The following is a 288,358-nucleotide window of genomic DNA, read 5'->3' as shown; positions in this document are numbered from 1 at the left end:
CTACAGAGTAGGCAAAAAGAATCCATCAGGTCAAAACCAGCGGAAAATTCGCCTTAAGCTGACTTCCCAGTTCATGAAATCCCATCTTGTCCGGACAGCTGCATCCCAATGGAAGGGATTATACATCAACGAGTGCTTGATTAGGAACAGACAGCAACTCCTCTACCGCCTGCGTCAAATCCGTCAACAAAACCCAGATGCGATTCATCAGTGCTTCGTTAGAGATGGACTGATAAAGGTGAGAAAAACCGCAGAGGGCAAAATGTTTACAATTGCTAATGAAGAGAACCTCACCACTTTCCTCTCCCAATGTGGTTTGTCTCACCATATTATCACTCTCAATGAATTAACTTAATTAACCCCCTGTCAACTAGTGGGGCTAGGTATCCTAAGTCTCCTTGTTTCATTTTTTACCTTAATTTTTAACTTACTCTTAACTAGTCATTTATTGAACTTATTAAATTGAGTGCATTAATAGTTCTTCAGGTCTTATTAATTATACAGTCATAACTGAACTATTTATAGTTAATAATCATTAGCATAAATTTTGCCTATGTTTATTATTCAACTTTTTCTTTGATTTCATTTATTACCTAGGTTGCCTAGCCTCGCCATGCTCCCTTACTCCATTGTACCCCTGGCTTTGCCTGTATCTCAAATTGCAAATTGTTACTTACAGAGTACCTGAGAGTACTTGTAAGCAATCTACCTCATTTTTTCTTTTTTTTTTTTGCTCAATTTGTTTTTGTATTGTTTAGTCTTGTTTATATCTTTGTTTTGTATTTCTATATCTTTTGTTTTGTATAGTCCATGTTTATATGTATTTTCTTTAATCTCATTTATTACCTAGGTGGCCTAGCCTCGCAATACTCCCTTACTCCATTGTACCCCTGTAAGCCCCTTGTAAGCTACCTCATTTTTTTCTTTTGTTGTTCATTTTGTGTTTGTTTTGTACAGTATTGTTTACATATTTTTCCCCCCTTTATAGCTCAATTCTACCTTGTAATTTGCCTTTCTTGCATTGTTTTCCTGCAATCAGCTTTTTTATGCAGACAAGTATAGACCCAGAACTAAACCTCTTATCCACTATCTATGACAATCATCACTTTAATGATCTATATTGCAGATATTTTGCAGCACATGATGTAAACAATGTATTAACTCATAATCACAATATCTCTGTAATCAACTTGAACGTTAGATCCCTAGGTAAACACTTCGATGATGTTAGTGCCTTGATTAAAACTATTGACAACAAATTCTCTTTTATTATACTTACTGAAACATGGTTGAAAGAGGATACTACTCAACTCTTTAACATGCCTAACTACTCGGCAATTCACAACTGTCGTCAACTTCAGAGAGGTGGTGGCACTGCTCTTTACTACCACCAAGAACTAACATGCTTAAAAGAAATTAGAACTAGAGACTGCTATGGGGAGTATATCTTCGCCAGCTTCAGAGTCAAGGGTGCCGAGTCTGTCCTGTCTGTGGGTGCAGTCTATAGAATTCCTAACACTGATGTGTCCGAATTCAACTCAAACCTTAGAAATCTAATACTTGATAACAGACTGAACAAAAACCATCCAATTATCGCAGGGGGACTTTAATATTGACCTCTGCGAGCCTGAACACCCTACTGCTGTTAGCTTCCTCAACTGTATGAATTCTTGCTTCCTCATACCCTTAATCACTAGACCTACTAGAATCACTGATAGCACTGCCACGATTCTAGATCACATCTGGACAAACATAACCTCTCCGCTTACTTCAGGTATAATCACCGATAGCACTACAGACCATTACCCCACATTTCTCTTAACTAACATTAGCAAACCACCTCTAGAGTCAAGAGAGTTAAGTTTTAGACTGCACAATGAAACTGCTATAGACAATTTTATAACTGCTGCTGATAATGTCAACTGGGAGTCCGAGTTAGGTAACATATAGGACATCAACCTAGCAGTGCAATCCTTTCTTCAAAAAACTCTTAGCCTTTATAACACCTGTGGTGTTTGTGTGTTACTGAGGAAGTCTTGGTTGTAGGGTTGATGTAAAGTCATGACTTGGTTACTGACTTTAATACTTAATATGATTACATGACTAGTAGCTACCAAGCTTGGCGGGCGTCCTGTACGCTCTCCTGTTTACCTCCTCTCTCTGGCGTCTGCTCCGCCACACATAGAAAACGGATGGTACCATTTTCTGTGAACATGACATCCCTCCTTTTCTTTAAAAAGAATGAATACAGGATGTCTACCATGCTTGTAGCACAAAGCAAGTTATTGACACAAAGTAAGTTATTACCATATCAAGAGATACTGCATACATTTAACATTAATTAAGCACACAAAGAATTTAAACAACTTAATCTTTTCCACAAAGGATTTCAATGTTAAAAATACATATGCAATGTTAAACAAACATGAAAGAAACTGTACTACAAAGTTACAAAATATTGAATGAGATATCTGCATTATTCAAACAATATTAAATTTAGTTTAGCACAATAAGTAAATACTTTTCATTACATAGGAACACAATTAATCATCAAATCGTGTAGGGCGTTTAACATGACGTTTAGGACGCGAGTCCCCAAATACAATAACATCCCTTGATGAATTGTTTATTGAGTTATAACTCATTTTTTCTTTTTCTTTTGCACGACTTTGCACTTCATCATTTTCTACACTAGTTGGAATCACTTTGAAATAGGCCATATTACGTGTTATACTATGATCTCTATTACTAGCTGTTACCATAGTTCCTTTTACACTAATCACTTTATATGGTTTTGTATCATACGGCATATCTAACTTTCCCTCTTTTTTCTTTTTAACGAGAACAGTGTCACCAACCTTTATGAACTGTTCCTTTGCACGTTGATCATGAGCAATTTTCATTTTGCCCTTGGCTAGTGCATCCTTCTGAGCGAGACGTTTATCCGTTACCTCGGCTGGCATGACGGGTAGTGCGATTCTCATAGGACGTCCAAATAAAAGTTCACCAGGTGACTTGCCCAGTGTTCCATGCGGTGTTGCACGGTAGTTCCTGAGAAAAGCATACATAGCTTGTTTCCAGGATCGTCCTTCGGCATGAGCACAGCGTACCGCTTTCATGAGAGGTTGCATGAATCTCTCAACTTCTCCATTTGCTTGAGGATGCAGTGGCATCACACGGCGGTGTTTGAATCCAATATGCTCAGCAAAGTTGACAAAGTCTTGTCCATTGAATGGCGGTCCATTGTCCGTCTTGACAACTTCAGGAATGCCAAAGTTTGAAAAGATCTTGTCAAGTTTCGGGATGACGGCCTTTCCAGATGTGGAATTCATGATTTCTACTTCTGGATAACGTGAGTGATCATCAATGACTACCATCAAGTACTCTCCAGTTGGTAGTGGTCCGCAGAAGTCCATCGATACTTCCGTCCATGGTGCAGCAGGTAGTGGTGAAGGTTGTAGAGGTGTTGGTCTTGAAGTATCCACTGCAGCTTGGCAAGGGACACAGGCATCATGCATATCCTTTGCTTGACGATCAATGCCAGGAAACCACACCTTTTCTCGTAGCAGCTGTTTGGTCCTAACAAGACCTTGGTGTCCTTGATGTGCAAGCTTCAGAGCACGTTGCTGGAGAACAGCTGGAATCACGATACGAGTACCTCGCAGCACAGTGTCGCGTTGTTGCGTAACACTTAATTCTGTCTGGATGCGTTCAAGTGCTTTGAATGCATCTTGGTCAACTCCTGAGGGTGGGATGCGTGGAAACTTTTTCTTAGTCAATGCATCCACTGTTGCTTGCAGAGTTGGGTCCTCTAGGGTTGCAGTACGGATTTCATCAAGAGTAAGAGCCTTAGGGACTGCATCACAGGTTACAGAGTGTACATATTCCTCGGCAACTTGCTGATGCTTGGTGATGGTGAAATTGTTGGCAGGATGTCAACTGATGTAATCAGCGGGATTGCCTGCACCCGGCTTGTATTTCACCGTAAAGTTGTATGGTTGCAGACGAAGAGCCCATCTCTCAATGCGAGCTGGTGGTTTGGACTTTGGATTATTGAAGATGGTCTCCAACGGTTTGTGGTCAGTGACCATCGTGGTGAAGGGCGCACCAAGCAGATACACATTGAAGTGTTCACAGCCCCATACAAGAGCAAGAGCTTCCTTCTCTGTCTGACTGTATCGTTGCTCAACATCTGTGAGAGAACGGCTGGCGTAGGCAATTACTACTCTGGAATCTGGTTGACCAGGTTTGTGTTGGGCTAAAACAGCACCTAATCCAACAGGACTAGCATCCACCGTTAACTCAGTGTCCATTGATGGATCAAAGTATGCAGCAGTCGCATTCTCTACTAGTGCATCTTTCACAGCATCAAATGCATTTTGCTCGATATCGCTCCAGTACCATGATGCATTTTTCTTCAGGAGCTCACGTAGAGGCTTTGTAATGGTAGCAAAATCTGGAATGAAGCGAGAACAGTAGTTTGCCATTCCCAGAAAACTATGTACTTCAGTGGACGTTGAAGGAGGTGCAGCATTCTTGATATCTGCAACTTTCTTAGGATCTGGAGACAGACCTTTGTCACTAAGTACATGTCCAAAGAATTCAATTTTATGTTGATTGAACTCACACTTTGCTCGGCTTAGCGTCAAATTCTTTTCTCGTAAGCGTTGCAATGTTGCACGAAGAGCTTTGTCGTGTTCAGCTTGGGTACGGCCATAAACAATGATGTCATCAGACATGTTGTCAGCATTAGGTATATCTTGCAATACCTGGCTGATGATGTGCTGGAATACCTCGGCAGCACTGTTAATACCAAAACTCAGGCGCTTGTACCTATACAGACCTCGATGTGTCGTAAACGTTGTGATGAAGCGACTCTCATCATCAAGTTCAAGCTGATGATAGCCCTTGTTTAAATCTAACTTGCTGAATATAGTTGCACCATTCAAGCGGTAGATCATATCATCTACAGTGGGTGTAGGATGGCGTTCACGCATTATTGCCTTGTTGGGAACACGCATGTCCACACAAATGCGTATCTCATCTGGATTCTTCGGCTTTGGTGGAGTGACAATTGGGCTTACCCATGGTGTTGGGCCTGTTACTGGTTCAATGATATCTAGTTCTATCAGCCTATCCAGTTCAGCATCGACTTTCTTGCGAGTATGGAATGGTTGTCGGCGATGTGGTTGGGCAACTGGAATTACATCTGGGTTGATATGCAGATGTACTTTGCTATCAGTATAACAACCTATGGATTTAAATCGATCAGAAAATTCAGCAACAATACCATCAACATTGTTTGCAGATTCCACTGCTACAGCATTAGAAAGCTGAAGTAGCCCCAATTTGGTTGAAGTCTTGTAACTGAGTAAAGACTCCTTTGCATTCCTAACAACATGGAATGTAGTAATGAGCATTGCATTCTTTGACTTAATCTCTGCAGTGAAAGTTCCAATCACTGGCAAGGCTAACTTCGAAGCATAGGCAGTGGCTTTGCCATTATAGCTTTCAAGCTTTGGGAACTGTTTTTTAAATTTTTCATAGTGGCACTCAGCAATGGTATCAATGTTTGATCCAGTGTCAATGAGAACTTTGAGACAAATACCAGCAATGTATACACATGTCTCTGGGTTGTTTGGAAGATCATTCCATTCTGTGATTGCTTGTACTCCATAAGTATAATCACATTCACTGTCATCTGAGACTGGTTGTAATGAAATGTTGTCTTGTACATTATTAACATTCTGGATATGAGGTGCAATATTGTGTTTACCACCTCGACCCCTATGACCTGATCCTCGTACAGTGCTTTTATTCACTGACTGTGGTTTCTTTAGTGCAGAACGACACATAGCACCAAAATGACCTAGTTTTCCACACTCATAGCACTTCTTACCTTGAGCAGGACAAACATTATCTTGGTGTGGGTAGTCTCCTCCACAATTGTAACATTTATTGTTGACACCCTCTGATGTGGGTCGTTGTGACTGCTTGAGCCTTGTTCCTTGACCCCAGTTGTGACGTGGTTCTCGGCTAAATTTACTGTTAGGTTTGCCATGATATCTTCTTTGATCACGGTGTCCTCCCTGAACCTTACGTACCTCATCACTGTTAGTAACAGTGGCAGAACCGTTATTAGCACTGCACTCCATGACACGAGCATCACGTGCAGCATCTTCCATTCGACGAGCCATATCCAGTATCTTGGTAAGAGAACTTTCATCATCAACAAGTTCTAGAGCTCTTCGACGGAGACGTGTAGATGTGCATGTTTCAATTATTTGCTGTTTGATTTCTTTGTCAACATCAGCAAACTCACAATGGGCTGCTAAACCCTGCAGACGTGTGTGGTATTGATCCACAGTTTCATTAGAGAGTTGTTTTGCTCTCCTGAAATGCATAATTTCCATTGCAGTATTTTGCCTTGGTTTGAAATGCTCTGTTAGTTTGGCTTTGGCAGTGTCATAATCTTTGGCACCACCAGTGTCTTTCAGTGTGTCAAAGATGTCACAAACTCTATCACCTGCATAATGAAGTAGAAAGGCACGCTTTCTTTCAGCACTTTTGATGTCAGAAACTATCAACAAATTTTCAAACTTTTTAAGCCATTTGACCCACCTCTGTGACAGGTTTGTCTGATCACAGTCAGGATCAAATGCAGGAAACTGAGGTATATTTGCCATTTTTACTGAATAAATGTAACTTATCACTTAAATGTTCCTCAGAATATTAAACACTTACTGCACTGTATATGTTAGTCAAGAATTCACTGTAATTACTTTAATTTTGCAAAGCACACAAGCATTTTAATGCAAAAGTTCACAACAGTGCACAATATAGCAGCAACTGACTTCTTACCTAGCCCTTGTGTACATGTGTTGTTCCTACTCACAGCAGCAGCACAGCAGTTGGCACAGCAGTTGGTACAAAACAGCAGTTGGTACAGCAGCAGTTGGTACAGCAGCAGTTGGTACAGCAGCAGTTGGTGCAGCAGTTGGTACAGTGTGATGAATTTTGTAGCACGAAGCGTCGTTTCGTAACCAAAACATCAGGTTTTGTACACATCAAAGCGTCGTTTCGTACACAACGTCGGCAGATTCCTCAGTACAGTTTCTTCAGCACAGCTTGGGTAGCACACAGCTTGGGTAGCACACAGCATTGGTTAGCACACAGCATCGTTTAGCACACAACATTGGTTAGCACACAGCATCGGTTAGCATACAGCATCGGGTATGGCGCTCACAGCTTCTCTTCCTCCTCCAGGCAGCATGCTTCTCCCTTGTGTTTGAAACTGAACAAATACCTGCGTTCACAGTTCATCCTCGTCGCCAATGTGGTGTTTGTGTGTTACTGAGGAAGTCTTGGTTGTAGGGTTGATGTAAAGTCATGACTTGGTTACTGACTTTAATACTTAATATGATTACATGACTAGTAGCTACCAAGCTTGGCGGGCGTCCTGTACGCTCTCCTGTTTACCTCCTCTCTCTGGCGTCTGCTCCGCCACACATAGAAAACGGATGGTACCATTTTCTGTGAACATGACAACACCCACTGTCCTATGCTTACAAAACAAGTCACAACCAAAAGGCTTAACAATCCCTGGCTTACAAAGGGAATACTTAAATCCATTAATAAAAAACATGACCTTGAGAAGAAGTATAGGTTAGGAATTGTCTCCAAAGAATTCTCAAAGAATTACTCATTATTGCTATCTAAGAAAATTAGACGAGCCAAAACTAAATACTACGAAGATAAATTTACCCAAATAAAGAGCAACATTAAACAAACTTGGAGCACAATTTCACAAATATTGGGATCAAAGAAGTCTTTAAATAACAAAACAACACTCCTGTCCAATAACGATGGTCAGCTTTCAGCCTCTGATTCTGCTATTGAGTTCAATAGGTTCTTCTCTTCCATTGGGTCATCCCTTGCAAATGATATTCCATCTTCCAGTACTGACATTAAGGACTATCTTACAGGTAACTATCCATAGTCTCTGTACCTAAAGCCTATTAATTCCACTGACGTCAATGAGATAATCCTTTCCCTTAAAACCAAGTCTAGTGCCCTTGAGGAGATACCAACTTTAATTTACAAAAAAGCCTCCAGATCTTTAGCCCCTGCTATTGCTTTGCTCTTCAACAAGTCACTTGAACTCCAAACCTTTCCAGATATTCTAAAAAAAGCGAGAGTAACGCCTGTCCACAAATGTGGTGATCTCACAGATGTTAACAACTACAGACCTATATCAATCCTGCTAAACTTGTCAAAAATTGTTGAAAAACTAATCTATAAGCAGCTCTACTCGTATCTAGCCAAACACAATATACTTAGCACTTGCCAATATGGCTTCAGACCCAAAAAAAGCACTAACGATGCACTTATTAGTATGCTTAACTCGATTCATACAGCTCTTGATAAAAATGAGTTCCCTGTTGGGTTATTTGTGGACCTGCGTAAAGCTTTTGACACTGTCAACCACCAAAACCTTCTTCTTAAATTACACCATTATGGAGTCAGAGGACACTCCCTGCAATACCTCAAATCCTACCTTATAGACAGACTCCTGTATGTTTCTGTGAATAATACAATTTCTCCCACCCTACCCATCAACATTGGTGTTCCTCAGGGCAGCATACTTGGCCCTCTCCTCTTTCTCATCTACATTAATGACCTCCCTAATGCCTCCCAACACCTCAAACCAATTCTATTTGCTGACGACACAACCTTCATTTACTCCAGTCCTGACCCCCTTGCTCTAAATGCCACAGTAAATACTGAGCTAAATAAAGTCCATCTTTGGCTAACTGCCAACAAACTCACCCTTAACATTGACAAAACTTTCTATATTCTGTTTGGCAATAAATCCTCTAATCAAATAAATCTCAAAATAAACAATACCCAAATTTGTAACAAATTAGTTGGCAAATTCCTTGGCATTCTCATTGATCACAAGCTGAATTTCCAGGGACACATTCTAAATATATCAAAAAAAGTTTCAAAAACTGTGGGCATTCTTTCTAAGATCAGATATTATGTACCACGCCCTGCCCTGGTGACTCTCTATTACTCCCTTATCTATCCATATCTCAACTATGGTATTTGTGCTTGGGGATCTACTACCCAAAATCATTTACGTCCTCTAATTACTCAACACAAAGCTGCTATTAGGACAATATCCAACTCTGGCCCCAGACATCACTCGGTACCCCTACTCAAATCTCTGAATATGTTAGACATTAAGTCACTGCACATTCTCTCATGTGTATTATACATATATAAAACGCTAAACTGTAATGCCAATCCTGACCTCAAAAGCTTCATAGAAGGTTGTAATAGAACCCATGCGCACCACACCAGAAATAAATACAGTTTTGATATTCCTAGAGTACGACTTAATCAAACTAGAAATGCTCTACAAATCAAGGGGCCCAGAATGTGGAATGACCTTCCCAACCATGTTAAAGACTGTACCTCTCTCAACCAGTTTAAGATAAAAACGAAGCTATACCTAATAAATTCCCTGTAACCTACCTTACCCTAACCTATTGTCAACCAATGTCTGTTTTTTTTTAAAGAGCGCTGTTAGTCGACAGAATTGTATTTGTGCTGCTTTTTCAGCTATGTTTTCATTTCTTGTTTTCATTTTACTCTTTATCCTCAATTAGTATTAAGCTTTAGTCATTTAAATTTTTCATGCCCGAAACGCTTTGCGTAATAGTGGCTTTAGGCATTGTATGTACTAGCTCTATCTATAAGTCCACCAACCTTAGTAAAGAATTTCATGTATGTATGTACCTTACCTAAATAAACATTTATTTATTTATTTATTATTTAACATGAATTTTAAACGGTCGGTCGATCCTTGGACTAGCAAGCAATGGGGCGGAAGCTAAGATCAATTTCAAATTTTTAAATGCCTCTGCACAGTCTGATGACCACTTAAATTTAACGGCCTTCCGCAACGAGTCTGTGAGAGGAGTGGCAACACTGGAAAAGTTCTGACAAAAGCGTCGATAGTACGCACACATACCGATAAAACGTTGAATGTCCTTTTTAGACTTAAGCACAGGATACTCCGGAATGGCACTGATTTTATCTTGCCGAGGTAACACTTTGCCTTGGCCCACTTCATAACCGAGATACGTCACTGTACCTTGGCTAAAATGACACTTTTTTGCATTTGAGGTCAGATTTGCCTTTTTCAAAGCTGTAAACAACTGGCGTAACCTAACTATGTGGTCAGCCCAATTACTATCAAAGAGCACAATATCATCCAAATACGCCCGACAATTTGGCACATTAACGAGCAAGGAGTTCATTAGCCTCTGGAACGTGGCAGGGGCATTACACAAGCCGAACGGTAACATTTGATATTCAAAAACACCCCCAGGTGTCACGAACGCAGTTAGTTGTTTAGCACATTCAGTGAGCGGGATTTGGTAATACCCCCTCGAGAGATCGAATTTCGAGATGTACTTGGCGTTTCCCAGCTCGTCGATGCAGTCCTCGAGGAGGGGCAGCAGGTAGGCATCCACAATGGTCACTTTGTTGAGATAGTCGGTGCACAATCGCCAGGAGCCGTCTGGTTTGGGGACCAAAAGGCAGGGCAAGCACCAAAAGCCCTGGCTCGGCCGGATGAGGCCGTGCTGGAGTAGGAATTCGACCTCATTCCGTACAATGGCCTTCTTTTCCGGGCTCATCCGGTAGGGTTGAAGGCAAATGGGGGTGTAGTCCATCAACTTGACATCATGGTAAATGACCTCAGTCTGGGTCGGGACCTCCCCGAACAGACTGGAGAATTCATCAAGCAACGACTGCACCTCTTCACGTTGGGCCATCTGCAAATGGGACAGTCCCTCCTCCACAGCATTCACATAACTAGAATTATTGAGAATGAGATTAGTTGGGTCCCCAGAACAATCATCCCCTCCCTCACTAGAAAAGGAAACATTGGTTAGTGCAATGGGCTTGGAGCTCTGGAACTTCTTCAGCCGATTCAAGTGTACGAGCATTACCTGGTTACGCTTGTCAGAGTGCCTCACTATGTACGTGAGGTCCCCAATCTTTTCTGTCACAATGTAGGGGCATTCGTACTTGTGGGACTAGTGTTCCCTAGTCGAGGCTTTAACACCAGGACAGGGTCGCCAGGTTGAAATACCCGCAACTTAGCCTTAGCATCATTTCATTCTTTCATCTTTTCTTGGGCCTTGCCAAGATACTTTAGTGCAGCCGCCTTGCAGTCCTTGAGTCTCTGGTGGTGTTGCGCAAAGAAAGCTGAACCTTCGGTTAACGTTACGTTCCCTAACAGATTCTCCTGTAACATTTGAAAGGGTCCATGAACTTTATGGCCAAAGACTAACTCAAAAGGAGTGAACTTTGTAACCCCTCTCTAGCCGCAAACAAAATATACGGCAAATTCTCATCCCAGAAGAGGTGGGAACTCTCGCACGATGTCTTCAACATCTGCTTCAGAGTTAGATAGAAACGTTCAATTACCCCCTGACTCTGTGGATGGTATGGGATGGAAACCTTATTAATTATTCCATGGTCCTTACAAAATTGTTCAAAAATATCAGACTTAAAGTTAGTACCATTGTCAGTTTGCACGACCCGAGACAGTCCAAAAGTGGAAAAAAATTGCAACATACGAGCAACAACAGTCTTTGCTCAGATGTTCCTTACAGCAAAATCCTCTGGGTAACGAGTCGTGATACACATCATCGTGATTAGGTAAATATTACCAGACTTAGTTCTAGGTAATGGACCAACACAGTCCATTACCACATGAGAAAATGGTTCCTCCGGCAAAACAATAGGCCTTAGAGGAGCTTTAGGTGGAGTCTGGTTTGGTTTCCCAACAAGTTGACAAGCAATACATGCATTACAAAACTTTGCCACATCACTTTTCAGCTTGGGCCAGAAAAAATACTTTAAGATTTTGTGATACGTAATATTAATACCTTGATACCATAGGATCATCATGAGCAGCTGCTAAAACTCTTTCTCTATAGCAGGTCGGCAACATAACCTGGTGGACTACCTCCCACTCATTTGACAAGGGAGCACTCTGTGGTCTCCATTTTCTCATCAAAATCCGATCATTGTAGTAGTACCCAGTTGCTGCTTCTACAAATTCCTCCCTAGAGATGGCTAACTCATGACATTCTGCAAGACTGGGGACAGCTTTCTGTAACTCACTCAAGGAGGTTTCCAGGCCTTGGTCAGATGCCATTGGACGAGGCTCAACAGCATTCTCCTCCACCTCCCCACTACTCTCGGTAGGCGGCAGTGGCAGGCTCTCCACAATGTCCTCGGCCACGTCATTGAGTCGGGCCAATGAATGTGTCCGCAAGGTCCACTTGGCTTTCACCACTCGGAAAGTTCCTTGTGTCCTCAGGATTTACCACCTTGGCAAGCACAAAGCTGCCCTTACATTTAAGTCCCATAGACCTGGTCACCGTTCACGCACGGTACACAACATTATCCTCTGCGGCAGGTGGATCCAGGCAAACCTTAGGGGTAGGCAACATAATAGGCAGTCTGGAGTCCCCTACCTTATCCCCTGCTAAATCATTACCAATTATTACATCAACATTAGGGAAAGGTAGGTACGAAGTGACTCAGACTGTACAAACACCCTTGTGGAAATCGGATTCCAGGGTAACCTTATGGAGGGGTACTGCTCGAGTATCACTAGTGACACCCTCGACCAGTACCACCTCTCCAGTGTCGAGTGTTGGCACCTTGCAAAGCACTCTCTAAATTAAAGTCTGGATGGCACCGGTGTCTCGGAAGATCACCACGTCCTTCCAGGAAGAACCCTCAGACAAAAGTAGTCTCCCTTTCGATAAGAATGGGGTAAGCAAGTCCAGCCACTGCTGGTTGGAGGTCTTACTCCCTAACCCTTCCAAAGGCCTCAAGCCCTGTGTCACAACTAGAGCATTGGGTCTTTTTTCCAGGTACAGTTGCCAACAACGGCTAGTAATGTGGTTTGGACGTTTACAGTGACCACAGATACGTCGGGGAGAAGAGACATTACTAACAGAATTACCCTTCGGTTCACTGTTAGGTGTCGTGGGGCTAGACAGTTTAACAGGGTTAGTTATGTCTGAAACAGAAGGTGCAGTAGTTAAAGGGTTAGAATGAGCTGGTCTGGACTGGCTGTGGGTATAAGTTTTGCTACTCTGTGAGGTATAATTATTTTTATTGGGCCTTTTGCCCGCCAACTGGTAGTTTTCTGCCATCTTGGCCAAATCCCCTATTCTAGAATCTACCTCTATCCTTCCTCTAATAAATTGTGCAACATTCTCTGACATATTATCTATAAAGTGTTCCATTAAAACTACATTCTTTAGTGCCTCGTATGTTTCGGCTTTCGCCGAGCGAATCCATTTATCAAACAATCTAATTTGATCATTAGCAAATTCATTGAGCGGTTGGTTGTGAGCAGGCCTAAGGTTGCGATAAGCTTGGCGGTGAGCTTCAGGAGTAATTTCATATGCCCTTAAAATTAGCTCCCTGACTTTATCATATTCAAAACACTCGTCGTCAGGCATGTTTATAAAAATATCTTGTGCTTTACCCCTAAGCCGCCCCTGAAAGATTTTCACCCACTCATCCCTTGGCCAGTTTATGGACATGGCTAGTCTCTGAAAATGGTTGAAAAATCTTTCAGGGTCTGACTTTGAAAATTCAGGTAAGTTATGTTTTTTATCAGAAAGCCTGAGGTTTGAGTCCCCAGTAGGTGGTGGTACTATTCTTGCCGCCTCATTTTTGAGCCTTTGCTCTTCCACTTTAGCATTTTGTTCTGCTACTCTGGCCTCTTGCTCTGCCAGTCTTAACTTGGCTAGTGTTAATTCTAACTCTATATTTCTACTAGCTACACTTTCCCCTGAACTGGGCTCGCATAAAATTGTATCACTTGGCACTAGTTCTTGGTCTATACAATGCCGTAAAATTTCATTCACCATGGTCCACTTTTTATCAGTGTCGTTTAACTCGAGACCAAATTCCTTGCCAAACAATACTAAATTTGCTTTGGTGAGATTCTTAATCTCTACCACTGAAGGATCCTTTGCCAGTTCCTGCATTTTAGATGCCATCATTAATAACTTGACTAGCAGTCTCCGTGGTGTAGTAGTAAGACACTCGCCTGGCGTTCCGCGAGCGCTATTTCATGGGTTCGTATCCTGGCCGGGGAGGATTTACTGGGCGCAATTCCTTAACTGTAGCTTCTGTTTAACGCAACAGTAAAATGTGTACTTGGATGAAAAAACGGTTCTTCGTGGCAGGGGATCGTATTCCAGGGACCTTAGGATTAAGGACTTGCCCGAAACGCTACGCGTACTAGTGGCTGTACAAGAATGTAACAACTCTTGCATATATCTAAAAAAAAAAAAAAAAAAAAAAAAAAAAAAAAAAAAAAAAAACTTTAGCTCCTAGCAAAGGAAAAAATTAAAAAATAAAAATTGGAAAAAACTAAAATTTTCACGGCCCCTAACACAAGGCCACACTTACCTCAATCGTGAAGGGATCCAGCTGGGTGTCCAGTCAGTGCAAGAATATCCTTTGCTAGATGAGCTGGGCCTTAGGCTAACACACAACTGTTCTGCGGAAAACAAGAATTTTCAGTTTTGGCACTCAAAAATCTAATTTTTTACAATTATAAAGTTCCTCCAGGTCAGGCCAACCACTTGTTATAAATAGTGGGTTGTACTATAATAAATAAATAAAATAAATATGTTTATTCAGGTAAGGTACATACATACAAGTGATGTTACATTAATGGATTGATATATAGATAGAGCTAGTACATACAATGCCTAAAGCCACTATTACGCAATGCGTTTCGGGCAAGAAAAACATTAATATCTAGAACTTAATACTAATTAAGCATAAAGAATAAAAAGTGTTGAGAACAAATACAAATAAAGATAAAAAAAAAGGGGGAACATGACTGAAAAAGCAGCACAAATACAATAGGTTGACAGTGTTGATTAAAAAAAATAACTGACATGGGTTGACAACAGAGGAGTGAGGTAGGTACCAGGGAATTTATTAGGTAGTGTTTAGTTTTTATCTTAAACTGGTTGAGAGAGGTACAGTCTTTAACATGGTTGGGAAGGTCATTCCACATTCTGGGTCCCTTGATTTGTAGAGCATTTCTAGTTTGATTAAGTCGTACTCTAGGAATATCAAAACTGTATTTATTTCTGGTGTGGTGCTCATGGGTTCTGTTACAACCTTCAATGAAGCTTTTGAGGTCAGGATTGGCATTACAGTTCAGCGTTTTATATATGTATAATACACAAGAGAGAATGTGCAGTGACTTAATATCTATCTTATATTGATCAATATCAATCTTATATTGTTTCTGCTGTATTGTGCCTACCAATTTGTTGTCAACTACCATTCAAGCTGTCATTGCAATCAATCTTAGCAACCTATGTGCTTTAATATACTGTACCTACAATTTTCTCTCATCTTTTTTTTCATTTCATGTAATCTGTTATAATTTTTTGTCTATAAATTTTGCAAGTATTTACCTCCTTAAAATTTTCTTAGATTAAGGACCTGCCCGAAACGCTGCGCATGCTAGTGGCTTTACAAGACTGTAATTACCATATTTGTATCCTCACATTCCTTATGTACATTCTTGTATATGCATAAATAAATAAATAAATAAATAAATAAATAAATCTAACATATTCAGAGATTTGAGTAAGGGTACCGAGTGATGTCTGGGGCCAGAGTTGGATATTGCCCTAATAGCAGCTTTGTGTTGGGTAATTAGAGGACGTAAATGATTTTGGGTAGTAGAACCCCAAGCACAAATACCATAGTTGAGGTATGGATAGATGAGGGAGTAATAGAGAGTAACCAGGGCAGGGCGGGGTACATAATATCTGATCTTAGAAAGAATGCCAACAGTTTTTGAAACTTTTTTTTATATATTTAGAATGTGTCCCTGGAAATTCAGCTTGTGGTCGATGAGAACGCCAAGGAATTTGCCATCTAATTTGTTACAAATTTGGGTATTGTTTATTTTGAGATTTATCTGATTAGAGGATTTATTGCCAAACAGAATATAAAACGTTTTGTCAATGTTAAGGGTGAGTTTGTTGGCAGTTAGCCAAAGATGGACTTTCTCTAGCTCAGTATTTACTGTGGCATTTAGAGCAAGGGGGTCAGGACTGGAGTAAATGAAGGTTGTGTCGTCAGCAAATAGAATTGGTTTGAGGTGTTGGGAGGCATTTGGAAGGTCATTAATGTAGATGAGAAAGAGGAGAGGGCCAAGTATGCTGCCCTGAGGAACACCAATGTTGATGGGTAGGGTGGGAGAAATTGTATTATTCACAGAAACATACTGGAGCCTGTCAGTAAGATAAGATTTGAGGTATTGCAGGGAGTGTCCTCTGACTCCATAATGATGTAATTTAAGAAGAAGGTTTTGGTGGTTGACAGTGTCAAAAGCCTTACACAGGTCCACAAATAACCCAACAGGAAACTCCTTTTTATCAAGAGCTGCGTGAATTAAGTTAATCGTACTAATAAGTGCATCGTTAGTGCTTTTTTTGGGTCTGAAGCCATATTGACAAGAGCTAAGTATATTGTGTTTGGCTAGAAAAGAGTAAAGCTGCTTGTAGATTAGTTTTTCGAATATTTTTGACAAGTTAGGCAGGATTGATATAGGTCTGTAGTTGTTAACATCTGTGAGATCACCACATTTGTGGACAGGGGTTACTCTTGCTTTTTTTTTAGAATGTCTGGAAAGATTTGGAGTTCAAGTGACTTGTTGAAGAGCAATGCAATAGCAGGGGCTAAAGATCTGGAGGCTTTTTTTGTAAATTAAAGTTGGTATCTCCTCGAGGGCACTAGACTTGGTTTTAAGGGAAAGGATTATCTCATTGACATCAGTGGAACTAGTAGGCTTTAGGTACAGAGACTGTGGATAGTTACCTGTAAGATAGTCCTTAACATCAGTACAGGAAGATGGAATATCATTTGCAAGGGGATGACCCAAAGGAAGAGAAGAACCTATTGAACTCAATAGCAGAATCAGAGGCTGAAAGCTGACCAACGTTATTGGAAAGGAGTGTTGGCTTGTTATTTAAAATCTTCTTTGATCCCCATGGGGGATCTAGTAATAATTTGGTGAAGGGGCAGCAGTTAGAATAAAGATGTATCTCTAGTAGTGGAGATCAGTAAGGCCCGGGCCCCCAAGAAACATACAAGAGTAAACTTATAGTGGCTTATTACTGAAATTGTCAGCCTATAGGTAGATCATAGATCTCCTACACAGGAAGAATGGATACTCCTTTAACTAACTAACTTATTTATTAACCCCTTAACAACCCCCCCATATACATTCACACCAATAACAATAATTACTTTACCACACTATCTTACGTTAAAAGCCTTGGTCCACATAGGCAGGATACACGGTTTACAATAGCACAAGCTAGGGTAAAGTTTACTAGTGAAGAACTTGAAGCTTGAGGCAGCTTAGGGGTAGTGAGCCCACGTGGTACCCTAACACAACACAACTCTTAGGGATACCCAAAACACTGGAAAATACTACCCCAGGTCTACACCAATCTTACAATCTCAGAGTACGCACAATTAAATACACAATACTTATCTTAGTAAACTAGACACAGAAATAGGTAAGGGTGAGTAGTAGGAGGAAGGGGAGAGAAGTGCAGAGCCACACAGTATAGATGTTTACACCTTGAACGCCAGCCAGAGAAAGGGAGACCGTCTCCAGTCTCCTTCCTTGGCTGATTCGCTGCCGGCAGACTACTCAACTAATCGTACAGCAGCCCTATATCCAAGTTTACTCTGATCTACTTTACCAATACTTTCTAATCATTTGTAAACATAGTTGATGCCTATTTTATTACTTAATAATCAACCCCAATCTCAGTCTTTAAATGCTCTTTGAGAAACAAGAATCGTCTTACGTCTGGCAGGGAAGATACAAACATAGACACCTCGCCATGCATCTCACTAATATAAAGTAGTTTATTTTGCTCAATTTGACCTCTGGTTTCCAATTGAGGAACCCAGGGTCGTAACAGGGCTGCTGTACAATTAGCTGAGTATCCGGCCGGCAGCGATTCAGAGTGAGGAAGCTCGAAGGCTGATGCTTTCTTCTCTGTTCGGGCTGTGTGGTGTCAACAACTTCCTGTGGGGGCTCTGCCTCGATTCTTCTCCTCCTTTTCCCTTTCCCTTACCTTAAGCTACTAAGATAATTGCAAAACCTGTGTACTGTGCTCTAGATATGCTTGTGTGATTTGTATAGTTATTGTGTAATATAAGCCAGTGTTTTGGGCATCCCTAAGTGTTTGTGTTCTGATAGGGTACCATGTGGGCTTACTACCCACAAGCTGCCTCAAGCTTTCAAGTTCTTCACTAGAAGACTTTACCCTAGCTTGTCCTAATTGTAAAACCTTGTATCCTGCCTATGTGCACCAAGGCTTTTAAAGTAAGATAGTGTGGTAGTTATTGTTGTTAATGTATATGGCGGGTTGTTAAGAGGGTTTAATAAATGTTAGTTTTAAAGGAGTATCCATTCTTCCTTTGTAGGAGATCAATGATCAAACCTCTAGGCTGACATATGTTCTTGAAGCCACTAAATTAATATTGTTTGTATTCTTACTGGGGGCCGGGCCTATCTGATCTCTACTAAATTTGATACTTCCTGATTCTAACTGCTGGCCTTTCTTTTTAATACTCTATACCCCCCATAACAGCACTAAATTTATGACAAGTGGTTGCATGGCCTGTCCGAGAGGAACATCTTAATTGTAAAAAAATAGATTTTTGAGTGCTAAAAGTAAAAGTTCTTGTTTTCCGCATAATGGTTGTGTGTTACCCTAGGACCCAGCTCAACTAGCAAAGGGTACATCTTGCACTGACTGGACACCCAGCTGGATCTCTTCACGATTAAGGTGAGTGTCGCTTTGTGATGGGGGCCGTGCAAATTTTAGTTTTTTCCCATTTTTATTTTTTAATATTTTCTTTGGCTAGGAGCTAAATTTATTAGTGATGGCGTCTAAAATGCAGGAACTGGCAAATGACCCTTTAGTGGTAGAGATTAAGAAGCTCATAAAATCAAATTTAGTATTGTTAGGCAAGGAATTTGGCCTCGAGTTAAACGACACTGATAAAAAGTGGACCTTGGTGAATGAAATTTTACAGCATTTTATAGACCAAGAACTATTGCCAAGTGATACAATTTTATACCAGCCCAGTCCAGCTGAAAGTGTAGTTAGTAAAAATATGGAGTTAGAATTACAACTAGCCCAGTTAAGACTGGCAGAGCAAAAGGCAAAAGTAGCAGAGCAAGAGGCTAAATTGTTAGAACAAAATGCTAAAGTAGAAGAGCAAAGGCTTAATAATGAGGCAGCAAGAATTAGAGCAGATACTGCTTTACCACCATCTGCCGGGGACTCAAACCCCAGGCATTATGATAAAAAGCTTAACTCGCCTGACGTCAGACCCTGAAAGATTTTTCAAACATTTTCAGAGACTGGCCATGTCCCTGAACTGCCCAAGGGAAGAGTCGGTAAAAATCTTACAGGGGCGGCTCAGGGGTAAAGCACAAGATATTTATATAAACATGCCTGACGACGAGTGTTTTGAGTATAGTAAAGTCAGAGAACGAATTTTGAGGGCAAATGAAATTATGCCTGAAGCTCACCGCCAAGCTTATCGCAACCTTAGGGCTACTCACAACCAACCTCTCGCTGAATATGCTAATGACCAAATTACATTGAAAAATGGATTCGCTCGGCTAAAGCCCAAACATATGAAGCACTCAAGAATTTAGTTTTAGTGGAGAATTTTATAGATAATATGCCAGAGCTGGTAGCATGTTACATTACAGGAAAGACAGAGGTAGATTCAAATATTGTGGATTTGGCCAAGATGGCAGAAAACTACCAGTTGGCGGGCAAAAGGCCCAATAAAAATAATTATATCCCACAGAGTAACAAAACTTATACCTACAGCCAGTCCAGACCAGCCCATTCTAACCCTATAACTAATGCACCTTCTGTTTGAGACATAATTAACCCTGTTAAATTGTCTAGCCCCACGGCACCTAAGGGTGAACTGAAGGGCAATTCTGTAAGTAATGTCTCTTCTCCCCGACAAGTCTGTGGTTACTGCAAACATGCAAACCACATTACTAGCTGTTGTTGACAACTGTACCCAGAAAAAAGACCCAACGCTCTTGTTGTGACACAGGGTTTGGGGCTTTCTGAAGGGTTAGGGAGTAAGACCTCCAACCTACAGTGGTTGGACCTGCTTACCCCATTCTTATCGAAAGGGAGACTACTTTTGTCTGAGGGTTCTTCCTGGAAGGACATGGTGATCTTCCGAGACACCATTGACATCCAGACTTTAATTTTAGGGAGTGCATTGCAAGGTGCCAACACTCTCGACACTGGAGAGGTAGTACTGGTCGAGGGTGTCACTAGGGATACTCGAGCAGTACCCCTCCGTAAGGGGGTATAACTAGGTTAAATTAAAAATTGTTCAATTTACTTATAAATTTATTTTTGAAATGGTTATAGAAAGGGCTGCAACTGGTCCAAGTTTCACCATCACACCCTAAACAGAAAAGGAGAAAAAAAATACACAACGTATTATGCAACGAATTTTCAACATTTTCAAATAATTTCAGGGAACACATGTGTCAACTAAAATCATTTCTATAACACTCAGATATTAAAATTAGCATATAAAGGATTGTTATGATCAGTTTTATCAAAAAAGTGTTTAGTGCAATAATAAAATTTTTCAAAGTTACCCTTCCAAAAATATGCAATATATGATGTTTATAAATTTTTATAAAATCAACAAATGGACTTTGGACTAAAATGTCTACAGCATTCTGTAGAAGCACAAACTCTACATATAAGGTGTAATTTGCATGTAAATTGATTAATAAATGAAAGCTGAGAAACACCTTGAAGTTGTAAATTACTTACCTGAGTAAAATAAGATCAAAGTTCGGCCACCTGTAGCCGAGTTTGACATCGACCTATTTCGTTCATAATTGGCACCCTTGCAGATAGGCATCCATTGAGCAAGGTGTGCAAGTTCCATGCACATCCCCTGATAACAAACGAAAAAAAAAATTGAAAAAAAAAATAAAAAAATAAAAAATTATACATATATATATCCTGCACATACATATTACAATTATTACAAAATACCAAATTATAACACTAAAACATACTAACCTATTGACATTGGTCCGAATTGTGGGTCCTCAAGGTGGCACTGCATTGGGCATTAGTAGGCACCTGCATGATTGCTGGATCACCTTCCTCAGGAGCCTGTCTCGGCTTGTTGGAGGGAGGGAGGTCTAGGAAGGTGTGTGAGGAGGGTTGAGGAAGGTTGAGGTGGTGTGAGAGGAAGGTTGAGGAGGTGTGGTGCACCAAAATCTCTCACTGGATATTACTCTTCACGCTAAAGCGGCTTTCTTTTAGTGATAAAGACGGCGACCTAGTGCCAGATTTGCTGCTCTTATCTCCTGGCACTATCTCTTTATAAGAGTTTGTGCAGTAGACGCAAAAATGCGCTATTAGGAACGATAATGGAGAGCGCATCAGAAGATATCCGCACTCTATCAGACACACGAGGTGACTGGGGGCTGGGACCTCCCCAATAGCACAGCAAGGGATGAGAAGGTTGCCAATGAGTGTATATTTGCTCCTAATGCATACATCGATATTTACGACGTTATTACGAAAAATTTGACGTTTAGAACGTACGACGCAATACTCTTGGTGCGCCACAGCCGCGGGGCACCGGATTCTGCACAATTACGCATGGAAATGTACCATAAATACTTTAATTTATATCATAACATTATCGGGTTTGCGCCAAAGTGTTGCCAGAACATTGTAGTATTTTTATAAATTTTTCAAAAAGGTTCGATTTTTCTGAATTTTTGCGTTTGATAACCCCCCGGTTACCCTGGAATCTGACTTCCACCAGGGTGTTTGTGCAGTCGGAGTCACTTCGTACCTACCTTTCCCTAATGTTGATGTAATATTGGGTAATGATTTAGCAGGGAATAGGGTAGGGGACTCCAGACTGCTTATGTTGCCTACTCCTAAGGTTTCCCTGGATCAACCCGCCGCAGAGGATAATGTTGTGTACCCTTCATGCGCAGTGACCGGGTTTATGGGACTTAAATGTAAGGGCAGCCCTGTGATTGCCAAGGTGGTAAATCCCGAGGACATGAGGAACTTTCCATTTGGTGAAAGTCAAGTGGACCTTGCGGACACGTTCATGGCCCGACTCGATGTCGAGGCGGAGGACATTGTGGAGAGCCTACCATCGCCCCCTACCCAGAGTAGTGAGGAGGTGGAGGAGAACACTGTTGAGCCTCGGCCACTGGCCTCTGACCAAGGCCTGGATGCCCCCCTTGAGTGATTTGCAGAAAGCTGACCCCAGTCTTGCAGAATGTCACGAGGTAGCTCTCTCTAAGGAGGAGATTGTAGATGCAGCAACTGGGTACTACTACAATGATCAGATTTTGATGACAAAATGGAGACCACAGAGTGCTCCCTTGTCAAATGAATGAGAGGTAGTCCACCAGGTTATGTTGCCTACCTGCTATAGGGAGAGAGTTATGGCAACTTCTCATGATGATCCTATGGGGGGGACACCAAGGTCCCTGTTCTGGACTGTTCTGGACTGTTCTGGACACCAAGGTCAAGGATATTACATATCACAAAATTTTCAAATATTTCTTTTGGCCCAAGCTGAAAAATGATGTGGCAAAATTTTGTAACTCATGTTTTCCTTGTCAGCTTGTTGAGAAACCTAACCAGACACTACCTAAAGCTCCTCTAAGGCCTATTGTCGTGCCGGAGGAACGATTCTCTCATGTGGTAATGGACTGTGTTGGTCCATTACCTAGAACTAAGTCTGGTAATATTTATCTAATTACGATGATGTGTATCACGACCCGTTACCCTGAGGCTTTTGCTGAAAGGAACATCCGAGCAAAGACTGTTGTTGCTCATATGTTGCATTTTTTTCTACTTTTTGAGTGCCTCGGGTCGTGCAAACTGACAATGGTACTAGTTTTAAGTCTGATATTTCTTAACAATTTTGTAAGGACCATGGAATAACTCATAAGGTTTCCATCCCATACCATCCACAGAGTCAGGGGGTAATTGAACGTTTCTATCTAACTCTGAAGCAGATGTTGAAGACATCGTGCGAGAGTTCCCACCCCTTCTGGGATGAGAACCTGCCTTATGGTTTGTTTGCTGCTCGAGAGGGGTTACAAAGTTCACTGGGTTGTTCGCCTTTTGAGTTAAGTCTTTGGCCATAAAGTTCGTGGACCCTTGAAAATGTTACAGGAGAATCTGTTAGGGAACGTAACGTTGACCGAAGGTTCGGCTTTCTTTGCGCAATACCACCAGGGACTCCGGGACTGCAAGGAGGCTGCACTAAAGTATCTTGGAAAGGCCCAAGAAAATATGAAAGAACGACACGATGCTAAGGCTATGTTGCGGGTATTTCAGCCTGGTGACCCTGTTCTGGTCTTAAAGCCTCGACTAGGGAACACTGTGTCACAATAATAGGAAGGCCCCTATATTGTGACAGAAAAGGTTGGGGACCTCACATACAAAGTGAGGCATCCTGACAAGCGTAACCAGGTAATGCTCGTACACTTGAACCGGCTGAAGAAGTTCCTGGGCCCCAGGCCCATCGCACTAACCAATGTTTCCTTTTCTAGTGAGGGAGGGGATGATTGTTCTGGGGACCCAACTAATCTCATTCTCAATAATTCTAGTTCTGTGAATGCTGTGGAGGAGGGACTGTTCCATTTGCAGATTTCCCAACGTGAAGAGGTGCAGTCGTTGCTTGACGAATTCTCCAATCTGTTCGGGGAGGTCCCGACCCAGACTGATGCCATCTATCATGATGTCAAGTTGACGGACTACAACCCCATTCGCCTTGAACCCTACCGGATGAGTCCAGAAAAGAAGGCCATCGTACAGAATGAGGTCGACTTCCTGCTCCAGCACGACCTCATCCAGCCGAGCCAGGGCTCTTGGTGCTCGCCATACTTTTTGGTCCCCAAACCAGACAGCTCCTGGCGATTATGCACCGACTATCGGTGCATAATCTACAAGGTGACCATCGTGGATGCCTATCCGCTGCCCCTTCTCGAAGACTGCATTGACGAGATTGGAAACCCCACTTACGTCTCGAAATTCGACCTCTCAAGGGGTTATTATAAGATCCCGCTCACTGAACGTGCCAAGGAACTAACTGCGCTCATAAGACCCGATGGTGTTTTTGAGTATCAAGAGTTACCATTCGGCTTGCGTAATGCCCCTGCCACGTTCCAGAGGCTAATGAACTCTCTGCTCGCTAATGTGCCAAATTGTCAGGGTATTTAGATGACATTCTGCTTTTTGATAGTAATTGGACTGACCACATAGCCAGTTGTTCACAGTTTTGAAAAATGCGAATCTAACCTTAAATGCAAAAAAGTGTAATTTTGGCCAAGGAACAGTGACATACCTCAGTTATGAAGTGGGCCAAGGAAAAGTGTTACCTCGGCAAGATAAAATCAGTGCCATTCTGGAATATCCAGTGCTCCGGTCTAAAAAGGACGTTCAAAAGTGTATTGGTACGTGTGCATACTACCGACATTTTTGTCAGAACTTTTCCAGTGTCGCCTCTCCTCTCACAGACTTGTTGCAGAAGGTTGTTAAATTTAAGTGGTCAACAGACTGTGAAGAGGCGTTTAAAAATTTGAAATTGATATTAGCTTCCGCCCCAGGGCCCGCTAGTCCAAGGTTCGACATACCGTTTAAAATTCATGTTGACGCGTCTGACTCAGGTGCTGGTGCAGTGTTGTTGCAAACTGGGGATAATCAAGTGGACCACCCAGTATACTATTACTCTGTGAAATTTGACAAGGCGCAATGCAATTATTCAGTGATAGAAAAAGAGGTGTTGGCGCTAGTGATAACATGTAAAAAGTTTGAAGTATACCTAACAGGAAATATAATGGAAGTGTACATGGACCATAACCCACTAGTGTTCTTAAACTAGATGAAGGCGAAAAATAAACGTATCCTCAGGTGGGCATTGTACCTAGTACAGGACTTCAATCTTTCCATTACCCACCTACCGGGCCGGCTCAACGTGATAGCCGATGCTGTCCCGACTACCTGAGTAACATTCATCTGAGCCACAGGAAGCCATATACCAACTGTCATGTTTTAGTTATTTTTGGGGGGGTTCTTCTGTGACATTAAATAAATTAATAAATAAATAAAAGCTTCCTAGGAATGAAACTTCCTTCCTTGATAACCTAGAGTCCTTGCTAGTGTCCTTTGCCTAGTAGACTTTACCCTAGCTTGTCCTAATTGTAAAACCTTGTATCGTGTCTACGTGAACCAAGGCTTTTAAATTAAGATAGTATGGTAAAGTAGTTATTGTTAGTGTTGTTAATGTATACAGGGGGTTGTTAAGAGGGGTTAATAAATAAGTTAGATTTAAAGGAGTATCCATTCTTCCTGTGTAGGGGATCAATGATCAAACCTCAAAGCTGACGTATGGACCTTAAGTCACTAAAGTAATATTGTTTTATGTTCTCATTGAGGGCCAGGCCTATCTGATCTCCACTAATTTTGATATACCCTGATTTTAGCTGTTGGCCCTTCTCCTTTAATACTCTATACCCCCCATATCAGCAACTAAATTTATAAATTATTATTGTGTATTATTCTAATCTGATTTTGTGTCAAAATTTCTTCAGTTTACCTGTAAATATTTTTTGTAAATTTTACTTTAATTTTTCTACTTATATTATCTGTACCTGTAAAGGAAAGCTGTAAAGCATTGTACCTGTAAACATTTTTTATCAATTTACGGTTAATTTATCTAAAAAATTTCTGTTAGTTTAAGGACTTGCTCAAAACGCTATGCGTGCTAGTGGCTTTACAGGAATGTTAATTTAACTTAATTTCTATATTCTCTGTTAACCCCCAATGTAACTTCTTGTATATAAGAAAATAAATATATAAATATTGTCGGCTCATTTACATCCTTGGTAAGTACAATTAAACTTTTTGTTTATTTTTCCCGTGGTCAGGGAACACAAATTAACAGGTTAGGAAGAATTTTTGTTTTTTTGTTATGCGCTTTTGGGTGACAAAGGCTAATTAGCCCTAAGCAACACAAGGGTTAAACAAATACATTTTTACTTATGAATTATGGACAGTTGAACTACTGACCTTTATCTCTTAAACTGCGCAAAACCTCATATGATGTGTGACATTGAACTCAGTTTTTAAAATTTTCTGAAATTCTTTAAAATGTTTTGTGAATAATCTACTAGGCAAATGCTCCAACTTTGTTTAAATGATACCAGTGTAACTTGAAAAACAAGAAAATAAAAAATAATTATAAAATTGAATATTGAAAACTTCAGATTTTGAAATCAGCTGCAAAAATTTAAAAATATTACCAACTGTTCATTTGGTGTTATTATGCTCTCAGAATAGCATATAGTCTTCATTTTCATATATTTAGAAAATAGGTTTTCAGTATAGTTTACTGAAAAAGAGAAAAGAAAAATTGTAAGGTTTTCAGTATAGTTTACTGTAAAAGAGTAAAGAAAAATTGTCAATATGGCATTTGAAATATACGCAAATTTAGACAACAAAAAAACAACGGTTTATGTAATGAAACGCCATTTTCTGGGTGATTCCCGGAGGCTTCCCGGAGCTTTCCCAGGCTGATATGCTAATGTTAGACTTAGCCATCAGTCATTTGTATGGAGTTCTTAGGCCTAACGGGGACCACGACCAGAACCGGGCCTCCTCAGAGAGGCAAGGGGAGCAATGGCCTATAGAAACCCCCATGTGATTGGAAGCATTCTATGTCTGCCATCGACCGGAACAGGCACCCAGAAAGGTAAGCGCCTCAAAACAAACCCCTATTCTGGTTAAAATTGCTACCAAAAGCCGAACTAGTGGATAGAACTCCCTAACAGAAAACAAGCAAACTAGTGTGACGTCACACGTCGCCGCGCCACTGTCTGCACAGCTCCCCCCTTCCCCGGAAGGGGGAAAGGGGAGTCCCAGAACCTTCACACTGGCTACCCACACCTCAGTTCTTAAGGCTGGATTTAAAAAACGCTAAAAAAACGCCGACCGGAGGGAGGGAGGGATACCGGGGAGCCTCCAGGACTCACCCAGAAAATGGTGTTTCATTACATTCAACGCTGATTTTCTGGGGGGAGCCCCATCAGCTCTCCGGAGCTAACTACCCACAGACAGAAAAAGAGGGACGTACCCAGAAGGCGGTCGTCGCTCACTCCTCAACTCGAAGTCGAGAAAACTGGCTGCAACCACCGACCCAAAGCAACACAGACCCGACAGGGCCCAGGGACATTCACAAGGTAACAAGCAGCCAGGACCCTGTTCAACCGCCAAAAACACTGCGCCTGAAAATCAGACCAAGACATATTCCCAAAGACGGCAGCAAGAGCCGCGAACTTACGGACGTCATGGGCACGGGGATAGACCGCAGGCTGGCTGGACTTGATAACCTTGTGGACGACCTGCGAGACCCAAACCCGCAAACAGGGAAGAAGGGAAACCGGATAACCCAAAGCGCATCCCCGGACTCAGAAGCCGTAGCGTGCAAATAACGGCGAAGCGCCGCAACCGGCTACAAAACATGATGCACCCCTTGGCAGGACCAACCAAGCACCAACCCACCCACGGACCCCTCTAGAATGCAGCAGTCTCATTCTTCGCCAGAAAAGGAGACGGCTGCAAGCGAACAAAACAATGTCCATGACCAAAAGAGCAGAAACCCCAGCACCGGAAGCGAGCATGAAGCTCCCCTACCCAACCCCCAGAGGCTAATGCCAACAAGAAAAGAGCCTTTGAGAAAGAATCCTGGACCGGAGGGCCCCACAACGAAATGAGGAGACGAAAGGTAAGTGCTTTCTCTGTCCAAAGACCAGGATGGCTCTGGCGGCGCATGAGCAGGCCGGAGGTGAAACAAGGCACGAGACAGCTTGCGAAACGGCGCAGACGTAACATTGATACGGAAGGCAAGCTGATGCGGCTCCGTCAATGCTGCATAATAAGAGGCGACAGTGTAAGGCATAAGATGACAGTTCTGAACCAACCAAGAGAGAAAGGACATACACTGTCACGAACTCCCGCACCGTGCTGTGAGCTCGACGGAAGGACGGATCCCAATGCCCCTGGCCGGCCTGGTGAGCACCATGGTCACAAAGCCCCAGCCGAGAGACGACGCATCTGTGTACACATCGAGTGAGGGTTAGGGTAGGCGCCAAAGCACTGAACCCCGAAAAACCCGATGAGGAAGCCGGCGACGCAGCAGCCGACGCAAGGCCCCTGTGGGTCGAACCCAGTGATCGCAAGAGAGACAGAAGGGGTGACCCCGAAGGAACCAGAACAGCAGACGAAGCCAGTGGGTAGATCACCATCGCGAAGTTCAGGCTCCTGCACAGCCCCTTGAGCAACCACTCGAGCAACCAGCGGGTGACTCGAGGGCCCACCAGAAACAGACGAAGGCGTGACCACAGCCACAGGAGAGACTCCGGAGGGAGAGACAAGGAGGTGGTCCGAGAGTCCCAAATGAGACCCAGCCAAGTCCGAACCTGAGAGGGGACCAGATGGGACTTCCTCCAGTTCACCAAAAACCCAAACCCGGCGAGTTGGGAAAGAACCAAATCCCTGGCTAGCAAGCAAGCCGACTAGCTGGGAGCCCAAACCAGCCAGTCGTCAAGGTAGGCCAACACCCGAACACCTAAGAGACGCAAACAGGCTAACACAACTCGCGTAAGGCGCGTAAACACGTGAGGTGCCAGATTCAACCCGAACGGGAGACAACGAAAACGGTTACTCAGATGGCCCACAACAAAACCTAGCCAGTCCCTGAACCGCAGATGAATCGGGCCATGCCAATAAGCGTCTCGGAGGTCCAGGGACATCATCCAAGCGCCAGGCTCCAAGAGGAGCCGAACCTGAGACAGCGTAGTCATCCGAAAGGAGGGGCAATGAACCCAGGGGTTCAGACGGGACAAGTCCAGAATGAACCGCAGGTCCGCGAAGTTCCGTTTCGGGACCAGAAACAGAGGGGAATCCCACCTGAGGGACGACGCCCAAGCGAACCCACTCCAAGATGACCTGACAGAGCGCAGGGAAAGAAACCTGCCCTGCCAGCCCCGACCCCGCCAAAGGGGGGGGGGGGCACCCAACGCCACCGCAGGCCGACCGACATGACCCGAAACGCTCACGAATCGTAGGACCAGGCGTGGGTGAACAGCGCAAGCCGCCCCCCCCCCCTATCGCCCCGTCAATGGGGCAAACTCCAGTGGAATAATAGGGCAGAACCCCCCACCAGGCAAAAACAAAAAGAAAAACAAAACCCCGCAAGAGGACAGCAAACCCCAAGGAACAGAGCCGGCTGCTATGTCGGGAATACAAAGCTGTGCAGCACCCTGCACCCCTACAAGTGCAAACTGCCTCTTACCTGCAGGTAACAAGGGAGAACAGAACACCCAAGAGCCCAACAGGCGGCCAAAAAAACGAAAAGTTAAAACGCACCAGCAGAGGCAGATCCCGAGGAGCCTGTGGAAGGTGGCCCCAAGCTCCAAGTGCAGTACTTACAGAGCACCTAGGGAAGGCAGCCCTAGGTGCATGCAGCCCGAGTACTGAAGATAACGTTGACCAGACCACACACTAGAAGTTGAAGAGACGACGACGTTTCGGTCCGTCCTGGACCATTCTCAAGTCGATTGTGATAAGGAGGTAGGGACAGGCAATAAATAGGCAAGAGAGAGCTGAGGAGGAAAGTAAGGTGTAGGGGATAGTAGTAATAATGAGAACTGCAGAGGGCCTATTGGCCCATACGAGGCAGCTCCTATTATAACCACCGAAGGAGATAGTAATAGGAATAAGAAGAGGATAGCAAGGGAGCGTAGGAGAAGACCATGAACAGAAAAAGGGAGAAGAGAGAAAGAAGAGGAAAGAGAAAGAAAGATAAATGGAAGGGGTAAGCTTATGTTAAGTCACATTTGTTAGAAAGATTAGAGCATTTGAGTATATACTGTGAAAGGGAAGAGTCCACAGCTCTCTCTTGCCTATTTAAATAAATAAATAAATAATAAATATGTTTATTCAGGTAAGGTACATACATACAAGTGATGTTACATTAATGGATTGATATATAGATAGAGCTAGTACATACAATGCCTAAAGCCACTATTACGCAATGCGTTTCGGGCAAGAAAAACATTAATATCTAGAACTTAATACTAATTGAGCATAAAGAATAAGAGGTGTTGAAAACAAATACAAATAAAGATAAAAAAAAGGGGGAACATGACTGAAAAAGCAGCACAAATACAATAGGTTGACAAACAGTGTTGATTAAAAAAAAAATAATAATAATAAAATAAAATAACAGACATGGGTTGACAATAAAGGAGTGAGGTGGGTTACAGGGAATTTATTAGGTAGTGTTTAGTTTTTATCTTAAACTGGTTGAGAGAGGTACAGTCTTTAACATGGTTGGGAAGGTCATTCCACATTCTGGGTCCCTTATTTATTGCCTGTCCCTACCTCCTCATCACAATCGACTTGAGAATGGTCCAGGACGGACCGAAACGTCGTCGTCTCTTCAACTTCTAGTGTGTGGTCTGGTCAACATACTTCAGCCACGTTATTGTGACTCATCGCCTGCACTGAAGATAACTCCTGGCTCTAACACCCACAAAAACAAACACCACATGCGAAGCACAGTGCTGTAGAGACACTGGAGCCAGAGCACACGACCTTCGCCTATATCATCAGCCTCAAGAACTGAGGTGTGGGTAGCCAGCGTGAAGGGTCTGGGGCTCCCCCTTCCCCCTCCCGGGGAGGGAGGAGCTGCGCAGACAGCGGCGGGGCGATGTTGACGTCACACTATAGTTTGCTTGTTTTCTGTTGGGGAGTTATTCTATCCACTAGTTCGCCTTTTGGTAGCAATTTTACCCAGAATAGGGGTTTGTTTTGAGGCGCTTACCTTTCTGGGTGCCTGTTCCGGTCGATGGCAGACATAGAATGCTTCCAACCACATGGGGGTTTCTGTAGGCCATTGCTTCCCTTGCCTCTCTGCGGGGGCCCGGTTCTGGCCGTGGTCCCCGGTAGGCCTAAGAACTCCATACACATGACTGATGCCAAAGTCTGACATTAGCATATCAGCCTGGGAAAGCTCCGGGGAGCCGACGGGGCTCCCCCCAGAAATTTATAACTCCAAATTTTTAGAGTTTATGAAAAATCAATTCTATAGGGATTGTAGAACAGACAGCTCTGCACACTTTATGTAAAAATGGTGAGAATCGGTAAGAAACTAGACTTTTGGATACTGAAGTATGTTGAAATTCTAGTTATAGATATAATTGAAGTTATCGACAATGAGTAAAGCCGTTCTAATTCATCAATTTACTTGTATTTTGTAATAAATATTGTTTGACATTCGTACTCAAGTATGTGAAAGTTGTAGATCAATGTGTGTAGAAATGAAGTCCAGAAAAAATAACCCCCCAAAAACTAAATACAGTAGAATCTGGAGTGTTGATCGCCTCAAATGGCGAGCATTTTAGAATAAAAAAAATAAAAAAATGATAAAAACAGTTGAAACAATTTGGAAAACAGAAATTTAGGTAACATTTTGGGTAATGATCACCCAGATCGCCGACAATTCATCTCGTATGGCGACCGCTCGTTTGAATAACGACAACACCAGATGGTGGGCTTGCACTGCTTCTCGCACATTGTCGGACACCTCCGACAATGCAAATAAATTATGTTTTTTTTTTTTAAAGATGCTAATGATGCTGGGATATAAAGGGGTAACTGCTGAGATGTTGCAAAGCAATGACTTTTTTGTAGAAAAGAGAAATGAAAGTTTTTGAAATACAACAAATGTCATAAAAGTTCGTTCGGTGTTTGGCAGGTAGGCTGCTCCATGTTTCTTAAATAAAAAAAAATAAAAAGGCAGTTGAAGCAATTTTTAAAATGGAGAAATGCCATTAAGGTTTATTCAGTGTTTGTCGGGTAGGCTGCTCTTTATCATTTAGGTAAATCATCTTTTATTTATTTATTTATTTATTTATTTATTTATTTATTTATTTATTTATTTATTTATGCATATACAAGAATGTACATAAGGAATGTGAGGATACAAATATGGTAATTACAGTCTTGTAAAGCCACTAGCACGCGCAGCGTTTCGGGCAGGTCCTTAATCTAAGAAAATTTTAAGGAGGTAAATACTTGCAAAATTTATAGACAAAAAAATGATAACAGATTACATGAAATGAAAAAAAAAGAAGATGAGAGAAAATTGTAGGTACAGTATATTACAGCACATAGGTAGCTAAGATTGATTGCAATGACAGCTTGAATGGTAGTTGACAGCAAATTGGTAGGTACAATACAGCAGAAACAATATAAGATTGATTGCAATGACAGCTTGAATGGTAGTTGACAAAAATTGGTAGTCACAATACAGCATATGGCTAGCAAGTCAATGAGATAATCCTTTCCCTTAAAACCAAGTCTGGTGCCCTTGAGGAGATACCAACTTTAATCTACAAAAAAGCCTCCAGATCTTTAGCCCCTGCTATTGCTTTGCTCTTCAACAAGTCACTTGAACTCCAAACCTTCCCAGATATTCTAAAAAAAGCGAGAGTAACGCCTGTCCACAAATGTGGTGATCTCACAGATGTTAACAACTACAGACCTATATCAATCCTGCCAAACTTGTCAAAAATTTTTGAAAAACTAATCTATAAGCAGCTTTACTCATATCTAGCCAAACTCAATATACTTAGCCCTTGCCAATATGGCTTCAGGCCCAAAAAAAGCACTAACGATGCACTTATTAGTATGCTTAACTCGATTCATACAGCTCTTGATAAAAATGAGTTCCCTGTTGGGTTATTTGTGGACCTGCGTAAAGCTTTCGATACTGTCAACCACCAAAACCTTCTTCTTAAATTACATCATTATGGTGTCAGAGGACACTCCCTACAATACCTCAAATCCTACCTTACTGACAGGCTCCAATGTGTTTCTGTGAATAATACAATTTCGCCCACCCTACCCATCAACATTGGTGTTCCCCAGGGCAGCATACTTGGCCCTCTCCTCTTTCTCATCTACATTAATGACCTTCCAAATGCCTCCCAACACCTCAAACCAATCCTATTTGCTGACGACACAACCTTCATTTACTCCAGTCCTGATCCCCTTGCTCTAAATGCCACAGTAAATACTGAGCTAAATAAAGTCCATCTGTGGCTAACTGCCAACAAACTCACCCTTAACATTGACAAAACTTTCTATATTCTGTTTGGCAATAAATCCTCTAATCAAATAAATCTCAAAATAAATAATACCCAAATTTGTAACAAATTAGATGGCAAATTCCTTGGCATTCTCATTGACCACAAGCTGAATTTCCAGGGACACATTCTAAACATATCAAAAAAAGTTTCAAAAACTGTGGGCATTCTTTCTAAGATCAGATATTATGTACCACGCCCTGCCCTGGTGACTCTCTATTACTCCCTTATCTATCCATATCTCAACTATGGTATTTGTGCTTGGGGCTCTACTACCCAAAATCACTTACGTCCTCTAATTACTCAACACAAAGCTGCTATTAGGACAATATCCAACTCTGGCCCCAGACATCACTCGGTACCCCTACTCAAATCTCTGAATATGTTAGACATTAAGTCACTGCACATTCACTCATGTGTATTATACATATACAAAACGCTAAATTGTAATGCCAATCCTGATCTCAAAAGCTTCATAGAAGGTTGTAACAGAACCCATGAGCACCACACCAGAAATAAATACAGTTTTGATATTCCTAGAGTACGACTTAATCAAACCAGAAATGCTCTACAAATCAAGGGGCCCAGGATGTGGAATGACCTTCCCAACCATGTTAAAGACAGTACCTCTCTCAACCAGTTTAAGTTAAAAACGAAGCTATACCTAATAAATTCCATGTAACCTACCTTACCCTTCTATTGTCAACCCATGTATGTTTTTTGTTTTTTTTTTTTGTTTTACAAATCAACGCTGTTTTAATGTAATTTTCTGTAATAATTTATACTTGTATTTGTGCTGTTTTTTCAACAATGTTCCCCCCCTCTTTTACCTCTATTTTTATTTGTACTCAACGCATTTTTTTCTTTTTACCCATTAGTTTTAAGCTTTAGTCAGTAGTGTTTTTTCCTGCCCGAAACGCTTTGCGTAATAGTGGCTTTAGGCATTGTATGTACTAGCTCTATCTATAAAGCCAACAAACTTTGTAAAATCTCTTTATGTATGTACCTTTGCCTAAATAAAAATTATTATTATTATTATTATTATTATAGCACATAAAAGAAGATAACAATGAACACAATGATAAGGTTGTTTGATATTACATAAAAATTAGAAGATTGGGTAACACTAGGTACAGAGCAAATTTAAAGCTCAGTGTAGGAAACTAAGAAGATGAAGTTAGGTACTTTTTGGTTTTGCTTTTAAATAAGGCAAAAGTTTTACAGTTTTTCAATTCACTAGGGAGTGAGTTCCGTAGACTAGGTCCCTTAATTTGCATAGAGTGTTTACACAGATTAAGTTTGACCCTGGGGATATCAAAGAGATATTTATTTCTGGTGTGGTGATAATGGGTCCTATTACATGTGTCCAGGGAGAGTTTCAGAGCATGGTTTGCATTTAAGAACAGGGTTTTGTAAATGTAGTTGACACAAGAGAATGTGTGGAGGGAGTTAATATTTAGCAAGTTTAGGGATTTAAACAAGGGAGCTGAGTGTTGTCTGAAAGCAGAGTTAGTTATTATTCTGATCGCAGATTTTTGCTGTGTGATGATGGGCTTAAGGTGGTTTGCAGTGGTAGACCCCCATGCACAGATACCATAATTAAGATAGGGGTAGATTAGTGCATAATATAGTGAGAGGAGAGCAGAGTTAGGAACATAATATCTGATTTTGGAGAGTATACCAACTGTCTTAGAGACTTTCTTAGTTATGTGTTGAATGTGGGTGCTGAAGTTGAGTCTCTTGTCTAGGAATAGGCCAAGAAACTTGCCATCATTTTTATTACTGATGTTAATGTTGTCTATCTGTAGCTGAATTGCATTTGATGATTTGCTTCCAAATAAGATGTAGTAAGTCTTTTCGATGTTTAATGTTAGTTTGTTCGTTGACATCCATAAGTGGACTTTTTTAATTCATTATTCACAACATTATTTAGTGTATGTGGGTTGAGGTTTGAGTAGATAAGGGTAGTATCGTCAGCAAACAATATAGGTTTGAGAATATTAGAGACATTAGGCAGATCGTTTTTATATATAAGAAATAGAAGAGGTCCTAAGATGCTGCCCTGTGGCACTCCAACGGTAATTGGTAGAGTGGAAGAAGTTGTATCATTGATGGTTACATATTGGTGTCTGTCACTAAGATAGGATCGGATGTAGTCAAGGGCAAGGCCTCGGATTCCATAATGCTGGAGTTTAAGTAAGAGGTAGTTCTGATTAACAGTATCAAAGGCTTTTCTTAGGTCAATGAAGAGTCCAATCGGAAACTCGTTTTTGTCAAGGGCTGAGTAGATAACGTCAAGGAGACTAATGATTGCATCGTTGGTGCTCTTTTGGGACCGGAAGCCAAACTGGCAGGGGCTGAGTATGTCGAATTTTACGAGGTAGGAATAGAGCTGTTTGTAAATAATTTTTTCAAATATTTTTGATAGAATGGGTAGATTTGATATTGGTCTATAATTGTTTATGTCCGCCGGATTGCCTCCTTTATGGACTGGCGTTACTCTTGCTTTTTTGAGGATATCAGGGAAGGTGTGACACTCTATAGATTTGTTGAACAGTAGTGCTATATGGGTGGGGCAAGGGCATGGGAGGCTCTCTTGTACACAATGGACGGAATTTCACTGGTGTTCCCTGCCTTGGTTTTTAGAGAGTGTATGATGGACACAACATCTGCCGGGCTGATTGGTGAAGGAGAAGAGAGTTTGGATAGCTGCCTGAGAGATATGTGTTAATATGTGTCTGAGTCTGTGGGATTTTACTGGCAAGATTAGCACCAACCGATGAAAAGAAACTATTAAATTCATTTGCCATTTCTAAATCAGTTGACGGTATATCCCCATCCTTGTAGAGTTTTATTTGGTTATGTGAGTGTTGTTTAGTTCCTAGGATACTAGAGATAGTTTTCCAAGTGCGTTTCATGTTGCCTTTTGCTTCATTGAATCTATTCACATAATATGCAAGTTTTGCCTTTCTTATGATACTGGTAAGCATTGATGAGTACCTTTTAGCTACTTCCTTTGAAACTAGGCCAATCCTAACTTTCTTTTCGTATTCATGTTTCTTGTTGATTGAGTTGAGAATGCCACTTGTGAGCCATGGATTGTTTAATCTTTTGTCAGTTACTTGCTTGGTAAGAAGGGGACAATGAAGGTTGTAGAGGCTTAGAGTTTTGGAGAGGAAGAGGTTAGCTAATGAATTTATATCATGGGTATTATTGAATTCAGAATCCCAGTTAATATTGTAAAGTGCCTCTGTAAGATTGTCTAAAGCTGATTCACTGTGTAGCCTAAATGAAAGTTTCTTGCTTTTTGGTGGTGTTAAGTCCATGTTCGCTATGAGAAAGGTAGGATAGTGGTCAGTTGTTCTGTCGTAGATTATACCAGATACAAGGGGAGCTGTTATGTTTGTCCATATGTGGTCCAAGGTAGTGGCTGATGTTTGAGTGACTCGGGTAGGTTTGGTGATTGTGGGGATTAGCATACAGGAGTTCATGCTGTTAAGGAAATAGTCAACTTGAGAGCAATTTTGTTGACCCAGGTCAATATTAAAGTCTCCTACCAGAATGATGTGGTTTTTGTTGAGATTGTTGTTTATAATAAGATTCCTTAGGTTGTCTGAGAAAGAAGCTATGTTAGTATTGGGAAATCTATAGATGGCTCCAATAGTCAAAAGAGGATTTAAGGGATTTAATTGTAAACTGAGCAAAAGTATATTCACTGCAGTAGTCATCTCTGCACTAATAACACTGTTGCAGATAAATGTATCTCGGTAATATATAGCTGTGCCACCACCTTTTTTATTAGGCCTACAGTTATGAATGGCTTTATAACCAGCTAAGTTGTAGAGTTGGGTATAGTCTTTATTTAGCCAAGTTTCTGTTAAAATAATGAACGATAGGTTAGTACCTATTGCTGTGAGTAATGCATTTAAATCGTCAAAATGTTTACCAAGTGATCTAACATTTTGGTTATAAACTGATAGACAGGTGCTATTTTGAAGTTTGTTTTTAGCCTGGTGTGCTGTAAAATACTTGCAATAATGATGATCAATGTGCTGGTTGGTGTAGATATGAGACAGAAGATTTTGATCAGGATCAATATCAGTGTGCATAGAGATGCAGAGGGATCACGATACAAGATACACGATAAAGCAAAACACAAGAATAAAAGCAAATACAATAAAATAGTAACAATTTAGAAGTAAAATAAAGATCCAATAGATAGCCAGGGAGGACACAGAAGTTACATAAAATAAAAAACAAAAAATCAGTAGAGACTGACAATATAAATGTAAAATAAAAAATAATAAGAAAAATAATAATCATAAAAAAATGATCTTGAAGATAATTAGCTTAGTAATGGTTAATTAACAGGGTAATAAAAAGCCCTAGGTTTAGTGACAAGGGGATTAACTAAGAACAAATAATTAAGAGTATAAAACAGGCAAAGATGACAAACAAAAAAAAAAATAAAATAAAAATAAAAATAAACACCTTTGGAAAGGAAAGGCAGAGCTTAAGTACACTTTGGTTGTATGTAAGACTACAAATTATGTTCTGGTTATTCAGCTGATATCCCACAGTCATCCAGGAAAGAAGTGAGGTGTGCTTCAGTGGTTATGACATAAGTTTTTCCAGAGTCAGTCTTCCTAGCTATTATTTTACCATCGCGCACAAAACAATGTTTAATAGCAGTGGATCTATTGCAAATTCCACGTAGTTTAAATAAGAGATTTTGTCTGAATCTGGTAAGACATTCGTTCACATAAACATTGGATTTCCTAGCGACTGCAGTAGTGATAAGGTCTGACTTGCGGGAGCAGCTATCTAACTTCACCCGTATCTTTCTGTTGTTTGTACTAGATGATTTGGTACCCACTCTATAAGCTGACTTAATGTCTCTTGCTTCGATTGAATAATTCAACTTAGTACGCAATTCCTGGATCACGATGGCAGTACAGTCTTCTCTGTCAGTTTCATGGGGAAAATCATGTGATGAGATGATGACAGAATCAAGGAGCTTAAGTTGGTCTGATTCGTCTTGGGTTGCAGTGTGTTGCTGTTGTAGGGAGTTAAAATAGTTCTCTAACTTTTGTAGCATCTCTTCTTGCTTCTTAGAGGTTTCTGCTGGTTTAAAGTTAGTAACCGAGATCTGAAGAGAGCTTAATTCCTGTTCGAGGTGGCCGACTCTGGCAGACAGATCTTGGTTAATCTTGTGCATGGCCAAAGCATCACTCTGAAGCTTCATTATCAGGTCCGACTGCTCTCGGATTATAGACTTTTGGTCATCATGTATTTGAGTCAATAATCTGAGCCATGGATTATCAGCGAGACGCTTAAAGTCAGAACATGGGGAGGCAGCTCGTTTAAGTTGCTCCGTATGGTTACATAACTGTTGTAAGGCTCGAGTCAGTGACGACGCTTCAATCAGCTGAGAAGGTTTGTTATTGTTGACGCAGGGAGGGTCGGTACTCCCCCCGGTAGCCACTAAGGGGGAGACAGCCGCGTTATTCCTGTTGCTAGCTTGGCTGGTTGGGTTCATCCTGATCTGATCATCCACCATCATCTTTCATTTATCATCTTTATCATCTGATCACGATCATCATCATCTGATCATCATCATCATCTGATCATCTTTATCATTTATCAATTCTGATTGAAATTACCTACTTAAAATTATCTGCTAGATTAAGGACCTGCCCGAAACGCTGTGCGTATACTAGTGGCTTTACAAGAATGTAAATACTGTACTATCCAATGTATTCTCACAAACCCAATGTACCGTCTTGTATATATATATATATATAAATAAATAAATAAATAAATAAATAAATAAATAAATAAATAAATAAATAAATAAATAAATAAATGAAAAATACTAAACAAATGGAACACATTTGAAACAAAGATTGTCATAATGGAACAGCCTACCCGACAAACACTGAACGGACCTTTATGGCATCTCTCCGTTTTTTCAAATTGTTTGTGGAGGTGACCCCATGTGGTACAACAGCAGTATAGTAATAGTTCACCTTGAGCTGTCGTCGTCGTGGAAGGTAGGTCTGGGAGGGCAGGTGAAGCAAGTCTAGGCTTCTCAGGAAGGATACCGGATAGATGGAGTCAAAGCCTCTTCAGGAATCCTAGTGGCACTTATCCTAAGTGCCGGTGGTGCCGGGTCGGCGTCGTCCGCGCTGGGTCACGCGCAGTTCAAATCTGGCCCTCTCTCTCGACCTGCGCGGGGAGGCTGTGCGCAATCGTCATCCACCAATCAGGGCACAGTCCTGCCTACACTATGAAATGTCTCCTTTGGCGGGCACTTTGAATGTGGTTCCCTCCACACTTCTCCCGTCCCTATAGAACAATGGGTATACTAGAGGGGAAATGTTTCACTATATATAACATGTCTTTTTGTAAAAAGTCTTCACCAGCTCCACACTAGGGGGTGGAGTTGCAAGCAAAGCCACAAAGGAGAACATTTCCGGTTTCACAAATGGGTCCTATTACAATTACTGTATTACCCGTATTATCTTTGCACTATACACAAATTGTTTCAACACTGCATACACTACACTGCCTTCTTTTTTTTTTTTTTCAGCTTCACTCCTAGGAATCTACTCTGTCCTAACAATATTCCTCGCACCGAAGCGCTGCTCCTTGAATGTGAGTCCTTCTTTGACAGAGCAACCCTCTTTCCACATATCACCCCCAGGATCCCAAGGGAAAGCAATTGGATCTATGCCTTCCAAGAACTGACCAAATGCTAGTTCGTTCTTTATTTTCTTCTGAGCCCTCCTTTCCACATTGTGTCTTAACGGGCCCCACTTCCTGTGAGGACTTTGCTTCGCTTCCTGATCCAGACCTATCTGTTCAGTAGTGGCACGGTCCCGAATTGCCACTTTTGTCCTGCATTGGATTCCTGAAGGAGCCTCACTTGATGAGTTCCCACTTAGCATAACCAAACTCTGCTGGTTGTCCTTGTCTGGTGTGCTAATGTCCATGTCCCCCCCTGTCCGTGTGAGCCAAGATGTCTTCCACGCCCTTAGACAATATCTGGTCAGCATCTCGCTCTGATGCCCCTCCTTGGCCTGTTATGCACTGGGTCGGATTTAGGCCGAATGAGCCGACCCGGCAGCGTTTAAAAACGAATTTCTGATCAGGGGAAGGAAGACACCAACACATGGGGGCGTAAATTTATTAGTACAGGATAAATAATTCTGCAGAAGTAAAACAGGCTTCTAAGAAGGTCTTAACAAATCTATAACATAGCCGTGGCTAACTCAAAGTACACGAAACATCTTAAATTGTACACCCGTAGTAAAATAACTGTAATCTTATAGCCTAGTAACAAACTCTGCAGAAACCTAATGGCCTATTGTCTAGAATTAGCAGTGAGGCGAATGTAACAAATCTAATTCTAAGTATAACAGTCAGGACACCATAAGTGAACAACATAACATAAGGGAAACCCTAGCTGGAGAATAATCAGGCAGCAGAAAAATACATAGAGACTGGGGAAGCCTGATATGTATTTGGAGAAGAAAATAACCCCAGGCCAGAGGCCGAGCCGCCAAGGAATAAGGAGAAAGAATTTCCTGACTTACTAGTAGAATGGCTGTAAAGTCAAAGTAGTAGCTACGGACAGCGGAACACTTGGGGACGGGCGCTACACCCCCCACCCATCCCCAGGGAAACGGGAGGAAAGACGTGAGGAACAACAACTGACGTAGTCAGAACCATGAAAACTGACAGCCAGCAGAAAGGGGGAGGAGGGTGGGCGCTTCGTGAATCGCGGACCGGGTCGGGAATTGGAGTGAGGGCGAGACCTGACTTCCCGCGCTTTTGACTCCCTACACTCCCTACAATACCTCAAATCCTACCTTACTGACAGGCTCCAATATGTTTCTGTGAATAACACAATTTCTCCCACCCTACCCATCAACATTGGTGTTCCCCAGGGCAGCATACTTGGCCCTCTCCTCTTTCTCATCTACATTAATGACCTTCCAAATGCCTCCCAACACCTCAAACCAATTCTATTTGCTGACGACACAACCTTCATTTACTCCAGTCCTGATCCCCTTGCTCTAAATGCCAGAGTAAATACTTAGCTAAATAAAGTCCATCTGTGGCTAACTGCCAACAAACTCACCCTTAACATTGACAAAACCTTTTATATTCTGTTTGGCAATAAATCCTCTAATCAAATAAATCTCAAAATAAACAATACCCAAATTTGTAACAAATTAGATGGCAAATTCCTTGGCATTCTCATTGACCACAAGCTTAATTTCCAGGGACACATTCTAAACATATCAAAAAAAGTTTCAAAAACTGTGGGCATTCTTTCTAAGATCAGATATTATGTACCACGCCCTGCCCTGGTGACTCTCTATTACTCCCTTATCTATCCATATCTCAACTATGGTATTTGTGCTTGGGGCTCTACTACCCAAAATCACTTACGTCTTCTAATTACTCAACACAAAGCTGCTATTAGGACAATATCCAATTCTGGCCCCAGGCATCACTCGGTACCCCTACTTAAATCTCTGAATATGTTAGACATTAAGTCACTGCACATTCTCTCATGTGTATTATACATATATAAAACGCTAAACTATAATGCCAATCCTGATCTCAAAAGCTTCATAGAAGGTTGTATCAGAACCCATGAGCATCACACCAGAAATAAATACAGTTTTGATATTCCTAGAGTACGACTTAATCAAACTAGAAATGCTCTACAAATCAAGGGGCCCAGAATGTGGAATGACCTTCCCAACCATGTTAAAGACTGTACCTCTCTCAACCAGTTTAAGTTAAAAGCGAAGCTATACCTAATAAATTCCCTGTAACCTACCTTACCCTTCTATTGTCAACCAATGTCTGTTTTTTTCTTTAAAGAGCGCTGTTTGTCGACATAATTGTATTTGTGCTGCTTTTTCATCTATGTTTTCATTTCTTGTTTTCATTCTACTCATTATGCTCAATTAGTATTAAGCTTGTCATTTAAGTTTATCATGCCCGAAACGCTTTGCGTAATAGTGGCTTTAGGCATTGTATGTACTAGCTATACCTATAAGTTAAACAATCCTTGTAAATATTTATTGTATGTATGTACCTTACCTAAATAAAATTGTATTGTATTGTATTGTATTGTATTGTATTTTATGCCACCCAGGCTGGCCGCACCGCGCCTTGCGGAACGCGCAATTGTCTCTTCCTTCCCCATCAGAAACTCCACCGCCTTTCGTCCAAAGGCAGTGGCCATTTTCTGATCAGGGGAAGGAAGACACCAACACATGGGGGTGTAAATTTATTGGTACAGGATAAATAATTCTGCAGAAGTAAAACAGGCTTCTAAGAAGGTCTTAACAAATGTATAACATAGCCGTGGCTAACTCAAAGTACACGAAACATCTTAAATTGTACACCCGTAGTAAAATAACTGTAATCTTATAGCCTAGTAACAAACTCTGCAGAAACCTAATGGCCTATTGTCTAGAATTAGCAGTGAGGCGAATGTAACAAATCTAATTCTAAGTATAATAGTCAGAACACCATAAGTGAACAACATAACATAAGGGAAACCCTAGCTGGAAAATAATCATGCGGCAGAAAAATACATAGAGACTGGGGAAGCCTGATATGTATTTGGAGAAGAAAATAACCCCATGCCAGAGGCCGAGCCGCCAAGCTGGCTGGCCGTGAGGGAAACCTCAGGGTGGCAAAGCAACTACAGCTACCGAACTGGGGAGGAAACGTCAGTCTCCCTGTAGTCCAACCATGAACAGCCCGACCTCTCCCTGTCCCATCTGAAGGCATAATCGTACCACATCCAGTAACCTTTGAGGGTCGTCTTCATGGTTTTCACATAACGCGCGTAGGTAAACAGCGCCTGAGCCTCCGCTGGGTGCTTCTCGACGTAGATAGTGGCGTAAATGTCAAGGCCATGTGCCCACTGGTCCGGCGTCAAGGGGCGGCTGCTTCTTACCAGCCGCCTGTGCGTCAGGGATTGTTGCAGAGTGGGACTTGAAAGAACCTGATTCCCGCTCACAGGCAAGCAAGTGCACGAGGTCCACATACTTGTTTGACCAGACCTTCTCCCGAAGGGCTTGCGGGACGTGCACGCCCAAGAGTGGGATGCTGGAGCCCGTGGTCGCCCGGAGTTGCCCCGGCCAAAAGCTAGAAAAAAAGGGAGGCGCTCTCTCCTCGGGGGACTCATCGAAGGAGGACAGACTGGAGGAGCTCGCACATCGCCTCGACGTATGCCCCCTAGCCCGTGGGCGACGGTCGGTGAAAGGGAGCAGGGCGGCTGTGGCAGCCGCGGCAGGGTCGGCCTCGGCAGTCCCCATGCCCGGAAGGCTTGTGGCATGAGAGGGCCCCCGGGCCTGCGTGATGAGCACCTGCAGCGTCGTCCAATCGTCGGCCGAAATGGGTGGAAGCTGCAACGCAGTGCCACCCGCCGCTTTGCCGGCAGTGGGCCTCTGGGAAGTGTGGTCGCCGTCCGTATCCGAGCCGCCCAAGGAGGCCCCCGAGGAGGGGGAGGCGAAACGGGCGGGCTTCGTCCTGGCCCTGGCCGGCTGCGTCCTTGCACCACTGCGCTGTTGTCCTCGCGTCGATGCCGCCCGAGCCCTCTTCTGTGTTGCAGTTGCTGCATGTTCCGGCTTCTCGCCACTGTGGAAAGGTGAAAACGTAAGCATTGGGCACTGCTTTAACACTGCAACAGTATTATTAAGTAAATACCGGACATAACTGAAGCTGGACTAGTAGCAAAATAATTTTTAGTAAACTTAAATAAATAATAACATAGCGAGGCCAAAACAGCAAGCAATGCTTGGGGCGTAAGCAAAGCTAGGAAACAGAATAAATAGCAGTGTAAATACCAGACAACTGAAACTGAACAAGAAATAGAATAAGACCGTATTATAATGTACTTGTATTTAAGCTGAACAAATAAAGAACAAACAGTGAATCATGGGAAGATTTGGTAGCTTAAAGCGGGATTAATCAAGGGATAGGATGGTAGGTTAAACAGTAATATATACATGGTATGGTTGGAGTAAAACTGTAATGTTCAAGGGATGGAATGGATATTAAAACAGTACTAATCAAGGGAGAATGGCTAGCCTAAAGCAATAATATTCTCAAAAGTGAAACAAAAGTAGGTGAGTATCCCACAGCAATGGACACTGCATTAACGCTGCAAGAGGAATAGTAAGTAAATACAAGGCATAACTGAAAGCTGAATAATGCAATAAATTAATTTAGAAAACTTAAAAAAGATAATAACATAGCATAGCCCACCCAAGCGGACAGACCACTCGATGGCATGCGCCTGCCCTGGAGTAGGACAGGACAGGGAAACAGGAGGGAACGTGTACGTGCGGGAACAACAGGCGGCTACACCGTGTGGACGAGACGTCATGGATCAAACAGGCGGGCTACGCCGGTCAGGCCAAACGGCTGGGCGATCATAACGTGGGACACCGGGCAAGCAAACATCTGGGGACGAACAAACCGAGATACACCGGCCAGCCCAAACGACTGGGTGTGAACAAGCCGGGATACACCGGCCAGCCCAGACGACTGGGTACGAACAGACCGGGCTACACCGGTCAGCCTAAACGTCTGTGGACGAACAAGCCAGGCTCCACCGGCCAGACAAAACGTCTGTGACGAACAAGCAGGGCTACGCCAGCCAGACAAACAGCTATGACGAACAAGCTGAGCTACACCAGCCAGACAAATGACTGGGATGAACAAGCTAGGCTACATCAGCCAGACAAACGTCTGGGACGAACGAGCTGGGCTACACCAGCCAGACAAACGTCTGGGACGAACGAGCTGGGCTACACCAGCCAGACAAACGTCTGGGATGAATGAGCTGGGCTACACCAGCCAGATAAACGTCTGGGGCGAACAAGCTGGCCTACACCAGCCAGACAAACAACTGGGACGAACAGGCTGGGCTACACCAAACAGCCAAACGTCTAGGTACGAACAGGCTGGGCAACACCAGCCAGACAAACGTCTAGGTACGAACAGGCTGGGCTACACCAGCCAGACAAACGTCTGGGACGAACGAGCTGGGCTACACTAGCCAGACAAACGTCTGGGACGAACGAGCTGGGCTACACCAGCCAGACAAACGTCTGGGATGAATGAGCTGGGCTACACCAGCCAGATAAACGTCTGGGGCGAACAAGCTGGACTACACCAGCCAGACAAACAACTGGGACGAACAGGCTGGGCTACACCAATCAGCCAAACGTCTAGGTACGAACAGGCTGGGCTACACCAGCCAGACAAACGTCTAGGTACGAACATGCTGGGCTACACCAGCCAGACAAACGTCTAGGTACGAACAGGCTGGGCTACACCAGCCAGACGAACGTCTAGGTACGAACAGGCTAGGCTACACCAGCCAGACAAACGTCTAGGTACGAACAGGCTGGGCTACACCAGCCAGACGAACGTCTAGGTACGAACAGGCTGGGCTACACCAGCCAGACAAACGTCTAGGTACGAACAGGCTGGGCTACACCAGCCAGACGAACGTCTAGGTACAAACAGGCTGGGCTACACCAGCCAGACGAACGTCTAGGTACAAACAGGCTGTGCTACACCAGCCAGACAAACGTCTAGGTACGAACAGGCTGGGCTACACCAGCCAGACAAACGTCTAGGAACGATCAGGCTGGGCTACACCAGCCAGACAATGTCTAAGTACGAACAGGCTTGGCTACACCAGCCAGACAAACGTCTAGGTATGACCAGGCTGGGCTACACCAGCCAGACAAACGTCTAGGAACGAACAGGCTGGGCTACACCAGCCAGACAAACGTCTAGGTACGAACAGGCTGGGCTACACCAGCCAGACAAACGCCTAGTTACGGACAAAACGAGCAACACCGGATGGACAAACAACTGGGACGAACAAGGTGGGTTTCACCGTCCAGACAACCGTCTATGGAAGAACATGCTGGGCGACACTGGCTGACGCAAAGGCAGCCTTTAGCAGGCAAGCTTTGGGCCTACCCACCGGGGCACCGCCGCCACAAGGGCGTCTCCTGCCCGTGGGCGAGAGGGAGAGGGACAGGAAGGAAATGGAACACAACCCAAAGCAAGCGCTCCACGGAGCGCCATGCCACGTGGGTGATGCCGACCTTGGCATGGGCCCCTAGGGTCGGGCCCTAGGGACAAAGACAACTAAATAACCCGGCCAGGAGGCGTCGCCACCAAGGGTGACCCCGGGACGCTCGCAGGGAGCCTGGCTGGTCACGCATGACCGACCGTGTCACGAATCCTGGCCCCTAGGGCGAAGCCTAGAAGATGCAACATACTGGGATCCAGGGAAGACGCCTGGGAGGGGGGTACGATCAGGCTGGGCTCCACCAGCGAAGGAAACGAAGGGCATCCCTGGGGCGAGTGCTCCACTGAGCTCCAAGCCACGTGGGCACCTCCTACCGGGCTTGATCCCCAGGGCTCAGGTCCACGAAAACCAGCCACGTGGGGTCGCCACAGAGGGCGATGCCAGACCACAGTAGGGAGCCTGGCCGTGCACGCACATCCAGGCGCGGGCGAAACATGGCCTCTAGGGCAAGCCTAGGGGCACAACAAACCGGGCTGCAGATAAACGCCTGGGAGGGCACACCTGGGACGAATGCTCCACCGAGCATGCATTAGGGCCGGGCCCCAGGGGCACAGGACCACCGAAACCAAGCCACGTGGAGTCGCCGCAGATAACCAGCACACCAGTCCCGACCTGGAGGCGCGCCTGCAACCCTAGGCAGGCAAACAGGCGGAAAAGCCCTAGGGAACTAGCTAAAGCGGCACGAACGGACCGCGAGGAACGGCGCAACCACACGCCAGCACTGGGGATAGTCCTGACTAACTTGAACAGGAAACTCTCTTACCTTAAGGTTTGCTGGGTAGGGCAGGGGGCCCCTGCGGTACCGGCCTGGGATGTCAAAGGCCCCAAAGGATCAGAGAACGTCAGATCTGGGACCATAGTAGCGGGGATGGGGTCCATTTGCTTGAGAAATCTCGTGTACACAGTAAAGCAGTATGGAGAAGCAGTATAGGGTACTGGCCCACGTGTCGATGAGGCGCGGCGCTGAGCGTGGAGCTGCTTCGTGAATCGCGGACCGGGTCGGGAATTGGAGTGAGGGCGAGACCTGACTTCCTGCGCTTTTTATGCCACCCACGTTGGCCGCACCGCGCCTTGCGGAACGCGATGCGCAATTGTCTCTTCCTTCCCCATCAGAAACTCCACCGCCTTTTGTCCAAAGGCAGTGGCCATTTCTGGTCCTTAAATGAAACACGTGGCCTTTTGCCCGAGGTGTCCCCGTGCTGGCGAACTCCTTCCCCGTCCCTTTCAGATTCCTCACAGTCCCGAGCAAAATGACCCTCTTTCCCACACACCTGTAGCACTGAACAGGTCACCTAGGGGATGGGCTACGGCGATACTGTGGTGACATAAGGGCAACTGTAAGGTGCCTCAAACTCTCAAACACCTGGTCCAATCTCCCGTTGGTCTCTGAGATACCTGCTACCAAGGTGTCCAACTTCGCCTCCACGCCCATGGAAGATAGAGGATGTGAGCCCGCACTCGACGGTCAGCGAGTGTCGATTCCACGACCTGAAGGGCTGGTAGCCGGTGACGTGCCCGGGGAGCTGGGAAGGGCGAGTGTCGAGCGCCGAGAAGCGTCATTACTCCTGGGTGGCTGCTCATACTGGGAGTACCTACCCACTGCATTCACTCGCACTGCTAGACCTTGAGGCATGCGGTGATGGGAGTCATATCTTTTGGAACCTGAGGAGCCGTGGATTGCTACGGCATTGTGCTGGAAAGTTTGGGCCTGATCAATAGCCTCCTCCATGGAGGAGTTCCTTGCATTGGAAATGTATCCTGCCAGACTCTTATCCTGTAATCCCTGGCCAAATCGCATTACTGCCATTTGTTCCACTTCCCACTGTGGTACATGTTTGTAGGCTCGATGAGCCAGGTGATGGACCCTGTCTGCCCAATCAGCGATGTCCTCCTCTGGCTCTTGCTGAGCCTGGGTGAACTTCATCATGGCCACATCCAGAACTTTCCTATCTCCAAATCGCTTGACCATCTATGCATCATGCGATTATAATTGATGGATGGCTCTCTGTCCAGTAAGCGATTGTAAAAATCACTCACCTAACCCTTGAGGCACCACCCTAACTGCGTCAATGACATAGGCCCGCTCCAGTCCTTTTCCGAGACATAGGATGTGAAACGGCGGTAGAAGGTGGCCCAATCTGACATCCCGTCATAATCCAACGCCTGAGGTGGCGTGCGGACGGTCTCTTTCCGTTGGCGATAGCCTGCCCGCATGCTGCAGGATAGGGAAGCATCCGAATCGGAAGTCCAAGAGCTGTGTGATGAGTGTCGAGCTGGCCGTCTCCTTGATCGAGCCGATCGATGGTGGGGGGTCTCCCCTGCCGAGCACCTTGCAGACCGCCAGCCCTGGAGTAGGCCGGTGACTGCGGCCGGCGTCCATGCCGTCTGCTGCTGGCGGCACCCCTAGAGGAATGGCGGGTACCCGTTTCGCTGGACGAGGATGATGAACGACTTCCTGCCCCCTGACCTGAGGGCCTATGGGGCCTGTTGGGACGGGTCCACCTCAAACGATATAGCAGCCAACAAATCGGGTGTGGTCCGAAGGCGGTTGATATCATAAATGCTGTCCTCCGTGATCTCGGAGCGACGCCGAAACTTGATAATGCGAGCGGCCAATGTATCTCCTACACCCGGCAGCAGCTGCAGCTCAGCAGCCGAAACAGAGTTTATCTTGATTGGAGCCATAGTGCTGGTGTCGAAAACGAAAGCTCAAATATATCGTGTCGACTGTGTGCCCACAGGTAGGTCGCAGCCCAGAGGGGCCTGTACACTATAGGTTAGACAATGGGGCAGGCCTGGTAATAAGCCTTAGATCTGGGGCTCGGTACCTCACATGTATATCACACCAAACAAAAAAAGAAAAAAGAAAACAGACACCAATGGCCACACTTAAGGTTCCAAAATCCAATGTTCAGAAATAGGAATAAATGTTCCACAAGGAGGAAAAATAAGCACTGCACAGTCAATAATGTAAATGATGGGGGGCAGGAGGATCTCAAGCAGCATAAAACACTGCACACTTAATTGGTACTTAAATCACTTGAGGCTTAGACAAAAAACTGGGCACTTACTGCGCTTGCAGAACTGGAAAATCTGATATGGCAGACACTTCGAGGAACTTTAACTAGCAACGTGCCTAATTTTCATGAGCACTGGGCTGAGGGTTCTCAAAAACACTTCTTTCAGGTGAACGTGGGGAACTGTGCAGGGCGGATCACCATCCACCTTAAATCTGGTAGGAAAACAAACTCACTGGCTTACTTAATGTATATGTTCCCTTGGCGCCATTACCTCTGTAGAAAGACTAGAACAGGCTACGTCTAGCTAACAATAGAAATGAGAAAGTAACAGACCTTTAGCAAGCACTCTGCAGAGCTGGGACCAGCATCGCTGTGCTGTAGTAAACACACTGGAGACGGATGCGCTCGGGAATGATAGTCTGAAATCCTCCGCGAGTGGATTCGTAAACAATAACAGGTGCCGGAGATGCTCAGGAACGGTGGCCCGTATTCCGTGTGAATGGTGGTACTTGCCTCCCATTGGTTAAAAAACTTAGGGACCGCAGGAATCAGTGCTTGGGGGACAAGACAATAAAATGCAAAAAGTCCAGGGAAATAATCCGCATAAAACTCTGATAACTGGAACTTATGGAGAATCTTGGGGAATTACACGAAATGTGGAATAAAGCATATGCACAAAAAAAACAGGGATTGAAATATCTTGGGCACCGCTATTGAACAACAAGTCGAAGAACATCTATGGCGCAACCAAAGCACAGTAAATCGAGACTGGAAACGTTGAACACTATCTAAGACATCTTGACTGAAGTCGGCAGAACGATGATGCAGATATCTTGGCGAGGTCCTCTTGATCACCGCGTGGGAACGGTTACTCACTGCGCCAATGTGGAGGGGACCCCATGTGGTACAACAGCAGTATATAGTAATAGTTCACTTTGAGCTGTCGTCGTCGTGGAAGGTAGGTCTGGGAGGGCAGGTGAAGCAAGTCTAGGCTTCTCAGGAAGGATAGGATAGAGGGAGTCAAAGCCTCTTCAGGAATCCTAGTGGCACTTATCCTAAGTGCCGGTGGTGCCGGGTGGGCGTCGTCCACGCTGGGTCACGTGCAGTTCAAATCTGGCCCTTTCTCTCGACCTGCGCGGGGAGGTTGTGCGCGGTCGCCGTCCACCAATCAGGGCATTGTCCTGCCTACACTATGAAATGTCTCCTTTGGCGGGCACTTTGAATGTGGTTCCCTCCACATGTTTCAACTGTTTTTTTTTCATTTTTCTTATTTTTTTTTATTTAATAATAATCACTTTACTCCCCGGCGGACACAAGATCGTACCCGCTGGGGGTCTTTTGAAAATACTCAGGAGACATATTTTTATGTCCGACAACAAATATTTTTATAAAATTCAATTCTTATCCGATCGACTTGGGGATAGTATGAACATGTTTGCCATAAAATTTACGTTTAATCTATCTGTACCTGGTGCACCGAGAGCAAAGTCGCACTGTGTACGATGGACTACTTCGTTGATTATTACTCACCCCCAATGTGCTGAGAGTGTGTAATACAGTCTGTTACTGTGTAAATGGTGTGTGAAACTGTATATATTATAATTTTAGTGAATTTTTACCAAGTAATATTGTGACAATAAACATTTATTGTGGATACATTACTGACACATGTATCACAGTTCCATGGAACATTATGAACGTTCTACTCTATACAAATTGTAAAGGTCACAAATATTCATCATATACGATAAAAAAACAAATAAAACCACATTGGAAATACATAGAACAAATAATTGGAAATATATTTGTGGCAACACGCTGTGCTTGAAAGGCCTGTGCGACCGTGTCTGGGAGCTTGGGAGCTTCACGCACGGGCGACCATGCAGCCCCTGATGATGTCACAGCACACCTTGTCCACGTCCCCACAGCCAAAGTAAGTGGAATTTGTTAATTATTTTCACATAGATAATTTTTACATAATTATTTTTTTATAGTGTGTATGGGATGTGGGGGAGGTGTGTGGGGTGGTGAAGGGAGGGACGGGCTCACTCAGATAACCCTACACTCGTCCCCATTTTGGATGTATGTTACGACCCTGGGTTCTCCAGTGGAAACCAGAGGTCAAAATTGAGCTATTAAACTTTCTGGTGTTACAGTTGAGTGCATCACGAGCGACAATTGTTTGTATCTTCCCTGCCAGACGTAAGACTATTCTTGTTTCTCAAAGAGCATTTAAAGACTGAGCTGGGGGGTTGATTATTAAATAATAACATAGGCACCAACTTTGCTTACTAATACTTTCTAGGCTCCATCCGGCACCACGACATGAGGGAGGCCTAGCTGGTCGCTAGGAGCCTTCTTCTCTGGCTGGCGTTCGTGGGGACGAGACCTACTATGTGGCTGCACCCCTACTCTCCTCCCTTCTCCTCTTACTTATTTCCCTTACCTGAAGTTCCTGTACCATCAAGTTAAGTACAGGGCATTTTTTAAGTGTACCTACTCTGGTAGTAACGATTGGTGAGACCTGGGGGTAGTATTTGCCAGTGTTTTGGGTACCCCTTTGTGTTGTGTTTTGTATTAGGGTACCTCGTGGCGTCTCTACCCTAAGCTGCATCCAGCTTCAGTGCTTATCCAGTAGTACTTTACCCTAGCTTGTTCTTAGTGTAAACCTTGTATCCTGCCTAAGTGGACCAAGGCTTTTTAACGTAAGGTAGTGTGGTAAAGTTATTATTATTATTGTTATTGGTGTGAGTGTATATGGGGGTTGTTAAGGGGTTAATAAATAAGTACATGAATTACAGAGTATCCCTTCTTCCTGTGTGGGAGTGCATTGATCAACCCTTAGACTGACATATATGGTCTAGTAGCAAGTTATTACTGTGGATAGTTTATTTTTGGGGGCCGGGCCTTTTAGCTCTCCCATATTTGATACTCTGTCTTCTAACTACCCTTACCCCTTAATAGTACCAGTCCCCATAGAAGCCCACAACACATTTATATTTATAACAATGTACATGATCATATATATTTTTGGTTACAGATTTTGTTTAGCAATATTAAGATAATAAAAACTTATAAAAATACTTGTTTCATGAATACTTTTGTTTGTATTGGATGGAAATTCTCCAGGCTGGCAATCTACTGCCACCTACAGAAGGATCTCTTGGGGAGGGAGGGAGGGAGGAAGGCTGTGAATGAGGGCAGAACATAGGAAGTGAGCAGCAGTGAGAGGGGACTCCCTCCTTTCCTGGTGGTGGTGTACAACGAGTGTTAGGCCACTGATCCGGCCAAACACCCGCTAGTCAGGCTCCCATACACATTTTGGCCGGATAGGGAGATAACTTTATCCGGCCACCATTTTGGCCGGATTAGGGCGTTTTCCCAGATAGTCGGATTCCAGATTAGCGAGTGTCTACAGTATAATGAACATGTACACAATATTATGGCAGTAAAACATCCGTACTGTCTCAAGACATCCGTGTGTTATATGCGTCACAAATGTGTCCACATATATTGCTCATATATCCAATGTTTCATGTTCATTTATGTATATTTACAACATATTTACATACTATACACTATCACACACTATATGCATTCACCATCAACACACTCAGAACTCTGTGAGTGTGAGCTGCCACACCCAGCCAGCCCTCCCTCACTCCTCCAACACCTTACTTACCAACATTCCTCCTCCCACCATACTGTTGTTTTTATTACACTATTTACACACATGATGTATAAGAATCTACATTTTTTATTCACTATAACTTTGCAACTAAGCTGGGTATTGTGTCCAAACAGCACAGTGGCCACCATACATTGCATGAGAAATCACATAGCAGACGACGACGCTACGAGTATGATGCCAGCTCACTCACCAAAATGGCTCCTCCCAACATATTCCTGTTGCTGTTATTACACAAAATACACACATTGTATATATTCATCTCATATGTGTTCACCATATCGACTCACTAAGCTAGTATAGTGAGCAAAACTTATGTCATAACCACTGAAGCACACCTCACTTCTTTCCTGGATGACTGTGGGATATCAGCTGAATAACCAGAACATAATTTGTAGTCTCACATACAACCAAAGTGTACCTAAGCTCTGCCTTTCCTTTCCAAAGGTGTTTATTTTTATTTTTATTTTAATTTTTACTTTATTTTTTGTTTGTCATCTTTGCCTGTTTTATACTCTTAATTATTTGTTCTTAGTTAATCCCCTTGTCACTAAACCTAGGGCTTTTTATTACCCTGTTAATTAACCATTACTAAGCTAATTATCTTCAAGATCATTTTTTTATGATTATTATTTTTCTTATTATTTTTTATTTTACATTTATATTGTCAGTCTCTACTGATTTTTTGTGTTTTATTTTATGTAACTTCTGTGTCCTCCCTGGCTATCTATTGGATCTTTATTTTACTTCTAAATTGTTACTATTTTATTGTATCTGCTCTTATTCTTGTGTTTTGCTTTATCGTGTATCTTGTATCGTGATCCCTCTGCATCTCTATGCACACTGATATTGATCCTGATCAAAATCTTCTGTCTCATATCTATACCAACCAGCACATTGATCATCATTATTGTAAGTATTTCACAGCACACCAGGCTAAAAACAAACTCCAAAATAGCACCTATCTATCAGTTTATAACCAAAATGTTAGATCACTTGGTAAACATTTTGACGATTTAAATGCACTACTCACAGCACTAGGTACTAACCTATCGTTCATTATTTTAACAGAAACTTGGCTAAATAAAGACTATACCCAACTCTACAACTTAGCTGGTTATAAAGCCATTCATAACTGTAGGCCTAATAAAAAAGGTGGTGGCACAGCTATATATTACCGAGATACATTTATCTGCAACAGTGTTATTAGTGACAGAGATGACTACTGTGAATATACTTTTGCTCAGTTTACAATTAAATCCCTTAAATCCTCTTTGACTATTGGAGCCATCTATAGATTTCCTAATACTAACATAGCTTCTTTCTCAGACAACCTAAGGAATCTTATTATAAACAACAATCTCAACAAAAACCACATCATTCTGGGAGGAGACTTTAATATTGACCTGGGTCAACAAAACTGCTCTCAAGTTGACTATTTCCTTAACAGCATGAACTCCTGTATGCTAATCCCCACTATCACCAAACCTACCCGAGTCACTCAAACATCAGCCACTACCTTGGACCACATATGGACAAACATAACAGCTCCCCTTGTATCTGGTATAATCTACGACAGAACAACTGACCACTATCCTACCTTTCTCATAGCGAACATGGACATAACACCACCAAAAAGCAAGAAATTTTCATTTAGGCTACACAGTGAATCAGCTTTAGACAATCTTACAGAGGCACTTCACAATATTAACTGGGATTCTGAATTCAATAATACCCATGATATAAATTCATTAGCTAACCTCTTCCTCTCCAAAACTCTAAGCCTCTACAACCTTCATTGTCCCCTTCTTACAAAGCAAGTAACTGACAAAAGATTAAACAATCCATGGCTCACAAATGGCATTCTCAACTCAATCAACAAGAAACATGAATATGAAAAGAAAGTTAGGATTGGCCTAGTTTCAAAGGAAGTAGCTAAAAGGTACTCATCAATGCTTACCAGTATCATAAGAAAGGCAAAACTTGCATATTATGTGAATAGATTCAATGAAGCAAAAGGCAACATGAAAAACACTTGGAAAACTATCTCTAGTATCCTAGGAACTAAACAACACTCACATAACCAAATAAAACTCTACAAGGATGGGGATATACCGTCAACTGATTTAGAAATGGTAAATGAATTTAATAGTTTCTTTTCATCGGTTGGTGCTAATCTTGCCAGTAAAATCCCACAGACTCAGACACATACTAACACATATCTCTCAGGCAGCTATCCAAACTCTCTTCTCCTTTCACCAATCAGCCCGGCAGATGTTGTGTCCATCATACACTCTCTAAAAACCAAGGCAGGGAACACCAGTGAAATTCCGTCCATTGTGTACAAGAGAGCCTCCCATGCCCTTGCCCCACCCATAGCACTACTGTTCAACAAATCTATAGAGTGTCACACCTTCCCTGATATCCTCAAAAAAGCAAGAGTAACGCCAGTCCATAAAGGAGGCAATCCGGCGGACATAAACAATTATAGACCAATATCAAATCTACCCATTCTATCAAAAATATTTGAAAAAATTATTTACAAACAGCTCTATTCCTACCTCGTAAAATTCGACATACTCAGCCCCTGCCAGTTTGGCTTCCGGTCCCAAAAGAGTACCAATGATGCAATCATTAGTCTCCTTGACATTATCTACTCAGCCCTTGACAAAAATGAGTTTCCGATTGGACTCTTCATTGACCTAAGAAAAGCCTTTGATACTGTTAATCACAACTACCTCTTATTTAAACTCCAGCATTATGGAATCCGAGGCCTTGCCCTTGACTACATCCGATCCTATCTTAGTGACAGACACCAATATGTAACCATCAATGATACAACTTCTTCCACTCTACCAATTACCGTTGGAGTGCCACAGGGCAGCATCTTAGGACCTCTTCTGTTTCTTATATATATAAACGATCTGCCTAATGTCTCTAATATTCTCAAACCTATATTGTTTGCTGACGATACTACCCTTATCTACTCAAACCTCAACCCACATACACTAAATAATGTTGTGAATAATGAATTAAAAAAAGTCCACTTATGGATGTCAACGAACAAACTAACATTAAACATCGAAAAGACTTACTACATCTTATTTGGAAGCAAATCATCAAATGCAATTCAGCTACAGATAGACAACATTAACATCAGTAATAAAAATGATGGCAAGTTTCTTGGCCTATTCCTAGACAAGAGACTCAACTTCAGCACCCACATTCAACACATAACTAAGAAAGTCTCTAAGACAGTTGGTATACTCTCCAAAATCAGATATTATGTTCCTAACTCTGCTCTCCTCTCACTATATTATGCACTAATCTACCCCTATCTTAATTATGGTATCTGTGCATGGGGGTCTACCACTGCAAACCACCTTAAGCCCATCATCACACAGCAAAAATCTGCTATCAGAATAATAACTAACTCTGCTTTCAGACAACACTCAGCTCCCTTGTTTAAATCTCTAAACTTGCTAAATATTAACTCCCTCCACACATTCTCTTGTGTCAACTACATTTACAAAACCCTGTTCTTAAATGCAAACCATGCTCTGAAACTCTCCCTGGACAGATGTAATAGGACCCATTATCACCACACCAGAAATAAATATCTCTTTGATATCCCCAGGGTCAAACTTAATCTGTGTAAACACTCTATGCAAATTAAGGGACCTAGTCTATGGAACTCACTCCCTAGTGAATTGAAAAACTGTAAAACTTTTGCCTTATTTAAAAGCAAAACCAAAAAGTACCTAACTTCATCTATTTAGTTTCCTACACTGAGCTATAAATTTGCTCTGTACCTAGTGGTACCCAATCTCCTAATTTTTATGTAATATCAAACAACCTTATCATTGTGTTCATTGCTGTCTTCTTTTATGTGCTAGCCATATGCTGTATCGTGACTACCAATTTTTGTCAACTACCATTCAAGCTGTCATTGCAATCAATCTTATATTGTTTCTGCTGTATTGTGCCTACCAATTTGTTGTCAACTACCATTTTAAGCTGTCATTGCAATCAATCATAGCTACCTATGTGCTTTAATATACTGTACCTATAATTTTCTCTCATCTATTTTTTTTTTCATTCCATGTAATCTGTTATCATTTTTTTGTCTATAAATTTTGCAAGTATTTACCTCCTTAAAATTTTCTTAGATGAAGGACCTGCCCGAAACGCTGCGCGTGCTAGTGGCTTTACAAGACTGTAATTACCATAATTGTATCCTCACATTCCTTATGTACATTCTTGTATATGCATAAATAAATAAATAAATAAATAAAACAAGAGTGACTGCCACACACAGTGACGCTACCACGATTCCCTCCCTCACCAAAATTCCTCCTCCCACAATACTATGCACAGCACTAATTATCTCCACAATCCTGCTATTATCACATTTCTGGTCACTAAATCCTATAAATAAATAATTGACCACAAGTTTATTTTGCATTCTTTTCTTTCGGCATTCTTTCTAATCATTCTATTTCTTTTATTCTTTTCTTTCTATTCTCTTTCGGCATTCTTTCTAAGATCAGATATTATGTACCCCGCCCTGCCCTGGTGACTCTATTACTCCCTCATCTATCCATATCTCAACTATGGTATTTGTGCTTGGGGTTCTACTACCCAAAATCATTTACGTTCTCTAATTACAACACAAAGCTGCTATAAAAAAGCTGCTACAAAAAAGCCTCCAGATCTTTAGCCCCTGCTATTGCTTTGCTCTTCAACAAGTCACTTGAACTCCAAACCTTCCCAGATATTCTAAAAAAAAGCGAGAGTAACGCCTGTCCACAAATGTGGTAATCTCACAGATGTTAACAACTACAGACCTATATCTATCCTGCCAAACTTGTCAAAATTTTTTGAAAAACTAATCTATAAGCAGCTTTACTCATATCTAGCCAAACTCAATATACTTAGCCCTTGCCAATATGGCTTCAGACCCAAAAAAGGCACTAACGATGCACTTATTAGTATGCTTAAATCGATTCATACAGCTCTTGATAAAAATGAGTTCCCTGTTGGGTTATTTGTGGACCTGCGTAAAGCTTTTGACACTGTCAACCACCAAAACCTTCTTCTTAAATTACATCATTATGGAGTCAGAGGACACTCCCTACAATACCTCAAATCCTACCTTACTGACAGGCTCCAATATGTTTCTGTGAATAATACAATTTCTCCCACCCTACCCATCAACATTGGTGTTCCCCAGGGCAGCATACTTGGCCCTCTCCTCTTTCTCATCTACATTAATGACCTTCCAAATGCCTCCCAACACCTCAAACCAATTCTATTTGCTGACGACACAACCTTCATTTACTCCAGTCCTGATCCCCTTGCTCTAAATGCCACAGTAAATACTGAGCTAAATAAAGTCCATCTGTGGCTAACTGCCAACAAACTCACCCTTAACATTGACAAAACCTTCTATATTCTGTTTGGCAATAAATCCTCTAATCAAATAAATCTCAAAATAAACAATACCCAAATTTGTAACAATTTAGATGGCAAATTCCTTGGCATTCTCATTGACCACAAGCTTAATTTCCAGGGACACATTCTAAACATATCAAAAAAAGTTTCAAAAACTGTGGGCATTCTTTCTAAGATCAGATATTATGTACCACGCCCTGCCCTGGTGACTCTCTATTACTCCCTTATCTATCCATATCTCAACTATGGTATTTGTGCTTGGGGCTCTACTACCCAAAATCACTTACGTCCTCTAATTACTCAACACAAAGCTGCTATTAGGACAATATCCAATTCTGGCCCCAGACATCACTCGGTACCCCTACTTAAATCTCTGAATATGTTAGACATTAAGTCACTGCACATTCTCTCATGTGTATTATACATTATGTTGCCCGAAACGCTACGCGTACTAGTGGCTGTACAAGAATGTAACAACTCTTGTATATATCTCAAAAAAAAAAATATATAAAACGCTAAACTATAATGCCAATCCTGATCTCAAAAGCTTCATAGAAGGTTGTATCAGAACCCATGAGCATCACACCAGAAATAAATACAGTTTTGATATTCCTAGAGTACGACTTAATCAAACTAGAAATGCTCTACAAATCAAGGGGCCCAGAATGTGGAATGACCTTCCCAACCATGTTAAAGACTGTACCTCTCTCAACCAGTTTAAGTTAAAAGCAAAGCTATACCTAATAAATTCCCTGTAACCTACCTTACCCTTCTATTGTCAACCAATGTCTGTTTTTTTCTTTAAAGAGCGCTGTTTGTCGACATAATTGTATTTGTGCTGCTTTTTCATCTATGTTTTCATTTCTTGTTTTCATTCTACTCATTATGCTCAATTAGTATTAAGCTTGTCATTTAAGTTTATCATGCCCGAAACGCTTTGCGTAATAGTGGCTTTAGGCATTGTATGTACTAGCTCTACCTATAAGTCAAACAATCCTTGTAAATATTTATTGTATGTATGTACCTTACCTAAATAAAATTGTATTGTATTGTATTGTATAAGGACAATATCCAACTCTGGCACCAGACATCACTCGGTACCACTACTCAAATCTCTGAATATGTTAGATATTAAGTCACTGCACATTCTCTCGTGTGTATTATACATATATAAAACGCTGAACTGTAATGCCAATCCTGACCTCAAAAGCTTCATAGAAGGTTGTAACAGAACCCATGAGCACCACACCAGAAATACAGTTTTGATATTCCTAAAGTACGACTTAATCAAACTAGAAATGCTCTACAAATCAAGGGACCCAGAATGTGGAATGACCTTCCCAACCATGCTAAAGACTGTACCTCTCTCAACCAGTTTAACCCTCAAACCGCTAGGGGCCCAAATGTAATTCACACCCACAGGCGCAACAAAATAAAAAAATCCAAAAAATTCTTTCGTCTTATAGAAGTGTTCATTTTTGTTCCCTGATCACGGAAAAAATAACAAAAAAATCGTAGGTGGCATATTTTAGCCGAAATAGGGTAGGGAAGTGTGGCAAAAAAAGGGCGTTGGCAGAGCCTTCGCCAGACGAGGTCTGCTCCGCCCGAGCTGTCAGACGGCAGTTGCCACAAATATATTATTACCTAATTATTTCAATGTCTCTGATTGATTTTTTCTTAATTTTTTTGCAGTAATATTATTCCATACAGTGAATTGTGGTATATTTATATTATAAAATGTGTGAACCATCGCTGTACTCAAAATTATGGTGTGCATATTAGTGATTCAATTATTATGTTCATAAAACAATAAACAAATAGTTTTGCTGTTGTTACACTATATACACAGGTTATATATAAGTATTTGCATGTTTTGTACACCATAACGAACTACTAAGTTGGTCTTGTGAGTCAAAAAGCAACGAGGAGTGATCGCCAAACACCAGCGAGCCACTCACTGCCACTCCCTCCCTCAACACCACCTCACTCACCCTCATTCACCTCCCACAATACTCTTTCTGTATTTATTCACTATACACAGACGTTATATATACGTATTTACATGTTTTGTTCACCATAACTGTACATCTAAGCTTGTATGGTGAGTAAATGCCATAAGACGTAGCTACTCACACAGTCAGCTGATCGGCGGCCGCCCTCAAGGCCAGACGCACTAATATTTGTCCTGCAACAATATTGTTTGTGGTGTGATTACGCTATATACACACACATTATATATAAGTATCTACCTGTTTTATTCACCATACCTGAACAAATAAGCTGGTATGGTGCCCAAAGACTATAGTGGCCATCAGTAAACACCATGCCAAGTCGTGCAGACGACGCTCCTCCTTCACCAAAATGGCGGCTCCCAACCTAATCCTCTCGCTGTTATCACAATCTATACACACGTTATATATAAGTATCCACATTTGTGTTCACCATAGCGAACCACTAAGCTGGTATGGTGAGTGCAGTCAATAAATGATGGCCACACACAGTCAGAAGATGACGCCACAACCCTCTCTCCACAGCCTTACTTCTCCCTCCATGGAGCACAGCGCTAAATATCACCACAATCTTGCTATTATCAGTATCCTGGTCAGTTTTATCACAGTCAGGGGGCTTCAGTAATACTATCACTGATACTGCTAAATAATAGCAGTATCATTTATATTAAAAAACTGCTGCTAAATGATACTGCTAAATAATAGCAGTATCATTTATATTATGGTATTTGAAGGCGATGCTGTGGTCACAAGCTGAACAGCGGTGCTGTGAGCTCGTGCTGCGTGCGCCAGCCTTGGTGGCTTGCTCAATACTGACGCTGTAACACCCAAGAATGTTGGCCTGGATTTTTTTTCTAGGTGGCATCTGGCAACTATTGGTCGTGGCTGTACTATAGCTGCCCCTATCCCAGGCGGGGCGTTTAAATTATAGCGCTAGACACGAAATCATATATAAATGATGTGCGCGGTTTCGGTTTTGTCACTGATATCATTTATATATGATATGCGCGGTTTGATGGTTAAGATAAAAACGAAGCTATACCTAATAAATTCCCTGTAACCTACCTTACCCCTCTATTGTCAACCAATGTCTGTTTTTTTTTTAAATGACGCTGTTTGTCGACCGAATTGTATTTGTGCTGCTTTTTCAGCCATGTTCCCCCCTTTTTATCTCTTTTTTTTTTTTATTTGTTCCCAACTCATTTTATTCTTTATGCTCAATTAGTATTAAGGTTTAGTCATTTAAGTTTTTCATGCCCGAAACGCTTTGCGTAATAGTGGCTTTAGGCATTGTATGTACTAGCCCTATCTATAAATCCATATCACTCTTTGTAAAATCTCTTGTATGTATGTACCTTACCTAAATAAACATTTGATTTGATTTGATTTGATTTGATTTGTAAAGGAACACAAGAAATAATTTGAAGATTCCTAGATCGATGGACGAAATAATGCTGTGGCTAGCGGTGTGATTTTTATTTATTTTTTATTTATTTATGTATATACAAGAAGGTACATTGGGATTGTGAGGATACATAGCATAGTAATTACAATCTTGTAAAGCCACTAGTACGTGCAGCGTTTCGGGCAGGTCCTTAACCCCCTAACTGCGTTGCCTCCAAATGTGACACCCCCGCAGTGCGCAGGAAATAAATTGTCTGGAAAAAATTCTTTTTTCTTTTTAAAGTGTCAAAAACCCTTCCCTGAGTATGGGTATGTAAAAAAAAATTCGAAATTGTACTTACTTTGGGTGCTATGGGGTCCGGAAGTTTGGGCGTGACGTCATCATTCCCCGTGCGCCCGTGGTGTAAGCTCTCAGAGGCGGTGGGGCGCTCGGGGCGGGGCGCGAGTTGCCGCGAATATATTTTTGTTCATTTATTGCGCACATTTCCCAATACATTTTCATTGTTTTTATGTGCCAATTCAATGTATAATGAACACGTACACTATAATATCGCAGTACAACATCCGTACTGTCCGTAGACACTGTGTTACGTGCATCACAAACAAGTTCACTTATCCTGCACAATTTCCAATGTATCATGCCAAATAAATTTATATTTACACTTTATATACACACTGTACAGTATCACACATTATATACACACACCATAAACACACTCAGTACTCCGCGAGTGTGTGATATGCTGCGAAACAGCCAACGGGGCAGAGTGGCACCTTGCACTCCACGCACCAGGTGCTGATACATCTTCGTTTCTGTTCTCTGCGGGTAGTGTTCCTGCATACTATACAGGCACGTTTACCCTTCTCCCGTGATGCTGTGCCTGGCATATACTCGAGCATATGTACTCCGAAGTTCTCATTACCCCTCAATCTGTCTGGAGCTGCATGTGGCATTGTTGGTTGCACTCCGCGCGGTACAACAGAACCCTCCTTGCCATACTTTACTAGCAGCTGTGACACAACACCAGCACTGAATGTAAGTATAGACGGTCTCCTGCCAGATTTTACTAAGTACATATTGAAGCAGTTGAGCACTGCAACATCCATCAGGTGGAAGAAGAACTTTTTAGTCCACTTCACAGACTTGCGCACGCACTCCACTCTACCAAGCATCATGTCACACTTATCGACGAGGTGCATGTTCACGTTATAGTCTATGACACAGTCTGGCTTATACACGGTGTTGCGTGTCTGAAAGTGGACTTTCCCACTGTCCAACATGGCACCGGTGTGAATCGTACTCAGCATATTCACCTCGTGTCTGTCCTTCCACCGCACTGACAGCGTATTGTCACACTTGCGCAGCTGGCACTCACCCACGGCTATAGCTATACCGAACACTGGCATTTCCTTCCTATGGCTCTTCACAGTGCCACATACGCCGGTGTTGTGGGCAAGGAGGTATCTGGTCAATAAGGGGCTGGTGTAATAGTTGTCGGTGTACAGTACATGCCCCTTGTTCAGCAACGGTTCCATCAGGGTTTTTACAACACTGCCAGAGAACCCGTGTTCATCTTGAGCCGGTATGTCGACGTCTGTACCAGAATATAATATCATGTCCAAGACAATACCAGTCTCACAGTCGCATAGCACAAAAAACTTCAGTCCAAATCGGTGCCGCTTTGATGGAATGTACTGCTTGAATGCCAGTCGCCCCTTGAACAGTACAAGCGACTCGTCAATAACCACATTCTGTCCAGGTACAAAATAATCCCTGAACTTCCCTCTCATGTCACTGAACATCTTCCGTACTTTCCACAGTCTGTCGTGTCTGTCCTCATTTGCATTATTCTCGAAATGCAGGCACCTGAGAATCAAGAGATACCTATCACGCGACATGTACCAGTTGAACACAGGCGTTGGAACAAGGCTGTCTTTGCTCCAACATTCCTGGATGACAGCTTTCTCAGAGTGCTTCATCATCATGGTGAGTGCCAGAAACACGTACATTTCGTCGATTGTCGTGTCCTTCCATCGTGTGAGCCGTGAGGCAGGTAAAATGCCTTCGTCTATGAGGCTGTGAGCGAACCTGTTTGTCTCAGTCACAAGATGCGTCATGAATACATTGTCAAAATATGCCTGAAAATATTCCATGTCTGCCATATCATCACCAGTATATGGGAATAATGGTGTAACACCAAAATCGCTATCATCAAATGTTGGTATTTGAGGGGCAAATGTGGTGCAATCCTCCCACACAAGTACACCAGGGGGTTTGGTGTTGGCGCCAACACCACCACGAGCACCAAAACTACGGCTACGTCGTCCACTGCTTCTGCTGGAGCTGCGTGAGGGTATGCTAGGCGCTGAGGCAGATTTACGTACTGTAGACCTACCACGAATAAATGATGTTGAGGGGCCACTGTCATTGTCCACATGCTGTGAGGCACGCTGCCGCCTGCCGCGGCGTGTTGCTGAGGTAGCAAAACCCCGCCTGGTAACACCACCACTGCTCGTACTCGGGTCGTCCACACTACTCGTATCGGAGCCAATGTCACTGAAGCCCGAGAAAGATTCGTCACATGTACTATCACTGAATAAACTACTAGCGTCTGGGGACATACATGATGGTGGTGATGATAACGGTGTTGACCCAGGGCAGCGAGGCAGGCCGGGCGAGGCACGAGTACCCCACACACACTCGCCACATCTTCCAATTCTGTCTCTTCCTCACTCGTATCAGATCTCTGAGTTAGGTCTTTATCTGGATCATAGTCCAGGTCATCATCCAGAGCACCGTCATCATACAAAATATCGCGTATTTCCTCCTCAGAGAGTCGTTTTCCATGACCGCGGGTCACCGTGGAGCGGGAGCTCGTAGAGGATGCGTCAGACATGGTTGCTGCCGTGAAACTGAGGCTCCCCACGGTCGCAGGGCATGCTGGGATTTTTTTTTAAGATGGCGGACGATCACTGGGGCCCCCACCCACCCATACCATACCCGCGTCACCGCGCGCCAGTTTTGAATGGAACGTGAAAAATCAAAATACCTGGAGGCGCGTTGCGCAAACCAGACGCGAGCCTGCAGGCGCGTTGCGCAGTTTAAGGGTTAATCTAAGGAAATTTTAAGAAGGAAAATACTTGCAAAATTTATGAAAAATTATAACAGTTACAAAGCAAGAAAAAAAAATAAAAGATGAGAGAAAATTGTAGGTATATTAAAGCACAAAGGTAGCTCACATTGATTGCAATGACAGCTTGAATGGTAGTTTAACAAAAATTAGTAGGCACAATACAGCATATGGCTAGCACATAAAAGAAGACAGCAATGAACACAATGCTAAAGTTGTTTGGGTCAAATACATAAAGAATGGGAGATTGGGTAACACTAGATACAGAGCAAATTTAAAGCTCAGTGTAGGAAACTACGAAGATGAAATTAGGTACTTTTTGTTTTTGTTTTTAAATGAGGCAAAAATTTGAAAGCTTTTCAATTCACTAGGGAGTGAGTTCCATAGACTAGGTCCCTTAATTTGCATAGAGTGTTTACACAGATTAAGTTTGACCCTGGGGATATCAAAGAGATATTTATTTCTGGTGTGGTGATAATGGGTCCTATTACATCTGTCCAGGGAGAGTTTCAGAGCATGGTTTGCATTTAAGAACAGGGTTTTGTAAATGTAGTTGACACAAGAGAATGTGTGGAGGGAGTTAATATTTAGCAAGTTTAGAGATTTAAACAAGGGATCTGAGTGTTGTCTGAAAGCAGAGTTTGTTATTATTCTGATTGCAGACTTTTGCTGGGTGATGATGGACTTAAGGTGGTTTGAAGTTGTAGACCCCCATGCACAGATACCATAATTAAGATAGGGGTAGATTAGTGCATAATATTGTGAGAGGAGAGCAGAGTTAGGAACATAATATCTTATTTTAGAGAGTATACCAACTGTTTTAGAGACTTTCTTAGTTATGTGTTGAATGTGGGTGCTGAAGTTGAGTCTCTTGTCTAGGAATAGGCCAAGAAACTTGCCATCATTTTTATTACTGATGGTAATGTTGTCTATCTGTAGCTGAATTGCATTTGATGATTTGCTTCCAAATAAGTTTAGGGAAGGTTGATGATTCACTGATATTTGAACATTGTACACAGTCATTATCACACTCAGGTTCTTCTGTAATACAATCATGGCTAAATAATACCAGTTACATATATATTTTGACATTATTAGGTAATGCTGTGGTCACAAGCTGAACAGCAGTGTTGTGAGCTCATGCTGTGTGCACCAGCCTTGGATGCTCACTCAGTACTGTCGAGGCACTCACACCCAGGAATGTTGCCCACATTTTTTTTTAAATGGCATCTGTTTACAAGAGCCCTGAGGAAGCTGATGTGAACCCTGTGTAGTCGCAGGCCGTTTAAATCTTGCGCGTTACTTCAAAATGTCATATGAAGTGGTGCGCACTATCACGTCAGTTACTCAACACGTCATATGAAGTGTTGCGCAGTTTAACGGTTAATAACAATAGTGCCGGCATGAGTGATATTGGCAACATCTCTCATATGGCTAACGCTGGATAACGTGGCCATGTTGGATTAACACTAGATGTACTACGCATCGACTCCTTGCCAGCTGAGGCTGATCTTGTTTCTTAATAATTACTAACCTATATCATTTATAAATAATATTCCGGTCAGTGGTTTTCGATAATACTTTAACACAAATTTTATATAGGAAACCTCTAGTTTAGGTTCATCTGACAAGTGTTGCCAAGGTTCACCTAAGTTTTGTCTCATATATTTTATCTGTGCAAGGCACATGATCAACCAAGTGGTTGATCATTTAAGCTGTGGTAAGAGTACAGTACAAGACTTAGAACTTTACAGTAATCATAAATATAGAATAACCACTGAATGGTTTAAATTTATTTTAATTAAAATTAAATAACTAAGCAAAGTTTGTATGGGAGCACAAATAATTTACTCTAAATGAAAACAACAAATTCCCACAACTGACACCACCTGCCTCCCCTGACACCAATCCCAACCAATGACACCACCTGCCCCTCCTCCCTAGATACAATGGATAAGTTTAAAACACTACACTTGTTTACAATTTGATTAGGTGGATCAAGAATGATAAAAACACAGCTGCTTCCTGACGCTTGGCCTCTGCAACATCTTAGATGAATAATCCTCATTTAACTGGACATTTGTATGTTCCTTTGAACAATATGAACTGAATATAATTTGTTCGAAGCATTCAGGAATTTGATAAGAGTGAGGTTCATTGGGGTAATAGATAATTGCACTGTATTCTCAACATTTTTATTAATAAATGTGAAATTTTGCAGAAATGCCAATTTATGAAAAACTGATCCTTTCTAAGAGTAATCAATAAATGGAGACTTAGACATCACAAAGTATGGAAGACAAAAAAATATTCTTGTCCTGTGACTACAATGTGACTATAATAGTTATTTAATATGATATAATTACATATTTGAGTACATAATCAATGATAAGCAATTTTAAAATTGCTTTACATGACAATTTAGCACCTTCTTACATGATGCATACTGTATCAAACTAAGTGATACATATTGATACATAACTGTATTACACTGAATGCATTCCCTACTGCACTGTTATGAAGAGTGCCCTTGAATTACACTATCAACAATGAAGTTAACTGGAACATTTGATGCCAGTCTGACTTCAGGCATGTGAATTTTGCGGCAAAACGGACATTTCAGAACACCTCTCATAAGTGTTTCAGTGATACAGCTTGTGCAGAGAGAATGACCACAGCTCAGGGACCGTGGGCGTCGTTCCTCAGTGTCATAGTCTTCCAGGCAAACCTCGCATTCAAACTTAATCTGTAGATAAAACCATATCATGAATTCTGATTCTTTTGATTACTAATATTGAATAATCATAAGTATTAATATAGGCATTCTGTACCCCAAGTGGTTATTGAACACAAACACACTACTCGATAATTGTGAGGCCAAAATTGGAATATGCAGGAGAAAAATGGTGTCCATATCTCAAAAAGTACCTGAATGAACAAAATGATTTCTAGAACTGGAAAAAGAAGAGGAAAAAGGAAGTAAATATGTCAAAGTTGGAAGATAGAATGGAAAGTGGCACTATGATCACCAAGTACAAAATAGTGACATGAATTGACACAATTGACACCAAGGAATATTTTAAACCTGAAACATAAAAAACAAGAGGCCATAGATTCAAGCTAACCATTCCACTGCACATATCATATATGGTTTTGGCCTAACTGCACGGCACATTACTGACTGCACTGCATACATAATAATAATATATATATTAATAAGCCTTTATATAGCCTAAATCTTATAACTAGATTTAGCACATATTTTGCCTGAAATAAATAATGGTAATCACTCATTTGCTATTGATAAAAGTTCAGTGGCTCCTAGTATGGCCTCCCTGCATGTTCCGACACTGGATGGTGATGTTGCCATACATGAAGCTCATTTATTTAGAAGGCAGTTAGCAGGAAATGCCAAAAAGTTACAGCCCCACTCCTGTGCCAGGTAAGTCCACTACGGGCTCACCATAGCCCGTGCTACTTGGAACGTTTTGTTTCCAGTAGCTGAATCTTAAGCAACAACAACAACAACATTTAGAAGGAAAGTGAGGGATTGAGGATTTTTTTTTGTTTCAAATTGGGGGATTATTACTGGAGGTCTGAGGAAGCAACTGGGAATCCCTTGTGTTTGTAAGACTTATATCCTAGGAAGTTCCTTGCTACTTCATGTGATGTGATGCAAAGTCTGGTCATATTTAGGTAACTCATCAAATGATGTGATGCGCAGCTGAGGGGTTTTAACACTGTGCGCGCAGCTATTAACCCTTAAACCGCGCAATACATATATAGATGATTTCAGTAACAAAACCAAAACCGCGCAATACATTAAAAGCTGTTTTAGTGGGTCTGTCTAATTACCGCAAGCTACCACAAGCTACACAAGTTTCACAAAGCTTCCTGGCAATATGTTAGTAATGAATAAATATTATATATTTACTCATTATAATGTTGGTGCTGAATGTACAACACGAAAAAGCATAATTTTAATCTGAAAAAGTATCTTTTTATAAAGAAATTAAACGAAAATAAAGAGCTGGTGACGCCAAATCAAGTTGACGATCCAAGCATCGGTTAGGTTAGGTTTGGTTAGGTTATATTAGGTTAGGTTAGGTTAGGTTAGGTCAACCTAACCTAACCTAATCTAACCTAACCAAACCTAACCTAACCGACGCTTGGATCGTCGACTTGATTTGGCGTCACCAGCTCTTTATTTTTGTCTAATTTCTTTATAAAAAGATACTTTTTCAGATTAAAATTATGTCTTTTCGTGTTGTACATTCAGCACCAACATTATAATGAGTAAATATATCATATTTATTCATTACTAATGTATTGCCAGGAAGCTTATTGAAGCTTGTGTAGCTTGTGGTAGCTTGCGGTAATTAGACGGACCGGTTTTAGTGTCTAACGCCTTATTTTAAATGCCCCGTGTGGGATAGGGGCAGCTATAGTGCAGCCACGACCGATAGTTGACAGACACCACCTAGAAAAAAATCATGACCAACATTCCTGGGTGTGAGAGCTTCAGTATTGAGCGAGCCACCAAGGCGGACGCATGCACCATGAGCGCACAGCACTGCTGTTCAGCTTGTGACCACAACATTGCCTAAAAATGTCAAAATATATATGTTCATGCTATTATTTAGCGATAATAGTATTACAGAAGATCCCTGACTGTGATAAAACTGACCAGGATCTGATAATAGCAGAATTGTGGCGATATTTAGCGCTGTGTTCCATGGAGGGAGGAGTAATGCTTGTGGCAAGGAGCTACGGACCTGACGTAGGTGGCGTCATCTTCTGACTGTGTGGGGCCAACTTTTATTGACTGCACTCACCATACCAGCTTAGTGGTTCACTAGGGTGAACGCAAATGTAGATACTTATATATAACGTGTGTATAGAGTGTAATAACAGCAATAGGAGTAGGTTGGGAGCCGCCATTTTGGTGAGGGAGGCGGTCTGTCTAATTACCACAAGCTACACACGCTTCACAAAGCTTCCTGGCAATACGTTAGTAACGAATAAATATGATATATTTACTCATTATAATGTTGGTGCTGAATGTACAACACGAAAAAACATCATTTTAATCTGAAAAAGTATCTTTTTATAAAGAAATTAGATGAAAATAAAGAGCTGGTGACACCAAATCAAGTCGACGATCCAAGCGTCAGTTAGGTTAGGTTAGGTTAGGTTAGGTTTGGTTTGGTTAGGTCAGCCTAACCTATCATATTTATTCATTACTAACGTAGTGCCAGGAAGCTTTGTGAAGCTTGTGTAGCTTGTGGTAGTTTGCGGTAATTAGACGGACCTGAGGGAGGTGAGTCGTCTGCACGACTTGTCATGTTGTTTACTGGTGACCACTATGGTCTTTGGGCACCATACCAGTTTACTTGTACAAGTATGGTGAATAAAAGAGGTAGATACTTATATATAATGTGTGTATATAGCATATAAAACACCACAAACAGTATTGTTGGAGGAGAAATATTATTGCGTCTGGCCTTGAGGGCAGCCGCTACCAGCTGACTGTGTGAGTAGCTACATCTTTGTGCCTTTACTCACCATACAAGCTTAGATGTACAGTTATGGTGAACAAAACATGTAAATACTTATATATAACGTCTGTATATAAAAGCAAAAACAGTATGGTGGGAGGAGAATGGTGGCAAGTCAGGTGAGGTGAGGGAGGTAGTGGCAGCCAGTGGCGGGCTGCCACTGCCACTCAGCATGCCAACTTAGTGGTTCGTTATGGTGAACACGAATGTAGGTACTTATATATAACGTCTGTATATAGTGAATAAAAGCAAAAACAGTGTTGTGGGAGGAGAATGTGGGTGAGTCAGGTGACTTAAGGGAGGAAGTAGCAGCCAGTGGTGGGCTGCCACTGCCACTCAGCATGCCAACTTAGTGGTTCGATATGGTGAACACAAATGTAGATACTTATATATAACGTCTGTATATAGTGAATAAAAGCAAAAACAGTATGGTGGGAGGAGAATGTGGGCGAGTGAGGTGTTGAGGGAGTGAGTGGCTGGCTGGTGTGTGGTGGTCACTCGTTACTTTTTGACTCATAATAGCAACTTAGTGGTTCGTTATGGTGAACAAAACATGCAGATACTTATATATAACCTGTGTATACAGTGTAATAACCGACAAAGTATTTTTTCACTGTTTGATGAACATAATTGAATCAACAAGATGCACACCATATTTTTGAGTACAGCGATGATTCACTCATTTCATTATATAAATATATCACATTACACACTATCGAATAATATTACAGGAAAAAACTACGAAAAATCAGAGACATTGAAATAATTAGGTAATTATCTCTTTGTGGCAACTCCGGCCTGACAGCTGGCGAGCAACAGACTGTCTGTGACACACGCTGAGTCGGCGCCTGTTTTTTGCCAGACTTCTCCGCCCTATAGCAAGTAATATATGCCACTTACGATTTTTTTATTATTTTTCCTATGATCAGTGAACACAAATTAACAGATTTAGAAGATAATATAATTTTTTTTTTTTTGGTATGCGCCTGTGGGTGACACATGCTAAATAGCCAGGCACCATTTAAGGGTTAATCGTCTCTCTCTTTTACAACTTGCATATACGTCTCTTTTATTTCTTCTTTATAGTAATCAGTTCTTTATTAACCTCTATGCGAGTTGTCAATGAACTTTACAGTTGCAGATCCTTACCTAACTCTATGTTAGCCCTCAGGGCCCCTTGGAATTGTTCACCATATCAGTCTATTTTCTTATTTATTTTTTCAAAGTCACCATTCTTCACCTTCCATACCTCATTTTCTTTCACTAGTTCCTTGATTTGTTCCTCCTGATTTGTTACCTTGTCCGTTAGTGCAGTAATAATCTTACCTTGCTGAAGAATACTTCCTTTAGAGTGCAAAGCTCACTCCTGAGAGCTCCATTGTCCTCTTCCAATTTAAGCACTTTTTCTTCATACTTCTTTTATATATCCTCAATTACTGTATATCTGACCTGTCAAGAAAAGTTCCTTTTCTTATATCTTGTGGTGAGAATCTTTTGAAACAATCTTCTGTTGGTGTGTTTACATTCCCCATGATGTGTAATACTGTAATTACCTAAGAAGATACAGGATGAGAGCTATGCTCAAGGTGTCCTGTCTTTCCAGCACTCTTTGTCATATAAAGCTTTGAAATTACCGACGGTTTTGGCCTCCACCACCTTCTCACCTAACTTGTTCCAACCATCTACCACTTTGTTTACAAAAGTGAATTTTCTTATATTTTTCTGGCAGCTTTGTTTCGTTAGTTTAAATCTATGACCTCTTGTTCTTGAAGTTCTAGGTCTCAGGAATTTTTGCCTATCACTTTTATCGATTTCTGTTACTATTTTGTACATAGTGATCATATTGCCTCTTTTTCTTCTATCTTCTAGGTTTTTCATATTTAATGCCTCTAACCTCTCCTCGTAGCTCTTGTCCTACAGTTCTAGGAGCCACTTAGTGGCATGTCTTTGCACCTTTTCCAGTTTGTTGATGTGATTCTTAAGATATGGGCACCATACAACCGCTGTTGCTTCTGGCTTTGATCTAACAAAAGTTGTGAACAATTTCTTTAGTATTTCTCCATCCATGTATTTAAAAACAATTCTGAAGTTAGAAAGTGTTGCATAGGCTCCTCGCACAATCTTCTTAATATGGGCCTCGGGTAACAGTTTTTTTTATCTAGAACCACCCCAAGATCTCTTTCGTTATCAGAATTCTTTAAAGATTCCTCGCATAATTTATAGGTTGTATGGGATCTATGTTCTCTTATTCCACATTCCATAACATGGCATTTATTCACATTAAATTCCATTTGCCAAGTGGTGCTCCATATACTTATTTTGTCCAGGTCTTCTTGAAGAGCATGGAAATCATCTAAGTTTCATATCTTCCCTATTATCTCAGCATCATCAGCAAACATGTATATATTATTCTGTATTCCATCTGGTAGATCGTTTATGTGGACAATGAAAATTACCGGCGCAAGAAGTGAACCCTGTGGTACTCCTCTTGCGACATTTCTCCAGTCAAATACAATGCCTCTGATTACTACCCTCATTTTTCTATCCGTTAAAATTTTTTTCATCCATGTTAGAAGCTTACCTGTCATCCCTCCTACATGTTCCAGTTTCCAGAACAACCTCTTATGTGGAACTCTCCTGAAAGCCTTTTTTAGGTCCAGACAGATGCAGTCAGCCCAACCATCTCTTTCCTGTAAAATCTCTGTGGCTCGATCATAGAAACTGAGTACAGTAAATCTATTACACAGGATCTTCCAGATTGTAAACCATACTGTCCTTCTGATATTATATCGTTTTTTGCCAAGTGTTCTACCCATTTACTTTTAATAAATTTTTCAAAATTTTGTCTATTACACTTGTCAATGATATAGGTCTATAATAGAGGGGGTATTCTCTGTTGTCACTTTTGTAGAATGGAACTATGTTAGCCTTTTTCCACATATCTGCTACGACTCCTGTACACAGGGCTGCCTGAAAAATCAGTTGAAGTGGAATGCTGAACTCAGGTGCACATTCTCTCAGAACCCATGGTGAAACTCCATCTGGACCAACTGCTTTTTTCTTACTTAGTTCCTTGAGCAGTTTTTTCACTTCGTCTCTAGACACTTCTATGTGCTCTATATTGTTCTCTGGATCCCTGGATTATCCTTTACCTGCAATTTGTTGTTTATGAATTTATAGAATAGCCTGGTTCTGTTTTACATTTGTCCACGATACCTTTTTCAAAATTTCTTTCTGCCTCTCTCTTCACTGCCGTGTAGTTGTTTCTCACATCTTTGTATCGTTGGTATGTTTGGGGGTTTGGCCTCTTCCTGTATTGATTCCATTTTTGTGTCTTTTGGTCAGTGGCCCTCTCGCAATTTCTGTTGAACTAATCCTGTTTCCTGGTTCTGCATCTCTGCTTTGAAATAAAAAATTTTGTGTCTTTATCATATATTTCACAAAACTTGACATACATCTCATTAACTTTTTTGCCTAGCAACAAGTCTGTCCAATTATACTCATTAAAAAATTTTCTAAGGTCCCCATAATGTTCTCTCTTGAAGTCAGGTTTTTCAACTCCTTCAACCTCCTTATTTTCTTCCAGATTATAACGCATTGCATACTTTATTCCCCAAAAGACATGGTCACTTTTACCCAATGGAGGATGGTACTGAATGTCAAATATCTCATCCTCTTTCCTGGTAAATATCAAATCTTGCATGGAGGGAACATCCCCTTCTCTCATCCTCATAGCTTGTTTAACATGTTGATACAAGAATGTTTCTAGAAAGAGGTCTACGAATCTACAGGTCCAAAAGTCTTCTGTTCTAGCTTTATATGTTTCCCAATCTATGAATTTCAAGTCGTAGTCGCCGACTACCAACAGTCGTGATCTATCTTTCTCCGCTCTCGCTATAAACTCTCTCATTGTTGTTATAAGACCCCCTCTCGTTTATTATTCAGTTCCTACTTTGTCCATGTGTTGCTTGGCGGCGGACTATATGCATTTATGATCATTAGTTTATCTTCCTGAATGCAGATCTCTAGAGCTATTACATCAACTTTTCATGGATTGGCAATCAGTATTTCCTTTACCTTTAGATGTTTTTTTCACCAGCACAGCAACACCACCACCTTTCCTAATTTTTCTGTCCCATCTCCAAAGTGAGAAGCCCCTGGGAATATGACCTCGTTTAAAATATCATCTTCAAGTTTCATCTCTGTGAGTGCAACAATGTCTGGCATCTGCAGCTGTATTACATCACTTAACTCCAGTATCTTTGATCTCACTCCATCTATGTTGGTGTATAAAATTTTCAGGAACATGTTCCATCTCTCCTTATTCTTCACTCGCTTTCGGTTTTCGTAATGTCTCTGGGAACAGTTGCACCGATGTAGCCAATGGTGCCGCTGTTTGTTTTTGTTTACCCATGGCCAACAAACCATGGGTAATTCTTCTATACACCATCTTTCTCTAGCGATTTTGTTGGTTTGCCTTTTTATACCATTTTACTCGCTTGCCTACCCCTATCACTTTGTAGAAAAAAAAGAATTGATTCCTTCTTCGTTCCTGGTCTCATTTAGACGTTTAGACTGTTTGTTAAAGTGTACATATTGTAAATATATTGAATATTGACAAGTAATATTGTGCCAATGAACATTTGTTGTAGACACATTAGTGACACATGTATAACAGTTCCTTGGAATGTTATAAACGTTCTACAGTATACATATTGTAAAGGACACAAATGCGCATCGTATACAATAAAAAACCATTATTGAATGTAATGAAACGCCATTTTCTGGGTGAGTCCCGGAGGCTCCCCGGAGCTATCCAGGCTGAATGGATATGTATAACTTTCTGGCATCAGTCAATGCATGGAGTTCTTGCCTACCGGGGACCACGAGCCGGAACCTGGCCCCCTCTAGAGAGGCACAAGGAGCAATATCCTATAGAGACCCCCCCCTATGATTGGGAGCATTCTACGTCTGCCATCAACCGGGATAGGCACCCAGAAAGGTAGGAGCCCCAAAACAAACCCCTATTCTGGTAAACTATTGCGACCGAAAACCGAACAGGTGGACAGAACTCCCCAAACGAAAATTAGCTAACCAGCATGACGTCATTATGTCGCCGTGCCGTCGTCTACGCACCCCCCTCCTCCCGGGAGGGGGAAGGGGGGAACCCCAGACCCCACCGTCGGCTACCCAACCATTAGTTCTTAGGCTGGATGTCAAAAATGCGAAAAACACCGCCGACCAGAGGGAGGGAGAGATGCCGGGAGCCTTCGCGACTCACCCAGAAAATGGCGTTTCATTACATTCAACGCTGGTTTTCTGGGGGGAGCCCCGTCGGTTCCCAGGAGCTAACTACCCAAAGATAAGGAAAAACCAGGGACTTACCCGGGTGGCGGTCCGTCCTCACTCCTCAACGCGAAGTCGAGACAACTGGCTGCAACTGCCGACCCAAAGCAACGCAGGCCCGACGAGGCCCAGGAACATTCACCAGGTAGCGAGTGGCCAGGACCCTGTTCGATCTCCAAAAACCACAGGCCCGAATGTCCACCCAAGACATGTTGCCAAAGACAGCCGCCAAAGCAGCAAATTTACGAACGTCGTGGGCCCGGGGAAAAACCGCAGGCTGGCTACACTTAATAACCCTGCGGACAACCTGAGAGACCCGAGCCCGGGAACAGGGAGGAAGGGAAACCGGACAAACCCAGAGCGCATCCTCGGGAACTGAAGCCGTGGTGCACAAATAATGGCGGAGAGCCACAACCGGACACTACACATGATACACCCCAGGCCTGATCAACCAAGCATCAACAACCCACGGCCCCCTCCGGAACGCAGCTGTCTCATTCTTCGCCAGAGAAGAGGGAGACAGCTGCAAGCGAACATAACGGCCACCAGAACCGAAAGAGCAGAAACCTAGGCGCCGGAGGAGAGCATGAAGCTCTCCAACCCGACCCCCCGAGGCCAATGCCAACAGGAATAGAGCCTTAGAAAAACAATCCCGAACGGAAGGGGCCACAACAAACCGAGGAAAAGAGAGAAATGAGAGCACGCGGTCCAAAGACCAAGATGGCTCAGGCGGCGCATGGGCAGGCCGGAGGTGAAACAACGCACGACGCAACTTGCGAAACGGGGCGGAAGTAACATCAACACTGAAAGCAGGCTGAAGCGGCTCCGCCAACGCCGCACGATACGAAGCAACAGTATTCGGCATAAGACGACGGTCCTGAAATAACCAAGAGAGAAAGGACAGAACAACCCTATCAGAGACCGAGGAACACCGACGCAGAGATAGGAAAAACTGGAAGGACCACCAGGAAACCTCATACTGCCGCTGAGACGAAGCACGCAGGTGGGAGACCAACAACAAAGCCACCTGCGCACCATACAAGGAATGATAAACCCGAGTCAAAAACACCACATGTGAAGACTCGAGGAAAAGATCGAACCAGCGTCGTACAGGGCTGGACCGATCTGCTGAAAGAGGCGGAGCTGCGGGAGGACCCTCGGGCTCGGACACCGAGCAAGCAGCGCCTGAAACCAAGGTTGGGCCGGCCACCAAGGAGCCAGAAGAACAACTCGACCTCGGTAAGTCTCCAAGCGAGTCAGGACCTGGAGCAACAGCGGAACCGGGGAAAAGAGGTACAGGTAACCCCACCTCGCCCAGTCCTGCCTGAAGGAGTTGACCCCGACGGCTTCGCAGTCGGGAAAGGGCGCCGCGTACACCGGGAGATGCCTTGACCACGCCGACACAAAGAGATCCACATCCGGAGTCCCTAACGTCCGGCACAGCCAACTGAAGGAGTTGGCATCGACCGTCCGTTCCATGGAAAGGGGACAGAACCGGGACAGGACGTCCGCCAGGACGTTGGACACTCCCCTCCCCCCGGACATGAACCGCCAGGAGAGCCAAACCCCGAGAACTCAGCAGATGAGTCACCCGAAGCGACCAGCCCCAAAGAGCCAAGGACCGCATCGAACCCCTGCGGTTCAAACAATGAACCACTGGGGAGCAGTCCGAATGGAGTCCGGTCATCGACCCGCGAGCGACTCGAATCCTCCGGAGCAGCATCCACACCGCCGCGAACTCCCGAACTGTGCTGTGAGCCCGACGGAAGGATGGACCCCACCGCCCCTGGGCGGCCTGGTGAGCACTAGTCACAAAACCCCAGCCAAGAGACGACGCATCCGTGCACAGATCGAGCAAGGGTTCGGGAAGGCGCCAAGGCACCGAACCCCGAAAAACCCGAAGAGGAAGCCGTCGACGTAGCAACCGACGCAAAGCCCCAGGAGGTCGAACCCAATGATCGCGAGAGAGGCGGAAGGGCCGGCCCCAAAGGAACCAGAACAGCCGACGAAGCCACACCCGACCCGGCGGGTAGACCATCATGGCAAAGTTTAGGCTCCCGCACAAACTCTCGAGCAACCGCCTCGTGACCCGGGAACCCCTCAGAAACAGGCGAAGGCGGGACCGCAGGCGCAAGAGAGCCGCCGGAGGAAGAGACAAAGAAGCAGCGCGAGCGTCCCAAACCAGACCCAGCCAAGACCGAACCTGAGAGGGAACCAGATGGGACTTCCTCCAGTTCACCAAGAACCCGAACCCGGCGTGCTGGAAAAGAACCAAATCCCTGGCGAGCAGACACGCGGACTGGCTGGGAGCCCAAACCAGCCACTCATCGAGATAGGCCAGCACCTGAACAGTGTTGTGACGGGAAAGTGTTGGAGTGTTGATGTTCGGCAGTCCTCCAATGGCAGGTGTCAAAGCCTGGTCACACTTTAAACAAAATATAGACTGCTTGCCTGTTGTCTGTGGTAAGTTAGAGGGAGGAACACGTAAAACACAAAATATGAACAATGAAACTTTAATATATTTACTTTAAACATAAATGAAAATAAAGACAAATCTCGGGAAGTTAAATTACAGTTAAATAATAAAGAAAATTCAAAGACAATGTGAAATACAAAATACAATGTTAAAATGGTCCTGAGAAATATCGGCTATGGCTGAAACCTCCCTTTGTATACGAGCTAATGAGCGAGTATGCCAGAGAGAGGTGTCAACCTTAAGAGCACAAGGAATATTCTGAAGTGGATTGCTGGTCAGGCTCAGATGTCGATTCGTGTAGAGAGCGCTGAAGTGCTGTGTGCAGGTGCGCGGCTGACGAGTCGCCAATCAGAGGCAGGCAAGCTGGTTTGATGACGAGCCGGCGCGTGGAGGGTGTGTGGAGTATGGGGATCTTGGATACGTTTTGCCTCCTGGTCAAAACGTTTTGTGCTACTGGTGACGTATCTTGAATGTAGCATCTTATACTTGTGTCTTTGGCGTAACTTAAAGTAGGGAAGAGCAGGCTCAATCTCTCTTGAAAAAGATTATCGTCACACCTAGCATACGCCAGTGGGTCACCACAACCCGAGTAAAGCATGTGAAAACGTGAAGCGCCAGATTCAACCCGAAGGGAAGACAACGAAAGCAGTAACCTTGACGCCCCACAACAAAACCGAGCCAGTCCCTGAACCCCGGATGAACCGGGACGTGCCAATACGCGTCCTTGAGGTCCAGGGACACTATTCAAGTGCACCCTTCCAAAAGAAGACAGACCTGGGACAGCGTAGTCATCCGAAAGGTGGGGCACAAAACCCACGGGTTCAGATGGGACAAGTCCAAAATGAACTGGAGGTCCGTGCAGTCCTGTTTTGGGACCGGAAACAGGCGGGAAACCCACTTGAGGGACAACGTCATTTCGACCACGCCCAAGCGAACCCACTCCGAGATGACCCGACAGAAGGCAGGAGAAGAGGCATGCCCCGCCAGCCCGGAACCCCCCCGAGGGAGAAAGAGCCACCCAACGCCACCACAGGCCGCACAAAACGACCTGAAAAGCCCACGAATCGTGGGACCAGGCGTGATCAAACTGGGCGAGCCGCCCTCCCATCGCTCCATCAATGGGATGAACCGTGAAAGGGCCGACGCGCCTTGCGAGAACCGAAGCGGCGAATAGGACGGACCCCACTCCGTCCAGCAACAGCCGAAACTGAAGGCGCCGCCAGTCCTGAATCTGGCACCAAAGGCCTACCCCGACGAAAAAAACCCCGAGCCCTGGCACAACCCTTCCGGGAAGGCCCCCTGCAAGCCCCCCGGAGCAGCAACAACTCAGACATAGGCCGACAACGTACCGAGGCCGCCTGCAGATACTGCACCACAGCAGACTTCGCAAACAGCAATGGACAAAAGGGCGAAGACAAACGAAGAGCCAGGGACCAGGCGAACTCCAAGGAGGAAGCCAGCACCACCTGACGACACGTGAGGCGAGAAGCATAGAACCGCGAAACCGCATCATGCAGGATGGGCGCGAAGGGCTTCAACAAAGCAGACGACGCCCGAACCGCAGAGGGCAGCGCACCGGACCTGGCAGCAGGCCCAAGCGCTCCCACATCCAACTCGAGTCAATCTGAGGACAGCTCAAGGAGGGAAAAGAAACGCAGAGTCGAAGCAAGCAGGCCATGAGTCCGCAAATCCTCTGAAATCAAGGCAGTCGAGAGGGAAGGAACCTGCACGTGAAGCTGCACGACACCAACATCCCGCGGAAGGGCAGGGGCGAACAAACAAGCATTTAGATGCTCGAAGGCGCCCCCCAGGAAAACCTGCAACGCCGTAGAAACCTCTCGCCACTCAAGCGCGCGGGACCGACAGAACGTGTGCCAAGCCTCTAACGAAAAGAGAGGACAGTCTGCTAACCAGGACGACTCCTGAACTTCATAACGAAACCAGCACGAACCAGGGGATCCATACACGAAGGAACGCAGATCCATCATGAAGTCATAATCCAGGTCATGCAGGAGGTAAGCCGCCAAGGCCTCCCATACCTCCGAAGACGGAACACGGGAAGCCGGAAACCTCTGGAAAAACGGAACCAAAGAACCCACGGGATCACGGAACCGAACCCGGGGAGGGGTGGACACCAAATCCAATTCGTACACGGAGGGAGCGAAAGAGAACCCCTCTCCTTGTAACACCAAGCCCCGCTCAGAGGGTAGAAAAACCCAGGCGGGGTCCAACGGGGCACAAGGCCCCCAAGACAACCCCTCCCCAACCCCAGGAACTTCGCCCAGAGGGCCTGGGGCCGAGCAGTCCTCCTGAGCCCCCACCCCCAAAGAAAAGGTGGGAGCAGTCGAAAAAGCAGAAACAAAGGGGGTCCACTGGCCAGACCCAGAAGCTCCGGCAGAAGGACCAGGCTCGAATGCCTCTGCCACCGCCCCAGAAGGGGACACCCCGGAGACCGCCCGAGTCTCACAACCAATTAAACCCAGCCGTGGCTCCGAAACCCTCAGACGTTTAGGAGCCGGCAGCAAGGAGGGGGGGGGGGGGGGCGAACAGGCAACAGAAGGGGAACGACTCGGAGGGGTGGATGGAACTAGAGCCAGAGCGACTCCCACCCCAAAGTCCGGGTCCCTATAACTAAAATGGGGCAGTCTCAGGGCATCCGGGGCAGCAACTAACCTAGCGCGTTGCAGCAACCTAAAGCGAGCATGCAACGCCTCAGCTGCCCTCACCCGCATATCAGGCACAGTAGCCTGGGTGAACTGGAGAATGTACAGACAACACACATCGCACGACTCCGGGTCAAAACAATCACCAACCCAACAGGCATCATGGCGGAGGCAAAACCGGTGAGTGTCCCCCTGAGACAAGGGGGACAGAGCAACCCAACCCAGAGCAACTCGCAGGACGCAAGGGGGGGACTCAGGGGTCACATCCATCAGACCACAGAGCCCCCCGTGGGGTTTTCCAGGGCCCGTAGCCTTGGTAACACGCTAAGGGAGGCCCAGGCAGGGTACTGCGAACCGGCACCCAAAACTACCAAACAAACTGCTATAGCTGAATCCCCGGGATGTGTACACTCACGGGGGCCAAGCGGGGGGGGGGGGGTGCCACCAACACAAATTGGAGGAATAAAGAATTAGACAAACCCCAAGAACAGCGATGGGGGAACCAACAGGCAGACCCTCCCCCCCACCAGGCAGACCCTCCCCCCCCACCAGGCAGACCCTCCCCCCCACCAGGCAGAAAACAAAAACAAAAGAAAAACCCCGCAAGAGGACAATGCACCCGAGTGGAACAGAGCCGGCCACTGTTAATGGTGAAAACTAGCTGTGCAGTACCCCGCACCCCTGCCAGTGACGAAAACTACCCCCTACCCAGAGACAGACAACGGCAAGAAAAAAACCCAGCTGACCCCAAGGGCGGGCCAAGTACCGAGCAGTACACGGCACAGCGGAGGTAGACCCCAAGGTGACCCAGGGAAGGTGGCCCTAAGCCCCAAGGGCAGTACTTACAGGGCACCTAGTGAAGGTGACCCTAGGCGCATACAGCCCGAGCACCGTGGAATATCACTCCTGGCCCACACACCACCGGAAGGCACAGAACTGCAACGGAAAACAGGAGCCAGAGGCACGACCGCACCAGATCCCATCAGCCTAAGAACTAATGGTTGGGTAGCCGATGGTGGGGGTCTGGGGCTCCCCCCTTCCCCCTCCCGAGGAGGGCGGGGGGGGGGAATTGCGCAGACGGCAGCACGGTGACATGATGACGTCATGCTGGTTAGCTAATTTTTGTTTGGGGAGTTCTGTCCACCTGTTCGGTCTTCGGTCGCAATAGTTTACCAGAATAGGGGTTTGTTTTGGGGCGCCTACCTTTCTGGGTGCCTATTCCGGTCGATGGCAGACATAGAATGCTCCCAATCTCAAGACGGGTCTCTATAGGCCATTGCTCCTCGTGCCTCTCTAGAGGGGGGCCAGGTTCTGGCTCGTGGTACCCGGTAGGCAAGAACTCCATGCATTGACTGGTGCCAGAAAGTTATACATATCCATTCAGCCTGGATAGCTCCGGGGAGCCGACGGGGCTCCCCCCAGAAAAACTAATTATAAAGCATTGAAAATGCATTTAAAAGAATAGATATATATTTGTGGCAACTCATGAGTTTTGAATGGTCTACGCAAATGCCTATGGGGGAGCTTCACGCATGGGTGCATAGACACTGATGACATCACATCGCACTTTCTCGATGTCCCCACAGCCAAAGTAAGTTGTTATTTTTTGTATATGTACATGTTCAGGTAAAGAATTTTTTTTTTTAACAATTTACAAAGAAAAAATGATTCTTGGGGAACACTTTATTTTTTATGCACCACCAGAATGTCACAATATATGTGGCACTGCACGGAGGTTAACACTTTGAGCTTGCACCGATGGATATTGCGTCCTTAACCTTTAGACTGCGCAATACATATATAGATGATTTGAGTAACAAAACCAGAACCACGCAATACATTAATAGCTGTTTTAGTGTCTAGCGCTTTAATTTAAACACCCCGCGTGAGATAGGGGCAGCTATAGTGCAGCCACGACCGATAGTTGGCAGACGCCACCTAGGAAATAAGTTGTGGCCAAGATTTCTGGGTGTGAGAGCGTCAGTATTGAGTGAGCCACCAAGGCTGATGCACGCAACATGAGCTCACAGCACAGCTGATCAGCCTTGTGACCACAGCATCACCTAAAAATGTCAAAATATATGTAACTTCTATTATTTAGCAATGATAAATAATAGGATTACAGAAGGATATTACAGAAAACCCTTGACTGTGATAAAACTGACCAGGATTCTGATAATAGCAGGTTTGTGGTGATATTTAGCGCTGTGCTTCATGGTGGGATGAGTAATGCTGAAGAAGGGAGTGTGGTAGCGTCGTCTTTTGACTGTGTGTAGCCACCTTTTATGGACTGGACTTACCATACCAGCTTAGTGGTTCGCTATGGTGAACACAAATGTAGATACTTATATATAACGTGTGTATAGAGTGAAATAAAAGCAATAGGAGTATGTTGGGAGCCGCCATTTTCGTGAGGGAGGTGCGTCGTCTGCATGACTTGTCATGTTGTTTATTGGTGGTCACTATGGTCTTTGGGTACCATACCAGTTTATTTGTACAGGTATGGTGAGTAAAACATGTAGATACTTATATATAATGTGTATATAGTGTAATAACACCACAAACAGTATTGTTGGAGGAGAAATATTAGTGTATCTGGCCTTGAACCATTAATGGCAGCAGCCACCAGCTGACTGTAATTACCTAAGTGTAATTACCTAAGTGTAGTTACAGGATGAGAGCTACGCTCGTGGTGTCCCGTCTTCCCAGCACTCTTTGTCATATAACGCTTTGAAACTACTGACGGTCTTGGCCTCCACCACCTTCTCACTTAACTTGTTCCAACCGTCTACCACTCTATTTGCGAAGGTGAATTTTCTTATATTTCTTCGGCATCTGTGTTTAGCTAGTTTAAATCTATGACCTCTTGTTCTTGAAGTTCCAGGTCTCAGGAAGTCTTCCCTGTTGATTTTGTCAATTCCTGTTACTATTTTGTATGTAGTGATCATATCACCTCTTTTTCTTCTGTCTTCTAGTTTTGGCATATTTAATGCTTCTAACCTCTCCTCGTAGCTCTTGCCCTTCAGTTCTGGGAGCCACTTAGTAGCATGTCTTTGCACCTTTTCCAGTTTGTTGATGTGCTTCTTAAGATATGGGCACCACACAACAGCTGCATATTCTAGCTTTGGCCTAACAAAAGTCATGAACAATTTCTTTAGTATATCGCCATCCATGTATTTAAATGCAATTCTGAAGTTAGAAAGCATAGCATAGGCTCCTTGCACAATATTCTTTATGTGGTCCTCAGGTGATAGTTTTCTATCTAGAACCACTCCTAGATCTCTTTCTTTATCAGAATTCTTTAAAGATTTCTCACATAATATATAGGTTGTGTGGGGTCTATGTTCTCCTATTCCACATTCCATAACATGACATTTATTAACATTAAATTCCATTTGCCAAGTGGTGCTCCATATACTTATTTTGTCCAGGTCTTTTTGAAGGGCATGACAGTCATCTAAATTTCTTATCCTTCCTATTATCTTAGCATCATCAGCAAACATGTTCATATAATTCTGTATACCAACTGGTAGATCATTTATGTACACAATAAACATCACTGGGGCAAGAACTGAACCCTGTGGTACTCCACTTGTGACATTTCTCCATTCTGATACATTGCCTCTGATTACTGCCCTCATTTTTCTATCAGTCAGAAAATTTTTCATCCATGATAGAAGCTTACCTGTCACCCCTCCAATATTTTCCAGTTTCCAGAACAACCTCTTATGTGGAACTCTGTCGAAAGCCTTTTTTAGGTCCAGATAGATGCAGTCAACCCAACCATCTCTTTCCTGTAATATCTCTGTGGCTCGATCATAGAAACTGAGTAAATTCGATACACAGGATCTTCCAGATCGAAAACCATACTGTCTGTCTGATATTATATCATTTCTCTCTAGGTGTTCTACCCATTTAGTTTTGATTAGTTTTTCCAATACTTTCACTATTACACTTGTCAATGATACAGGTCTATAATTGAGGGGGTCTTCCCTGCTGCCACTTTTGTAGATTGGAACTATGTTAGCCTGTTTCCACCCGTCTGCTACGATTCCTGTACACAGGGATGCCTGAAAGATCAGGTGAAGTGGAATGCTGAGCTCAGATGCACATTCTCTCAGAACCCATGGTGAAACGCCATCTGGGCCAGCTGCTTTGTTCTTACCGAGCTCCTTGAGCATTTTTTCCACTTCGTCTCTAGACACCTCTATGTGTTCTATGTTGTTCTCTGGAATTCTTATTGTATCTGGTTCCCTAAAGATTTCATTTTGTACAAACACACTTTGGAACTTTTCGTTTAGTGTTTCACACATTTCCTTTTCATCTTCCGTGAATCTATTTCCCATTTTCAACCTCTGAATATTATCCTTTACCTGCAATTTGTTGTTTATGAATTTATAGAATAGACCTGGTTCTGTTTTACATTTGTCCGCAATCCCTTCTTCAAAATTTCTTTCTGCCTCTCTCCTCACTGCCGTGTAGTTGTTTCTCGCATCTTTGTATCGCTGGTATGTTTGGGGGTTCGGCCTCTTCCTGTATTGATTCCATTTTTGTGTCTTTCGGTCTCTAGCCCTCTCGCAATTTCTATTGAACCAATCCTGTTTCCTAGTTCTGCATCTCTGTTTTGGTATAAATTTTTTTGTGCCTTTATCATATATTTCACAAAACTTGCCATACATCTCATTCACTTCCTTGCCTAGCATCAAGTCTGTCCAATTATACTCACTAAAAAAATTTCTAAGGTCACCATAATGTCCTCTCCTGAAGTCTGGTTTTTCAACTGCTTCAACCTCCTTATTTTCTTCCAGCTTATAACGCATTGCATACTTTATTCCCAAAAAGACATGGTCACTTTTACCCAAGGGAGGAAGGTACTGAATGTCAAATATCTCTTCCTCCTTCCTGGTAAATATCAAATCTAGCATGGAGGGAACGTCCCCTTCCCTCATCCTCGTAGCTTGTTTAACATGTTGATACAAGAATGTTTCCAGGATGAGGTCTACAAATTTACAGGTCCAAAAATCTTCTGTTTTAGCTTCATATGCTTCCCAGTCTATGGATTTCAAGTTGAAGTCACCGACTATCAACAGTCGTGATCTATCGTTATCCGCTCTCGCTATAATCTCTCTCATTATTGTTATAAGACCTTCACGTTTACTATCTAGCTCCTCCTTTGACCATGTGCTGCTTGGCGGTGGACTATATGCATTTATCATCATTAGTTTATCATCCTCATAGCAGGTCTCTAGTGCTATTATGTCAACTTCTTGTGGATTGGCAGTCATTATTTCCTTCACCTTTAGGTGTTCTTTTACCAGCACAGCAACGCCACCGCCTTTCCTAATTTTTCTGTCCCGTCTCCAAATTGAGTAGCCCCTTGGGAATATGACCTCATTTAAAATTACATCTTCAAGTTTTGTCTCCGTGAGTGCATACTGTGTGTGTGTAGCTACGTCACTTATTGCTTGAACTCACCATACGAGCTTAGATGTACAGTTACGTGAACAAAACATATAGATGCTTATATTTAACGTCTGTGTATAGTGAATAAAAGCAAAAACAGTATGGTTGGAGGAGTATGTTGGCAAGTGAGGAAGTGGTGGCGAGTGGCTGGCTGGCTGGTGAGTGAAGGCCACTCTTCGTTGCTTTTTGACTCACAATACCAACTTTGTGGTTCGTTACGGTGAACGAAACATGCAGATACGTATATATAACATGTGTGTATATAGTGTAATAACAGCAAAACTATTTATTTATTGTTTTATGAACATAATAATTGAATTAATAATATGAACACAATAATTTTAAGTTCACACATTTTATTATGTAAATATATCACAATACACACTAATGAATAATATTATTGCAAAATACAGAAGAAATCAGAGATATTGAAATAATTAGGTAATAATATCTTTGTGACAACCCTCACCTGACAGCTCGGGCGGAACAGACCTCGTCTGGCGACTGCTCTGTCAATGCCTCTTTTTTTGCCAGACTTCCCCGCCCAATTGTGCCCTAAATATGCTACCTACGATTTTTTTTCCCATGATCAGGGAACACGAATGAACACTTTTATAAGACGAAAGAATTTTTTGGATTTTTTTTTTTTTGTTGCACCTGTGGGTGTTGAGGGCAAAATGGGCCTTAGTGGCCCAAGGGTTAATTAACTCTACGGAGGTTTGATGGAGACGCAATTAGTGTCCAAAATTACAATACAGTGGAACCTCGGGTTATGAGCGTCCCTGTTTACCAGTTTTTCGGGTAATGAGCCCGATTTGTTCGGAAAATTTGCATCAGGATACGAGCATTGCATCGAATTACGAGTTAGTTAATATGCGTACAGGCCGATCTAGCTCGTGGTGGCATGGTGATCGCGCCTCAGTTTACCAGTGCCTCGCGCCAGGTAGCTCAACAGTACTACTCCTATATAGTACACAAGACACACACACTCTCTCGCTCCGCTCGGTTTTGCGTTTTAATCCTGCTTTGCAAGTTAAATCTCACTATTTTTTGTTGGATTTTTGGCCATTTGAGCATAAATGTTGTTATTATATATCTCGCCATGGATCCCAAGAAAGCCAGTGGTAGGGTTCAACCTAAGAAAATAGTTGTGAGTAGATGCAGTAGAGGATGTCCCTTCCTCATTAAGAAAATGTGTTAAGCACGGGAAGAACTGCAAAGTTTTGTTGAAAAAACTCACCCAGATAAAGCTGTAGCAGGCCGTTGCATTGACCTTTTAAATGACAATGTGATGTCTTACTACAGATAAGTGTTAAAACGTAGGGAAAAACAAGTGTCATTAGACAGATTCTTAGTAAGACAAGCAAGCAGTGAGCCACAAGCAGGTCCTAGTGGTATGCAGGCAAAACATGCCAGAGAGTGCTATCCAGAAAAATCTTCACTGCCTGATGTTATCATGGAAGGGAACTCCCCTTCCAAACAGTAACACTTCTCCTCCTCCCCCCTCCTCACCATTTTCTATATGCCAACAGGAGTCATCAGCCAAGGTAAGTAATAAGTTGAACATACTTTTAAAGTTAACCCTCAAGCTGCTAAGGGATCGTTGAGGAGATTTACACCCCTGTGCACAAGAAAAAAAAATTCTAAAAAATTATTTCGTCTTCTAAAAATGTTAATTTGTGTTCCCTGAGCACAGGAAAAAAAAAACGAAGGTGACATATTTCGGGTGCAATAGGCTGAGGAAGTCTGGCAAAATGTGGGCGTTGACAGAGTGGTCGTCAGAGGCGGTCAGCGTCAGCCGAGCTGACAGGTGGGAGTTGCCACAAAGATATTATTACCTAATTATTTCAATGTCTCTGATAGATTTTTTCTTAGTTTTTTGCAGTAATATTATTCAATAGTGTGTATTGTGATATATTTATATAATAAAAATTGGTGAATTATCGCTATACTCAAAAGTATGGTGTGCATATTAGTGATTCAATTATTATGTTCAAAAAACAATAAACAAATAGTTTTGCTGTTATTACACTCTATACACAGGTTATATATAAAGATCTGCATGTTTTGTTCACCATAATGAACCACTAAGTTGGTATTGCGAGTTGAAAAGCAATGAGGAGTGACAGCCACACACCAGCTAGCCACTCGTTGCCACTCCTTCAACAACGCCTCACTCGCCCACTTTCTCCTCCCACCATCCTGTTTTATATTTTATTCACTATATACAGACGTTATATATAAGTATCTACATGTTTTGTTCAACACAACTGTACAACTAAGCTGATATAGTTAGTTTAGGCACTAAGAGTTGTCACTACACACAGCTGGCGGCTCCCTCACTCATTCAAGGTCACACGCACTAAATTTCTCCCCCAACAATACCGTTTGTGGTGTTATTACACTATATACAGACGTTATATATAAGTATCTATATGTTTTGTTCACCACAACTGTACAAGCTGATATAGTTAGTTCAGGCACTAAGAGTTGTCGCTACACACAGTCAGCTGGCGGCTCCCTCACTCATTCAAGGTCACACGTACTAAATTTCTCCTCCAACAATACTGTTTGCAGTGTTATTACACTATATACACACACTCATTATATATGAGTACCTACATGTTGTATGCACCGTAACTGTACACCTAAGCTTGTAGGGTGCCCAAAGAGCATAGCGGCCACCCTCTACACAGCCAGACAAGTCATGCAGACGACGCTACCTCTGTCACCCAAATGGCTCCTCCCAACATAATTCTTTTGCTGTTATTACACTAATACACACATTTTATGTAAGTATCTACATTTGTGTTCACCATAGAGAACCACTGAGCTGGTATGGTGAATGCAGACAATAACAAGTGGCCAGTACACAGTAAACAATGCTATCTCCCTCCGTCACTCAGCATTACTCCTCCCACAGCGCTAATTATCACAACAATCCTGACAATCCTGGACATTTTCATCACAGTCATGGGTCATCTGTAATACTGTCATTGCTAAATAATAGCAGTTATATATTTATTTTGACATTTTTCGGCGATGCTGTGGTCACTAGTTGAACAGCAATGCTGTTCACTCATGCTTCGTGCACCAGCCTTGGTTGCTCCAACAGTACTGTGGCTTTCACACTGGAGAATATTGCCCACGATTATTTTTAAACATGGCGTCTGTTTACAAGAGTCCTGAGGAAGCTAATGTGAATCCCGTGTAGCCGCGGGCCATTTGAATCGTGCCTAGCATCCTGTGGCGTATATATACACCATGCGCACCGTGGGACATATTACTCATGGCATATATATATGCCATGCGCAGTTTAAGGGTTAAGATATGGGTGAATTAAGTATAAAATTTTGTTTGAAGTGAAGTTTTTTGGGAGTCAGGAACATTAATTCATTTCCCATTATTTCTCATGGGGGAAATTAGCTTTGGTTTATGAATTTTCGGGTTATGAGCTGTCTCAAGGAACGGATTAAATTCTTAAACCGAGGTACCCCTGTACTGTATTTTTTAAAATTCCATTTATTGTTCGATTATGATGGGACTAAGTTTTAAAATGCGCACCATTACTATTAGATTGCGAACAATTTGATACCAAAATGAACGATGTAGTACCCAAATAGAGGACAGAACACTGGAAAGAATATACACGTTTTAGTGTGGGTGCACACTCCCAGGAAACGCCAGGCCCACCTTGGCATTGGCTGGGGCACGCATGCTGGGCAACTCAAAGTAATAATGTCATACAGGACCTTTATATTCAAGAATACAGTAATACACTTACACCAAAGCAGTCTTTAGCTTTTGCAGGTGATTTCTCCACAACAAAGTCTTCAGGTCCAGGCAACTGAAAATAAAAATTAAGCATTGAATGTAATGAAACTCACTTTTCTGGTAGGACCCTATGCAATGTAGAGAAGGGAAGGGAATGATTTTGGAGAAATACTGGTTTTGTTGAAAGGGATTATGGTTTTAAGCTCCTGCCAGATCAGCAGTGGCATAATTTGCCTCTGGGAGAAAGATCCTCTCTAAAAAGATATAACAGGGTGCTTAAATGTGATGAAAAGAGACTACTCCACGTACATTTCGTGACTGGAAAACATGTTATAATGTAGTTTAACCCTTAAACTGCGCAACGCGCCTGCAGGCTCACGTCTGGTTTGCGCAACGCGCCTCCGGGTATTTGTAGTTTTCACGTTCCATTCAAAACTCCCACGGCTACATGGGGTTCACATCAGCTTCCTCAGGGCTCTTGTAAACAGACGCCATCTTAAAAAAGAATCGTGATCCACATTCCCAGGTGTGGGAGCCTCAGTAGTGTGTGAGCAACCAAGGCTGGCGCTCGCAGCATGAGCGCACAGCACTGCTGTTCAGCGTGTGACCATAGCGTCGCCTAATAATGTCAAAATATATATTTAACTTGTATTATTTAGCTATGATAGTGTTGTAGAAGAGCCTGAGTGTGATAATGACTGGGTACAATGTTCAAATACCAGTGATTCAATGCTGTTCACGATGTTCACAGCGCTAGCCACAGCACCACAGCATTATTTCGTACATCTAGGAATCTTCAAATGATTTCTTAGGTTCCTTTTCAAAATAAACGTGTGGTCAATTATTCATTTACAGGAATTAGTGACCAGGATTGTGATAATAGCAGGATTGTGGTTATAATTAGCGTTGTGCGTAGTATTGTGGAAGGAGGAATTTTGGTGAGGGAGGGAGGGCGAGAATTGAGGTAGCCTCATTGTGTGTGGCTGCCACTCTTGTTTTGCTCACCATACTAGCTTAGTGGTTCGCAATGAGCAAAGCATATGTACATGGGTATATATAGTGTGTTTATATAGTGTAAGAACAGCAACAGGAGAATGCCGAGAGGAGCTATTTTGGTGAGGGAGGTGACGTAATCGTAGCGTCGTCTGCTGTGTGATTTTTCATGCAGTGTATGGTGGCCACTGTACTGTTTCGACACAATACCGGCTTACTTGCATAGTTCTGGTAAATAAAACATGTAGATAGGTATATAGAACATGTGTAATAAGAACTATAACAGTATGGTGGGAGGAGCAATGTTGGCGAGTAAGATGTTGGAGTGAGGGAGACAGGCTGGGTGTGGCTGCTCTCACTCGAGGTGTTCTGAATGTGTTCATCGCCAAATGCTCCTATTGGCCTATACGAGGCAGCTCATATTGGCCCATACGAGGCAGCTGCTATTGGCCCATACGAGGCAGCTGCTATTGGCCCATACGAGGCAGCTGCTATTGGCCCATACGAAGCAGCTGCTACGCGATGTTCTGAATGTGTTGATGGTAAATGTATATAGTGTGTGACAGTGTATAGTGTGTAAATAGATTGTATATATACATAAATTAGCATGATACATAGTAAATATGTGCTGCATATGTGTACACAAGTGTCATGCACGTAACACAGTTTCTTCGGACAGTACGGATGTTTTACTGCCATAATATAGTGTACATGTTCACTATACATAGGATTAGCACGTAAAAACAAATAAAATGTATTTGGAACTGTGCAAAAAAAAATGAACGAAAATATATTCGCGGCAACTTGCACGCCCCGCCCCGAGCGCCCTACTGGCTCCGAGAGCGTACGTCACGGGCGAACAGGGAATGATGACGGCACGCCCCAACTTACGGACCCCATAGCAACCAAAGTAAGTACAATTTCGATTTTTTTTCTACATACCCATACTGAGGGAAGGGTTTCTGACACTTTAAAAAGAAAAAAGAATTTTTTCCAGAGAATTTATTTCCTGCGCACTGCGGGGGTGTCATATTTGGAGGCAACGCAGTTAAGGGGTTAACCACTATGCTGCACAGCCTTAAAATATGACATTCCCTCTGTGAGCCGAAAATAAATTCTTTGCAAAAAAATTATTTTTTCTTCTTATATTGTTAAAATGCAGTCTCTGATTACAGAAAACTAAACAAAAATATTATATGTGACATACTTCAGCCGTGATGGAGCTGAGAAGTTAACTCTTAACTCTTAGGCTGCGCAATACATATATAGATGATTTGAGTAACATTACCGATACCTCGCAATACATTAACCCTTAACATGCTAGGGGTATAATATCCTTTCTTCCCCACAGGCGCATGTAATTTTGAAAAAAAAAAAATAAAATTTCTTCCAATTTGTGTTCACTGATTGTGTTCACTGATCACGGGAAAAATAATAAAAAAATCGTAAGTGGCATATATTGGCCGCTATAGGGCAGGAAAGTGTGGCAAAAAATAGGCGCTGACTGAGCGTTCGTCCCAGGCGGTCTGTTGCTCGCCAGCTGTCAGGCCGGAGTTGCCACAAAGAGATAATTACCTAATTATTTCAATGTCTCTGATTGATTTTTCATAGTTTTTTTGCTGTAATATTATTCAATAGTGTGTAGTTTGATATATTTATATAATAAAATGAGTGAATCATCGCTGTACTCAAAAATATAGTGTGCATATTGTTGATTCAATTATGTTCATCAATCAGTGAACAAATACTTTGTCGGTTATTACACTATATACACAGGTTATATATAAGTATCTGCATGTTTTGTTCACCATAATGAACCACTATGTTGCTATTATGAGTCAAAAAGTAACGAGGAGTGACCGCCGTGTACCAGCCAGCCACTCACACCCTCCCTCAAGTCATCTGACTCACCCACATTCTCCACCCACCATACTGTTTTTGCTTTTATATACAGACGTTATATATAAGTATTTACATGTTTTGTTCACCATAACTGTACATCTAAGCTTGGATAGTGAGTAAAGGCACAAAGACGTAGGACCTCACAGTCAGCTGATGGCTGCCGCCCTCAAGGCCGCCACTGGCTGCCACTCCCTCCCTCTCTCACCTCACCTGACTTGCCACCATTCTCCACCCACCATACTGTTTTTACTTTTATAAACAGATGTTATATATAAGTATTCGCATGTTTTGTTCACCATAACTGTACATCTAAGCTTGTATGGTGAGTAAAGGCACAAAGACGTAGGACCTCACAGTCAGCTGATGGCTGCAGCCCTCAAGGCCAGACGCACTAATATTTCTACTCCAACAATACTGTTTGTGGTGTTATTACGCTATATACACACATTATATATAAATATCTACCTGTTTTATTCACCATACTTGTACAAGTAAACAGGTATGGTGCCCAAAGACCATCGTGGTAACCAGTAAACAACACTGTCGTCTGCACGGTGGCGTCGTGCAGACGACGCCACCGCCCTCAGCAAAATGGCGGCTCCCAACCTTCTCCTCTTGCTGTTTATACCCTCCATACACATGTTATATATAAGTATCTACACTTGTGTTCACCATAGCGAACCACTAAGCTGGTATGGTGAGTGCAGTCAATAAAGGTGGCCACACAGTCAGAAGACAACGCCACTACCCTCCCCTCCCACAGCATTACTCCTCCCTCCATGAAGCACAGCGCTAAATATCACCACAATCCTGCTATTATCAAAACCCTGGTCAGTTTTATCACAGTCAGGGGTCTTCTGTAATAAAATCATCGCTACATAATGGCATGAACAAGTATATTATGGCATTTTTAAGCGATGCTGTGGTCACAAGCTGAACAGCAGTGCTGTTAGCTCATGCTGCATGCATCAGGCTTGGTTGCTCACTCAATACTGAAGCCCCTAACACCCGGGAGTTTGGCCCACGATTTTTTTTTAAAGTGGCGTCTGTTTACAAGAGCCCTGATGAAGGTGTGGTGAACCCCGTGTATCCGCGGGCCGTTTAAATCTTGTGTAGTACTCCAACACGTCACATGACGTGATGTGCAGTTGACTGGAACAACGTCTACCACGTCATATGACGTGATGCGCACTTTAAGGGTTAATAGCTGTTTTAGGGTCTAGCGCTTTAATTTAAAAACCCGCGTGGGATAGGGGCAGCTATAGTGCAGCCATGACCGATAGTTGGCAGACGCCACCTAGAAAAAAAATCGTGGCCAACATTCCTGAGTGTGAGAGTGTCAGTACTGAGCGAGCCACCAAGGCTGGCGTGCGTGCAGCATAAGCTCACAGCACCGCTGGTCAGTGCTGTGCTCTATGGTGGGATGAGTAATGCTGAGGGAGGGACCGTGGTAGTGTCGTCTTCTGACTATATGTGTGGCCACCTTTTATTGACTGGACTTATCATACCAGCTTAGTGTTTCGCTATGGTGAACACAAATGTAGATGCTTATATATAACGAGTGTATAGAGTGTAATAACTGCAATAGGAGTATGTTGGGAGCCGCCATTTTGGTGAGAAAGGTGCGTCGTCTGAATGACATGTCATGTAATTTATTGGTGGCCACTATGGTCTTTGGGCACCATACCAGCTTATTTGTACAGGTATGGTAAATAAAACATGCAAATACTTATATATATAATGTGTGTGTATATAGTGTAATAACACCACAAACAGTATTGTTGGAGGAGAAATATTAGTGCGTCTGGCCCTGAACCAGTGATGGCAGCAAGCACCAGCTGTGTATGTAGCTACATCTCTTATTGCTTGAACTCACCATACAAACTTAGATGTACAGTTATAGTGAACAAAACATGTAGATACTTATATTTAACATCTGTGTATAATGAATAAAAACAAAAAACCAGTGTTGAATGTAATGAAACGTCATTTTCTGGGTGAGACCCGGAGGCTCCTCGGAGCTTACTAGCTTACTAGGCTGATATGCTAATGTCAGACTTTGGCATCAGTCATGTGTATGGAGTTCTTATGGGCATACTGGGGACCACGAGCCAGAACCTGTCCCCCTCTAGAGAGGCAAGGGGAGCAATGGCTTATAGTAACCCCCGCGTGTGGTTGGAAACCTTCTATATCTGCCATCAACTGGGTCAGGCACCCAGAAAGGTAAGCGTCCCAAAACAAACCCATATTCTGGTGAAAATTGCAACCAAAAGCCGAACGAGTGGATAGAACTCCACAAACCAAAACTAGCAAACTATTATGATGTTACCCGTTGCCGCGCCGCTGTCTGCACAGCTCCCCTCTCCCCAGGAGGGGGAAGGGGGAGCCTCAAACCTCTCGCGCCAGCGATCCACACCCCAGTTCTGAGGCTGGATGTCAAAACACACAAAAAAAACGCCGACCGGAGGGAGGGAGGGATGCCGGGGAGCCTCCGATTCTCACCCAGAAAATGGCGTTTCATTACATTCAATGCTGGTTTTCTGGGGGGGGGGGGGGGAGCCCCTATGGCTCCCGGGAGCTAACTACTCACAGAGGAAAGAATAGGGACTTACCCGGGAGGCAGTTGCCTCAACCCGAAGTCGAGACAACTGGTTGCATCCGCTGACCCAAAGCGACACAGGCTCGACTAGGCCCCAGGACGTTAACACTTTCGTGAAACGGTGTATGAAAAAAACTTTCCCCAAGTAAAATTAGTGTTTTGGGCGATCAAGCGGCAACATTTAAAAGTGTATACTCTTGTCACTCCCCTGACGTTAATTTTCGATGTACGTATTTCATTTTTGTACCAATGTGTTCGCAATTGAATGTTCTAGAAGAACATAAGTATAAAACGTCACCAAAACATAAGTAAGATCAGCACCAAATAAAAAACTACGTCGATCACTAGCCGTGAGTGCCAGACAGCAACGAAATGTTTCTACTATCTTCAGGGTTGTCAACTCCACACTCGTCCTACAGGGTTAATTTTGGTATCACTGAAATCACAATAAAATTCTCTACACGGGACATATGCATATAAATATAGAATCAATTTTGCAACCTACCCAGAAGAGTGTGGGAAGTGGCCGAAGTGTTACCTGCGGCGGCATATCGGCAAAACCCGCATTGAAAAGTGTATATTCAATTCACTGTCCTGACATTATTTTTCGATGTACGTATTTCATTTTTGTACCAATGTGTTCGCAATAGAACGTTCTAGAAGAACATAAGTATAAAACATCACATAAGGATGCGTTCGACAGGCAACAAATATAAAAACTACGTCGATTATACTCGTCGTGTCAATAATACAATTGTTTTACCACGATGATTCACTGCCATGCCATTCTACCAAATAAACTCTTCGGCTATTAGAGAAAACGTAAATTTCATGGCGAACATTTGTAAACTATCCCCAAGTAGATCGGATCGAAATTAGAATTTATACAAATATTTATTCTCATGACGCCCGACAGTGTCACCCATGCGGAAACAGGACAAAACTTAGTGACGCGCTCATGAGCCACCGCGGGGTGAAAGTGTTAATTAACAAGGTAACGAGCAGCCAGGACCTTGTTCGACCTTGCCGCGCCTGAATGTCAGCCCAAGATATATTCCCAAAGACGGCAGCAAGAGCCGCGAACTTGCGAATGTCATGGGCATGGGGATAGACCGCAGGCTGGTTAGCCTTAACACTTTCGCGCTTTAGATTAGAGATAACTCGTCACCGTTTTTTCTTACGATTCCGCATAACAGCCTACTTTTCTCATCCATCGAAAAAATATTTCTATAAATTCCATTTTTTAACCGAAATGGATGGGGATACTCTCAGATTATATACGTTTTGTAGAGAATTTATTTGCGATTTTTTTGGTACCAGAATGAATATTATATCACATAAACTACTATGAGTAAAAAAAAAAACACAAAGTATGTTTGGGGGTGTGGCGGGTGTGGCTCTGGGTGTTGCGGGCGTGTGGCAGTGGGTTCCCTTTAGCCGTTGATATATCCAACATGTGGGAAATATTTGTATGTGTTATGTATATGTCTGTGTAGGGAATTTTACTGCGATCACTGTCATACAAATTATAAAATGTTTCAACAAGTATAAACTTGACAAACATCAAACGAACGAAAACAATGCGTTCGTTTCTGCCGCGAACGCATACTGAGCGACGTGGTTCTATATTTGGCGCTTCTCTTACACATGCTTTGTACAAATGTTATACATTTCATCTTATAGAAAATTTTATTGCGAACACATTGGTATAAAAAACCAGCGTTGAATGTAATGAAACGCCATTTTCTGGGTGAGCCCTGGAGGCTCCCTGGAGCTTATCGGGCTAATGTATGTTATGTTAGACCGGGACATTAGCTAAGGAGTTCAGACCTACCAGGGACCAGCGCCAGAACCTGGCCCCTTCAGAGAGGTTTCAGGGAGCAATGGCCCTGGAAAACCCCATATGGTTGGGGGTTTTCCTTATCTGCCATCGACCGGGGTTAGGCACCCAGAAAGGTAGGCGTAACAAAACAAACCCCACATGGTAAGAAACTACAACAAAAACCGAACAGAGAGGTAGAAAACTCCCTACAATCCCAAGGAAACAAGCAAACATCACACTTTACTGCCGCGCCGATCGTCCGCGCAGCCCTCCCCACCCCGGGAGGGGAAGGGGGGAGCCCCGGACCTACCGCGCCGGCTGCCAAGCTCCAGTTCGGAAGCTAAGCTTCAACCAACGCGAAAAAACCGCCGACCGGTGGGAGGGAGGGTTTCCAGGGAGCCTCCGGGGCTCACCCAGAAAATGGCGTTTCATTACATTCAACGCTGGTTTTCTGTGGGGAGCCCCTACGGCTCCCTGGAGCTTCATACCCAAAGAGAAGGAAAAGAAAGGGCTAACCCGGGAGGCGGCCGCCACAAACTCTGCAACGCAAAGCCAAGACAACCGGTCGCAAACCTGCGACCCAAGGCAACAAGAACGCCCAAGAACAGACGCACATATGGATGGGCGGCCAAAAACCTGTGCGACCCACAATTCCCTGCGCCCGAAATGAGCCCGAGACGTCACCAACACAGCAGCAATTGCTGCAAACGTCTGAACAGCACGGGCGCAAAGACAGACCGCAGGAAGAAGGAAAACACTGCGGACGACCCGGGAGACCCGAGCCCTGAAAACAGGGAACGAAGGAACCGGATCAACCACAGCGCATCCCCAGGCACGGTACGCCGGCAACAGCAAAAAGCACAACTGGACAACACAGGACGCACCCCCCGGCCAAACCAAACAAGTACCAATACCCCAAGAACCCCTCCGGAAAGCAGCCGTCTCGACCGTCGCCAGGACAGAGAAAGGCTGCACACCAATAAAGCTACCACCAGTACCAAAGAGGAGGAAACTGAAACCGAAGGGGCTACCACAAACTGAGGGGAAGAGAAGAAGGCACCCTGAACAAGGACCAGGATGGCTCAGGCGACTCATGAGCAGGCCGGAGGGGAAACAAAACGCGAGAAAACGTAATAAACGTCATACAGTCTCCAAGACGAAGCTCGCAGGTGGGACACCGTCAACAAAGCCACCTGAACACCATAGAGATGGCGATACCTGCGTCAAAATACCAGACGCGAAGAGCCAAAGAGAAGGCCGAACCAGTCACGGACAGGACCGATTTGGCCTGCTGAAAGAGGCGAAGCCTCAGGAAAAACGCCCCGGGTACGGACACCTATCAAGCAGCGTCTGAAAAGAAGGCCGGGCCGGCCACCGTGGAACCATAAGGACTGTTCTCGTGGGAATGGGCTGCAACCGAGCCAGAACCCGAAGCAACAGCTGGACCGGGAGAAGAGGTACAGGTACCCCCCACCTCGACCAGGCCTGCCGAAAGCCTCCACCGTGAAGTCCTCGCAGGTGGGAAGGGCGCCACAAAACGGGCGACGCCTAGACCACGCCGACCCGAAGACGTCCATGGCCAGGAGTCCATAAGCCCAACAGAGCCAACAAAACGAATCGGCGACGACTGGCCAACCCACGAAGAGGAATGAACCGAGACAGCTGTCCACCAGGACGCAGGACACACCCCGGACACGAACCACACTGTTAACCAAACCCCCTGTGGTTCCGGCAAGAACCACCAGAGAACAGTCCAAACAGAGCTGAATGGTAGAGTACCTAGTGACCCAAACCCTCCGAAGCGCAAACCAGACAGCCATGAACACCTGAACCGGGCTGTGAGCCTGACGGACAGACAGACTCCATCAACCTCGGCCGACCTGGTGAGCACTGGTCACAAAGCCCCAGCCGAGAGACGACCCGTCCGTGAACACATCGAGCGAAGGCTCGGGGAGCTGCCAAGGCACGGAACCCCGAAAACCCCAAAGAGGAAGCTGGTGACGCAGCACCAACACCAGATCCCCAGAGGAACCCAAGGAATGCAAGAGGCGGAAGTGGAGTCTCCGTAGGAACCAACCGACGCCGGAGCCAAACCCAACTCCGCGGGCAGACAAGCACGCCGAAGTGCAAACTCCCGCACAACCGCCCAAGCAACCGCTGAGCAACCCGGGACACCCTCCTGAACAGCCAAAGGCGGGACCACAGCCACAGTAACACTTCTGGAGGGAAGACAATGAGGGGCCCAAGAGCCTGAAACAAGGCCCAGGTCCGAACCCGGGACGGAAACAGAAGGTAAAACCTCCAGATCACCAGGAAACCAAACCCAGCGATCTGGAAAGAACCATCCCCTGGCGAGCAGACAAGTGGACTGACTGGGAGCCCACTCCAGCCAGTTGTCGAGGTAGGCCAGACACCGAATCTCAGACGCAGACAGGGCACTAAGATCCGGTAAACATGCAAAGAGTATACAAAGTGCCCTTCACAAAATAGGGAATGCAATAAAAACAGCAAACCTGAAGCCCCACCACCAAAGCATTGTATGACAATCATATTAAGACATATTATGACATATGACAATCATTATATGACAATATGACAATTATAATCAAAGCATTATATGACAAAGAGTGCTGGGAAGACGGGACACCACGAGAGAAGCTCTCATCCTGTAACTACACTTAGGTAAGTACACATAGGTAATTACCAACCGTGCTAGCCCCAGAAAAACTGGAGAGGAACGTGCCAAGAAGTGACCTGGAGGCCCAGGTCCACCATCCATGCACCCGGCCCTAACAGAATCCGAACAGGAGACAACAGTCCTCCGAGCAGGGCAGAGGATCCAGGGCGCAGACGGAAGTAGTCCAGAAGAACTGCAGACTGGAAAAGCTCATGACTGCAAAGAGCAGATGGAAAAAGCTCATGACTGCAAAGAGCAGACGGGAAGCCCAGAAGGATGGGGCGGATCGACCACGCCCCACGCACCCACGAAGAGGAAATGACGAAGCGCAGGGAAGAAGCCCACCCCGCCAGCTCTGAACCCCCCCCAAGGGGGAGAAGCCGTCCTCCGACGCCAGCAGAGGCCGGAAGACAACCCAAAGCGCCCACCAACAGCGGGACCAAGCGAGAGGCAACAGAGCAAGCTGCTCCCCCAGCGCCCAGTCAACAGAGAAGGGAACAGAACCCCTTCAGAAAGAAAAAGTACACTACCGAAGTCATGAGGAGAGACTACGGGAATGAAACCACACTTCGCTGGAAGAGGAAGTGAGGGGAGACCTGATCACCACATACAAGATACCCAAGGGAATCGACAGGGTTGAGAAGGACAGGCTATGTAACACAAGGGGCACACGCACTAGGGGACACAGGTGGAAACTGAGTACCCAAAAGAGCCACAGATAGAATTAAAGTTTTTTTTTTTTTTTTTTTTTTGAGTGTCAGAATGGGAACGGGAAAGCACTAAGAAGTAATGTGGCGACTCCTCACACAAGTAACGAGGCTGACCCCCATACAATGTCACATGTAGACATGACAGAGCCCAAGAGGCACAGGAACCGATACACCTGTTGACGGACGGTTGAGAGGCAGGACCAAGGAGCCAGAGCTCAACCCCCACAAGCACAACTAGGTGAGGACATATATTGTAAAAGCACAAGCCGCCGACTAGTGGCAAAGAGCACTACGCCGGCCAGGCAAAGAAGGCACAAAACTGCATCAAAAGGCCCACCTCGACAGCAAAACCACAAAGTCCCAGCACAACCACAACATGTGCCAAGACCCAAAAAGCTCAGTCTGCAAGCCAGGAAGACCCCGGAACCCCAAAAGGCAGAACCGGGTCACACGAGGAAACAAAGTCCCCTGAACCCACAAAAGGGGGCCCAAGAGGAAGAAACCTCCAGAACGAAACCAAGGAACCCAAAGGAACCCAGAATCGAACCAGGGGGAGCCCAAACCACCACATTTGCCGGCGGAGAACACCACTAAAAGGCAAAGCACAGACCCCAGCAGAACGCCCTGGGAAAACGGTCCCAACAGACCGAAAACCAAGGGGCAAGGTGTGGGAGCAAGCATACCAGCCAGGGGCACTGAGCCTAAACCCAGAGGCTCAGACCCAAAATCAACACCCCAAACGTTCCCAGAGGAACAGGCAACGGCAAGAAAACACCAGAAAAACAAAGAAACGACAACAGGAGAACAAAAACCCTGCAAATTTTTTGAAAACTCACCAGAGACGCTCGCTCGCACACCCAGACGCATGTAAACAAACCGCAACGCCGCCCTGGTGGCCACGCCGGGAAACCGGCAGACGAAAATGGCCGCCAGCAGGGGCTGTGACTGACGCTTAATACACAAAAACACGCCAGCAAATGTGGGAAGCTAGCAGACTGGAAGGGCGAAAAACGACGCCCAACAGCAGAAAAACCCCTGAAGGGGCAAAACCGCCCCAGAACTGCTAGCAGGCAACCCCCACAGCCCCGGGAACCAACAACAGAGGCCCCGGGGCAGAGCCGTCCTCCAAGCCCTCCGCCCTTAAAGAAAAGCAAGAGCCCATGGGAAAGGCAACAAGAAAGGGCCGCTGGTAAGACCCAGAAGCCTTGGCAGGAGGCACAGGCTCAAACCTCCGTCCCCAACCCGAACGGGGCATCCCCCGAAAACCGCCCGAGTCTCTGCCGCAACTGAACCCCGCCCCGACCCCGAAACCCGCAGACGGTCCGGAGCCGGGAACATGGAGAGAAAGGGGCGAGCAGCACCTAACCAAACGGGGCGGCCACGGGGCATTCGAGTGGGAAACCAACCTAGCATGTTGCAGCAACCTAACCTAGCTTGCAACACGGATGCCGCCTGTACTCTGAACAGTAATAACATCAGGAGAGTACTGGAGAAGAAGCAGAGAATCACTCGCAAGACTCCGGGTCAAGGTGTCAGTGACCCAACAGGCAGCATGACGGAGGTAAAAATGGCGACTGTCACCCGGAGACAAGGGAACAGCAACCAACGATCCCGTTCAAGACGGGTTGGAACCCGGAAGACACATTCAATGGTCCCCCGAGCCCAGACAGGGGTTTCCAGGGCCCGTAGGGTAACAACTACGGGAAGCCCGGGCAAGGTGTTGCTAACCGGTTAAGAAACCCAAACATAACAAGAGGGTAGATTATAGCACTGAAAACCCCTGAGACGTGTACAAGCACGGGGGCCTAGCAGAGGGCCGCCAAACATTACCAGTGGAACTATAACCACCTTAGGCAGACCCCCACCAGGCAAGAAAATGAAAAACAAAAGAAAAACCCCGCAAAAGTACACCGTCTCCAGAGGCAACAGAAACCGGCCGCCGCTTAGGTGGCAGGCTGCGCAACACCTTGACGCCCTAACCAGCACAATACCAATCCCTACCCAGGGCCAAACAAGGGCCCCAAGCCCCAGCTGGCCCCAAGGGCGAGGCAAATGCCGAGCAGCAAGAACCTCTACGGGAATGGTTCCCGAACGCCCCAGGGAAGATAACCCTGTTACGCAAGGGCAGTACTCACAGGGCGCTTAGGGAAGTCAGCCACTAAGCACATGCAGCCCCGGCACTGATGAAGTACTCTTGGCCACCGCACACCACAACACACGGCAGTGAACGCCACACAAGGCAAACACCGCCTAGGAAACTGAGGCCAGAGAAGCGTCAATCCCGGTTGACATTAGCGAACGAACTGGAGCTTGGCAGCCGGCGCGGTAGGTCCGGGGCTCCCCCCTCCCCCTCCCGGGGTGGGGAGGGCTGCGCGGACGATCGGCGCGGCAGTAAAGTGTGATGTTTGCTTGTTTCCTTGGGATTGTAGGGAGTTTTCTACCTCTCTGTTCGGTTTTTGTTGTAGTTTCTTACCATGTGGGGTTTGTTTTGTTACGCCTACCTTTCTGGGTGCTTAACCCCGGTCGATGGCAGATAAGGAAAACCCCCAACCATATGGGGTTTTCCAGGGCCATTGCTCCCTGAAACCTCTCTGAAGGGGCCAGGTTCTGGCGCTGGTCCCAGGTAGGTCTGAACTCCTTAGCTAATGTCCCGGTCTAACATAACATACATTAGCCCGATAAGCTCCAGGGAGCCGTAGGGGCTCCCCACAGAAAAGAAATACGTACATAGAAAAGTAGGGTCAGGAGACGTATAAATGTATAAACTTTCCAAGCATGATTTCCCCCGTGTTTTCGCCAGTGCGCTCGCGGCTAACTACTCTCCACTTCACACACTCTTGCGGGTGGGCAATTACCTATATTAAACATTCATATGCATATGTCCGTGTAGAGAATTTTATTGCGATTCCAATGATACCAAAATTAGCGATGTAGGACAACTGTAGGCTTCGCAACCATTAAGAGAGTGGAAACATTTTGTTGCTGTTTGGCGCTCTCGGCGAGTGATCTGCATAGTTTTTTATTTGGTGTTGATACTCCTTATGCTTGGGCGGCATTTTATAGGTATGCTCTTATAGACAATTTCATTGCGAACACAGTGATACCAAATTTAAATACGTGCGCCTTCAATTATTGTCAGGACAGTCAAAAGAGTGTACACTTTTTCGGTCTTACCGCGTAGGCGCGCGAAGTCCCGAAAGCATCTGGGGTATTGATTTTTTTTGAGCGCCGAGAGCGTGAAAGTGCTAATAATCCTGCGTACAACCTGGGAGACCCGCACCCGCGAACAGGCAAGGAGGGAAAGCGGATCAACCCAAAGCGTGTCCACGGACACAGAAGCTGTGACGCGAAAATAACGGCGGAGAGCCTCAACTGGACACAAAATATGATGCACCCCTGGCCTAAACAAGCAAGCATCAACATCCCAGGGGCCCCTCCAGAAAGCAGCAGTCTCATTCTTCGCCAGAACAGAGGGAGAAGGCTGCAGACAAACAAACCGATTGCCCCCAACCAAAGGAGCAGAAACCCCTGTGCTGGAGGAGAGCATGAAGCTCACCACCCAGACCCCCAGAGGCTAATGCCAATAGGAAAAGAGCATTCGAAAAACAATTTGGAACCGAAGGGGCAACAACAAAGTGAAGAGAAGAAAGAAAAGAGAGCACTCTGGCCAAAGTACAGGACGGCTCAGGTGGAGCATGAGCAGGCCGGACGTGAAACAACACCCGAGACAACTTGCGAAACGGCGCAAACGTAACATCCATACCGAAAGCAAGCAGAAGCGGCTCCTCCAGCGCCGCATGATATGAGGCGACAGTGTTAGGCATAAGGTGACGGTCCTGAAACAACTAAGAGAGAAAGGACAAAACCACCCGAACAGAAAGCGAAGCACAATGATGAAGACGTAAGAAGATCCGAAAGGACCGCCAGGAAACCTCATACTGCCGCCGAGAAGAAGCCTGCAGGTGGGACACAAACAAGGAAGCCACCTGATCACCATAGAGAAGATGATAAACTCGAGTCAAAAAAACCATATGTGAAGACTCGAGGAGAAGATCGAACCATCCACGTGAAGTACCGGTCCGATCTGCTGGAAGAGGTGGAGCCACAGAAAAACCTTGGGGTTCAGACACCGAGCAAGCAGCGCCTGAAACCACGGCTGGGCCGGCCACCACAGGGCCAAGAGGACAACTCTCTCCTGGTAAGTCTCCAAGCGAGTCAGGACGCGGAGCAGCAGCAAAACCGGGAAAAAGAGGTACAGGAACCCCCCAACCTCGAGGCCATCGGGGTTAATACCTTTCGGCATTAACCCCGATGGCCAAACAGTCTGGGAAGGGCGCTACATACTGAGGAGGGCGCAGCAACCAAGCCGACGCGAAGAGGTCTACCTTGTGGCGCCTGAACGTCTGGCAAAGTCAACGGAAGGAGTCGGCGTCGACCGTCCATTCCGTGGAGAGGGGAATGAAACGAGACAGGCCGTCAGCCAAGACATTGGACACTCCCCGCACGTGAACTACCAGGAGAGCCAAACCCCGAGAACTCAGCAGACGAGTCACCCAAAGCGACCAGCGCCAAAGAGCCAAGGACTGCATTGAACCCCCCCCCCCCCCCAAGTTCAGACAATGAACCACCAGGGAGTAGTCTGAATGAAGCTGGATCATTGACCCGCGGGCGACTCGAAGCCTCCGAAGAGCAAACCACACTGCCACGAACTCCCGCACAGTGCTGTGGGCTCGACGGAAGGACAGACCCCACTGTCCCTAGCCGGCCTGATGAGTACTGGTCACAAAACCTCAGCCAAGAGACGATGCATCTGTGAACACATCGAACGAGGGCTCAGGAAGGCGCAAGGCACCGAATCCCGAAAACCCGAAGAGGAAACCAGTGACGTAGCAACAGACGCAAAGCCCCCGGGGTCCGAACCCAGCGATCGCGAAAGAGGCGGAAGGGACGTCTCCGAAGGAACCAAAACAGCCGGCGAAGCCAAACCCGACCCGGTGGTTAGACCATCATTTCGAAGTTCAGGCTCCCGCACAAACCCTCGAGCAGCCACCACGTGACCCGGGAGCCCCCCAGAAACAGGCGCATGCAGGACCGCAATCGCAGGAGAGACTCCGGAGCAAGAGACAAGGAAGCGGTCCGACAGTCCCACACAAGGCCCAGCCAGGTCCGAACCTGGGAGGGAACCAGATGGGACTTCCTCCAGTTCACCATGAACCCTAACCCAGCGAGCTGAGAAAGAACCAAATTCCTGGCCAGCTGACAAGAGGACCGGCTGGGAGCCCCAACCAGCCAGTCGTTGAGGTAGGCCAACACCCGAACACCTAACAGACGCAGACAGGCCACCAAGACCCGCGTAAGGCGTGTGAACACGCAAGTTGCCAGGTTCAACCCGAACAGGAGACAACAAAAGCGGTAAGCACAAAACCCCAGAACAAAACCGAGCCAGTCCTTGAACCCTGGATGAATCAGGACATGCCGATAAGCGTCCTGGAGGTCGAGGGACAGCATCCAAACGCCCGACTCCAACAGGAGCCGAACCTGGGACATCATAGTCATCCGAAAGGAAGGGCAATGAACCTAGAGGTTCAGAGAGGACAAGTCCAGAATGAACAGCAGGTCCGCGCAGTCCTGTTTCGGGACAAGAAACAGACGGGAAACTCATCTGAGGGATGTTGTTGTTTCGACCACGCCCAATCGAACCTATTCTAAGATGACCCGACAGAGTACAGGGGAAGAAGCCAGCCCTGCCAGCCCCGAATCCCCCAAAAGGGGGGGGGGGGCACCCAATGCCACTGGAGGCCGCACGAAACGACCCGAATAGTGGGACCAGGCATGAGCAAACAGCGCAAGCCTCCCTCCCCCATCGCCCCATTAATGGGGCGAACCGCTAAAGGCCCAGTGCCCCTTATGAGACCCAGAACCTTGCACAGAGCAAACACCGCGCCGACCAGACGAAGGAGGAGCCGAACCCGAACCCGACACCAGTGGCCTACTACAATGAGAGGAACCCCGAGCCTTGGCACGACCCTTCCGGGAAGGTCCACCACTAGACCCCCGGAGAACCAGCAAGTCCAACATAGGATGGCAAGAAACCGAAGCAGCCTGAATATACTGCTCAACGGCTGAAGCCTCAAACAGGAGAGGATAAAAGGGCGAAGACATCCTAAGAGCCAAGGCCCAAGAAGATTCCACAGAGGAGGCAAGCACCGTCTGCCGACACGCAAGCCGGGAAGCATAAAACAGAGCAATCGCATCCCGTAAGATCAGCGCGAAAAGCTTCAGCAAGGTAGCCAACGAGTGAGCCGCCAAGGCGCCAGAACAAGGAACAGCCCCAAGCACCCCCACATCCTGTGTGAGCCAGTCCGAAGACAGCTCTAAGAAGGAAAAGAAATGCAAGTCCTCAGCCACCTGCGCCGCCGAAAGGTAGGGGAACCTGCACATGGAGCAGAACGACACCAACATTCTGGGGAAGGGCAGGAGCAAACAAGCACTCGTTGAGGTACTCAAAGTCGCCCCCCAGGAAAACATGCAGCACCGTCAAAGCCTCCCGCCACTCAAGGGCGCGGGAATGGCAGAAGGAGTGCCAGGCCTCCAAGGTAAAGACAGGACAGTCCATCAGCCAGGACGACTCCAGAACCTCGTAACGGAGCCAGAAAGGGAACGAAGTCCCAAACCTGAAAGCCGAGGGATCCATTGCCGAGCCATAATTCGGGTCGCGCAGGAGGTTTGCGGCAAGGGCCGCCCGCACCGCAGCCGGTTGGATGCGATAAGCTGAAAACCTCCGGAAAGATGGAACCGAAGCACCCGGGAAAACACGGAACTGAACCAGGGGAGGGGCAGACACCAAGTACAACTCGTACGCAGAGGGGGGGAAAAGAGAACCCCATCCTTTGTAACAGTAAGTCCCGCTCAGAGGGCAGAAAAACCCAGGTGGAATCCAGCGGAGCCCAAGGCCCCCAAGTCAGCCCCTCCCCAGCCCCAAGGTTCTCCTCCACAGGACCCGGGGCCGAGTCCTCCCCCCAAGTATCGACCCCACCAGACAAGGCCGGCGCAGCCGTAGAAGCCGGACAGAAGGGGGCCCCCACGCTTCAGGACATAGTGGCTTTGACCGGGGGAGTAGACTCGAATGCCTCCGTTGCCACACCGGAAGGGGCATCCCCCGAGGCTGCCCGAGTCTCAACACCAACTAACCCCAGCCCCGGCTCAGAAACCCTCAGACGTTTCGGGGCCGGAAGCAGGGGAGGGAGACCAGAACGAACAACTGGAGGGAAAGGACGAGAAGGTGCAGACTGAACCAGGGTCGAGGCGACCCCTACCCACAAGGCCAGGTCCGTATTAGCAAAACGGGGCAGCCGCGGGGCATCCGGGTGAGCAACCAACCAAGCACGTTGCAACAAGCGAAACCTAGAATGCAACGCCTGCGCAGCCTGAACCCGAAGATGATCATCCGCAGATTGGGTAAATTGAGTCATTAGCAAGCAGCAAAACTCACAGGACTCCAGGTCGAAAGTGTCACCAACCCAACAGGCAGCGTGACGGAGGCAAAAACAGTGAGGGTCGTCCTAAGACAAGGGGACCGAACAACCCTCAAACTCGCATGAAGCGAGGGGGGGACTCTAGGGTCGCATCCATCGGACCCACGCGTCCCTTAGAGGATTCCTAGGGCCCTGAGCGTTTACTATAAGAGCACTCGCGCCCAGGTAAGCCCAGGCAGGGTACATGAGTGGCAAGTAAGGCAGAACCCCTAACAAGGCAAAAACAAAAGAAAAACAAAACCCTGTAAGAGGACAACGTACCCCAAGGAACAGAGCCGGCAACTGTGAAAGGTGACAAGCTGCACAGCACCTTGCACCCCTCACCAGTGCAAAAACTGCCTCTTACCCCAAGGTAAATGAGGGAAACAAAACACCCAAGCACCCAAAGGGCGGCCAAAAAACCGAGCAGTTAAAAGGACCCACAGAGGCAGATCCCAAGGAACCTGTGGAAGGTAACCCCAAGCTCCAAGGACAGTACTTACAGGGCACCAAGAGAAGGGAATCCTGGGTGCATGCAGCCCAAGTACTGAAGAATAAATCCTGGCTCTCGCACTCCTGGAGAACAGCCCCCACACACAAGGCACAGCGCCACAAAAGTCTGGAGTCAGAGCACACAACCGCTGCCTATAGCATCAGCCTCAAGAACTGGGGTGTGGAACGCCGGTGCAGGAGGTCTGGGGCTCCCCCTTCCCCCTTCCGGGGAGGGGTCAAAAACAAGGTCGTCACCTGTCGCTGTGCAGACAGGTGACAGTCATACTAGTTTTGGTTTGGGGAGTTCTATCCACTTGTTTGGCTTTTGGTTGCAATTTTCACCAGAATAGGGGTTTGTTTTGGGACGCTTACCTTTCTGGGTGCCTTACCCGGTCGATGGCAGACATAGAACGCTTCCAACCACCCGGGGATTTCTATAGGCCATTGCTCCTTTTGCCTCTCTAGAGGAGGGCCAGGATCTGGCTCGTGGTCTCCGGTAGGCCCATAAGAACTCTATACACATGACTGATGCCAAAGTCTGACATTAGCATATCAGCCTAGTAAGCTAGTAAGCTCCGGGGAGCTGTAGGAGCTCCTCCCAGAAAAGTATTGTTGGAGTATGTTGGCAAGTGGCTGACTGGCTGGTGAGTAAAGGCCACTCTTCCTTGTTTTTTGACTCACAATACCAACTTAGTGGTGCGTAATGGTCAACAAAACATGCAGATACGTATATATAACATGTGTATATAGTGTAATAACAGCAAAACTTTGTTATTGTTTTATGAACATAATTGAATTACTAATATGAACACAATAATTTTGAGTACAGCGATGGTTCACACATTTTATTATATAAATATATCACAATACACACTACTGAATAATATTACTGCAAAAAAACAAAGAAAAAATCAGAGACATTGAAATAATTAGGTAATAATATCTTTGTGGCAACCCTCGCCTGACAGCTTGGGCGGAGCAGACCTCATCTGGCGACTGCTCAGTCAACGCCTCTTTTTTACTTCCCCGCCCTATTGCGCCCAAAATATGCCACCTACGTTTTTTTTTTTTTTTCCCGTGATCAGGGAACACAAATGAACACTTTTATATGACGAAAGAATTTTTTGGATTTTTTTTTGTTGCGCTTGTGGGTGTTGAAGGCAAAATGGCCCTTAGCGGCCCAAGGGTTAAGCTGCACATAACACACATAGGCGATGGGAGTAACGTGCCCCGCCATGTGCTCATCATACATGGGCGATGTAGGGTGACACGCACAATTCAAATGTCCAGCTGTATTAAGGGGTCACCCATAGGCTGGCCAGGGGAGATTATAAACAGATGCCATCTGTAAAAAAATTACGTGTAGGTCCGCTTTGTGTTGAGGGGCCTCAGTTACCGACGAAAGACAACGGCGAGTGCACATTGTTCCAGCGTCCGACCGACAGCAATGCAATACTGAACTGTTTGACGTGGTTGATGAACCTGATAATGACAACTCATACATAGACAAACACTACACACAGCCTGACGATGTTGATACCACGGACAGTGAGAATGAACATGTGGGTGCCACAAGGATGAGGAGGCTTACAGGCTCACCACTGCCTATTCGTCCATACTCAACACCACTTCGAGCCCAACCACATAGTTTTTGTGCTACTTTGCAAGATTATGTTGTTTTGGTAGACGAGTCTGAGGTAGGTGAATCATTCTCTGGTTTTAGTGATTTAGAATCAGAGAGTAGTTTTGCCAACCCTGCTGCCAGTGGTGTTACCAAGCGAAGTTTTGTCGCGTCAGCACCTGGCCCAGCCTAGCACCGCCGCATGGCACCGCATGGCATCACCAATGAGAAGCAAAGCCCCACATCTACAAGTATATATCCCTTATCGTCCCTTTCTGCCCCTACTGTTGCTAGACCTGCTTCAGCTTCTCATCCACGGATTCCTCGCCGTGGTGCCCCTGTTGTCTCTCGGAAGACAGCAGGTGTGTTTGTGTGGAGTGATGGGGGACGATTTTGTTCCAGAAATTCCCTCCTTTGGCGATAAAGATGTTGGTATTACAGGTCTTTTCCCTGATCTTGGTGACGAAATGAGTGAAATGTACTTCTTCACTGCATATTTTGATGAGCTGCTCATGGAACATATTGTTCAGCAAATGAACAAATACACGGCTGATCTCATTGAAGGTGAGGAGTTATCTGATTTTTCATGATTACAGTGTTGGAAAGATACGACTGTAGGTGAATTGTATGTATTTTTGGCAGTGTGTATGTTGATGAAACATTGTTTCAAACATGTAATAAACCATTATTGGAGCAAAGACCAGACTGTTCCAACACCATTGTTCAGGAAATACTGTATATGTCTCGAGACCGATTTTTGCTACCCCTCAGGTGTCTTCATTTTGCAAGTGATGAAGACGAAATGCAGGATGAAAGGCTTTGCAAGGTGAGGTGCGTTCTGAATGAACTTGTTGAAAAGTTCAGAAATTTCTATTTACCAGCTCAGAAGCTGGTGATTGATGAATTCCTTGTGCTTTTCAAAGGACGTGCTGCTTCAAGCAGTATATTCCCTCCAAATCCCACCGATTTAGACTGAACTTCTTTGTAGTCTGACTGTAAATCAGGATTGGTGTTACGCTTGATAATGTACAGTATTCGGGTACAAATGAAGACGTTCCTGGTAATGATAATCATGGCTTCTTAAGTACTGTGGTGAAGTCCCTGCTTGTACCATACCTGAACAAGGGCCACATATTATACACAGACAACTATTATACCAGTCCCTTGCTAACTAGGTTCTTGCTTAATAATAGACTGTGCCACTGGAGTGTGTGTGGCACAGTAAAGGCAAAATGAAGGGAAAATGCCTGTGTTTGACACTGTTAAGCAGGTTGGTGATTGTGAGCTAAGAAAAACTGGTGGAATGCTTTTAGCCCAGGAGAAAGACAGGCGTGAATTGAACATGTTGTTCACAATTCACACTGGTACAATGCTGGACAGAGGCAAGGTGAACAGCACAACAAAACAAATAATTTATAAGCCAGATAGTGTGATGGACTACAACATCAACCTGCATTTGGTCGATAAATGTGCTATGATGGTGGGGAGGCAGTAGTGTGTGTTCGTAAAACAGTAAAGTGGACTAAGAAAATGTTTTTTCCACCTTATTGACGTAACAGCGTGTAGTGTGTAACAGGTAACATGCGGCCAGGACCCTGTTCAACCTCCAAAAACCCCGTACCCGAATTGTCAGCCTAAGACATGTTACCAAAGACGGCAGCAAACGCAGCAAACTTACGAATGCCATGGGTACGAAGATAGACTGCAGGCTGGCTGGACTGAATAACACTGTAGATGACCTGGGAGACCCAAACCCTGGAACAGGGAAGAAGGGAAACCGGGTCAACCCAAAGCACATCCCCGGCCACCGAGGCCGTGGTGAGCAGGTAACGGTGAAGAGCTGCCATCGGATACAACACATGATGCACCCCTGGCTGAACCAACCAAGCATCAATAACCCAATGACCACTCCGGAAAGCAGCAGTCTCATTCTTTGCCAGAAAAGAAGAAGATGGCAGCAAACGAACAAATCTACCACCAGGACCAAAAGAGCAGAAGCCTCTGTGTCGGAGAAGAGCATGAAGCTCCCCAATCCGACCCCCAGAGGCCAATGCCAACAAGAACCTTTGCAAAACAATCCTGAACCAAAGAGGCCACAACAACCAAGGAGAAGAGAGAAAAAGAGAGCACCCGGTCCAACCACCAGGATGGCTCAGGCAGTGCATGAGCAGGCCAGAGATGAAACAACACACGAGACAGCTTGCAGAATAGAGCAGAAGCAACATCTACCTGGAATGCAAGCTGAAACAGCTCCGCCAATGCCACATGATATGAGGTGAAAGTACTCGGCATAAGATGACGGTCCTGAAACAACCAGGAAAGAAATGACAAGACAATCCAAACCAAAATAGAAGAGAATTTATGGAGAGACAAGAAATAATGGAAGGACCGCCAGGAAACGTCATACTGCCGCCGAGACGAAGCACGCAGGTGGGATACCATCAACAAAGCCACCTGCTCACTACACAAATGATGATAAACCTGCGTTAGAAAGACCAGACGCAAAGACTTGTGAAGATCGAACCATCTATGTAACGAACTGGCCCAGCCTGCTGAAAGAGGCAGAGCCGCAGGAAGACCCCTGGTTAGGACACCGAGCAAGCAGCACCTGAAACCAAGGCTAGGCTGGCCACCAAGGGGGGCCAACAGGACTACTCTCCCTTTGTAAGTCTGCAAGCAAACTAGGACCTGGAGCAATAGCAGAACCAGGGGGGGGGAAAGAGGTACGGGTAACCCCACCTCGACCAGTAGTGGCTGAACACACCCCGACCCTGACGGCCTCGCAGTCGAGGAAGGGCGCAACATATATCGGAAGATGCCGCGACCACACTGACGTGAAGAGGTCCACTCCTGAGAGCCCGTACGTCCGGCAGAGCCAACTGAATGAGTCGGCATTGACCGTCCATTCCGTGGAGAGGGGAATGAACTGAGACAGGCCATCCGCCAGGATATTGGACACACCCCAAACATGCAATGCCAGGAGAGCCAAACCCCGAGAACTCAGAAGTCACCCAAAGAGACCAGCCCCAAAAAGCCAAAGATTGCATTGAACCCCCCCAAGGTTCAGGCAATGAACCACTGGGGAGCAGTCTGAATGGAGCCAGATCGTCGATCTGCGAGCGACCTGAACCCTCTGAAGTGACATCCAAACATCCGCGAACTCCCACACCGTGCTGTGTGCCCAACGGAAAGTCAGACCCCACCGCCCCTGGCTAGCCTGGTGAGCACTGGTCACAAAGCCCCAGCCATGAGACGACGCGTCCGTGAACACATCAAGTGAGGGGTTGGGTAGGCACCTAGGCACTGAACCTCGAGAAACCCGAAGAGAAAGCCGGCAACGCAGCAGCCGACGAATAGGCACCCGGAGGCCGAACCCAGTGATAGCAAGAGAGGCGAAAGGGATGGCCCTGAGGGAACCATAACTGCCGATGAAGCCACACCTGACCCAGCAGGTAGACCACCACCACGGCAAAGTTTAGACTCCCGCACAAACCCTCGAGCAACTGCCTCGTGACCCGGGAGATCCCCAGAAATAAGTGAAGGCAGGACTGCAGCCGCAGCAGATCCTCTAGAGGGAGAGACAAGGAAGCAGTCTGAGAATCCCAAAAAGACCAAACCTGAGAGGGACACAGATGGGACTTCATCCAGTTCATCAGCAACCCGAATATGGTGAGCTGGGAAAGAACAAATTCCCTGGTGAGCAGAAATGCAGACTGGTTGGGAGCTCATACTAGCCGGTCATCGAGGTAGGCAAGAACCCGAACCCCTGAGAGAGGCAGATGGGCCACCACGACCCGGGGTAAGCTGTGTGAACACACAAGATGCCAGATTCAGGCATCTTCCCTGCATTCCGAAGGGAAGGCAACGAAAGCGGTAAGCCTGACGCCCCACCACAAACCCGAGCCAGTCCCAGAACCCCGAATGAATCAGGATGTGCCAATACGCATGCTTGAGGTCCATGGACACCATCCAAGTGCCCGGCTCCAAGAGAAGATGGAACTGGGGGAGAGTAGTTATCCGAAAGGAGGGGCAAAAGACCCGTGGATTCAGACAGGATTCGTGCAGTCCTGTTTTGGAACCAGAAACCGGCAGAAAACCCACCTGAGGGACGAGGATGTTTCGACCACTCCCAAGCGAACCCATTCCAAGATGAATTGACAGAGACCAATACAGGAGGCCAGTCCCGAACGCCCTGAAGGAGAAGGAGCCACCCAATGCCACCACAGGCTGCAAAAAACGACCCAAAACACCCACAAATTGTGGAACAAGACGTGGGCAAACAGTGCGAACCTCCTCCCCATCGCCCTGTAAATGGGACGAACCGCAAAAGGGCCGACGCCCCTTACACGAAGTTGACTGATGAGCAGAGCGATCACCGCACCGACCAGTCGTTGGTTCAGAACCTGGCACCACTGGCCTACCACAATGAGGGGAATCGCGAGCCCTGGCACAACCCTTCCGGGAAGACCCCTTCCAACCCCCCCCCCCCTCCTCTGAGAACCAACAAGTCAGACATGGGACGACAACTCGAAGAAGCCATTTGCGGATACTGCATCACCGAAGACTTTGCAAACAGAAGAGGACAAAAAGGCATAAAAACCTAAGTGCCAGGGCCCAAGCAGATCCCACAGATTGAGCGAGCACCGCCTGCTGGCATGTGAAACGAGAAGCAAAGAACGGAGACACCACCTCCCACAAGATCGGCGTAAACAGATTTAATAGGGCAACCGATGCCCGTACCGGCGAGACCAGCGTATCAGACCCAGGATCGGCCCCGAGTGCCTCTACATCCTTCTTAAGCCAGTCCGAAGACAGCTCAAGAAGGGAAAAGAAATGCAAGACTGAAGACAAATGGCCACGGGCGCACAAGTCCTCAGCAATCAGGGCAGCCGAAAGAGAGAACCTGCACATGAAGCTGTTCCTGGCCAACATCCTGCAGAAGAGCAGGGGCGAACAAACATGCATCCTGGTGTGTGCCTGGAGGCCGAACCCAGTGATAGCAAGAGAGGAGGAAAGGACGTTCCCGAAGGAACCAGAATTATATCGAGAATTATATCAGTACCAGAATTATATAAGAACCAGAATTATATCGAGGCGTTCAAACTCATCCCCAGGTAAACCTGTACCACAGCTTTACCTCACGCCACTCAAGCATGTGGGACTGACATGCCAAGCCCCCAACGAAAAGATAGAGCAGTCTCCCAAACATGATGACTACGGCTGTACGGAGTGCGTTACTTACTGGGTGTGTTACAACTCCCGTAATGCACCCAGTAAGGAAAGGAAGAACCAAACGCGAAAGAAGCATGATCCATTATTGAGGCGTACTCTGGGTCTCGTAGAAAGTAAGCTGCAATGGCCACCCGCACCATGAGGCGGGATGTTGGAGGCCGAAAACCTTGGGAAAGAAGGGACCGAAGGACCCAAGGGAACCCAGAACCGAACCCGGGGAGGGGTTGACGCAATTTCAAATTCATACATAGAAGTTGGGGGGGGGGGGGTAGAAGAAAAACCCACTCCCTGCAACGACAAGCCCCGCTCAGAGGGTATCAAAACACAAGCAAGGTCAAAACCCAAACCCCCCCCCAAGTCAGCCCCCCCCCTTCCAAGTCAGCCCCTCCCCTACCCCAGGAATCACGATCCTGGGTTGAACCGTCCTACAAACCTTCTGCCAACCCCCCCCCCCCAAAAAAAAAATAGAAACCGCTGGAAAAGCTGGAATAAGCTGGAGGAATTGGCTCGAATGCCTCTGTTCCCACATCGGATGGGCATCCCCCAAAATTGCCCAAGTTTTACCACCAGGCAAACCCTGCCCCAACTGTGAAACCCTCTGATGCTTCGGAGCCGGAAGAAGGGGAGAACAGGTCGAACACCAGCAGGAGAAGGATAGGAAGGCGCAGACAGAACCAAAGTCGAGGCGACTAACACCCTCAAGTCTGGGTCCCAATAACCAAAACAATGCATCCTCGGAGCATCCAGGTGGGCAACCAACCTAGCACACTGCAGCATCCTATAACACGCATACAAAGCCGAAGCTGCCTGCACTCGAATATCATTATCAGTGGACTGGGTGAAGTGGAGAACATGCAAGGAACTCCATACGCAAGACTCAGGGTCAGAGGTGTCACCCTGAGACAAGGAAACAGAGCAACCTTCAAACGCGCATGAAGTGAAATGGAACACAGAGGACGCATCCATCCAACCACTGAAATTGAAATTGAAATTAGTTTATTGAGGTAAATTACACACAAAGGGATGAGGTAGCTCAAGCTATTCTCACCCTGTTCAGTACATTGTGTTAATACATACATACATACATACACATCACACACAATAAACATATTACCAAACATTCTGAGAGATAAACATATACATTTCCTCCTTTACACAAGTAGTATGGCATCAGATGTACACACACAAATACTTTTATGACCTAGATATACTGTATAGACAATTTGCAAGAGATATGCAGATATTTCAACAAAAGATTACAGTCTTGGTGCAAAATTCTTACATCTCTCATGAATATCATCAACCTTTCCGTTGTGACACATCCAGGCTATTTGTTCGGGAGCCTCAGTGGGGTTTTCCGGGGCCCTTAGTTGTTCTGCTAAGAGAAGCCCAGGCAAGGTATTGCTAACCGGCGCTCAAAAACTAACAAGCAAACTGCTAAAGCTGAACCCCAGCGACGTATACACACACAGGGACCTAGCAGAGGACCACCAAGAACACATTAATAGAGGGGTGAACATACCAAGGGCAGACCCCCTACCGGGCGAAAAAGAAAAGAAAAACTCTGCACGAGTACAATGTCACAGGTAGAACAGAACCGGTTGCTGTTATAAGGTGAAAACTAGCTGCACAGTACCTTGCGCCTCTACCAGTGATGAAACTACCTCCTACCCAAGGGCACATGAAACACACCAGCTGACTCCAAGGGCGGGCAATCACCAAGCAGCAAAAGACCACGGCGAAGATAGAACCTAAGTAACTTGTGGAAGAGAACCTCAAGCCACAAGGGCAGTACTAACAGGGCATCTAGGGAAGGTAACCCTAGTCACGTGTAGCTCGAGTACTGAAGAAATTACTCCTGGCTCACACACCCGAAAGGGACAGGACCACACCCCAAGGCACAGCACCGAGACAATTCTGAAGCCAGAGTCGCACGACCGCCAAGGTCTCACATCAACCAAGAATTGAAGGGTGGATAGCCGGCACGGGGGTCTGGGGCTCCCCCTTTTCCCCTTCTGGGAAGAGTGGGGAGCTGCACAGAAGGCGGCACGGTGATGGTTGTGACATCATGCTAGTTTGCTCGTTTTTTGTTGGGGGAGTTCTGTCCAATAGTTCAGCTTTCGGTAGCAATTTTTTAACCAGATAGGGTTTGTTTTGGGGCACCTACCTTTCTGGGTGCCTGACCCGGTTGATGGCAGACATAGAATGCTTCCAACCACACGGGAGTTTCAATAGGCCATTGTTCCTCATACCTCTCTGAGGGGGCCAGGTTCTGGCTCGTGGTCCCTGGTAGGCCTAAAACTCCATTTGCTTGACTGATGCCAGGAGTTTAATACATACATATGAGCCTAGATAGCTCCGGGAAATCGAAGGGGCTCACCCCAGAAAAACTAGGAAACTGTAGCCAGAGTAAACCAATGATTGCCAGGCACAAACATGAGGGGGAAGGTGGAGCTAATGACCTAGGAGTTAGTTGGACAATATTTTGGTTGTTTGTTTTCTTTGTAGGGATGTTTTTTTGATAATTTGAGGGTAGAAGTCACATTCTTCGATCAGGTCGTAGTCAGTTTTGATTTGCCTACCTTTCTGGATGCTTTTTCTGGTCGATGGCAAGGTGATAAACTTTAAATGTAAAGTGTTCATGGGCCCATTGCTCCCTGCGCCTCTGTGAGGAGGGGGGGACCAGATTCTGGCTTGTGGTTCCCGGCAGGTATACAAGAACTCTGCGACTGATGACTCCAAACAGTGTGGCACTTAATCAAAATACTAGCTTCTGAGAGCCAATGGGACTCCCCACAGAAATATAAGAGTGGTTACTGTAGGATATACATAGAAGCTGAATGGTTTAGCTAATAATAATAAAAAATCTACTGTGATTTCCTGCATTCTTATGATCTTATGATGATGAAAACATCACGCATGTAATACCCCTTCTATCCTAAAGTACATAAGGCATCAACACAATAGAACACACCTGTGGTAGTTGTACATTTTGTAGGATCTCCGACACCTCAACATATTTATTTGAAATTGCTAAAGTTGATGCATTTTCATTATAGTTGTTGAGAGCATTTAAATCCAAGCGACACTGGAAAAAAAAGAGAGAGCTTATTATTAAATTACTATTAAACACATTTATAACTAAGAGCATCAAGTTACAACACTGGGTAGCCAACAACAGAATCATTGAATTGATTCAGATTCAGAATCAGAATTTTGTATACTATGTTAAGTGCCTTTGCAAGTTCAAGCCTTTGCAAGTCCAATGACATTAATCATGACATTCGAGCCTACACTGTTAAGCAGACAGTAAGTCACAATAATGTGTTTGAAAATTAGGTACCCAACCCACACCTCTGAAAACAATGGAAGTGATGATATTTCAGTCTGTCCTTTACCAATATCAAGTCATGTAAAGAAAGTGGTAGCAGAAGTCAATATGTAATAGAATGTGCATACGTTATAGTGTAAACTTAGGCGATGTAGGTGGTGGGACTAGCGCTCCTAATTTAGTGTGAGATATGCAAGGTGAGGGGACAGTGGTACTACAGCAAAGTGGCAGATTTATAATATGAAGTGTTCAAGCTGTGCTAGAGCAACAATCTAACAACAGTAGTGCTTTGAGTGGCTGTAGGAGGCCTACTGTTTTAAAGGAAGTCAACCATTGGTGAAGCACTGCCATCAATACTGATAGTGCCAGTCAATAGTTAAGAAAACAAATATATGATTAATGACTGCTCATAAGTCTCATAAGTGAAAGCAATGCTCAAGAATCATTAGTACGAAGAGAATTTTGTCAACCAACAGTGCCTCCCAGACAGCTAGTGAGGAGGCCACCCCCCACCATATCAAAACAAAACTGAATATGCAGTATCTTACAGCTAAATGAAATAGATTATTGTACTTTTTAAATTTATAATGTGGTTACCTTGGTTACCTTGAGGTTACCTTGAGATGATTTCGGGCTTAACATCCCAGTGGCCCGGTCATTGACCAGGCCTCCTAGTTGCTGGACTGGTCAACCAGGCTGTTGGACACGGCTGCTCACAGCCTGGTTGGTCAGGTATCCTTTGGAGGTGCCTGTCAAGTTCTCTCTTGAACACTGTGAGGGGTCGGCCAGGTATGCAGCTTACGCGTAGTGGAAGCGTTTTGAACAGTCTCCGAGGAATGATGTTGATAGAGTTCTCTCTCAGAGTACTTATTACACCTCTGCTTTTCAACAGGGGTATTTTGCACATCCTGCTATACCTTCTGGTCTCATGTGGTGTTATTTCTGTGTGCAGGTTTGGGACCAGCCCCGCTACTGTTTTCCATGTGTAAATTATTATGTATCTCTCCCACCTGCGCTCAAGAGAATACAGATTTAGGCACTTTAGTCAGTCCCAATAGTTTGGATGTTTTACTGAGTGGATTCTAGAAGTAAAGGATCTCTGCATGCTCTCCAAATCAGCAAGTAAGTAATTATCAAAAGAAGGCACGAAGCCAGAGAGGCTACGTAGCACCTTCAAAAGTGCGGGATATTCAAAAGGTGCTGAATATCACTAAGGATGTCAATACGAGAACAAAAGTGCATAAGGCAAACATCATCAAAGGTATCTGATTCCCCAAAGATACTATCGAGGGACAGGTGATCGCGAGGGACAGTCGGGAAGCACGACGCATGCACATCCTAGAAGTCAGGACTCTCAACAAGGATATGCATGACTGTAAGAGGGACAATGCAATTCAGACAATAAGGAGTAGGGGCAGTGCTCCATTAAGTGTCCGTGAGTTAAGCGGGTATGGCCAATACGTAACCTCGCCAGATACATTACCAGCAGTGGGAAACTGCTGGTAACAGTGGTCGGAGGAAGGCCATGGGAACACACTACCCTTAAGAGCACTCAGGAAGGAGGAGAGGGGCCAGGCTTACGCTTCTGACGTAGAGAGACAGGCGTACCATCAGTAATATACTGGGCGACCACCTCGACAGTTTCAACAGAAGGAGAACGGGAATGGGCAACATGACGAGTACTGGGAGGAGGATGGACAATGGCCTGAACAGACAGGTGGCGAGGAGGACCAAGCAACAGAGGGAAAGGATTGAGAAGGAGAGAGGCGAGAAGGAGGGCACAGGAAAAGAAGAAGATCGGGAAGGAAGTAAGGAAACACCAGATGGAGAACCAGGAGGAGGACCCTCTGAGTCTCCATTCTCCACAACACAAAGGAGCAGACGGAGCTGATGAGGTGGTGGTGGAGGTGTCAGGGTCCAAGGCCTCGAAACAGTTGTGAAACGGAGAAAGTGCGTGAGGGCGAGAAGAAGGGGGCATGCAACACACACGATAATAAGACATGCCTGAGAAAGTGGAAGAGGGCGAGAAGGGGCATGCAACACACACGATAATAAGACATGCCAGAGAAAGTGGAAGACGGCAAACCTGGCGCCTAGCCTCAGGAAAAGACAAATCATCACGATGCTTCAAATTGAGGATTAATACCTCAAATTTGAAATGCACACATGCACGGGAGAAGGCAGGATGGGTATCACCGCAACTGATGCAGAGAGTTTGGGAAGAAGGGCATTCCATCTTAGAATGACCCGAGGTTCCACACAAGGGGCAGACACACACCTCACTTGTGCACCTAAAGGGAACCATGCCCAAATCTCCAGCACCTGCTGTAGAGGCAAGGAGAGGGGATGTACTCCTGAACAGGGCATCTAGCACCAGCAAGAATGACTGAAGAGGGAAGGGACCTACCATCAAACGTGACCTTCACAATGTAAAAAGGCTGACGGCGACGACCACAAGGGGACCAAGTGAAGGTATCCACCTGGAGGATAGAATGGCCTTGGGCCTCAAGGGTATACTTAATATCCTCATGGTAGTCCTTAACCCCTAAGGTGCTCTGGGATATTTGGCTTTCAACACCCACAGGTAAAAAAAAAGTCTTATAAAAGTGTTAATTTGTGTTCCCTGATCACAACAATCTTGCTATTATCACAATACTCCTGCTATTATCAGAATCTTGGTCATTTTTATCACAGTCAGGGGTCTTCTGTAATAATATCATGGCTAAATAATACCAGTTACATATATTTTTTACATTATTAGGCGATGCTGTGGTCACAAGCTGAACAGCAGTGCTGTGAGCTCATGCTGCGTGCACCAGCCTTGGTGGCTCACTCAGTAGTGAGGCCCTCACCCCAGGAAATGTGGTCCACGATTTATTTTAAAAATGGTGTCTCTTTACAAGAGTCCCGAGGAAGGTGATGTGAACCCCATGTATCTGCAGCTCGTTTAAATCTTGTGTAGTACTCCAAAACGTCATATGTTGGCCACAATTCACGCTGGAACAATGCTGGACAGTGGCAAGGTGAACAGAACCACCAGAGAATTAATCTATAAGCCAGATTGTGTCTTTGACTATAACATCAACATGCGTTTGGTGGATAAATATGATATGATGGTGGGGGCAGTAGAGTGTGTACGGAAAACAGTGAAGTGGACCAAGAAAATGTTTTTCCACCTTGTTGACGTAACAATGCTGAACAGTTACAATGTGTCTTGTCAAAACAGGTGGTAAACGTAATTTCCGTGCATTCAATTTTACTGTAGTAACACAATTACTACATTAGTTTGGCAAAGTAATTCCTGGTGTACTGAGGCCCATTCTGAACTCGGGATTGCACCATGCTCCAACACCCAGGCTCGCTTACAGTGATGCCTTTTTGACACACAATCTCAGGTTTTTATCACCAACTGGAAAGCATGCAGTAGGCCAGCATGCGTGTGTAGTATGCTGGTCAACAACCAAGAGGGAACAGAAAAGAAAATTGGTGATGACTTGGTGCATAGCGTGTCAGGTCCCTCTGTGCCATGTCCAATGTTTCAACGAGTATCACAGTCTTGATGACTTCTAAAGTCCAAGACTGGTGCCAAAACATGTAAATACAGAATAAGTGAGTGTATATAGTGGAAATAAATCATAAGAAATTGTATATTTTATTGAGAAATAAGACATTTTTGTGCAAATACTTGTGACACTAATATGTGGATACAATATACATTGACAACAGTTTTATGTTTATAAATCATCTCGTGAGAACATATTGAACCACACCAGTGAAAAAAATGGGTGTAAAACACGCCATAGATACTGTAAATAATAACGCGAAAATAAATTCGCGGCAACTCGCAATCCTCCTCCGTTGCGCCTAACTCACCCTGGGCGCACAGCGGTCCAGCGAAGATCAGGCGGGATGTCATCGATGATCTTCTCGGCACATTTACGTCAACGGTAAGTGCAATTAAATTTTTTTATTATTTTTCCCGTGCTCAGGGAACACAAATAAAAAGATAAAAAAGAAAAAAAAAATTGATTTTTTTTTTTGTTACGCCTGTGGGTGCTAATTACATTTGGACCCCTAGCGGTTTGAGGGTTAATTTCTGAGGAAGGGACATTCTGTACTGCCTCTATGGTCATCCTCACATGTGTTTTCATATGTTAAACCTTACCACTGACTTTTTTGGTACCCATGGTGTGATATATAATAATTACTTTTATATTTAAAAATTACAAAAATCACCAAAATAATGGAATTTCTTACAAGCGTGATCGTCACTAACCCTTAACCCCTTAACTGCGTTGCCTCCAAATGTGACACCCCCGCAGTGCGCAGGAAATAAATTATCTGGAAAAAATTCTTTTTTCTTTTTAAAGTGTCAAAAACCCTTCCCTCAGTATGGGTATGTAAAAAAAAAAATCGAAATTGTACTTACTTTGGCTGCTATGGGGTCCGGAAGTTGGGGCGTGACGTCATCATTCCCCGTGCGCCCGTGCCATAAGCTCTCGGGGGAGGTGGGGCGCTCGGGGCGGGGCGCGTGAGTTGCCGCGAATATATTTTCGTTCATTTTTTGCGCACCTTTCCAAATACATTTTCATTGTTTTTATGTGCCAATCCAATGTATAATGAACACGTACACTATAATATCGCAGTACAACATCCGTACTGTCCGTAGACACTGTGTTACGTGCATGAAACTTGTGTACACATATGCAGCACATATTTACTATGTATCATGCTAATTTGTGTATATATACAATCTATTTACATACTATACACTGTCACACACTATATACATTCACCATCAACACATTCAGAACACCGCGTAGCAGCTGCTTCGTATGGGCCAATAGCAGCTGCCTCATATGGGCCAATATCAGCTGCCTCGTATGAGCCAATAGCAGCTGCCTCGTATGGGCCAATATCAGCTGCCTCGTATGGGCCAATAGCAGCTGCCTCGTATGGGCCAATAGCAGCTGCCTCGTATGGGCCAATAGCAGCTGCCTCGTATGGGCCAATAGCAGCTGCCTCGTATGGGCCAATAGCAGCTGCCTCGTATGGGCCAATAGCAGCTGCCCCGTATGGGCCAATAGCAGCTGCCTCGTATGGGCCAATAGCAGCTGCCTCGTATGGGCCAATAGCAGCTGCCTCGTATGGGCCAATAGCAGCTGCCTCGTGTGGGCCAATAGCAGCTGCCCCGTATGGGCCAATAGCAGCTGCCCCGTATGGGCCAATAGCAGCTGCCCCGTATGGGCCAATAGCAGATGCCCCGTATGGGCCAATAGCAGCTGCCCCGTATGGGCCAATAGCAGATGCCCCGTATGGGCCAATAGCGGATGCCTCGTATGGGCCAATAGCGGGTGCCTCGTATGGGCCAACAGCAGCTGCCTCGTATGGGCCAACAGCAGCTGCCTCGTATGGGCCAACAGCAGCTGCCTCGTATGGGCCAACAGCAGCTGCCTCGTATGGGCCAACAGCAGCTGCCTCGTATGGGCCAACAGCAGCTGCCTCGTATGGGCCAACAGCAGCTGCCTCGTATGGGCCAACAGCAGCTGCCTCGTATGGGCCAACAGCAGCTGCCTCGTATGGGCCAACAGCAGCTGCCTCGTATGGGCCAACAGCAGCTGCCTCGTATGGGCCAACAGCAGCTGCCTCGTATGGGCCAATAGCAGCTGCCTCGTATGGGCCAATAGCAGCTGCCTCATATGGGCCAATAGCAGCTGCCTCGTATGGGCCAATAGGAGCATTTGGCCATGAACACATTCAGAACACCTCGAGTGAGAGCAGCCACACCCAGCCTGTCTCCCTCACTCCAACATCTTACTCGCCAACATTGCTCCTCCCACCATATTGTTATAGTTCTTATTACACATGTTCTATATACCTATCTACATGTTTTATTTACCAGAACTATGCAAGTAAGCCGGTATTGTGTCCAAACAGTACAGTGGCCACCATACACTGCATGAAAAATCACACAGCAGACGACGCTACGATTACGTCACCTCCCTCACCAAAATAGCTCCTCTCAACATTCTCCTGTTGCTGTTCTTACACTATATACACACACTATATATACCCATGTACATATGTGTTGCACATAGCAAACCACTAAGCTAGTATGGTGAGCAAAACAAGAGTGGCAGCCACACACAATGAGGCTACCTCAATTCTCGCCCTCCCTCCCGCATCAAAATTCCTCCTTCCACAATACTATGCACAATGCTAATTATAACCACATTCCTGCTATTATCACAATCCTGGTCACTAATTCCTGTAAATGAATAATTGACCACACGTTTATTTTGAAAAGGAACCTAAGAAATCATTTGAAGATTCCTAGATGAACGAAATAATGCTGTGGTGCTGTGGCTAGCGCTGTGAACATCGTGAACAGCATTGAATCACTGATATTTGAACATTGTACCCAGTCATTATCACACTCAGGCTCTAATATAACACTATCATAGCTAAATAATACAAGTTATATATATATTTTGACATTATTAGGCGATGCTGTGGTCACATGCTGAACAGCAGTGCTGTGCGCTCATGCTGCGAGCGCCAGCCTTGGTTGCTCACACACTACTGAGGCTTCCACACCCGGGAATGTGGACCAGGATTTTTTTTAAAGATGGCGTCTGTTTACAAGAGCCCTGAGGAAGCTGATGTGAACCCCATGTAGCCGCGGGAGTTTTGAATGGAACGTGAAAAATACAAATACCTGGAGGTGCATTGCGCAAACCAGACGTGAGCCTGCAGGCGCGTTGCGCAGTTTAAGGGTTAAGCTGCTAAGAGGTCTTGAGGAGATCTAAACCTAAAAAATTTTTCGTCTTCTAAAAATGTTAATTTGTGCTCCCTGAGCATGGAAAAAAAATTGTAGGCGACATTTTGGCCGCAATAGGCCGAGGAAGTCTGGCAAAATGTGGGCGTTGACAGAGCAGTCGTCAGTGGCAGTTAGCGTCACCCGAGCTGACAGGTGGGAGTTGCCACAAAGATATTATTACCTAATTATTTCAATGTCTATGATTAATGTTTTCTTAGTTTTTTTGCAGTAATATTATTCAATAGTGTGTAGTGTGATAGATAGATCCAATGGTTTCGTGGAAGACATCATAAGAAGGAAAGTGAAACGCCATGCAACCTCTGAAGAGACAACTAACACAACACCTATACCCCCTATTAGACTATTTTACAGGAACTTCTTTTCCACAGCCCATAAAACGGAGGAAAGGGTCCTGAAAGATATTGTCAATAGAAACGTTATCCCTACAGAGAAAAATAAGAAGATACAACTGACGATTTACTATAAAACCGGAAAAAACGGCCAGCCTACTCATGAGAAACTCTCCAGACACAAAGCAGAACGCTTTAAAAGAGACCAACGTCGTCTATGCCTTCAAATGCCCTCTTGGGGACTGTAAGCCTCAAAAAACCCAGTATATAGGCAAGACAACAACATCTCTTTCCAGGCGTTTAACGATGCATAAGCAACAGGGCTCCATTAAGGAACATATAATCTCTTCCCACAAACAAACCATCACCAGAGAAATCTTAGCAAACAACACAGAAATCATCGATAGATACAGCGATAGCAGGCGGCTTGACGTCTGCGAGGCACTACACATCAAGAAGTCAACACCAGCAATCAACAGCCAATTAATGCACAACTATATTCTACCCACTTCAAGACTCCGCTCCAATATAGAAGCATCAAGAAATATGGACCAATAGGCTTTCTACAATTACTTCCATTCAATACCCATTGTTTCGTGTTCTGTCTTGTGTTTGAATTTAATACCCATTCAATACCCATTGTTGAAAGTTTGTTTTCACCTCATCCACCTCACCCAAATGTAGATATAAACTCGAAGATGTGTAAGCTCTATTCAGTTTCAGTTGTGTGTTTGTAAACTAAAGTCTTTGAAAATGTAATAAGTTTTACGAAACGCGCTCAAGTGTCGCGTCAGACTAGAAATAAAAATGAATTTTGGAGAATTGATCTTTGAATTGCAATCAACAGTGAAAAGAAACGTAAGAAAGATAGAGAAAATTCGTGTTAGAATTATTAATCTTACTTTTTCGGTCATATTTAATAATATATGTCTACAGGAAAGACTGCTACCAAACTATACTAATATATATATATATTAGATGGTCAAGTGGATTAAGGCGTCTTGTACATACCAGTTGCGTTGCTCCTGGGAGTATGGGTTCGAGTCACTTCTGGGGTGTGAGTTTTCAGTTGCATATTGTCCTGGGGACCATTCAGGCTTGTTCGCATTTGTGTTCCTCACGTGTGCCCCAAAGAATGAGGTGATTTGGTAAAATGCTATGCCCAAGATTACTATCCGAGTGCCGGCGGTGGGGTGGTTCAAATAACTTAGGCTATCACCTCATTATGTCCGGTTGTGATGGTCAAGTGGGTTAAGGCGTCTTGTACATACCAGTTGCCTTGCTCCTGGGAGTATGGGTTCGAGTCACTTCTGGGGTGTGAGTTTTCAGTTGCATATTGTCCTGGGGACCATTCAGGCTTGTTCGCATATATATATATATATATATATATATATATATATATATATATATATATATATATATATATATATATATATATATATATATATATATATATAACTTTAGAACACTTTCCCACCAGGAGACTCGAACCCTAGCCAGCACAGAAGCCTTCCAGCAACTGGCATAACAGGTACGCCTTAACCCGCTCCACCACCTGCTCAGACCCTTAAAAGAGATGGTAATTTCGGAGTATTTAAACACACCAAACATCACCACCTCCCAAGAGCACTAGAGCAAGTGAGGGGTCATTTATACGTTTATTTCATCAAGTCCCTGTTAATATGGGAAGACACAGTGTCTATGCTTAAGGCACAACTCTCCTAAACACGAGAGTGAAGTATACAACTTTAGAACACTTTCCCACCAGGAGACTCGAACCCTAGCCAGCACAGAAGCCTTCCAGCAACTGGCATAACAGGTACGCCTTAACCCGCTCCACCACCTGCTCAGACCCTTAAAAGAGATGGTAATTTCGGAGTATTTAAACACACCAAACATCACCACCTCCCAAGAGCACTAGAGCAAGTGAGGGGTCATTTATACGTTTATTTCATCAAGTCCCTGTTAATATGGGAAGACACAGTGTCTATGCTTAAGGCACAACTCTCCTAAACACGAGAGTGAAGTATACAACTTTAGAACACTTTCCCACCAGGAGACTCGAACCCTAGCCAGCACAGAAGCCTTCCAGCAACTGGCATAACAGGTACGCCTTAACCCGCTCCACCACCTGCTCAGACCCTTAAAAGACACAGTGAAAAGAATACTCCGAAATTACCATCTCTTTAGGATGGTAATTTCGGAGTATTTAAATACACCAAAGATCACCACCAATAAATGACCACGTATAAATGACCCCTCACTTGCTGTAGTGCTCTTGGGAGGTGGTGATCTTTGGTGTATTTAAATACTCCGAAATTACCATCTCTTTCAAGGGTCTGAGCAGGTGGTGGAGCGGGTTAAGGCGTACCTGTTATGCCAGTTGCTGGAAGGCTTCTGTGCTGGCTAGGGTTCGAGTCTCCTGGTGGGAAAGTGTTCTAAAGTTGTATACTTCACTCTCGTGTTTAGGAGAGTTGTGCCTTAAGCATAGACACTGTGTCTTCCCATATTAACAGGGACTTGATGAAATAAACGTATAAATGACCCCTCACTTGCTCTAGTGCTCTTGGGAGGTGGTGATCTTTGGTGTATTTAAATACTCCGAAATTACCATCTCTTTTAAGGGTCTGAGCAGGTGGTGGAGCGGGTTAAGGCGTACCTGTTATGCCAGTTGCTGGAAGGCTTCTGTGCTGGCTAGGGTTCGAGTCTCCTGGTGGGAAAGTGTTCTAAAGTTGTATACTTCACTCTCGTGTTTAGGAGAGTTGTGCCTTAAGCATAGACACTGTGTCTTCCCATATTAACAGGGACTTGATGAAATAAACGTATAAATGACCCCTCACTTGCTCTAGTGCTCTTGGGAGGTGGTGATCTTTGGTGTATTTAAATACTCCGAAATTACCATCTCTTTTAAGGGTCTGAGCAGGTGGTGGAGCGGGTTAAGGCGTACCTGTTATGCCAGTTGCTGGAAGGCTTCTGTGCTGGCTAGGGTTCGAGTCTCCTGGTGGGAAAGTGTTCTAAAGTTGTATACTTCACTCTCGTGTTTAGGAGAGTTGTGCAATTAAGCATAGACACTGTGTCTTCCCATATTAACAGGGACTTGATGAAATAAACGTATAAATGACCCCTCACTTGCTCTAGTGCTCTTGGAAGGTGGTGATCTTTGGTGTATTTAAATACTCCGAAATTACCATCTCTTTTAAGGGTCTGAGCAGGTGGTGGAGCGGGTTAAGGCGTACCTGTTATGCCAGTTGCTGGAAGGCTTCTGTGCTGGCTAGGGTTCGAGTCTCCTGGTGGGAAAGTGTTCTAAAGTTGTATACTTCACTCTCGTGTTTAGGAGAGTTGTGCCTTATATATATATATGCGAACAAGCCTGAATGGTCCCCAGGAATATATGCGACTGAAAACTCACACCCCAGAAGTGACTCGAACCCATACTCCCAGAAGCAACGCAACTGGTAACTACAGAACGCCTTAATCCGCTTGACCATCATGACTAGACATAAGGAAGTGATAGCCGAAGCTATTTGAACCACTTCCTCGCCGGCACTCGGATGGTAATCTTGGGCATATAGTCCTGGGAACCATTCAGGCTTGTTTGCATTTGTGTTCCTCACGTGTGCCCCAAAGAATGAGGTGATTTGATAAAATGCTATGCCCTACGCTATGTAGGGCATAGCATTTATGCTAAAATGCTACGAGGGGGCCTCGTAGCCTGGTGGATAGCGCGCAGGACTCTTAATTCTGTGGCGCGGGTTCGATTCCCGCACGAGGCAGAAACAAATGGGCAAAGTTTCTTTCACCCCTGAATGCCCCTGTTACCTAGCAGTAAATAGGTACCTGGGAGTTAGTCAGCTTTCACGGGCTGCTTCCTGGGGGTGGAGGCCTGGTCGAGGACCGGGCCGCGGGGACACCAAAGCCCCGAAATCATCTCAAGATGACCTCAAGATAACCTAACCCTGAGACAAGGGGACAGAGCAGCCCTCAAACTCACATAAAGTGAGGAGATGGGGGGGACTCAGGGGTCCGATGGGTCCTGTGACGGAACTCACTCTCAGGGAAACCCAGGCAGGGGTATTGCTAACCGGCGCCGAAGTCTACCAACAACTTTCAAAAGTAACTGAAACCCCAGGATGTGTACACTCACAGGGACCTAGCATGGGGGTACCACCAGAACAGAGAAGCATATGCTACATACACTGGGGGCAACAACCAAGGTAGACCCCCCTATCAGGCAAGAAAACATAAAGAAAAAGAAAACCCCACAAGAGGACAGCGTACCCAGGTAGAACAGAGCCGGCCGCTACGTGAGATGAAAACTAGCTGCACAGTATTCTGCACCCCTACCAGTGCAAACCTGCCTTCTACCCTAAGGTAACAAGGATGCCAGAACACCGCAGCACTCAAAGAGCGGCCAAAAGCCGAGCAGCAAATGCCCAAGCAGAGGCAGAACCCAAGAAACTTGTGGAAGGAGGCTCCAAGCCCCAAGGGCAATACTTACCGGGCACCTAAGCTCATGCAGCCCGAGTACTGAAGAATTACTTCTGGCTCGCCCATTCCCAATATGACAGACACCACACCACACAGACACAGAGTTGAGAACCAATGTCAGAAGCCAGAGCGCATAACTTCCGCCTAGCGCATCAGTCTTAGAACTGGGATCATGGGTAGCTGGCACGAGAGGTCTGGGGAAGGGGGAAGGGGGAGCTGCGCAGACGGAGGCGCAGCGACGTCATGCTCGTTTGTTCGTGTTTGTTTGCAGAATTCTGTTCACTTGTTCGGCTCTCAGTAGCAATTTTCTACACCAGAATAGGGGTTTGTTTTGGGGTGCTTACCTTTCTGGGTGCCTGACCCGGTTGATGGCAGACATAGAATGCTTCCATCCACATGGGGGTTTCTATAGGCCATTGCTCCTCGTGCCTCTCTGCGGGGGCCAGGTTCTGGCTCGTGGTCCCCGGTAGGCCTAAGAACTCCATTCATACTGACTGATGCCAAAGTCTAATATTAGCAATATCAGCCTGAATAGCTCCGGGGAGCCAACGGGGCTCTCCTCGGAAAAGGGCACGTAATATTTTAAGGCAGCACGGTGGTTAATCAACCAAGCTGTGGCTCATTCAGACTACGCGCAGCTGCATCACACAGCTTGGTGGATCAGACCAACAACCAGGAGGCCTGGTCAGAGACTGGGCCATGGAGACAATAACCCTTGGAATTTTACATTGGTAGGTATGTATTGGTGACAACCTAAACATCACTTCCGTTATTTCAGATGTGTGGGTTGTGTGTTTATACTGTTAATATACATTTGTACAGTGCCATAATTTATACTAACTGGGTGAGGTCTTGTTATTAGTTCTTTCACTACATCAACGTGACCCATCATAGCAGCGTGCATTAATGGTGTATCACCAGCCCAATCTCGAGTATTACGGTGAAGGTATGGCTGTTTATGCAGGAAACGCACCACTGCTATCTGTCCTCCCACACATGCACTTGATAGCAATGTGTAACCATCTGCATCTGCTGCATTGATGTCATTACCATCTTGTAAATACTGTCTCACTTTTAAAATTTCCCCATTCTTGGCAGCCAGGTAGAGTCCCTATGAAGAAACAAATATTGAAAAATTAATTGACAGTCAAGGTGTTAATATATTTGTATTTTATTTGTGAGATCAGTGAGATCATCCTAGATCAAAATGCTACTAATAACAATTCACACACTAAAGTAAAGAATTTAAGTTTTATTAGTAAACATAATATAAATTTTATAACTCATTCTCCTGTTTAGATAGTAGTTTTTGTAACAATGCGCACCATGGTTTAAAGATTGACATTCTAAGCAATTAGATAGTAGAATTTTGTACTATTCAGTTTAGAGTCAGAAAAATTAAGCTAAAAAACAAACTTAAATATTCCTAGGCCTAGTATAGCATGCATATGTACTATATTAGGCCTCAGATGGCATGTATTAGGCCTTGGAAGGTTAGGTTAGGTTAGTTTAGTTTTTTACCTGAATTTACCTGAAGATCACCAATACTAGTGGCCTCGACGAGGACAGGAAGCTGGCGGCTTGTCAAAGGTCGCCCCATTTGCTCAGATTATCTTTTCTATCTGTATTTTAAAACCCAGTACCTGGTTGATACCTGGTTGATGGGGTTCTGGGAGTTCTTCTACTCCCCAACCCCGGCCCGAGGCCAGGCTTGACTTGTGAGAGTTTGGTCCACTAGGCTGTTGTTTGGAGCGGCCCGCAGGCTCACATACCCACCACAGCCCGGTTGGTCCGGCACTCCTTGGAGGAATAAATCTAGTTTCCTCTTGAAGATGTCCACAGTTGTTCCGGCAATATTTCTTATGCTTGCTGGGAGGACGTTGAACAACCGTGGACCTCTGATGTTTATACAGTGTTCTCTGATTGTGCCTATGGCACCTCTGCTCTTCACTGGTTCTATTCTGCATTTTCTTCCATATCGTTCACTCCAGTACGTTGTTATTTTACTGTGTAGATTTGGTACTTAGCCCTCCAGTATCTTCCAGGTGTATATTATTTGATATCTCTCTCGTCTTCTTTCTAGTGAGTACATTTGGAGGGCTTTGAGACGATCCCAATAATTTAGGTGCTTTATTGCGTCTATGCGTGCCGTATATGTTCTCTGTATTCCCTCTATTTCAGCAATCTCTCCTGCTCTGAAGGGGGAAGTGAGTAATGAGCAGTACTCAAGACGGGACAACACAAGTGACTTGAAGAGTACAACCATTGTGATGGGATCCCTGGATTTGAAAGTTCTCGTAATCCATCCCATCATTTTTCTGGCTGTCGCAATATTTGCTTGGTTATGCTCCTTAAACCTTAGGTCGTCAGACATTATTATTCCCAAATCCTTTACATGCTGTTTTCCTACTATCGTTACATTTGATTGTGTTTTGTACTCTGTATTAAGTAGAGTTTTAGCATTTACAGCTTCGGTAGGAAGGTGGTTCCATGGGTTTACAACCCTATGGGTGAAAAGGCATCTGTTTTCTGTCCTACATTGTGGCTTGTTGAGCTTGAACCTGTTGCTCCTCATTCATGTTACATCTGCTCTTTTGAAGAAAGTGTCCAGATCGACATCGCCCAAATTGTTTAGTGTTTTGAAGGTTTCTATTAGATCCGCCCTGTCATGCCTTATCTGCAGTGTTGTTAGCTCAGTGGCCCTCAACCGTTCCTGATACGAGAGATAACTAAGGTCTGGTATGATTTTTGTTGCCCCGTGTTGCACCTTCTCCAGAGCAGCTATGTCTTTTCTGGAGATCATGTCTCCATGCCTGGATACAATAATCCAGGTAGGGGTGCACCAGAGACTTATACAGTTGAACGACTACTTTCTTTTCCTTAATGGTAAAGGTAAGCTTGATAATTTCCAAAGTTCTTTCACTTTTTTTACTGCCACTCCCACTTGCTGTGCAACTTTTAGTGAATGAGGGATTCTGATACTAAAGTCCTTTTCTTCATCTATCTATTGCAAGACAGTGCTATCAATTTGGTAGTAGTGACATGGATTGTTATGTCCCACATGCAAGGTTTTGCATTTTATCAACATTAACCAGTACTCTGCATTAAAATATGGCACCCCTGTGATGTGCCAAAAATAAATTATTCCCAATTTTTTTTCTCTTTTTATATTGTTAAAATGTAGTCTCTGATCACGGGAAACTAAAAACAAATATTGTATGTGACAAACTGTAGCTGTGATGGAGCTGGGAAGTTGAGCAAATTATGGGCACTGAGCGATGGAACGCTCGGGGTCACTCGACCCTGCCACCACGTGGGGCGGCAGTTGCTCTGAATACAATGTTTATAATTATTTTGATGTTTATCATTCGATTCATCTCGTTTTTTTTTTGCTGTAACATTATTCAAAATTGTGTAATTTGTGGAATTTATATATTTCAATGTGTGAAACATCACTATGCTCAAAATTATGGGGCTCATATATGTGACATATATATATTATATTCTACAATCAATCAAACAGTGTTTTTGCTGTTATAACACTATATACACACACATTATTTATACCTATCTACATATGTGTTCACCATAACGAATCACTAAGTTGGTTACAAGAGTGGCCGCGACACAGTACCCAGCAGACCCCACCTCCCTCCCTTCTTCAACACCCACTCACCAACATTCCTCCTCCCACCAGCTGTTATTGTATATATCCCACCTCCTCCTACTGCTATTGTTTTTATTACATTATTTACACATGTTATATATATAAGTATCTCCATGTTTTATTCACTATTGCTATACAACTAAGCTGGTATGGTGTCCAAACAGCATAATGGCCACCATACACTGCAAGACAAGTCAGCAGCCAGCAGACGATGCCACCTCCCTTGACCACGAGCCTGAGTTGAACCAGAACCTGCCCCCCTCCCCCTTCAGAGAGGCATGAGGAGCAAGGGTCTATAGAAACCTCCCGTGTGGTTGGAAGCATTGTATGTCTGTCATCGACCTGGTCAGGCACCCAAAAACGTAAGCACCCCAAAACAAACTCTTATTCTGGTTAAAATATTGCTACTGAAAGCTGAACTAGCGGACAACTCCCCAAATGAAAAACAAGCAAACAAGAATGACATCACCACGTCACGGTGCTGCTGTCTCCATAACCCCCCCCCCTCCCTGGGAGGGGGAAGGGGGAGCCCCAGACCCCTGTGCCGGCTATCCAAACCTCTAGTTCTGAGACTGGATGTCAAAACATATAAAAAAACTGCCAACCAGAGGGAGGGATGCTGGGAGCCTCCTGGTCTCACCCAGAAAATGGCATTTCATTACATTCAACGCTGGTTTTCTGGGGAAACCCCGTCGGCTCCCCGGAGCTACTTACCCAAAGACAAAACAAGAGAGACTTATCCGGGAGGTGGTCGGCCCTCGCTCCTTAATGCTAAGTTGAGACAACTGGCTGCAACCACCAACTCAATGCAACACAGGCCCAACTAGGCCTAGGAATGTTGACAAGGTAGCAAGCGACCAGGACCCTGTTCGACCTCCAAAAACCCCCATGCCCGAATGTCAGCCCAAGACATGTTACCGAAGATGGCAGCCAGAGCAGCAAACTTACGAACATCGTGGGAATGAGGATAGACCACAGGCTGGCTGGACCAAATAACCCTGCGGACGACCAGGGAGACCCGCACCAGGGAAGAAGGAAAAACGGGTCAATCCAAAGCATGTGTCCCCGGTGCACAGGTAACATCTCCAAGGTTCGCGAGGCCTTGGTACACAGGTAACAGTGGAGAGCTTCAACCAGACACAAAGCATGATGCACCTCTGACCTGACCAATAAAGCATCAACAACCCAAGGACCCATCCGGAAAGCAGCAGTCTCATTCTTTGCCAGAAAAGAACTAGACGGCTGCAAATGAACAAACATACCACTTGGACCAAAAGAGTAGAAATTCCTGCACCAGAGAAGAGCATGAAGCTCCCGACCTGACCCCCAGAGGCAAATGCCAACAAGAAAAGCGCCTTCGCCAAACAATCCTTACCCAAAGGGACCATCACAAACCAAGGAGGAGAGAGAAAGGTGAGTACCCAGTCCAACAACCAGGACGGCTCAGGCAATGCATGAGCAGGCCGGAGGTGAAACAATGCACAAGTAGCCTGTGGAACAGGCAAGAAGAAGTAACATCAATGCCGAACGCAAGATGCAGTGACTCCGCCAACGCCGCACGATATGAGGCTACAGTATTCAGCATCAGATGATGGTCCTGGAACAACCACAAAAGAAAGGACAAGACAACCCTATCAGAGACAGAAGACAACCTACGAACATAAGAACATATGAATAAAGGTAATTGCAAAGGGCCTATTGGCCCATACAAGGCAGCTCCTATATATAACCACCCAATCCCACACATATACATGTCCAACCCACGTTTGAAACAATCAAGGGACCCCTACCTCCACCCCATTATGAGGTAATTGGTTCCACAAATCAACAACCCTATTACCGAACCAGTATTTACTAGGTCTTTCCTAAATCTAAACTTATCCAATTTATACCCATTGTTTCGTGTTCTGTCTTGTGCTGATACTTTTAATACCCTATTAATATCCTCTTTGTTATGCCCATTCATCCACTTGTAAACCTCTATCATGTCACCCCTAGTTCTTCGCCTTTCTTGAGAATGTAATTTAAGCTTGGTCAATCTTTCTTCACATGACAGGTTTCTAATTTGAGGGATTAACTTTGTCATCTTACGCTGAACATGTTCTAGTGAATTTATATCCATTCTATAGTATGGCGACCAAAACTGAACTGCATAATCTAAATGGGGCCTAACAAGAGCAAGATATAGCTAAAGAACAACACCAGGTGTTTTATTAGTAATGCTTCGATTAATAAATCCCAGTCCTATTTGCCTTATTACAAACATTTATGCATTGATTTTTTGTTTTTGGTTTTAAATTCTTACTAATCATAACTCACAGATCCCTTTCACAATCCAACTTCGCAATCTCAACACCATCTAGCTCGTATCTAATAACTCTACCATCATTACCTAGCCACAAAACCTTACATTTGTCAGCATAAAACTGCATCTGCCAATCTTTTGACCATTTCAAAACAGTATTTAGATCGTCTTGAAGTGATAAGTCTTTTTCCGTGTTTTTTTTCCTCCTGGGGGATAAGAAGGGATAAGAAATAACAGAAGGAGCACCCAGGAAACTTCATACTGCCTCTGAGACAGAGCATGCAGGTGGAACACCATCAACGAAGCCACCTGTTCACCATACAAATGGTGATAGACCCGCGTCAAGAAGACCAGATGCAAAGACTGGAGAAGATCGAACCAGCCACGTAATGCACTGGTCCGATCTGTTGAAGGATGCGAAGCCGCTGGAACACCCCCGGGTTCAGATACCGAGCAAGCAGTGCTTGACACCAAAGCTGGGCCGGCCACCAAGGAGCCAGAAGGACTACTCTCCCTTGGAAAAATCTCCAAGCAAGCTAGGACCTGGAGCAACAGAGGAACCGGGGGTAAGAGGTATAGGTAACTCCACCTTGACCAGTCCTGGCTGAAGGCATCGACCCCGATGGCCTCGCAGTTCGGGAAGGTGCCACATATAATGGGAGACGCCGACGTGAAGAAGTCCACCTCCGGGAGCCTGTACATCCGGCAGAGTCAACTGAAGGAGTCAGTGTCGACTGTCCATTCCATGGACAGGGGAATGAACCGTGACAGGCCGTCCGCCAGGATGTTGGACACTCCCAGAACGTAAACCAATAGGAGGTCCAAACCCCGAGAACTCAGCAGACAAGTCACCCGAAGCGACCACCCCCAAAGAGCCAAGGACCACATCGAATCCACGCAGTTCAGGCAATGAACCACCAGGTAGCAGTCCGAATGGAGTCTGATCAACGATCCCATGAGCAACCCGAACTTTCCGAATCGACATCCACACCACTGCGAATTCCCGCACCATGCTGTGAGCCCATCGTAAGGACGGACACCACCGTCCTTGGCCGGCTTGGTGAGCACTGGTCATAGAGCCCCAGCCAAGAGACGACGCATCCGTGAATACATCAAATGAGGGCTCAGGTAGGTGCGAAGGCACTGAACCAAGAAAAACCCGAAGAGGAAGCCGGCAACGCAGCAACTGACGCAAGGCCCCCCAGAGGCCGATGCCAGTGATCGCAAGAGAGGCGGAAGGGATGTCCCCGAAGGAACCAGAACAGCCAAGGAAGCCAAACCCAACCCAGTGGGTAGACCATCATGGCAAAGTTCAGGCTCCCACACAAACCTTCGAGCAACTGCCTCATGAACCTGGAGCCCCCCCAGAAACAGGCGAAGGCAGGACCACAGCCAAAGCAGAGCCCCTGGAGGGGAGAGACAAGGAAGCGGTCCGAGAGTCCCACACAAGACCCAGCCAAGACCGAACATAAGAGGGAACCAGATGGGACTTCCTCCAGTTCACCAGGAACCCGAACTGACTGAGAGCGTGTCTGGCTCCCAGCCAGACACGCGGACTGGCTGGGAGCCCGTACCAGCCAGTCGTCGAGGTAGGTCAGAATCCAAACCCCTAAGAGATGCAGACAGGCCACCACAACCCAAGTAAGGTGTGTGAACACGCAAGGTGCCAGATTCAAGCCAAATGGAAGGCAATGAAAGTGGTAAGCCCGACACCCCACAACAAAACTGAGCCAGTCCCTGAACCCCGGATGAATTGGGAGTGCCAATATGTGTCACGGAGGTCCAGGGACACCATCCAAGCACACGGCTCCAAGAGAAAATGGACCTGGGACAGAGTAGTCATCTGAAAGGAGGGGCAATAAACCCAGAGGATCAGATGGGACAAGTCCAGAATGAACCGCATGTCTGGTTTGGAACTGGAAAAAGCGGGAAACCCACTTGAGAGACGAGGACGTTTCGACCACGCCCAAGCGAAGTCACTCCATGATGACCCAACAGAGCGCAGGAGAGGAGGCCTGCCTCGCCAGCCCCGAACCCCCTGAATGGGAAGGGGCCACCCAATGCTACTGTAGGCCTCAAGAAACGACCCGAAATGCCCACAAATTGCGGGACCAGATGTGGGCGAACAGCATGAGCCTGGCGTGCAAATCCTCAGCTACCAGGGCAGCCGAAAGGGAGGGAACCTGCACATGAAGTTGTACCTGACCAACATTCCATGGAAGGGAAGGGGTGAACAAACATGCATTGAGGCATTCAAACTTGCCCCCCCCCCCCACAAGGTAAACCTGTACCACGGTAAAGGCCTCTCGCCACTCAAGCATGCGGGACCGACAGAACGTATGCCATGCCCCCAATGAAAAGATAGTCTGCCAACCAGGATGACTCTGGAACCTCATAATGCACCCAGTAGGGAAAGTAAGAATCAAACTTGAAAGAGGCAGGATCCATTATCGAGGCATACTCTGGGTGGCGCAGTAGGAAAGCCGCAATGGCCTCCCGCACCAAGGCAGGAGGCAAAAAACCTCCGGTAAGGAATCGAAGTACTCAAGGGAACCTGGAACCAAACCCCAGGAGGGGTTGATGCCATATAAAATTCATACATGGAGGGGGGGGGGGTAAGAAAACCAAACTCCCTGCCACAAGTCCAACTCAGAAGGTACCAAAACCCAAATGGGGTCAAACGGGGCCCAAATCAGCCCCTTCCATGCCCCAGGAAACTCCACATCAGGACCTGGGGTCAAGCCGTCCTCCAAACACTCTGCCTCAAAAGAAAAGGCAGAAGCCACCAGAAAAGCTGGAATGAAGGGGGGGCCCACTGGTCAAACCTTGAAGCACCAGCTGGAAGAACTGGCTCGAATGCCTCCATTACCACACTGGATGGGGCATCCCCCGAAACTGCCCAAATCTCACCACCAACTGAACCTTGCCCCGACTCCAAAACCTCAGACGTTTCGGAGCCAGAAGTGGGGGGATGGGGGGGGGGAACAGGACGAACAACAGCAGGGAAATGACGAGGGGGTGCGGACGAGACTAAAGTTGAGGTGACTAACACCTCCGAAGTCCGGGTCTCTATAACCAAAACAGGGAAGCATCGGGGCATCCGGGTGAGCAACCAATGAAGCGTGCCGCAGCAACCTAAAATGCACATGCATCGCCGAAGCTGCCTGCACCCGGATATCAATATCAGTAGATTGGGTGAACTGAAGTATAGTGCATCCTCACTCTAACGAACCCCACTCTATCAAATTCCCGGATGATCTGAACAAATTGAATTCCGTACTAAATGTTCAGTGGATTATACAAATGTTTGATTAACCCTCAAACCGCTAGGGGCCCAAATGGAAATCACACTCACAAGCGCAAAAAAAAAAAAAAAAAAAAAAAAAAAAAAAAAAAAAAAAAAAAAATCGTTCGTCTTATTTCGTTGTCTTTCGTGTTCATTTTTGTTCCCTGATCACGGAAAAAAAAAAAAATCGTAGGTGGCATATTTTAGCCGCAATAGGGTAGGGAAGTGTGGGAAAAAAAGGGGTGTTGGCAGAGCCTTCGCCAGACGAGGTCTACTCCGCCCGAGCTGTCAGACGGCAGTTGCCACAAATATATTATTACCTTATTATTTCAATGTCTCTGATTTTTTCTTAGTTTTTTTGCAATAATATTATTCCATACAGTGAATTGTGGTATATTTATATAATAAAATGTGTGAACCATCGCTGTACTCAAAATTATGGTGTGCATATTAGTGATTCAATTATTATATTCGTAAAACAATAAACAAATAGTTTTGCTGCTGTTACACTAAATACAAAGGTTATATATAAGTATCTGCATGTTTTGTTCACCATAACGAACTACTAAGTTGGTCTTGTGAGTCAAAAAGCAATAAGGAGTGACCGCCAAACACCACCGAGCCACTCGCTGCCACTCCCTCCCTCAACTCCACCTCACTTGCCCTCATTCTCCTTCCACAATACTGTTTTTGCATTTATTCACTATACACATACATTATATATACGTATTTACATGTTTTGTTCACCATAACTGTACATCTAAGCTTGTATGGTGAGTAAAGGCACAAAGACGTAGCTAATCACACAGTCAACTGATCGGCGGCTGCCCTCAAGGCCAGACGCACTACAGTATCCATTGGATTTAACGGCCTATATGGGGCTGTACCCTGGTCGTTATTTCTGGAGCTCCGGTATTTCCGAAGTAAAGTGTTGTTGTTTTTTTCAAGTAACATTCAGATAAGATATATTTTGTACAGACTGCCACTTGGTCCACCACTCTAGTATCTTCTACCTTGTGATATCACAAATTCACGGCACATTGTTTTGATTTGTCAAGAGGCTAGAGTGTTCATTCCGTGACTTTGTTGGACATATCTGCACAATCAAGAAACATCCGTGCACCATGTTGGCTCCAAATGCACTCATTGTGTCAGTGATGGCTGACTGGTGGGTGGAGGGGCAGGCAGGCGGGAATGGAGAGGCTGAAATGTAGGCAGGCAGGAAGAGGCTGGGAGGTAGGCAGGCAGAGCTTGGGAGGGAGAGAATGGAGATAGATGGAGGGATGGATGGATGGATTGATGGAGGGATGGAAGGATGGAGGGAGGGAGGGAGGGATATAAGGAAGGAGGGAGGGAGGGATGGAAGGAGGAAGGGAGGAATGGAAGGAGGGAGGGAGAGATGGAGGGAGGGATGGAGAGATGGTGGGAGGGAGAGATGGAAGGAGGGAGGGAGAGATGGAAGGAGGAAGGGAGGGAGGGAGGGAGGGAGAGATGGGTGTTGAGTTGAGCAGAGAGAGCGAGAGAGAGTGAGGGTATGGGTGTAGGGAGGGCGGGTGGGGGAGGTGTGTTGGTGGTGGGGAAGAGACCGGCTCACTGCTAAGCCAAACACTTGACCCAGTTAACCAGATGTTTCTTAAACAAATTCTGGATATACATCATCATTTATATTTTTGGCTACAGATTTTGTTTAGTAATATTATTAGGATAATTAAAAGTTATATAATACTTGTTTCATGAATGCTTTATTGTATTAGATGGAGATTCTCCAAGCTGTTTGTGGCTGGCTGGCAGTCTACTGAGCCATTTCCCAGAACGGTCTTGGGAGGAGGGGGGGGGGGGGGATGAGGCAGGAAATGAGGCTGTGGGGGAGAGCAGGAATGAGGGAGTGGGGGAGAGGTTCAGTGAGGGAGAGGTTCAGTGAGGGAGGGGATGATAGAGGTAGGCAGGCTGCTTGCCATGTGAAGACTCCCTGATGCCAAAACAAACCCAATACCGACCTTCAGTAATATCGACCCCCAGACCGTTATATGAGGCTCTAAATACCAATCTCCCAAACCAGTCGTTATTACCGGCAGATCGGTATAAAAGAGGCCGTTAAATTGAGTGGATACTGTAATATTTCTCCTCCAACAATACTGTTTGTGGTGTTATTACACTATATACACACATTATATATAAGTATCTACCTGTTTTATTCACCATACCTGAACAAATAAGCTGGTATGGTGCCCAAAGACCATAGTGGCCATCAGTAAACAACATGCCAAGTCGTGCAGACGACGCTCCTCCCTCACCAAAATGGCGGCTCCCAACCTACTCCTCTCGCTGTTATCTCACACTATACACACGTAATGTATAAGTATCTACATTTGTGTTCACTATAGCGAACCACTAAGCTGGTATGGTGAGTGCAGTCAATAAATGGTGGCCACACACAGTCAGAAGACGACGCCACAACCCTCCCTCCACAGCCTTACTCCTCCCTCTATGGAGCACAGCATTAAATATCACCACAATCCTGCTATTATCAGAATCCTGGTCAGTTTTATCACAGTCAGGGGGCTTCAGTAATACTATCACTGCTAAATAATAGCAGTATCATATATATTATGGCATTTGTAGGCGATGCTGTGGTCACAAGCTGAACAGCAGTGCTGTGAGCTCGTGCTGCATGCGCCACCCTTGGTGGCTTGCTCAATACTGATGCTCTAACACCCAAGAATGTTGGCCTGGATTTTTTTCTAGGTGGCATCTGGCAACTATCGGTCGTGGCTGTACTATAGCTGCCCCTGTCCCAGGCGGGGTGTTTAAATTATAGCGCTAGACACTAAATCATATATATATGATGTGCACGGTTTCGTCACTGATATCATATATATATGATTTGTGCGGTTTAACCCTTAACCCTCAAACCGCTAGGGGCCCAAATGGAATTCACACCCACAGGCGCAACAAACAAAAAAAAAAAAAAATCCAAAAAATTCTTTCGTCTTATGGAAGTGTTCATTTTTGTTCCCTGATCACGGAAAAAATAACAAAAAAATCGTAGGTGGCATATTTTAGCCGCAATAGGGTAGGGAAGTGTGGCAAAAAAGGGGCGTTGGCAGAGCCTTCGCCAGACAAGGTCTACTCCGCCCGAGCTATCAGACGGCAGTTGCCACAAATATATTATTACCTAATTATTTCAATGTCTCTGATTGATTTTTTCTTAGTTTTTTTGCAGTAATATTATTCCATACAATGAATTGTGGTATATTTATGTTATAAAATGTGTTAACCATCGCTGTACTCAAAATTATGGTGTGCATATTAGTGATTCAATTATTATGTTCATAAAACAATAAACAAATAGTTTTGCTGTTGTTACACTATATACACAGGTTATATATAAGTATTTGCATGTTTTGTACACCATAACGAACTACTAAGTTGGTCTTGTGAGTCAAGAAGCAACGAGGAGTGACCGCCAAACACCAGCGAGCCACTCACTGCCACTCCCTCCCTCAACACCACATCACACACCCTCATTCACCTCCCACAATACTCTTTCTGTATTTATTCACTAAACACAGACGTTATATATACGTATTTACATGTTTTGATCACCATAACTGTACATCTAAGCTTGTATGGTGAGTAAAGGCCATAAGACGTAGCTACTCACACAGTCAGCTGATCGGCGGCCGCCCTCAAGGGCAGACGCACTAATATTTGTCCTTCAACAATATTGTTTGTGGTGTTATTATGCTATATACACATTATATATAAGTATCTACCTGTTTTCTTCACCATACCTGAACAAATAAGTTGGTATGGTGCCCAAAGACCATAGTGGCCATCAGTAAACAACATGCCAAGTCGTGCAGACGACGCTCCTCCCTCACCAAAATGGCGGCTCCCAACCTACTCCTCTCGCTGTTATCTCACACTATACACACGTAATGTATAAGTATCTACATTTGTGTTCACTATAGCGAACCACTAAGCTGGTATGGTGAGTGCAGTCAATAAATGGTGGCCACACACAGTCAGAAAACGATGCCACAACCCTCCCTCCCACAGCCTTACTCCTCCCTCTATGGAGCACAGCGCTAAATATCACCACAATCCTGCTATTATCAGAATCCTGGTCAGTTTTATCACAGTCAGAGGGCTTCAGTAATACTATCACTTGTAAATAATAGCAGTATCATTTATATTATGGTATTTGTAGGCGATGCTGTGGTCACAAGCTGAACAGCGGTGCTGTGAGCTCGTTCTGCGTGCGCCAGCCTTGGTGGCTTGCTCAATACTGATGTTGTAACACCCAAGAATGTTGGCCTGGATTTTTTTTCTAGGTGGCATCTGGCAACTATCAGTTGTGGCTGTACTATAGCTGCCCCTATCCCAGGCAGGGTGTTTAAATTATAGCGCTAGACACGAAATCATATATAAATGATGTGCGCAGTTTCAGTTTTGTCACTGATATCATTTATATATGATATGCGCGGTTTGAGGGTTAAACTGCGCAACACGTCATATGAAGTGTTGAGTAACTTGCTTGTTACGGCCCTACTGGGACGCAACCAGGTTCTTCTCTAATGGTAGTAGAGTTTGGGTATCCGGCCCCAAGTTAGTAGAGGCTTTCAAGGGGTGTGTTCCGTAACGCAAGTTAAATTAAAGGGGGAGGGATACAAATGTTCCAGTTTATATATATATATTCTCCATCACCACGAATAAATAAATATCAGTCACACGGGGGTTATAAATACACTATAATGTACAGAGTTGTCTTCCTCCGAAGACACTGGATGCTCCACGGTGCGCACTTTGGGCAGCCCTGGTTCCTTCTTCCGTGGCCCACGATGAATCCTCTATGATTCTCTTGGCAAATCTACCCTGGCCACAGGCCAGCCAAATCACAGTCCCACTGGGTGCTCCGTCGTGGAGGCCTTCAACCACAATCCAGCCTGTAGCTGGCAGGTACCGATCAGCTCCGCTGTGTAGGCCACTCCACAACCGATACTAGGGTTGCGAACCCTAGGCAGGAGCCTCGTGTGATCCCGCTGATCACTCTCCTCACTAAGCACCACAGTGGCTAGTCTCTTCCACCAGCCAGCCCCGGATAAGGCGATTCCTGATACTGCCACGTCACAGGCAGGCTAATACTCTCAACAGAGTTCGTCCGGGGGTGACTCACAGCTTCTTCAGCAGACTCGTGAAGAGACCTTGGCTGCCTTGGGTAGACTGCTCCATTGTCCAATACAGCAGTCCCAGGTCGACTCTGCAATCAGACACGTCATTAATACTGGGACGCTCTAGGGAACCTCACTCACAGGCTTAGACACAAACGTCCACCTATTAGCTCCATAGATGGCATTCACTGTCCAAGCGCCACCTCACCAGAGGCCAGTAGCGGCTATGTTACGAGCTGATTAAGACGGGAATCCAGCACCTGTGGCCGGTATATCCCGTCCTCATTAGATGGCGTTGTCCATTTGAAGTGGGTATCGGGAGCGGACTCACAGATGGCGTTGTCGTCACTGCTCCGTGCTCCAACGATGGACTCGAGTCCGTAACATGAAGTGTTGAGTAACTTGCTATACATTGCGCATCATGTCATATGACGTGTTGGAGTACTACGCAAGATTTAAACGGCCCGCGGCTACACGGGGTTCACCGCACTTTCATCAGGGCTCTTGTAAACAGACGCCATTTAAAAAAAAAATCATGGGCCAAACTCCCGGGTGTTAGGGGCCTCAGTATTGAGTGAGCTACCAAGCCTGACACACGCAGCATGAGCTCACCGCACTGCTGTTCAGCTTGTGACCACAACATCGCCTAAAGATGCCATAATATACTTGTTCATGCTATTATGTAGCAATGATATTATTACAGAAGCCCCCTGACTGTGATAAAACTGACCAGGGTTCTGATAATAGCAGGATTGTGGTGATATATTGCGCTGTGCGCCATGGAGGGAGGAGTAATGCTGTGGGAGGGAGGGTGGTGGCGATGTCTTCTGACTGTGTGTGGCCACCTTTTATTGACTGCACTCACCATACCAGCTTAGTGGTTCACTATGGTGAACACAAATGTAGATACTTATATATAACGTGTGTATAGAGGGTATAAACAGCAAGAGGAGTAGGTTGGGAGCCGCCATTTTGGTGAGGGTGGTGGCGTCGTCTGCACAATTTATCATATTGTTTACTGGTTACCACGATGGTCGTTGGGCACCATACCAGTTTACTTGTACAAGTATAGTGAATAAAACAGGTAGATATTTATATATAATGTGTGCATATAGCATAATAACACCACAAACAGTATTGTTGGAGGAGAAATATTAGTGCGTCTGGCCTTGAGGGCAGCCGCCGATCAGTTGACTGTGTGATTAGCTACGTCTTTGTGCCTTTACTCACCATACAAGCTGAGATGTACAGTTATGGTGAACAAAACATGTAAATACTTATATATAACGTCTGTATATAAAAGCAAAAACAGTATGGTGGGTGGAGAATGGTGGCAAGTCAGGTGAGGTGAGGTGAGGGAGTGACAGCCAGTGGTGGGCTGCCACTGCCTGCCACTGCCACTGCCACTCAGCATACCAACTTAGTGGTTCGTTATGGTGAACATGAATGTAGATACTTATATATAGCGTCTGTATATAGGGAATAAAAGCAAAAACAGTATTGTGGGAGGAGAATGTGGGTGAGTCAGGTGACTTGAGGGAGGGCGTGAGTGGCTGGCTGGTACATGGCGGTCACTCCTCGTTACTTTTTGACTCATAATAGCAACTTAGTGGTTCGTTACGGTGAACAAAACATGCAGATACTTATATATAACCTGTGTATATAGTGTAATATCCAACAAAGTATTTGTTCACTGTTTGATGAACATAATTGCATCAACAATATGCACACCATATTTTTTAGTACAGCGATGATTCACTCATTTTATTATATAAATATATCACACTACACACTATTGAATAATATTACAGCAAAAAAACTACGAAAAATCAGAGACATTGAAATAATTAGGTAATTATCTCTTTGTGGCAACTCCGGCCTGACAGCTGGCGATCAACAGACCGCCTGGGACGCATGCTGAGTCAGCGCCTGTTTTTTGCCAGACTTCCTTGCCCTATAGTGGGCAATATATGCCACTTATGATTTTTTTTTACATTTTTTCCATGATCAGTGAACACAAATAAACAGGTTAGGAAGAATTTATTTATTTTTTTTCAAAATTACATGCTCCTGTGGGGAACAAAGGATATTATACCCCTAGCATGTTAAGGGTTAAGTGAGGATTGTATGTTCAAGTGATTACCAAGAGCGAGCATCAGAGGCGGCTGTCATCAACTATGATTCACCAAAGTGAACAGATGTACAGTATTTTATTTTGCTTACCCATTGTTTCCAGGGAGAAATGGTTGAAGGATGATAAAATGGTGTCAGGGGAAGAAGGTGCTGTCATTGGTGAGGATTGGTGTCAGGGGGCAAGTGGTGTCAGTACTTGGGGTTTAGTGTCAGGAGGCAGGTGATGGAAGTTATTCTCACTGGAGGCAGGTGGAGTTAGTGTCATCAGAAAAGACTGGTGTCAGTGGTGGAAGTTGTTGTCAAGGGAGGCAAGTGGTGGAAGTTGTTGTTAGGGGAGGCAAGTGGTGGAAGTTGTTGTCAGGAGAGGAAAGTGGTGGAAGCTGTTGTCAAGAGAGGCAAGTGGTGTCAGTAGTGGAAGTTGTTGTCAGAGGGAGGCAAGTTGTGTCAGTGGTGGAAGCGGTTGTCAGGGGAGGCAAGTGGTATCAGTGGTGGAAACTGTTGGCAGGGGAGGCAAGTGGTGTCAGTGGTGGAAGCTGTTGTCAGGGGAGGCAAGTGGTGGAAACTGTTGTCAAGGGAGGCAAGTTGTGTCAGTGGTGGAAGCGGTTGTCAGGGGAGGCAAGTGGTGTCAGTGGTGGAAGCTGTTGGCAGGGGAGGCAAGTGGTGTCAGTGGTGGAAGCTGTTGTCAGGGGAGGCAAGTGGTGTCAGTGGTGGAAACTGTTGTCTGGGGAGGCAAGTGGTGGAAGCTGTTGTCAGGGGGAGGCAAGTGGTGTCAGTAGTGGAAGCCGTTGTCAAGGGAGGCAAGTTGTGTCAGTGGTGGAAGCGGTTGTCAGGGGAGGCAAGTGGTGTCAGTGGTGGAAGCTGTTGTCAGGGGAGGCAAGTGGTGTCAGTGGTGGAAACTGTTGTCTGGGGAGGCAAGTGGTGGAAGCTGTTGTCAGGGGGGAGGCAAGTGGTGTCAGTAGTGGAAGCTGTTGTCAAGGGAGGCAAGTGATGGAAGTTGTTGTCAGGGAAGGCAAGTGGTGGAAGTTGTCAGGGGAGGCAAGTGGTGTCAGTAGTGGAAGCTGTTGTCAAGGGAGGCAAATGGTGTCAGTGGTGGAAACTCTTGTCAAGGGAGGCAGGTGGTTTCGGTGGCGGTGAGATTTCAGCTACAGTAATTGGCAACACATGGCTGGCGCCGTCTGGCGCCACCTCGATGTTTCACTCACTGTCTGCTTTTTTTAACAAATTAGCTGAGAAAATATTACCATTTCAGTTGTTTGTAACACTGTTCTATCGTATCCCATAGTCAAAATGAAGAATACGTAATTATGGGGGTGTCAGTGGTGAGGGGGGATGTATTAGTGGGGGTTAGGAAGACAGCTAGCCTCTAAGGGAGTGTCGGGTGTGGTGAGTGAGACGCCTCCAAGTCTGGCCTGAGTGATCAGCTGACTGCTGGTGGCAGTCAGACTCCACATGGCTCCCCGCTGCTGCCTCAATACAGCCCGTACTAAACTCAAGAAAATTTTACAATTTCAATTGCTTATAATACAACGCTTTATATTCCGTAATCAAAATGAATTATTCAAAATAAATGGTGGTGTCAGTGGTACGGGGTGGTGTCAGAGACGTCTGGTGGAAGGGGATGGTGTCAGAGAAGTCTGGTGGTGTCAGTGGTGGGGGATGGTGTCAGAGGTACGGTAAAAATGAGGACCTTAACCCTTAACATGCTCGGGGTCTAATATCCTGCCATCCGCACAGGCGCATGTCATTTTGAAAAAAAAAAAAATTTTTTTTTTTTGCTAATCTGTTAAGTTCTGTTCACTGATCACGGGAAAAATAAAAAAAAATTCTATTGTACTTACTTTTGTTGCAATAGAGCCGAGAAGCTCGGTGATGACGTCACAATCTGCATGTTCGCTCATGCAGTACACGCCCGGGAGGTGTTGCGCACGGTCCTCAAACAGCCAGAGTTGCCACAAATATATTTTCGCGCTATTTATTTACAATGTCTAAGCGCATTTTATCTAATTTTTTTTCACTAATTGTGTTTCAAATACTGTTTGAACATATTTTGTATCAATAATTGTTGCATATTTGAGTATACACAGGCGCACACAAATGTTTTCAATTACGGCAATATAATATGTCATTACAGTCTATTATATTCTATGTTCTGCTTATATTTGTATATATTTACACACACGCACACGCTATCTGCTTATATGTTTACATATTTACACACTCGCACACGCTATACACACTTTGAAGCACACTTAGAAGATTTCTAGACTGTGGTAGTCATTGAAGCAGTCGACAGCACATAATGGGATACCACACGTTTCACACCATGTTTGCACAAGCTTCCGTTTCTTGTCTCTACGTGTCGTTGTTTTACACACCAAGCAATCACGTTGGGCTATTGCACGCTTCACACCAGGTGGCAAATACTTAAGTTTGTGTGCTAGGAAGCCTTCAGTGTGAGCGAGGCGTGGAGTACCACCATGCTGCAACAGTGGGTTTATGATGGGCCGCTGAATACCTGGGACATCTTTTGCAAACTTTCCTAATAACTGTATTGCAGCATCAAATACAAAGTCACGGAAAGTGGGCTTACGTCCAGTTCTCACAAGGTACATGTTGAAACAGTTCAGCATGCTCATGTCCACAAGATGGAAGAACACTTTTTTCGTCCACCTACATGTCTTCCGCACACACTCTGCAGTGCCAATCATCATGTCTGATTTATCAATCAACCGCATGTTGATATTATAGTCTAAAACACAGTCTGGCTTATATAGTGGTGCGTTTGTTTTATGGCTCACTTTCCCACTGTTCACCATTGTTTCATCATGAATTGTTGTCAACAAGTTCACCTCTCTTTTGTCTTTCCACCGAACTGACAGAATGTTATCACTTTTCCTTCTCTGACACTCACCAACTGCAATGTCGTTGTCAAACACAGGCATTTCCCTTCGTTGTGGCTTTACTGTACCAACCAATCTGGTTCTATTTTCTAGCAAGAACCGAGCTAGCAAGGGACTTGTATAGTAATTATCTGTGTATAAAATGTGTCCCTTGTTCATCCACGGAGCCATGATGGTCTTCACTACACTCCCCGAGAATCCATGTTCGTCGTTACCGGGAATGTCTACATCACTAGCCGAGTACAGAATCATGTGTAACACGTATCCTGTCTCACAATCACAAAGAACAAAAAATTTCAGGCCAAATCGGTTTCGTTTTGAGGGAATGTACTGTTTGAATGGAACACGTCCCTTGAAAAGTATGAGAGATTCATCAACCACCAGCTTCTGTGCTGGTAGGTAAAAATCTCTGAATTTTCCAATAACATCGTTCATGTAGTGCCTCACTCGCCACAGTCTATCATCAGGTGTTCGGTCCTGAACACTTCCAAAATGTAGACACCTGAGGAGTATCTGAAACCTGTCTCGTGACATATATTTCCCGAATAAAGGTGTTGGTATTGTCTTGTCCTTGCTCCAATAGTCATTTATTGCATGTTTGTGACAGTGCTTCATCAACAAACAGAGTGCCAAAAACACATACATTTCCGCCACTGTGGTATTTTTCCAACGCTGCAGTCGTGAAAATTCTGTGATTTCCCTCTCAATCAGGTAAGCAGCATGCAGGTTCGTTTGGTGTACAATGTATTCCATGAGTGGTTCATCATAGAATGCTGTAAAATATTCCATCTCAGCCATGTCCTCACCTTGATTAGGGAAAAGGTTTGTAATCCCTACATCTTTATCGTCAAAGTGAGGAATATTAGGAATAAAATCGTCACCATCACTCCACTCAAGTACACCAGGCGTCCTGCGAGATGCAGAGGAAAGACGGCGAGGAAGCGATGCATACCGGCGACCAGGAGCTGAATACCGTCTGCGAGAAGCACGGCGGCTACGTGCACGTGAGGTGGGTGCACGTGAGGTGGGTGCACGTGAACACGAGGGTCTTGGTCCCTCATGTGGTGCCATGCGGTGGCGCTTGGCCGGGCGAGATGCTGCTGACGCGACAATTTCTCGCCCAGTTACACCACTGGTACCAGCCACAGGCTCAATAAAACTTTGATCTGAGTCACTAAACCCAGAAAAGGAGTCACCTCCCTCTGACTCGTCACCCTCAAACAGAAAATATCCACAGGAACTGTGAGGTCGTGGTAGAATTGGGGTAGAAAATGGGCGAGGAGGCATGGGAGAGCGTATAGGCCTCGCCATGGCATGGCGGTCATTCTCACTTTCACTGCTGCTGCTACTATCACCCGACAACTGTGTATAATCCTCATCGTTGTCTGAATCGTCAAACACACTTTCTTCACCTTCAGAGAATAATTCGTGGGCTATTTGCTCTGGGGTGAGGGACTGAGTGGTGCGTGCCCGTGAGGCGTTTGACCGTGCGCTCGCCATGGTGACTCTCGCTAAACTGAGGCCTCCCATGCCTTCGGATCGTGAGCGGGAATTTTTTTCAAAATGGCCGCTGTTTACTAGAGCCCCTGGGCAGCGTATGAGACCCCCAGCTACACCGCTGGGCCATTCAAATCGTGCGCGGTACCCATACACTTCATATGAAGTGAAGCGCAGTTGACTGGTAAAACGATGTACACTTCATATGAAGTGATGCGCACTTTAAGGGTTAAACATAATACAGAGTACAAAACACAATCAAATGTACCCATACTAGGAAAACAGCATGTAAAGGATTTGGGAATAATAATGTCTGACGACCTAACGTTTAAGGAGCATAACCAAGCAAATATTGCGACAGCCAGAAAAATGATAGGATGGATTACGAGAACTTTCAAATCCAGGGATCCCATCACAATGGTTGTACTCTTCAAGTCACTAGTGTTGTCCCGTCTTGAGTACGGCTCAGTACTCACTTCCCCCTTCAGAGCAGGAGAGATTGCTGAAATAGAGGGAATACAGAGAACATATACGGCACGCATAGACGCAATAAAGCACCTAAATTATTGGGATCGTCTCAAAGCCCTCCAAATGTACTCACTAGAAAGAAGACGAGAGAGATATCAAATAATATACACCTGGAAGATACTGGAGGGCCAAGTACCAAATCTACACAGTAAAATAACAACGTACTGGAGTAAACGATATGGAAGAAAATGTAGAATAGAACCAGTGAAGAGCAGAGGTGCCATAGGCACAATCAGAGAACACTGTATAAACATCAGAGGTCCGCGGTTGTTCAACGTCCTCCCAGCAAGCATAAGAAATATTGCCGGAACAACCGTGGACATTTTCAAGAGGAAACTAGATTTATTCCTCCAAGGAGTGCCGGACCAACCGGGCTGTGGTGGGTATGTGGGCCTGCGGGCCGCTCCAAGCAACAGCCTGGTGGACCAAACTCTCACAAGTCAAGCCTGGCCTCGGGCCGGGCTTGGGGAGTAGAAGAACTCCCAGAACCCCATCAACCAGGTATCAACCAGGTATCAACCAGAGACAACTGGTGGTGGGGGATGGTGTCAGATAAGTCTGGTGGTGGGGGATGGTGTCAGAGAAGTCTGGTGGTAGGGGATGGTGTCTGAGAAGTCTGGTGGTTGGGGATGGTGTCAGAAGTCTGGTGGTGTCAATGGAGGAGGGGTTACCGGAGGTCAGGTCAAGATGTCTGGGCACTTACACATACACACACACACTAACAGTGAGCAAGTGCTAGGAGTCAATTTAGTGATGACAATTATCGCATTATCTACACTGAAATTAGCCTTTTTTATTAGCAAAATGTCATACTGAGGCAATAATAATGGTGAAGATCGTGATATACTGTACAGTATTTTAACCCTTGTGTTGCTCAGGGCTATTTGGCCATTGTCACCCACAGGCACATAAAAAAAAAAAAAAAAATTCTTCTAAACCTGTTAATTTCTGTTCTCTGATCATGGGAAAAATAATAACAAAATCGTAAGTGGCATATTTTGCCCGCTATAGAGCGGGAAGTCTGGCAAAAAAAAAAGGTGCTGACTCATCATACATCCCCTTGCGGTCTGCTCTGTCCCAGCTGTTAGGCAGGAGTGGCCACAAAGAGATAATTACCTAATTATTTCAATGTCTCTGATTGGATTTTCTTCGTTTTTTTTTTTTTTGCTCTAATATTATTTAATAGTGTGTAGTGTAATAAATTTATATAATAAAATGAGTGAATTATCGCTGTACTCAAAATTAATGTGTGCATATTGTTGATTCAATTATTATGTTCATCAAGCAATGAACAAATACTTTGTCAGTTATTACACTATATACATAGGTTATATATAAGTATCTGCATGTTTTGTTCACCATAACGAACCACTAAGTTGGTATTATGAGTCAAAAGGCAATGAGGAGTGACTGTCACACACCAGCCAGCCACTCGCTGCCACTCACTCCCTTAACACCTCACTCACCCACATTCTCCTCCCACCATACTTTTTTTGCTTTTACAGTGGCACCTCGACATACGATTGCCCCCAACTTACGATAATTTTGAGTTACGATGTAAATTTGATCGAAAAATGCAACTCGACATTCGATGGTGTCGTCGACTTCCGATATTTGTTGGTACACGTTCAGGTCGACTGAGTGCATGGTTCCCGGTCATGCAGTCCGACCTGCCTCAATTTACTACAGCTGCTCGCTTAGTGACGATCGCGCCTATAAGATATTCCGCGTTTGTGGTGATTTTTTGCATTTTGAACATTAAAGTAATTATTATATATCACGCCATGAGTCCCAGGAAAGTCAGTGGTAAGGCTCAACATATGAAAACCCATGTAAGGATGACCATAGAGCAGAAACAAAAAGAGACAGAATGTCTCTTCCTCAACAATTAAGAAAATGTGTGCAGCATGGGAAGAATTGCAAACCTTTGCTGAAACGACTGACCCAAATTAAGCTGCAGTAGGCCGTTGCCTTAACCTATTCAGTGACACTGTGATGCATCATTACAGACACATGTTAAAACGAAGGGAAAAACAAATGTCTCTTGACAAATTTGTAGTGAGACAAACAAGCACTGAACCACAACCAGGTCCTAGTGGTATGCAGGCAAAACGTGCCAGAGTGCACACCAGAAAGGTCCTCACTGCCTGATGTGATAATGGAAGGGGACTCCCCTTCCAAACAGTAACAACTCTCCTCCTCCCCCCTCATCACCATCTTCCATATGCCATCCAGAGCCCTCCATAAAGGTAAGATCAACTTAGGTACTGTATTGTAGTTAGAAAAAAAACATTGTATTCAGTATAAAATGTATTTGTATGTTAATATTTTGGAGGGTGGGGAATGGATTAATTCAATTCCCTTTATTTCTTATGGAAAAAATCGCTTCGACTTACGATCCGTCTCTGGGAACAGATTAGCATCGTAAGTCGAGGCCCATTGTATTCACTATATACAGACATTATATATAAGTATCTACAAGTTTTTTTCACCACAACTGTACAACCAAGCTGATATAGTTAGTTCAGGCACTAAGAGACGTTGCTACACACAGTCAGCTGGCGGCTGCCTCCCTCACACATTCAAGGTCAGACACACTAAAATTTCTCCCCTAACAATACTGTTTGTGGTGTTATTACCCTATATACACACATTATATATAAGTATTTACATGTTTTGTTCACCATAACTATTCAACTTAGCTGGTAAAGTGCCCAAAGAGCATAGTGGCTACCCCTACCAACATGACAAACCATGCAGATGTTGCCATCTTCCTCACCAAAATGGCTTCTTCCCCCACACTCCTTTTGCTGTTATTACACTATATATACACGTTATATATAAGTATCTACATTTGTGTTCACCATAACGAACCACTAAGTTGGTATGCTGAGTGGCAGTGGCAGCCTGCCACTGGCTGTCACTTCCTCCCTCCCTCATCTCACCTGACTAGCCACCATTCTCCTCCCACCATACTATTTTTGCTTTTATATACAGACGTTATATATAAGTATCTGCATGTTTTGTTCACCATAGTGAACAACTAAGCTGGTATAGTGGGTCCAGACAGTAAAAGGTGGTTGTACACAGTCAGCAGACAATGCTACCTCCCTCCCCACCAAGATTACTCCTCCCACTACTGTGCTAATTATCACAACAATCCTGCTATTATCAGAATCCTGGTCATTTTTATCACAGTCGGGGGTCTTCTGTAATACTATCATCGCTATATAATAGCATGAACATATATATTATGGTATTTTTAGGCGATGCTGTGGATACAAGTTGGACAGCAGTGCTGTGAACTCATGCTACGTGCGTCAGCTTTGGTGGCTCAATCAGTACTAAGGTCCTAACACCCAGGAATGTGGCCCACGATTTTTTTATCCCTTAAATTGCACAACGCGCCTGCAGGCCCATGTCTGGTTTGCGCAACGCGCCTCCGGGTATTTTTATTTTTCACATTCCATTCAAAACTCAGGCGGCTACATGGGGTTCACATCAGCTTCCTCAGGGCTATTGTAAACAGACGCCATCTTTAAAAAAATTTGTGGTCCACATTCCCGGGTATGGGAGCCTCAGTAGTGAGTGAGCAACCAAGGCTGGCACTCACAGTATGAGCACACAGCACTGCTGTTTAGCGTGTGACCACAGCATCACATAATAATGTCAAAATATATATATATAATCTGTATTATTTAGCCATGATAGTATTATAGAGGAGCCTGAGTGTGATAATGACTGGGAACAATGTTCAAATATCAGTGATTCAATGCTGTTCACAATGTTCACAGCACTAGCCGCAGCACCACAGCATTATTTCGCCCATCTAGGAATCTTCAAATGACTTCTTAGGTTCCTTTTCAAAATAAAAGTGTGGTCAATTATTCATTTACAGGAATTAGTGACCAGGATTGTGGTTATAATTAGCATTGTGTGTAGTATTGTGGAAGGAGGAATTTTGGTGAGGGAGGGAGGGGGAGCATTGAGGTAGCCTCACTGTGTGTGTGTGGCAGCCACTCTTGTTTTGCTCACCATACTAGCTTAGTGGGTTGCTATGGGGAACACATATGTACATAGGTATATACAGTGTGTGTATATAGTGTAATAACAGCAACAGAAGTATGTTGGGAGGAGCTATTTTGGTGAGGGAGGTGACGTTGTAATCATAGCATCGTCTGCAGTGTGATTTCTAATGCAGTGTATGGTAGCAACTGTACTATTTGGACACAATACCGGCTTACTTGCATAGTTCTGGTGAATAAAACATGTAGATAGGTATGCATAACATACGTAAATCTATATAAATAAAAATGGAAATGTTCGTTTGTTCAAAATCGCTAATCTCCGAAAGTTCTTCACCGATTGCTTTGAAATTTTCACACAATGTTCCATTCGCCTCCGGCCAGGTTTTTATATACATACTATATAGATGTCACATCTGTGACGGTAAAAAAAAACAAGCCTTTTCTGATAAACTGTGTTTTTCATGTGATTTTCATGTGAGGAAAAACTTTGAAACCTCTTTACCGATTGCTTTGAAATTTTGACACAACGTTGCATTCAAATAGGCGCGTCTTTTTATATACCTACTATATAGACGCCACCCCTGTGACAGGTAAAAACATGCGTTTTTGAAAAACAGTGCCATCTGTTGCACATAATACCAACATTCACGCTATACTAAATATGTCCCGAATTCCATTTCAGTGTTTCCGATTGCATGGATAAATTTTATTTTCGTAGATTTCAATTAATTTTATTTTTTATTCAATTATTTTGTGTGACATTGTGTTGGAATTGAGCTGTGTTGTTTACCATACCATTCATTTACTAAGTATAGATGCCACACCTGTGACAGGTAAAACTATGCTTTTCTTGACAAACAGCGCCATTTGTTGCATGTAAGAGCAAAACACACATGGTATCTATATAAATAAAAATGGAACTGTTTGTTTGTTCAAAATCGCTAATCTCCGAAAGTTCTTCACTGATTGCTATGAAATTTTCACACCGTTCCATTCGCATCCGAGTGAGTTTATATATGTATACTATATATAAATAGTATCCATTCGCATCCAAGTGAGTTTATATATGTATACTATATTTTTCACATTCCATTCAAAACTCAGGCGGCTACATGGGGTTCACATCAGCTTCCTCAGGACTCTTGTAAACAGACGCCATCTTTAAAAAAAATCGTGGTCCACATTCCCGGGTATGGGAGCCTCAGCAGTGAGTGAGCAACCAAGGCTGGCGCTCGCAGTATGAGCACATAGCACTGCTGTTTAGCGTGTGACCACAGCATCACCTAATAATGTCAAAATATATATATAATCTGTATTATTTAGCCATGATAGTATTATAGAAGAGCCTATTATTATATATCTATATATATATATATAGATATATAATAACATAGGAATGTGCCTAAATGCCAACAGCGACTGCCCAGAGAGGTACAAGAGGAGTGTTGTTAACGCATATGTCGACCGTGCTCTCAGCCACAGCTCAGAATGGAAGCAAGTCGACGAAGAACTCTGTAGGGTAAGGCAGGTCCTAGTCAACAACAGCTTCTCCAATGGTTTCGTGGAAGACATCATAAGAAGGAAAGTGAAACGCCATGCAACCTCTGAAGAGACAACTAACACAACACCTATACCCCCTATTAGACTATTTTACAGGAACTTCTTTTCCACAGCTCATAAAACGGAGGAAAGGGTCCTGAAAGATATTGTTAATAGAAACGTTATCCCTACAGACAAAAATCAGAAGATACAACTGACAATTTACTATAAAACCAGAAAAACGGCCAGCCTACTCATGAGAAACTCTCCAGACACAAAACAGAACGCTTTAAAAGAGACTAACGTCGTCTATGCCTTCAAATGCCCTCTTGGGGACTGTAAGCTCCAAAAAACCCAGTATATAGGCAAGACAACAACATCTCTTTCTAGGCGTTTAACGATGCATAAGCAACAGGGCTCCATTAAGGAACATATAATCTCTTCCCACAACCAAACCATCGCCAGAGAAATCCTAGTAAACAACACAGAAATCATCGATAGATACAGCGATAGCAGGCGGCTTGACGTTTGCGAGGCACTACACATCAAGAAGTCAACACCAGCAATCAACAGCCAATTAATGCACAACTATATTCTACCCACCTCAAGACTCCGCTCCAATATAGAAGCATCAAGAAATATGGACCAATAGGCTTTCTACAATCACTTCTATTCAATACCCATTCTTTCGTGTTCTGTCTTGTGTTGATGAAATTAATACCCTATTAATGTCACCTCACCCCATCCACCTCTCTCAAATGTCTATATATATATATATATATATATATATATATATATATAGCCTATTAACACTTTCGCGCTCTCGGCGAAGGTCACTCAGCCAACCATATGTGCGCGCGGCGTTTTTATCGCTTAAGCGTAAAAACAAAAATGTGTATACTCTTTTTACTTTTCTGACCTTAGTTTTCATGCTACGTATTTCATTTTGGTACCAACGTGTTCGCAATAAAATTCTCTAGAAGAACATCAGTAAAAAAAGTCACGAAAGCTATAGAGATACCAGCATGAAATAAATAACTACGAAGATGAGTCGCCGTGAGCGCTCAACAGCAACAAAATGTTTTTACTCTTGGGATTATTATCACCTCTACAATTGTCCTACAGCCTTAATTTTGGTATCAATGGACTCCCAATAAAATTCCCAACACGGTGATATGAATATAATCGTAGAATAATGGTCCCGGCCCACCCGCAAGAGTGTGGGAAGTGGGCGCACTGTTACCCGGTAACGGTGACCGGACGACACACGCGCGAAACGTTGCTTTGAAAGTTTATACTTATTTCACTGTTCTGATATTATTATTGTATGTATATCATTCATTTTTGTGGCAATGTTTTCGCAATAGAATGTTCTATGAGCTAAATTATACTACACAAACTTGGACCAAATAGGTGTACTTACCAAGGGAAGGCTGGTTGTGGAACAGTAAGTTGAGCATTTGTTCTTCACTCCACCTTCTTCAGGTTCTTCATTCCTGAAGTTGCTCAACAGATGGTTTGTAGGTGGATTGAAGCTGTTGCGGGTGGTTACTTCTTCACCACCCAATACACCTGTTTCCGGTGGTAATTGGTGTAGCAGGGAACAACACAGAGTGCAACACCACAGGTCTTGCATCCATAGTTCGTGTCCTTCCTTTTACCGGACCGTGCGCATGCATAACACTTGAGACGTTTGGGCAGTCTGTAAATTTCATGTTTCAGTTTGTAGTTCATGCGATTTTCTGAATCAACAATAGGGCGGCCAGGTCCTCTCGATGGAGGTGTAACAGGAGTTGCAGGAGAGTCAGATTCATCTGACAAAACAGTTTCGTCAACTGGCAGTGTGGCAGACATGTCGGGTTCAGATTCGTTGTCTGCTTCATCTTGAGGTGGTGTAGTGAACAAAGGCCGCCTCACACCAGATGGTCCGGGAGTTGGCATGGCGTCAGCATTGGCAGGAGCTGTGTCATCATTTATGTCTGGAGCGTGCCGCAAGTGTTGAGATGATGATGTTGTTTTAGGCCACTCCTCTGTGTCCCAGTGCAATAGGGCCCAGATTGCCACTTCGTGGAACTTTAGCAATGTTAGCTTTTTTCGATCAGTTGTGTTGTATTTGTACAAAACATAGGCATTATGCAATGCCATTTGCAGGAAATAAAAGGTAATCTTTTTGGTCCACTTGTGAGTTTTCCTGGTAAAATGGTAATATTTAACCATTTGATCGAAGTGGTCCACACCTTTCATGAACTTATTGTACTCGCAAATTGCGGTCGGTTTGTTCACTGTTACCTGTTGTATTCCACTTGTTCCGTCTCGGTTGCGAATTCGCTTCCTTCGCTGAACTCGCTGAGTGTCTGCATTGTGGATGTTGGTAATGATTGAAACCACTCGCTTGTCTTTCCACAGGAGAATGAAGGTATTATCTTTGCGGCGGTATACTGTGGTATCCAGTGGAAGTTTACCCTTGGCTAGAGCTTGCAATACCTTTGGGGCGCCACGTAGCATTCTAATTGTGCCACATGTGTACACCCCAAGTTCTCTCAATGTTTCTGTCAGGGTAACCGAGTTGTAGTAATTATCCATGTACAAATGGTAACCCTGGTTCACTAAAGGCTGCATCAACCCCGTTACTGTATCCACTATCGTTTTACCAATACCTGAGTATACGTCAAAGTCATATATGTACCCAGAGACAGATTCAGCAAGCATATAAAGTTTCACACCATACTTGTCTGGTTTGTTTGGATTGTACACTTTGAAGGATAGTCGGACTCGCCATGCCATTGTACCCTCATCAAAACACAACTCTTTCTTGGGGATGTAAACTTGAGCAAACCTCTCTTTCAAGTAATCCATCACTGGTCTCACTTTTATCAACTTATCACGATTGTTCACGGGCACTGCATTGGTATTGAATGTGTGGAAAAACTGGTTTATATGCTGGAATCGTCTGGACGGCATGAACAAGCTGAAGAAACGAGCATGCCATGGCTTTGCTGTTTGCCAATACATCCTCATAGTTGGGAGCCTAATTATGCCCATCAATATGAACAGTCCTAGGAATCGCACCATTTCACTCACCTTCACTGGGGTCCAAATATCTGATACATTTTCATTGGCCATCCGGAATAACTGCGAGGCGTACAAATTTGTTTCAACGGTAAAGAACTCAAGGAGGGCACGCGTGATGAACAATTGAATATAAGCCAGTGCACTAGTAGGCTTGGGAATTTTCAGTCCAGGATTTCCAGTAAAATCATCAACAACTGGAGAAGTATTGCTACGACTCCAGCCCTCACCAGCCCCAGCCTGCCGAGTACGTACTGTACGTGTACGCCTTTCAGCAGGCTCGAATGAATCCTCATCACTTTCCTCATCACTTATACTTTCAGAATCACTTGGCGCAATTTGTCGTGTGTTCCTACGACGAGTAACATGTCTGGTAGCTACTTTTCTAGGTAGCCTAGATGCACCACGTGTGCGCCGAGATGGAGGAGGAGGAGGGGGTCGCGGTGCCTCCTCTTCCTCGGTGAGGGCCTGTCTCCTCATCACTCGTTGCCGTATCATTCCCTCTAGCTCTAGGTACACTATAATCGTTGTGGGTTCCAAAATCTTCCTCCAATACCTCTACATCACCTTCAGCTTCTGATAAATCCTCCACAAGGCCTGGAATTTTCGTTGGTGTGAGCTTCACTCCGCTCCACTTCTTAAAAATTTGGGTTATTTTGTCCACTCTCGATGACCTCGAGGCTTCCTTGGGAGTAGAAGTGCTTGGGCCTTGACATTGATCCATTTTTGATGAAGTAATTGGGTATAATCCACACGGAAACGGGTAAAAATGCTCGAGTTTGGCGCGCGAGGGGAGCGTGATCGACTCACGACATGTGACATGAAAACAATGGGCCCGTCACGTGACCGGGTAGGCCGACGCGCCAGGCAGCCTAGTGGTGAGAAAGAGAACTTCATGGCGCGTCGTTTGAAACAAACCCCAATGAAATCGGATTAAAATTGAATTTTATACAAATATTTTAAAAGAAGACATAACTTTATGTCCACTATGTGTTTACGTTAGACGAAACCAGACGCGCCGGCGCGTCCAGATAGCGCGAAAGTGTTAACCCTCAAACCGCGCATATCATATATAAATGATATCAGTGACAAAACCGAAACCGCGCACATCATTTATATATGATTTCGTGTCTAGCGCTATAATTTAAACTCCCCGCCTGGGATAGGGGCAGCTATAGTACAGCCACGACCGATAGTTGCCAGATGCCACCTAGAAAAAAAATCCAGGCCAACATTCTTGGGTGTGAGAGCGTCAGTATTGAGCAAGCCACCAACGCTGGCGCACGCAGCACGAGCTCACAGCACCGCTGTTCAGCTTGTGACCACAGCATCGCCTACAAATACCATAATATATATGATACTGCTATTATTTAGCAGTGAGAGTATTACTGAAGCCCCCTGACTGTGATAAAACTGACCAGGATTCTGATAAAAGCAGGATTGTGCTGATATTTAGCGCTGTGCTCCATGGAGGGAGGCGTAAGGCTATGCGAGGGAGGGTTGTGGCGTCGTCTTCTGACTGTGTGTGGCCACCATTTATTGACTGCACTCACCATACCAGCTTAGTGGTTCGATATAGTGAACACAAATGTAGATACTTATACATTACGTGTGTATATAGGGTATAAACAGCAAGAGGAGTAGGTTAGGAGCCGCCATTTTGGTGAGGGCGGTGGCGTCGTCTGCACGACTTATCATGTTGTTTACTGGTGACCACAATAGTCTTTGGGCACCATACCAGCTTATTTGTTCAGGTATGGTGAATAAAACAGGTAGATACTTATATATAATATGTGTATATAGCGTAATAACACCACAAACAGTATTGTTGAAGGACAAATATTAGTGCGTCTGGCCTTGAGGGCGGCCGCCGATCAGCTGACTGTGTGAGTAGCTACTTCTTTGTGGCCTTTATTCACCATACAAGCTTAGATGTACAGTTATGGTGAACAAAACATGTAAATACGTATATATAACATCTGTGTATAGTGAATAAATACAGAAAGAGTATTGTAGGAGGTGAATGAGGGTGAGTGAGGTGGTGTTGAGGGAGTGAGTGGCTCGCTGGTGTTTGGCGGTCACTCCTCGTTGCTTTTTGACTCACAAGACCAACTTAGTAGTTCGTTATGGTGTACAAAACATGCAAATACTTATATATAACCTGTGTATATAGTGTAACAACAGCAAAACTATTTGTTTATTGTTTTATGAACATAATAATTGAATCACTAATATGCACACCATAATTTTGAGTACAGCGATGGTTCACACATTTTATAATATAAATATACCACAATTCACTGTATGGAATAATATTACTGCAAAAAAACTAAGAAAAAATCAATCAGAGACATTGAAATAATTAGGTAATAATATATTTGTGGCAACTGCTGTCTGACAGCTCGGGCGGAGTAGACCTCATCTGGCGAAGGCTCTGCCAATGCCCCTTTTTTGCCACACTTTCCTATCCTATTGCGGCTAAAATATGCCACCTACGATTTTTTTGTTATTTTTTCCGTGATCAGGGAACAAAAATGAACACTTCTATAAGACGAAAGAATTTTTTGGAATTTTTTTTTTTGTTGCGCCTGTGGGTGTGAATTCCATTTGGGCCCCTAGCGGTTTGAGGGTTAAGAAGAAGAGCCTATTATTATATATTATATATATAGTATTATAGATCGTTGACCAGGAGGCCTGGTCGACGACCGGGCCGCGGGGTCGCTAAGCCCCGGAAGCACCTCAAGGTAACCTCAAGGTATATAGATGTCACGTCTGTGACGGGAAAATCATGCTTTTTTTGAAAAGCTGTGTTTTTCAAGTGAGGGGAAATCTTCAAAACCTCTTTACCGATTGCTTTGAAATCTTGACACAACATTGCATTCGAATAGGCGAGTGTTTTCATATACCTACTATATACATACCTCACCTGTGACAGGAAAAAACATGATTTAAAAAAAAAAAAAAAGCGCCATCTGTTGGACATATGAGCAACACGTGTTGTAATCTCCGAAAGTTCTTCACCGATTGCCTTGAAATTTTGTTCCTTTCGAATACGTGTATGTTTTGGTATACCTACTGTATAATAAAATTGTAATCTACTACTTGTACCTACTATAAAATAATTGTAATCTGTGATGGTATGGTAAAGTTTTCCACCACTGTGAACTCTGTCCCAACATCGTAAGCTTGTGGACCACTTGTGCGGTCCACTTTTGTGGTCCATTTGTGTGATCGAACTTGTCATATGAAGAAAAGAATAATTGTAATCTGTGATAGAATGGGAAAGTTTTCCACTAGTTTGTGAACTCTGTCTCGACGTTGTAAGCAAATCTGAACATCCCCTGCTTCGGCGAACCATTGTTCGTCAAACCGGGTGAGTAAATCCGGCCTGATAAGTGTGCTTACTAGCCAGAGATTTGTTGAATCGGGGTACATTGAATCAAGGTTGTACTGTACAAGATATGTTATGATTCAATTTCAATGTTTCCGATTGCATTCATATATGGAATTTTCATAAATTTTGATTTAATTTCATTTTAATTTAATTATTTTGTGTGACATTGTGTTGGAACTGAGCTCCGTTGTTTACCATACCGTTCATTTTGTGGGAATAGCTTATTTCTTTCTTTTTTCATTGTTTTTAATTCCCTTTTTTTAACTGTTCTCCTTATTTTTCAGTGCAATTGGTGGTTAAATTGAGCTGTGTCAATTAATGGGAGTTTGAATTGAAATATTTTGTTAGTATTATCTGCTTTTGTTTTGAAACAAGAAAATGGACAACACGTTAATTTCACAGCTGCAAATGTGCAACAAACAGCTATGAATCCACCAGCTACAACAACGTTAACTGCTTTCTTCACGTTATGTCAAAATTTTGTGTTTGCGAAAACATTGCTGTATTCAGAAGTGCCTACGTATTACACATCGATTGCCAATAGAAAATCATTTGAACGACATAAACGAGGAGAGCGAGTCGACGGACAACCTGGCATATTCAAACAAACTATGATAGGCAGACTGTATACCATGCATTCCAATCAGGATGAATGCTTCTTTCTTCGCAAGCTGTTGGTAAATGTCCCAAGTCCAACGTCTTTCCAGCAATTGAGATTTGTCAGCGGCGTAACACATGCCACTTTCCGTAGTGCATGTCAAGCTCTGAATTTATTGGAGAACGACCGACACTGGGATGTATACATTAATGACACGTCCAACACGTCACATCCAAATCAAATTCGTGCATTGTTTGCAATCATATTGACCACTGACTCTCCTTCATCTCCAACAGAGTATGGGAGAAACACAAATCGCACATGGCTAAAGATATTGTCAGTCGAATACGCAAGGAAAATTCTAATATGAACATGAATTTCACAGCAGAAATCTACAACGAAGCGTTGATAATGATTGAAGATTTGTGCTTAGAAATCGCAAACAAAGTTCTCAATCAATTGTGAATGCCATCACTGAATCGATCTGCTGCTGCTTCGTTTGATGTAGATTTTTTTTTTTTTTTTTTTTTTTTTTTTTTTTTTTTTTTTTTTTTTTTTTTTTTTTTTTACCACAGACGTGGCCACACATTTACAATGCTAACCAGCATATATACATTTTCTTCTGTCCTCCATGGACAGGGTTAGAGAAGTGTTAAACATACAGTTCAAGGGTTTATTGAACACTCAACCACAGAAGGTGATTCGGTGCTTTTAAAATGCTAAGCTAACCTACATACGTAAATACAAAGATACACAGATTTACGTACGCCCTACATAAAGTATTAGATGTGTCTTTTACATAGTGTCATTAATGTACATTCACAAAGGTGAAATGTAATTCTGATCAGCTTCCATATTTGCTTTATACCCATACATATACATACACACACACACATACACATACATATATACACACATACATGCATTCACATACATTTGTCTCATTTACCCTGACAGGGTGAGGTAGCTGATAAAGAAACTAGTGTGCAATTAAGCACTTAATCACTGAAGGTGATGAAGGTGCTTTTACAAGCTCAGGTTATATAGTTACATCACATACATACATTGTATGATTGATACATTACATGGTCAATTTTGGATACAAGTCCAATATATCATCAAGTGTTCCAGTACTCATATAGTAACTACAGAGTTCAGCATACCTTAGCCCAGGAGGGCGAAAGTCAGTCAGTATGGGACATTCTACAATATAATGTTCAAGAGAGTGCATGTTTTCTCTTTCACAAAGTTGACACATTGTGTACTCGACATTTGGGTTTTGAGAAAGCTGCCAGATACGTCTATATCCCAGGCGTATTCTGGCCACTATAACATCACATTGCCGGGTTCTTGTTCTATTAGTCCCATATGTGAATGTCTCCTCACGATATCTATCATAATATTTAATGCTACAACTTTCAGGTCTTTGAGAATTTGTTAGGTCGGTGAGATTTTCATTAGATATTTGTTTAAGTATTCTCTTTGTCACTGCTAATGAAACACCCATATCAATTTCTACCACTGGTTTTCTGCAAGCTGACTTAGCAAGCATATCAACAGTGTCATGCCTTGAGATGCCAACATGTGATGGTATCCATAGGAATTTAATCTCAAATCTGTTTTCTTTGGCAGCTAAAACATTCATTCGAATATCACTGACTATTTTCTGGGTGTCACTACTATGTGCGTTCAATGCCAGGAGTGCACTCTGCGAGTCACAGTATATAAGTCCACTGCCTTTGTCTTTTAAAAATTCAGTGGCAAGGTATATGCCTGCAAGTTCGGTTTGAGTTGTACTTGCCCAGTCATTGACGCGCTTCATTGCTGTATGTACGAGAGAAGATTGTTCAAATATGTTACATGCACATCCGGTACATCGTCCACCTTCTTCTACAGAGCCGTCGGTATAGCACTGATAAACATCGTTACCCATACTCTGAGTACTTTCAGTGATGCTTTTCAGTGTTAACTGTTTTAACAATGTAGTGTGCACACTATCTTTCTTGGGCGCATTTACAAAATCAACTGATAGATCCCAGTTATCCCATGGAGTAATTGGCTGATTAATCATTAGTCGAGTTGGGTACATATTTAATATTTTGATGGAGATGGCTACCTTGTAGAACCAATATACATAATCAGATTTCGTTCTTCTTCTATAGACCTCAGGTGAGTGTAGCATATTAGAAAGTTTAGCTTGAAACTTCATGTGTTGTCTAGATCTACTCAATGCCTTCACGCCGAAAACTGTGCTAATAGACAAGATTCTCTCACTTATGGTAGGTAATTTTAACTCTGCTCTCATGTTAACTATTCTCGTGATGTAGAATTGCGTCGTGAACAAAATTAAAACTCGGGTGATCTGTTGTCGTATGTGCAATCAAATATTCTTAAGCTAATGCTTGAGCGAAAAGGCATTTACATCAAATAATTCAAACTGTCAATAACGGGTTTGGAGAAATCTTCTACGATGCGTCAGGAGGAACTGTAAAACCTCTCTAAATAGAATGATTTTGGCAGCATTTCGATCCCAAAATGGCATAACCTTAGCTCTTGCATTGTCCAGAATAGCTGCAACATTGCTACCAGGTGGAAGAACTGCTACTTCAGCTTTGAAATTGCCATTGAACATGCAATTCGTTGAAACTCCCACGTGCAACATTTCCAAAGCATCCGGCATAGGAAAAGTATTGCAGAAATGTAAAACTATTGTTTGGGATGAATGCACAATGGCCCACAAAAAATCCCTCGAGGCTCTTGATCGATTATTGCAAGATTTGCGTGGAAACATCAGACCATTTGGGAACGCATTAATATTGCTTGCAGGAGATTTCATGCAAACATTACCTGTAATTCCTCGATCGACACCAGTGGACGAAATAAATGCTTGCCTGAAATACTCTACTTTGTGGCGCCACGTAAAGATGTTAAAATTAACTACAAATATGCGTGTCCAACTGCAAAACGACACATCAGCTGAGATATTCTCACATCAATTTCTGGAAATTGGGAACGGAAACGTGGCAGTCACATACAAGTCTGTCGATACTATGGTGGAAGCAGATGAAGGGGTTAATTATCCAACAGAATTGTTTAAGTCACTCGATCTGCCAGAGATACCACCACCGCACGAACTGCAATTAAAAATCGGCGTGCTAATTATCATGACATACCTGATCAACCAGGCTGTGACTCATACGTCAGGCTGCGAGCAGCCACGTCCAACAGCCTGGTAGATCAGTCCGGCAAACAGGAGGCCTGGTCGACGACCGGGCCGCGGGAACGCTAAGCCCCGGAAACACCTCAAGGTAACCTCAAGGTTACGAAATAACCAGCCAAAGCTTAGCAACAGCACGCAGCTTGAAGTAAAAAATTATTCAGCAACGTCGTAGAAGCAACAATCTTGACAGGACCTTTCAAAGGTGAAGATATCCTCATTCCTCACATTCCTATGATTCCAACGGATTTGCCATTTCAATTTAAGAGATATTAATTCCCAATTCGATTGGTGTTTGCAATCACCATCAACAAAGCTTAGGGCCAATCTTTAGAATTGTGCGGTTTAGATCTAGACACGGATTGCTTCTCACATGTGGAATAGAACATAGACCCCACAAAACCTATATATTATGTGAGAAATCTTTAAAGAATTCTGATAAAGAAAGAGATCTAGGGGTGGTTCTAGATAGAAAACTATCACCTGAGGACCACATAAAGAATATTGTGCGAGGAGCCTATGCCACACTTTCTAACTTCAGAATTGCTTTTAAATACATGGATGGTGATATACTAAAGAAATTGTTCACGAGTTTTGTTAGGCCAAAGCTAGAATATGCAGCGGTTGTGTGGTACCCATATGTTAAGAAGCACATTAACAAACTGGAAAAGGTGCAAAGACATGCTACTAAGTGGCTCCCAGAACTGAAGGGCAAGGAGCTACGAAGAGAGGTTAGAGGCATTAAATATGCCAAAACTGTTAGACAGAAGAAAAAGAGGTGATATGATCACTACATACAAAATAGTAACAGGAATTGATAAAATCGATAGGGAAGATTTCCTGAGACCTGGAACTTTAAGAACAAGAGGTCATAGATATAAACTAGCTAAACACAGATGCCGAAGAAATATAAGAAAATTCACTTTTGCAAACAGAGTGGTAGACGGTTGGAACAAATTAGGTGAGAAGGTGGAGGAGGCCAAGACTGTCAGTAGTTTCAAAGCGTTATATGACAAAGAGTGCTGGGAAGACGGGACACCATGAGCGTAGCTCTCATCCTGTAACTACACTTAGGTAATTACATGGACAATTATATGTTGCGTGTTCTAGAGTCGGCAATCAAACAATCTCTATATCTTCACAGACAGTGGAACAAGAAAAATATTGTATACCCACAAGCATTGTGAAATTAAACATGTTAGAAACATGTATTTTATCTTTTCTTTCTTTTAAATTTAACCAGACTGAGCAACAGCAATGCGTGGCGGGTACAGCTAGTAGTGTAATAAAAACAGTAAGAGTATGGCGGGAGGAGGGGTGACGGCAAGTACGATGTTGGAGGAGGGAGGGAGGACTGGCTGGCTAGGTGTGGCAGCTCACACTCGCAGAGTTCTGAGTGTGTTTATGGTGTGTGACAGTGTAGTGTAAATGTTGTGGGAACCGACCTGTGAGATTTATATTTATTTAATTTATATGAATATATATTTACGTTAATTTATATACTTCGATAGCAATTTGTATAATGATAAGTGGACTGTATTTCTGCAATAATCTCATAATCTCACAAATCGATCCTCTACACATTAGGGGGGGTTTATTAAATTAATATATATGCAGCCAATCAAACTACAGTAACTACATACGTTGAAGAGGTTCCTTATCTTATAGTACAGCAGGTTAGTCCACCAGGTATAACTAGGGTGTAGACACCAAATTATCCTCTTTGAGGTAGCTTTCATCACCCAGGTAACTGGTGCACAAAATCTTCCATCCTCGTCTTGACCTGTCAAAAGGGCGCTAGCTGTGAAGCCAGAATCCTATATATGCCAAGTATTTCAGAGAAAACTGTACATGGAACATGAAGACCTGGCTTAATTACCTTTAGTTTGAGGCTTCCACGTGATCTAACCGGGTCACCCTATATCCTGACATTAATGGCCATAAATGAATGATAAACGGGTTTCGGATAGACACTTAACTTGAATTTGTAGACAGCGTGTTGATAATGGTACACTTCTGGTTTCCATAACACTACGTCCAAGTAAAATTAACAGGAGCCGAATTTGCTCCCGTGTGAGCCTCTGGTCTCAATATAAACAATGGCTGTTTAACACTCCATACTATTGACGTTACTGGCCGACATTGTCCAGAATGATAGGAGCCGAATTTGCTCCACACGTCTCGGAGGTGACACAACAATGGCTCCCTCCTTCCTCCCTGACGCCTGGCCTACTTTCTCCAGATTTCAGAAAGTGATAGAAGGGTCACATTTACTCTACTTTAATATTGATAATTAAGTTAATTTATATGAGATGTTTTTATGATGGTAAAGTCCAAAGACTAATGTATTTAAGAATAATTCCCAACAAAATAGCTGGTGAATTATAATAGTATGTGGTGATGATATCCCGTTTTCTATAGACGGTAATTCCACTACAAGTTACGTTTTCTATGGGTAACTTGTTGGTAATACAGCAGCTATTATTATCTGTCTGTATGATATTAAATGGTGTCGGATTTTCCGACAAATGTGTGGTAAATATACATAAATGAACCTGAAACATTGGTGTGAATAACAGTATGGTGGGAGGAGGGGTGATGGCGAGTACGATGTTGGAGGAGAGAGGGAGGACTGGCTGGCTGGGTGTGGCAGCTCACACTCGTAGAGTTCTGAGTGTGTTTATGGTGTGTGACAGTGTAAAGTGTGTATATGTGTTGTAAATATACATAAATGAACCTTAAGCACTGGTGTGAATAACAGTATGGTGGGAGGAGGGGTGATGGCGAGTATGATGTTGGAGGAGAGAGGGAGGACTGGCTGGCTGGGTGTGGTAGCTCACACTCCCAGAGTTCTGAGTGTGTTTATGGTGTGTGACAGTGTAAAGTGTGTAAATGTGTTGTAAATATACATATATGAACCTGAAACATTGGTGTGAATAACAGTATGGTGGGAGGTGGGGTAATGGCGAGTACGATGTTGGAGGAGAGAGGGAGGACTGGCTGGCTGGGTGTGGCTGCTCACTCTCGAGGAGTTCTGTATGTGTTGATGGTGAATGTATATAGTGTGTGACAGTGTATAGTGTGTAAATAGATTGTATATATACATAAATTAGCATGATACATGGTAAATATGTGCAACATATGTGTACACAAGTGTCATGCACGTAACACAATGTCTTCAGACAGTACAGATGTTTTACTGCCATATTATAGTGTACGTATTCATTATACATAGGATTAGCATGTAAACACAAATAAAATGTATTTGGAATTGTGTACAAGAAAAGAACAAAAATATATTCGCAGCAACTCGCGCGCCCCACCCCGGGCACCCTACTGGCCCCGGGAGCGTATGTCACGGGCAAACGAGGAATGATGACATCATGCCCCAACTTACGGACCCCATATCAGCCAAAGTAAGTAAAATTTCGATTTTTTTTACATACCCATACTCAGGGAAGGGTTTTTGACTCTTTAAAAAAAAAAGAATTTTTTCCAAAGAATTTATTTCCTGCGCACTGGGGGTGTTATATTTGGAGGCAACGCAGTTACGGGGTTAAAATGGCACCTGTTTACAAGAGCCCTGATGAAGGTGTGGTGAACCCCGTGTATCTGCGGGCCGTTTAAATCTTGCGTAGTACTCCATCGAGTCATGACGCGATGTGCAATTTATTGCAAGTTACTCAATCCTTCATATGACGTGTTGCGCAGTTTAAGGGTTAACCAGTTGAAATACATTTGCTTTTCACAGAATTGTTAAGACAGCTTAACAACCCACAACTGACTTGTATTATGATGATGTAGTTGGTCGGTTATTCGTCCTTCCTTATGGACAACCAACCCAAAAATTTGGTAGAGTAGGAGATCACCCCGTACTCTTCAGGCACTTGGAGAGGGGCTCAGTATCACACATTTAGGGGATGCGGCTCCAACATTAGCCTCGTTGTCATGTGCACACACCCACTCGAGCCACCGTGACTCCCCGCTCTTTCCTTATTTGGTATGACCTCCTCAATCCCCTTTCTCTTATTACAGTACAACCTTGATTCAACGTACCCCGATTCAACGAATCTCCGGCTAGTTCGCACACTTTTCAGGCCGAATTTACTCACCTGGTTTGACGAACAATGGTTCGCCGAGGCGGGGGATGTTCGGATTTGCTTACGATGTCCAGACAGAGTTCACAGACTGGTGGAAAACTTTCCCATTCTATCACAGATTACAATTAATAATTCTCTCATATGACAAATTGGATCACACAAGTGGACCACACAAGTGGACCACACAAGTGGACCACAAGTGGTCCACAAGCTTACGATTTTGGGACAGAGTTCACAGAGTGGTGGAAAACTTTCTCATTCTATCACAGATTACAATTAATAATTCCTTCATACGAAGTTGGATCACACAAGTGAACCATATGACCCAAACACCAGCCAAAATGGTCCACACAAACACCAGCCAGTGATCCACACAAGTGAACAACTGAGTTTCCATGATTTTCGTTCACTGATTTGGGGCACACGTATCTTTGTACATTAATTTAAAGGATGAAGCATGATTACCTAGCTACATGTGGTAAAATCTCCTTATAGACATTTTCTGTGATGAAACAAGATGAGTGAGGGTGGACAGATAAGAGAAACCTCACCTCACGTACTGTAAACCTCACTTTACAGAGAGGTTTCACTCACTTTCGTCTGTGTGTCGTCATAGTTCAGTGACCCATGACTTTTGAAAGTTTCATATTAATAAATAATTTCTAAAACCAGTGTTTTAATAGCTTTTTATTATCCTAATTAAACTAAACTAAATAAACCCGAAAATATACTGTAATATGATAGACATCTGCTCTTTAAGAAATTACTGTATGTTATTGGAACAACTCCAGCGTGAGTGAGTGGACGGGTCTAATCCCTGTACACACAGCACCATGCGTGTTTCATCCCTCCCTCCCTCCCTCCCTCCCTCCCTCTCTCCATCCCTCCCTCCCTCCCTCTCTCTCCATCCCTCCCTCCCTCTCTCTCTCTCCCTTTCTCCATACCTCCCTCCCTCTCTCCATCCCTCCCTCCCTCTCTCTCTCCCTTTCTCCATCCCTCCCTCTCTCTCTCCATCCCTCCCTCTCTCCATCCCTCCCTCTCTCCATCCATCCTTCCCTCCCTCCCTCTCTCCATTCATTCCTCCTTCCCTCTCTCCCTCCATCCTTCCCTCCCTCCCTCTCTCCATCCATCCTTCCCTCCCTCCCTCTCTCCATCCATCCTTCTCTCCCTCCCTCTCTCCATCCATCCCGCCCTCCCTCTCTCCATCCATCCCGCCCTCCCTCTCTCCATCCATCCCCTTTCTCCCTCCATCCATCCAAAATTGAAGAAACAAATAAAGTTAAAAAAAAAGTTAACTGGGTCAGAGTAAGGGTTATCACCGAGTCGGTCCCTTCACCACCACTGACACACCTCCCCCCCCCACCCCTACAGCCCATACACACACACACCCCCTCAAATCATCCATCCTTCCATCCCTCCCTCCATCCTTCCATCAATCCATCTCCATCCTCTCCTTCCCTGCCTCCCTCCCAAGCTCTGCCTGCCTCCCTCCGTGCCTGTCTCCCTCCATGCCAGCGTCCCTCTCTGCCTCTCCCTCACAAGCTCTGCCTGCCCACCTCCCTCCCAATCTCTGCCTCCCTCCCAAGCTCTGCCTGTCTGCCTCCCTCCCTGCCTGCCTCCCTCCCTGCCTGCCTGCCTGCCTCCCTCCCTCCCTGCCTGCCTGCCTGCCTCCCTCCCTCTCTGCCTGCCTGCCTCCCTCCCTGCCTGCCTGCCTCCCTCCCTCCCTCCCTGCCTGCCTCCCTCCCTCCCTCCCTGCCTGCCTCCCTGCCTGCCTCCCTCCCTCTCTGCCTGCCTGCCTGCCTGCAACAAAGTCGCGGAATGAACACTCCAGCCTCTTGACAAATCAAAATATAGTGTTAAAATTAAAGTTGCAGTAATTTTAGTGTACAATAGTTTTCATAAACTTTATTGTAGTACTTAACATACAACAGAACTACTCAACACAGTGTTAACGGCATAATACACTAAAGTATGTATTTACTGTGCAGCATTCACAACTCCATGAGACTTCAAGATGGACTTAACTCCAACAATAAGGTAAATAACAAATGTAACAGTATTTGTTAGTAGAGTAATAATATATAGGTACAGTATATAATATGATAATGCATTTTTATTGTCTACATCAAAATAAAGACACTGATGCAAACGCCTCCTGAAGGTCACCTCTTGCAACGAATCCAACGCTCCAATGAACTGGGGTCGGTCTCATATAGTACGTTGAATCGAGGTTGTACTGTATATCAATTTTAAATTAAGTTTCGACGCTTGCTCGGGCGAGAGAGATGGGGGCGACTCTCGCCCCATCTATTGGAGATTCTGTCCACTAAAGACCCAAAGCTACTCAAACCCTCCTAGCATTATTTAAGTAATGAAGTAATATGGTATATTTACTCACTATAATGTGGGTGCTGAATGCAGAACATGAGAAAACATATACTTACTCCAAACTAATATAATTTCATTATGAAATAAGTAAATAAGTAGCATCAAAGGAAGTCGACGGTCCAAGCGTCAATGTTGTGGAGTGACTTATCCAAGATATATCGTTGTTTGGAAAGTGTTTGTTGGCATATCCAGTTGTCGCACTTCTCTGCACAAATTATCACAAATTTAAATTATAATGTTAACAAGTAGAATACGTATTTTTAATAAAATCTAACGTAACTAGCCAGAAAACATTTAACATTTATTAAAAAATATATGTTTGGAAGTTAAATCGACTTCATAGGACAATAGTTTTGTTATATATACACTCGTTATTCGTTGACATGCGTTCGCTACTTAAACTGCCATGTACTGTACTCATGTAAAATCTCCCATGTCTCTTCGCCAGCCCGTCCTCCAAAAATGGGGTGGTAAATGTAAGGAGACAAATAAGTGCAATTATGTACTATTCATAGCAGTTAGTAATTGTACTTATTTTCACTTAGTATTAAATCGTACTGTCCAATATATTATGAATATTTGAGTTTACCTGAAAAACTGAATAGAAAACCACAACCTCCCCTAACCGTCTTAGTTTTTGAAGATAATAATTTTATTACTTCTTAATTACAATTAGTACTTAACCTATAGCTATACTGATATTACAGTTTTATAAAACTAATAAAACAAAACTAAAATATATCAATAAGTTGTAAAGTAACTCAGAATATTTTAAAATTTTGTATAAAATCTATATTGTTTAATAAACCTGAGAAAGAAATTCCTGATATTTAAAACTTGTGTATTGCAACTTGAAATTGAAAACGTCATCCTAAAATTATGAGTGGCTTAACAGAAAATGAGGAGAATTAAATCAGGGGAGGGAGTTGGGTAAATGTAACAGCCCCATAAGTGCAATTATGCACTGGTTATGACAGTAAGAAAGTGTACTTATTACACTTAGTATAAAATCGTACTGTCAATTCGGAGGATGGGTTGCTCTTCGCTCATCTCACCGAACCCTACAGGCTCTGTGATATATTGTTTAATTAATTGAGATTCATAAATAAAGCTTATAATTGTATATGTTATCAAGAAGGCAGAGCTGAGTTTAGTTCATTTATTACGCACCCCATACCCATCCTATAAGTGATAGTGGAGTGTTACAGAGGCATATAATGGGCTTAGGGACTGAGCCCCACAATTCATATAGCCAAGCAAGTTATAATCTTGATAAGCTAGTTACATAAGTCAATGCACATTGTCACATCAACAATGGGCTCGAGACTGACCACAAGTACAGTTTATAATTTAAGCAACTGACATATATGGAGGGCTAGTGTCACAATTGATATGTTTATCCTACACATAACCCCCTCTCCCCCATCCAATGGGCAGCGGTGGATAGGTTACAATCAAGTCGTTTTTTGCGTTTTATTTAGAGATTAGATCTTATTGGGTGAGGAAAGATATTCATATTTTAAAGAAGGTTTCTTGGCTGATGCTCTCCATTGATAGAAAATATACAACCTTTTGAAAATCAATGTTAGTTTGATCTAGATATTGTAATTAACGAAAGTATTTATGTCATCAGAAAGGTAGAAATATAGGCTACATTTAAAATCCTGTCATAAATATAACTGAAGTGAAAACGAAGATATATGCGTTTTGATAGTTGATGGCTAGCTCTGAGAGTGTGAAGCCCTGCACACCAGCCAATAAATTGTATAATTAGTTTCCATATATTTTAATTAATTTTAAAAATCTATATGTCAGAAGAAAGGAAGATGTAGTCGTTAATGTGACAATATTTAAAAATATATATCTCTTAAGTTAAATAAATAATACCACCTTATCGCTGGTGTCCGGACACATGAAAACTACCTAGGTATCAGTATCCAGCCAGGCGGGGATCACAGGCTGCACAATACTGATAAATTATGTAATGCACTACTTGTGGTCCATCTCGAGTCCATTTATGATGTGACGACTTATAATGAATTTTGTAACTAGCTCATCAAGATTGTAACTTGCTTAGCTAAATGAATTGTGGGGTTCGGTCCATTCATTTTCTTTCTTTATTATGCACCCCATAATACACATCCTGTGGACGGTGGTGTAAAGGATTACAGAGGCACATAACCGGTTCAGGAACTGAACCCTCTAGTTCGTTTAGCTAAGCAAATAACAATCTTTTGACGCTAGTTACAAAAATCTCACCTATTTTTCAAGAGCAATTTTTGTGTATTTGTGTGGGTGATTAAATATGTATATATGTATACGTATGAATATGTACATGTATGCATAAGTGTGTGTACATTAATAATTTTGTAACTAGCGTCAAAAGATTGTTATTTGCTTAGCTAAACGAACTAGAGGGTTCAGTTCCTGAACCGATTATGTGCCTCTGTAATCCTTTACACCACCGCCCACGGGATGTGTATTATGGGGTGCATAATAAAGAAAGAAAATGAATGGACCGAACCCCACAATTCATTTAGCTAAGCAAGTTACAATCTTGATGAGCTAGTTACAAAATTCACTATAAGTCGTCACATCATAAATGGGTTCGAGATGGACCACAAGTAGTGCATTACATAATTTATCAGTATTGTGCAGCCTGTGATCCCCGCCTGGCTGGATACTGATACCTAGGTAGTTTTCATGTGTCCGGACACCAGCGATAAGGTGGTATTATTTATTTAACTTAAGAGATATATATTTTTAAATATTGTCACATTAACGGCTACATCTTCCTTTCTTCTTACATATAGATTTTTAAGATTAATTAAAATATATGGAAACTAATTATACAATTTATTGGCTGGTGTGCAGGGCTTCACACTCTCAGAGCTAGCCATCAACTATCAAAACGCATATATCTTCGTTTTCACTTCAGTTATATTTATGACAAAGGATTTTAAATGTAGCCTATATTTCTACCTTTCTGATGACATAAGTACTTTCGTTAATTACAATATCTAGATCAAACTAACATTGATTTTCAAAAGGTTGTATATTTTCCATCAATGGAGAGCATCAGCCAAGAAGCCTTCTTTAAAATATGAATATCTTTCCTCACCCAATAAGATCTAATCTCTGAATAAAATGCAGAAAAACTACTTGATTGTAACCTATCCACCGCAGCCCATTGGATGGGAGAGAGGGGGTTATGTGTAGGATAAACATATCAATTGTGACACTAGCCCTCCATATATGTCAGTTGCTTAAATTATAAACTGTACTTGTGGTCGGACTCGAGCCCATTGTTGATGTGACAATGTGCATTGACTTTTGTAACTAGCTTATCAAGATTATAACTTGCTTGGCTATATGAATTGTGGGGCTCAGTCCCTGAGCCCATTATGTGCCTCTGTAACACTCCACTATCGCTCATAGGATGGGTATTGGGTGCATAATAAATGAACTAAACTAAGCTCTACCTTCTTGGTAACATATACAATTATAAGCTTTATTTGTGAATCTCAATTAATTAAACAATATATCACAGAGCCTGTAGGGTTCAGTGAGATGAGCGAAGAGACATGGGAGATTTTACATAAGTACAGTACATGGTAGATTAAGTAGCGAATGCATGTCAACGAATAACGAGTATATATAACAAAACTATTGTCCTATGAAGTCGATTTAACTTCCAAACATATATTTTTTAATAAATGTTTTATGGCTAGTTATGTTAGATTTTATTAAAAATACGTATTCTACTTGTTAACATTATAATTTAAATTTGTGATAATTTGTGCAGAGAAGTGCGACAACTGGATATGCCAACAAACACTTTCCAAACAACGATATATCTTGGATAAGTTGCTCCACAACACTGACGCTTGGACCGTCGACTTCCTTTGATGCTACTTATTTACTTATTTCATAATGAAATTATATTAGTTTGGAGAAAATATGTTTTCTCATGTTCTGCATTCAGCACCCACATTATAGTGAGTAAATATACCATATTACAGTGTGTCCTCACTTGAACGAACTATATGGGGTGAAGCCGATTCGTTCCAGTGCGGAATTCGTTCCATCCGTCCGGCCCTAACAACCTTCTTAATTTTTTTTTTAAACATATGCCAGGACACATTAGTTTGTCTCTTTGTTGTGTGGTGCTTCATTATAATATCTTTCATGCTCTTTTGGTGTCAATAATAATCTGAGATGCGAGAATCACCATCCCCCACCCCACTCACACCATCCCCCACACCATTCCCCACACCATCCCCCACACCACTCACACCATCCCCCACCCCACTCACACCATCCCCCACACCACCCACACCACCCACACCATCCCCCACCTCACTCACACCATCCCCCACCCCACTCACACCATCCCCCACACCACCCACACCATCCCCCACACCACCCACACCATCCCCTCACACCATCACCCACACCATCCCCCACACCACCCACACCATCCCCAACACCACTAACACCATTCGCCCCCACCACCCACACTCCCCACACCACCACCCACACACCCCCACCCACACCATCCCCCACACCACCACCCACACACCCCACGTCATCCCCCACACACCCCACACCACCACCCACACACCCCACATCATCCCCCACACACCCCACACCATGCACCCACCACACCAACCCACCCACAACCACCCACACCACCCAAACCACACCACACCACCCACACCATCCACGGGGTGTATTGAAGCAGCAGGCTTGGAAGCGTCTCAACTCGCCCAACAAAAAAAATGATGGGTTGACAGGTCTCCTCTCACACCTCCAGGACCCCCCCCCCACTCCCCAGGTACCCGGCCATACACACCACAATGCCAAGTCAGCTATTGTTTTCTACAGGAAACAATAAAACATGTTAATGATTAATAATGTATATTAATACAACATATTTTGGCATAAATATTTTACAGCTAAGATTGAGATTTATAATAGAGAATGAATGAGAGGTTTGGCAGCCATGCGTGGTCAGCACCCTTCTCTCTCCACTTCCACCTCTCCTGACAACACCTTCCACCACTGACCCCACCTGCCTCTTTCCACCACCTGCCTCCCCTGACACCGCCTGCCTCCCCTGACACCACGTGCCTCGCCTGACCCCACCTGCCTCCCCTGACCCCACCTGCCTCCCCTGACCCCACCTGCCTCCCCTGACCCCACCTGCCTCCCCTGACACCACCTGCCTCCCCTGACACCGCCTGCCTCCCCTGACACCGCCTGCCTCCCCTGACACCGCCTGCCTCCCCTGACCCCGCCTGCCTCCCCTGACACCACCTGCCTCCCCTGACACCACGTGCCTCCCCTGACACCACGTGCCTCCCCTGACACCGCCTGCCTCCCCTGACACCACCTGCCTCCCCTGACACCACCTGCCTCCCCTGACACCACCTGCCTCCCCTGACACCACGTGCCTCGCCTGACCCCACCTGTCTCCCCTGACACCACCTGCCTCCCCTGACACCACCTGCCTCCCCTGACACCACCTGCCTCCCCTGACACCACCTGCCTCCCCTGACACCACCTGCCTTTCCTGACACCACCTGCCTCCCCTGACCCCGCCTGCCTCCCCTGACCCCACCTGCCTCCCATGACCCCACCTGCCTCCCATGACACCACCTGCCTCCCCTGACACCACCTGCCTCCCCTGACACCACCTTCCTCCCCTGACCCCACCTGCTTCCCCTGACACCGCCTGCCTCCCCTGACACCACCTGCCTCCCATGACACCACCTGCCTCCCCTGACACCACCTGCCTCCCCCTGCCACCACCTGCCTCCCCCTGCCACCACCTGCCTCCCCTGACACCACCTGCCTCCCCCTGCCACCACCTGCCTCCCCTGCCACCACCTGCCTCCCCCTGCCACCACCTGCCTCCCCTGACACCACCACAAATGATGCCAGCCACCTCACCAAGGCCTAACGTTCACACGACCTGTGCTTGTTTTATTGGTCTACTCAAAATTTATTCTAAATAGATATTAGTACAGTACGTAGGCTGTTAGAGGAGGGAGGGAGGGATCCAGGAATCAACCCCCCCCCTCCCACCCCCCACCCCCCAATGGCTCAGGGAGCGACTGGCCGGCCACACAATGCTAGCTGTTATCTACACCCCAATTGTATTAAAAATTCAGTGAAAATGAAATGTGTTCAAACTGTTTAAAACATGTACTGTATATATAACAATTTTCACCATTATTATTGCTCCAATATGACATTTTTCTAATAAAATGGCTATTTTCAGTGTAGATAATGCGATAATTATCATTAAATTGACTCTTGGCATCTGACGACGAGAGGAGAGTGAGGTAGTAGGTGGTCTCTGTGGTCAGGTGGAGGGGGGGGGGGGAGCATGGAGGCGCCAGTCACGTGTTGCCTCCCCTGACACCACTTGCCTCCTGGCAACAACTCTCTCACCAATGCCCCCCTGACACCATTTTATCACCATTTTTATCACCATTTCTCCCTAGAAACAATGGGTAAGGATAATAAAACACTACATAACTGTTTACACTCTGGCGAATCATAGTTGATGACAGCCAGCTCTGACGCTCGGTCTCGGTGACCGCTTGGAAGAACATTCCTCGCTTAATCGAACATTTGTATGTTCCACTGAACATTTGGTACTGAATTCAATTTGTTCGGCTCTTCCGGGAATTCGATAGAGCGGGGTTCGTTAGACTGAGGAAGCACTGTACTTCATTACTTAAATAATGCTAGGAGGGTTTGAGTAGCTTTGGGTCTTTAGTGGACAGAATCTCCAATAGATGGGGCGAGAGTCGCCCCCATCTCTCTCTCGCCCGAGCAAGAGTCAAAACTTAATTTAAAATTGAATATATCTTTGTTCTCGAACATGATATATTTCATTTGGTGCAATCATAATAATGTTCATATCTCGGTCTTTCTGGAGGCATATAAGATTTTAGGCTTTATTAGCGTATCTTTGTTAATTATACAATATATCGGCATGTGCGTAGGTGTCTGCACTCCTTGCCCGACAAGCTACTGAGCGCTGCTATAAAAACATATGTATCTTCACTTGAGCTATAAATATGTATATTGTAATGTATTTAAAATGAAGCTCTTATTTCTATCTTGCTTAAGACATATAAAACATTTGTGTTTATTAACGAATTTACGTGAAATAAACATTGATCTGAGAGAGAGTTGCTCTGTCGTTCAGTCTGTACGGGGTGGGAGCTCCATAATTTTTAAAATACATGTATCTTCATTAGAACTTTAAATATATCTATGGCAAAGTGTTTAAAGTGAAGCTTATATGTCTGCCTTTCTTGAGACATATAAAACATACATGTTTATTAACGAATTCATGTGAAATAAACATTGTTCTGAGAGAGAGTTGCTCGGTCGATCAATCTGTCCGGGGTCAAAGCTCGGCTATTATAAAAGTACACGTATCTTCGCTTTAAATATAAATATACCCATGGTAATGTATTTAGAATGAAGCGTATATTTATATCTTTCTTGTGACATATAAAACTCTTACGTTTAATAAGGAATCTGCGTGAAATAGGCATGGTTCTGAGATGAATGCTGCGGTTTTCGAGCTCGACGAGCGATGAAAACTGCCCCTTTTATAAAACTACAAATATCTTCAGTTTTACTTAAAATATTTGTCTGGTAGAGGTTTAACATATAGTTCGCATTTTTGTCTTTCTTCTAACTAATAAATAATTTTGGTTTAATAAGTCATCAAGATGTTTTCAACAATATTTCACATGTATTTCATGTGAACAATGTATTTCAACAATACAATACAACAAATACACACATTGGTACATTATTGCAAAGGCACTATACTATATACATATATTATATATATATATATATATATATATATATATATATATATATATATATATATATATATATATATATATATATATAAATTGTTGCAAGTCGAGCAACATGCTGAAGTTGTTATAGATTCAGCTACTCGGAACAAGTTCTTAGTAGCACGGGCTATGGTGAGCCCGTAACTTACCTGGCACAGGAGCGGGGCAAGAAGCACGGGCTATGGTTAGCCTCGTGGACGGGAGATGTCTCCTGTCTCGAGCAACAAATATTTTACATTGAACAACAAATGAGATTGGAAAAGCAGTATTGCCACCTCTGCTATACAGAAAAAAATAGACCCCAGACACACCCTGTGGGTAGTAATGGACCCCCATACCGACACTATGAGGGGTAGTGGACCCCATAATAACACTATGGGCGGTAGTTGACATTATACAAACACTATGGGCGGTAGTTGACTTCATAGGGACCCTGTGGGTGGTAGTGGACCCCCTGCCGACCCTGTGGGTGGCAGTGGACCCCCCTACCGACCATGTGGGCGGCGGTGGCCCCCTCTATCAACCCTGTGGGCGGTAGTGGACCCCTACCGACCCTGTGGACGCCCTACCGACCCTGTGGGTGGCAGTGGACTCCATACCGACCCTGTGAGTGGCAGTGGACTCCATCAATCAGTGAACAAATACTTTGTCGGTTATTACATTATAAGCACAGGTTATATATAAGTATCTGCATGTTTTGTTCACTATAACGAACCACTAAGTAGCTATTATGAGTCAAAAAGTAACGAGTGACCGCCGTGTACCAGCCAGCCACTCCCGCCCTCCCTCCAGTCATCTGACTCACCCACATTCTCCTCCCACAATAATGTTTTTGCTATAATTTACTATATACAGACGTTATATATAAGTATCTACATGTTTTGTTCACCATAACTGTACATCTAAGCTTGTATGGTGAGTAAAGGCACAAAGATGTGGCTACTCACACAGTCAGCTGATCAGCGGCCGCTCTCAAGGCCAGACGCACTAATATTTCTCCTCCAACAATACTGTGTGGTGTTATTACGCTATATACACACATTATATATAAATATCTACCTGTTTTATTCACCATACTTGTACAAATAAACTGGTATGGTGCCCAAAGACCATCGTGGTAACCAGTAAACAACACCGTCGTCTGCACGGTGGCGTCGTGCAGACGACGCCACCGCCCTCACCAAAATGGCGGCTCCAAACCTTCTCTTGCTGTTTATACCCTCTATACACACGTTATATATAAGTATCTACATTTGTGTTCACCATAGCGAACCACTAAGCTGGTATGCTGAGTGCAGTCAATAAAAGGTGGCCACACACAGTCAAAAGACATCGCCACCACCCTCCCTTCTACAGCATTATTCCTCCTTCCATGGCGCACAGCACTAAATATCACCACAATCCTGCTATTATCAGAACCCTGGTCAGTTTTATCACAGTCAGGGGTCTTTTGTAATAATGTCATCGCTACATAATAGCATGAACAAGTATAATTTGGCATTTTTAGGCGATGCTGTGGTCACAAGCTGAACAGCAGTGCTGTTAGCTCATGCTGCGTGCGTCAGGCTTGGTTGCTCACTCAATACTGAGGCCAATAACACCCGGGAGTTTGGCCCACGTTTTTTTTTTTAAATGGCGTTTGTTTGACAAGAGCCCTGATGAAGGTGTGGTGAACCCTGTGTATCCGCGGGCTGTTTAAATCTTGCGTAGTACTCCAACACATCATATGACGTGATGCGCAGTTGACTGGAACAACGTCCAGCACGTCATATGACGTGATGCGCACTTTAAGGGTTAACAAATACATTTTATACTGAATACAATGTTTTTTTCTAACTACAATACAGTATTAAAGTTTCTCTTACCTTTATGGAGGGTTTTTGATGGCGTATGGAAGATGGTGATGACGGGGGAGGAAAAGAGTAGTTACTGTATGGAAGGGGAGTCCCCTTCCACTATCACATCAGGCAGTGATGTTTTCTCTGGGGTACTCTCTCTCCTACGTTTTGCCTGAATACCACTAGGACCTGGTTGTGGTTCAGTGCTTGTTTGTCTCACTACAAATTTGTCAAAATACATGTGTTTTTCCCTACGTTTTAACATTTGTCTGTAATGATGCATCACAGTAACATTAAATAGCTTAAGGCAATGACATACTGCAGCTTGATTTGGGTGAATCCTTTCAGCAAAGGTTTGCAATTCTTCCCATGCTGCACACATTTTCTTAATTGCTGAGGAAGAGACATTCTGTACTGTCACATCCTCCCCTGAAGAAATTTCCTCAGCTGCCTCTTCTTCCCCACTTGCATTACCACACAACACAGGAGTAAACCGATCTTTCATAGGCTTGTGTCCAGGCAATGACTTCTCCTCCTTGGTTATGTATGTTTTCTTTGGCAATCTTTTCCAGAATAGCCCTGTCTCGTCACAATTAAACACTTGTTGTGGTAGGTATGCCTCACTCTGCACAAAATCTTTATATTCGCCAATGAATCTTTCAGCCGCTGGTTTGTCTGAGATGGGAGCCTCCCCATGCCTCACAACACTATGAATTCCACTTCTTTTTCTAATTTTCTCAAAAACCATCCCCTGCTCGCCTTAAATACTTTCACTTCTGCATCACTCGTTCCAGGGGGTTTTCTTTAAAAGGTCTTCATGCAATTTTCTTGCCTTTTCACAAATGATGGCCTCCGAAATGCTATCACCCGCTAACTCCTTGTTGTGTATCCAAATAAATAATAACTGTTCAACATCCTCAAGTGTTTGTGTTCTATGTTTCGTGATTATTGATATGCCTTTTGCCACTTTAGCACTCATAATGTCCTTTTTCTTAGCAGTATGGTGGATATCATTGACTGAGATTTGTTGTACTGCCTGGCCAGTTCACCTACCTACACACCATCTTCATATTTACAAATGATCTCTTGTTTCTGCTCTATGGTCATTCTTACATGGGATCTCAAATGTTGAGCCATACCACTGACTTTCCTGACTTAATGGAGCCCTGTTGCTTATGCATCGTTAACGATTCATAAGCAACAGGCTCCATTAAGGAACATATAATCTCTTCCCACAACCAGACCATCACCAGAGAAGTCTTAACAAACAACACAGAAATCATCAATAGATACAGCGATAGCAGGCGGCTTGATATCTGCGAGGCACTACACATTAAGAAGTCAACACCAGCAATCAACAGCCAATTAATTAATGCACAACAATATTCTACCCACTTCAAGACTCCGCACCAATATAGAAGCATCAAGAAATATGGGCCAATAGGCCCTTTGCAGTTACTTCCATTCTTCCCTTTAACTTACTCAATATTATACCCATTGTTTCGTGTTTTGTCTTGTGTTGAAAGTTTGTTTTCACCTCATCCAAAACTGTTGTAACATATCACCTCACCCAAATGCAGGTATAAAATGAAAGCTGTTTAGTTAAAACTCTGTTTAGTGTTTGCAGGTTATAGTTGTGTGTGTGTAAACTAAAGTCTTTGAAAATGTAATAAGTTATTACGAAACGTGTTCAAGTGTCGTGTCAGACTAGAAATAAAAATGAATTTTGGAGAATTGATTTTTCAATTACCATCGACAGTGAAAAGAAACATAAGAAATATTGAGAAAATTCGTGTTAGAATTATTAATCTTACTTTTTCGGTCATATTTAATAATATATATATATATATATATATATATATATATATATATATATATATATATATATATATATATATATATATATATTATTAAATATGACCGAAAAAGTAAGATTAATAATTCTAACACGAATTTTCTCAATCTTCCGTACATTTCTTTTCACTGTTGGAGGTAATTCAAAAATCAATTCTCCAAAATTCATTTTTATTTCTAGTCTGACGCGACACTTGAGCGCGTTTCGTAAAACTTATTACATTTTCAAAGACTTTAGTTAACACATACGCAACTGAATAGAACTTACACATCTCCGATTTTGTTTATATCTACATTTGAGTGAGGTGGATGGGGTGAGGTGGTATTTAATAAGGTATTAATTTCATCAACACAAGCCAGAACATGAAACAATGGGTATTGAATTGAAGTGATTGTAGAAAGTCTATTGGTCCATATTTCTTGATGCTTCTATATTGGAGCGGAGTCTTGAGGTGGGTAGAATATAGTTGTGCATTAATTGGCTGTTGATTGCTGGTGTTGACTTCTTGATGTGTAATGCCTCGCAAACGTCAAGCCGCCTGCTATCGCTGTATCTATCGATGATTTCTGTGTTGTTTACTAGGATTTCTCTGGCAATGGTTTGGTTGTGGGAAGAGATTATATGTTCCTTAATGGAGCCCTGTTGCTTAAGCATCGTTAAACGCCTAGAAAGAGATGTTGTTGTCTTGCCTATATACTGGGTTTTTTGGAGCTTACAGTCCCCAATGCCCTCTTGGGGCATGAATTTTGGAGAATTGATTTTTCAATTACCATCGACAGTAAAAAAAAACATAAGAAATATTGAGAAAATTCGTGTTAGAATTATTAATCTTACTTTTTTGGTCATATTTAACAATATATATATATATATATATATATATATATATATATATATATATATATATATATATATATATATATATATATATATATATATATAGGGAAGGGAGTACCACCTCTGGCTGGAAGAAGGGGGACCCATAGCCTCGGAGGAAACCACACATAACGCATTGGAGGGAATGTGGGTCCCCTCCAATACAGTTTCTGTGTGCTTTTCTCCTACCACCCCCTTCCCTTTTTTTTTTTCCTTTTTTGTGTATTTAAAGGTTACAAAACATACAAGACAAATGCCTAAAGGTTATGGATCTCTTGAAGCTCCTCCGCTTCTGGACAGGAACCGAGGACGCAGCAAGCATTTCCCCTCTGGATCGCCACACTGAGACGCTGAAATAAAAAACTGGAAGCCCTTGGGTCTCTGGTGACGTCAATGAGCTTGGACCCCAATTCCTTGAGAAATCCCAAGGCACTCTTGCCCCAGGGGCCATGCGTCTCAGACGCTATGGGAACAAAGAGGTATTGACCTTCCAGTCGCCTGTACTTGAGTGATTTTGCTGTTTCCCTGTGGTTGGCCGCCCCACCTGCTTGATCAGCTCCGAAGTGTACATAGGTGTCAGCCAGGGTGGATACACATGTGTAGTCCCACACCAACTGTCTACCCTCCTTCCATGAGTATATGGTGATGCCATCAGGGCGAAGTGCTGGGAAATCCGGGTTTTGGACCCCTAGGATGCGAGGTTCTCTCTCCGCTGGGCACCCAGCTGAGACGAGGCTTCTCTTGATGATGTCATTGACCTCATTGTGTCTTGCATGCCAGCCCTTTGTGCTTCCGCAATGCAACCCATGCAGTCCGTATTGGTCTGCTTCCACCCTGTTGCAAATACACTTGTATTCAGTGTGAATTGGGGCACCAAGGCGGAGGGCCACTGCTACACGAAGGGATTCTGGATCTAGGCGCGTGCCCATTGCAGACATGGGTACTGCCAGGAGGAAGTCTCCTGCATGGGGGGCACGCACTGCTCTGAGGCGGGCTTTCTCCTTGTCTGATGTTGCGATGCTTAGCATGGCATCAGCTACTTTTTCCACTAGAGGGTGGTCCCAGCCGGACTGTTTGTGTTGTTTTGTTGGCTCTATAATGGTTGCTGGGGCTGCAAGAACATTCCACTGATTTGAACATTCAGTGAAAGCAGGATCGTGTATTCCTGCTGAATCTCTCAGGGTTGCAGGTAAAATATCTCTGACGAGGTCGTGCGATGCATGAGAGGAGGAAAGGAAGGCTGGTAGAGCAATTTGGGAGGCTGTGCGGACACCAAGGCCGCCGAGTCTTACAGGAAGGGTTGCTTGCTCCCACTGAGAGTCGTCCAATGGCAGGTTCAGGACTTTCACCAGCATGGACCTCAGAAGGGTGTCATACACATTTAACTTAGGGCTGCTGTAGGATGGAGAACATCTCAGAAAGTAGGTCAACTTAGGGAGAGACAGGCATCTTGTAAGGAGAAAGAGAGCATCATGGGCATCAATCTTATATATATATATATATATTTATATATATATATATATATATATATATATATATATATATAAGTATCCACTCAATTTAACAGCCTATATGGGGCTGAGCCCAAGTCGTTATTTACGGAGCTCCGTTATTTCCGACGTTAAGTCGGGTCGGGTAATTTTTCAAGTAACATTCAGGTAGGATATATTTTATACTGTATAACTAAAATTAAATAAAGTTCATTGTGTAATTGCATTCCAATTTAGTGCACGGCCGACGATTAAGCCAGTTGCTGGCTGCTGCATGGATGATGTGTAAACACGCTCTGATCAAGTCCAGATGGGTGGGAAAAAATTGATTCATTCCTTTGTATTGAAAAATATTTCATGTATCAATCAGCGAGTTAATATTGTCTTAATAAAATTTTAGAGATGTGTTTTGATTTACCCTGAACAGTGCAGGTAATGTATTTTTAATGTTACGACACAGGCTGTGGCGGCCATGCCATAACAATGGCGATCGAGCCTTGTCACTGAGAGCTAGCCAAGACGAAATATTTTGAGCTCACCTTTTCTCTGCTGACGATAGAATATACATTTGCAGAGACTAATATGTAGCTTTTGTTGAAAAAAAACAACTAATATCTTGTAATACTATAATAAAATTGGTAAATTGACCGACTTTTAATGTTACAACACACGCTGTGGCGGCCATGCCATAACAATGGCGATCGAGCCTTGTCACTGAGAGCTAGCCAAGACGAAATATTTTGAGCTCACCTATTCTCTGCTGACGATAGAATATACATTTGCAGAGACTAATATGTAGCTTTTGTTGAAAAAAAACAATTAATATCTTGTAATACTATAATAAAATTGGTAAATTGACTTACTTTTAATGAAGCTGAAGATTACGAAGCTGTGAAGATTACGTCATCCTCTGCAGCGCTTGTTTTATATTGTTTATATTGTATACAGGGTACATACTGTATGTACACTTATTTTCAGGCATATTTTAATAGAGTATCCTTCTGTTTCTTGATGTCACTTACTGTACTTTTCCCGATGTTAAACTCTGCTGCTGGTCGTGCATGAGAATATCCTTTATCAAGTTTCTTAATTAACTCCAGCTTCTGTGCAACCGTCAGGCGCTTCCTTTGGGTAACTTTTGGCATTTTGTAAATTAAAAAGATCACAATTACAGTACAGTAATATCCTTCACAATTGAAGCTAGCCGCGCGAGTTCACGGTAAACAATGGGAACACATGGCCCGGCGGAGTACATACTAGGTCCGTGGGAAAAAAAATACCTAGTGCCTATACATACTATAAAAGGTATTTAATAAGAAAACAAAGACTTTTGCTTAATAAAAACTGTTTCAAAATATTTTATTAATAATAATTTACAATTTTCTTCATTAAAGTGAATCATTTTAAAAGAAAATTAAGATGTAATATATGACTCTGGACGATCCAGGTCGGTGGCGGCCTGGTCGCCATGTGAGGGGATGCTGATGCCACAACAAACCCAATACCGACTGTCGGTAATATCGACCGCAGACCGGTATAGCAGGCTCTAGCTACTGGGCTCCCAAACCGGTCGTTAATACCAGCAGATCGGTATAAAAGAGGCCGTTAAATTGAGTGCATATACATATATATATATATATATATATACATATATATATATATATATATATATGTATATATATATATATATATATATATATATATATATATATATATATATATGTATATATATATATATATATATATATATATATATATATATATATATATGTATATATATATATATATATATATATATATATATATATATATATATATTGTTAAATATTACCGAAAAAGTAAGATTAATAATTCTAACACAAATTTTCTCAATATTTCTTATGTTTTTTTTTACTGTCGATGGTAATTGAAAAATCAATTCTCCAAAATTCATTTTTATTTCTAGTCTGATGCGACACTTGAACGCGTTTCGTAATAACTTATTACATTTTCAAAGACTTCAGTTTACACACACACAACTCTAACCTGCAAACACTAAACAGAGTTTTACTATGCTAACTTTTAAACAGCTTTTGTCTTATATACTCGCATTTGGGTGAGGTGATATGTTACAACAGTTTTGGATGAGGTGAACAAAACTTTCAACACAAGACAGAACACGGTGCAATGGGTATATAAATTGAATAAATGAAAGGGAAGAATGGAAGTAACTGCAAAGGGCCTATTGGCCCATATTTCCTCTTGATGCTTATATATTGGTACGGATTCTTGAGGTGGGTAGAATATAGTTGTGCATTAATTAACTGTTGATTGCTGGTGTTAACTTCTTGACTGTTAACGCTTATGTCGACTGTGCTCTCAGCCACAGCTCAAGATGGAAGCAAGTCGATGAGGACCTCCGTAGGGTATGGCAGGTCCTAGTCAACAACGGCTTCTCCAATGGTTTCGTTGAAAACATCATAAAAAGGAAGGTGAAATGCCATGCAACCACTGAAAAGACAACTAACACAACACCTGTACCCCCTGTTAGAATATTTTACAGGAACTTCTTTCCACAGCTCATAAAATGAAGGAAAGGGTCCTGAAAGATATTGTTAATAAAAACGTTATCCATACAGACAAAAATCAGAAGATACAATTGACGATTTACTATAAAACCAAAAAAACGGCCAATCTACTCATGAAAAACTCTCCAGACGCAAAGCAGAACGCTTTAAAAGAGACCAACTTCGTCTATGCCTTCAAATGCCCACTTGGGAACTGTAAGCCCCAAAGAACTCAGTATATAGGCAAGACAACAACATCTCTTTCCAGGCGATTAACACTTTCGCACTTTCGATTAGAGATAACTCGTCACTGGTTTTTCTTACGATTCCGCATAACTGCCTACTTTTCTCGTCAATCGAAAAAATATTTCTATAAATTCCATTTTTTAACCGAAATGGATGGGGATACTCTCAGATTGTTCTCCATGAAATTCCCGTTCTCCCTCACCGAACACATGGCATCTCGGCCTACCCGGTCACGTGGTCGGCCCATTGTTTTGTTGACACCCCAAGTGCCCACACTGCGCTCCCCTCTCGCGGCAAACGTGACCCGTTTTACGCATTTATTTCCGTTCCGTTTCCGTTCTCGTGTACCTAAAACCCATTCAATACCTACAACATGGATGCTGCACCAGGAACAAGCAGTGGAACGCAAAACAAAGGTAGGAAATCTAGGAAAGCAGAAGAGATCGCCAGGATTTTCGATCTGTATCGTGGGGTCAATCTCACTCCATCCAAGATTCCCGACGTTGTTGAAGCCTTTTCAGGGTCTTCTGATGATGATTTGGAGGCTGACGAACCGGAAAATGATGTTCTTTATCAGGTTTCCTCAAGTGATGAAGATATTTCGAGTGAGAGTGAGGATGAGAGTGATGAAGAAGCCCCAGCCCCAGCCCCATGGACTATTTTCAGAAAAATTTGAATCTGTATATATCCCCAAAAAAGAATTGAGTCTCGATGAGGGTACAATGGCTTGGCGAGGCCGCCTCTCTTTCAAGGTCTACAATCCCAACAAGCCTGATAAATATGGTGTAAAATTTTATATGTTGGCCGAAGGGAAATCAGGCTACATATATAAATTTGATGTGTATTGTGGAATTGGAAAAACGACAGTGGAAACCGTGATGGGGTTGATGGCGCCCCTAGTCAACAAGGGTTATCATTTGTATATGGATAACTACTATAACTCGGTAAGCCTAACAGAACAATTACGTGAAGTTGGTGTTTACACATGTGGCACACTTAGACTCCAACGTGGCGCCCCCAAGGATCTGCAACAAGTTCTAAAGGGTAAAATGGCAACCGACACGACCGTATACATGCGTAAGGATAACACCTTTGTTATAGTTTGGAAGGACAAGCGCCCCGTCTCTGTCATCACCAATATCCACAATGCCAACACTACTCAAGCACAGCGCAGGAAACGCGTTCGTAAAGGTGACGGGAGAACTGGAGTAGAAATTGTGAAAATGAACAAACCCAAGGCCATAGTGGATTACAATAAGTTCATGAAAGGTGTTGATCATTTTGATCAAATGGTCAAATATTATGAGTTTGCAAGAAAAACCCACAAATGGACCAAGAAGATCACTTTCTATTTTCTGCAAATGGCCATGCACAATGCATACGCATTGTATAACCACTACTCAACAGATACAAAAAAACTAACACTATTAGAGTTTCACGCAGTAGGAATAAAAGCCTTATTGGCGTGGAACAGCAAGGAATGGCCAACAACAACAAGTATACCGCATGTTCCCGACATAGATGCCAGCGCAGCTCCTCCTGCTGACGCGGCAGTTTCAACACCCGGGCCATCTGGTGCGAGGCGTCCTCTGTTCACCTCAACACCTAAAGCCCACTCATCAACCACAAATTCTGAAATGGACATTGAGGACATAGAACCACTTGATGTTTCTGATTTCATAGAAGATTCTACTACAAGTTTGGTGGTTCCTGTAGAAGACAATATTCTTCCAGTGAATCCAAAAAATACAAGAATTATAGATTCAGAACAACGTCTCAACTACAAGTTGACGCATGAACTCGTGCACTTGGCTAAAAAAAAAAGATGCCGTGTTTGTTACAAGTCTGGCAAAAGGAGGGACGTGATATATGGATGTAAAACTTGTGATGTGGCACTGTGTGCTGCGCCTTGCTACACAAGGTACCACCGAAAAAAGATATTTTGGGTGGAGAAAAAATAACCACCGGCAACACCTTCACTCCACCTAAGAAACATCAGATGAGCAACTTCAGGATCAGAAGCCTGAAGATGGTGGAGTGAAGAAAAAATGCTCAACTGTTGATCTTCAATCAACATAGACAGGGTAAGTACACCTATTTTGAATTTTTTATCATCTATAAGAAGTTATATTATATACGTTTTGTAGAGAATTTATTTGCGAATTTTTTGGTACCAGAATGAATATTATATCACATAAACTTCTATGAGTAAAAAAAAAAAAACACAAAGTATGTTTGGGGGTGTGGCGGGTGTGGCTCTGGGTGTGGCGGTCGTGTGGCAGTGGGTTCCCTTTAGCCGTTGATATATCCAACACGTGGGAAATAATTGTATGTGTTATGTATATGTCTGTGTAGGGAATTTTACTGCGATCACTGTCATACAAATTATAAAATGTTTCAACAAGTATAAACATGACAAACATCAAACGAACGAAAACAATGCGTTCGTTTCTGCCGCGAACGCATACTGAGCGACGTGGTTCTATATTTGGCGCTTCTCTTACACATGCTTTGTACAAATGTTATACATTTCATCTTATAGAAAATTTTATTGCGAACACATTGGTATAAAAAAGAAATACATACATAGAAAAGTAGGGTCAGGAAACGTATAAATGTATAAACTTTCCAAGCATGATTTCCCCCGTGTTTTCGCCAGTGCGCTCGCGGCTAACTACTCTCCACTTCACACACTCTTGCGGGTGGGCAATTACCTATATTAAACATTCATATGCATATGTCCGTGTAGAGAATTTTATTGCGATTCCAATGATACCAAAATTACCGATGTAGGACAACTGTAGGCTTCGCAACCATTAAGAGAGTGGAAACATTTTGTTGCTGTTTGGCGCTCTCGGCGAGTGATCTGCATAGTTTTTTATTTGGTGTTGATACTCCTTATGCTTGGGCGGCATTTTATAGGTATGCTCTTATAGACAATTTCATTGCGAACACAGTGATACCAAATTTAAATACGTGCGCCTTCAATTATTGTCAGGGCAGTCAAAAGAGTGTACACTTTTTCGGTCTTACACGTAGGCGCGCGAAGTGCCGAAAGCATCTAGGGTATTGATTTTTTTTGAGCGCCGAGAGCGCGAAAGTGTTAACAATGCATAAGCAACAGGGCTCCATTAAGGAACATATAATCTCTTCCCACAACCAGACCATCACCAGAGAAGTCTTAACAAACAACACAAAAATAATCGATAGATACAGCGATAGCAAGCGGCTTGATATCTGCGAGGCACTACACATCAAGAAGTCAACACCAGCAATCAACAGCCAATTAATGCACAACTATATTCTATCCACTTCAAGAATCCGTACCAATATAATAGCATCAAGAGGAAATATGGGCCAATAGGCCCTTTGCAGTTACAGTACTTCCATTCTTCCCTTTCATTTATTCAATTTATACCCATTGCACCGTGTTCTGTCTTGTGTTGAGCACCGTGTTCTGTCTTGTGTTGAAAGTTTTGTTCACCTCATACAAAACTGTTGTTAACATATCACCTCACCCAAATGCAAGTATATAAGACAAAAGCTGTTTAAATGTTAGCATAGTAAAAATCTGTTTAGTGTTTGCAGGTTATAGTTGTGTGTGTGTAAACTGAAGTCTTTGAAAATGTAATAAGTTATTATGAAACGCGTTCAAGTGTCGCATCAGACTAGAAATAAAAATGAATTTTCGAGAATTGATTTTTCAATTACCATCAACAGTAAAAAGAAACATAGGAAATATTGAGAAAATTCGTGTTAGAATTATTAACCACCGTGCTGCGCGGAGTTTATTGAGAAATTCCCCCGGTGCGCATGAAATGAAGTGTTCCCACAAAATTCTTTTTTCTTCGTAAAATGATAAATTCCCTTCCCTGAACATGTTTATGTAAAAATAAGTACCAAATTCCACTTACTTTGGCTGTAGGGACGTGGACAAGATGTGCTGTGACGTCATCAGGGCCTGGTCGCCCATGCGTGACTCAGACACGGTCGCGCGGGCCATTCAAGCACCGGGATTTGCCACAAATGTTTTTTCAATTATTTGTTTTATGTATTTCCAATGCGGTTTTATTTGTTTTTTTTATCGTATATGATGCATATTTGTGTCCTTTATAATATGTATACAGTAGAACGTTCATAATGTTCCATGAAACTGTGATACATGTGTCAGTAATGTGTCCATAATAAATGTTTATTGTCGCAATATTACCTGTTAAAAAATCACTAAAATTACAGTATGTACAGTTTCACACACATTTACACAGTAACACACTGTATTACACACTCAGTACTTCAGAAGTGAGTAATAATCAACGAAGTAGCCCATGGTACACAGCGCAACTTCGCTCTCAGTGCACCAGGTACAGATAAATTTTTGTTTCCTGTTTCTTCATTCTGTATGCTTGCAAATAACGCACTCACGTACACCCTTGGCTTTAGAACTTGTAGGTTGTATGTAACCAAGCTTATAAAGCATAAGGTAGTATTGAAAAGATTATAGGAAAAGATCAATTTGTAAGGTAGTCTTGAAAAGATCCCTTTGTATGGTCCCACACAGGAAGAGATTCAGATTACCTCAAGAATGTCCGTCAGTCAGGAAGAGATTCAGCTAGCCTCAAGAGTGTCCGTCAGTTGGGAAGAGATTCAGCTCGCCTCAAGAGTGTCCGTTAGTTGGGAAGAGATTCAGGAATTCTGGAAAATATCTATGGAAAACACCACCATGGAAGCTGATAACACTGTTCATCTATGCTATTTGTATCAGATGCATCATCACTGAACGCAGAAAACGATTCGTCTAAGTATCATCTAAATAAATAGTATAGGATTCCAAGGGTGACGCTCAGAGCTACAACTGGATACGCTCGCTATATCGTCCTCATAGGTGCTGTATCACTTGCATCCGACCTTTGTATTAGGTCCTTATTGCGCCTGGCTTTCCCAATATTATGACCCTTATGTTCTTCAAACAATAAGGTTTGAATTTCACCGACAAAGCATTATCTTTCAACACCGCGTCGGACAGGTGTTTGGGAGCCAGAGGCGCGTGCGCCACCCATGGTTGCTCATTCAGTACTAACCCAGCCAGCAGCCCTAGGGCATTCTGGGATTTTTTTCCAAGATGGCTGCCTCTCACTGGAGGTCCTAAGAGTCCATTTCATAAACAACCAACATTGTACACATTTAGAATTGGTTACGAAAAATCAAAACGAGTTTTCTCGGTTGGCTCAGTTTTCCGCCGACCGAGAAAACTCGGTTGGCGCAGTTAAGTGGTTAATCTTACCTTTTCAGTCATATTTAACAACATATGTTTACAAGAAAGACTGCTACCAAAATATACTAATATATATATATATATATATATATATATATATATATATATATATATATATATATATATATATATATATATATATATATATATATATATATCACCACCTCCCAAGAGCACTAGAGCAAGTGAGGGGTCATTTATACGTTCTTTTCATCAAGTCCCTGTTAATATGGGAGAACACTGTGTCTATGCTTAAGGCACAACTCTCCTAAACACGAGAGTGAAGTATACAACTTTAGAACACTTTCCCACCAGGAGACTCGAACCCTAGCCAGCACAGAAGCCTACCAGCAACTGGCATAACAGGTACGCCTTAACCCGCTCCACCACCTGCTCAGACCCTTAAAAGACCCTTAAAAGGCTTCTGTGCTGGCTAGGGTTCGAGTCTCCTGGTGGGAAAGTGTTCCAAAGTTGTATACTTCACTCTCGTGTTTAGGAGAGTTGTGCCTTAAGCATAGACACAGTGTTCTCCCATATTAACAGGGACTTGATGAAAATATATATATATATATATATATATATATATATATATATATATATATATATATATTATATATATATATATGTCGTACCTAGTAGCCAGAACGCACTTCTCGGCCTACTATGCAAGGCCCGATTTGCCTAATAAGCCAAGTTTTCCTGAAATAATATATTTTCTCTAATTTTTTTCTTATGAAATGATAAAGCTACCCATTTCATTATGTATGAGGTCAATTTTTGTTTATTGGAGTTAAAATTAACGTAGATATATGACCGAACCTAACCAACCCTACCTAACCTAACCTATCTTTATAAGTTAGGTTAGGTTAGGTAGCCGAAAAAGTTAGGTTAGGTTAGGTTAGGTAGGTTAGGTAGTCGAAAAACAATTCATGAAAACTTGGCTTATTAGGCAAGTCGCGCCTTGCATAGTAGGTTGAGAAGTGCGTTCTGGCTACTAGGTACGACATGTATATACTTACGATAATTTTGAGTTACGATGTAAATTTCATCGAAAAATGCGGCTCGACATCCGATATTTGTTGGTACACGTTCAGGTCGACCGAGTGCGTGGTTTCCGGTCACGCGGCCGATCTGCCTCAGTTTACTACAGCTGCCCGCTTAGTGACGATCGCGCCTATAAGAAATTCCGCTTTTGTGGTGATTTTTTGCATTTTTAACATTAAAGTAATTATTTTATATCACGCCATAAGTCCCAGGAAAGTCAGTGGTAAGACTCAACATATGAAAACCCATATAAGGATGACCATAGAGCATAAACAAGAGTACAGAATGTCTCTTCCTCAACAATTAAGAAAATGTATGCAGCATGGGAAGAACTGCAAACCTTTGCTGAAACGACTCACCCAAATCAAGCTGCAGTAGGTCGTTGCCTTAACCTATTCAATGACACTGTGATGCATCTTTACAGACAAATGTTAAAACGAAGGGAAAAACAAATGTCTCTTGACAAATTTGTAGTGAGACAAACAAGCACTGAACCACAACCAGTTCCTAGTGGTGTTCAGATAAAACATAGGAGAGAGAAGAGAAAACATCACTGCCTGATGTGATAATGGAAGGGGACTCCCCTTCCAAACAGTAACAACTCTCCTCCTCCCCTCTCATCACCATCTTCCATACGCCATCAAGAGCCCTACATAAAGGTAAGAGAAACTTAGGTACTGTATTGTAGTTAGAAAAAAACATTGTATTCAGTATAAAATGTATTTGTATGTTAATATTTTGGAGGGTGGAGAATGGATTAATTCAATTCCCTTTATTTCTTATGGGAAAAATCGCTTCGACTTACGATATTTCGACATACGATCCGTCTCTGGAAACGGATTAGCATCGTAAGTCGAGGCCCCATTGTACATACATACATACAAGGAAAACCAGCCTAGAACTGCAATAACATAAATATCAGTATAAATATTCCTTGATGCACAATAATGATCAATCACCCTATCAGTCCTAGAACATATGTACCTCTGCAGGTAATCCAGCCTACAGGATTAACTCTATACTTCAGTATAAATACTCCTTGGCACAAAAATGGTAATCAGTCACCAACCTTTCACTGCGTCTTGCACGCTAATGACAACCAAACACACTACCAACTCCCTACAAGTCGTCAATAAGAACTTCCTTTCCACCTCTGGAAGTTCACTACTCTGATATCTTCAGGTTTTCCTAGAACTGTCTACCAGGGGTCCTCCACAGCTCTCCCGGCTGCTGCACCATGAAGTCTTCATTGAGCAACAATGGTGCTTCACAACTGGTATCACAGAAGCATGTGAAACTCCATTCCACTGCTCCTCTTCTCACAGCTTGAGGTCCTGCTCCTCACTGTATGGCTGCTCTTTCATAGAGCTCAGTACCTTCCATAACCTTGGAGTCTCATCAACTACTCCCTCTCTGTTGGCTTTGAAGTTCTCAGCCACTCCTTCCCCAGACAAACTACAAAATTGTCTAGTCGAGGGCGCTTCCTGGCCGATGCTCGACAGGACGTTCATAAGCTGTCCAACAAAAATATTTCAGGACGGCTTCACAACTCTTCCTACTGTCCAGGACTTGAGACCACAACGTTCCCAACTTGATTCCACAGCTGAAACGCCTGCACACTTCCTCTTGAATGTACATCAACTAGCGGGGTTCTTCTCTAACAGGAGCTCACACGGAGCGTGGCTTCCCCTCACGATATCTGGTGCTCAAGTGGGGGTCAAAGCCCTCGAGAAGCGAGGCTCACACTTCCAGCAAACTCTCCACATCTCGTGTCAAGTCATTCATTTCTATTCTTGATCACTGCCCATACTCAAACTATTTATCAAATCTAACCAATTATTTTACGTATGTATCTCCAAGTCTATATTTCTTTGACCTCTTATTAGAGTCAGGTCATGCCCAATAACTCTTAAGGGTAGACTCGTTTTTTATCTACCTGGGACCATAACACTTGGCATTGTGTGGCGGGGGAGCAGTGTCGTTCCTGGAGTCGGGGGGGTTTCCCAGCTCCCTCCCTCCCTCTCTAACAGCTTATGTAATATAAACCAAGTGCATTAATACAGTACTGTATAAAATGTATAAAATTTCAAAATAAACAATATTTTACTAATTACATATGGTTATCTATGCTCTCAAATGTCTTTATAAAAGAACTATGAATTCAGACATTATGGAAGTTCTGCTCTCTGATGAAGACAAGATGCTTAACCACTGCACTGTGCCAAATGACAAATGCCGTTCGCCCATTACTGTACCAACCGACAGGAGTAGATTGGGTACAAAATGGACTCTTGGGACCTCCAGTGAGAGGCAGCCATCTTGGAAAAAATCCCAGAATGTCCGAGGGCTGCTGGCTGGGTTAGTACTGAGTAACCATGGGCAGCGCACGCGCCTCTGGCTCCCAAACACCTATCCAACATGGTGTTGAAAGATCGCTCTCTGTTGGTGAAATTCAAACCTTATTGCTCGAAAAATATAATTGTCATGACATTGATGAAGCTAGGCGCAATAAGGACCTAACACAAAAGTCGGCTGCAAGTGATACAGCACCTATGAGGACAATACAGCAAGCGTATCCAGTTGTAGCTCAGAGCGCCACCCTTGCCTACCTATGCCATCTCCAATATATATAGATGATACATAGATGAATTGTTTTCTGCGTTCAGTGATGATGCATCCGATACAAGTAACATAGATGAACAGTGTTAGCGGCTTCCATGGTGGTGTTTTCCATGGATATTTTCAAGAATAGCTGAATCTCTTCCAGACTGACTGACACTCTCCGAGAATGACTGAATTTCTTCCAGATTGACTGACATACTTCGAGAATGACTGAATCTCTTCCAGTCAGGGACCTTACAAAGCAATCTTTTCAAGACTACCTTACAAACTGATCTTTTCCTATAATCTTTTCAAGAATGCCTTATGCTTTACAAGCTTAGCTACATACCACCTACAAGTACTAAAGCCAAAGTTGTACATGAGTGCATTATTTGTAAGCACACAGAACAAAAAAACAGGAAGCGAAAATCTACCTGTACCTGGTGCAATGAGAGAGAAGTCGCGCTGTATACTATAGACTACTTCTTTGATTATCACTCACTTTCAAAGTACCGAGTGTGTAATACAGTGTGTTACTGTTTAACCCTTAAATGGCGCATAGCTATATACCATTTGACACCCACAGGCGCATACCAAAAAAAATATATATTTTTTCTTCCTAACCTGTTAATTTGTGTTCACTGATCACGGGAAAAATAATAAAAAAATCGTAAGTGGCATATATTGCCCACTATAGGGTGAGGAATTCTGGCAAAAATCAGGCGCTGACTCAGCATGTGTCCCAGGCAGTCTGTTGATCGCCAGCTGTCAGGCTGGAGTTTCCACAAAGAGATAATTACCTAATTATTTCAATGTCTCCGATTGATTTTTCGTACTTTTTTTGCTGTAATATTATTGAATAGTGTGTAGTGTGATATATTTATATAATAAAATGAGTGAATCATCGCTGTACTCAAAAATATGGTGTGCATATTGTTGATTCAATTATGTTCATCAAACAGTGAACAAATACTTTGTCGGTTATTACACTATATACACAGGTTATATATAAGTATCTGCATGTTTTGTTCACCATAATGAACCACTAAGTTGGTATGCTGAGTGGCAGTGGCAGTGGCAGGCAGTGACTGGCTGCCACTGGCTGCCACTCCCTCCCTCACCTCGCCTCACCTGACTTGCCACCATTCTCCACCCACCATACTGTTTTTGCTTTTATATACAGACGTTATATATAAGTATTTACATGTTTTGTTCACCATAACTGTACATCTAAGCTTGTATAGTGAGTAAAGGCACAAAGACGTAGCTACTCTCACAGTCAGCTGGTGGCGGCCGCCCTCAAGGCCAGACGCACTAATATTTCTCCTACAACAATACTGTTTGTGGTGTTATTACGCTATATACACACATTATATATAAATATCTACCTGTTTTATTCACCATACTTGTACAAGTAAACTGGTATGGTGCCCAAAGACCATCGTGGTCATCAGTAAACAACATGGTAAGTCCTGCAGACGACACTCCTCCCTCACCAAAATGGCGGCTCCCAACCTCCTACTCTCGCTGTTATCTCACACTATACACACGTTATATATAAGTATCTACACTTGTGTTCACCATAGCGAACCACTAAGCTGGTATGGTGAGTGCAGTCAATAAAAGGTGGCCACACACACTCAAAAGACAACGCCACCATCCTCCCTCCCACAGCATTACTCCTCTCTCCATGGCGCACAGCGCCAAATATCACCACAATCCTGCTATTATCAGAACCCTGGTCAGTTTTATCACAGTCAGGGGACTTCTGTAATAATATCATCGCTACATAATAGCATGAACAAGTATATTATGGCATTTTTAGGCGATGCTGTGGTCATAAGCTGAACAGCAGTGCTGTGAGTTCATGCTGCGTGTGTCAGGCTTGGTAGCCGACTCAATACTGAGGCTCCTAACACCCGGGAGTTTGGCCCACGATTTTTTTTTAAAATGGCGTCTGTTTACAAGAGCCCTGATGAAGGTGTGGTGAACCCCGTGTATCCGCGGGCCGTTTAAATCTTGCGTAGTACTCCAAAGCATCACATGATGCGATGCGCAATTTACTGCAAGTCGGTCAAAGCATCATATGATGCGATGCGCAATTGAAGGGTTAACCACTGAACTGCGCAATGCACCTGCATGTCCTCGACGGGGATGGGGGGGGTGCATAAAGATCCTTTGGGCATTTTTATTTTTCACGTTCCATTCAAAACTGCCGCGCGGTGACGCGGGTATGAAATGGATGTCCCAGTGATCATCCGTCATCTTGAAAAAAAATCCCATCATGCCCCGGGGCCATGGGGAGTCTCAGTTTTAAAGCAGCAACCATGTCTGGCGCATTGTCTACGAGCTCCCGCTCCATGGTCTTGGAAACCAACTCTCTGAGGAGGAAATACGCGACATTTTGTATGATGACGGTGCTATGGACGATGACTTATATTATGCTCCAGAGAAAGACCTTACACAGAGGTCTGATACGAGTGAGGGAGAGACTGAGGTAATTACCCAAGTGTAATTACCTAAGTGTAGTTACAGGATGAGAGCTACGCTCGTGGTGTCCCGTCTTCCCAGCACTCTGTCATATAATGCTTTGAAATTACTGACGGTTTTGGCCTCCACCACCTTCTCACCTAACTTGTTCCAACCATCTATCACTCTGTTTACAATAGAAAATTTTCTTATATTTCTCTGACAGCTTTGTTTTGTTAGTTTAAATCTATGACCTCTTGTTCTTGAAGTTCCGGGTCTCAGGAATTCTTCCCTATCAATTTTATCAATTCCTGTTACTACTGTCTCCACTCGATCATCCGGACTATATGGGAAGGACCCCCAGCCGGATTATCACATTTTTCGGATAATGGTACTTTTTCACCTACGAGTTCAAAAGTGGCAATTTCCAACTACTTTTATACTACAAACAACATAATTTGAATTGCCTTGCCACATATAAATATTAAATATTCAACTAGAAACCTCAACTTACCTTGTTGGTGTTCGTCTTCTTGATTGATGCCACACATCTTGAAGTTAAGAATTCTTAACAATTTACGTAACTTATACTAACACAACACTAAAATTAACACTTAAAATTACTGTACAGTTCATTAAGCAAAGTTAGTTTTGACTGCCAGCTGCTGAAGCCTCACTGGTTAAAGGCATTTGGGTTGCCTGTGAGGCCTCGCTTGTTGAAGGCGCTTGCATGTGCCTCACTTGTTGAAGCGCTTGCGTGCCCTCATTTGTTGAAGGCGCTTGGCTTGCCTGTGACGCCTCACTTGTTGAAGGCGCTTGGCTTGCGCCTCACTTGTTGCAGGCGCTTGGCTTGCCTGTGAAGCCTCACTTGTTGAAGGCATTTGGCTTGCTTGTGATGCCTCACTTGTTGAAGGCGCTTGCTTGCTTGCGCATCACTTGTTGAAGGCGCTTGCTTGCTTGCGCATCACTTGTTAAAGGCGCTTGGCTTGCCTGTGGCGCCTCACTTGTTGAAGGCATTTGGCTGCCTGTGACGCCTCACTGGTTGAACAACACATACCTTGTCTTTAATTGCTAGGACAACCTTCTTCCTCTTAACACCTCCAGAATGATTGATGCTGCTACCAGACATAGTCTTGGCCAAAAATGTTCAAAGTTACTATGAAAATAAAAAAGTTATTTAAAAAAATATTTCACTAATGGAGCAGCACTGTGACGCCGCACTGGTTGAGGTGTATAACAGTAACTTGTCTTTAATTGTTAGGACAACTTTCTTCCTCTTAACACCTGCAGAACGATTGATGCTGCTACCAGACATAATCTTGGCCAAAAATGTTCAAAGTTACTATGAAAATAAAAAAGTTATTTAAAAAAATATTTCACTAATGGCGCAGCACTGTGTGTAACACGAGGGACGGATGCACATGGGTTGACCAGTGTCGGACAGGTCCACTTGGGCTGGGGCAGCTATAGCGCGTTACTAGACCGCCAGGAGGAAAAAAACTCACAATATTTTTGAAGGAAACTTCAGCCTGTGCACATTAATTTTAGGAAACTTATTTATTTGTTATTACATAATTACTAGTACTTATTTCATTTGTTTTTGGCTATGATTAAGTGTTCTAAAATTAATGGTAATTCCTGTACCTAGGTGGTCCCTTCCGACGCACCCCTCCCACCCTCCTGACACCACCCACCCACCCCACTCCTTCCTCCACCATGCGTCTAGAGCCACAGACGGGATTAATACGGTATGGCCGAATATTCATCCGGCCAAACCAGCTTTTATCCGATTCCTGTGGCCATTTTGGCCGGATATTGTGATAACTTTATCCGATTACGATTTTGGCCGTATAAGGGCGTTTTCCGGATGTTTGAATCCCAGATAATCGCGGGGTTACAGTATTTTGTACGTAGTGATCATATCGCCTCTTTTTCTTCTATCTTCTAGTTTTTGCATATGTAATGCCTCTAACCTTTCCTCGTAGCTCTTGTCCTTCAGTTCTGAGAGCCACTTGGTGGCATGTCTTTGCACCTTTTCCAGTTTGTTTATGTGCTTCATAAGATATGGGCACCATACAACCGCTGCATATTCTAGCTTTGGTCTAACAAAAGTCGTGAAAATTTTTTTTAGTATTTTGCATCGTATTTGCATTGTATTTTTATAGTATTTTTTTTAGTATTTTGTATCAACCGATATATGTCACGTGATAGGTTCCTGTTGATTCTTAGGTGCCTGCATTTCAAGAATAATGCAAATGAGGACAGACACGACAGACTGTGGAAGGTACGGAAGGTGTTAAGTGACATGAGAGGCAAGTTCTGAGATTATTTTGTACCTGGAGAGTGTGTGGTAATCGACGAATTGCTTGTACTGTTCAAGGGGCAACTGACATTCAAGCAGTTCATCTCATCAAAGCGCCACTGTTTTGGACTCAAGTTTTTCGTGCTGTGAGACTGGTATCATCATGGACATGATTCTGTATTCTGGTACAGATGTCGACATACCAGCTCAAGATCCACAGGGGTTCTCCAGCAATGTCGTAAAAACCCCTGATGGAACCGTTGCTGAACAAGGGGCATACACTGTTTACCGACAATTATTACACCAGCCCCTTGTTGACCAGATACCTCCTTGCCCACAACACCGGTGTATGTGGCACTGTGAAGGCCCACAGGAAGGAAATGCCAGTGTTTGGCATTGGTATTGCAGTGGGTGACTGCCAGCTGCGCAAGTGTGACAATATGCTCTCAGTGCCGTGGAGGGACAGTCGCGAGGTGAATATGCTGACTACGATTCACACCGGTGCCATGTTGGACAATGGTAAAGTGTACTTTCAAACACACTTCCCCATTTATAAACCAGACTGTGCCCTAGACTACAACGTGAACATGCACCTCGTCGATAAATGTGACATGATGCTCGGTGCAGTGGAGTGCGTGTGCAAGTCTGTGAAGTGGACGAAAAAGTTCTTTTTCCACCTAATAGATGTTGCAGTGCTCAACTGCTTTAATATATACCTGGTAAAATCAGGCAGGAGACCGCCAATACAGACATTCAGTGTTGGTGCCGTGCCACAACTGTTAGTAAAGTATGGAGGGCTCTGTTGCACCGCGCGGGGTGCAAGCAACAATGCTACACGCAGCTCCAGATAGTCTGGGGGGCTAACGAGAATTTTGGTATCCACATGCTTGAGTATATGCCAAGCACAGCATCATGTGAGAAGGGTAAATGTGCCTGTATAGTATGCAGGAACACTACCTGAAGAGAACAAAAGCGAAGCTGCATCAGCACCTAGTGCGTGGAGTGCAAGGTTCTACTATGCCCTGTTGGCTGTTTCGCAGCATATCACACACTCGTAATTACCTTAGTTACAGGATGAGAGCTACGCTCGTGGTGTCCCGTCTTCCCAGCACTCTTTGTCATATAACGCTTTGAAACTACTGACGGTCTTGGCCTCCACCACTTTCTCACTTAACTTGTTCCAACCGTCTACCACTCTATTTGCGAAGGTGAATTTTCTTATATTTCTTCGGCATCTGTGTTTAGCTAGTTTAAATCTATGACCTCTTGTTCTTGAAGTGCCAGGTCTCAGGAAATCTTCCCTGTCAATTTTATCAATTCCTGTTACTATTTTGTATGTAGTGATCATATCACCTCTTTTTCTTCTGTCTTCTAGTTTTGGCATGTTTAATGCTTCTAACCTCTCCTCATAGCTCTTACCCTTCGTGGAGTTCTGAGTGTGTTTATGGTGTGTGTATATAGTGTGTGATACTGTATAGTGTGTAAATAGATTGTAAATATAAATAAATTAGTATGATACATTGGAAATGTATGCAGGATATGTGTACACATGTGTCATGCCCGTAACACAGTGCTTTCGAACATTTCGGATGTTCTACTGCCATAATATAGTGTATATGTTCATTATACATAGGATTGGCACGAAAAACAAATAAAATGTATTTGGAACTGTGCTCAAAAAATAAACAAAAATATATTCATGGCAACTCGTGCATCTTGGGCCGAGTGCCCTACTGGCCTCGGGAGCGTACGCCACGGGCAACCCGGAATTAATGACGTCATGCGCGAACTTACGTACCCCATAGCAGCCAAAGTAAGTACAATTTCGACTTTTTGTTACATATCCATACTCTGGGATGGATTTTTGACACAAAAAAATAAAAATATTTTTTCCAGATAATTTATTACCTGTGCATGGGGGGGGGGGTGGTTGCCGTATTTGGAAGCTGAGCAGCCTAGTGGTTAAATAGTATGTGAAACTGTACATATTGTAATTTTAGTGAACTTTTAACACGTAATATTGCGACAATAAACATTTATTGTAGACATATTACTGACACATGTATCACAGTTCCATAAAACATTATGAACGTTCTTTTGTATACATATTGTAAAAGACACAAATATGCATCATATACAATAAAAAACCAGCGTTGAATGTAATGAAACGCCATTTTCTGGGTGAGTCCCGGAGGCTCCCCGGAGCTATCCCAGGCTGATATGCTAATGTCAGACTTTGGCATCAGTCATGTGTATGGAGTTCTTAGGCCTACCGGGGACCACGGCCAGAACCGGGCCCCCTCAGAGAGGCAAGGGGAGCAATGGCCTATAGAAGCCCCCGTGTAGTTGGAAGCATTCTATGTCTGCCATCGACCGGAACAGGCACCCAGAAAGGTAAGCGCCCCAAAACAAACCCCTATTCTGGTTAAAATTGCTACCTAATACCGAACTAGTGGATAGAACTCCCCAACCGAAAACAAGCAAATTAGTGTGACGTCACACACTGCCGCGCCGCTGTCTGCGCAGCTCCCCCCTCCCCGGGAGGGGGAAGGGGGAGCCCCAGACCCCCCGCGCCGGCTACCCACACCTCAGTTCTTGAGGCTGGATGTCAAAAACGCGAAAAACCGCCGACCGGAGGGAGGGAGGGATGCCGGGGAGCCTCCGGGACTCACCCAGAAAATGGCGTTTCATTACATTCAACGCTGGTTTTCTGGGGGGAGCCCCGTCGGCTCCCCGGAGCTAACTACCCACAGACAGAAAAAGAGGGACTTACCCGGGAGGCGGTCGTCGCTCACCCCTCAACTCGAAGCCGAGACAACTGGCTGCAACCGCCGACCCAAAGCAACACAGGCCCGACGAGGGCCAGGGACATTCACAAGGTAACGAGCAGCCAGGACCCTGTTCGACCGCCAAAATCCCCGCGCCCGAATATCAGACCAATACATATTCCCAAAGACGGCAGCAAGAGCCGCGAACTTACGAACGTCATGGGCACGGGGATAGACCGCAGGCTGGCTAGACCTAATAACCCTGCGGACGACCTGAGAGACCCGAACCCGCGAACAGGGAAGAAGGGAAACCGGATCAACCCACAGCGCGTCCCCGGACACAGAAGCTGTGGCGCGCAAATAACGGTGAAGCGCCGCAACCGGACACAAAACATGATGCACCCCCGGCCTGACCAACCAAGCATCAACCACCCATGGACCCCTCCGGAACGCAGCAGTCTCATTCTTCGCCAGAAAAGAAGGAGACGGCTGCAAACGAACAAAACTATCACTACGACCAAAAGAGCAGAAACCCCTGCGCCGGAGGAGAGCATGAAGCTCCCCTACCCGACCCCCAGAGGCCAAAGCCAACAAGAAAAGTGCCTTGGAAAAACAATCCTGGACCGAAGGGGCCACAACGAAACGAGGAGATGAAAGGAAAGCGAGCACTCTGTCCAAAGACCAGGACGGCTCAGGCGACGCATGAGCAGGCCGGAGGTGAAACAATGCACGAGACAGCTTGCGAAACGGCGCAGACGTAACATCGATACCGAAAGCAAGCTGAAGCGGCTCCGCCAGCGCCGCACGATACGAAGCGACAGTGTTAGGCATAAGATGACGGTCCTGAAACAACCACGAGAGGAAGGACAAGACCACCCGAACAGACAAGGAGCTAACACGACGAAGACGCAAAAAGAAACGGAAGGACCGCCAGGAAACTTCATACTGCCGCCGAGAAGAAGCCCTCAGGTGGGACACCAACAAGGAGGCCACCTGATCACCATAGAGATGATGATAGACTCGAGTCAAAAAAACCATACGCGAAGACTCGAGGAGAAGATCGAACCAGCCACGTGACGTACCGGCCCGATCTGCTGAAAGAGGCGGAGCCGCGGGAAAACCCTCGGGTTCGGACACCGAGCAACCAGCGCCTGAAACCAAGGCTGGGCCGGCCACCAAGGGGCCAGAAGGACAACTCTCCCCCGGTAAGTCTCTAAGCGAGTCAGGACCTGGAGCAACAGCCGAACTGGGGGAAAGAGGTACAGGAACCCCCACCTCGACCAGTCGAGCCGAAAGGCATCGACCCCGACGGCCTCGCAATCGGGGAAGGGCGCCGCATAAACGGGAAGACGCCGCGACCACGCCGACGCGAAGAGGTCCACTTCGGGGCGCCCGAACGTCTGGCAAAGCCAACGGAAGGACTCGTCGCCGACCGTCCACTCCGTGGAGAGGGGAACGAAGCGAGACAGGGCGTCGGCCAAGATGTTGGACACGCCCCGTACGTGAACCGCCAGGAGAGCCAAACCCCGAGAACTCAGCAGACGAGTCACCCGAAGCGACCAACCCCAAAGAGACAAGGACCGCATCGAACCCCCGCGGTTCAGGCAATGAACCACCGGAGAGCAGTCCGAATGGAGCCGAATCGTCGATCCGCGGGCCACCCGAACAAGAACCCGAACCCGGCGAGCTGGGAAAGAACCAAATCCCTGGCTAGCAAGCAAGCTGACTGGCTGGGAGCCCAAACCAGCCAGTCGTCGAGGTAGGCCAACACCCGAACACCTAGGAGACGCAAACGAGCCACCACAACCCGTGTAAGGCGTGTGAACACGCGAGGTGCCAGGTTCAACCCGAACGGGAGACAACGAAAGCGGTAACTCAGACGCCCCACTACAAAACCGAGCCAGTCCCTGAACCGCGGATGAATCGGGACATGCCAATAAGCGTCCCGGAGGTCCAGGGACACCATCCAAGCACCCGGCTCCAAGAGGAGCCGAACCTGAGACAGCGTAGTCATCCGAAAGGAGGGGCAATGAACCCAGGGGTTCAGACGGGACAAGTCCAGAATGAACCGCAGGTCCGCGCAGTCCCGTTTCGGAACCGGAAACAGACGGGAAACCCATCTGAGGGACGACGTCGTTTCGACGACGCCCAAGCGTACCCACTCCAAGACGACTCGACAGAGCGCAGGGGAAGAAGCCTGCCCCGCCAGCCCCGACCCCCCAAAGGGGGGAGGGGCCACCCAACGCCACCGCAGGCCGCGAGACACGACCCGAAAGGCCCACGAATCGTGGGACCAGGCGCGGGCGAACAGCGCAAGCCGCCCCCCCATCGCCCCGTCAAAGGGGCAAACCGCGAAAGGGCCGGCGACCCTTACGAGACCCAGAACCCCGCACAGCGCGAACACCGCGCCGACCAGACGAGGGAGGGTCCGCAGGAGGAGCCAACCCCAAACCTGACACCCGAGGCCTACCACGACGAGAGGAACCCCGAGCCCTGGCACGACCTTTCCGGGAAGACCCACCCCGGGACCCCCGGAAAACCAACAAGTCCGACATCGGACGACAAGCCGCCGACGCAGCCTGAATAAACTGCGCCACGGCCGACTCCCCAAACAGGAGAGGACAAAAAGGGGAAGAACGCCTAAGAGCCAGAGCCCAAGCAGATTCCACGGAGGAACCCAGCACCGCCTGCCGACACGCGAGGCGGGAAGCATAGAACAGGGAAACCGCATCCCGCAAAATCGGCGTGAACAGCTTCAACAAGGCAGCCGACGAACGCGCAGCCGAGGACAAGGTGCCGGACCCCGGGACGGACCCAAGCGTCCCCACATCCTCCACGAGCCAATCCGAAGACAGCTCCAGGAGGGAAAAGAACCGTAAGGCCGAACACAAAAGGCCCCGAGCGCGCAAGTCCTCCGCCACGAGCGCCGCCGAAAGGGAGGGAACCTGCACATGGAGCTGAATAACGCCCACATCGCGGGGAAGGGCAGGGGCAAACAAGCACTCATTCAGGTACTCAAGTTCACCCCCCAGGAAAACCTGAAGCACCGTGGAAGCTTCCCGCCACTCCAGCGTGCGGGAACGACAGAAGGAATGCCAGGAATCCAGACCAAACAAGGGACAGTCTGCTAGCCAGGATGACTCCGGAACCTCGTAACGGAGCCAGAAAGGGAACGAAGTCCCAAACCTGAACGTGGACGGATCCATTTCCGAGGCATAATCCGGGTCACGCAGGAGGTAAGCTGCAAAGGCCGCTCGCACCACACCAGGTTGGATGCGATAAGCCGAAAACCTCCGGAAGGACGGAACCGACGTACCTGGGGGAACACGGAACCGTACCCGGGGAGGGGCCGACACCAAATCCAACTCGTACGCAGAGGGGGGGAAAGAAAACCCCACTCCTTGTAACAATAAGCCCCCGCTCAGTGGGAAGAAAAACCCAGGCGGGGTCCAGCGGGGCCCAAGGCCCCCAAGTCAGCCCCTCCCCAGCCTCGAGGTCCGTCACCACAGGACCCGAGGCCGAGTCCTCTCCCCAAGCCCCGACCCCACAAGACAAGGACGGAGCAGCCGGAAAAGCTGGAGGAAGGGGGGCCCACTGGTCAGACCCTGAAGCTTCGGCCGGGAGACAAGACTCGAATGCCTCTGCCGCCCCCCCGGAAGGGGCAACCCCCGAAGCTGCCCGAGTCTCGAGATCAAGTAACCCCTGCTCCGACCCCGAAACCCTCAGACGCTTCGGGGCCGGAAGCAGGGGCGGGGGACCAGAACGAACAGAAGGGGAAGGACGAGGAGGTGCGGACTGAACCAGGATCGAAACGACCCCCACCCCCAAGTCCGGGTCTCGAAAAGCAAAGCGGGGCAGCCCCGGGGCATCCGGGGAAGCAACCAACCGAGCGCGTTGCAACAGACGAAACCTAGACTGCAACGCACGTGCCGCCTGTACCCGAATAGAATCATCAGAGGATTGGGTAAATTGAGTCACAAGCAAGCAGCAACACTCACAGGACTCAGGGTCGAAAGTATCACCGACCCAACAGGCAGCGTGGCAGAGGCAAAAACAATGAGGGTCACCCTGAGACAAGGGGACCGAGCAACCCTCAAACTCGCACACAGCGAGTGGGGACTCCGGGGTCACATCCATCGGACCCACGCGCCCCCTAGGGGATTCCCAGGGTCCTGAGCGTTTACTTTAAGAGGACTCGCGCTCAGGTAGTCCCAGGCAGGGTGCTGCAAACCGGCGCCCAAAACTACCAAGCAAACTTCTAAAGCTGAACCCCAGGGACGTGTACACTCACGGGGACCTAGCAGGGGGCGCCACCGAGGAGAACAGTGGAAGGGCAAAAACAAACTGAATAAAATGACAGAACCCCCCACCAGGCAAAAAGAAAAGCAAAACCCCGCAAGAGGACAGCGAACCCCAAGGAACAGAGCCGGCCGCGATGTCGGGAATTACAAGCTGAGCAGCACCCTGCGCCCCTACCAGTGCAAACTGCCTCTTACCTGCCGGTAACAAGGGAGAACAGAACACCCAAGAGCCCAACAGGCGGCCGAAAAACCGAAAGGTAAAACGGACCAGCAGAGGCAGACCCCGAGGAGCCTGTGGAAGGTGGCCCCAAGCCCCAAGGGCAGTACTTACAGGGCACCTAGGGAAGGCAGCCCTAGGCGCATGCAGCCCGAGTACTGAAGATAACTCCTGGCTCTCGCACCCACAAAACTAACACCACACTCAAAGCACAGTGCAGTAGCGACACCGGAGCCAGAGCACACGACCATCGCCCATAGCATCAGCCTCAAGAACTGAGGTGTGGGTAGCCGGCGCGGGGGGTCTGGGGCTCCCCCTTCCCCCTCCCGGGGAGGGGGGAGCTGCGCAGACAGCGGCGCGGCAGTGTGTGACGTCACACTAATTTGCTTGTTTTCGGTTGGGGAGTTCTATCCACTAGTTCGGTATTAGGTAGCAATTTTAACCAGAATAGGGGTTTGTTTTGGGGCGCTTACCTTTCTGGGTGCCTGTTCCGGTCGATGGCAGACATAGAATGCTTCCAACTACACGGGGGCTTCTATAGGCCATTGCTCCCCTTGCCTCTCTGAGGGGGCCCGGTTCTGGCCGTGGTCCCCGGTAGGCCTAAGAACTCCATACACATGACTGATGCCAAAGTCTGACATTAGCATATCAGCCTGGGATAGCTCCGGGGAGCCGACGGGGCTCCCCCCAGAAAATATATAAAACCGCATTGGAAATACATAGAACAAATAATTGAAAATTTATTTGTGGCAACTCGCGGTGCTTGAATGGCCTGCGCGACCACCTCTGGAATCTTCACGCACGGGCGACCAGCCAGTGATGACGTCACAGTGCACCTTGTCCACGTCCCCACAGCCAAAGTAAGTGGAATTTGGTATTTTATTTTTTCATAGACATGTTCAGGGAAGGGAATTTATAATTTTACAAACAAAAAATAGTTTTTTGGGAACACTTGATTTCATGCGCACAGGGGAATGTCACAATAAACTCAGCGCATCACAATGGTTAATAAGTATACAAGGGCTAGTAGAACATTACTAAACTTTAAGAAATATTCTTTAGGAAAACTAAGGATTTTTTTTTTTTTGAAGAGGTTGTTGGGGCCGGATGGATGAAACGAATTCTGCACTGGAACAAATCGGCTATGCCCCATACAGTTCATTCAAGTGAGGACACACTGTACTGTACATGCAAGCAACACCACTTGCCAGACTCCAGGTCGAAGGGCTCGAACCCAACAGGCAGCATGATGGAGGCACAACTAGTGATTGTCACCCATTTGAGACAAGGGGACAGAGCAACCTTCAAACTCGCACCAGGTGAGATGGGACCCCGGAGATGCATCGTTTGGTCCACTGAGCCCCAGTGCGGTTTTCTAGGACCCTTGGATGTACTGCTTAAGGGAAGCCCAGGCAATGTACTACTAACTGGCGCCCCAAACTACCGAGCAAACCACTAATTGCCGAACCCCCACGACATGTATGTTTCTATGATTTTTATGAGTTTTCAGTTTCTATGATCGAGCTACGGAGATTTTACAGGAAAAAGATGGTTGGGGTTGACTGCATCTATCTGGACCTAAAGAAGGCTTTCGACAGAGTTCCACATAAGAGATTGTTTTGGAAACTGGATCATTTTGGAAGAGTGACAGGTAGGCTTTTAACACAGATGAAACATTTTCTGACAGAAAAATAAGGGCAGTAATCAGAAGCAACGTTTTGGACTGGACAAATGTCATGAGTGAAGTACCACAGGGTTCAGTTCTTGCACCAATAAAGTTCATTGTATACATAAACAATCTACCAGAAGGAATACAGAATTGTATGAACATGTTTGCTGATGATGCTAAGATAATAGGGTAGATAAGAAACTTTGATGAGTAATGCCCTTTTAAGAAGACCTGGACAAAATAAGTGTATGGAGCACCACTTGGCAAATGGAATCTAACACTTTCGTCCCCTGATGACGTTAGCGAGATCCGTCCGGCCACCAGGAAGTCCAAAATTAAAATATTTGTTAAAAATCTTTGTTTTCCGATCATTATGGGACTAGTTTTAAAATGTGTGCCTTTAGATTGCAAATCATTTGATACCAGAATGAATGACATAGCATGCAAATTGAGGTGAGAAAACTTAACAGAGTATAAACATTTTAGTGTGGATGTGCAGATGGGTGCTTGCTAATGGGTAACGCTTGGCGGACTTTCTAGTTTGCTGTGGGTAACATGCCTGTTTATTTTTTATCATATATACAAATAGCCCTTTAGAAAATTCTATTGCAAACAAATTTATACCAAAATGAACGATGTAACACGAAAATTGACGGGTAACGCTTGGCTGATTTTGTGGTTTGCTGCAGGTGGCACGCTGGGCTTTCTGACCTTATATGCATATATCCCTTTAGATAATTTTATTGCGAACAATTTGGAACCAAAATGAATGATATAACGCAACAATTGACGAGAAAAAACTAAAAATAGTATACACATTTTAGTGCAGGTGTTGTGGGTGTGCGCTTGGCCGATTTTCGGATTTGCTGTGGGTAGCACGACAGGCTTTTTGACCTTATGTGCATATATCCCTTTCGAGAATTCTATTGCGAACAATTTGATCCAAAAAATGAAAGATGTAACACGAACATTGACGTGAGGCAACACATTTTAATAAGGGTGTTGTGGGTATGTGGATGGGTGCTTGCTCATGGGTAATGCTTGACTGATTTTTGGGTTTGCTGCGGTTGGTATGAAGGTTTTTTACCTTATATGCATATACCCCTGTAGGGAATTCTATTGCGAACAATTTGATACCAAAGTGAACAACGTACAACAAAATTTGAGGTGAAAAAGAGTATACACATTTGTGTGCGGGTGTGCCAATGGGTGTGCACTCACGGGTAATGCTTGGCCGAGTTTCGGCTATTCTGCGGGTGGGGGGAGGAGGAGAGGCCACCAGGCTTTTGGACCTTATATGCATATACTGTACCCCTGTAGGAAATTCTATTGCGAACAAATTGATGCCAAAATGAACTACGTAGTACAAGAATTGTGGTGAGAAAACTGAAAAGTGTACAGTGATACCTCGGGTTACAAATGCCCCTATTTACAAACTTTTTGGGTTACGAGCACAATTTTTTCATAAAATCCGAATTGGGTTACGAGCACAATTTTTTCATAAAATCCGAATTGGGTTACGAGCTTTGCCTCAGGAAACGAAGTTTGTTGATACGCATATGGCCGACGTTTACCAGTTTCAGTTTACCAGTGCCTCTCACCTAGTGACAATCGCGGCTGAATTCTTTGTAAAGAACTAAAGTTTTTTGGATTTTTGGGTATTAGAACATAAAAGTTGTTATAATTATATATCTCGCCATGGGTCCCAAGAAAGCCAGTGGCAAGGTTCAAGTCAAGAAAACACATGTGAGAGTGACCATAGAGGAAAACCAAGAGATCATTCATAAACATGAAAATGGTATGAGGGTTGTTCATGTAGAATAGAGGATGTCCCTAACTCATTTATTAAGAAAATGTGTACAGTATGGAAAGAATTACAAAGTTTTGCTGAAAAGTGTCACCCAAATCAAGCTGTTGCAGGCTGTTGTGTTAACCTTTTCAAAGACAATGTGATGTCTCACTTCAGACAAGTGTTACAACATAGGGGAAAAACAAGTGTCGCTAGACAGGTCTTTATTGAGAAAAACAAGCAAAGTACCACAAGCAGGTCCTAGTGGTATGCAGGCAAAACATGCCAGAGAGTGTACCCCAGAGAAGTTATCAATGCCTGATGTTATAATGGTAGGGGACTCTCCTTCCAAACACTAACACCTCTCCTCCTCCCTCCCTCCTCCCTCCCTCCTCACTGTCTTCCATAACGCCAACAAAAGTTATCAGTAAAGGTAAGTAATAACTTGTACATACTTTAGTACTGAAGATTTGGGTGAATTAGGTATAAAATTTACTTTGAGTTAATTCTTTTGGGAGACTAGAATGGATTAATTCAATTGACATTATTTCTTATGAAGAAATTTGCTTCAGTTTACGAATATTCGGCTAACGAACCATCTCTGGGAATGAATTAAATTTGTGAGCTGAGGTACCACTGTACTTACACCAGGTAGTGTACGATACACAGTGGATGGACACACACATGGCTGATCATCATCCTCTTCCATCTGCAGAAAATACAATAATTTAATTGAAGGTTTGTCACATGATAAACAGCTTGTATTTACTTTGTATTCATATTTTGCCCAGCTACAACAAAAATTTAAGAATCTACACTTTTAGACATTCAAACGTATTGAAATAAAAGGCAGAACTGTACAGTGATCTGGAAACAGAATGATAGAGATACAAGGAAAATATACAAGACTGACATTTGGTAGGCGAGAGTGATGCAATTACACACACAGAAATCCTGAAGCCAGTCCAAGTTTTACGTATGACCCCCAATCACATGGGTGCAAGAAAAGTACAATAGAACCTCTGTGTATGCCTCTGAGTACAAATTTTTCGGTGTACAGCATCCACTTGATTTAACGGCCTATATGGGGATGAACCCAGGTCGTTAAATGCAGGGCACCGGTATTTCCGAAGTTGTTGAAGTGTCGGTAATATTTTGAGTAACATTCAAATAAGATATATTTTATATAACTAAACTTAAATAAAGTTCTTGGTGTAATTGCATTCCAAGTTAGTTCCTGTGTTAGTACTATACCCATTCTATCACAGGTTACAATTAATAATTCCTTCATATGAAAAGTTGGATCACACAAGTAGACAAGTGGACCACACAAGTGGTCCACAAGTGGTCCACAGGTTTACGATGTTGGGACAGAGTTTACAGAGAGGTGGAAAACTTTCCCATTCTGTCACAGGTTACAATTAATAATTCCTTCATATGACAAGTTGGATCACACAGAAATAGACAAGCGGACCACACAAGTGAACCATATTAACCAAACACCTCCCTCCCTCACCACTCTTCCCTCACCTCCACTCTTCCCTCATCCCCACTCTTCCCTCAACCCCCACTCTTTCCTACCTTCCTCCCTCACTGCTGCTATCCCTCCTTGTATCTTCTTTCAATGCCTCCCTCCATCACTGCCTCCCATCCCTCCCTCAATGCCTCCCTCCAACACTGCCTCCCATACCTCCCTCAATGCCTTCTATCCCTTCCTCATTGCAATGTCTTCCATCCCTCCCAAACTGTCTCTCTGCCTTCCTCATAACATGAGAACAGCAGGCTATGGAGGAGGAAGCTACTAACGGGGTCGATGCTACCCGGATATGTCTGTCAGCGCCTGCTCGCAGATGCCAACTGTGCATAATTCATAAATAAAACTGTATTTGTTTAATTAACCCTCAAACCACGCATATCATATATAAATGATATCAGTGACAAAACCGAAACCTCGCATATCATTTATATATGATTTCGTGTCTAGCGCTATAATTTAAACGCCCCGCCTGGGATAGGGGCAGCTATAGTACAGCCACGACCGATAGTTACCAGATGCCACCTAGAAAAAAAATCCAGGCCAACATTCTTGGGTGTTACAGCGTCAGTATTGAGCAAGCCACCAAGGCTGGCGCACGCAGCACGAGCTCACAGCACCGCTGTTCAGCTTGTGACCACAGCATTGCCTACAAATGCCATAATATACTTGTTCATGCTATTATTTAGCAGTGATAGTATTACTGAAGCCCCCTGTGATAAAACTGACCAGGATTCTGATTATAGCAGGATTGTGGTGATATTTAGCGCTGTGCTCCATGGAGGGAGGAGTAAGGCTGTGGAGGGAGGGTTGTGGTGTCGTCTTCTGACTGTGTGTGGCCACCATTTATTGACTGCACTCACCATACCAGCTTAGTGGTTCGATATAGTGAACACAAATGTAGATACTTATATATAACGTGTGTATATAGGGTATAAACAGCAAGAGGAGTAGGTTGGGAGCCGCCATTTTGGTGAGGGCAGTGGCGTCGTCTGCACGACTTGGCATGTTGTTTACTGATGGCCACTATTGTCTTTGGGCACCATGCCAGTTTATTTGTACAGGTATGGTGAATAAAACAGGTAGATACTTATATATAATGTGTTTATATAGCGTAATAACACCACAAACAATATTGTTGGAGGAGAAATATTAGTGCGTCTGGCCTTGAGGGTGGCCGCCGATCAGCTGACTGTGTGAGTAGCTACGTCTTTGTGCCTTTACTCACCGTACAAGCTTAGATGTACAGTTATGGTGAACAAAACATGTAAATACATATATATAACGTCTGTGTATAGTGAATAAATGCAAAAACAGTATTGTGGGAGGAGAATGAGGGTGAGTGAGGTGGAGTTGAGGGAGGGAGTGGCAGTGAGTGGCTCGGTGGTGTTTGGCAGTCACTCCTCGTTGCTTTTTGACTCACAAGACCAACTTAGTAGTTCGTTATGGTGAATAAAACATGCAGATACTTATATATAACCTGTGTATATAGTGTAACAACGGCAAAACTATTTGTTTATTGTTTTATGAACATAATAATTGAATCACTAATATGCCACCATAATTTTGAGTACAGCGATGGTTCACACATTTTATTATATAAATATACCACAATTCACTGTATGGAATAATATTACTGCAAAAAAACTAAGAAAAAATCAGAGACATTGAAATAATTAGGTAATAATATATTTGTGGCAACTGCCGTCTGACAGCTCGGGCGGAGTAGACCTCGTCTGGCGAAGGCTCTGCCAACGCCCCTTTTTTGCCACACTTCCCTACCCTATTGCGGCTAAAATATGCCACCTACGATTTTTTTGTTATTTTTTCTGTGATCAGGGAACAAAAATGAACACTTCTATAAGACGAAAGAATTTTTTTGATTTTTTTTTTTTTTTTGCGCCTGTGGGTGTGAATTCCATTTGGGCCCCTAGCGGTTTGAGTGTAAATAAATAGAAAACAATAAAACATGTTAATGATTATTAACCCTTCAATTGCGCATCGCATCATATGATGCTTTGACCGACTTGCAGTAAATTGCGCATCGCATCATATGATGCTTTGGAGTACTACGCAAGATTTAAACGGCCCGCGGATACACGGGGTTCATCACACCTTCATCAGGGCTCTTGTAAACAGACGCCATTTTAAAAAAAAATCGTGGGCCAAACCCCAGGGTGTTAGGGGCCTCAGTATTGAGTGAGCTACAAAGCCTGACGCACGCAGCATGAGCTCACAGCACTGCTGTTCAGCTTGTGACCACAGCATCGCCTACAAATGCCATAATATACTTGTTCATGCTATTATGTAGCGATGATATTATTACAGAAGACCCCTGACTGTGATAAAACTGACCAGGGTTCTGATAATAGCAGGATTGTGGTGATATTTGGCGCTGTGCGCCATGGAGGGAGGAGTAATGCTGTGGGAGGGAGGAAGATGGCGTTGTCTTTTGAGTGTGTGTGGCCACCATTTATTGACTGCACTCACCATACCAGCTTAGTGGTTCGCTATGGTGAACACAAATGTAGATACTTATATATAACGTGTGTATAGTGTGAGATAACAGCGAGAGTAGGAGGTTGGGAGCCGCCATTTTGGTGAGGGAGGTGGCGTCGTCTGCACGACTTATCATGTTGTTTACTGATGACCACGATGGTCTTTGGGCACCATACCAGTTTACTTGTACAAGTATGGTGAATAAAACAGGTAGATACTTATATATAATGTGTGTATATAGCGTAATAACACCACAAACAGTATTGTTGTAGGAGAAATATTAGTGCGTCTGGCCTTGAGGGCAGCCGCCACCAGCTGACTGTGTGAGTAGCTACGTCTCTCTGCCTTTACACACCATACAAGCTTAGATGTACAGTTATGGTGAACAAAACATGTAAATACTTATATATAACGTCTGTATATAGAAGCAAAAACAGTATGGTGGGTGGAAAATGGTGGCAAGGCAGGTGAGGTGAGGTGAGGGAGGGAGTGGCAGCCAGTCACTGCCTGCCACTGCCACTCAGCATACCAACTTAGTGGTTTGTCATGGTGAACAAAACATCCAGATACTTATATATAACCTGTGTATATAGTGTAATAACCGACAAAGTATTTGTTCACTGTTTGATGAACATAATTGAATCAACAATACGCACACCATATTTTTTAGTACAGCGATGATTCACTCATTTTATTATATAAATATATCACACTACACACTATTGAATAATATTACAGCAAAAAAACTACGAAAAATCAATCAGAGACATTGAAATAATTAGGTAATTATCTCTTTGTGGAAACTCTGGCCTGACAGCTGGCGATCAACAGACCGCCTGGGGACGCACGCTCAGTCAGCGCCTGATTTCTGTCACACTTCCCCGCCCTATAGTGGGCAATATATGCCACTTACAATTTTTTTATTTTTTCCCGTGATCAGTGAACACAAATTAACAGGTTAGGAAAAAAAAAAAATTTTTTTTTTTTTTTTTTTGGTATGCGCCTGTGGGTGTCAAATGGTATATAGCTATGCGCCATTTAAGGGTTAATGTATAGTAATACAGGAAAATTAACATATTTTGGCATAAACAATGTACAGCTATTAACATTTTTATTACAGTACTAGCAGTACCGGGCCATGAGTTGCTGTGGCTCAGCAACGCATGTGCATTGCCGAGCCACAGCAACCTTCCCCGTCCCCTCGTCCTCCCCACCATCTCTTACTTCCGTCCCCTCATCATCCCCACCATTCCCCACTCCCTCGTCCCATGCCTTCCCAAATGGTCTGATGTCCCCATCAGAAAATTGGGAACATTAAGTGATCTGATGTTCCCATCACTGAAACATAAGAAAAACAGTTAAAAAAAGAAATGAAAATATGAAAAAAAAAATTATACTCATGAAATGAACGGTATGGTAAACAACACAGCTCAGTTCCAACGCAAATTCACACAAAATAATTAAATCGAAATGAAAACAAATCAAAATCTATGAAAATTGAAATTATCAATGCAATCAGAAACATTGAAATGGAGTTTGTAACATATTTAGTATAGCATGTGTGTTGCTCTTACATGCAACAGATGGCGCTGTTTTTCAAGAAATGCATAGTTTTACCTGTCACAGGTGTGGCATCTATACTTATACTTATGAAATGAATGGTATGGTAAACAACACAGCCCAATTCCAACACAATGTCACACAAAACAATTCAATAAAAATAAATCAAAATTTATGAAAATTAAATTTATTAGTGCAATCGGAAACATTGAAATGGAATTCATGACATATTTAGATTATAGCGTGCATGTTGCTATTATGTGCAACAGATGGCGCTGTTTTTCAAAAATGCAGGTTTTTACCTGTCACAGGGGTGGCATCTATATTGTAGGTACATAAAAAGATGCGCCTATTCGAATGCAATGTTGAGTCAAAATTTCAAAGTAGTCAGTGAAGAACTTTTAGAGATTACAGCGTGTGTTACTCTTGCGTCCAACAGATGGCGCTGTTTTGAAAAAAAAAAATGCTTTTCCTATCACAGGTAAGGCATGTATATAGTAGATATATAAAAAGACGTGCTTATTCAAATGCAACGTTGTGTCAAAATTTCAAAGCAATCGGTAAAGAGGTTTCAAAGATTTCCCTCACATGAAAAACACATGAAAAACACAGTTTTTCAGAAAAAGCATGTTTTTTTTACCATCACAGACGTGATATCTATATAGTATGTATATAAAAACCTGGCCAAATGCGAATGGAACGTTGTGTGAAAATTTTAAAGCAAAAGGTGAAGAAATTTCGGAGATTAGCGATTTTGAACAAACGAACATTTCCATTTTTATTTATATAGGTGGATGGGAGGGTTTGGTAACCATCGTTTGGTCAGCCATCCTTCCCACCACCTCCCTCACCACCACCAACACTCTCCCTCACTACCAAAAACACCACTCTTCCTCACTACCACCAACACTCATCCTCACCACCACTTACACTCTCCACCACCACCACTTCCCCTCACCACCACCCTTTCCACCACTCTCCCTCACCACCACCACCATTACCACTCTCCCTCACCACCACCAACACTCTCCCTCACCACCACTTACACTCTCCACCACCACCACCACTTCCCCTCACCACCACCCTTTCTACCACTCTCCCTCACCACCACCATTACCACTCTCCCTCACTACCACCCATACCTTTTTTTTTTGGGGGGGGGGGGGGGAGTAAAGAGGAAGGAGAGGCATAGGTGAAGGGAAGTGTAAAAGTGGGAAATACAGTGAGAGGGATGAAAGCAGGTGAGCTGTCCGCCTTGCTGACACGCGGACAGCCCGCCTGCTTTCATACCTCTCACTGTATTTCCCACTTCTACACTTCCCAGATCTACACTCTCCCTCACAACTACCAACACTCTCACCCACCACCACCAACACACTCCACCGCCACCAACACTCTCCCTCACCACCACCAACACTCTCCTTCACCACAACCAACACTCTCCCTCACCACAACCAACACTCTCCCTCACCACCACCACCAACACTCCCTCCATCAATCAATGCCTTCCATCCCTTCCTCAATACCTTCCATCCTTCCCTCACTGCCTCCCCTCCCTCTCTCAGGTTGGTATCAAAAAATATTTAATTACGACTCTGGATGATCAAGGTTGGTGGCCTGTTGCCATGTGAGGGCCCACCGATGCTAAAACAAACCTAATACTGACCGCCCTTATATCGTTACCGTTATATCAACCGCCAGACCGGTATTTGAGGCTCCAGATACCGGTCTCCCAAACCAGTCGATGGAACCGGTAGATTGGTAAATAAGATGCCGTTAAATCGAGTGGATACTGACGACAATTTTGTTGTAAAATCTGCCCAGGTGTACGATGTTTGCTCCAAAGTATGCAGAGCTTGTTCAGTATCCACTCGATTTAATTAATGCCTTATATAACCCAAGCTATAAATTACTGGGATCCACTATATCCACAGGGTTTAAAATGTCACTAACTTTTTAGTCATATCTGGGAGGGCAACAGGATGGATGGTGGGGGACTGGATGGATGAATAGTAGGGGGAATGGATGATGGTAAGGGGGGTACAGGATAGATGGATGGTGTGGGGGGACTGAATGGATGGACGGAGTGGGGGGCGGGGACTGGATGGATGGTGTGGGGGGGGGGGACTGGATACCTTACCTTACCTTGCCTTGAGGTGTTTTTAGAGCTTAGTGTCCCTGCGGCCCAGTCATTGGACAAGCCTCCCGGTTGCTGAACTGGTCTACCAGGCCGTTGGATGTGGCTGCTCGCAGCCTGATGTATGAGTCACAGCCTAGTTGATCAGGTATCCTTTGGAGGTGCTTGTCAAGTTCTTTCTTAAACACTGTGAAGGGTCGGCCAGTTATGCCACCTTATATGTAGTGGAAGCGTGTTGAACAGTCTCAGAACTCTGATGTTAATAAACTTCTCTCAAGTACCTACTGCACCCCTGCTTTTCAACGGGGGAATTCTGCACATCCTGCCATGCCTCCTGGTCTCATGTGGTGTTATTTCCGTGAGTAGGTTTGGGACCAGCCCCTCTACTATTTTCCATTATTTTCTGCCCGAAACGCTGTGTATACTAGTGGCTTTACAAGAATGTAAACACAATGCTATGTACTCTCACAAACCCAATCTACCTTCTTGTCTATAAATAAATAAAAAATAAATAAAATGTATAAATTATTATGTATCTCTCCCACCTGCACTCAAGAGAATACAGATTTAGGCATTTCAGTTGGTCCCAATAGTTTAGATGTTTTACCAAGTGGATTCTAGCAGTAAAGGATCTCTGCATGCTCTCCAGGTCAGCAATTTCTCCAGCTTGGCAAGGGGCTGTCATTGTGCAGCAGTATTCCACTCTAGAGAGCACTAGCATCTTGAAGAGTATTATCATTGGTAGAGAATCTCTAGTTTAAAAAGTTCTTGTTATCTAACCCGTCATTTTTCTTGCAGTAGTGACGAGTACTTTATTGTGTTCTTTTCAAATTCCACTTACTTTGGCAGTGAGGAGGTGGACAAGGTGCACTGTGACGTCATCATGGGCTGGTTGCTGGAGCGTGACTCGTCCAGACACGGTCGCGCGGGCCATTCAAGACCCGCCAGTTGCCACAATTATATTTACAAATATTATTTCTATGTATTTTCAATGCTTTCTAACGTTTTTCTCGTATCGTATCAGATGTATATATGTGTCCTGACAATGTATATAAATTATAACATCCATAATGTTCCATGGAACTGTGACACATATGTCACTAAAGTGTCCTCAATAAAGGTTTATTGTTGCAATATTACTTGTTTTACTTTCACTAATAATACATTATACTGTATACAGTTTCACACACTATTTACAAAGTAGCACACAGTATTACACTCTTAGTACTTAGTAAGCGAGTGATATTCAAAGAAGCAGTCCATGAGACACAGCAGGACTTTGCACTCGACACATATGGTACAAACAGATTTTCGCTTCCTTGGTTTTCGTTCTGAGTGCTTGCAAACAATACACTCACGTATACATTTGGCCTTAGTTCCTGTAGGTGGTAGGTAGGCAGGCTTGTGAATTGCAAAGCCTCTTTACCAGCCAGTCTGTTGGAAACTAAATGCACTCTGGTTGGGGCATGATAAACTGTTCTTACGCTATCTTCCTGGCTATATTTTGGTGAGTAATTGCGACAGCAGAGCTTGACTAAACACTCAAATTGAAAGTTTTTTGCCCGTTTTCATCAAAAACATGTTGAAACAGTTGAGCACTGTTATGTCCACAAGATAAGGAAGAATTTCCTTGTGCACTTTACAGTTCTGTGGACACACTCGACGGCACCAACCATCATGTCACATTTATCTACAAGTCTCATATTTATATTGTAGTCAATGATACAATCTGGCTTGAACAATGATCCATCACCTCGATACCTCAATTTGCCACTGTCAAGCATTTCACCAGTGTGAATAGTTGTCAACATATTGACTTCACGTTTGTCTTTCCAACGCACTGCTAATACTTTGTCACATTTTCTAAGTTTACAATCACCTACACCAATTTTATTTAAAAAAAACGCCATTTCTTTCCTATTTGCCTTTACAGTGCTACACACTCCCGTGTTATGTTCAAGCAAGAACTTTGTTAGCAAGGGGCTCGTATAATAATTGTCAGTGTACAGAATGTGCCCCTTGTTCAGCAATGGTTCCATTAGCGTCTTCACTACACTGCCAGAAAACCCGAGAGGATCCTCTGAGGGTATGTCTACATCTGTACCAGAATATAATATCATATTGATCACCATTCCGGTTTCACAGTCGCAGAGTACAAAAAATTTGAGGCCAAAGCGGTGCCGTTTTGATGGGATGTACTGTTTGAAAAAAAAAGACGTTCCTTGAAAAGAACTAGGGATTCATCAATGACAACATTCTGTCCAGGTACAAAGTAATCACGAAATTTTCCTCTAAGATCATTAAACACTTTTCACACTCTCCAAAGTCGATCATTTCTATCAAAATTTTCAAGGTTTTCAAAGTGTAGGCACCGTAGTAGTAGTAGCAGGAACCTGTCTCGTGACATGTATTTGTTGAACACAGGTGATGGAACAGCAGCTTCTTTGTTCCAATAATCCTGAATAACTTGTTTCTCCGAAAGTTTTTGGAGCAGACATAGAGCAAAGAAAACATACAGCTCAGGCACAGTGGTGTCCTTCCAACGTATCATACGTGAAGCCTGTAATATTCCAGCTTCAATAAGATGCCCTGCATATCTGTTGGTTTCGGCAACAAGATGTCGCATGAACTGCTCATCAAAATATGCATGAAAATATTCCATTTCCGTCATGTCTTCACTTGTGTACGGGAACATGGGTGCAACCCCCACATCACTATCATCAAACTGAGGTTTGTGTGGTAGAAAAAATATAACAGTCCTCCCACACAAATTCACCCATTCTCCTTTTAGCACTTACCCGAGCGACTCCACTACGGGTGCGTTTTCTGGCACTGAATCTCCTTTGGGGAGGAGTTGGAGGTCTTCTACCTGGTCTACTAGTAGGGCGATCAGGGAAAGTAGATGTAGAGGCAACACTGTTGTCAGTGTCGTCCAGAGGGGATACATTTCCGGGCTTGGCAGGGCGATCTGCTGAGACAGCAGATCTGCGCCTGGTAACACCGCAACGCCGGCAGCTGCTAGCCCTTGCCTCATTTATGCTACTTGTATCAGAAGCAGCATCACTAAACCCAGAAAATGACTCAATAGTATCACTTTCGTCAATAAAAGGAGATGGAGGTGGTGGTGGTGGTGGGGATAATTCTGGCAAGGGCGATGACCTGTGACGCTTCACTGTGCGTGCAGCTAGCCCTGAACAATACGCGCTCACTGTATCATCTTCATTTGTATTTATTTTACTTCCACTAGAACCTTGAGTTATGTCTCTATCAATCCTTGGGTCATCAATATAATATTCCACTTCATCCTCAAACAATAAACTGTTTATCTCCCCTGGAGAAAGCGGTTTTGCAATAGTGCGTCCCACAGGTGACTGGGAGCTGGAGGTGCGTGCGTCAGCCATGGTTGCTCGATCAAAACTGAGGCTACCCTCGGGCCTGGGGCATTCTGGGATTTTTTTTCAAAATGGCCGCCCCTCACTGACGGCCTCAGGCATCCATCTCATATACAACCAACTGCGCGCGTGTTTCGAATGGGTACCAAAAAAAAAAAAAAAAAAAAAAGAGTTTTCTCGGTTGGTGCAGTTTCCCGCCGAATTTCAGGCCGAATTTACTCACCCGGTTCGACGAACAATGGTTCGCCGAAGCGAGGGATGTTCGGATTTGCTTCCGATGTCCAGACAGAGTTCACAGACTGGTGGAAAACTTTCCCATTCTATAACAGATTACAATTAATAATTCTCTCATATGACAAGTTGGATCACACAAGTGGATCACACAAGTGGACCACACAAATGGACCACACATGTGGACCACAAGTGGTCCACAAGCTTACGATTTTGGGACAGAGTTCACAGAGTGGTGGAAAACTTTCTCATTCTATCACAGATTACAATTAATAATTCCTTCATAAGAAGTTGGATCACACAAGTGAACCATATGAACCAAACACCAGCCAAAATGGTCCACACAAACAACAGCCAAAATGGTCCACACAAACACCAGCCAGTGATCCACACAAGTGAACAACTGAGTTTCCATGATTTTCGTTCACTGATTTGGGGCACACGTATCTATGTACATTAATTTAAAGGATGAAAGCGTGATTACCTAGCTACATGTGGTAAAATCTCCTTATAGACATTTTCTGTAATGAAACAAGATGAGTGAGGGTGGACAGATAAGAGAATACTGTACTGTAAACCTCACTTTACAGTGAGGTTTCACTCACTTTCGTCTGTGTGTCGTCATAGTTCAGTGACCCATGACTTTGAAAGTTTCAGACTAATAAATCATTTCTAAAACCAATGCTTTAATAGCTTTTTATTATCCTAATTAAACTAAACTAAATAAAACCGAAAATATACTGTAATATGATAGTCATCTGCTATTTGAGAAATTATTTGTTATTGGAACAACTCCAGCGTGAGCAAGTGGACGGGTCTAATCCCTGTACACACACACCATGAGTTTCTCGTTTCAATTCGTCGCCACAGTTCAGTGACTACGGCTCCGAAATAATAAAATTAATAAATCATTTAATCAATGGTCATTTAACAGATGATGAGATTATACAAAATGTTACTGGCACTGTTGACGTTCCCAGCACCAGCACAGCCGTACCCAGCACCAGCACAGCCGTACCCAGCACCAGCACAGCCGTACCCAGCACCAGCACAGCCGTACCCAGCACCAGTACAGCCGTACCCAGCACCAACCAGCACAGCTGTACCCAGCACCAGCACAAAAGCAGCTGAAGCCAACACAGCAGCAGCGAGCACCAGCAAAGCTGATGCAAACATCTAAAAACATCGTGTGTGAAGTGAACAATTAGAATAAGTGTTAAATTCAAGTGTGTACATAGTGTTAAAATTAAAGTTGCAATAATTCTAATGTACAATAGTTTTCAAGAACTGTATTGTAGTACTCAACATACAGCAAAACCACTTTTAATAATACAGTGCTAACGGCTTAATGCACTGCAGTACCTATTTACTGTAGAGCATTCACAACTTCACAAAACTTCAAGATGGACATAACTCCAACAATAAGGTAAACACATGAATTACAGTATTTTTAGTAGAGTAGTAAAATATAGGTACAGTAAGTAATATGATACAATGCATTTTTATTGTGTACAAGAAAAAAAAAGACACTGACGCAAACGCCTCTTGAAGGTCACCTCTTGCAACGAATCCAACGCTCCAACGAACTGGGGGTGGTCCCATATAGTACATTGAATCGAGGTTGTACTGTACATGTATATATACATGTACATATATATATATACACACATACACATACATATTCAATCACCTACACAAATACACACATGAATAATCTTTTGTATCACAAGTGATTCAACAAGAGGCTCACAACAGTCACTATACAAGGCACTTTACATCTATGGTGAGTCACACAGTTACTAGTTTTGTTGCACACCCACCCAACTGGGCGGCAGCTTTACAGTCGTGTGCTTCACACCCACCCAACTTGGCGGCATCTTATTAACTTACTTCTTAACTTACAATATTTATGATTTACCAATTTATGCTACTACACTGACTCTCAATTTCACAATATGTATAAACTTGAAACTTAAAATTTGTCTATCTGTTTCAAAATTGATAACTTTGTTACCCATTTTGTGGGTGGAGGTGGACCCCATACCCATCTTGTGGGCGGTAGTGGACCCCATACCCATGTTGTGGGTGGTAGTGGACCCCCATACCCATCTTGTGGGTGATAGTGGACCCTCATACCCATCTTGTGGGTGGTAGTGAACCCCATACCCATCTTGTGGGTGGTAATGGACCCCATACCCATCTTGTGGGCGATAGTGGACCCCATACCCATCTTGTGGATGGTAGTGGACCCCATACCCATCTTGTGGATGGAAGTGGACCCCATACCCATCTTGTGGGTGGTAGTAAACCCCTTACCCATCATGTGGATGGAAGTGGACCCCATACCCATGTTGTGGGTGGTAGTGGACCCCCATACCCATCTTGTGGGTGAAAGTGGACCCCCATACCCATCTTGTGGGTGGTAGTGAACCCCATACCCATCTTGTGGGTGGTAATGGACCCCATACCCATCTTGTGGATGGTAGTGAACCCCTTACCCATCATGTGGATGGAAGTGGACCCCATACCCATATTGTGGGTGGTAGTGGACCCCCATACCTATATTGTGGGTGGTAGTGGACACCATACCCATCTTCTGGGTTCTAGTGGACCCCATACCAATCTTGTGGATGGTAGTGGACCCCATACCCTTCTTGTTGGTGGTAGTGGACCCCATACTCATCCTGTGGGTAGTAGTGGACCCCATACCCATCCTGTGGTTGGTAGTGGACCCTATACCCATCCTGTGGGTGTGTGGGTGGTAGTGGACCCTATACCCACATCTTGTGGGTGTTAGTGGACCCCATACTCATCCTGTGGGTGGTAGTGGACCCCATACCCATCCTGTGTGTGGTAGTGGAAACCATACCCATACTGTGTGTGGTAGTGGACCCATACCCATCTTGTGGGTGCTAGTGAACCCCATACCCATCTTGTTGGTGGTAGAGGACCCTGTACTCATCCTGTGGGTGGTAGTGGTAGTGGACACCATATCCCTCCTGTGGGTGGTAGTGAACCCCATACCCATCTTCTGGGTGGTAGTGGACCCCATACCCATCTTGTAGGTGGTAGTGGACCCCATACCCATCCTTTGGGTGGTATTGGACCGAATATCCTTCCTGTGTGTAGTAGTGGAACCCATACCCATCTTGTGGATGCTAGTGGACCCCAATTCCCATCTTGTAGGCAGTAGTGGACCCCCATACTCATCCTATGGGCTGTAGTGGACCTCATACCTATCCTGCAGGCGGTAGTGGACGCAATACACTTCCTGTGTGTGGTAGTAGACCATATACCCATCCAGTAGGCGTTAGTGGACCCCATACCTATCCTATGGGTAGTTATTGAGCCCAGACCAATCCTACAAGTGGTATGGACCCCTTACCCACCTAACAGGCGGTAGTGGACCCTACATCCATCCTACAAAAACGCTTTGCGTAATAAAGGCTTTAGGCATTGTATGTACTAGCTCTATCCATAAATCCATCAACTTTTGTATCATACCTTGTATGTATGTATTTTACCTGAATTTAATATTTGTATTTGTATTTGTATTTACAGTAGGTACAATTTACAGTCTCCATGGTGTAGTGTTAAGACACTCGCCTGGCGTTCCGCGAGCGCTTTGTCATGGGTTCGTATCCTGGCCGGGAAGGATTTACTGGGCGCAAATCCTTAAGTGTAGCCTCTGTTTAACGCAACAGTAAAATGTGTACTAGGTTGTAACAACTATTCTTCGTGGTGGGGGTCGTATTCCAGGGACCTGTCCGAAACGCTATGCGTACTAGTGGCTGTACAAGAATGTAACAACTCTTGTATATATCTCAAAAAAAAAAAAAGGTAGTTGACACTGTACCATCCTGTTTGCAGTAGTTTACCCCATAGACATTCCAATGTAACATCGTTTTCTATTGACGTTCTTACAATACATTCTTTATGCAGGCGATGAGTCACAATAACGTGGCTGAAGTATGTTGACCAGACCACACACTAGAAGTTGAAGGGATGACGACGTTTCGGTCCGTCCTGGACCATTCTCAAGTCGATGATGGTCCAGGACGGACTGAAACGTCGTCGTCCCTTCAACTTCTAGTGTGTGGTCTGGTCTACATTCTTTATTTTTAAAGCACAAACTAGTGTATATAATGTTGATTGGTGAAGCACTATTCTTCTATGTAATAAATTATAGTGCTTATTATAATTTACTAAGAACAACTAATATTTCTCAAAACAAAACTACGAGCCTTCAATAGGATGTAGCTGATCTGTAATATTCTAAGAGCATGGACTATAGCAGGTAAATTTCACAACCCATATGGGACTTGAAACTACAATTTTCATTATAATTGAACCAATCACGACTATTCTGCTGTCTACGGCGATGGACGGGTACTGTGAGACGTAAATTGGTACGCGAGGAAGAGTTTGGGCCTTGGAGAAAATGTAACTTGGAATATACTACATATGTACTAATTCATATTCAACATATTGACTTTAAGCATTAAGTCATATATGTGCTGTCTTGTGTGAGAGTGGGTTGCAGAGAAACCATGTTCGTCGTTACCAGGAATGTCTACATCACTAGCTGAATACAGAATCATGTGTAACACGTATCCTGTTTCAGTCACACAGTACAAAAAATTTCAATCCAAATCTGTTTCATTTGGAGGGAATATACTGCTTGAATGAAACACGTCCTTTGAAAAGCACAAGGGATTCGTCAATCACCAGCTTCTGTGCTGGTACGTAAAAATCTCTGAACTTTCCAATCACTTCATTCATATAGTGCCTCACTCGCCAAAGTCTATCATCCTCTGTCCGGTCCTCATTACTTGCAAAATGCAGACACCTGAGGAGTATCTGAAACCTATCTCGGGACATATATTTCCCGAAAAAGGTATTGGAATAGTCAGATCTTTACTCCAGTAATCTGTGATAGTGTGTTTGACACAGTGCTTCATCAACATACATATTGCTAAAAACACATACATTTCACCTGCAGTGTTGGTTTTCCAATGTTGCAATCGTGAAAATTCTGTTCTCTCTCTTCCAATGAGATGAGCCGCATGAAGGTTCGTTTGGTGTACAATATATTCTATGAGCGGCTCATCATAGAATGCTGTAAAATAATCCAATTCCCACATATCCTCTCCATTATCAGGGAAAAGCTCTATAATCCCAACGTCTTTATTGTCAAAGGCAGGAATTCAAGGAATAAAACCAGCACCATCACTCCACATTAGTACACCTGGTGTCCTGCGAGACGCAACAGGGGCACGACGACGAGGAAGTGATGCACACCATGGACCAGGAGCTGAAGCCTGTCTACACACAGTACGGCCGCTACGTGCATGTGAGGTGGAAGCACGTGAACATGAAGCTCTTGGTGCCTCATGTTGTTCCATGTGGCGGCGCTTGGCTGGGCGAGACGCTGCTGACACGTCAAATTCTCACCCAGTAACACCACTGGTACTGGCACCAGGCTCGGTAACACTATGTTCTGATTCCACTTCACTAAAACCAGAAAAAGAGTCACCTTCCTCTGACTCATCACCAAAAATATCCTTAGACTCTAAATAAGCACAGAAACTGTGTGGTCGTGGGTGAATTGGAGTAAACATTGGACGAGGTGGCATGAGTGAGCGTATAGGCCTCGCCATGGGAGGCGGCTGTATCTCATTTTCACTGTCCGTGCTACTATCATCGGTCAATTGTGTGTAGTCTTTATCAATGTCAGAGTCATCAAAATCACTTTCCTCACCATCAGAAAATATTGCACTGGTTATTTGCTCTTGGGCGAGTGATTGCATGGTGCGCACCCGGGAAGCGTTCGGCCGTGAGTTAGACATGGTGGCTGCTGGGTAACTGATGCCTCCCACACGATGGTAGCATGAGCTGGATTTTTTTTACAAAATGACGACTGTTTATTATAGCCCCTGAGCAGCATATGGGGGGCCCCCTCAACCCTGCGGGCCTTTTAAATCTTGTGCGGTACTCCAATACATCATATGATGTGGAGCGCAAGTTACTGCAAGTCACTCAACTTATCATATGATGTGTTGCACACTTAAAGGACTAATCTTGTTTGCCATTCTTGAGATAGGGTGTGACTCTCAAGTTGTTCCACGATTCGCTTTTGTTCGCCTATAAAAGGAACAACGTTCCCATTCCAATCTACATCTCTTCCTCTTTTTCTTAGGGGTATGAGGTTTGAGCAAATTTCTAGTGCTACTGAGCTTATTTTTTTCAGGCATTGGTTCAGGTTTGCATTTTCTAGCTGTTCTTCCCAGCTTATTTCTGTGAGGTCTTGGTTTATTTGCTCCTAGTTTATCTGTTTATTATTGAAATTGAATTTGCTTAAATCTCCTCCACTGGGAATCGAGACTGGTTTTGAAGGTTTATTCCCCATACTTGTCAGAACTTCAATTAAGTTGTGATCTGAGTAACAGGTATTTGTAATCATTATGTTCCTGATCAATTCATCATTATTACTGAAAATGATGTCCAGCATGTTCTCCTTCCTAGGTGGTTCTACTATTTGCTGGTTTAATCCTTAAATGGCACATGGCTGTATACCATTTGACACCCACAGGAGCATACAAAAAAAAAATCTTTTTTCTTCCTAACCTGTTAATTTGTGTTCACTGATCATGGGAAAAATAATAAAAACATCGTAAGTGGCATATATTGCCCGCTATAGGGCAGGGAATTCTGGCAAAAAACAGGCGTTGACTCAACGTGCGTCCCAGGCGGTCTGTTGCTCGCCAGCTGTCAGGCTGGAGTTGCCACAAAGAGAAAATTACCTAATTATTTCAATGTCTCTGATTGATTTTTCGTAGTTTTTTGCTGTAATATTATTCAATAGTGTGTAGTGTGATATATTTAAATAATAAAATGAGTGAATCATCGCTTTACTCAAAAATATGGTGTGCATATTGTTGATTCAATTATGTTCATCAGTGAAGAAATGCTTTGTCGGTTATTACACTATATACACAGGTTATATATAAGTATCTGCACGTTTTTTTTTTCACTATAACGAACCACTAAGTTGCTAATATGAGTCAAAAAGTAACGAGGAGTGACCACCCACACACCAGCCAGACAGCCACTCCCTCCCTCAACACCTCACTCGCCCACATTCTCCTCCCACTATACTGTTTTTGCTTTTATTCACTATATACAGACGTTATATATAAGTATCTACATTGGTGTTCACCATAACGAACCACTAAGTTGGCATGCTGAGTGGCAGTGCCTGTGGCAGCCCGCCACTGGCTGCTACTTCCTCCCTCCCTCAAGTCACCTGACTCACCCATATTCTCCTCCCACAATACTGTTTTTGCTTTTATTCACTATATACAGACGCTATTATAAGTATCTACATTCATGTTCACCATAACGAACCACTAAGTTGGTATGCTGAGTGGCAGTGGCAGCCCGCCACTGGCTGCCACTCCCTACCTCCCTCACCTCACCTGACTTGACACCATTCTCCTCCCACCATACTGTTTTTGCTTTTATATACAGACGTTATATATAAGTATTTACATGTTTTGTTCACCATAACTGTACATCTAAGCTTGTATGGTTAGTAAAGGCACAAAGACGTAGCTACTCACGCAGGAATGAAGAAGAAATCAATTCTTTTTTCTACAAAGTGATAGGGGTAGGCAGGCCAGTAAAGTGGTACATAAAGGCAAACCAACAAAATCATTAGAGAAAGGGGAAGTGAAAAATAAGAAGAGGGGGAACAAGTTCCTCAAGATTGCATACACCAACATAGATGGAGTAAGATCAAAGATACTGGAGTTAAGTGATATAATACAGCTGCAGACACCAGACATTGTTGCACTCACGGAGACAAAACTTGAAGATGCTATTTTAAATGAGGTCATATTCCCAAGGGGCTACTCAATTTGGAGACGGGACAGAAAAATCAGGAAAGGCGGTGGCGTTGCTGTGCTGGTGAAAGAACACCTAAAGGTGAACGAAATAGTGACTGCCAATCCACAAGAAGTTGACATAATAGCACTAGAGATCTGCCATGAGGATGATAAACTAATGATCATAAATGCATATAGTCCACCGCTAAGCAGCACATGGTCAAAGGAGGAGCTAGATAGTAAACGAGAAGGTCTTATAACAATAATGAGAGAGATCATAGCGAGAGCAGATAATGAGAGTTCACGACTGTTGATAGTCGGCGACTTCAACTTGAAATCCATAGACTGGGAAGCATGTGAAGCTAAAACAGAAGATTTCTGGACCTGTAAATTTGTAGACCTCATCCTGGAAACATTCTTGTATAAACATGTTAAACAAGCTACGAGGATGAGGGAAGGGGACGTTCCCTCCATGCTAGATTTGATATTTACCAGGAAGGAGGAAGAAATATTTGACATTCAGTACCTTCCTCCTTTGGGTAAAAGTGACCATGTCTTTTTGGGAATAAAGTATGCAATGCGTTATAATCTGGAAGAAAATATGACGGTCGATGCAATTGAAAAACCTGACTTTAGGAGAGGACATTATGGCAACCTTAGAATATTTTTTAGTGAGTATAATTGGACAGACTTGTTGCTAGGCAAGGAAGTGAATGAGATGTATGTCAGGTTTTGTGAAATATATGATAAAGGCACAAAAACATTTATACCAAAACAGAGAAGCAGAACTAGGAAACAGGATTGATTCAACAGAAAGTGCGAGAGGGCCAGAGACCAAAAGACACAAAAATGGAATCAATACAGGAAAAGGCCGAACCCCCAAACATACCAGCAATACAAAGATGCGAGAAACAACTACACGGCAGTGAGGAGAGAGGCAGAAAGAAATTTTGAAAAAGGGATTGCAGACAAATGTAAAACAGAACCAGGTCTATTCTATAAATTCATAAACAACAAATTGCAGGTAAAGGATAATATTCAGAGGTTGAAAATGGGAAATAGATTCACGGAAAATGAAAAGGAAATGTGTGAAACATTAAACGAAAAGTTCCAAAGTGTGTTTGTACAAAATGAAATTTTCAGGGAACCAGATACAATAAGATTTCCAGAGAACAACATAGAGCACATAGAGGTGTCTAGAGACGAAGTGGAAAAAATGCTCAAGGAGCTAAATAAGAACAAAGCAGTTGGTCCAGATGGAGTTTCACCATGGGTTCTGAGAGAATGTGCACCTGAGCTCAGCATTCCTCTTCAACTGATTTTTCAGGCATCCCTGTTTACAGGAGTTGTAGCTGATGTGTGGAAAAAGGCTAACATAGTTCCAATCTACAAAAGTGGAAGCAGGGAAGACCCCCTTAACCCTTACACTGCTCAGGGGTCCTTGGGACATTTACACCCCTGTGCGCAAGAAAAAAAAAATTCAAAAATTTTTTTTATCTTCTAAACATGTTAATTTGTGTCCACTGAGCACGGAAAAAATAAAAAAAAAATCGTAGGTGACATATTTTGGGCGCAATTGACCGAGGAAGTCTGGCAAAAAGTGGGCGTTGACAGAGCGGTCGTCAGACCCGGTCAGCGTCACCCGCGCTGACAGATGGGAGTTGCCACAAAGATATTATTACCTAATTGTTTCAATGTCTCCGATTGATTTTTTCTTAGTTTTTTTGCAGTAATATTATTCAATAGTGTGTACTGTAATATATTTATATAATAAAAGTGGTGAATAATCGCTATACAGTACAACCTCGATTCAACGTACCCCGATTCAACGAATCTCCGGCTAGTTCGCACACTTTTCAGGCCGAATTTACTCACCCGGTTCGACGAACAATGGTTCGCCGAAGCGAGGGATGTTCGGATTTGCTTCCGATGTCCAGACAGAGTTCACAGACTGGTGGAAAACTTTCCCATTCTATAACAGATTACAATTAATAATTCTCTCATATGACAAGTTGGATCACACAAGTGGATCACACAAGTGGACCACACAAATGGACCACACATGTGGACCACAAGTGGTCCACAAGCTTACGATTTTGGGACAGAGTTCACAGAGTGGTGGAAAACTTTCTCATTCTATCACAGATTACAATTAATAATTCCTTCATAAGAAGTTGGATCACACAAGTGAACTATATGAACCAAACACCAGCCAAAATGGTCCACACAAACACCAGCCAAAATGGTCCACACAAATATCAGCCAGAGTGATCCACACAAGTGAACAACTGAGTTTCCATGATTTTCGTTCACTGATTTGGGGCACACGTATCTTTGTACATTAATTTAAAGGATGAAGCGTGATTACCTAGCTACATGTGGTAAAATCTCCTTATAGACATTTTCTGTGATGAAACAAGATGAGTGAGGGTGGACAGATAAGAGAATACTGTACTGTAAACCTCACTTTACAGTGAGGTTTCACTCACTTTCGTCTGTGTGTCGTCATAGTTCAGTGACCCATGACTTTTGAAAGTTTCATATTAATAAATAATTTCTAAAACCAGTGTTTTAATAGCTTTTTATTATCCTAATTAAACTAAACTAAATAAAACCGAAAATATGCTGTAACATGATAGACATCTGCTCTTTGAGAAATTACTGTATGTTATTGGAACAACTCTAGCGTGAGTGGACGGGTCTAATCCCTGTACACACACCATGCTTGTTTCATCCCGCCCTCCCTCTCTCCCCCTCCCTCCCTCCCTCCCTCCCTCCCTCTCCCCCTCTCTCTCTCTCCCCCTCCCTCCCTCCCTCCCCCTCTATCTCTCTCTCTCTCTCTCTCTCCCCCCCTCTCTCTCTCTCTCTCTCTCTCCCCCCTCTCTCTCTCTCTCTCTCTCTCTCCATCCATCCATCCATCCATCCCCCTCCCTCCATCCATCCCCTCCATCCATCCATCCCCCTCCCTCCATCCATCCATCCCCTCCCTCCATCCATCCATCCCCTCCCTCCATCCATCCATCCCCTCCATCCATCCATCCATCCCCTCCCTCCATCCATCCATCCCCTCCCTCCATCCATCCATCCCCTCCCTCCATCCATCCATCCATCCCCTCCATCCATCCATCCATCCATCCCCTCCCTCCATCCATCCATCCATCCCCTCCATCCATCCATCCATCCCCTCCATCCATCCATCCCCTCCATCCATCCCCTCCCTCCATCCATCCCCTCCCTCCATCCATCCATCCATCCATCCATCCATCCCCTCCCTCCATCCATCCATCCATCCATCCCCTCCATCCATCCATCCATCCATCCATCCATCCATCCATCCATCCCCTCCCTCCATCCATCCATCCATCCATCCATCCATCCATCCATCCCCTCCCTCCATCCATCCATCCCCTCCCTCCCACCATCCATCCATCCCCTCCCTCCCTCCATCCATCCATCCATCCCCTCCCTCCATCCATCCATCCATCCCCCCCCTCCCTCCCTCCATCCATCCATCCATCCCCTCCCTCCATCCATCCCCTCCCTCCCTCCATCCATCCCCTCCCTCCATCCATCCCCTCCATCCATCCCCTCCCTCCCTCCATCCATCCATCCATCCATCCCCCCTCCATCCATCCATCCATCCCCTCCCTCCCTCCATCCATCTCCCCTCCCTCCATCCCCTTTCTCCCTCCATCCATCCAGAATTGAAGAAACAAATCAAGTTAAAAAAAAAAAGTTAACTGGGTCAGAGTTAGGGTTATCAGCGAGTCGGTCCCTTCACCACCACCGACACACCTCCCCCCCCCCACCCCTACAGCCCATACACACACACACACCCTCAAATCATCCATCCCTCCCTCCATCCTACCATCAATCCATCTCCATCCTCTCCTTCCCTGCCTCCCTCCCAAGCTCTGCCTGCCTCCCTCCGTGCCTGTCTCCCTCCGTGCCTGCCTCCCTCCCTGCCTCTCCCTTACAAGCTCTGCCTGCCCACCTCCCTCCCAACCTCCCACTGATTTGTGGCAGACGTATCTTTGTAAATTAATTTAAAGGCTGAAGCGTGATTAGCTAGCTACATGTCGTAAAATCTCCTTATAGACATTTTCTGTGATAAAACAAGGTGAGTGAGGGTGGACAGATAAGGGAATACTGTTCTGTAAACCTCACTTGGTTTTCCTTCGTCTGTGTCGTTATAGTTCAGTGACCCATGACAAAGTTTCAGACTAATAAATCATTTCTAAAACCAATGCTTTAATAGCTTTTTATTATCCTAATTAAACTAAACTAAATAAAACCGAAAATATACTGTAATATGATAGACATCTGCTATTTGAGAAATTATTTGTTATTGGAACAACTCCAGCGTGAGCGAGTGGACGGGTCTAATCCCTGTACACACACACCATGCGTTTCTCGTTTCAATTCGTCGCCACAGTTCAGTGACTACGGCTTCGAAATAATAAAATTAATAAATCATTTAATCAATGGTCATTTAACAGATGATGAGATTATACAAAATGTTACTGGCACTGTTGACGTTCCCAGCACCAGCACAGCCGTACCCAGCACCAGCACAGCCGTACCCAGCACCAGCACAGCCGTACCCAGCACCAGCACAGCTGTACCCAGCACCAGCACAGCCGTACCCAGCACCAGCACAGCCGTACCCAGCACCAGCACAGCTGTACCCAGCACCAGCACAGCCGTACCCAGCACCAGCACAGCCGTACCCAGCACCAGCACAGCCGTACCCAGCACCAGCACAGCCGTACCCAGCACCAGCACAGCCGTACCCAGCACCAGCACAGCCATACCCAGCACCAGCACAGCCGTACCCAGCACCAGCACAGCCGTACCCAGCACCAGCACAGCCGTACCCAGCACCAGCACAGCCGTACCCAGCACCAGCACAGCCGTACCCAGCACCAGCACAGCCGTACCCAGCACCAGCACAGCCGTACCCAGCACCAGCACAGCTGTACCCAGCACCAGCACAAAAGCAGCTGAAGCCAACACAGCAGCAGCGAGCACCAGAAAAGCTGATGCAAACATCTAAAAACATCGTGTGTGAAGTGAACAATTAGAATAAGTGTTAAATTCAAGTGTGTACATAGTGTTAAAATTAAAGTTGCAATAATTCTAATGTACAATAGTTTTCAAGAACTGTATTGTAGTACTCAACATACAGCAAAACCACTTTTAATAATACAGTGCTAACGGCTTAATGCACTGCAGTACCTATTTACTGTAGAGCATTCACAACTTCACAAAACTTCAAGATGGACATAACTCCAACAATAAGGTAAATACATGAATTACAGAATTTTTAGTAGAGTAGTAAAATATAGGTACAGTAAGTAATATGATACAATGCATTTTTATTGTGTACAAGAAAAAAAAAAAGACACTGACGCAAACGCCTCTTGAAGGTCACCTCTTGCAACGAATCCAACGCTCCAACGAACTGGGGGTGGTCCCATATAGTACGTTGAATCGAGGTTGTACTGTACTCAAAAGTATGATGTGCATATTAGTGATTCAATTATTATGTTTATAAAACAATAAACAAATAGTTTTGCTGCTATTACACTCTATACACAGGTTATATATAAGTATCTGCATGTTTTGGTCACCATAACGAACCACTAAGTTGGTATTGAGAGTCGAAAAGCAACGAGGAGTTACCGCCACACACCAGCCAGTCACTCGCTGCCACTCCCTCAACACACGCACTAAACTTTCTTCCCCAATAATACCATTTGTGGTGTTATTACACTATATACAGACGTTATATATAAGTATGTATATATTTTGTTCACCACAACTGTACAGCTAAGCTGATATAGTTAGTTCAGGCACTAAGAATCGTTGCTATACACAGATGGCGGCTCCCTCACTCTTTCAAGGTCACACGCACTAAACTTTCTCCCCCAACAATACTGTTTGCAGTGTTATTACCCTATAAACACATATTATATATGAGTATCTACATGTTTTATGCACCGTAACTGTACACCTAAGCTTGTAGTGCGCCCAAAGAGCATAGTGGCCACCCTCTAAACAGCTAGTCAAATCGTGCAGACGACTTCACCTCCGTCACCCATATGGCTCCTCCCAGCATAATCCTTTTGCTGTTATTACACTAATACACACATTATATATAAGTATCTACATTTGTGTTCACCATAGAGAACCACTGACCTGGTATGGTGAATGCTAACAATAACAGCTAGCCACACAGTCAGTAAACGATGCTGACTCCCTCCATCTCTCAGCATCACTCCTCCCACAGCGCTAATTATTACAACAATCCTGCTATTATCACAACCATGGTTATTTATATCACAGTCATGGGTCATCTGTAATATTGTCATCGCTAAATAATAACAATTATATATTTATTTTGACATTTTTCGGCGATGCTGTAGTCACAAGCTGAACAGCAATGCTGTTCGCTCATGCTGCGTGCGCCGGCCTTGGTTGCTCCAACAGTACTGTGAATCTCACACCTGAGAATATTGCCCACGATTTTTTTTTTAAATGGCATCTGTTTACAAGAGCCCTGAGACAGCTAATATAAACCCCGTGTAGCGGCGGGCCATTTGAATCAGGCCTGGCACCCTATGGCGTATATATACGCCATGCGCACCATGGGACATGTTACTCAGGGCGTATATATACGCCATGCGCAGTTTAAGGGTTAATTATAGATCGGTATCATTGACAAGTGTAATAGTCAAAATATTGGAAAAAATAATTAAATCTAAATGGGTAGAATACCTGGAGAGAAATGATATAATATCAGACAGACAGTATGGGTTTCGATCTGGAAGATGCTGTGTATCGAATTTACTAAGTTTCTATGATCGAGCAACAGAGATATTACAGGAAAGAGATGGTTGGGTTGACTGCATCTATCTGGACCTAAAAAAGGCTTTCGATAGAGTTCCACATAAGAGGTTGTTCTGGAAACTGGAAAATATTGGAGGAGTGACAGGTACGCTTCTAACATGGATGAAAAATTTTCTGACTGATAGAAAAATGAGGGCTGTGATCAGAGGTAATGTATCGGACTGGAGAAATGTCACAAGTGGAGTACCACAGTGTTCAGTTCTTGCACCAGTGATGTTTATTGTCTACATAAATGATATACCAGTTGGTATACAGAATTATATGAACATGTTTGCTGATGATGCTAAGATAATAGGAAGGATAAGAAACTTAGATGATTGTCATGCCCTTCAAGAAGGCCTGGACAAAATAAGTACATGGAGCGCCACCTGGCAAATGGAATTTAATGTTAATAAATGCCATGTTATGGAATGTGGAATAGGAGAACATAGACCCCACACAACCTATATATTATGTGAGAAATCTTTAAAGAATTCTGATAAAGAAAGAGATCTAGGGGTGGTTCTAGATAGAAAACTATCACCTGAGGACCACATAAAGAATATTGTGCGAGGAGCCTATGCCACTCTTTCTAACTTCAGAATTGCTTTTAAATACATGGATGGCGATATACTAAAGAAATTGTTCACGACTTTTGTGAGGCCAAAGCTAGAATATGCAACAGTTGTGTGGTGCCCATATCTTAAGAAGCACATCAACAAACTGGAAAAGGTGCAAAGACATGCTACTAAGTGGCTCCCAGAACTGAAGGGCAAGAGCTACGAGGCATTAAATATGCCAAAACTAGAAGACAGAAGAAAAAGAGGTGATATGATCACAACATACAAAATAGTAACAGGAATTGATAAAATCGATAGGGAAGATTTCCTGAGACCTGGAACTTTAAGAACAAGAGGTCATAGATATAAACTAGCTAAACACAGATGCCGAAGAAATATAAGAAAATTCACTTTCGCAAACAGAGTGGTTGACGGTTGGAACAAGTTAGGGGAGAAGGTGGTGGAGGCCAAGACCGTCAGTAGTTTCAAAGCGTTATATGACAAAGAGTGCTGGGAAGACAGAACACCACGAGCGTAGCTCTCATCCTGTAACTACACTTAGGTAATTACAGTCAGCTGGTGGCTGCCACCCTCAATGCCAGGCACACTAATATTTCTCCTCCAACAATAATGTTTGTGGTGTTATTATGCTATATACACACACATTATATATAAGTATCTACCTGTTTTATTCACTATACTTGTACAAGTAAACTGGTATGGTGCCCAAAGACCATCGTGGTCACCAGTAAACAACATGACAAGTTGTGCAGACGACGTCACCGCCCTCACCAAAATTGCGGCTCCCAACCTACTCCTCTTGCTGTTTATACCCTCTATACACACGTTATATATAAGTACAGTGGAACCTCTATTAACGAGTGGCTCTATTAACGAGTTTTTCCAGTAACGAGCAAGCCACTCGCAGCAAATTTGTCTCTATTGACGAGCTCGCCTCTATTAACGAGTGAAACCACATGGCGCTTCCTAGCGTCTCGCGGGTTCTCGCAAATTCTCGGACGCCTCCGACGCCAGTGTTGTTGTTGTATCTCACACGACAAGCATCCCTCTGGATTTATTTGAGCTTTTCTTTGGGTTTTTAGTGGTTTTGCGACTACAATTTGTAACACACGATGTCTCCAAAGAAGCTGCTTGCTAAAGATAGTGTTTTCAAGAGGAAGAAAGACACAATTATTATGGATTTCAAGAAGGAAATTATAGCAAAGCATGAGTGTGGTGTCTGTGTGATTGATCTCACAAGGAAGTATGGCAGGTCCTCATCAACAATTTACACCATTAGTAAGGGAATGAGGAGGTAAGGGAGGATGCTGCCTCTTCCACTGAGATCAGGGAAGTGTTTGGAATGTTTGAAAAGGTGAACGCATTCTTGGAAAAGCTGCCCTGATAAAGCAGTGACAACCCGGTGTGTGAAAATGTTTAATTAATTTATCACTTTGTGATAACACTTTATGAAAGTGTTATCACTTTCGCAGGTATATGTCGCTTGAACGTAACACACTTTTTTTCTCTTGAATGCACCCAAACACCGCGCTCAAGCGTCATTTGAGCAAATATTTCTATAAAATCCAATTCTTATCCGATCGACGTGGGGATTGTATACATGTTTGCCATGAAATTTCCGTTTTCTTTAATAACCACATTGCCTATTTGAGAAAACGGCATTGTATTGTATCTTCGTGGTAAGACTATTATATTGTTGACACAACGAGTGTAATCAACGTAGTTTTTTATTTGGTGCTGGTCTAACGCATCCTTGTGTGACATTTGAAATGAAATTTGGGTGAAATTCCCAAGAAGAGAGAGTCCGCCTGACTTAGAGGTGGATTCTCCTTCCACACCATAGCCCCTCTCCTCCTTCCCACCTCTCCATCGTCTCCCTCAAGCCAGCAACTACTCTTCATAAGGTAAAGTAAATATTAAAACACTACAACAAAACATTTATATTTACATGTGCAGTATTATATTTACATAAAAAAAAGTCATACAAGTATGAATGTTTTTGGGAGTGGAACGGATTAAATTTATTTCCTTTATTTTAAATGGGGAAATTTGTTTCCAAAGACGAGTTTTCCAGGTAACGAGCTCGGTGCCAGAACGGATTAAACTCGTTAATAGAGGTTCCACTGTATCTACATTTGTGTTCACCATAGCGAACTACTAAGGTGGTATGGTGAGTGCAGTCAATAAAAGGGAGCCACACACAGTCAGAAGACAATGCCACTTCCCTCCCTCCCACAGCATTACTCCTCCCTCCATGGAGCACAGCACTAAATATCACCACAATCCTGCTATTATCAGAACCCTGGTCAGTTTTATCACAGTCAGGGGTCTTCTGTAATAATATCATCGCTACATAATAGCATGAACAAGTATATTATGGCATTTTTAGGCGATGCTGTGGTCACAAACTGAACAGCAATGCTGTGAGCTCATGCTGCGTGCGTCAGGTTTGGTAGCTCACTCAATACTGAGCCCCCTAACACCCGGGAATTTGGCCCACAATTTTTTTTTTAAATGACGTCTGTTTACAAGAGCCCTGATGAAGGTGTGGTGAACCCCGTGTATCCGCGGGCCGTTTAAATCTTGCGTAGTACTCCAAAGCATCATATGATGTGATGCGCAATTTACTGCAAGTCAGTCAAAGCATCATATGATGCGATGCGCAATTTAAGGGTTAAGGCAAATCTGTCGCACATCCGTAACAGGTTATTTGCATGTGACTGTTCATTTAGGCTACTTCCCGGAATTTTCTCCGATATAACTGAATTAGTTAGGGTCTTCCATTTCAGGTGCAGTAGGTTGAAGTCCCCAAGCAGGATGATGATTGGGGCTGGATTTGTGAGGTTTTCTAAACAGTGTTCTATTTTCATTAGTTGGTCTTTAAACTGCTGAGGATTTGCCTCCAGTGACTTATATACAAGGACAATAACAACATTTAAGATATCTATTTTAATTATCAGCACTTCCACCATATCGTTTGTGGTGTTTAGCAGCTCAGTACAGATGAGTGTGTCTTTGATATACAGGCTGACCCCACCCTGTAGCCTGTGTTTCCTGTCACATCTGAAGAGATTGTACTCCGAAATCCATATTTCACCATCATGGTAGTCCTTGATGTGGATGGTGTGATGGATGGAAGGGGAGGGAAGGTTAGGTTAGCATTATTTAGATTTGATTTGGTTTGGTTTGATTTGGTTAGGTTAGGTTGGGTTGGGTTTGGATAAGCTACCTGGAGCATACATGGAGAGGGTTTTGGGAGTTCTTCTACTCCCCAAGCCCAACCTGAGGACAGGTTCGACTTGTCAGAAAACTTGACACCATTTAATAATATTACAAGCAATAGGCAGATAATATTGCTGCTGCCATTGTATACACAAGTTAACCCATAGAAAATGTAGCTTGTAGTGGAATTTTCCGTCAATAGAAAATGTGATATAATTGCCACATATAAATTCACCAGCTATTCTTTTGGGAATTAATCTTAAATACAGTTGTCTTTGAACTTATTACATCATAAAAACATCTCATTTAAGTTAACTTAATTATCAGTATCAAAATAGAGTAAATGTGACCCTTCCACCACATATTGACATCTGGACACGGAAAGCCAGGTGTCAGTGTGGGGAGAAGGTCAGCCATTGTTAAGACCAGAGTCGTTGGAGCAAATTCCGCTCCTATAATTCTCTTGGGCGAAGTGTTATGGAGATCAAATTAGTGCTCTACCATGATCAACACGCTGTCAACAACCACAAGGGAAAGTGTCTTTCCGAAATCTTATCTAAGTCATTAATTGCCAAGTAATGTTATGTTATGTAGGGAGTAATGTAGTAATGTTATGTAGGGAGGGAGTGGCAGCCAGTGGCAGGCTGCCACTGGCTGCCACTGCCAACTTAGTGGTTCGTTATGGTGAACACGAATGTAGATACTTATATATAGAGTCTGTATATAGTGAATAAAAGCAAAAAAACAGTATTGTGGGAGGAGAATGTGGGTGAGTCAGGTGACTTGAGGGAGGGAGGAAGTAGCAGCCAGTGGCGGGCTGCCACTGGCTGCCACTCAGCATGCCAACTTAGTGGTTCGTTATGGTGAACACGAATGCAGATACTAATATATAACGTCTGTATATAGTGACTAAAAGCAATAACAGTATGGTGGGAGGAGAATGTGGGCAAGTGAGGTGTTGAGGGAGTGAGTGGCTGGCTGGTGTGTGGCAGTCACTCCTCGTTACTTTTTTGACTCATACTAGCAACTTAGTGGTTTGTTATGGTGAACAAAACATGCAGATACTTATATATAATCTGTGTATATAGTGTAATAACCGACAAAGTATTTGTTCACTGTTTGATGAACATAATTGAATCAACAATATGCACACCATATTTTTGAGTACAGCGATGATTCACTCATTTTATTATATAAATATATCACACTACACACTATTGAATAATATTACAGCAAAAAAAAATACGAAAAATCAATCAGAGACATTGAAATAATTAGGTAATTATCTCTTTGTGGCAACTTCGGCGTGACAGCTGGCGAGCAACAGACCGTCTGGGACGCACGCTGAGTCAGCGCTTGTTTTTTTGCCAGACTTCTCCGCCCTATAGCGGGCAATATATGCCACTTACGATTTTTTTATTATTTTTCCCATGATCAGTGAACACAAATTAACAGGTTTAGAAGAAAAACTAATTTTTTTTTTTGGTATGCGCCTGTGAGTGACACATGCTATATAGCCAGGCACCATTTAACCCTTAAAGTGCGCATCACGTCATATGACGTGTTGGACTTTGTTACAGTCAACTGCGCATCACGTCATATGATGTGTTGGAGTACTACGCAAGATTTAAATGGCCTGCGGATACACGGGGTTCACCACACCTTCATCAGGGCTCTTGTAAACAGACGCCATTTTAAAAAAAAATCGTGGGCCAAACTCTCGGGTGTTATTGGCCTCAGTATTGAGTGAGCAACCAAGCCTGACACACGCAGCATGAGCTAACAGCATTGCTGTTCAGCTTGTGACCACAGCATCGCCTAAAAATGCCAAAATATACTTGTTCATGTTATTATGTAGCGATGATATTATTACAGAAGATCCCTGACTGTGCATAAGGGGCATAACTGGCCGACCCCTCACAGTGTTCAAGAGAGAACTGGATAAGCACCTCCAAAGGATACCTGATCAACCAGGCTGTGACTCGTACGTCAGGCTGCGAGCAGCCGCATCCAACAGCCTGGTTGATCAGTCTGGCAACCAGGAGGCCTGGTCGACGACCGGGCCGCGGGAACGCTAAGCCCCGGAAGCACCTCAAGGTAACCTCAAGGTAAGGTGATAAAACTGACCAGGGTTCTGATAATAGCAGGATTGTGGTGATATTTAGTGCTGTGCGCCATGGAGGGAGGAGTAATGCTGTGGGAGGGAGGCTGGTGGCGATGTCTACTGACTGTGTGTAGCAACCTTTTATTGACTGCACTCAGCATACCAGCTTAGTGGTTCGCTATGGTGAACACAAATGTTGATACTTATATATAACGTGTGTATAGAGAGTATAAACAGCAAGAGAAGGTTTGGAGCCGCCATTTTGGTGAGGGCGGTGGCGTCGTCTGCATGACGCCACCGTGCAGACGACAGTGTTGTTTACTGGTTACCACGATGGTCTTTGGGCACCATACCAGTTTATTTGTACAAGTATGGTGAATAAAACGGGTAGATATTTATATATAATGTGTGTATATAGCGTAATAACACCACAGAGTATTGTTGGAGGAGAAATATTAGTGCGTCTGACCTTGAGGGCGGCAGCCATCAGCTGACTGTGTGAGGTCCTACTCTTTATGCCTTTACTCACCATACAAGCTTAGATATACAGTTATGGTGAACAAAACATGTAGATACTTATATATAATGTCTGTATATAGTGAATTTTAGAAAAAAACAGTATTGTGGGAGGAGAATGTGGGTAAGTCAGATGACTGGAGGGAGCTAGTAGGGCGGGAGTGGCTGGCTGGTACACGGCGGTCACTCCTCATTACTTTTTGACTCATAATAGCTACTTAGTGGTTCGTTATAGTGAACAAAACATGCAGATACTTATATATAACCTGTGCTTATAGTGTAATAACCGACAAAGTATTTGTTCACTGATTGATGAACATAATTGAATCAACAATATGCACACCATATTTTGAGTACAGCAATGATTCACTCATTTTATTATATAAATATATCAAACTACACACTATTGAATAATATTACAGCAAAAAAACTATGAAAAATCAATCAGAGACATTGAAATAATTAGGTAATTATCTCTTTGTGGCAACTCTGGCCTGACAGCTGGCGAGCAACAGACTGCCTGGGACGCATGCTGAGTCAGCGCCTATAATTTGCCAGACTTCCCCGCCCTATAGCGGGCAATATATGCCACTTGAGATTTTTTTATTATTTTTCCCGTGATCAGTGAACACAAATTAACAGGTTAAGAAGAAAAAATATATTTTTTTTTTCAAAATGACATGCGGTTCTGGGGATGACAGAACCCTTAAATGGCGCATAGCTATATACCATTTGACACCCACAGGCGCATACCAAAAAAAACAAAAATATATATTTTTTCTTCCTAACCTGGTAATTTGTGTTCACTGATCACGGGAAAAATAATAAAAATATCGTAAGTGGCATATATTGCCCACTATAGGGTGGGGAAGTGTGACAAAAATCAGGCACTGACTGAGCATGCGTCCCAGGGCGGTCTGTTGATCGCCAGCTGTCAGGCCAGAGTTTCCACAAAGAGATAATTACCTAATTATTTCAATGTCTCTGATTGATTTTTCGTAGTTTTTTTGCTGTAATATTATTCAATAGTGTGTAGTGTGATATATTTATATAATAAAATGAGTGAATCATCGCTGTACTCAAAAATATGGTGTGCATATTGTTGATTCAATTATGTTCATCAAACAGTGAACAAATACTTTGTCGGTTATTACACTATATACACAGGTTATATATAAGTATCTGCATGTTTTGTTCACCATGACAAACCATTAAGTTGGTATGCTGAGTGGCAGTGGCAGTGGCAGTGGCAGGCAGTGACTGGCTGCCACTGGCTGCCACTCCCTACAATTAGGTGAGTACTAGCTGCCACTCCCTCCCTCACCTCACCTCACCTGCCTTGCCACCATTCTCCACCCACCATACTGATTTTGCTTTTATATACAGACGTTATATATAAGTATTTACATGTTTTGTTCACCATAACTGTACATCTAAGCTTGTATGGTGAGTAAAGGCTCAAAGACGTACCTACTCACACAGTCAGCTGGTGGCAGCTGCCCTCAAGGCCAGACGCACTAATATTTCTCCTACAACAATACTGTTTGTGGTGTTATTACGCTATATACACACATTATATATAAATATCTACCTGTTTTATTCACCATACTTGTACAAGTAAACTGGTATGGTGCCCAAAGACCATCGTGGTCATCAGTAAACAACATGATAAGTCCTGCAGACGACGCTCCTCCCTCACCAAAATGGCGGCTCCCAACCTCCTACTCTCGCTGTCATCTCACACTATACACACGTTATATATAAGTATCTACATTTGTGTTCACCATAGCGAACCACTAAGCTGGTATGGTGAGTGCAGTCAATAAAAGGTGGCCACACACACTCAAAAGACGCCACCATCCTCCCTCCCACAGCATTACTCCTCCCTCCATGGCGCACAGCGCCAAATATCACCACAATCCTGCTATTATCAGAACCCTGGTCAGTTTTATCACAGTCAGGGGTCTTCTGTAATAATATCATCGCTACATAATAGCATAAACAAGTATATTATGGCATTTTTAGGCGATGCTGTGGTCACAAGCTGAACAGCAGTGCTGTGAGCTCATGCTGCGTGCGTCAGGCTTGGTAGCTCACTCAATACTGAGGCCCCTAACACCCGGGAGTTTGGCCCACGATTTTTTTTTAAAATGGCATCTGTTTACAAGAGCCCTGATGAAGGTGTGGTGAACCCCGTGTATCCGCGGGCCGTTTAAATCTTGCGTAGTACTCCAAAGCATCATATGATGCGATGCGCAATTTACTGCAAGTCGGTCAAAGCATCATATGATGCGATGCGCAATTGAAGGGTTAAACCCCGAGCATGTTAAGGGTTAAGGGTTAATATTAATATAATAATTATTATATTAGATTTATTATTATAGTTCCTAAATCCATTACTATACAATATGTAATGACCCTTTACTTACTCTCTCTACTCTATCCTTTCTTTTCACTCAATACCCCAGCTTAACACTGTTACAGTTCAGCATGACCCCTCACTGAACTGCCACTGATATAAGCTGAATATTAAATGAGGACACAACAAGAATAAGGGTTATTAATTTATAACCAATAATTAAAAATCATTAAACACTGCCACCACCTTCCCAAACCATAATTGAATGTGTCAAAATTATTGTTTCCCCAGGAAAGACGGAGGCTCAATAATCATGGAACTCAAAGGGGCAAATATGAATCTTGGTAAATGACCCTTGAAAAGTAATACTGTAATTTTTACTGATTGAGGATCCAAAGACTTCCAATACCACCCGAGAATATCCCCTATAAAATGTCTCGCACAGCATCAAAAGAAAGGGGGAACAGATAACTAAACCCAATTACATTAAAACACTATTATTTTAAAACACGTATTGAAATCAAATTGAAAGTTATATCCTACTTTGATAAGACATCCTACGAGGCAATTGGAAATTTGAGTTGCATTTACTTGATGTACCAAAACTCAGACAGACATTACCTAAATCCTGCAACCTCGGCCAAGATGTTGAGTGGGTGCCCCCTAGATCAGGAGATTTGTACCCCAGTACACACCCAAAGACACACTGATTCTAATATTTTCTAAAACTCTTACCAGTGGAACAAGCTCCACCCACTTAGTTCCTAGGCCCAATTAACTCTGCCTATCAAAGCTGAACCAATGACTACAGAGTGTCACTCTTAGGCCAGCTAAAACTCTGACTTAGCCCCACCTCTAAGCCTCCTTGGTGACATAGGCCTGTCCTGAAAGTTATGTTTTACTCCCGTAGAATCATGAACCGATCCCACGCTACACAGGACACCACAGCCGTATATGGCTCCCAGCTCCCTCATTCGAAACTTGAGAATTGCGGTAATTCGTCACTGGTCTTAAAGCTGTCAAATGGTTAGTGGCGAAGGCAGGAGGAGAGGGGAACGGATTGGAAAAGAGGATTGAAAAGGACTGGGAGACAAATGATTCGGAGGGATTGGAGACATAGGGATTGGGCGGAACAAGTGACTTGACCACCTGCCTAAGGGGTAATTTGACTCTGGTTATGATGGGAAACAGCCAGCAGGGAGGGAGAGAATGACCAGAGGGTTGGACTGACACATGGGAGGGATGAACAAGGGAGGGGAGGCAAGCGAGGGAAGGGAAGGGGAAGGGGGAAGGATCCATGGTCTGCACATACCATTACAAATGTACAAAACCGCACATTTGATTGATTTTTTCTGCTGGAGGTACAGTAGCTAGTTTATTATGCACCCTATACTCGACCTATGAGTAGTAATTCATTGTGCACCCCATACTCATCCTGTGAGTGGTAGTTTTTTGTGCACCCCAAACTCAACCTACGAGTGATAGTTTATTATGCACCCCATACTAAACCTGTGAGTGGTAGCTTATTGTGTGTCCCATACTCATCATGAGAGCGGTAGTTTATTGTGCACCCCATACTCATCCTGTTAGTGGCAGTTTATTGTGCACCTCATACTCATCCTATGAGTGGTAGTTTATTGTGCACCCCCATACTCATCCTATGAGTGGTAGTTTATTGTGAACCCCGTACTCAACCTGTCAGTGGTAGTTTATTGTGAACCCTATACAGGCATACCTCAGTTTAAGAGTTTAATTGGTTCCTGGAGACGCCTCGTATTCCGAAAACTCGTATTCCGAAGCTAATTTCCCCATAAGAAATAAAGGGATATGAAGTACTGCATTCCTGACTACCCCAAAAACCCCACATCAAACTAAATTTTTATACCTAATTCATCTAAATATACCTACAAAACTATGTTCAAGTTATTACTTACCTTGCTGTTGAATGCTGTAGGCGTATGGAAGATGGTGAGGAGGGAGGAGGAGAGGAGTTACTGTTTGGAAGGGGAGTCCCCTTCCATTATCACATCAGGCAGTGAAGACCTTTCTGGTGTGCTCTCCCTGGGACATTTTATCTGAGTGCCACTAGGTCCTGGTTGAGGCTCACTGCTCGATTTCCTCATCACAAATCTGTCCAAACCCTGGCTTTCTCACAAATAATGGCCTCCGAAACACTGTCACCCCTTAACTCCTTGTCGTGTATCCAAATTAATAACAACTTTTCCACTTCTTCAAGTATTTGTGGTCTTTGTTTCGTTATTGTTCTGACTCCTTTTGCCACTTTAGCACTCATAATCTCATTTTTCTTCTTAAGTATAGTGCATATTGTTGATGTGGCTTTGTTGTACTGCCTACAAAGTTCAACAACATGTGTACCGTTCTCATGCTTCCAAATGATCTCTTGTTTCTCCTCTATTGTCATCCTCACATGGGCTTTCTGGCCTTTATCCTTACCACTGGCTTTCTTGGGACCCATGGTGAGATATATAATAACAAATTGTATAGTCAAATCACCAAAAATCCAACAAAACACTGAAAATCCACGAGAAGAATTGATGTTCGGCGACGATCGCCGAACCACCACGCGCTGGGACGGCCTGTACGCGTATCAACTCGTGTCCCGAGGTAACCCTCGCGTTCCGAGACATATTTTTCGAGGAAATCCTGCTCGTATTCCGAAAAACTCGCATACAGGGACACTCGCATTCCGAGGTACCACTGTACTCATCCTGTGAGTGGTAGTTTATTGTGCACCCCATACTCATCCTGTTAGTGGTAGTTTATTGTGCACCCCATACTCATCCTATGAGTGGTAGTTTATTGTGCACCCCATACACATCCTATGAGTGGTAGTTTATTGTGAACCCCATACTCAACCTGTGAGTGGTAGTTTATTGTGCACCCTATACTCATCCTGTGAGTGGTAGTGTATTGTGCACCCCATACTCATCCTATGAGTGGTAGTTTATTGTGCACCCCATACTCATCCTATGAGTGGTAGTTTATTGTGCACCCTATACTCATCCTGTTAGTGGTAGTTTATTGTGCACCCCATACTCATCCTATGAGTGGTAGTTTATTGTGCACCCCATACTCATCCTATGAGTGGTAGTTTATTGTGAACCCCGTACTCAACCTGTGAGTGGTAGTTTATTGTGCACCCTATACTCATCCTGTGAGTGGTAGTGTATTGTGCACCCCATACTCATCCTATGAGTGGTAGTTTATTGTGCACCCCATACTCATCCTATGAGTGGTAGTTTATTGTGCACCCTATACTCATCCTGTGAGTGGTAGTTTATTGTGCACCCCATACTCATCCTATGAGTGGTAGTTTATTGTGCACCCTATACTCATCCTGTGAGTGGTAGTTTATTGTGCACCCCATACTCAACCTGCGAGTGGTATTTTATTGTGCACCACATACTCAACTTTCAAGTGGTAGTTTATTGTGCATGCCATTCTCATCCCATTAGTGGTAGTTTATTGTGCACTTCATTCATTCTGTGAGCAATAGTAGTTTATTGTGCACCCCCATACTTAACCTGTTAGTGGTAGTTTATTGGGCACCCCATACGCAGTCTGAGAGTGGTTGTTTATTGTGCATCCCATACTCATCCTGTGAGTGGCAGTTTATTGTGCAGCCTATACTCACCCTGTGAGTGGTAATTTATTGTGCACCCCCATATTCAACCTGTGTGCAGTAGTTTATTGTGCACCCATGCTCATCCTGCATCATGGTAGTTTATTGTGCACCATATACTCATCCTATGAGCAGTAGTTTATTGTGCACCCTATGCTCAACCTGAGTGGTGTTTTTTTGTGCACCACATACTCATCCTGTGAGTGACAGTTTGGGCACCCTATACTCAACCTGAAAGTGGTAATTTATTGTGCATCCCCATATTCAACCTTTGTGCAGTAGTTTATTGTGCACCCCATACTCAGCCAGTGAGCAGTAGTTTATTGTGTACCTCATACTCATTCAGTGAGTTGAAATTTATTGTGCACTCCATACTCAACCTGAGTGGTTGTTTATTATGCACCCCATACTTAACCTGTGATTGATAGTGTGGAAAAAAGGATTTTTGTGTTACAATACAATGACCATCTGTCAAAAGGTCATTATCAATTGCAACTAATTTGCACACCTTATAAGTACAATAACAGTCAATAACAGAGTGTTACTTCAACTTCTATAGTATTTACAATATATTTTTTACAATGAAGGTCTTTTTTTTATTAATACTTTAGATAATTTTATTAATACTGAATATTACAGGAAACAAAAGTTACTTATAATGGTTTTGAGTCTACACAGTTAATACAGTCGCCATACAGTCATTTACCTACCAGAAGAGAAATGCGGGTAAAGGTTGTATTATCTTAATCACCAAGTCAAACTTAAATTAACCCTTAAGTTGTGCAACACATCATATGATGGGTTGAGTGATTTGCTATAAAATGTGCATCCCATCATATGATGTATTGGAGTATTATTCAAGATTTAAACGGCCTGCGGATACACGGGGTTCACCTCACCTTCATCAGAGCTCTTGTAAACAGTCGCCATTTAAAAATAAATCATGGGCCAAATTCCTGGGTGTGAGGACCTCAGTATTGAGTGAGCCACCAAGCCTGACGCATGCAGCATGAGCTCACAGCACTGCTGTTCAGCTTGTGACCACAGCATTACCTAAAAATGCCCTAATATACATGTTCATGCAATTATTTAGCGATGATATTATTACAGAAGACCCCTGAGTGTGATAAAAATGACCAGGATTCTGATAATAGCAGGATTGTTGTGATAATTAGCACTGTAGTGGGAGGAGTAATCTTAGTGGGGAGGGAGGGAGCATTGTCTGCTGACTCTGTGTGACTACCTTTTACTGTCTTTACTCACTATACCAGCTTAGTTGTTCACTATGGTAAACAAAATATGCAGATACTTATATATAACGTCTGTATATAAAAGCAAAAACAGTATGGTGGGAGAAGAATGGTGGCGAGTCAGGTGAGGTGAGGGAGGAAGGGAGTGGCAGCCAGTGGCAGGCTACCACTGGCTGCCACTGCCACTCAGCATACCAACTTAGTGGTTCGTTATGGTGAACACGAATGTAGATACTTATATATATAACGTTTATGTACAGTGTAATAACAGCAAAAGGAGTGTGGGGGAGAAGCCATTTTGGTGATGGGTGTGGCAACATCTGCATGATTTGTCATGTTGGTAGGGGTGGCCACTATGCTCTTTGGGCATTATACCGGCTTAGTTGAACAGTTATGGTGAACAAAACATGTAGATACTTATATATAACATCTTTATATAGGGTAATAACACCACAAACAGTATTGTTGGGGGTGAAATTTTAGTGCGCCTGACCTTGAATGTGTGAGGGAAGCAGCCGCCAGCTGACTGTGTGTAGCGACGTCTCTTAGTGCCTGAACTAACTATATCAACTTAGTTGTACAGTTGAGGTGAACAAAACATGTAGATACTTATATATCTTGTCTGTATATAGTGAATAAAAGCAAAAACAGTATTGTGGGAGGAGAATGTGGGCGAGTCAGGTGAGGTGAGGAAGGGAGGAAGTAGCAGCCAGTGGCGGGCTACCACTGGCTGCCACTACCACTCAGCATACCAACTTAGTGGTTTGTTATGATGAACATGAATGTAGATACTTATATATAACGTCTGTATATAGTGAATAAAAGCAAAAATAGTATGGTGGGAGGAGAATGTGGGGGAGTGAGTTGTTGAGGGAGTGAGTGGCAGCGAGTGGCTGGCTGGTGTGTGGCAGTCATTCCTTGTTGCTTTATGACTCATAATACCAACTTAGTGGTTCGTTATGGTGAACAAAACATGCAGATACTTATATATAACCTGTGTATATAGTGTAATAACCGACAAAGTATTTGTTCACTGTTTGATGAAAATAATAATTGAATCAACAATATGCACACCATATTTTTGAGTACAGCGATGATTCACTCATTTTATTATATAAATATATCACACTACACACTATAGAATAATATTACAGCAAAAAACTACGAAAAATCAATCAGAGACATTGAAATAATTGGGTAATTATCTCATTGTGGCCACTCCTGCCTGACAGCTGGGAGCAACAGACCGACCGTCAGGGACGCATGCTGAGTCAGCGCCTGTTTTTTGCCAGACTTCCCTGCCCTATAGTGGGCAATATATGCCACTTACGATTTTTTTATTATTTTTCCTATGATCAGAGAACACAAATTAACAGGTTTAGAAGAAAAATTTTTTTTTTTCTTTTGGTATGCGCCTGTGGATGACAAATGCTAATTAGCCCTGAGCAACACGAGGGTTAAGGAATAGAGAAATAACAATTGCGGAAGGAAACCAATCAATCATTGGGCAAAGTGATGGGCAGGGATAACTCGGTAGAGATGTTGTTGTTACCTGGTGGTGTTTGACCACCAGGATCTGGCTCTGAGTGTAGCCAAAGTAGCAAAGTAATTATGCTGTGTATTTAAGAGTGGGTCATTTTTCTCTTATGAGAAAAGCTTCCAGGATTTGCAATCTACTTTGGTCAGTGGTGGATACCAGGATTATTGTTTTATCTACTAGCATGTTCCTAGAGATTGTTGCTATCTACACTTTGCATATGGTTTCTAGGAGCACTGGCTTATAGATGGCAGGTCAGTCTTCTCAAAAGCTTTGTGGTGGTCATGCCATCACAAAGCAAATAAGTAGAGCAAAGGTGACATATTCAATGGACATCTCATTGACCACAATTGTCATGACCTGGACAACCTCACTGCCCATGACCTAGGAAAGACTCATCTATATCCTGGAAGGAAAAGCAGAAGCAAGCCCTACTTGACTACCTACCAGTGCAAACTTAGCGAGCCAGGAGTTACCATCAATGGGAAGAGACCTTCACCAAGACAGAAAAAGTACACACCTACACCAGCAAAACCACCTCACCACACGCCTCCCTCCTCCAAAGAAAAAAAACTCACAAACTCCAAAAACAATACTCCACACAAACCCAAAGTGGACCAGCCATCGAACTTTCAATCCTCCTCAGTCCCCATCCCCATTCTTTATTTCCAGAATTTAAACGTTTCATTATTCTTCTTTCCCGCCTATCAGTGTATTCATACACGTACGATTATGTGTATGTATTTGGTTGATTAGATACAAGTTTAGTGATTTTTAATATTTATTTAGTAGTCTTAGTTACAGCAGTCGATTTGTTGGCAGTGTAAGGAAGTGTCGTAGGAGTTGTGACAAAGCCTGAAGCAGGCCAGAAATTTGAGTGAGGCCTGGGGTAGAAAGCTCGGATGCAGGGTGAGTCGTAGAGCATGGCACTCTAAATGCAAGCAGAGTCGAGGAGCTCGGTGCAGTACGAGAGTGTGGAAGCTCGATGCAGCCAGAATCTGGCTGTCTGTACTGTGATAATGCTGAATTGTCTTGGAGTCGGTAGAAACTGGACACGTCGAGTGTTACATTCTTGTTGGTGAATATTAAGATGTGTGGCATCTCTTAAGCATTTGTACTGAACTACTCTTGAATTTAGATGATGCTTATTTGATTGATGAAGATTAACACTTTCGCCCGGGCATGACGCAGCATTGCATCATCTGTTTACTGTCGGTAATGCCGGGGATGATGCAGCATTGCGTCATCCACTTTAAATAATGGCCAAAAATCAGGTTTTTATCCGATTTTTTGGGGACTGGTTTTAAAATGCGCGCCGATGTCTTCCCATTTTCCTGGTTGCACCTCGTGGCCCGCAGGCAGCTCGGCACACGCCTTCAGCCCATTGTTTTCGCTCCACTGTTGTGACCAATGTCGCCTCCCCTCGCATCTCAAACGTGTGAACATTTCGGCTATTTTCCGTGGCTATATTTCTTACTGCGGCTTTAGAAACTATCTACGCTTACTCCACGATGGATAGTGATCATGAACAAAGCCCTTCCAGGAAAAAAATTGCGGAAGAAAGGCTTGAAAACGGCGGGAATTGGGAGTGTAGCTGGAAGGCGTCTGAGCGCTCACTCGCGGCTAACGTGTGGCCTGTCTTCAACTCGTCGGCAGTTGGAGCGTGACCAGGTGTTTTATTTTATATGCAAATGTTCCTCTAGAGAATTCTATTGCGAACCCATTGAGACCAAAATGAAAGACCTAGGACAAAAATTGAGGTGACCAGAGTGAAAATATTGAAAACATTTTATCGCGTTTGCGCGCTCTGCGTAACTCGTTCGCAGTTTCTCTGTTTGCTGCGGGTAATTAGCCGGGCTTTTGGAGTTTACATGCATTTAGTGCTGTAGAGAATTCTATTGCAAACACAATGATACCAAATTTAATCTCGTAGGATGAGAATTAAGGTGACAAAGTTGAAGAGAGTATGCACTTTTCAGAATTTACGCGCGCTCCCGCGACACCCTGGGACCCAAATCGCACAGTTGAGGGGTGGCGCGCGGGGTACGCCAAAGTGTTAACCAATCCAAGCGGTAGCACAGGCATGAACAGCCCATAAAGTGCTTATTTTACTATCAACTGCTTATATAATTGGTCCACAACTCACCTGATCATCCACTAATAGGTTAGGAAGTAGTGTTAATTGTAATTAGGGAAGAGGTATGAATTCGTAATTAGTGGACTAAGTAGAATTAACAAACCCCTCATTATCTGCACATAAGCTAATGAGAGTTTGGAGCAAGTATATTTATTTATTTATTTATTTGTTTATATACAAGAAGGTACATTGGGTTTGTGAGAATACATAGCATGGTATTTACAATCTTGTAAAGCCACTAGTACGCGCAGCGTTTCGGGCAGGTCCTTAATCTAACAGATAATTTTAAGTAGGTAAATTCTAGAGGAATTAATTAAATGATAACAGATACATTGCAAGAAAGAAAAAAATGAGATGAGAGAGAATAGTAGGTATATTAAAGCACATTGGTATATTAAAGCTCTGATTGATTGCATTGACAGCTTGATTGGTAATTTAAACAAAGATTAATAAGCATCATACAGCCAATTGAAAGCGCATATAAGAAGAGAGCAATGATCACAATGGTAAAGTTGTTTGGATTGGGTACATGTATTCGTTTGCCTTGTTCGGGTAGAATGTAGACTCAGTAGTCGCTTCTGTATATATTTATTGACTGAGATAGCAAGGTAAATATCTGCCTAGCCGAGGTCCTTCTACTCTGAGTCTGTGAGGATAACTGAGGCTGCTGGGAGCATGGCTTGATGCTCCTCTGTCTGGCATGACGTCAGAGGCCTACTTGCCTGTGATTGGTTACATTTCAACTGACAGAATTTGAGTATAACACCGCTCGGACACGCTACCAAGTCGACGTCCCTTGTCGACAAGCTCTGGCTAGCTATATTGGTTAGCGGATGGCCTTGGGGGTTTCCCGACGACATGGAGTGAACATTCTGAGCTCCAGCATTCTGTGACTGAGCATTATAATTTGAAGTTGCATTATAGCTGGGCTGGGAGTTGTAATTACGAGAGTTCTGATAATGTCTTGGACGCTGTGAGCCTCGCCAAGACTGACCATGGGAGTTACGAGGTGGAGATGTCCTTTGCCTAGCTCTACAATCCGCAGTGTGGTGACCAACTTGTTTATGGTACGTGCAATATGGAAGCCTAGAATGATTAGATTGATGAGGGGGCCGAGAGAATTGTCTAGGAGGTGATGATCTAGGGGCGGACCAACAGTCCCTTGCAAGGTGGTTACTCTTACCACAATGCCAACATGAGGGAGTGGATGGTTGTGGACTATGGCGTTTCGGCATTTTATGAGGCGGCGAATTTGACTGGGGGCTACGAGCATGGGTACGCTTCTGCGACCAAGAGTTTTGAGAATTTGTGGGAGGATGCTGAGAGCTTGTGACTACATTTACAGCATCAGAGGGTGGCAACAGTTGAGCACTTCGGGGAGCTAGTTTATCTGCGGCATTGTTAATAGCCTCAAATACTTCACCAATTTCATGTTTAACACCAAAATTTTGTTGCTCAACGATTGGTTTTGTATGCTCGGGGGCAAAATGCATTAAAGTACCAAATGCTATCATTTTGGCCATAGCCTCAGGGGACAGATTATTGTCTTTATCTAACCAAGTTGAATTATTCATAGCAGAAACTAAGGCATACAGATACTGATCGAGACGGCTAGTAAACGCATTAAACGATTCACCAGGCTGCATGGTGGCATTGGCAATTTTCTTGACTAACCTATATGGGTCAAGGTCTCCTTTATTAACAAAGCGACGGCGAAAGAAATCCTTAAATTCAGGCCAAGACTGGAGGCTAACAATGGCTTTCTCATCAACAACAAAACGTGCATCACCTTTGGTTGTGTCCACGGCTGACCGTGCAATTGCTAAGTATTCGGCATCAGTAGGCTTAGAAAAACGTGCAACTGTTTTCGCTTCAACCTTACTAAACCATGATTCTAATAAACGCGATTCCCCAGCAAAAAGAGGAATAGCCATTTCCTGAGCTGATCTCTGGCCATTGGGACGAGCAACTGTTCCCATTGATTCTGAAGGGGTTTCAACAGTGGTAGGCATTGTCACAGCCGTGGAAGTAATATTTGAACGCAGATTATAATTAAGTGCACCTGGCATCAGAAATAGTATACACAAAAATAAACACAAAAAAATATCAACTTGGCTAAAGTAAAAATGGCAGAAATAAAATTATTAAATTGGGCTAGGCAAGAAAATAATTAAGAACAAGCAAATTGTAAACTAAATTTAGCAATCTTTCATTAAAAAATGACTGGAATTAGATGTATGTAAATTAATTAAACCAGACTAAGCACAGCAATTTAGAATAAAAACTGGGAAATGCAATTGCAAAATTTCATTAAAAAGATTCAACACAACAAGTGGCAATGCAAGAAATATGGATGTAGCACATAAACTGGACACAGGAATGTATATAACTCCTATGGTAAAAGTTTAAAATAAAATGCTTAAAGGATAAATTTCAAGTTAGGTCTGGAGAAATTAAAAAAAATTATATTGCACAAATCCTTAACTGCTACTAAAACAAGGATTTCTTAATTCACTGGAATTTGAATTTACCAATAACACTCTAGGAGAACAATTAAAATTCAATGAAATTACTGTAAGAAGCAGGAATGTTGAAATCACACAGGAAAACTGTGGGGAGTGCAGTACTGAACCAGCTCCAATATTTAACAAGTCACTGAATGGTTAATTCACAGGATATTATGGGAATTATTACATAAGTCACTTTTTAACACTTGGCACGTTGTTCTCAACTAGCAATTACTTATCTCAGGGTTGTAATTTATGAGGATCACCAGTAGCCAAAGTAGGAGAAGCGTCGTGAAGATCTGAAGAGGCCCATGTGAGGCGTGTTTACAAACTGGATGCGACGGCAACGCTCCTGGCGGCGGTGGCGCGAGACTCAGGGACCCCACACTGTTCACGCTAGAGGCACGAAGATAAATTCTGACGACGACAATATTGCGACGATGGAATAACCAGTTGATACTTGCGACGATGGCTGACGACGATTGCAGTAGCTTGCACCCTCACGAAGCTTGATACTGTCAGCTTGGGTGGCGGTGGTGGTGGGTGTAATAGGTGGTTCCCACGTGGTGGCGCGAGGTTCAAAAATGGCTGGCGCGGGAAGCTTCCTTCCTCCTCACTGATGAGTGAGCGTTCTCACAGGAAAATATTGACCCTTACTTCTAAAACGTTAGCCTGGAGTAGTGGTTGATGGCAGGACCCCGGTCTGGCACAATATTTGATGCGTGGGTGGCAGGATGGCGGCTTATGGCGGTGGCGGTGGCGGCGGTTTTGGCTGGAACACGAGGCGATGCTGGGTACTGGAACTTTTGCTTCCAGAAAAAAATTTCTGGATCCCACTGCTGCTACCAGTATTCGTTTGCCTTGTTCGGGTAGAATGTAGACTCAGTAGTCGCTTCTGTATATATTTATTGACTGAGATAGCAAGGTAAATATCTGCCTAGCCGAGGTCCTTCTACTCTGAGTCTGTGAGGATAACTGAGGCTGCTGGGAGCATGGCTTGATGCTCCTCTGTCTGGCATGACGTCAGAGGCCTACTTGCCTGTGATTGGTTACATTTCAACTGACAGAATTTGAGTATAACACATGAAGATTGGGAGATTGGGTAGCACTAGATACAGTGCAATTTTAAAGCAACAAGGTAGAAAACTATGAATATGAAATTAGGTACTTTTTAGTTTTGTTTTTGAATGACACAAAAGTTGGACAACTTTTCAATTCATTATTGAGTGAGTTCCATAGACTAGGTCCTTTTATTTGCATAGCGTGTTTGCACAGATTAAGGTTGACTCTGGGGATATCAAAGAGATATTTATTTCTGGTGTGGTGATAATGGATCCTATTATATCTGTACAGGAAGAGTTTCAGAGCAGGATTTGCAATTACAAACAAGGTTTTGTATATGTAGTTGACACAATAGAATGTATGGAGTGAGATTATGTTCAGCATGTTTAGGGAGTTAAACAAGGGGGCTGAGTGTTGTCTGAAAGCAGAATTTGTTATTTTCTGATAGCAGATTTTTGCTGGGTGATGATGGACCTGAGGTGGTTTGCAGTGGTTGAACCCCATTCACAGATACCATAATTAAGATAGGGATAGATTAGTGCATAATATAGTGAGATGAGAGTAGAGTTAGGTACATAATACAGTGGCACCTCGATTAACGAGTGGCTCTATTTACGAGCATTTCGAGTAATGAGCGAGCCACTCGCAGCAAATTTGTCTCTATTGACAGGCTTCACCTCTATTAACGAGCAAAACCACATGGTGCTTCCTAGCGTCTCGCGGGTTCTCGCAAATTCTCGGACGCCTCCGACGCCAGTATTGTTGTTGTATCGCACACGTCAAGCATCCCTCTGGATTTATTTGCGCTTTTCTTTGGGTTTTTAGTGGTTTTGTGACTACAATTTGTAACACACGATGTTGCCACAGAAGCTGCTTGCTAAAGATAGTGTTGTCAAGAGGAAGAAAGACACAATTACTGTGGATTTGAAGAAGGAAATTATAGCAAAGCATGAGTGTGGTGTCTGTGTGACTGATCTCACAAGGGAATACGGCAGGTCCTCATCAACAATTTGCACCATTAGTATGGGGATGAGGAGGTAAGGGAGGATGCTGCCTCTTCCACTGAGATCAGGGAAGTGTTGGAAATGTTTGAAAACGTGAATGCATTCTTGGAAAAGCTGCCCTGATAGAGCAGTAAGAACCAGGTGTGTGAACATGTTTAATGACAATTGCTGTCTCGTTTTAGGAACATCTTAAAACAAAGACAAAAGCAATTGTCAATAGATAAGTTCTTTGCAAAAGTAGAGAAAAGAAGAGCCAGTGATAGTGAGCCACAACCTGGTCCAGTGGGGTAAAATTCCCAAGAAGAGAGAGTCCGCCTGACTCGGAGGTGGATTCTCCTTCCACACCATAACCCCTCTCCTCCTTCCCACCTCTCCATCGTCTCCCTCAAGCCAGCAACTACAGTACAACCTCGATTCAACGTACCCCGATTCAACGAATCTCCAGCTAGTTCGCACACTTTTCAGGCCGGATTTACTCACCCGGTTCGATGAACAATGGTTCGCCGAAGCGGGGGATGTTCGGATTTGCTTACCACGTCGAGACAGAGTTCACAGACTGGTGGAAAACTTTCACATTCTATCACAGATTACAATTATTAATTCCTTCATATGACAAGTTCGATCACACAAGTGGACCACTCAAGTGGGCCGCACATGTGATCCACAAGTGGTCCACAAGCTTACGATGTTGGAACAGAGTTCACAGTGGTAGAAAACTTTACCATACCATCACAGATTACAATTAATAATTCCTTCATATGACAAGGTGGACCACACAAGTGGTCCCAACAGAGTTCTTACGATGTTGTGAATTTAAAGGCTGAAGCGTGAATAGCTAGCTAATATGTTGAAATCTTCTTATATACATTTTCTGTGATGAAACAAGATGAGTGAGGGTGGACAGATAAGGGAATACTGTACAGTAAACCTCACTTTACAGTGAGATTTCACTCACTTTCGTCTGTGTTGTCATAGTTCAGTGACCCATGACTTTGAACGTTTCACATTAATAAATCATTTCTAAAACTGGTGTTTTAATAACTCTTTATTATCCTAATTAAACTAAACTAAATAAAACCAAAAATATACTGTAATATGATAGATATCTGCTATTTGAGAAATTATTCACGTTATTGGCAGCACAACTATAGCCCGAGTGGACAGGTCTAATCCCTGTCCATACAACACCATGCTTCTTGTGTTCGATTTCGTCGCCACAGTTCAGCGATCTACGGCTTCAAAATAATAAAATTAATATATCCGTTCCAAAGTAAGTATTTTTTATAGCTCTTATTATCGTAATAATGTTGCTAAACTAAATATGTAACCCAAAAAGATATAATTTGATGTAAATTGAATATTTGAGAGAAATATGTTACTGCAAATCAAACACAACACCAGGCAGTGTTTTGTTCGATTTTGTCGCCACAGTTCAGTGACCTATGGCTTTGAAATAATAAAATTAATAAATCGGTTCCAAAATAAGTATTTTTTATAGCTCTTATTATCGTAATAATGTTGCTAAACTAAATATATAACTCAAAAATATATAATTTGATGTAAATCGAATATTTAAGAGAAATTTATGTTACTGGATCAGGCTTAAACACCAGCCTACTGAAGGGTATACGTATAGACTTAGTCTGCGTTCGTACAGTATGCACCCAGTGCCCTTAGCTTTGTCTGCGATTGACGTACAGTATTTATCCGCCGGTGGAAGAATAATCGTGGAATTGACCATTTTTTTACTACAGCTCTTTGGTTATAAAACAAAATGTCTCAGGGGCTTACTAATAGTGCCTTATTAATGCCAAGAATGAAGCAATATTTTGCAAGAACTAGTAGCAGAAAATCAACCAGCATGAGAACAGCCGTACCCAACACGAGAACAGCCGTACCCAACACGAGAACAGCCGTACCCAGCACGAGAACAGCCGTACCCAGCAGGAGAACAGCTGTACCAAGCACGAGAACAGCCGTACCCAGCAAGAGAACAGACGTACCAAGCACAAGAACAGCCGAACCCAGCACGAGAACAGCCGAACCCAGCACGAGAACAGCCGTACCCAGCACGAGCACAGTTATACCCAGCACTGGTACAACAGCCGTACCCAGCACTGGTACAACAGCCGTACCCAGCACTGGTACAACAGCAGCCAGCACCAGCGAGCACCAGCAAAGCTGATGCAAACATCTAAAAACATTGTGTGCAGCGTGAACAGTTAGAACAAGTGTTAAATTTAAGTGTGTATGTTACAAACTGATATGAGTGGGACTTCTATGGGGTACTGGTACTATTAAGGGGTATAGGTAGTTAGAAGACAAGAGTATCAAATATGGGAGAGCTAAAAGGCCCGGCCCCCAAAATAAACTATCCACAGTAGTAATAACTTGCTACAAGACCATATAAGTTAGTCTAAGGGTTGATCACTGCGCTCCCACCTTGGAAGAAGAGATACTCTGTAATTCATGTACTTATTTATTAACCCCTTAACAACCCCCCATACACTCACACCAATAACAATAATAATAACTTTACCACACTATCTTACGTTAAAAGCCTTGGTCCACGTAGGCAGGATACAAGGTTTACACTAATAACAAGCTAGGGTAAAGTACTACTGGATAAGCACTGAAGCTGGATGCAGCTTAGGGTAGTGAAACCACGTGGTACCCTAATACAAAACACAACACTTAGGGGTACCCAAACACTGGCAAAATACTATCCCCAGGTCTCACCAATCGTTACTACCAGAGTAGGCACACTCACTAATGCCCTGTACTTAGCTTAAGGATACAGGAACTTCAGGTAAGGGAAATAAGTAAGAGGAGAAGGAAGGAGAGTAGGGGAGCAGCCACAGAGTAGGTCTTATCCACACACACCAGCCAGAGAGAAGACCGAGCTAGCCACCAGCTGCCTCCCTCATCTCTTGGTGCCGGGAGGAGCCTAATTGATCGTGCAGCTAAGCACATTAAAGATCTTCCCCTATGCAACGTATTGTTACTTTATGAATGATTAGAAAGTATTAGTAAGCAAAGTTGGTGCCTATGTTATTATTTAATAATCAACCCCCAGCTCAGTCTTTAAATGCTCTTTGAGAAACAATAATAGTCTTACGTCTGGCAGGGAAGATACAAACAATTGACATTCTAGATGCCCAACTGTGCTACCAGGAAGTTTAATAGCTCAATTTTGACCTCTGGTTTCCACTGGAGAACCCAGGGTCGTAACAGTGTACACAGTGTTAAAATTAAAGTTGCAGTAATTTTAGTGTACAATAGTTTTCATAAACTGTATTGTAGTACTCAACATACAGCAGAACTACTTTTAATCAACACAGTGCTAACGGCATAATGCACTGCAGTAGGTATTTACTGTAGAGCATTCACAACTTCACGAAACTTCAAGATGGACATAACTTCAACAATAAGGTAAATTTATGAATTACAGTATTTTTTAGTAGAGAAGTAATATATAGGTAGAGTATGTAATATGATAATGCATTTTTATTGTGTACAAGAAAAAAAAAACACTGACACAAACGCCTCCTGAAGGTCACCTCTTGCAACGAATCCAACACTCCAACAAACTGGGTCTGGTCCCATATAGTACGTTGAATCGAGGTTGTACTGTACTTCTCATAAGGTAAAGTAAACATGAAAACAGTACAACAAAACATTTATAATTACATGTGCAGTATTATATTTACTTTATAAAATATCATAAATGTATGGATGTTTTTGGGAGTGAAACGGATTAAATTTATTCCTTTATTTTAAATAGGGAAATTTGTTTAAGACAAGTTTTCCCCATAACGAGCTCGGTGCCAGAACAGATTAAACTCGTTAATCGAGGTGCCACTGTATCTGATTTTGGAGAGTATACCAACTGTTTTAGAGACTTTCTTAGTTATGTGTTGTATGTGGGTGCTGAAGTTGAGTCTCTTGTCTAGGAATAGGCTAAGAAACCTTCCATCATTTTTACTACTAATGTTAACATTGTCTATCTGAAGCTGAATTGCATTTGTTGATTTGCTTCCAAATAAGATGTAGTAGGTCTTTTCTATGTTAAGTGTTAGTTTGTTGGATGACATCCATAAATGGACATTTTTTAATTCAATATTAACAACATTATTTAGTGTATGTGGGTTGGGGTTAGAGTAGATGAGGGTAGTATCATCAGCAAACAATGTAGGTTTCAGAATGTTGGTGACATTAGGCAGATCATTGATGTATATAAGAAATAGGAGAGGTCCCAAAATGCTGCCCTGTGGCACTCCAACAGTTATTGGTAGAGTGGGAGAGGTTATATCATTGATGGCTACACATTGGTGTCTATCTCTATGATAGGGTTGGATATAGTCCAGGGCATGGCCTTGGATTCCATAATGATGGAGTTTACGTAAGAGGTAGTTGTGATTAACAGTATCAAAGACCTTTCTCAGGTTAATGAAGAGTCCAATCGGAAACTCATTTTTGTCAAGGGCTGAGTATATTACTGACATACTGATTATTACTTGCTACACATCCTTTACCAAGCCCTTTGGTCAAGGAAATAAAAAATCCACCATGCATGAAAGGTGCACAACAGGTAAGAGAATTATTAAAAATCTAATTAAACCCTAGGAATAATCAAGTGTACCCTTGATTTTAAGGAAAAGAAGATAATTATTCAAGTGTATCACTAGGATTTTTGTATCCAAGCATGGAGACCTCATCTTCAGAAGGACATAGCTGCTTTGAAGAAAGTACAACAGCGTATGACAAAAATCATTCCAGAACTAAGTCAACTCTCATATAAGGAACAGTTGAGGACCTCAGGGTTAACAACACTGCAAACCAGGCATGACAGGGCAGATCTCATCAAAACCTTTAAAATACTGAACAATGAGGGATGCTGATCCATACAATTTCTTCAAAAAGTCAGATGTAACACCAATTAGGAGTAAAAATTTTAAGCTCAACAAACCACAATGTTGGACTGAAAACAGATGCTTTTTTCTCCCACAGGGTTATAAACCCATGGAACTGCTTACCTGCTAAAACTGTAAATGCCAAAACTGTTAAATTTTAAAATATAGCTGGAAAAAATCATCAGGGTAAGTGGGGGAACTTTTGACAAGCCACTGGTTTCCTGTACTTGAGGCCACTAGAGTGTTAGTGGCCCTCAGGTAAATTCAGGTAATACTGGACAGGTAGACTGCTGATATGGATGAAAACATTTCTGACAGAAAAATGAGAGCAGCAATCACTAACACTGTATCAGACTGAAGAAATGGTACTAGTGGAGTACCACAGTGTTCACTTCCAACACATGTATATTGAGTATATAAACGATATACCAGAAGGAATAAATAAATTATATTAACAAGTTTGCTGATGGTGCCAAGCTACTAGGGACAATAAGAAACTTAGGCAATTGTCATGCTCTTCAAGAAGACCTGGACAAAATAAGTGTATAAAGAAGCACTTGACAAATGAAATGTTTATTTAATGTGATCTCATCAAAAAATTCAAAATACTGAACCATTTGGAGGATATTTGAATGACAAAACTCTGATGAACTTTACAGTCCATATTGAAAAAATCATCAGAACATATTGGGTGACCATTGAAAAGCTGCCAGCTACCTGTCCTCATTGAGGCCACTAGTGTGTTAGTGGCCCTCCGGTAAATGTCAAGTTATGGAATATGGGATAGGAGAACAGATCCTGCAAATTGTCAAAACTGTAATTTTAGATTAGGTACCAGACAGAAGAAACTCTCAGTATATACTTAATTATATTTCAGTGTATGATTATTATATACACTGATACAGGGGGATACAACTCATGAAGTATGCTTACCTTTTTTCTTAGTAAATGCAGTTGGTGGTAATTTCTCCTCCTGACGATTGCACGATTGGTATCTTGGAAAACACGTCACAGTGGCATGTCAATTTTAATTAATTGGCAGGCCTTGAATGTGTTTTGTTAAGATGAAGACTAATACACTTGTCACTGACGGGTGAGTCAGTACCATTTGGGAAGTTCCTGATCTAGACGTGTTGTTGTTGTGTTGAGTTAGGGGCGACGACGATCGTGGGACCGGATGCGCCCATCTAGACGTGTTGACATAGACTATGTTCGCTCGCTTAGCGTCCTGTGCCACCTGCTCCGTTTTCTGTGTTCAGTGTCGGCTCAAGTTCAAGTTCAAGTATGTTTATTGAGACAAGAAAAAAATACATCTCAAAGGGATATAGAGTAGCTGACGGCTTGGTTTATAGAGTATTTTAATCAAATTAAATTTAATCATATCAAATCAAATGTGTATTCAGGTAAAAGTTCATATATACAAGATGAGTTACAAACATAATGTTGGATTTCTTGATAGAGCTAGTAAATACAATGCCTAAAGCCACCAATACGCTTTTTTTATACGCAAAATTAGGAACAAAGCAATATGCTGCTACCCCTATTCTAACCATAGGTTCAATTATTATTCCCATCTCACATGATAGTTAGTCAGATATTATGCACATGATAGTCAGATATTATGTACCTAACTCTGCTCTCATCTCTTTATATTATGCACTAATCTATCCCTATCTCAACTATGGTATCTGTGCATGGGGTTCAACCACTGCAAACCACCTCAAGTCCATCATCACCCAGCAAAAATCTGCTATCAGAATAATATCAAATTCTGCTTTCAGGCAACACTCAGCCCCCTTGTTTAACTCCCTAAATATGCTAAACATAATCTCACTCCATAAATTCTCTTGTGTCAACTACATTTACAAAACCCTGTTCTTAAATGCAAATCCTGCTCTGAAACTCTTCCTGGACAGATGTAATAGGACCCATTATCACCACACCAGAAATAAATATCTCTTTGATATCCCCAGAGTTAAACTTAATCTGTTTACAGATTAAGATTTACACATTTAAGATTTACACATAGAGTGTTGTAGCGAGTAGATTATCCCAATAATATACTCGCTCCAAATATAGTTCAGATTCAGATTCAGATTCAGATGTTTATTCAGGTAAGGTATATACATACAAGTGATGTTACATTAATGGATTGATATATAGATAGAGCTAGTACATACAATGCCTAAAGCCACTATTACGCAATGCGTTTCGGGCAAAGTTAACTTTGATGGTTATGTAACGCGAGCAGGGCGTACAATTCGCCGACCAGCTAAGTTCCTTGATCAAGTATTTTTCCTTTCATCCCCTGGGAGGGGGAGTTCTGTAGCGAGTAGATTATCCCAATAATATACTCGCTCCAAATATAGTGTTAATGTTCCTGTCAAGCTTTGGAGATGAATGAGGTGAGGCGTTGCCCGGGCAACACGGTGAGATGCCCGGGCATATAAGCAGCAATAGCAAACATTAACCGTAGTCTACTTTCAAGTGTGGTCTAGAGCAGACACTTGCGAGATACTGTACCAACGCTCAGTGCGCTCAACTCACACCAACGTATCACCTGTGTACTTCTGTATATTCGACCAAATATATATATAGTATCTTAGTGTCTGTGTTTATTTGTCACCATACTTTACGTAACAATAGAACAGTTACAGTGTAAACACTCTATGCAAATAAAGGGACCCAGTTTATGGAACTCACTCCCTATTGACTTGAAAAGCTGTCCAACTTTTACATCATTCAAAATCAATACTAAAAAGTACCTAATTTCATCTTCATAGTTTTTCACCTTTTGCCTTAAAATTGCACTGTATCTATTGCTACCCAATCTCCCAACCTTTATGTTCCCAATATGAACATCTTTACCATTGTGATCATTGCTGTCTTCTTATATGTGCTGCCAATCTGCTGTATGGTGTTTATTAATCTTGTTTATCTGTATCTATTGCTACCCAGTCTCCCAATCTTTATGCACCTAATCTGAGCATCTTTACCATTGTGATCATTGCTGTCTTATATGTGCTGTCAATCTGCTGTACGGTGTCTATTAATCTTGTTTAAAATACCAATCAAGCTGTCAATGTAACCAATCAGAGCTTTAATATAACAATGTGCTTTAATATACTTACTAAGCTCTCTCATCTCATTTTTCTCTTGCAATGTATTTGTTATCATTTATCAATTCTGATAGAAATTACCTACTAAAAATTATCTGTTAGATTAAGGACCAGCCCGAAACGCTGCGCGTACTAGTGGCTTTACAAGATTGTAAATACTGTACTATTCAATGTATTCTCACAAACCCAATGTACCTTCTTGTATATATATAAATAAATAAATAAATAAATAGTCATACATGAAATTAGGGGAGGATGGAAAAAGATGGTATGGAATAAAATACCAGCCTCAATATGCAATTCGTATTAATGGATTTAGGCATTGTATGTACTAGCTCTATCTGTAAATCCAACATTATGTTTATAACTCATCTTCTATGTATGAACTTTTTACCTGAATAAACATTTTGATTTGATTTTGATTTTATGTGAATACGAAAACAAACCAGCCTGACTAAACAACTGGCTATAAGTTCATCCAATATTCCCACCTCACTGGATGGTTAGTCATACATAGAATCAGTGGAGAAAATACCAGCCTCAATACAATAACAAATCCACTATGACTAAAAATCAGCTGTGAACATGAAATGTAAGGCTGATCTATTATCCCCCCCCCCTCCATGCAAAATCTGGGTACAGCACAAGAAAAGAACACTGTGTTTCCCAAAAACGGTGGGTTTTCTGAGGGAAGAGAACGTATGTCTGGAAGCTGACTTTAACCGCCCCAAGCTGCGAGCGCAACGAGCCAATGTTATATAAACCCGGACGCAGACTGCGTGGCCCCTCTTCCCGACAAGCCAGCAGCTGCTCTCTTACAAAACGTTAGACCGTCGTGAGACAGGTTAGTTTTACCCTACTGTTAAACTGTGTCGTTGCGACAGCAGTCCTGCTCAGCACGAGAGGAACGGCAGGTCCGGACAAATGGTTCCGTTCTTGGTCGATCGGCCAGTGGAGCGAGGCTACGTCCGTGGGATTATGCCTGAAAGCCTCTAAGGCAGAATCCCGGCTGGAGAAGCAACGATATCGTGTACGGCTGGCATTGGAATGGTCAAAGACCGGAGTCTAAAGGAGAGACACCCGTGCCGTTCCGGACTTCCCTCTCTCTCTCTCTCAGGAGGAGGGAGGCGAGGCGAGGGGCGGTGCGTGGAATGGACCCATGTAAGGGGAACCTGGGGGAGTCGCACCAAACAGTGCGGGCGCCTCCATCCCAAATATGGAAATATCTAATGCTAATGTGCTGTACCGAATCGTTCGTAGACGACTTACGTACCGGCCAGGGTGTTGTAGGTGGCAGAGCAGCATCCTCACTGCGATCCACTAAGACTTCTCCCTCTAAGGCTGGAGGTTTTGTCACGCGTCCCGATGACGTAATTTACTCCGACGAGAGCCTTTGAAGACGTGGCGGTGACGGCATTTGCTGCTGGCCTCCTCCCGATTGTGCTTCAAATAACAGCCACCTACTGGAGAAAAACCAGTGCCCCATGCGGGGCACCGGCGGGAGAGGTACATAATAATTTACACGTGGAAAATATTAGAGGGGCTGGTCCCAAACCTGCACACAGAAATAACATCACATGAGACCAGAAGACATGGCAGGATGTGCAGAATACCCCCGTTGAAAAACAGAGGTGCAACTGGTACTCTGAGAGAGAACTCTATCAACATCAGAGGTCCGAGACTGTTCAACACGCTTCCACTACACATAAGGGGCATAACTGGCCGACCCCTCACAGTGTTCAAGAGAGAACTGGATAAGCACCTCCAAAGGATACCTGATCAACCAGGCTGTGACTCGTACGTCAGGCTGCGAGCAGCTGCGTCCAACAGCCTGCTTGATCAGTCCGGCAACCAGGAGGCCTGGTCGACGACCGGGCCGCGGGGACGCTAAGCCCCGGAAGCACCTCAAGTCTCAAGTCTAAGTCAAGTCAAGTCAAGTCTAACCCATAACACCGAGGGTCACCTCCCCCTCAAGGTCCATGCACCTGCATTTGGTCACCAAGGCTGAACCAACAGGCGTGCTTCAGGGGCGCGCGCGCCAACACAGACACAAACACTGGTCCGGCGCGCCAACAACACAAACACTGGTCTGGCGCGCCAACAACACTAACACTGGTCCGGCGCGCCAACAACACAAACACTACCTTAAATGTTGAGAAGGGCAGGACGCCCCTGACGGGTCGCTCCGAGTCGTTGTCGATAGGAACTAGTGTAGGGTCCATGCTGGGGGAATAGTTGAGCAGGCTAAACTTCTGTGTTTACGACTCGCTGAGCGAGTCGTTTTGCAGTGAGCAGCGTTTTGTAAGAGGATTTTGTAATTATTACTTGCTAGATCCCTCCCCCTGGATTAACTTCTGCCCTTGACCCAGATACGGTAACTGGTTTCCCCAACCTTTTTTACTTGTCTGGGTTTTTTCCCGCTAAAGTTCTGCTCGGTTTGGTAGTTACCTTACTTCGCTACAGACTAGTTTCCTGGAAGATCTTTTTCTCTTCCTTTCCCCTCTAGTCACTCCTATTCCCTGTGCCAGTGTTCATTTTCAGAGTTTCTGCAGGGTATCACCCTGGCTTTATCCATTAATGACACTTGCCCAGTTCGCTTCCGGAAATGTCCCCCTCCTCTTAGAAACTAATTCCAGCAGTACCCTTAAGGGGTAGGTTCCTTGCCCGTCACGTTCATACTGCATGCCCGTTTCTGCCCACCCTTACTGCCTTAATACTTCCAGAACCGACTACGGAAGGCGCACAAGGTACACCATTGATGAACAAGGAAAAGGGATGGAGCCCGAGGGCAGACTACTGCACCCATGAGGTCGACACACATTCCTAGTTACAGCGGCACGCCGCCGCGTTTGCCCTTCGGGGTTGGGGGTTCCGCGCCGCTGGCCCTCGCGGGATTGGGGGTGCTCCGCCGGAACCCCCAAAGTGATAAGCCTGCAGATAGCTAAGAAATATTCCCATGAATTGTAATTAGTGTAATTAAATTAATGCAACTTTCATTTACTACCTATGGATGGAGTTATTAATTGTAATTGATTTCTACTTTATCATTAAGGATTATTCATTATAATTATTCCTCAATACTTTATTGTTATGCACTAGTCAATAATTATTTATCATTCATCCTAATTAGCTATTTGATTCATTAAAAATAATTGCTTATCATTATACTATTTATTATTATTATTTATTAAATAATAATAATTAATTTATTATTTATTAATTTATTATATATTAATTTATTATTTACCATTATAAAATAAACAAGTCCCCAATCTGAGCACGTTTTCTTCCAACCTCAGAAATATCCTTTGTAGCGAGTAAACCTATACTCGCTTCATTATCTCATCAACTTAATGGCATAACTAATTATACAAGCTATAATCTCCAGTATCAGCTCTTGATACTGGTAATGGCTCAAAAGGGCCACCACTTACGGGCTATTCATACCTGTGCCATGTTACCAATCGTACGTTACGGCTCGTGACCCTATAACAGCTAACTTTAAAAAAGGTCTAGGGTTACTAAAACTGCTGTTCACCAGAGCGGGTCACCAGTATAACCCCTTGATAAGTAATGAGCACTTTGTTAATTTTCCTTTAGGACTGAAAAATTATACATATAACTTATAATATATATATTGAATACAGTATAATATAAAAACACAGATGGTAAAGTTAACTTATACAACAAACCAAAAAGTATTGTCATCACACTTAATATAATATAATAAAATATGGCACAACATGAAGTAACAGACTTATCTCCCACATGTTATTCCTTCGAGTCCCTTGAAGCTACTGACTACTCGCGCCCTGTCTGTACCCATAATTCTCTCCCGTCTGCCTCATCCAGGATGAGGGATGGAAACTAAAGACTTTTTAATATTTAAAACTAATTGAACAACCACTTGTTCTCAAAACACATAAGAATGCAAATTACATATAATAGTTACTTGCAAAATATATAAGTACAATGCCACCTGCTTAATTACAGTAAATAAACAATTACATAAACTTAATAAAAGTGACATCTGGAACTCCCATACTGAACAGGTCCAGCAATTCTAACTTCCCGAATCTAACAGCTAGGTATTAGACGTGTGAAAAGAAACCGCGCTCCTGTCCCCACTGACGCTGCCACACCACACGATAATTTACAAAAATATAATGTGTATACATATATGATGAAATGGAACAAAAGTTTATTTTAAATTTATATACGTATTCAGCTAGGAGTACGTAACATGCCACCTCTTGGGTGGCTTGATCTTCATCAATCAATCAATCTTGGACACATTCACGGGAGACATCTCCCGTCACGCAGGGTGCAGTTGCACCTCCACAGATCTCCAGTATCAGCTCGATCTTGATACTGGCAATGGCTCAAAAGGGCCACCACTTACGGCCTATTCATATTCGTGCCACCTTTTGGGTGGCTTCATCTTCATCTTAACACATTCACACGGGAGACATCTCCCGTCACATAGGGTGCAGTCGCACCTCCACAGATCTCCAGTATCATCTATTGATACTGGTGATGGCTCAAAAGGGCCACCACTTACGGGCTATTCATGCCCGTGCCACCTTTTGAGTGGCTTAATCTTCATCAATCAATCAATCTTCATCAATCAATCGAATAGCAAAACAGTACAATCTCCAGTCAAGAATGTAGTACTTGGTGTAGGCAGTTCTAATCGACCCAAGACGCTACAGCTTCGACACAGAGCAGGCAGCAGACTACGACCTCATCCAGCTACAACACTCTCCCACATAGAGCTCCGTGACTCCGGCCACACTCAGCTCTCTGCTCTGCTCCAGGCTTCGTCTCAACGTCTACGACACTGCTGTATCCAGGACTACTAAATAAACATGAAATTCACTAAACACCGTGTATCTAATCAACCCAACAACGTATCATAATCGTACGTTACACTTCCAATATTCCTGAGTGTATGCAGTAATTACAGAGCTCAAAGTACCTCATACCATTAGGTGTGAAGTCATTTATCTGCCATTTATTATCAAATCTGCTGTATGGTGTCTATTAATCTTGTTTAAATTACTAATCAAGATCTCAATGTAATCAATCAGAGCTTTAATATTACAATGTGCTTTAATATACAATACAATACAATTTTATTTAGGTAAGGTACATACATACAATAAATATTTACAAGGATTGTTTGACTTATAGGTAGAGCTAGTACATACAATGCCTAAAGCCACTATTACGCAAAGCGTTTTGGGCATGATAAACTTAAATGACAAGCTTAATACTAATTGAGCATAATGAGTAGAATGAAAACAAGAAATGAAAACATAGATGAAAAAGCAGCACAAACACAATTATGTCGACAAACAGCGCTCTTTAAAGAAAAAAACAGACATTGGTTGACAATAGAAGGGTAAGGTAGGTTACAGGGAATTTATTAGGTATAGCTTCGCTTTTAACTTAAACTGGTTGAGAGAGGTACAGTCTTTAACATGGTTGGGAAGGTCATTCCACATTCTGGGCCCCTTGATTTGTAGAGCATTTCTAGTTTGATTAAGTCGTACTCTAGGAATATCAAAACTGTATTTATTTCTGGTGTGATGCTCATGGGTTCTGATACAACCTTCTATGAAGCTTTTGAGATCAGGATTGGCATTATAGTTTAGCGTTTTATATATGTATAATACACATGAGAGAATGTGCAGTGACTTAATGTCTAACATATTCAGAGATTTAAGTAGGGGTACCGAGTGATGTCTGGGGCCAGAATTGGATATTGTCCTAATAGCAGCTTTGTGTTGAGTAATTAGAGGACGTAAGTGATTTTGGGTAGTAGAGCCCCAAGCACAAATACCATAGTTGAGATATGGATAGATAAGGGAGTAATAGAGAGTCACCAGGGCAGGGCGTGGTACATAATATCTGATCTTAGAAAGAATGCCCACAGTTTTTGAAACTTTTTTTGATATGTTTAGAATGTGTCCCTGGAAATTAAGCTTGTGGTCAATGAGAATGCCAAGGAATTTGCCATCTAATTTGTTACAAATTTGGGTATTGTTTATTTTGAGATTTATTTGATTAGAGGATTTATTGCCAAACAGAATATAGAAGGTTTTGTCAATGTTAAGGGTGAGTTTGTTGGCAGTTAGCCACAGATGGACTTTATTTAGCTCAGTATTTACTGTGGCATTTAGAGCAAGGGGGTCAGGACTGGAGTAAATGAAGGTTGTGTCGTCAGCAAATAGAATTGGTTTGAGGTGTTGGGAGGCATTTGGAAGGTCATTAATGTAGATGAGAAAGAGGAGAGGACCAAGTATGCTGCCCTGAGGAACACCAATGTTGATGGGTAGGGTGGGAGAAATGGAATTATTCACAGAAACATACTGGAGCCTGTCAGTAAGGTAGGATTTGAGGTATTGCAGGGAGTGTCCTCTGACTCCATAATGATGTAGTTTAAAAAGAAGGTTTTGGTGGTTGACAGTGTCAAAAGCTTTACGCAGGTCCACATATAACCCAACAGGGAACTCATTTTTATCAAGAGCTGTATGAATCGAGTTAAGCATACTAATAAGTGCATCGTTAGTGCTTTTTTTGGGTCTGAAGCCATATTGGCATGCGCTAAGTATATTGTGTTTTCTAGATAAGAGTAAAGCTGCTTATAGATTAGTTTTTCAAAAATTTTTGACAAGTTTGGCAGGATTGATATAGGTCTGTAGTTGGATTGATATAGGTTTGATATAGGTCTGTAGTATACAAGTTTGGGAGGATTGATATAGGTCTGTAGTTGTTAACATCTGTGGGATCACCACATTTGTGGACAGGCGTTACTCTCGCTTTTTTTTAGAATATCTGGAAAGGTTTGGAGTTCAAGTGACTTGTTGAAGAGCAATGCAATAGCAGGGGCTAAAGATCTGGAAGCTTTTTTGTAAATTAAAGTTGGTATCTCCTCGAGGGCACTAGACTTGGTTTTAAGGGAAAGGATTATCTCATTGACGTCAGTGGAATTAATAGGCTTTAGGTACAGAGACTGTGGATAGTTACCTGTGAGATAGTCCTTAACGTCAGTACTGGAAGATGGAATATCATTTGCAAGGGATGACCCAATGGAAGAGAAGAACCTATTGAACTCAATAGCAGAATCTGAGGCTGAAAGCTGACCATCGTTATTGGACAGAAGTGTTGGTTTGTTATTTAAAGTCTTCTTTGATCCCAATATTTGTGAAATTGTGCTCCAAGTTTTTTTAATGTTGCTCTTTATTTGGGTAAATTTATCTTCGTAGTATTTAGTTTTGGCTCGTCTAATTATCTTATATAGCAATAATGAGTAATTCTTTGAGAATTCTTTGGAGACAATTCCTAACCTATACTTCTTCTCAAGGTCATGTTTTTTATTAATGGATTTAGGTATTCCCTTTGTAAGCCAGGGATTGTTAAGCCTTTTGGTTGTGACTTGTTTTGTAAGCATAGGACAGTGGGTGTTATAAAGGCTAAGAGTTTTTTGAAGAAAAGATTGCACTGCTAGGTTGATGTCCCCTATGTTACCTAACTCGGACTCCCAGTTGACATTATCAGCAGCAGTTATAAAATTGTCTATCGCAGTTTCATTGTGCAGCCTAAAACTTAACTCCCTTGACTCTAGTGGTGGTTTGCTAATGTTAGTTAAGAGAAATGTGGGGTCATGGTCTGTAGTGCTATCTTCGTTTTTGCACGTGGTGAGACTGGATATTGTGAATTTCTTCTCGATTGTTGACAGCGTCGAAGTAATGGCTGAGGCGGTATGCCTAAGTGATAGTGAGGAGGACAGACAAGATGATAACAGACCGTTTGAAGTAGTAGTGAACAGAAAGAAATTGAGAAATAATAACAGACAGCGAGACAGTGAGAGTGATGATGAAATTACAATGAGACCAAAGAATGAGACCCTACTCAGCAAGACTCAAGACAAGCAATTCAATAGAAGGAAGAGGCTGCTGTTCCCTACAACATGCCAATTGAATTTCCACCAAAAGCTATCGTGGACGGTACTGACATGTTCACAGAAAATGGTACCATCCGTTTTCTATGTGCGGCGGCTGGGACGCCAGAGGAGGTAAACAAGAGAGCGTACAGGATGCTACCAGCTTGGAAGCTACTAGTCATGCAATTGTTTATAAGTATTAAAGTCAGTAACCAAGCGATGGCTTTATATCAACCCTACAACCAAGACTTCCTCAGCAACACACAAACACCACATTGGCAACGAGGATGAACTGTGAACGCAGGTATTTGTTCAGTTTAAAATACACGGGAGAAGCATGCTGCCTGGAGGAGGAAGAGAAGCTGTGAGCACCATACCCGATGCTGTATGCTAGCCGATGCTGTGTGCTAACCAATGCTGTGTGCTAAACGATACTGTGTGCTAACCAATGCTGTGTGCTAACCAATGCTGTGTGCTAACTGTGATGTGTGTGTGTTACTGAGGAAGTCTTGGTTGTAGCGTTGATATAAAGCCATTGCTTGGTTAATGACTTTAATACTTATAAACGATACATGACTAGTAGCTACCAAGCTTGGCAAGCGTCCTGTACGCTCTCTGTTTATCTTCTCTCGCGTCTACTCCGCCACACATAGAAAACGGATGGTACCATTTTCTGTGAACATGACATCCCTCCTTTTCTTTAAAAAGAATGAATACAAGATGTCTACCATGCTTGTAGTACAAAGCAAAGTTATTGACACAAAGTAAGTTATTAACATATCAAGAGATATTGCATACATTTAACATTAATTAAGCACACAAAGAATTTAAACAACTTAATCTTTACCACAAAGGATTTCAACGTTAAAAATACATATGCAATGTTAAACAAACATGAAAGAAACTGTAATACAAAGTTACAAAATATTGAATGAGATATCTGCATTATTCAAACAATATTAAATTTAGTTTAGCATAATAGGTAAATACTTTGCATTACATAGGAACACAATTAATCATCAAATCGTGTAGGGCGTTTAACATGACGTTTAGGACAATAGTCCCCAAATACAATAATATCCTTTGATGAATTGTTTATTGAGTTATAACTCATTTTTTCTTTTTCTTTTGCACGACTTTGCACTTCATCATTTTCTACACTAGTTGGAATCACTTTGAAATAGGCCATATTACGTGTTATACTATGATCTCTATTACTAGCTGTTTCCATAGTTCCTTTTACACTAATCACTTTATATGGTTTTGTATCATACGGCATATCTAGCTTTCCCTCTTTTTTTCTTTTTAACGAGAACAGTATCTCCAACCTTTATGAACTGTTCCTTTGCACGTTGATCATGAGCAATTTTCATTTTGCCCTTGGCTAGTGCATCCTTCTGAGCGAGACGTTTATCCGTTACCTTGGCTGGCATGACGGGTAGTGAGATCCTCATAGGACGTCCAAATAAAAGTTCACCAGGTGACTTTCCCAGTGTTCCATGCGGTGTTGCACGGTAGTTCCTGAGAAAAGCATACATAGCTTGTTTCCAGGATCGTCCTTCGGCATGAGCACAGCGTACCGCTTTCATGAGAGGTTGCATGAATCTCTCGACTTCTTCATTTGCTTGAGGATGTAGTGGCATCACACGGCGGTGTTTGAATTCAATATGATCAGCAAAGTTGACGAAGTCTTGTCCATTGAATGGCGGTCCATTGTCCGTCTTGACAACTTCAGGAATTCCAAAGTTTGAAAAGATCTTGTCGAGTTTCGGGATGACAGCCTTTGCAGATGTGGAAGTGATGATTTCTACTTCTGGATAACGTGTGTGATCATCAATGACTACCATCAAGTACTCTCCAGTTGGTAGCGGTCCGCAGAAGTCCATCGATACTTCCGTCCATGGTGCAGCAGGTAGTGGTGAAGGTTGTAGAGGTGTTGGTCTTGAAGTATCCACTGCAGCTTGGCAAGGGACACAGGCATCATGCATATCCTTTGCTTGACGATCAATGCCAGGAAACCACACCTTTTCTCGTAGCAGCTGTTTCGTCCTAACAAGACCTTGGTGTCCTTGATGTGCAAGCTTCAGAGCACGTTGCTGGAGAACAGCTGGAATGACGATACGAGTACCTCGCAGCACGGTGTCGCGTTGTTGCGTAACACTTAATTCTGTCTGGATGCGTTCAAGTGCTTTAAATGCATCTTGGTCAACTCCTGAGGGTGGGATGCGCGGAAGTTTTTTCTTAGTTAATGCATCCACTGTTGCTTGCAGAGTCGGGTCCTCTAGGGTTGCAGTACGGATTTCATCAAGTGTGAGAGCCTTAGGGACTGCATCACAGGTTACAGAGTGTACATATTCCTCGGCAACTTGCTGATGCTTGGTGATGGTGAAATTGTTGGCAGGATGTCGACTGATGTAATCAGCGGGATTGCCTGCACCCAGCTTGTATTTCACCGTAAAGTTGTATGGTTGCAGATGAAGAGCCCATCTCTTAATGCGAGCTGGTGGTTTGGACTTTGGATTATTGAAGATGGTCTCCAACGGTTTGTGGTCAGTGACTATCGTGGTGAAGGGCGCACCAAGCAGATACACATTGAAGTGTTCACAGCCCCATACAAGAGCAATGAGCTTCCTTCTCTGTCTGACTGTATCGTTGCTCAACATCTGTGAGAGAACGGCTGGCATAGGCAATTACTACTCTGGAATCTGGTTGACCAGGTTTGTGTTGGGCTAAAACAGCACCTAAACCAACAGGACTAGCATCCACCGTTAACTCAGTGTCCATTGATGGATCAAAGTATGCAGCAGTCGCATTCTCTACTAGTGCATCTTTCACAGCATCAAATGCATTTTGTTCGATATCGCTCCAGTACCATGATGCATTTTTCTTCAGGAGCTCACGTAGAGGCTTCGTAATGGTAGCAAAATCTGGAATGAAGCGAGAACAGTAGTTTGCCATTCCCAGAAAACTATGTACTTCAGTGGATGTTGAAGGAGGTGCAGCATTCTTGATATCTGCAACTTTCTTAGGATCTGGAGACAGACCTTTGTCACCAAGTACATGTCCAAAGAATTCAATTTTACGTTGATTGAACTCACACTTTGCTCGGCTTAGCGTCAGATTCTTTTCTCGTAAGCGTTGCAATGTTGCACGAAGAGCTTTGTCGTGTTCAGCTTGGGTACGGCCATAAACAATGATGTCATCAGACATGTTGTCAGCATTAGGTATATCTTGCAATACCTGGCTGATGATGTGCTGGAATACCTCAGCAACACTGTTAATACCAAAACTCAGGCGCTTGTACCTATACAGACCTCGATGTGTCGTAAACGTTGTGATGAAACGACTCTCATCATCAAGTTCAAGCTGATGATAGCCCTTGTTTAAATCTAACTTGCTGAATACAGTTGCACCATTCAAGCGGTAGATCATATCATCTACAGTGGGTGTAGGATGGCGTTCACGCATTATTGCCTTGTTGGGAACACGCATGTCCACACAGATGCGTATCTCATCTGGATTCTTCGGCTTTGGTGGAGTGACAATTGGGCTTACCCATGGTGTTGGGCCTGTTACTGGTTCAATGATATCTAGTTCCATCAGCCTATACAGTTCGACATCGACTTTCTTGCGAGTATGGAATGGTTGTCGGCGATGTGGTTGGGCAACTGGAATTACATCTGGGTTGATATGCAGATGTGCTTCGCTATCAGTATAACAACCTATGGATTTAAATCGATCAGAAAATTCAGCAACAATAGCATCAACATTGTTTGCAGATTCCACTGCTACAGCATTAGAAAGCTGAAGTAGCCCCAATTTGGTTGAAGTCTTGTAACTGAGTAAAGACTCCTTTGCATTCCTAACAACATGGAATGTAGTAATGAGGATTGCATTCTTTGACTTAATCTCTGCAGAGAAAGTTCCATTCACTGGCAAGGCTACCTTTGAAGCATAGGCAGTGGTTTTGCCATTATAGTTCTCAAGCTTTGGGAACTGTTTTTTAAATTTCTCATAGTGGCACTCAGCAATGGTGTCAATGTTTGATCCAGTGTCAATGAGAACCTAGAGACAAATACCAGCAATGTATACACATGTCTCTGGGTTGTTTGGAAGATCATTCCATTCTGTGATTGATTGTACTTCATAAGTACAATCACATTTACTGTCATCTGAGACTGGTTGTAATGAAATGTTGTCTTGTACATTATTAACATTCTGGATATGAGGTGCAATATTGTGTTTACCACCTCGACACCTATGACCTGATCTTCGTACAGTGCTTTTATTCACTGACTGTGGTTTCTTTAGTGCAGAACGACACATAGCACCAAAATGACCCAGTTTTCCACACTCATAGCACTTCTTACCTTGAGCAGGACAAACACTACCTTGGTGTGGGTAGTCTCCTCCACAATTGTAACATTTATTGTTGACACCCTCTGATGTGGGTCGTTGTGACTGCTTGAGTCTTGTTCCATGACCCCAGTTGTGATGTGGTTCTCAGCTCAATTTACTGTTAGGTTTGGCATGATATCTTCTTTGATTACGATGTCCTCCCTGAACCTTACATACCTCACCACTGTTAGTAACAGTGGCAGAACCGTTGTTGGCACTGCACTCCATGACACGAGCATCATCTTCCATTCGACGAGCAATATCCAGTATCTTGGTAAGAGAATTTTCATCATCAACAAGTTCTAGAGCTCTTCGACGGAGACGTGTAGATGTGCATGTTTCAATTATTTGCTGTTTGATTTCTTTGTCAACATCAGCAAACTCACAATGGGCTGCTAAACCCTGCAGACGTGTGTGGTATTGATCCACAGTTTCATTAGAGAGTTGTTTGGCTCTCCTGAAATGCATAATTTCCATTGCAGTATTTTGCCTTGGTTTGAAATGTTCAGTTAATTTGGCTTTGACAATATCATAATCTTTGGCACTACCAGTGTCTTTCAGTGTGTCAAAGATGTCACAAACTCTATCACCTGCATAATGAAGTAGAAAGGCACGCTTTCTTTCAGCACTTTTGATGTCAGAAACTATCAACAAATTTTCAAACCTTTTCAGCCATCTGGTCCACCTCTGTGACAGGTTTGTCTGGTCACAGTCAGGATCAAATGCAGGAAACTGAGGTATATTTGCCATTTTTACTGAATAAAAGTAAACTTATCACTTAAATGTTCCTCAGAATACACTTACTGCACTGTATATGCTAGTAAAAAATTCACTGTAATTACTTTAATTTTGCAAAGCACACAAGCATTTTAATGCAAAAGTTCACAACAGTGCACAATACAGCAGCAAGTGACTTCTTACCTAACCCTGTGTACATGTGGTGGTGTTCCTACTCACAGCAGCACATCAGTTGTCAGTAGTTGGCATAGCAATAGTTAGCAGTTGGTACAGCGGTTGGCACAGCCTTTGTTAGCAGTTGGCACAGCAGTCAGTTCACAGCGTGAAGAATTGTAGCACAGAGCGTCGTTTCGTATACAAAACATCGGGTTTTGTACACATCAAAGCGTCGTTTCGTACACAGCATCGGTTACCTTGAGGTTACCTTGAGGTGCTTCCGGGGCTTAGCGTCGTCGTCGACCAGGCCTCCTGGTTGCCGGACTGATCAACCAGGCTGTTGGACGCGGCTGCTCGCAGCCCGACGTATGAGTCACAGCCTGGTTGATCAGGTATCCTTTGGAGGTGCTTATCCAGTTCTCTCTTGAACACTGTGAGGGGTCGGCCAGTTATGGCCCTTATGTGTAGTGGAAGCGTGTTGAACAGTCTCGGACCTCTGATGTTGATAGAGTTCTCTCTCAGAGTACCTGTTGCACCTCTGTTTTTCAACGGGGGTATTCTGCACATCCTGCCATGTCTTCTGGTCTCATGTGATGTTATTTCTGTGTGCAGGTTTGGGACCAGCCCCTCTAATATTTTCCACGTGTAAATTATTATGTACCTCTCTCGCCTGCGCTCAACGGAGTACAGTTTTAGGCTCTTTAGTCGGTCCCAATAGTTTAGATGTTTTACTGAGTGGATTCTAGCAGGATCTCTGTACGCTCTCCACGTCAGCAATTTCTCCAGCTTTGAAAGGGGCTGTCATTGTGCAGCAGTACTCCACTCTAGAGAGCACAAGCGTTTTGAAAAGTATCATCATCGGTATAGCATCTCTAGTGTGAAAAGTTCTTGTTATCCAACCTGTCATTTTTCTTGCAGTTGTGACGTCTACTTTATTGTGTTCTTTAAAGGTAAGGTCTTCCGACATGAGTACACCCAGATCCTTTACATTGCCTTTTCGTTCTATGTTATGATTTGCCTGAGTTTTGTACGTGGTTTCCGTTTTTATATTTTCATTTTTTCCATAGCGCATGAGCTGGAACTTATCTTCGTTAAACACCATATTATTTTCTGTAGCCCATAGAAAGACCTGATCTACATCTGACTGGAGGTTCGCCGTGTCCTCTATGTTGCCTACTCTCATGAAGATCCTTGTGTCATCTGCAAAGGATGATACAGTGCTATAGGTTGTGTTCTTGTCTATGACCGATATGAGGATGAGAAAAAGTATTGGAGCAAGCACAGTACCCTGGGGGACTGAGCTCTTCACGGTTGATGGGCTGGATTTTATTTTGTTGACTATTACACATTGGGTTCTGTTGGTCAGGAAATTGTAGATCCATCTGCCTATTTTTCCGGTAATTCCTTTTGAACGCATTTTATGTGCAATAACACCATGGTCACATTTATCAAAAGCTTTTGCGAAATCTGTGTAAATTACATCAGCGTTTCGTTTGTCTTCCATAACATCTAATGCCATATCATAGTGGTCCAGCAACTGCGACAGGCAAGAGCGCCCTGTTCTGAAACCATGTTGTCCGGGGTTATGGAGATGCTGTGATTCCATGTGTTTTGTGATCTTACTTCTTAGCACTCTCTCAAAAAATTTTTTATGATGTGCGATGTTAGTACTATCGGTCTGTAATTTTTTGCCTCTGCCTTATTTCCTCCTTTATGAAGTGGTGCTATCTCTGCTGTTTTTAGTATATCAGGAATAACGCCAGTATCTAGGCTTTGTCTCCACAGAATGTGGAGGGCCTGCGATAGTGGTTTTTTACAGTTCTTTATGAATATGGAGTTCCAAGAATCCGGGCCTGGTGCAGAGTGCATAGGCACACTGTTTATGGCTTCTTCAAAATCCAGTGGGGATAGGGTGACGTCTGATATATGATTTGATGTTGGTATCATATCCATGAAAAATTCATTTGGGTTATCAATCTTTAATGTGTTTAATTGCTCGCTGAAAACAGAGTCGTACTGCTTCCTCAGTAGCTCGCTCATTTCTTTGTTGTCATCGGTGAAAGTTCCATCTCCTTTTCGCAGGGGCCCGATACTAAATGTGGTTTTTGATCTTGATTTTGCATGTGAGAAAAAATATTTCGGATTTCTCTCTATTTCACTGATGGCCTTTTGCTCTCTTTGCCTCTTCTGGGTTTTGTATGATTCTTGTAGCTTCCGTTCATTTTTTTCTATTTCTCTACCTAACCTTCTTCGCCGTTCTTGAGATAGGGTGCGACTCTCAAGTTGTTCCGCGATTCGTTTTCTTCGCCTATATAGGGAACGACGTTCCCGTTCCAATCTGCATCTCTTCCTCTTTTTTCTTAGAGGTATGCGGTTTGAACATATTTCTAGTGCTACTGAGCTTATTTTTTCCAGGCACTGGTTCAGGTTTGCATTTTCTAGCTGTTCTTCCCAGTTTATTTCTGTGAAGTCCTGGTTTATTTGCTCCCAGTTTATCTGTTTATTATTGAAGTTGAATTTGTTGAAATCTCCTCCACCGGGAATCTGGACTGGTTTTGAAGGTCTACTCCCCATGGTTGTCATAACTTCAATTAAGTTGTGATCTGAGTAACAGGTATTTGTAATCATTATGTTCCTGATCAATTCATCATTATTAGTGAAAATGAGGTCCAGCGTGTTCTCCTTCCTAGTTGGTTCTACTATTTGCTGGTTTAAGGCAAACCTGTCGCACATCCGTAGCAGGTCATTTGCATGTGCCTGTTCATTTAGGCTACTTCCTGGTATTCTTTCTGATATTACTGTATTAGCCAGGTGCTTCCATTTCAGGTGCCGTAGGTTGAAGTCCCCAAGCAGGATGATGTTCGGAGCTGGATTTGTGAGGTTTTCCAAGCAGTGTTCTAT

At 43.7% G+C, this 288,358-nt stretch overlaps 3 protein-coding genes across 5 annotated transcripts; all 3 read right to left on the bottom strand.

Annotated features, from left to right (window-relative positions):
• Positions 1-67,482: 67,482 nt before the first annotated feature.
• Positions 67,483-270,321, bottom strand: LOC123767772 (osteoclast-stimulating factor 1). Of its 3 annotated transcripts, none has more exons than XM_069310330.1 (6): positions 270,032-270,321; positions 216,780-216,842; positions 132,106-132,243; positions 119,118-119,231; positions 90,592-90,654; positions 67,483-68,047 (listed from the first exon to the last, which is right to left on the bottom strand). In XM_069310330.1, the coding sequence occupies exons 2-6, from the start codon at positions 216,840-216,842 to the stop codon at positions 67,817-67,819; spliced, it is 609 nt and encodes a 202-aa protein (XP_069166431.1). In that variant the 5' UTR covers positions 270,032-270,321; the 3' UTR covers positions 67,483-67,816. The 3 variants fall into 3 exon arrangements, with proteins under 3 accessions (XP_069166431.1, XP_045613775.1, XP_045613776.1); XM_045757819.2 differs by having other exon boundaries at positions 131,974-132,243; positions 270,032-270,318; XM_045757820.2 differs by lacking the exon at positions 90,592-90,654 and having other exon boundaries at positions 131,974-132,243.
• Positions 225,465-225,995, bottom strand: LOC138355332 (piggyBac transposable element-derived protein 4-like). The gene has a single exon (XM_069310210.1). The coding sequence runs from the start codon at positions 225,993-225,995 to the stop codon at positions 225,465-225,467; it is 531 nt and encodes a 176-aa protein (XP_069166311.1).
• On the bottom strand, positions 226,175-226,558 carry LOC123767782 (piggyBac transposable element-derived protein 4-like). Its single transcript, XM_045757829.2, has one exon. It carries the CDS (start codon positions 226,556-226,558, stop codon positions 226,175-226,177), a length of 384 nt encoding a protein of 127 aa, XP_045613785.2.
• Positions 270,322-288,358: the final 18,037 nt, after the last annotated feature.

Source organism: Procambarus clarkii, chromosome 67, assembly GCF_040958095.1.
Source record: "Procambarus clarkii isolate CNS0578487 chromosome 67, FALCON_Pclarkii_2.0, whole genome shotgun sequence".
Classification (NCBI taxonomy): Eukaryota; Metazoa; Arthropoda; class Malacostraca; order Decapoda; family Cambaridae; genus Procambarus; species Procambarus clarkii.
This window is presented reverse-complemented; position numbering and strand designations above follow the sequence as displayed.

What these genes read in the sequence shown, in the direction of transcription:
- LOC123767772 (XM_045757819.2), bottom strand. Translation starts at nt 216,842, where the DNA reads ATGGAAGAGGATGATGATCAGCCATGTGTGTGTCCATCCACTGTGTAT. An exon ending in TAATAACAAGACCTCACCCA is followed by an intron (nt 119,232 to 131,973) that starts GTTAGTATAAAT and finishes TTTTTTTTCCAG; the next exon opens with TGTCGCTTGGATTTAAATGC. An exon ending in AAGCTAAAGACTGCTTTGGT is followed by an intron (nt 68,048 to 90,591) that starts GTAAGTGTATTA and finishes TTTTATCTACAG; the next exon opens with ATTAAGTTTGAATGCGAGGT.
- LOC138355332 (XM_069310210.1), bottom strand. Translation starts at nt 225,995, where the DNA reads ATGGTGATCAATATGATATTATATTCTGGTACAGATGTAGACATACCC.
- LOC123767782 (XM_045757829.2), bottom strand. Translation starts at nt 226,558, where the DNA reads ATGTTCCCGTACACAAGTGAAGACATGACGGAAATGGAATATTTTCAT.